Source organism: Monodon monoceros, unplaced genomic scaffold, assembly GCF_005190385.1.
Source record: "Monodon monoceros isolate NGI ecotype Baffin Bay Population unplaced genomic scaffold, NGI_Narwhal_1 Super_Scaffold_10, whole genome shotgun sequence".
Classification (NCBI taxonomy): domain Eukaryota; kingdom Metazoa; phylum Chordata; class Mammalia; order Artiodactyla; family Monodontidae; genus Monodon; species Monodon monoceros.
This window is the reverse complement of record NW_021703766.1, coordinates 48,962,598-49,238,738: the sequence shown is the minus strand read 5'-3', so window position 1 is coordinate 49,238,738 and position 276,141 is coordinate 48,962,598. Positions and strand designations below refer to the sequence as shown.

Genomic DNA, 276,141 nt, shown 5'->3' with positions numbered 1-276,141 from the left:
TCTCTCTCTCACACACACACACTGATGTGTCTACTCCATGAAACAAAAACCTACCTGGCCTTTACCCAAAGGGAGGGGTAGAACACACAAAGGGTGTCCCCTCCTTGATACAGAAACCCCAAGCCCCAGATTCAATCCTTCCCAGTCATACATGGAGAAACTTAGACCCAGAAGAGGCAGGTACCTGCCCAAAGCCACACAGTCTTCTGTGTAGCTCACCAGACATTCTAGTGATTCTAAAACTCCTCCTGATTTTGAGGAGCCGCCTGAAGCCCTGGACCCTAGCCCCAGAAGAAAAACGGACACATACACTTTTTAAATTTTTTTACTGATTTATAACATCTCTGCAGCCAAGTGCAAAATCTTAAGTGACTACTTAATAAATTCATACATATTCTTTTTTACCATCAAAAATACAAAAGCAGAATTGCAATCATTGTATGCCTCTCCCCACCACACACACACACACACTCCACCCACCCCACATTTAGCACAGGATGGCTCAATGGTTAAAAGCCCAGACTCTGAAGCCAGACACCTGGGTTCAAAACCCTGATCTTTCACTACTGGCTGAGTGAACTTGGACAAATCCCAGACCTCTGTGCCTTAGTGTCCTTAGCAGTAAATGAAGAATAATAATATTGCCTGCCTCATGTACTAAAGTGAACAAATACATATAAAGTGCTTAGAACGATGCCTGGCGATTGGTGTTATGTAAGCACCAGCTGTTATTATTAGATATTCTTTCAGGGTTAAACTGAGTCCCCCAAAGCCCCTGTGGACCCTGGTTAAGAACTACAAGTCTGTGAGATCACAGACTCCCTGAGCTGGAAGGAAGCCTCCCAGAGATGGAGAGCTGGGCCACTTCAGTCAGGCTCTCCCTGGGGCCACCCCACCCCCTAGTTCCCACCCTGACCCACACCCTTTCCTATTTACACCCAGACGGAGGCAGCCTGCACGCTGACTCACGCTTGGCTCAGACCAAGCCATTGTTCTGGGGTGGAGGGGAGTACGAGCAAGGAGCAGCGGCCCAAAGGAGATGGGGGATGTCAACTACCCCGGTGACCCAAGACAGTGACACTCAGACACATGGCGAGACTCGCTTGCGGGGCTGAGAGATAGCAAGCAAGGGGTCAGGGTGGTAACACTAGCATGCCACACTGGAATGCCCACAGGACACCAGACACTCACCCCCAAGTGTCCCAGACACACAGGCACACGGAGCCTGGAGCACACTCAGGACCTTTTACAGACCCAGGGAGTTAACTGGTCCTGCAGAGAGATTCCCACCCAGGAAGAGACACACACACACACACCCCACACACCTAATACGTCCAAATCAGCCAGGCGCTCACAGCTTCACCCCGGCCAGGCTTGGTGGAGTCGTCTTTGTCTGTCTGTAATTCAGACACTCAGACACACACACGAATACATCAGTCCTCCAAACAGTCTTACATACTGACCCCTGGGTCTGCCTGTTGGTCTCTTTCTCTTCCTCATGTTCACACACATCAGTCACAGAGTCTTGCCTGTTTCCTATACACGCACCCTTACACATATATGTGCATTCCACATACCACTCATCCAAGTAGTCTTTTGAACACCTAGGGGTGTCTGGATATCTCTTTCCCTTACACACACACACACACACACACAGAGTCATACAATCTCCAAGTGCTATACATTCATCGTACAGCCTCAATGCCACTTCCTGGGATTCTTTGTTTCTTACTCTCAAACCCTTGGGCACACCCAGCTCAAGTCTCACAAATAGTGTACATAACCTCAAACGTCACAGCGACACCCAAAGTCTTTCCCCCCACACAAGAGTACACATAAACGTCTTTACTGGAATCACTATGTCACAGAGTCTTTTTATATCTCTGTCTCTCCTGCTTTTTCTTTTACACACACACATGCACACACACACACGTAAAGATAATTGAGCCAGTCCTGCCCAAGTATACACATGCACACACACACCACTCACCCAAACAGCCTCACAGATGTACTCACACTGGTCAGTCAGTGTTACCCAGAGTCTCTCTCCCATACACATATATCCCAGCATCACCCAGAATTAGTGTCTCCTCTCCCTGCTGCCCACCCCCAATACACATAGTAAGGATGCCCAGGTCAGAACCACAGCCAATATCTGGAGAATCGCCAGCAAAGGCACCCACCTCACCCTGCTTTCTCCATCCCCCTGTCTCCACTCTTCCATGAGTTGCCTTTGCCCCACTCTGCTCTCCCCTCTTCACAGCCTTGCCCTCCCCCACCCCTCAGCCCTCCATCTGGTGGGTCCAGGCAGGCACTCAGGCCTCTCTGCTGTCTCCCCCATCCCCCAGCCCTTCCCCATCCTCTCCAAAAGCCCAGAGGCCGTTGCTGCAGGCTTTCAGGGGTTGCCATGGCAACGGGGCCTCATCCCTAGTCCCCCTGGGGGTGGGCTGAGGACCCAGCCAGCCACACCGATAAGGGGGTTCCAGTTACTGTGGCAACCGTTGCAGGCCTGAGCTCTCGGCTTCTAGAAGGTGGGGAGGGGGGAGTGAGTGAATGGTTGCCAAAGCAACCGAGAGAGCCAGCAAGGACTGGGAAGAGGCAGCTGAGCCCCGTCTCCCTTGCCCAGGGCTGCTGTGGGCATAGCAAAGTACTTAAGCATCATTCTTCCATCCCCTGGGGTTGTTTTAAGGGAGGGAGAGGAAGTGCAGATAATAAAACAGGGATTCCTCTCATTCTCCCAGCTACCCATCATGGTCTGGGAGCCCATGCCAGCTTGCCCAGGCTTATCAAGTGACCTGGGGCCAGTGAGGTCCACTCTCTGGACCTAAGTCTTCTCCGTCCATTAAATGGGGCCTGTCTCTCAGGAATGCTCCCCTTCCTGTCTGATGAGTGTGCCCTCTCTCTTCTTTGCTCAACAGGAACCACAGAGCGAGTATGCCTGGTACAGGGCACGGCAGAGGCCTTGAATGCTGTGCACAGCTTTATTGCCGAGAAGGTCCGAGAAATCCCACAAGCGATGACCAAGCCCGAGGTGGTCAATATCCTTCAACCCCAAACCACAATGAATCCTGACAGAGCCAAGCAGGTTAGCAGGGGCAGAGGCTGAGTCTCTGTAAAGCTGGTGGGGTTTGAGAGAAAACACTTCTTCCACGTCACTGGATTGTGATGGGGGTTCAATGGGATAATGGCTATAAAACATTTACCAGTCAGATACGTGGTAGTGGTTAGTATTATTGTTAGAGTCAGCCTAAGGACTCCAGACCTCTTAGAGTGATTTGATTCAGAGAGAGAGTGAAGGTCTGGGAGAATCTGACCCAGACCCCCTTACTTATTCCTCCTTCCTAGGATTCTCCAGATCCTCTTCTCTCTTCCACATCTTCCCATTGTCTCTCAAAACCACCCGCTTCCCACTTCCTGTTCTCACCGGAAGTAACCTCAGCGACACCCCCATCCATAGGCAGAAAATTTTAGAAGCAGCCTCCGGTACTCCCTCTCTCCATTAATGACTGAACAGGAGTAGCCACCATTTTGGAGAGAAGATGTTCCATTGGGCGGGGGCGGGTCCCTCTCCTACACAGCCCTCTCAAGGAGGGATGGAAGGAGAAGGGCAGAGCCTCTCTGTTGCCTCAGTTACCTGGAAGCCGTGGTGTAGGGGAGTGGCAAGGAGCTGACCGATCGCTTCCTGGGCCCCTCGCGTTGCCAAGACCACCATGCACACCGGGCAGGTGGGCTTGCTGCAAAGCCCCTGGCAGCACGGTCCTGACTGCGTAGAAGGCCAAGGAGGAAGAGAGCACGGGGTTGGCTGCAGCAAACTCCCCGTTTTCTCTCCCCTTCCCCGCTCCCGTATACATGTGCACACGATGACCCGGGCAGGCGGACAGGCCACTTGTGAGGGTTCCTTAAAGTCTGCCTAAAAGCAAAGACAAGAGAGAGGGCCTCGGTAAAAGGAAGCTGGAATTCCCGGGAATTCTTTTTGCCCTGAGGTGGGGGAGACCACGGGTCTAAGTTTCTCTGAGCTCGTGGGGAAACAGTGGGCAGAAAGCTCTGGAAGAATGCTTCGGAGCGGAGCGTTCCCCGCAAAGTCTGCGGGCTTGGGGCTTGGAGCGCGGCTGCTGTCCTTGGTGCTGAAGCATCTCTGCTCCTCGCGCCCTGCCAGGCCTCTCCCAAATCCCTTTCCACCAGCAGGCCACAGCTTACCCACAGTTTACAGGGAAGCGAGGATATTGCCTCTTCCCTCCGCCTTGGTCGTGGCCACTAGGGGCTCAGGGTTCATCAAGAGTTTGTACATGTTGCAGGGGAAATGGGGTCAGCACCGTCTGTGCTTGAGCCTCCCTCTCCACCACCTAAGCCACGGGAAGTCTGAAATAGCGGAGTCGAAAGGTTACAGAACCAGGACTTCTTCCTCTGCCTTATTACTCCGGGGCTCCAAAGAATGCGAGAGATAATGGCTGAAGGCTCAGGCTCTGGAATCAGATGTTGAGTTGAATTTTCCTCTGATGCTTCTTACCTGTGTGACCTTGAGCAGGTGACTTGATTTCTCCATGTAAAATGAGATTTATTATGGTACCCACTTAAGGGTGGTGGCTAGTGTTCATTAACATTTGAAAAGCACTTATCATGCATGCCTAATGTATAGAAAGTTCTCAAAACATGTTCGCCGTTGTCGTTATTATGGGATTTTTGAGTCAGGAGGCAGGTCTATTCCCTTTCTGCCTTGGACTTGCTGTGTTGCTCTGTGTCTTTTTCCCTTCTGTATGCCTCAGTTTCCCTTTCTTTACAGTGGGGAAGCTGGGCCGAGCCAGGGATTATAAATGGAAATGCCTCCAGGATTCGGAAAGGGAACATAAAGGATTGAGGACCTTGGACTCAACATAGAGATATCATGCCATCCCTAAAGGGGGCAGCTGCTATTCACCTTCACTTGATTCTTGCCATTTGGGAATGGGGACAGAGTATTACATCTTCCCCATTTTTCCAGAGAAGTCAAAAATATTTTAAATCAACTGATTTTTCAAGGTTGGCTCAGTTTTGAAAACACTGTGTGGCTGTGGGCCGGCTATGGGCTGAGCGTCACCAGTTTGCCACCTCTGGGCTAGACCGGCGATTCTCAGCCCTGGCTGGTATCTGAGTCATCTGGGTAGCTTAAAACACAGATTCCTGAGTCGTGGCCTGGAGCCGCTGAATCAGAGTTTCTGGGGAGAAGGCGTGGGGATCTGAACATGGACTCTGGCCTGGGATCAGATTCTGGCTCTACTGGTCACTATCTGTGTGACCTTAGGCAAGTTACTTAACCTCTCCGTGCCTCCGTTTCCCAATCTATAAAGTGTGATAATAACAGTACCTACCTTGTAGGGTTGTTGCTAAAATTCAGTTAGTTACTATATGGAAGTATTTTAAAAAGTGCCTGGCACGTGGTAAGCACTGTTAGCGGCCACTGCTGTTATTGTTGTTGTTATTTATTATTATTATTTTTAAATCTCCAGACTTGGAAACCTCTGAGGCAGATGGTCTCTGAGGTCTTTCTGGCTCTAAGACACCTACAATTCTATGGCTCTGTGATTCCAAGATTCTAGACCTGTATTATTCTAACAGTCTACTGTTCTAACATCCAAGATTCCATAGAACCGCCTGTGCAGATCTAAGATGCTGTGGTCTTGCAATCTGGGCCTATCATGAAGGCAGCTACTGTTTTCTGAGGGCTTCCCATGTGCCAGGCACTAAGGGATCATTTTAGTCATTGAATATTCTCAATAATTGTATAGAGTAGCTGTGGTTATGTCAATGTCAGAGATGAGGAAACGGAAGCACAGAGAGGTGAAGGCATTTGCTTTCACCGTTTCTTGGCGAACACAGTTCCTTGGATGAAAAGGTTCCATCCTTCCCCCATTGCTCTGAAATGCTGTATCACATACTAAATACCTCTTTACCCTTAGGCCTGGTTTTGTACATTTTTCTGTTCTATCCCCTTGACTTGTCAGACTTCTTTTTCTCCAATGATTTCTTTAAAATAACAGCTGTATTGAGATATAATTCACATACTGTAAAGTTCACCATTTTACAGTGTGTAATTCAGTGGTTTCAGTATATTCACAAGGTTGTGCATTGATCACCACTATGTAATTCTAAAACATTTTTACCACCCCAAAAAAAGCCCCATAGCCATTAACAGTGATTTTCCATTCCCCCAGTGCCTCTGCCCCAGCCCCTTCCCACCATTAATCTACTTTTAGTGTCTATGGATTTCCCTATTCTGAATAGTTTATATAGATTGAATGATATTTCTGTGGCATTTTGAGTCTGGCTTCTTTCCCTTAGCATAATGTCTTCAAGATTCATCCATACTGGGAATTCCCTGGCGGTCCAATGGTTAGGACTCCACACTTTCACTGCCGAGGGCACGGGCTCAGTCCCTGGTCAGGGAACTTAGATCCCCACAAGCCGCATGATGTGGCCAAAAAAAAATAAAAAAAAAGATTCATCCATACTGTAGCATATAACAAAACTTCATTCCTTTTTATGGCCAAATAATATTTCACTGTATGGATATACCACATTTTGTCTATTCATCAATTGATAGAAATTTGGGGTGTTTCTACTTTTTAGCTATTATGAATAATGCTGCTAATGAACATATGTGTGGATGTATGTTTTCAGTTCTCTTGGATATATACCTAGGGTGGAATTTGTAGGTCATATGATAAATCTACGTTTAACTTTTTGAAGAACCGCCAGACTGTTTTCCAAAGTGGCTGTACCACAGATGTGGGATTTAAATCCAGGTCCGCCCATGGGGATAACAATGACAACAACCATTTCATGTGTACCTACTATGGGCACATATTAATTGCCTGCTCTCATGGCATCCAGTGCTTGGCACATAGTAGGTGCTCAGCAAATGTTGCTTGTTTGAATGAATGGGTGATGACATGCCCATGGGGACCAAGCAGAAACATGACTGAGGGGAGGTAGTCTGGTGTAACCTGGCAGAGATAGGCACTATATGTCATCTGGAGGGCAGCCATACTCAGTTCTGGCTAATTGTGGCCATGCTTGAATTTCAAGCTCATCATTTCATGCATGATCTCCATTAGACCTCACAGTAATCCTATGGAAGAGGTATGAATGTCTCCATTTTATGGAAGAGAAAACTGAGTTTCCAAAAGATTAGGTCCCTTGCCCAGAATCAGTGGTGGAGCCAGGATCTGAACCCGAGCAGGTGCCTCCAGAGTCCAGGGCAGCTTTTCAGGGGTTTGTTTGCAACGGGCTGCAGACTGGTGGTCTGACTGCTACACAGTGGTTCTTAGACGTTTTGAAGTGGTTACCAACATTTAAAAACTAGGCCGCTTCACATTTTACAAGTCAGAATTGCCAGTTAATCTGTAAAACTCATATCAGGCTGAATTTGAATATCACACACACACACAGACCACCACCACCAGGTGAGATGCATGCACCTGGCTGCCTACACCCAGTCCCATTCCTGCTTGGTCCTTTGGGCATTTCATCATCCATTCTTTCATCCAGCCATTCATTCACCCACTCTTGGCTGAGTATGTGCCAGGCATTCCTCTAGGCACTGAGAACCCAGCAGTAAACAGTACAGACACAAATCTCTACCCTTGTGGATCTTAAAATTCTTCCTGGAGAATCAGAAAATAAGTAAATAAATAAAATGTATAGGATGTCAGAGAGTGAAAAGTATTATGAAGAAAAGACAGAGAAAAAGGAAAGGAAGTATTGGGGCCTTTTTTTCTCTTAACTTTTTTTTTTTTTTTTTTGCGGTACGCGGGCCTCTCACTGTTGTGGCCTCTCCCGTTGAGGAGCACAGGCTCCGGACGCGCAGGCTCAGCGGCCATGGCTCACGGGCCCAGCCGCTCCGTGGCATGTGGGATCTTCCCGGACCGGGGCACTAACCCGCGTCCCCTGCATCGGCAGGCGGACTCTTAACCACTGCGCCAGCAGGGAGGCCCCCTCTCTTAACTTTTTATTTGGAAAATGTTTAAAGAACGTTACAATGAACTCCCTATACACTGCACTTAGATTCACCAATTGTTAACACATGTTTTATCTCTACACACACACACACACACACACACACACACACACACACACACGTTGTTTTTTGGGGGTTTTTTTGTTGATCTATTTGAAAATAAGTTGTAGATCTCATGACTCTTCACCTCTAAATACTTCAGTATATATCTCCCAAGAACAAGGACAGTCTCCTATGTTATTATATTACTATTATCACACCTATAAAAATTAACACTGAATTCATATTATTTAATAAAAAGTCCATATTCAGATTACCCCAAAATATCTTTTATATCTATAAAGTATTTTTATTAAAGATTCAGTTAATGTTCATGCGTTGCATTTGGTTGTTATACCTCCTTAATCTCTTTTAATCTAGCATAGCCTAGGATATAGTTTTGAAGGTAGAGCCAACAGAATTGCTGATTGGATGCTGAGTGTAAAGGAAAGAGAGGACTTCTAAGGGTTGGGACTGAGTAGTGGAAGGATGCATTTCCATGTGCTGAAATGAGGAACACCATGGCAGAAACACATTTGAGGAGGAAGATGAGATTTTAAGTTTGAGGTGTCCACTCAGCATCATACTAGAGTTGTGAGGTTAGCAGTTATGAGTCTGGAGGTATCCATGCTGGAGATGTAAAATAAACACAGACAAGCTTTGATAATCAGGTGGTCAGGGAAGGCCCTTCTGGGGAGGTGCATTTGTGCAATGAATGAAGAGAGGGGCGAGCCGTCTTTTCTGGGGAAAAGCATTCCAGGTGAGGGAACAGCAGGTGCAAAGTCCCTGAGTCTGGGCAGAGCTTGGCAAGTTGGAGGAACAGCAGGGAGTCTGGTGTGTCTGCAGTGGAGTCAGCAAGAGGGAGGGAAGAGTGAAGTCAGAGAGATCAACAGGGAACAGAGCATGTCAGAGCAGTGGTTCTCAGCCCTGTTTGCCTGTTTGAAGGGAGCCAATGTCCCCTTTCTCCTACAAATATTTTCCTATGCCCACTTTACTCTCTGAAATTATATATATAATATGTCTATTTGTATAAATAAAAAACATATCTGGGGCTTCCTTGATGGCACAGTAGTTAAGAATCCGCCTGCCAATGCAGGGGACACGGGTTTGATCCCTGGTCCGGGAAGATCCCACATGCTGTGGTGCAACTAAGCCCGTGTGCCACAACTACTGAGCCTACGCTCTAGAGCTCGTGAGCCACAACTACTGAAGCCCGCGTGCCACAACTACTGAAGCCCACGTGCCTAGAGCCTGTGCTCCACAACAAGAGAAGCCACCGCAATGAGAAGCCCGCGCATCGCAAGGAAGAGTAGAGAAAGCCCGCGCGCAGCAACGAAGACCCAACGCAGACATAAATAAATAAATAAATAAATAAAAATAATTCTTGATGATTTTTTTTTTGCGGTACACGGGCCTCTCACTGTTGTGGCCTCTCCCATTGTGGAGCACAGGCTCCAGACGCGCAGGCTCAGCAGCCGTGGCTCACGAGCCCAGCTGCTCCGCGGCATGTGGGATCTTCCCGGACCGGGGCACGAACCCGTGTCCCCTGCATTGGCAGGCGGACTCTCAACCACTGCGCCACCAGGGAAGCCCAAAATAAATTTATTTTTTAAAAAATCTATAAGATTTTTAAAAATTTATTTATTTATTTTTGGCTGCGTTGGGTCTTCGTTGCTGCACAGGCTTTCTCTAGTTGCGGCGAGCGGGGGCTTCTCATTGGGGAGCACGGGCGCTAGGTGCGTGGGCTTCAGTAGTTGTGGCACGCGGGCTCAGTAGTTGTGGCACACGGTCTCAGTAGTTGTGGCACGCAGGCTCAGTAGTTGTGGCTCGCGGGCTCTAGAGCTCAGGCTCAGTAGTTGTGGCGCACGGGCTTAGTTGCTCCATGGCATGTGGGATCGTCCCGGACCAGGGTTCGAACCTGTTGTCCCCTGCATTGGCAGGCGGATTCTTAACCACTGCACCACCAGGGAAGCCCTATAAGATTTTTAACAGTTTTATTGAGATATAATTCACATAAATACATTTGACCCATTTAAAGTGTGCAGTTCAACGGCTTTATTATATTCAGAGTTCCGGCATCCATCACCGCAATCAATTTTAGAACATTTCATTTCCTCAAAAGGAAACCTTGATCCCCTTAGCTATCACCCCTCAATCCTCCCAGCTCTCCCCACCCCAGCCCTCAGCCACCACTAATCTACTTTGTCTCTATAGATTTGACTATTCTGAACATTCACAGAAATGGAATTATACAATATGTGGTCTGTTGTACCTTACTTCGTTCATGCAGCATAATATTTTCTAGGCTCATCCATGTTGTAGCATGCATCAGTCCTTCATTTCATTTAAATTGATTACCAAATAATATTCCATTGTACGGATGGACATTTTCTATATCCCATAAGACTTTCAAATAAAGGAGAGATGAAAGGAAGGTTATTTGTTATAAAATAAGGTGAATTTTAATATGTAAATACTCAGCCAGGGCCACAGTAGAAATAAATAATGAAACAGTCAGCTGCTCACGCCTGACGTGGCCTGAGTGAGACAGAGCGTAGTATTGGAGACTTAAATGATACAGGCATTACTCCTATGTCATGGTTTTCTTTTTTTTAATTGAAGTATAGTTGATTTACAGTGTTGTGTTAATTTCTGCTGTACAGCAAAGTGATTCAGTTATACATATATATACATTCCCTTTTGTATTCTTTTCCATTATGGTTTATGACAGGATATTGAATATAGTGCCCTGTGCTATACAGGAGGACCTTTTTGTTTATCCATTCTATATATAATAGCTTGCATGATGTCATGGTTTTCTAAAATGATGAACGACTCTTGGTAAAATTCAGAACAAAATAAAGTACAATCTTCCCTTGATTTACCAATAGTTACATCCCTGGAAATTTCAGTAGATCTTAAAACCGTGCAAAAGAAAAAACTACTTGGTACTTAACATGTATCATGGGGCTCAGTTCTGGCTGCGAGATTTATAAACAGACTTCTCACCAACATGAATGTCCAGGGGGACATTCAAAAGTCGTACAGGACCTGGGACTGTTCTTCATTGTGAGGAACTGACTCACATTATGGGGTGCAAACATCCCTGACCCTGCCCACTGCATGCCCGCATCTGTCCCCAGTTATTGCAGACAACCAAAACCGCTCCCACAATTTTCCTAACACCCCCAGGATCTGGCTTGGGGGTGGAAAGGAGAGGCAGAGATGAAAGCTTCAGAGGGTAGAATCCACAGGTCTGAGGGGACGTGAGAAGGATTGAGAAGGAGGAATTTGTGTGTAAAAATGCACTTGGAGATGTGAAAGGAGATGTTTGGTTTTGAAATATCCCCACTGGACTCAGGATTGATACGGGGGCTTCCCTGGTGGCGCAGTGGTTAAGAATCCGCCTGCCAATGCAGGGGACATGGGTTCGAGCCCTGGTCCGGGAAGATCCCACATGCCACGGAACAGCTAAGCCCGTGAACCACAACTGCTGAGCCTGCACTCTACAGTCTGCATGCCACAACTACTGCGCCCACGTGCCACAACTACTGAAGCCCGCGCACCTAGAGCCCGTGCTCCGCAACAAGAGAAGTCACGGCAATGAGAAGCCCACGCACCGCAACGAAGAGTAGCCCCCGCTCACCGCAACTAAAAGAAAACCCGCGCACAGCGACGAGGACCCAAAGCAGCCAAAAATAAAAAATAAATAAATTATTAAAAAATGATCCGATTTGTAGCTGCAAAGGATGGGCTGCTCTACAACTGAGAAGGGGGACCCTCATATGTAAGTGACCAATTTTCTCCATCTTCTCTGATGTAAGCTTTTTTTATCATCATTTTGCAGATAAGACAACTATATTAGATTGCTAGAGCTGTCAAAACAAAGTACCACGAACTGGGTGGCTTAAACAACAGAAACTCATTGTCTCACAATTCTGGAGGCTAGAAATCTGAACTCAAGGCATCGGCAGTGCTGGTTTCTTCTGAGGCCTCTGTCCTTGGCTTGTAGATAGCCATTGTCTCTCTGTCTTTTTTTTGCGGGGCAGGGGGCCCGCGCCACACAGCTTGCAAGATCTCAGTTCCCTGACCAGCGATTGAACCTGGGCCACGGCAGTGAAAGCCTGGAATCCTAACCACTAGGCCACCAGGGAGCTCCCCCTCTCTGTCTTCACATGGTCCTCCCCCTGTGTGTGTCTGTGTCCTAATCTCCTCTTCTTATAAGGACACCAACCGTATTGGATTAGGGTCCACCCTAATGACCTCACTTAACCTTAAATGCCTCTTTAAATACCCTATCTCCATATACAATCATATTCTGAGGTATTAGGGGTTATGACTTCAACATGTGAATTGGGGTGGGAGGGGACAGCAATTCAGCTCATAACAACAATGAAGAGCTTAAGCGAAGTGACCACGTCATAGGGTGGAAAGCACAATGGAGCAGGAATCCACGAGGCTGGATTTCAGTTCCTTCGCTGTCTGGGTGACCTTGGGGCAAGTCCCTTCACCTCTTAGGCCTCAAGTGGCTCATCTGCAAAGTGAGACTAATGATGCCTTTTCTGGGGCTGGGAATCGGAGTACTTAATGATATAGAAGGACATGGGCACCAGTGCAAGATTGGAGAGAGGTCCTGGAGGGCTCCCACTGGGTTAGTCTTTCAGCTTCTAGGTGCCGGATGGAAGGGAGGTCCCAGATGGAAGGGAGGTCCCAGGGGTCCCAGGAACAGGGTGGCTGAGAGGCTACTGAGGAGAGATGGAGTAGTAGCTCCTTTTTTTTTTACCAATGAATATGGAAATATTTCAATATTTCTAACCAGTAGAATCATACTGGTGCATATCAAGGGGGCGTGCTGGGCCTGATTCTGGACATTTGAGAGCAGGGGTGGGAAATGACTTGAGATGGCCAGTCTTAGACTAACGTTGCCTTTCAGTGTCCGATTACCCCCCTAAAGACCCTCCCTCTGGCTCCCCACGCAGGCCAAGCTTATCGTCCCCAACAGCACGGCGGGCCTGATCATAGGCAAGGGGGGCGCGACAGTGAAAGCCGTGATGGAACAGTCGGGTGCTTGGGTGCAGCTGTCCCAGAAGCCGGAGGGCATCAACCTGCAGGAGCGCGTGGTGACGGTCAGCGGCGAACCGGAGCAGGTGCACAAGGCCGTGAGCGCCATCGTGCAGAAGGTACAGGAAGATCCCCAGAGCAGCAGCTGCCTGAATATCAGCTACGCCAACGTGGCTGGCCCTGTGGCCAACTCCAACCCCACCGGCTCGCCGTACGCCAGCCCCGCGGATGTGCTGCCCGCCGCTGCCGCCGCCTCGGCCGCTGCCGCCTCTGGCCTGCTGGGCCCGGCGGGGTTGGCGGGCGTGGGAGCCTTTCCTGCCGCCCTGCCTGCCTTCTCGGGCACCGACCTGCTGGCCATCAGCACGGCGCTTAACACGCTGGCCAGTTACGGCTACAACACCAACTCCCTCGGCCTGGGCCTCAACTCGGCCGCAGCCTCTGGGGTCCTGGCCGCTGTGGCCGCCGGTGCCAACCCTGCCGCCGCCGCCGCCGCCAATCTCCTGGCATCCTACGCCGGGGAAGCAGGGGCCGGGCCAGCGGGCGGAGCTGCTCCACCCCCACCCCCGCCACCTGGAGCCCTGGGGTCCTTCGCCTTGGCCGCGGCCGCCAACGGCTACCTCGGGGCCGGGGCGGGCGGCGGGGCGGGCGGAGGGGGTGGCCCGCTGGTGGCCGCGGCAGCCGCAGCGGGGGCGGCTGGGGGCTTCCTGACGGCGGAGAAGTTGGCGGCTGAGAGCGCCAAGGAGCTGGTGGAGATTGCGGTGCCTGAGAACCTGGTGGGAGCCATCCTGGGCAAGGGGGGCAAGACGTTGGTGGAGTACCAGGAGCTGACAGGCGCCCGCATCCAGATCTCCAAGAAGGGAGAGTTCCTGCCAGGCACGCGGAACCGGCGGGTCACCATCACCGGCAGCCCCGCGGCCACGCAAGCCGCTCAATACCTCATCAGCCAGCGGGTCACCTACGAGCAGGGAGTGAGGGCCTCAAACCCCCAGAAAGTGGGATGAGGCCTGTGGTGTGTGCTCCCACCCGGCTCCCTGTCCCTCCTTTTCCTCCCCCTCCCCCTCCTTCTCCCCCCTCCCCCTCCCCTGCCCCCCAACTCCTGACCTCAGCTCGGTAGAGTCCTGCTCCTCTTGGGATGGGGCTGGGGTAGGCCTGACTGCACCCCCCCTTTCTGGTAGTCATAGGCAGGATTGAGTGATGGCTGGGGATGGGGCCCAGAAGCTCCCTCCCCAGCCCTGAACTGACCCCTTCTTCCTTCCTCCCTATGCTTGACTGGGCCTGACCCTCCTCTCCCAGGGCCCAGGTCTGTGTGATATCTGTATATATTGCATTTTGTTGATTTTAATAGAAAACAAAGCGTTATTTTCTCTTTCTTTCCCTCCTTTTTTTCCCCTCCTTTGATAAGGATTTCCCCCCCGCCCCTTTATAAGTTTTTGTTTCCATATGGGAGGAGGGGAGGGAGCCTCTGGGTCACCTAGAAAGAGGGGCTGCCCCAAAACAACACCCCGCCTCTCCTGCTTTCAGCTCCGGATCTGAGGGACCTGATGGGAGCAGAGGTAGCAGAGGAGTCTGAGTTGAAGTGGGGCATTTGGAGCAGGGACCTCAGAGTTCCCAGATTTTCTCAGCTACTCTCCCCTCACTGAAGTTGCCCCTCCTAGGTGGGACTTTTCACTTTTTTGTTGTCAGGTTGTATGGGGGGAGGGGTGCGGTGCTGCTGGGAATGAGGCCGGCTCTGGGATTGGGCCAGTCCGGTGGGCAAGGCTCTGGCACAAGGCTGGAACAACTTCCTATGGCATCTCCTATGGTTTTTCCTTGAGTAATGGGCATGAAGGTCCCTGTCGTGCTGTCACTGAGTCAAGTACTTTCTGGGGTGCTTCTGGCACTCCCTATGATGTCACAGGAAGTAGTTCCCTGGAGGTCACTTCCTGTGATGATAGGAGAGACAGGTACTTCCTATGATGTCTCAGTGAGCCTTCCTGGAAGGTTACTTCATGATATCATGGGGGCGTGTACTTCCTGTGGTGTCTCCAGGTTACTTCCTATGATGTCACCAGGGTGAGGCATGCACTTCCCGTATCAGGCCATGGCCAGTCACTGATCCTCCTTCTCTACCCACACCCCTCTTTGGTGGGTCTTGGCCTGGTGGTCTTCCTAGGAGGAGAATAAGGGGTGGGAGTTGGATCTAATCTGGAGGACTCTAAGGAAGATGACCCACTATTGTCAGGGTCATCTCCATGCAAATGTACCAAGTCTGAACTCACCTGGCAGGGAGGGGGTGGGAGATGGAGCTGGTGAAAACTGTTAAAGACCCTCATTCCCACCCCTGCCTTTTGTGTGCATGCTTGTGTCTGTGTGGCTTTGTTTCATTAAGTCTGGTGGGCCAAATGTATGGTGGCTCTGTCAGGCCACGGTGGCCCAGGTGTATTCAGTGAGCCATGGTAGGGTCCCTTGAGCCGGAATGCTTCGTGTAGTCTAATGCATTAGTTGACTTGTGGTTTCCAGCAAGCTGGAGTACTTTGGTGGTATCTGATGGATTGGAATGTTTTGGTGCTCTCACCAGGCTCTGAGGATCTAGAATGTTCTAATGGAGTTTGCCAAGCCAGGCAGCCCTGAGAGTTGGTTTGAGAGTGGCTCCCTGGGCACTGCGGCTGTGATCAGCTCTAAGGCCTTGCTGGCAGGCTGAGATGTCGGGGCCTGACAACCCCATGGACTTAGGATAGCTGAGACCCACTTCTACCCCCATCCATCTCCCCCTCCCCGCTGGAGACCACCTCCACTTCCTCCAACCCAAGGCAGGGCCTCCCAGTGCCCTGGTTCCGTCATCAGCATCTCTGGGGGAGGGGCACCCCATGCCCACCCTCTCCCCCAATTGTCCCCCTCCTAGGTCTTCCAGACCCTTCTCTTCTCCATGGCTTTGGGGGAATCCAGCCTCCTCGTCTCTCTCCCAGCAAAGGAGGGGAGAAAAGCCAGAAACAATTCCCACCCCTAAAGCCTGGGAGACCCCTGCCCCTTGCGAGAGAGCCACCCCCAAATCAAAATGTGAAAATCCCTAGAAAGCAATAGCCTTCAAGGTACCTTGCACTGAATTTCCCACCCCAGCCCTTCCACCTGATGGGAGGCTGTAGCTTGGGCACTAGGGTGACTTTTTCCCTGCCCTCTTCATCTCCAGGGTGGGGGGCAGGCCCCATTTCCCCATCCCTCACCTCCCATCGCTGCTGCCCTCACCCCTAATCTCCAGACTGAACCCAGATGGAGATTTGAGTGCCAAAACAATTCTTGATGTAACTTTGTACATATCTTCTGCAGTTGGGGGCTCTTGGGGCTGGAGGTGGAGGTGGCCCTATGGGCCACTGCTCCCCTCCACCTCTCAAAAGACCTTACAGTATTTCACAACATCTCCACCCACATGTGGGTATTGCAGCATCTAGCTGGACTATCCCCACCTACAACTCCCCGAGCCGCCATAAGGAGGGGAAGGAGCCAGGGAGAGGTGAAGTAAGGTCTGGGAGTGGGGAGGTGGGATTTGAAAGCACTCATTTGCATCCACAGCTGCCTTCCGGCTTGTCAGATGCTTTCTGTAGACCTATTTCTGGGTCCCAGTCAGTGGGGTCCAGTACTCTTCTCACACAGACACGTCTCTGGAGGCTGGGCCTCCTGAAAAGTGTTCCCTTGGTGTATCTGTGTGACAGCCCCCTCCCTATTCACATTTTTCGGGGACCCCCTACCCCGCCAGCCAGGGCTATCTGAAAGGTAGTTTGCTAGCTCAGTGAGCTAGTTCACTCACTATGTTGGTGAGTGGAGAGCCACACACCTTTCCCCATTTTACCTTATGAAATTCACTCTGTGGTCTTCCCCATCCCTTGAAAGTCCCTTCTGCAATCTGACCTCAATCTTCTGTGCTGCAGTTTGTCCAGAGGGGACGCAGATGTGGGGTCAGGGATGGGGATCATTGGAAAATCCATCACCTCTTTTTCTCTCCCCCTCTTCCCTGTTAGCCAGTCAGATCTCAGAGACTCTGAGTGGCCTCCCTGCACCCTACTCTTCAGCACCCAGTAGGTGCTTAATAAGTGTTTGCTGCATTGAATTGTCTTCTTGTTCTTTCCCATTTGCCCTCCAACTCCCACCCACCCCCACCCTGCCACCAGCATTTTCCTCTCTCTCTGGCTCCCTATGACTTTCACTTTCTCTCCCTGTGGCTTCCGTTGTTACCTGTCCTGTCTCTATCTTCGTCTATGTCTGTCTTTTCCCTTTCCTCAACTCTCAATCCTCTCCCTTCTTCCATTGCCCCATTAATTGAAAAAGAAAAGTGCCAAACTTCCTTGGAACTGAGCCGCTCTGGGGGGGAGGGAACCTCAGACAGAGGGGAAGAAATGGGACCATCTTCCTTTGAAGAGGCCCCTAAGAGGCATTGAAAACGTCTGTGGACACTTAGCTCAATTGCGTCCCCCTTCCTCACCCCTCCCGCCCCCGAGTTTTTCTTAGAATCTTTGTAAGAAAAAAAAAAAGAGAAAAAAACTCTCCTTCAGCTAACCCCTAATCTTTTGGATTCCCCCCAATTTCCACCAGCCGGGGAGAACCCCACTTGCCTCCTTCAGGCAAATCTGTAGAAATTGGGGAGGGGGAGACAAGCTCCACCCCTCCTCTGCTGTCCTGAGGGACAGTGCCAACTGGATTCGAGAGAAGGACCTCAAAGCACTTATGAGAAGAAGGGGTTCAATGTGCCAAATTCACCTCCTTCATCCCCTGTCCCAGGGGGCTCTGAGCCAACCTGCCCCAGCCACCTTCTTCCGCCCTCTCCCAGCCATCTCTACATGGGCAAGGAGGCTTCACTGCAATAATTATTAAGGGATCAGAAGGCAAAGATCGTGCCATCTTTATCTGCCCTAATGCCTGCCCTGGCCTTGTAGGTGGGAAGTATGGGTATCCCAAATGGAGTTTGGTTAAGAGTCGACTTAATAGATGGTTGCGGACCTATACTTGGAAGAATACGGTACCACTCTTCTCTGAGTGGTATACCTTCTCCCCTTCTTAACCCGCAAATCACTCAACATCCCCTTGTTCCGTTTCTCCTGCCTATTCCTCCATCCCCCACCCTCTTTATTTTGTTTCTGATTGGTGGCCTACTGTTTGGAAAGTGAGAGGATTCCCCTGCGTTGAGTATTGCTCTGTCAAGACCAGGATTAGACGTTGTGATAGACTGAGAGGTGGAAAAAGTATTGAGTATAAGAGTGGCGATGAGGATGGCATTTGGGGCTTCCAGGCTGCTGATTGGGTGCACACCTATCACCACAGCCAGGCAGGCCTTCGCTGTTGGCCACGCACCTGCCCCCCTGCCGTCTGGAACCCCAAGGCCGGCTGTCGCGAAAGCCTGAACTGGATGTCACGATGGGGAGAACGGGATCGCGATGCCCACGTTGGGGCACTGCGGGCCAGGGGCGCTGGTTTTACGGCTCTCGTGGAGTCGCGACACCCAGCCCGGCTATCGCGATCCCTCTCCACTGCAGTCAGCCGCCTGGACGCCGTAGTGGAGGAGGTTTCTTTCCGTGGCTCCGCTGCAGGTGTGTGTATGGTCTCTGTGCCCTCCGCCCGTTGCGTGGGGGATTGCTGGGTGGCAGGGAGGGAGATGGGGAAAGTCTCGTTGATGGCGATGGGGGTGGTGAAGGCTGCTGCTTTTTAAACCCTTCTCAGCCAGTCCAGGACGCTCTTGTCTCCCAGAGATAATTGGGTGGGACCGCCTAATCCCCTCCCCTCCCCGCTTCTCCTCTCCTCCCCCACCCCCAAAACCACCAACCTCTCATCTTCTAAGTGACTCCATCACCACCGGCCACCGGGACCTGCGGCTTCATTGCTCCAGCCCGCCCCACTCGACCGTCAGACTCGCTCATCGAACTCTTTCTGATTAACCCTTTCTGTGTTCATCCCACGGAAAACTGTGTGTCCGGCGTGGGGGAGGGGGGAGGCGAGGGGCAATAGCTACCTTTCCTCCATCGCCTCCCACCGCCCATGCCTCCCCACCCGCACCCCATCCCATGCCCCACCCCCATCCCTCACCCCGAAGGTCCTCCCCGGCCTGGGGATAGAGACCCTTTATAAATATCTATGCTGTTTGGCTTTGTCCCTTTCAAAGGCAGGGTCAGGGGTGTGGCCTCCTCCAAGTGGAGAGCTCACTCTGGCCCCACTCCTTTCTGTGCCCCCCCCACTCCCCACCCCTTCATTGTAAATAGTCACTTTTGTACTGGTTTGAGCCAGGGGACGTGGGGAGTCATTTTTTTTTCTTTCTTTGTGTTGGCATCTCAGGCCACTGGAGGCATGGCCCACATCCCAGCTTGATTTGGGAGAATCCCAAGATGTGTCCCCTCACCTGCCCCCAATGCTGAGGATTTCAAGATATCAGAATTACTCCTAAAGGGATGGGGTGCACAGATCCCCTGGCAGGGAGGTGGGAGATGTGTGAAAAGGTGTAGCCTGAAAGGATGACTCAGTTTTTCCCATCTGTGAAATGGGTTCGTCCTCCAAGTTCCCTCAGGAGCCTCAGTGAGATAATGGTGGAGTCAGAGGAGTTAGAATCTCTTTCCGCTTTCTCTGTTTGGGACAGATAGGGTAGGAGAAGAATGGGGGTGGTGGGTAGGACTGTCTTTGGAGAGCTGATTGCTAAATCCTTATTAGGACCTCAAGCTAGCTTCTCCCGGGCTTGTTCTCTCTCTTGGAAAATGGAGGGAACTGGAGGACCTCTAAGGCTCCTTGGGTACCCCCAGTCCATAGATTCAAAGCCTGAAGCCCAGGGCTGGCCCCCTGCCTGCTGCCCCTCTCCCACATTCCACTTCTTGGCCCCAGACCATCTGCCATGTGGCCATGCCTCCAGTGCCTCCATTCAACCCCCTCTAACTGATTCCTTCCATCCTCTGCGACCAGAGACGCTGCCCACCTCCCACCCACCACCTCCAGAAGCTCCTGGCTGGGGCCCACTGCCCTCTCCTCTCTCCTCCCCCCATTGCCATGCCTGGGCCATGCCCACCTCCCCACCCCACCCCCAGTGTCCGTCGTGTGACCTAGTGCACCATGTATTAGCTTCCATGGCCCCCCCCGGCCCCCACCACACCCCTTCCCCCACCCCCTCTCCCTCGGCGACTTCACCTTTTTTTGCCGCGATAAACGCCATCTCAGCATCTGTGTCTAATGTTGTCTTTTTTGCTTGACATCACACACTCCTTCTTAACCCATCCCCTTCCCTCTCCCTCCTCCCCCCACCTCCACCCTCATCCTGAATTCTTTCCCCCTTTCCCCCAGGGCTCTGGGCATCTAAGGGAGGAGGGTGGGGGGACCCCTGAGGATGGGCCCCGGAGGGGGGAGGGGGAGGGGCGGATTGTTCTCTCTGGACTGGGTGAGCACCCAGAGCAAGTGTCTGAGGGGAGCCAGGGATCCAGGTTGAGCTCCCAGGGCCTAAGTGTCCAATCAGGAGGATTGACAGACATCACCACCGCCACACACATGCAACACCACAATCCCGGGACGCACATCCCCACACAGCATTGCAAATGCACAACCCCAAGTAGAGTCAGGAGAGCCCAGGGTTAAGGTTTTGGAGTCAGGTGAGTTTAGATCCCAGTGCTGCTAGGTAACCGTGGGACTTTGAGCCTCTGAGCCTCCATTGAACTTTTTTTTTTAATGTTATTTCTGTAGTTTATGCTAGGATTCAACATATCATTAGCTTTAAAAAAAATTATTGAGCACCTACTATGAGTAAGGCACTGTTCTAGGTGCTGGAGAGAAGGCAATTAGCAAAACAGACTCAAATGTCTGTGCCCTCATGCAGCAGAGATTCTACTGGAATCTGGAGATTCTTCTTTAGCACAGAACCTGGCACAAGGGACTAAAAACAATTCAAAGTTTGCAAACCATTGGCCAGCAGACAGGTCTGCTGCACATATCACCTCGTTTGGCTTGAAGAGCGTTTCGTGTGAATTTGGTGCCAGCATTTAAACCTTGGGAGACTTCGCCTACACATGTGCCCCTTTGGAGAAATCAGATGTGGCCTCTCTGAGTGGCGATTGTCAACTAGCCATAATGGGCTGGAGCAGAGCAGTCACTCCATCATCCAGGGAAGGCAGCCTCAGTCCCTCCCTGACCTGCACTGCTGATTTGTGTCCTGTGCCTGGCCCCTGGATGCATTTGTGTTTGCAACCCCTGTGGTAAATGTTTAATGCTAACATCCTTATATCTTGGAGGTGTCAGAGATGCAGCTGGGCAGGCGATGATGTGCCACGCAGGAGGAAGGATGAAGTTTGAGGCGGAGAGACAAAAAGAGACGGCTGTGGGGGGGGGGGGCGCAGAGGCTGTGGTTCCGGTGTGACCAGGGCACCTCGCTTCCTCTCTCTGGGTCTCAGTCTCCACATCTGGAAAACGCCCGACCAAGCTATACTTACCTTCTGAAATATTCCAGAAGGATTCCAAAAGCAAATCGCTCCATCAGTACCTGACACGGGGGAGATGCTCAGCACATGGTGGCCACTGGAGCATCCCCTCCAGCTGAAAAATAACATTAAAAATGATTCTAAAGAAGGACAGAAACCAAGAGAGGGGATGGGAGGAAAAAGGAGATTGAGGCTAGGACAAAGTAAGAGACAGCGATGGGGATGAAGAGAAGGGAAGACATGGAGAGGAGTCCTCAACTGCTTGGGGTGTGTTTTTTCATTCATTCACTCATTCATTCATTCATTCAACAGACATCTGTTGAGCACCTACTATGTTCTCAGGCCTGGGGACATGGCAACGACCGTGACAAGTCACCGCTCTCAGGCATACAGCCTGAGCACCATAACGCCAACTCTTAGCACATAGTAGATGCTCAAAAGTCTCCCATCCCTTATGCCACAGGTACCTCTGGTCCTGGCCTGTGACCTTCCGGGATTGCCTGATATTCAGAAATATCACCAAGCCAGGCCCATTTTCAGGAAAAGTAAAAGAATTTTCCATCAGGAACCTGGGAACTTTGAAGGGTTTGGGGGATCGGAGTCGAGGAGGTGGAGTTAGGTCTCAATTCAGCTGTGTGACTTGGAGAAACTCTCATGACCTCTCTGGTCCAGGAGATGGAAAGGAAAGGAGATGAAGTCAGGATGCAGGTGAGTAACCGGGGACTCCTCACTTCCACAAGGCTTCAGACCTTCTCATCTGGTAAGGGAAGGGGAGAAAGGAAGGAAGGGGTGGGGGGCCTCGATGAGAAGAGAGATGAAGAAAGAAGACGGGGGAGTTGCCTGGAGGAGAGAGACGGCCCTAGAGACAGGGTTGGGGTGGGAGGATGGAGGGAGGAGGGGACCTGAGTGGGGATATGGGGGTCTCGGGGTGGCTCTGAGAGGCCGTGGCGAGGCCATTAAGAGTGAACAGAGGGCTTCCCTGGTGGCGCAGTGGTTGAGAGTCCGCCTGCCGATGCGGGGGACGCGGGTTCGTGCCCCGGTCTGGGAGGATCCCATGTGCCGCGGAGCGGCTGGGCCTGTGAGCCATGGCCGCTGAGCCTGCGCGTCCGGGGCCCGTGCTCCGCAATGCGAGAGGCCACAGCCGTGAGAGGCCCACGTACCGCAAAAAAAAAAAAAAAAAAAAAGAGTGAACAGAGAAGGCAGAGGTGGACTGGCAGAGAGGGAAAACAAGCACAAACCGGAAACGGAAATGAGGCAGAAACAGGACAGAGATGGAGATAGGGTTGTCAGACTTAGCAAATAAAAATATGCGTATGTCCAGTGAGATTTGAATTTCAAATTTTAAAAAAGATTAGTTTTCTTAAGCATAAGTATACCTCATGCCATATTGGGGCCATCCTTCTACTAAAATATTAGTCGTTGCTGGCTTCCCTGGTGGCGCAGTGGTTGAGAGTCCGCCTGCCGATGCAGGGGACATGGGTTCGTGCCCCGGTCTGGGAAGATCCCACATGCTGCGGAGCGGCTGGGCCCGTGAGCCATGGCCGCTGAGCCTGCGCGTCTGGAGCCTGTGCTCCGCAGCGGGAGAGGCCACAACAGTGAGAGGCCCTCAAAGTTCACGTGTCACTGGGCATCCTGTATTTTATCTGGCAACCCTAGAGGGCGAAGAGCAAAGAGAGATCTGAATGGCCACAACGAAGCCAGAGCTAGTCAGAGGAGCCAGGTCATCCAGGTCCACTATCTGGAATCCTAAATCCGGCATGCCTAGCTCACTGCCTCTCTCTGCCCCTGGGTCTCCCCCTCTCTCTGCCTCACTCTCCCCAGCTCTCTGCCTCTAAGGCCCCCTCTCTGTTTCACAAAGCCTCCCTCTCTTCAAACCCTCTCTCTGATCCCTCCACTCCTCTTAGTTCCTCAGCCTTCCACTCCCCTCAGGAATCTGCCTCAGACATCAAAAGTGGTTAAGTCACCGTCGTCACCACTTCCCAAGTCATCAAGGGGGCTGGTCTTTGGCGGTAAGGCCTGAGGGACAAGTGACAAGAGAGGTGGGGGCTGCATTCGGGGCCACTACTCCTTCCTCGGGCAGGGCTGTTGAAGTTGGGGCTGCGTCTAGGCTTTGGGAAAAGAGATTCTGTCAGAAGCATGCTCCATCAGTGGGCGGGGCCTTGAGGATTCTGGCAAGTCAGGGACCTCCCTCTCCAGCATCCCTTCCATCCTCCTGCCTCCAACTTGCGTGCCTTCCGGAGAAGTTTAGTCGCTAAAGGGTCCTCTCTACCACCACTCCCACTCCAGCATTCTGGGGATGTCTCTGTGTCACTTTCTGGCCCCCTGTCCTTGCCTCTCCTTACGCTCCTCTCTGCCTCAGTTTACCTTCAGTATTTCTCTGGGTGTCTGTCTCACTCAGCATATCTTCCTCCTTTCCATCGTTTTTTGTTTTGTTTTGTTTTGTTGTTTTTTAATCTCATCCCATCGTATCCCTGCAAGGCCTGTCTCTCTCCTAGTTTCTGCTGGAGGCTGAGGTCTCTGTGTGCCTCTCTGACTTTCCCTGTTTCTGCCCGTGTCTGAATCTCTTTCCCCCTGTCTCTGTACCCATTATTATTGCTCAGCAGTAGCAAAAAGAATCCACTCTGGGGACTTCCCTGGCGGTCCAGTGGTTAGGACTCTGCGCGCAGGAGGCACGGGTTCTATTGCTGGTCGGGGAGCTAAGATCCCGCGAGCTCCACAACGCGGCCAACAAAAACAACAACAAAAAGAATCCGCTCGGGCCAGTGTAAGCAGAAAGGGACTTTTTAAGGGACCCTGAGCCTGGTAGAAGAAACAGCTTCCAGGGCACTTCCAAATCCAGAATGGGCCACGCAGGAGCTACTGCTCCCCTCCGCGATCAGGAAGCCGGCCACTGGCCCCACAACCGTACCAGCTCGCTGAGATCTGCACTGGCAGGGCCTCGGCCTCGCGGCTGCCTCTCTCCCCATTTACTTTGGTTGGAAATTCAAGCTTCCCGCGGAGGCATCTGATTGGTGGAACCTAAACCTCCGTCCCGAACCCCACCACATGGCATTCTGGGAAATGTAGTTTTTAGCGTGCCAGCCTCTTCAGTCCCGGGAAAGTGCGGTAGGAGAGTGGAATAGAGAGACACTAAGTGGAAAAGATGTTGAGGGGGCCCATTGACTCCCCATTATTGCACGCAGTCTGTCCATCTCTCTTCCTATGTGCATGTGTTTCTCACATTCAGTCTTTCTATTTGTCTCTGTTTGTTGTTGTTGTTTTTGCCTCGTTTTCACCGTCCGGTTTTATTTCAGCCCTTTCTCTGTCTCTTTCTTCATCGCTGGTTTCCCTGCCTCACCCTCACCTCTTTCCCCAGTTCCAGCTCCAGTATTTAAGGGAGTTTCTCTCTTGACCCACATCCCATTGTAAGCTGAAATGGAGGCCCAGAGCTATAGGGAAGGAAGATATGGGTGCCCCTCGGTTCAGCGGTTCAACGGACAAGCCAGGGAGACGACCCAAGCTATGGAATTTCTCAACTGCTCTCCCTGCAGGTGGGCACATCCAGCCCCCACAGGTGGCAATGTGAACTGAAAAGGTTTGGTGAGTTCCCAGCCAGAGCTAGAGTGGCCACAGGGTTTTGGGAACAGAGCCCAGCCCTCATTCGGCCAGATGTAACTGACAACTCAACCTGCTCTTCCGGAAACTGTGGCGACCTCCACCCTCTCCCCTCTTCACTGTTCTTCTTCTTACCCAATGATCTTAGAACTTCGGGGAAATGGAGCTGCATCCTTCTCAGGAGGTACACAGTCACTTCAAAAACATTTATTAAGCACCTACTATGTTCCAGGCATTGTTCTAGACATTGGGCAACAAAAGACACAACAAATTTCCCTATCCTGAGGGGCTTACACCCTACTGGGGGAAATTGACAATAAGCAGGATAAATAAATTATACAGTACACTAGATGATAATACATGTCATGAAGAAAAATGAGACAGAGACAGGAAATAGAAAGTGCTGGAAGGGAGGGACACTGCAATTTTCAATACGGTGAATGTAAAGGCTTTATGGAAGACGTGACATGTGAGTAAAGACCTGAAGGAGAGGTGGGAGTGGGCATGTAGATATCTGGGGAAAGAGCACTCCAGGCAGAGGGAACGGCAAGTGCAAAGGCCCTGGGGTGGGATGTATCAATACCTGGAATACGTGTGGGATAGCAGGGAGGCAAGAGTGGCTGGGACAGAGTGAGCAAGGGGAGGGTGGGAGGAAATGAGGTCACAGGAGAGACAAAGGGGAACATATTATTTAAGGTCTTGGGGGCCACTGTGAGACTTTGACTCCTAGTGAGAAGGAAGCCACAGGAAGGTTCTGACCAGAGGGATGTGAGCTGACACAGGTTTTAACAGGATCCCTCTGGCCATCATGTGGGAAACAGTCTGTAGGGGATGGGAGCTAGGAGAGTGAAATAACAGGAGGAGCCCAGTGAGAAGGTGACTGCAGTAGTCCAAGTAGAAAATGATGGTGGCTGGACCAGATAGTGGCTCTGGAGATGGAGACGAATAGTTGGATACTGATAGAATTTGAAAGTAGCACTGACAACATTTGCTGGTAGCCTGGACGTGAGAAGTGAGAGAGAAAGAAGTCAGGGATGACTCTAAGTCACATAAAGCTCTTAGGACTGGAGTTTGGTTCCAATTAGGATTAGAAATTAAGAATCAGGCTAAGGCTGAGATTAAGGATCAGTAGCAATCATTATCGGTGGAGTTTGGTTTGAGGTTGAAAACAGGGTTAAGATTCTGGCAAAGATGACAAGCAGCCCTGGTGTATGGGTTATGACCATGATTGGGGTTAGGATTAAGTATGTAGGGTAAGGGTAAAGATGAAGTATAGAGCTAAGACACTGGTTATAGCAAGAATCACAGTCAAAGCTAGGATTATGGCTAAGATTAGGGCTGGGTTTGGATCTAGGACTGAACTGGGGTTAAAGAGAAACTCAGAGACAGAGAGAAGTGATCAGAGAGCAGAGAGAATGGGGGGGAGAACTCAGAGAGACTAGGGGACAGAGACCTAGAGAGAGTAGGGGACAAAGATCCAGGGAGAAGGAGGACAGAAACAAAGAAGGGGAAATGGAGATCTAGAGAGTTGGGAGACAGAGACCAAGACGGAAGCCTAGAGACTAGACAGGAGTGGACAGAGAACCAGAGAGAAGGGGACAGAGACCTTGAGAGGGAGTGAGTAGAGAACCAGAGACAGGAGGAGACTGAGATCCAGAGAAAGAGAACAAAGATGGGGGTGGGGGCAAAGAATCAGAGGGGTGGGGGGGAGATGGGGGAGAAAATAGGTACCCAGAAGGGTAGAGGATAGAGACCCAGAGAGAAAGAACCAAAGACAGAGAAATTCAGGGAGGAGTGGCAAGAGGTGGAGCCCAGAAGTCCCCTCCTCACCGTCACCTAAGCCAGCTTCTCCTCCCTTTTTACTTACTGAGGTGTGACCCTCCCCGCCAACACACACACACACACACACACACTGGGTGGTTCTGAGTAATATCTATATGTAGTTCATTTGTTGATTTTAATAGATGAATTGTCATTTTCTCTTTCTTTTCCTTTTTTTCTTTTTAAGTTTTGTATCTTAGAGGCAAGGAAAGGGAGCATCTCCAATCCTGACCACTCCTCTTTAAAAAAAAAAAACAAAAAAACCTTAACCCTTTCCTCTCTTGCTATGGATCTCAGAGATTGGGTAGAACTTTGAGGATGAATGTAGCAGACAAGTGTCCTTTGGTGAGGGGTATCTGCACATCCCCACATGCCTGCAGCTCTTTTCTCCCCACCGGAAGGCTGATCCCCGAGATGTTTTTGAAAGATCACTTACGGACAAGGGGGTGGGGGTGGGCAGATGCTTGTGAGTCGCATGACCTTCAAGACCTCTGCCTACACCCCTCCAAGGCCCTGAGATTCATGTGGCTCTAGGATAGCATGTACCTCTCCCACTCCCCACGGCAGCGCCTTTCCAGGGGCAAATAAAGTCTCCAGAACCCACACTCATCCAAAATAGTGATTACTCAAGGTCTGGGGCATTGAGGGGGCTGCGGGGGGCTTCGGGCACCTAGAACCTAGTGGGCAGGGGACGGTGATAGACCGGGCGGGGAGGAGGCATGGTGTTCTGTGGGCGGATTTGGGCGGACCCAGACCTGGAATTGACAGGGAAGCGTGGCTTAAGGACTTTATGTCTGGGATTGGAGGAGCGATTGGAGGCGTGGTCAAAGGGCTGTGGGCGTGGTTAGGAAACGCGGGACTTCGGGGCAAGGGAGGTAGCTGACTTCTTTAGCCCTGGGATTGGAGGGTTGGGGAGGGGGCGTGATTCCGGACCAGTGTCCGGTTCGTACTAGGGTCGGAGAGTGGATGCGGAGAATTAATCCTGTAACTAGTCCTGGAGTGGAAGATCCAGAAAGTATCGATGTGGCACTTCCAACCGCTCAGAAATACACAGTATGGCAAACATAATAACATCCAATGGACAGGAAATGAAGCTTAGGGAGTATCACCCAGCACACACTGCAGAATGACACACTGAATCAAATAGGCTGCCCTTGATGAACCACAGGCTGGGCCCTATGCCTGACACCTGACAAGCACCATCTCCTTGAATCATCACGAGGCCATGTGAAGCAGAAATTGTGATTATCTCCATTTTACAGAAAAGGAGGCACAGAGACGCTAAGTAACTTGCCCAAAGTCGCCCAGCTAGTGAGACATGAGTTTGGAGTTGAAGCCATGCAACCTCCTTCCCAAGCCAATGCTTTGATGTACTAAGACTCAAATACTCCCACGGACCCCAGGGGCAGAGTCAAGGTGAAAGCGACAGATGCACACGATGCACGCCCTGACCGCATGATCCTCCCTCTGCGCCCACGTTGCCAACTGTGGGACCCCAACAAGGCACCCCCGCCCCAAGCCTGGGGTCCTCACCTAACCCAACAGTGACAGCCTCTGCTTTGCCCAGTTTTCCTGGCAGAGCTGGAGTCAAATAACCGACCAGAGTTTTTGACTGGGCTTGAGACCCCCTGGGAAGACCCTGGTTGGATTTTAGGGCATCCTTGACCCCTGAGATGGAGCTAACTTGGAGGGAGTCCTGGCCCAATGGCTAAAACCAGAGACTCCAGGTTTGTCACCCTTCCTTTGTCACTGACTACCTATGTGATCATAGGAAAGGCAGTTATCCTCTCTGGTTCTCATTTTCCCAACCGGATAATGAGGATCACCAAGCACCTTCCCAAGACCTTCCTCCCTGGGTTGTTGTGAACACTGAGTTACCTGCTTATAAAGCACTCAGAACAAAGCGTGGCACACGCTAAATGCTCTGTAGATGCTAGTTATTATAACTAGCTGTGAGTCTCCGTTTACCTGTGTGAGGGGGACGGTGTAGACCAAACCACACAGTCTGCACCTCAGTGTTCCATGAACCCCCTGAAATCGCACACAAAATTGCACGTGTTTCCATACAGCTTTTCTCAGATTCCCCAATGGTGAGAGAAGCAGAGAGAAAGACAAAGACACGCCCCGTTCTAAGCAAGGGTGAAAGGGACCTCGGATCACATCGCTCTCTGCTTACAACCCCCATCCCCACCCCAGTGGCTTCCCATGTGAAGTCCTTGCTACCCACGTGGTCTTCAAAGTCCCACCCCGCCAGCCAGCCCACCAGCCTGATCTAGAGGGGACCCGGCCTCAGCCTCACTTGCTCTCCTTGACCCCCACCCCCATCCCACCCGCAGCCCTCTCTCTGCTCATCAAATACACCATATTTTGTGTAGTCTCAGGGACCTATTATATTTGCTTTTCCGCTTTTATCTGACTCAAAAGCACGGGCATGTTGACACTCCTAACATCTTACCTAAAATAGCCACACACCACACCTCACCCCACCCCAGAGTCTCTTTAACAAATACTCAGTTTTACAGTCTTTATAGCACTTAATGTTATTCATTCATTCATTCATTTCAACATGTTTTTATTGAGTGTATGTGCCAGGTGCTGTTCTAGGCACAGATGCAGCAGTAAACAAGACAAATCCCCTGGCTTCACCCAGCTCACATTCGGAACCTCCTAACGATTGGTTTATTTGCTGGTCTGTTGTCTTTCGCCGTCCACCTCACCCCCAGCTAAAAGGTTGCTTGGTGAGAAGGAGGGGCATTTCTGTCTCCTCTCTAATGGTAGGCACTTTTTTAAATGTTAAAATGTATCCTAAGCAGGATCTTCACATAATCTTGAAGTGTTATCCCAGCAATCGCTTGGTAATTACAAAGGGGAGAGGGAGTACACAGCGGTGAGGTCTGGTACACACCACCTAAACCAAGGCACAGAACTCAGTATTGCCCATGACAGGCATTCTGATGTCCTGTGCCCCCCATGTGACATCCATCCTAGCACAGAAGGACGGGACAGCACCTATGCACTATGATTGCCCCAAATGCCTGCATCTAATCATGAGGAAGTATCAGGCAAACCCAAATTGAAGGACATTCTACCAAACACCTGGCTTTCTTGAAAAAAAAAAAATCAGTATCACGAAAGAAAAAAAGGTAGGGGATTGTTGTCGATTAAAAGAGACTGAAGTGGGGCTTCCCTGGTGGTGCAGTGTTTAAGAATCCACCTGTCAATGCAGGGGGGACCCGGTTCGAGCCTTGGTTCGGGGAGATCCCCACATGCTGCGGAGCAACTAAGCCCGTGCACCACAACTACTGAAGCCTCCGCACCTAGAGCCTGGGCTCCACAACAAGGGAAGCCACGGCAATGAGTAGTCCCCGCTCACCGCAGCTAGAGAAAGCCCGCAAGAAGCAACCAAGACCCAACGCAGCCAAAAATAAATAAATAATTACATAATTAAAAATTTTTTTAAAAGACTGAAGAGCTATAACTAAATGCAGCACGGATCCTACACTAGATCCTGGATTTAAAGGGGAAAAAAACCACTGCTATATTGTTGGAAGGTTGGAATGATTAGGCAATTTTGAACATGTATATTTGACGATAGTAGTCTGTCTATGTGAAGTTCCCTGAACTGAATCATTGTGCTGTGGTTGTTTAAGAGAATGCAACTCTTGTTAGGGGGTGTGCACAAGCTGAAGCGTGTACAGGAGTGTCATGATGTCTGGAACTACCTCTCAAAAAAAAAAAGAACAACCAAAAATATATATATATATATAATTACATTATATTATATATAATATTATATGTAAAACGTATTACATATAAACTTTACAAACACACACTTGTGAGAGAGAGGAAGCAAGTGTTAAAAACTGATGCCTCAAGGAATTCCCTGGCGGTCCAGCGGTTAGGACTCTGCACTCTCACTGCCGAGGGCCTGGGTTCAGTCCCTGGTCCCAGAATTAAGATCCCACAAGCCGCGCGGTGCGACCAAAAAAAAAAAAGTTAAAAAAAAATGGATGCCTCAGTTCATACTGTATGGGGTTTCATTATACTAGGTTGCAACTCTCCTGTGAGTCTGAAAATTTTCAAATTAAAAAGTTGAGGGAGGGAGAATGAATCAAGGACACTTACTCCGTAAAGGTAGGCTATGGTTGTGCTTCAGGGCATCTGTATGCAAAGTTGTAGGTGGGGGGGTGGATTTTCCTGGGAGGGTGGGGTGGCCATAGCTTTCAGCAGATTCTCAGTGAAGCCTAAGACCCAGGAAGGTACCACAGAAAGCAGACAGGAGACTCTCCATATATGGAGGGTATCTCACTGGGGAGCACAGACTTTTGACACGGTGGTCAAGAGGATCCCCTGAGGGTGTCCGCAAATATTTTGGGTGTCCATGAATACTTCAGGGAAGCAGATCCACAGATTGCAAGAAAATTCTGCACTTACAGATGCTATACCAACTCCTGGTCCATACAAGTACTGTCCCAAGCGGGGGCGTGCAAGATGGCCCAGCAGGAGGCTAGAAGGAAATATTAGAACCTGTTTCTACTGTTGATTTTTATCTGGTTCTTTTTCATTTTAACTGGATTTTTCAGGTGGTGTAAATTTATAATGTACATTGAAACATCAGTACAGGAAGAAATATATATTATATATATATATAAAGTTTGTAAATAAACCTACCTAGTGGTACATTCATGAAAAAATTTCACTGAATAATTTCACTATTTGCAGCCAAAAAATAACAAAATAAAAAATGAATAAAAGAATGGCCATGTGTCAACAAGAGTGGAAGCTGTGTGATGGGTAGGTGAGGGTGGATGTATTAATCTACTCAGGTGGCCATAACAAAATACCATAGACTGGGCGGCTTAAAAAACAGAAATAAATTTTCTCACAATCTGGAGGCTAGAAGTCCAAGATCAGGGTTCCGGCTGATTTAGTTTCTTTCACATGGCCTTTCCTCTGTGCTGGTGTGTCTCTTCCTCTTACGTGGACATTGAATCCATCAGATGAGGCCCCACTCTTATGAGCTCATTTAACCCTAATCATCTCTGCAAAGGCCCCATCTCCAAACACCACCCCATTGGCGGGCGTAGAGGTGGAGCTGGGGTGGACACAATTCAGTCCATAACAGTGTGTGTTTGAAATTTTCCGTAATAAAAAGTTCTTAAGGAGAACTCTCCATGTGCGTCAGAATCACCCAGAGTGCTGGTTAAAAATGCAGATTTTTTTGTAATTCATCTGATGGCCTTTTATTTTTCTATTATTAGAAAAGTGCTATGAGTTCACTGTACACATTTCAATCAAACCGAAATATAGAACGTGGAACATACAAGTTCACTAAGAATTCTATTTCTAGACTACCACCATTTGAAGTTACATTAAAGATGGGAATATTTTAAGACTCATCCTCAGAAACATCTGCTTCTCTGGTGTGGGACACAGAAGGCTGTATTTTTTTTTTTTGTGGTACACGGGCCTCTCACTGTTGTGGCCTCTCCCGCTGCGGAGCACAGGCTCCGGACGCTCAGGCTCAGCGGCCATGGCTCACGGGCCCAGCCGCTCCTCGGCATGTGGGGTCTTCCCGGACCGGGGCAGGAACCCGTGTTCCCTGCATCGGCAGGTGGACTCTCAACCACTGCGCCACCAGGGAAGCCCGAAGGCTGTATTTTTAACAAGGTCCCAAGCTCCTTCTTACGGTCCGTGGACCACCATCATCGTACTCCACTCCCAGTCTTGGAGAAACAGTGCCAAGGATTGAGGTCCAGGAATTAGGATGCAACCCAGTCCCGCTGAGAGCAGGAGGTTGGCAGACTCTGGGGGAGGGGGTCCCAGGCTTGCTTCATGGAAACCTCCACTCTGTTACACCAAACACATCTCAGCCCTCCTAACATTTCATCCACAAATATTCCGGGATGTGTCTTTTAAAAATAAGAGTTTTTTGTTTTTTGGGGTTTTTTTGGCTGCACCATGTGGGATGTGAGATCTTAGTTCCCCAATCAGGGATCAACCAGGGAGCCACCAGGGATCGAACCCGAGTCCCCTGCATTGGAAGCAAGGAGTCTTAACCACTGGACTGCCAGGGAAGTCCCATAAAATAATGGTTTTTTAAAACAACAAGGTCCTCCTGTATAGCACAGGGAACTATATTCAATGTCCTGTGATAAACCTAATGGAAAAGAAGATGAGAAAGAATGTATATATATATTTTATATATATATATATATATATAAAACTGAATCACTTTGCTTTACAGTAGAAGTTAACACAACATTGTAAATCAACTACACTTCAATAAAATAAATTTTCTTAAAAATTTAAAAATAAAAATAAGGGCTTTTAAAAACATTGCTATAATACAATTATCACACCTGAAATTTTTTTAGAATAATTCTGCTCTCACTTGATAAAACTAACATGATACCTGGTGTGTTTGAACATAGGGAGGTCTTCTTACTCTTATAGTGAAGAGTTTGGGGTTGAATCCATGGTGGAAAACTAAACCAACAATATAAATGACAATTATTCCATCTCATGAAAACAACAAATATTATCTCAGAAAAGAAGTATAATCATAGCATACGCTAAGGTTCAGCTGAGGGCAGGATTTCACTTAGTCATCATAATACAGACGTGAATATTAATCTCATGATCAATTGGGAGGTGATTCTGCAGTGAGGAAGGGGAGAGGAAGTGTATTTGTGAAGTGGTGTGTATGAAGAAACCTCAATCTTTACCTTCCATAGTGGAAGTCAATTGATAATGTGAAATAGAAAAGTAAGAAGTGGCAAATTATTTATTTTTATTTCATATCGTAATATAGTTGATTTACAGTGTTGTGTTTGTTTCAGGTGTAAAGCAAAGTGATTTAGTTATACATATTCATATGTCTATTCCTTTTCAGATTCTTTTCCCATATAGGTTATTACAGAATATTGAGTATAGTTCCTTGTGCTATAGAGTAGATCCTTGTTGATTATCTATTTTATATACAGTAGTGTGTATATGTTAATCCCAACCTCCTAATTTATCCCTCCCCCCAACCTTTTCCCTTTGGTAACCATAAATTTGTTTTCTTAGTCTGTGAGTCACTTTCTGTTTTGTAAATAAGTTCATTTCTTTAGATTCCACATATAAGTGATATCATATGACATTTGTCTTTCTCTGTCTTATTTCACTTAACATGATAATCTCTAGGTTCATCCGTGTTGCTGCAAATGGCATTATTTCATTTTTTATGGCTGAGTAATATTCCATTGTACATGTGTACCACATCTTCTTTATCCATTCATCTGTCGACGGACATTTAGGCTGCTTCCATGTCTTGGCTATTGTAAATAGTGCTGCAGTGGACTTCAGCGTGCATGTATCTTTTCGAATTATGGTTTTCTCCAGATATAGGCCCAGGAGTGGGATTGCTGAATCATAGCTAGTTGTATTTTTAGTTTTTTAAGGAACCTCCATACTGTTCTCCATAGACGTAGCAATTTAAACATGTTACCTAGAATCCTGAGGGTAAAATACCCAGAGAAACACCTACAAGAGTTCAAAGTGATTTGATAAAAATTAAAATTAAATTAAACAAATAATTGACACAAAATATATTAGGGGTCCTTAAGGTGGAGTGTCCATAGGGCCTCTCAGAAGGCTGGGGGTCCTTGAGCCATGGCCTTGTGTTTGTGTAGGTTTTGTTCAAAGAAGAAGGGTGCTGGACTCTGGAAAGTGAAGGGCCCTCTGAGATGAGATAATGGGAGAGGGGGTGGGCGGGGCCATTAGGATTTATAAAGTGCCTGGCATGTGTGCAGGGGGCTGTCATCCCCACAAGAAAGCTCAGGATGCCCCCACCTGCCACCTGGGAGGCCAGAGACTGGTATTCCGGCAGAAACAGGGCACATTCAAATTGGGTCATTTGAGGAGTTTGAGAAAGGAGCTGTTTACAAAGGTGTGGGCAAGGTATAGGGACATCCCAAAGCATGGTGCAGTGCCCTGGGCCAGGTAAAGGTGGGCACCCCAGGCTGACAGCTGTGAGGGGAGGGAAGAGGACCCAGATCTGGACAGAGAGAAGGTTTTGGGAAGGGCATGAACTCTGTGAGGTAGTGATGCCTTGACCTCTCTCTCGTCTCAGTTCCTCCCATCTCTTGGGATGGGGTGGGGGTCGAGCATTGGCTGAACCCTGTTGATGTAATCTGTACGGGTCAGCATCCCGGACAGAAACAGCTGGGAAGAGACGGGCAAAAGTGGATCTGGGTGAATTTCCAGAGAATTCTGCTGCATGAAAAAAAGCCAATGCCAAAAGGTTAAGTGCAGTATTATTCTATTTCTGTAACATTCTTGAAATGACAAATATCATAGAAATGGAGAATAGAACATGTTTCCAGGGTATAAGGAGAGCGTAGGAGCCAGGAAGGAAGTGAGTGTGTCTATAAAAGGATAACACAAGTGATGCTTGGGGTGATGGAAATGTTCTGTGTCTTGACTGTGATGGTACGTAAACAAACCTACATCTTACAAAATTGCATACAAGTAAACACATACACACACGAGTTCACGGGGCAAAAGCTAAACAAGGGGCTTCCCTGGTGGCGCAGTGGTGGAGAGTCCGCCTGCCAGTGCAGGGGACGTGGGTTCGTGCCCCGGTCCGGGAAGATCCCACATGCCGCGGAGCAGCTGGGCCCGTGAGCCATGGCCGCTGAGCCTGCGTGTCTGGAGCCTGTGCTCTGCAACAGGAGAGGAGAGGCCACAGCAGGGAGAGGCCCGCGTACCGCAAAAAAAAAAAAAAAAAAAAAAAAAAGAGTATACAGGATCTCTATTCTCTCTTATGACTGGATGTGACTCTACAGTGGTCTCAAAATGAAAAATTTAATTTTCCAAAAAACATTGATGAGATGAAAACACAGAGGGGATAAAAGCCTGCAGAGTTTCCAGTATAAACAGAGAGGCAAGCATATGATCCAGCAATCCCACTCCTGGGCATATATCCAGAGAAAACCATAATTCAAAAAGATACCTGCACCCCTATGTTCATAGCAGCACTATTTACAATAGCCAAGACATGGAAACAACCTAAATGTCCATCAACAGACATTTAGGTTTTTTCCATATCATGGGTATGCAATATCAATATAACATCATGTTAACCTTGATCACCTGGTTAAGGTGATGTCTGCCAAGTCACTTCACTCTAAAGTTGCTATTTTGGGGGACTTCCCTAGTGGCACAGTGGTTAAGACTCCGTGCTCCCAATGCAGGGGGCCCAGGTCAGATCCCTGGTCAGGGAACTGGATCCCACATGCATGCTGCAAATAAGAGTTCACATGCCACAACTAAGGAGCCTGCATGCCGCAACTAAGACCCTGCGCAACCAAATAAATAAATAAAATAAATATTTTAAAAATAATAATAAAAAATAAAGTTACTATTTTTCCTCTTTCCACACTCTATTCTTGGAAGTAAGTCTTTAAAAAGAAACTGAAATAATTGTCTGACTTAACAAAAAAAATATATTTTTTAATATAAAGCTTTACCAAAAACCTAGAATACTGAAAAGCTGTGTTGCAATCACCACTAGAGTTCCCATATACCTCCTCTCCTCCAGTTTCCCCCATTTCCATCCTGGTCTATTTAATTTTGCTCTGTCTGGAAGTTCTGGGTGGTTGCAGTGAATGAGAAAGTGGTTCAAAACAAGGCTGGAGAAAAACTGGGCAACTACTCCTCAGAGTAAGACAGTTAGTGTTGTATAAGAGACAGAGCCCTTGGCTGGGACAGGCCCCCATCCCTGCCCTCCCCAATTCTGCTCTAGTTTTGGTCTCATTCATTTATCCCCCCAAATATCCCTTTGTGCCCAGCCCCTGTACAGGACAGTGCTGGGGACACAGCTGTGATCAAGACACTCCTGGCCGTGCCCTCATGGGGCTTCCAGTCCTGTGGAGAAGACAGACCTGTCCCCAGACAGACACGACTCAGAGTGGGCAGAGCTGGGATGGGGGAAGTACTGGGGGCTGCAGGAGCCCAGAGGGGTCATCTGACCCAGCGGGAGGTCTGGGAGGGCTTCTTGGGAGAGGGAATGTTGGAGCTAAGATTTGAAGGAGCAGTCGGTGCTATCGGGTAGAAATGTTTCAAGCAGAGAGAGTAGTATATGCAATGGCCCAGAATGGAGAGGAAGCCTAGAGTGTTTTCTAAAGCTCACAGGACTTCCCTGGCAGTCCAGTGGTTGACTCCTTGCTTCCACTGCGGAGAGCGCGCCTTCGATCCCTCATCGGGGAACTAAGATCCTGCAGCACAGCCAAAACAAAAAGAGTTCAGATATAACCATGGCGTATGAACCTTCCTCGGCTCCCAGTGGCCTTATTAGCACAAAGTCCAAAGTCCTCAGGTTGGTATTCATGCATTCATTCGACAAACGTTTGCCTACTCTGTGCTCTCTGATGGTTGAGTGGGAGTTACCAGGCCTTATACTTGGGGACACATCGCTGACTACTGAGAAAGCCCAGCCCTTGGTACATCAGAATCACAGGGGTGTGTGTGTGTGTGTGTGTGTGTGTGTGTGTGTGTGCGCGCGCGCGCGCATCCTCCAGGAGGGGATATGTGAGACTGTTCCAGAGCAGCGATGATAGAGTCAGGCAGACAGACTTGGGCTCTCCTTGGACTCTGCCATCCTGGAACATGGATCTTCCATCTCTGAGCCTCAGTTTTTTCCGCTGCAAAATGGGCTTAATAGTAGAACCACTGCACAGAGTTTTATTCAAACGCACATGTAATCCTAGAGCCCAACCTTCCTCAGAAGCCACTGTTAGATTTTGAATCAAATCATGTCACTCCTGTGCTCAGAACCCTCCCATGGCTCCCACCTCACTCAGAGCACAAGCCCAAGTCCTTGCAGTAGCCCATGGGGTCCTGTATTACCTCTCACCTACTCCCACTCTTCCTCTCAATCTACCCAAGCCACGATGTTCATTGAACACAGCAGTCACGCTCTGACCTCAGGGTCTTTGCACTGGCTGTTCCTTCAGTCTGGGACACTCTTCCCCCGTATATCTACAAGGCCTCCCTCTCTTACCACCTTTAAGACTCTTCTCAAATGTCACCTTCTCCAAGAGGGCTTCCCTGACCACTCTTCTTTGTTTTTTAATTTTTGGCTGCACCACGCAGCATGCAAGATCTTAGTTCCCCAGCCAAGGATGCAATCTGCATCCCCTGCGGTGGAAGCTCAGAGTCTTAACCACTGGACTGCCAGGGAAGTCTCCCCTGATCACTTTTATCTCCCTACCCCCTTTATTTTTTCTCTATAGCACACAACCTTACCTGAGATATATTTCACTTTTCTCTCTTGTTATCTATATAAAATTTCAGCTCTGTAAAGGCAGGGACTTCTGTATTTTTTGTTCATTGCTGTATCTTTGGCACCTAGAACAGGGCCAGACACATGTTAGGTATTGTGTAAATATTTGCTGAATGAATGAGCAAATATTCCTCTACTGGGGCCTGCACACTCTCCTTCCCCCTGCCTAGCACTCGTCAATGAATCTTTAGCGAGGGAATAAAACTAAAAATAATGGCTAAAGCTCACTGCGTACCTGTTCTAATGCCTTCACCTGTGTTCACAGCTGCCATCTTCAAAACAGCCCCAGAGCAGGGGGTCTTCGATGATCTCCCTTCTTGTGAAATGGAGGAAACAGAAGCCCAGAGAGGTGACATCACTTGCTAAAAGCCACATCTCTGTAAGTGGCAGTGCCAAGATTTGACCCAGGCCCTCTGGCCACAGCAGCCACACACCCAACCACGTTATTTTCGTTTTCTGCCCCTTGCTTCCATCTCTCTCTGCTGGAACCTCTGTCCCTTTCCATCCCTGGGAGTGTGAGTGTGTCCCTCTTCTCTCTCTGCAGACCTGGATTTGAGTCTAGGCTAATGGGATGACATCAATGAGAAATGTCACCTCCCTGGGCCTCAGTTTCCTGCTCTGTAAAATGGGGATATTATAACACTACTTGACAGGGTTGTTGCAAGGGTTTCATGAGATCTCACAGGCCAGCACCCAATAAACAGAAACCATGAGGACGATGACCATGACCTCCTCCTTGGTCTCCGGGTGTCTCACTTTCCCCTGGTCTTCATCTCCCCTGTCTTGGTCTCTGCACCAGTGTGTCCCTCGGTCCCTTTGGGAGTCTCTCCCCCTCTTTCTCAGGGTTTCTCTCCTCCTGACTCCCCCTAGCTCCTCCCCACCCCTCTCTGGACCCTACATGAGCTGTTTCTGGCAGACATGAGGCTGAGAGGGAAATTCACAAGTAAACAGGGCAGCTGTGGAGTCTGTGCAGCAGGGAGTGGTGTGGCCTTGCCGTGGGGGTGGAGGATATGATCAAGTAAACACCAGGCTGATGAATTTCTCATCAATATCATCTTTGACTTTCCCTCAGTACACAGCAGCAACCCTGCAGAAGGAGGCTTGCCTGAGAAGGGATGCCCTTCAGTTACTGATCCAATAAAACACCACAGGATGGGGGGGTGAGCGTGGGGGTGGGGGGAGGGTAGTCATGGCTCCAGTAACAGAGTCCTAAAAGAAAACAATTGGGGAAAAAATAAATAATAAAGAAAAAATACAGGGAATTCCCTGGCAGTCCAGTGGTTAGGACTCAGTGCTTCCACTGCAGGGGGCACGGGTTCGATCCCTGGTTGAGGAGCTAAGATCCTGCATGCCCTGAGTTGCAGCCAAAAAAAAAAAATTCACAAGCAAGAGAATCTGAGAGTCTCCAAACAATAGGTGCGATTGTTATTGAGGGGATTCTCACACTTCCAGCAGATGCCACAGCTGCAGCCACCAGCACTGACTGGGTCCCCGGGTCCCGCCCTGCTGTACACAGGGGACGCATGCATCTTGAGCTGGCGGTCTCGGCTGTGACTTTATGGAAAGCACTTAGCGCAGAGGCCTCCCACACCCGTCCTGGTTCCTCCCTCCAGAAGCCTTATTCTTCCACATGGGAGAGAGCCTGGCCTCTTCTGCCTTGGAGTATGTCCATCAGTGACCAACAGGTCCTCCCTGTGAAAATTGTCACTCCAATCCCCCCTATCCTTCCTGGCTTCTCACCTCATTCTGTCCCTACGCCTAGGAAGTCCCTGGCTCCCTTGCTTTCCGAGCCCTGGGTTCGAGCTCCAGCCTACCACTCACTGTCTGTATAACCTCGGACAAGACCCTCGGCCTTTCTGAGCCTCCCATTGCTCATCTGTAAAATGGGGCTATTGCTAAACCCAACTTCACAGGGTCTGGGGGGGAAGCAAGGAAAGCCCCTGAGCATGGTGCCAGCCCAAAGGAGATGCTCAGTAAATAAGTGCCCTTAAGATTATTGCCTTAATTGTGTCTCAATTTTCATGACTAACATTGAATAATCATACCCCACAGCCAAAATGTGCTATTCGCAAACACAATTGCAGTCCGTGCCCTGGGGCACGCACCGGTGTCATCCCCTCTTGACAGATGAAAAAACTGGGGTTAGGAGAGGTTAAATAATAAGCCCACAGCCACTCAGTGAGCAGGTGGTAGAGCCTGGCTTGAACTCAGAGCTTATCACTGAACGTTTACCCACGATGCTGCCCACCCCCTAAACTGTGGGGGGGGAGTTGTGCTCAAGTCACCCCACTGCCCAACCCGATGATCCCAACGTAATAACACAAAGGTCTGATTTACCTCTTCAGGGAGATGAACAAGCTGAAAACCTCACAGCCTACCCTATGACCACTGGTGTGTTTTCATGAATAGGTTTCCAGAAGGTACTCAGTGTGCCTGTGAATCCGGGGACCTTGGCAAGGAACCATGACTTTAAGAGACTGAAACTTGGATCCTTCCAAGGATCCTTCCTTGTATCCTCCTTGAGGCCTCATTTCCACCTCTGTAAAATAAGAAAGTGAGGTGAGCTGGACCAGGTGATCTGGAAGATGCTGTGTATGCATTCATTTATTAGTTCATTCTCTTGATGAGTGTTTATTGAACAGTGTAGGGCAATGGTTAAAGGCAAAGACTGAACTCAGGTAGACCCAGTTTGGAATCCCAGTTCTGCTGCCTGCCAGCTGTGTGACCACAGACAAGTCACCTAACCTCTCTGAACATCAGTTGCTGCCTTTGCAAATCAGGAATAATACTGGTACTTAACTCGAGAAAGCAATGAGGGGAATTCCCTGGTGGTCCAATGGTTAGGACTCTGCACTTTCACTGCAGGGACCAGGGTTCGATCCTTTCTTGGGGAACTAAGATTCCCGCAAGCCGTGCAGCGAGGCCATAAATAAATAAATAAAAGCAATGAGGGTTAAATGACAGGAGACACATAAACGTGGGAACAGCCTTAGCCCTGCCCTTACAGTCTAGAGGGAGAAACAGACCCACCCCCAGTCAGTGATGACCCAGAGTGGGCAGGGCTGGGATGGGGTCGCCGAGAGAAGGCTGACCAGCCTGAGGGTCGGGAGGGCTTCCTGGAGGAGGAGACGTTAGAGCTGAGCAGTGAAGAACATTGTAAGCACTCAAGACGCAGGAATCACCCATGTGAATGATGTATCAATAGTCTGTGGACATTCTTCCTGCTAACATCTCCTGTTCTGCTCGCCTGGCCCTGTGCTGGCTGATGCTGGGGACACATCAGTGACCGAGACAGCCCTGACCCTGACCTCCTTGGGCTCACAGATTACCGGTGAGGACAGACATCAAACAAGTCATTATCCAAATCATTACTTCAAAAGGAAATTACAGAAAGCTAGACGATCGCACCGCAAGAAGACCTTTCCTCTGACATTCACAAATTCCCCCCTTTGTCATCTCCCAACCTTGAGCCCATCCACAGAGAGAATACATTCACTCTACAAGCATGTGTTAAGCTCCTTCTGAAGGCAAGGCACAGTGTCCGCCAAAAGGGAGTCCTCAACAGACTTTGTTCAGACTTTGCTCCCTGACTAGACGGAAACAATGTGAGCTGATGGATACAAGCTCACTGCCTCTATTCAATCAACAGCAACCAGAGGAGCATCTTAAAACACATTTCTCATTCGTCCCTCCCTTGCTTATACCCTTCAGTGGCTTCCTATTGCTCTGAAGGCAAAGACCAATGGGCTGATCTTGGCCTATATCACAGGTTCTTAAGCGGGTGAGGCCTGACACCCACTTTATCTAACATTTTAAGATGCCCCTTTAGTATTCTGAAATTAAACTCAGAGGTAATAGAGCCCACCAACACACAAATTTTATTTTCTGAAATTAATATCATGTCCTAACTGAACTACAAAGGAAAAATAAAAAGGCAACAACTTATAATCAACTAATCATCTATTTTGGTGTAGAAATGATGCTCAGGCATGGCCGCTCTAAAAAGCATCTCATCAGGCAGATACTAGCATCTCCGTGTAGACTCACCATGAATGAGATAGGAATAAACTGTGTGTTGTTTGGACAATCACCACAATCAGCATTGCCTGGGGTGATGTGGCTTCTAGAAAGAGTGAGCACCTCCGGATCAAGTTCCCAACAAAATCAAGAATAGGCAGGCTGTGATGGACAGTCTTTGCATTTCAGGAAAGGTCAGTGTATCTTAAAATATTGCAAAAACACTTAGTGTTTATACGTAAAACATAGCTGAGCTCTAGACTCAGACCATCATAAGTGGGTTTTTCTACCCACATGGGTGTCCAGTGGGACATTGGAAAGTTAAGCGTGTCCGGGACAGATCTTGGTCATATGGATGGTTGAGACATCTGGCATCCCTGGTCCCTGTCTGTTACATCTTATCGCACGTCATCACACCTCCAATCACTGTGGCAAACCCAAAACACCCCCATCATTTCTAAAACATCTCCTGAGGGAGGTCACAGTCTGATGGCATACACCCCCTGCACACGGGGCTGGCCTCATCTTGGGACCCTCACTCCGTTCTGGCTACCCCTACCCCCTAGCTGTCCCCAGGCTTCAGGCTTCCATAGCTTGTGTTCCTTTTCCTGGAAGATTGTCCTGTGTGGTCTCAGCTTCCGGGCCACCTCTCCCAGACCAGCCTATGTAATCGGCTCTTTATGATCTATTGTTTTCTCATTTGCTGACTGTTTCCCTACTGGACTGGTTGTTCATGAAACAGGTACAAGATAGCTGTGGTCACTGCTGAGTTTCCAGAGCCCAATGCAAGGGGCCTCAATGATTATGTTGAGTGGTCAAGGGGACCAACTGGGGACCACAGGTGGAGGAAGAAATCCTGGAGTTGGCATGGGCAGGAGGCAAGGCTTTTACTGGGTCCGGAAGGTCAGGAAGGATCTGGGACAGTGTACCAGGCCAAGGGGGAAGGGTGGGCATTCCAAGGGATTCTGTGCCATGCCGTGGTCCTCTGCCACTTCTCAGATCAATCCCCAGTGTCTCTGGGGCCAGACCCGGGTGCAAATCCCAATTCTGCCATTTCCCTGCTATGTGGCCTTGAGTACTTTCCTTAACCTCTCTGAGCATAACATCCTTCTTTATAAGATGAAAATGATGGTGCCCACCTCCTTGAGTGATTATGGGGTTCAAAGAGATCATTTTTATAAAACATTGAATACCGTAGTGTGCACTCAATGGATATTTGGTGAATAAGTGGCTCTTAGTTCCAGATGTGATGAAAAATGAGATTTTAATCCAAAAGAGGTAGGAGAGCATTTGCTTTGGAGTCATATGGCCCTGGGTTAGAGCCTCAGCTCTGCCACTTGCGTGTTACATGACTCTGGGCCACTGAGTTTTCCTCTCTGAGCTTTAGTGACTTGTCTCTAAAATGGGATCATAACTGTGTTACCCACATGGAGTTGTTGTGAAAATTAGATCAGATCATGAAGGTAACTGTGCAGCACAACGTCTGGCTCACAGTAAGGGGCTGTTGTTATGATTAGGAATGGCTCTGGAGTATATGGAGGCAGCAGACCCCCAGCCTTGGAGTAAGGGAAGATGGGGGTTAGGGGAATTTTCAGATATGGAGCTTTACTGAATGGATAGGGAAACTGAGGCCCAGGGAGAAGGGTCTTTCCAGAGGTCACAGAGCACCTTGCAGGCCAAGCAAGGACCAGCAACAAGGGAAATGACCCCCTTCCAGATCTCCATGGGGAATTAAGGTCAGAAGGGATCAAGGGTAAGGGGTGGGCCCTTTAAATCCTAAGCTCCACCTTTGCTTAGAAGGGTCTTTGGGGAGTATAAAAGGGGGTGCAATTCCTCTCTGCTCCAGAAAACCATCTGCTCCTCCTGTCCCCGGGCACCCAGCCCACCTCTCTCCAGCTGCCCACCACCTCCACCTGGATGCCATGCAGCAGCCAACCTTCGACATGTGGAAGGACTACTTCAACCTGAGCCAGGTGGTGCTGGCACTGATCCAGAGTCGGGGGCAAGGGCCGGAGGCCCAAGCGACCGGGGAGCCGGGACCTGGGCCCCAGCTGGGGCAGGATCAGGGACAGGGAGGGCAGGGGGCCAGCGGGGGCCTGGCCACCCTGTGCAACTTTTGCAAACACAATGGGGAATCTCGCCACGTGTACTCCTCACACCAGCTGAAGACACCGGAGGGCGTGGTGGTGTGTCCCATCCTGCGGCATTATGTGTGTCCCCTGTGCGGGGCCACGGGGGACCAGGCCCACACACTCAAGTACTGCCCGCTAAACGGAGGCCAGCAGTCTCTCTACCGCCGCAGTGGGCGCAATTCTGCCGGCCGCAAGGTCAAGCGCTGAGGGCCATCAAGTGCCCACCCCCTGCACCCCCCAGCCCTCCTGGTTCAATCCTCCCAAGTCCCTGGACTCTCCCACTTCCCTGGACTCCCCCAGCCCTCTGGAATGTCTGACCCCCAGAACTCCATCCCTGCTGAATCCTGAAACAACGGAGGCTATGGGGAGCCAGGCCAGCCCTGCCCTTTGGAACTCTCAGCCCCTGGGGTTCTGTCCTGGCAGTGTCTGTGGATTCTTGGTGCTGCAGGACCCCTGCCCCTTGGACCACACAACCCTGTGGCTCCTTCTGGGTCACGGTTCATGGATCTTTAGTTCTTCTGGGACACTAGCCCTGCCCCTTTGACTTCTCAGCCCTCAGGGTTCCATTCCTTGCAGAATTCTTGGACTCTTGGACCTACAGGAGCCCACTGTGCTCTCTCAGAGCAACCCTCAGAATTTGGAGAGCTGTGAACAGGCTGGCATGGACCTTCCAGCCCAAGAACTTCAAGATGGGATTCTGACTTGAACCAGCGTTCTCCGTCTGCTCCAGCCACCAGCAGACCCACCGTTTCATCGTGGACGGCGCCAGATGGGTCCTTCCCTGCTCTCAGCAGCCTAACCATCAGGAGCTTGGGGAAGGACGGGGCACGCCTGAGGGGCACCCTGTCTTCGCAGGCTTATCTGGGGCTGGAGAGCCTTGGAGTGAGCCGATACCCTTGAACTCCCCCTGGTTGTTCTTCCCATTGTTCACTCCGTTTCACGGCACTGGTGCCCGACACGGCAAATCACCGATGGGTCCTTTCCCCAGCGAGAGAGCGTCTCTCCGCCATCTCCCCACTGCCCCCAAGTCACCATAGTTTGTAAAGTTCCTTTTTTTTTCCTCCCGTTTTTTCATCCTCCAACAGTTAAGTCAACGAAGCTCCCACAGGAAAGAGGTGTGGATACCCGGATGGGAATGGCAACCGCCTAGATTTTATTTTAGGGGCAAAGAGAAGCCCCAGTCAGATTTTAAGTTGTTCGGTTTTTGGCTCAGGGCCGGGCGCGGGTGTTGAGCTCTAGTAAATAAAAAGTGTTTCTGGTTGTCTTTGAAATCGCTATGTCTATTTCCTGCGAGGCTGGGGGAGGGAGAGTGGGGGGATCCTAATTTGGCCCAAAACGTGGGAAGCAGGAGGCAGAGCAGGAAGGAGACCTGGGTCCCTCCCACGCATGCGACCCCCTTACATCCTCTGACACAGGTCACCTATGGACTGGTCCCCAAGTCCCAGCCTCCACCTTGACCCCAGATTCTCTTTCCCTGTCCTTCCCAGGGCTCTGTCCAGGGTCGCCTCCCAGCCTGCTAGAGCCCAGGTCTTCCAGGACCGACTTTATGGTTGTCCTTAAACTTTAGGCTCCCAGATTCCATTACAGAGGTGACAAAAAGTATGGTCCCCACCTCGGGGAAACGCACATATGCACGAAATGTTGCATATAAAATCAGGACTTCTTTTATTCCATTGTTCCACACATATTTACTGAGCTCCTACTTTGTGCCAGGCACTGCTCTGGGTATTCGCAGGTACAACGATGAGCAAAGCAGACAAGACTCCTGCCCTCGGGGAGCTGACACTCTAGTGGGGATGGGGGTGCCGTGACCATCAAGCGATAAATATACAATATGTCAGGTGGTTGATAAGTGCTGTGAAGGAAAAGGAGTCAGAGTAAAGGGATGGAGAGTGAAGGAGAGGCTGTTTTACGTGGGGGTGTGGTCAGGGGAGGTCTTTCTGTGGAGGTGACGCTTGAGCAGAGTCCAAATAAATTGAGGAAACCAGGAGGGCATTCCAGGCAGAGATGGCAGTGAGTTCAAAGGCCCTAAGGTGGGATGGAATCTGGTGTGTTTGCAGAACAAGCAGGAGGCCGGCTGAGTAAGAGATAAGATCAGAGAGGCGAAAGGGCAGGCAGAGAGTTCAGAATCTTGCGGACGTTGGTGAGAATTTGATCTTCATTGTGCATTTTCAGACTCTGAAATCTGTGAGAGTGAGAGGGCTCCACTCTCACATAGAGTAGTCACAGAGAAAAAAACAGAGACTCCCATTAAGGACCTCCGCTCACAGGTCCTTTTCCAAAAACGCAGCTCTGCCCTTAACAGAGATCCCCAAGGCCCCCCAAACAATAGCCCAAAGGGACGCCCTAAGCCCGGAGCTGTGGTGTGCGCATGCGGCAGGTTGAGCCCTGGAGAAAGTGGGGGGCTGCATCGGGCAGGAAGCTGATGGCCTCTCACATGTGATGACGGAGGAGAGCTTAATAGTTTAATAAAGGGACGGACTCTGGTAAACCGTGTGCAGCAGTTATGGAAAGCAACAAGGGGTGGTACACTCAGGACTGGGGTGGGAGGGAGAATTACGACGGGGGACGGGGTGCATTTTACACTGGAGAAGTGAGGGGGAAGATGCTGAGGTCAGTCTGGGGTAGAGGATATGAAGTGCCTGGGGACATCCAAGGTGAAAGCGTCCAGGAGGCTGCCGGACACCTGATCTGGGGCTCTGAGGAGAAGACAGAGAATTAGTGATCAAGTTTTGTTTTTGTTTTTGTTTTTGGTTTGTTTTTGTTTTAATTTTTTTTGTTTGTTTTGTTTTTGTTTTTTAAGGAATTAGTTTTTTAGTGAATTTTCATTTATTTAGCAGATAATTAACTGGCAGCATAGCTCTGACAAGAGCTGAGGACACTAAAGGAGCTGCAGTAATCATGTACCCTGACCTTGATCTCCTCCAGCACCTGCAGAGCTCCACACACCCCTGCCGATGGCTCCCTACTTGCAGGCTCCTGCAGAGCTCCAGGCCAGATTTAGACCCAACTCCCGCCTCAGCCCAGACTCTCATGGAGCCACAGCATCGTGGATGCCTCCCCTGGATGCCCAGTGTATTCATTTCCAAGGGCCACCATAACAAAGGACCATAAACTGGGCGGCTTAAACACCAGAAATGCATTCTCTCACTGTTCTGGAGGCTAGAAATCTGAAATCAAGCTGTTGGCAGTGCCACACTCTCTCCAAAGGCTCTAGGGGAGGATCCTTGCATCTTCCAGCTTCTGGTGGCCCCAGGTGGTCCTTGGCTTGTGGCATCACTCCCATCTCTGCCTCTGTCTTCACAGAGCTGTCCTCTTCCCTCTGTGTGTCTCTCTCCTCTTCTTATAAGGACACCAGTCATGTCAGCTGAAGGACCTACCCTACTCCAGTATGACCTCATCTTAAGTAATTACATCTGCAATGACCCTATTTCCAAAGAAGGTCACGTTCTGAAGTAGGAGGGGTTAGGACTTCAATATTATTTTGGGGGACACAGTTCAACCCATAACACCCATTGAGAACCTTACACTCACCATGTCCTAACTGACCCCATCTCCCCAACTGGGACCTGAGCTGGAGAACTGGGTGTCACCTCCCTTTCCCTCCCCAACCTGACTGCACTCTGTACACTCTGTAACTGCACTCTGTACATCCTACCTCTCAAATGTCTTCCAATTCATTTGCACCCTTCCCACCATCCCTGCCCTGGTCCAGTCTCTCCCACCCTGCCCTTGGTCCACCCCTGACTTCTCCCTTGACTCTGGCTCACAGTCTTTCCCCCTCCCATCCACCCTCCACACAACAGCGGGGGTTCTTTCTAAAGCACACATCACACCCTGCCCATCCTCACTCATTCAAGCTCCTTAACTTGCCCATAAGGCCCGGCATGGGCTGCCTCTGCTTCCTGGACCCTGACCCTTCATGGAGCACATGGTGGGAGATCATCTAAACCCAGCCCTGGTGGAAGTCAGCTTGCCACCCACTCTGCACCTGCTCCCACTCAGAAAAATATGAACAGAGAAAAACACACCATCAGGGGGACTCATCACTCTTTTATATCCGGTTACCTCAAGTGATTGGTTCTATTTGTCTACAATTCCCTGGCCATTCATTCACTGTTTCATGCTTTCTCCTCTCTCTCCCCTATCCTCAGCACCTCCTTCTCACCCTGACCTTGCTTCCGACTCTACTGAGACAACAGAAGGAACCAGGAGACAACATCCACATGCTCCTGACACTACATCACCACCTGCCTGCCTCCATGCCCTTCCCGTTTACTGTGGCTGAACAGCCCATGCCCCTTAGAGCACCCCCTACTTGTGCCTTGAGTCCCACCCACCGTGCCCACTCAAGGACATGGCTCCAGCAATTCTCCCCTCTCTCCTCTGCAGCATCAATCTCCCCCCTTCTGGATCATCCCTTTGGACACACAAACATACTGTGACATCTCCCATCTGAAATAAACCTCTGGAGATCCCGTGGAGAGATACCACCCCATTTCTGTGCTAGAAAGGATCATCTACACTGGCAATCCCTAAAGCCTCTCCTGAACCCACCCAATCAAGCTACTGCCCCCACCACACCACCAAAATTGCCCCTTCCAGGATTACTGATGAATTCCTTATCACTAGCTCCAGTGGTCAGTTCTCAGTCCTCGTTGGACTTGACTTCTAGGCAGCGTTTGGCATCATTAACCCTTCTCTCCTCCTGGATTTGCACTTCTCACTTGGCCTCCAGCACAGCAGACAGCGCTGGTTCTCCTTTCACTCTCTGACTGTGCCTCCTCAGTCTCCTTGGAGGATCCCAGCCCTCTACATCGGAGTGTCTAGCCTCAAGGCCATGGGACTTTTTTTTTTTTTAATGTGGACAATGTTTAAAGTCTTTATTGAATTTGTTACAATACTGCTTTTTGCTGCTTTGGGTCTTCGTTGCTGCACGGGGGTTTTCTCTAGTCGCGGCGAGAGGGGGCTACTCCTCGTTGCGGTGCGCGGGCTTCTCATTGTGGTGGCTTCTCTTGTTGCGGAGCACAGGCTCTAGGCGCGCGGGCTTCAGCAGTTGTGGCTCATGGGCTCTAGAGCGCAGGCTCAGTAGTTGTGGCGCATGGGCTTAGTTGCTCCGCAGCATGTGGGATCTTCCTGGACCAGGGCTCGAACCCATATCCCCTGCATTGGCAGGCGGATTCTTAACCACTGCACCAGCAGGGAAATCCACTTCTTTTCTATCTACACTTGCTCCCCTGCCAATCTCTCCCAGTCTTAAATGTCATTATTCACTGATAATTACTAAATTCATATCTTAAGACTGGAACCTCGGGCTTCCCTGGTGGCGCAGTGGTTGAGAGTCTGCCTGCTAATGCAGGGGGACACGGGTTCGTGCCCCGGTCCGGGAAGATCCCACATGCCGCGGAGCAGCTGGGCCCGTGAGCCATGGCCGCTGAGCCCACGCGTCCGGAGCCTGTGCTCTGCAGCGGGAGAGGCCACAACAGTGAGAGGCCCGCGTGCTGCAAAAAAAAAAAAAAAGACTGAAACCTCTCCCCTGAAGCCCAGACTCAAATATCCAACTGCCTACCTCACCTTTGTACTTGGGCAAACCTGCACTCCTGATCCTCTTACAGCCCTTTGCCCGTCTTTGCTTCTGGCAGCTCCATTCTTCCGTTACTCAGGCCAAAGTCACTAGAGTCATCTTCAACTCCTCTTTCTCTCACTTCCTCTACCCAATTCCACTTCACCTCACCTCAGCAGCTACCACCCTAGTTGAAGCCACCACCACGACCTCTCACCTGAGCCACTGTAGTCACCTCCTCACTGGGCCCCAGATTCCATTCTCGCTCCCTAAACTCAGTTTCTGCTACTGTTAACACCAGAGTCAGGGACTTCCCTGGTGGCGCAGCAGTGAAGAATCCGCCTGCCAACGCAGGGGACATGGGTTTGAGCCCTGGTCCCAGGAAGATCCCACGTGCTGCGGAGCAACTAAGCCCGTGTGCCACAACTACTGAGCCTGCGTACCTAGAGCCCGTGCACCTAGAGCCCACGCTCCGCAACAAGAGAAGCCACTGCAGTGAGAAACCCGTGCACCTCAACAAAGAGTAGTCCCTGCTCACCACAACTAGAGAAAGCCCGCATGCAGCAACGAAGACCCAACGCAGCCAAAAATGAATAAATTTACTTTAAAAAATAATAAAAAAATAAAATTACACACACACACACACACCCCATACTCCCCAACCCTTTTGCCTACTTCCATTTATTTCATGGTACTTATCACCTTTCCACTTATATATCTTATTAATTTTGCTAAATGTTTCACTCTCCCAACTACAGAGTGAGCTCCATGACGGTACAGATTTTTGTCTTCTATATTCACTGCACCTAGAATTGAGTAGGTGCTCAATAAATATTCGTTTGAATGATGAATGAAGCACTGTTTGTGGAATGACCTTGAGAACTCCAGCAGGATGCTAAGCTACAAATTTCTCAGTGTAGACGTAACTCCATCATCCTACCTTCCAGCTAGAACCCGTGTTCTAGGTTCATTCCTGCCTCCATGCATTTGCTTAAAGTCATGCCTGTGCTAGGATCACCCCTTACCAGCCAAGAAGCTCTCCCTCTGATCTCCCTCCCCGCGTGCCAGCCGTGACGTGTGTGGACACGGGTCCCACCAGGTAGGGTTGGAAGGTAGATGAGTTGCTATGGTTACTGCACCTGCCTGGAGCCGAATATCCCCAGGGTGCCCCGCCCCTACGAGTAGTAGTTAGCAGATCCCGCGCAGCCCCGCGCAGGGCGGGGTATAAGGGGCTGCAAACCCAGTTTTGTTACGCTCCCCACCCCACCCACGCAGTTGTCATGGAAACGAACCGCTTCCCTCCAGCACCGTCTCCCTCCCTGTCCTCTAAGAGAGACACAGGCATAGTTAGAGGGCTGGCTGGGCTGGAAGACGGTCCGAAAGGCTAGGAAACCATTCGGTCCCAAGGTCTCTCCCTCATCCTCCAAGGATTGCTACGCCTGCGCAGAGACGGAGTCCGAGTACGAAAGCTAGCGGGGAGAGAACGGCGCGCATGCGTGCGAGGGTTTTGAGCGTGCGTTCTTGTGGCATCAGACAGCTAGGGGAAAGAGCGCTGCGCTAACCTTGCGCCTGCGCAACTGCGGCCCGCTTACGGAGGCCGGTGGAGGGCAATTCTGCGCTTGCGCTCTGGCGGGGGGAGTGAAACCCAAGAGGTTCGGGCGTTGGGGGACCGTCTGGCGCTAGGTGCGCCTGCGCCTTGGCTCGCGGGGCGGCCGGGGGCGGGGCCCAGAAGGGGAGGGAGAAAGCCGGCAGGGGGAGGGAAGAGGCCGCAGAAGCCCGAGTCTTGACCGACGGGCAGGCGGGGGCTGCGGCGGCGCCGGTGAGTGACCCGCGGCCCAACTCGGTCCCCACCCTCCGCGACCCGCACTCTTCCCAGAGTCTCCCGTAGCCCCAGTTGGGCCCTCCTAATCCCGGACCCTCATAACCCTCAGGGCTCCCCTTGATTCGTGGCAATCCCCAAAGCCCCCACAATCCCCGCAGACCCTAATGCCTAATATTTTATTCTCCCAGTTTCTCCACTGTCCTAGGAGCCCCCAATTCACAATTATTTCCGGACTGCTCCTCTAAGGACCACTTCTCTTATTGGTCTTACAGACGTCCCATTGCCCTGGAACCCCCAGAGCGCTCCTCTGCTCCAGATCCCCCCCTTCCTGCTGCATCTCCTCTTCAACACCTCCTTATCCCCATCACCCTCGTGCTTCTTTGACCCCCGAGATACCCCCATTCTCCTTCCATTTCCCATCCTCCTATGCCCCCAATTCTCCTCTAACTCCCGCAGACACCCCCTCTTCCTTCCGCTTTTCCTCATTTCCCTCCACTCCTCCATACCCATACCCAATTAACATCAACTCCATGGCCTGGCACTTTGCGCCGCGCCAGGCACAAGATGAGCGCTCAGCCGGTGTCATCTATTATTAGGCACTCTGACGGACCCCCGCTGCCCGTCGCCTCCGTCCGCCCTTCGCCCCCACCCCTATCCCCGGGGACATAGGAGACGGTATCGGGGCGGCCGGGGTGGGGCGGGCGGCGCGGGGCCGCTGAACCCCTGCCAGCGCCGTGCGCCCTGTGCCCGCAGCGCCGGCGCCCCCCATGCGCCAGGCGGCCGGACGGCGGCGTCGGGGGGCGCCATGGCCTCGGCGGCGGCGGGCGAAGCGGAAGAGACCACCCGGCTGCGCAAGCCGCGCTTCTCGTTCGAAGAGAACCAGATCCTGATCCGTGAGGTGCGCGCCCACTACCCGCAGCTCTACGGCGCTCAGAGCCGTCGGGTGAGCGTGGCCGAGCGGCGGCGTGTGTGGGACGGCATCGCCGCCAAGATCAACGGCATCACCAGCTGGAAGCGCACTGGCCAGGAGGTGCAGAAGCGCTGGAACGACTTCAAGCGCCGCACCAAGGAGAAGCTGGCTCGCGTGCCGCACTCCACACAGGGCACCGGGCCTGCCGCCGAGGACGCCTTCTCCGCCGAGGAGGAGACCATTTTTGCCATCCTGGGGCCGGGTGTGGCGGGGCCAGGAGCTGGTGCAGGGGCAGAGCAGCCCTCCGCGGCCGCCTCTTCACAGCCACCGGCCCCAAGTGCCTGCGCCCAACGCTGTGTGTTGTCTGAGGACCGCAAGGAGGACCGACGGGCAGGTGAGTTCCTTCAGCATCACCTCAGCAAAAGCAAACAAATTTTACTTTGTGCCTGGCGCTGTTCCAAGCCCTTTATATGGTTCATCAGATCCTCACTATAGCTGTGGGAAGGGGGGTACTGTTATAATCCCCATTTTACACCTGTGGAGACTGAGGCTCAGAAAAGTGTAGTAAAGGTCGGAGTCGGGAATGGAACCCAGACCTAGGAGGCTTGGCTCCAGAGTCCACACATGGGGTCATCAGCTCACCCATGATTTCGTTAAACTGTAGCGTAGGGGGAGTGACTCTGAAGGCAGATGGTCTGGGCTCCAGTTACAACTTTGCCACTCAACTGTGTCATTTGGGATAAGTTATCGCACATCAGTTTCTACATCTGTAAAATGGGGATAAAAAATGGTCCCCGCCTCAAAGGGTTGCTGGGAAGATTAAATGAGTTAATATGTGTAATCTGCTTGGTACATTACTTCCTTGCTAGCTATTGATATAATTACCAGTGCTGTGAAGCACGAACTGTTTCACCATTTTATAAATCAAAGACTCAGGGAGGTTTGGAAATTTTCCCAAGGTCATGCCCTGAGTAGAGGAGGTGGGGAGAGTGGAGTACAAAACTTCCCACTCAGCCTTGACTCTGGATGATTATTTCTTCCACAGCTATTCCCCAGTCAACTGCCCTGAGCTGGACAGTGTTGGGGACAGAGATGTGACTGAGACATCCTCAGGCCTGCCCTTCTGGGGCTCACAGTCCACTGGGGGAGACAGACCCATGCATAGACAGTGATGACTCAAAGCAGGCAGGGCTGGGCTATGAGAGTCCCTAGGGGACATCTGATCCAGACTGGGAATTCAAGGAGGGCTTCCTGGAGAAGGAGCCATCAGAGCCGAGATGCAAAGAGTGAGGATGAAGAAGAGACGGGAAAGTGTTGCTGGAGAACAGCATGTACAGTGGCTTGGAGACAAGAAAGCTTGGCCAGTTTAGGAAACTGAGAGATGCTGCCCAGTTAGGGGAGGGGAGGAAGGGAGAGTGGAAAGATTAAAGAAAGGACATGTTTTGAGATGAGATCAGAGAGGTCAGCAAAAGCCAAACCTTGCAGGACCTTTAGGCTGAGATAAGGAGTTCAATTTTATTCTAAGTACTATGGGGAGCCATACAAGGGTTTAGAGAAAGAGGGGGCACATGATCCAACAAGGCAGCTCAGGATCATGTAATTTCTGAGAGGTTCATTCACCCACCCAAGGTCACACAGCAAGTAAGTAAGTAGAAGGGTTGGAACTTGAATATAGGTTGTGTCCAACTCACCGTCCGTGCACTTAACCACTGGCTAGATGGCCTGATATATACCATATATATGCATACATATATATGTAAATATGTAAGTAGTTTACATATATATAAACAGTTAATATTGACTACGAGTTAATGTGTGCCAGAATTGGATCACATGTGGTTTAAAATAAAGGTCAGGACTTTGGATTTTATCTTGAGGGCATTTGGGAGGCATGAAAGTGTCTTAAGCCAGAGAAAGACACAATCACTCGGGACCCTTGTACTCAATATGAATCAAACCTCAGTGTTTCTACCTGTGAAATGGCCCCATTGAACCAGCGTGGAGATGGCAAACTTATTACTTCAAAAGCTGTACAGCCCCTTATTCATCCATTCAACAGATATTTATTGAGTGCGTATTCTGAGGCAGACACCGTGGTAGGTGCTGGGAATACTCTGAAGAAAGACAATTTTCCTTCCCTTGTGGAGCTGACATTCTAGTTACGGGAGACAGACGACAAACAAGTAATCCCCCAAAGCAGATTATACAAAGAGGTGATAAGAACTAAAACAAAGCATGTTAAGAGGATAGTGAGTGATGGAAAGGGGGCCTCTGTAGAGAGGGGAAATTTGAGCAGAGGACCTGAATAGAGAGACTGAGCCAAATAGATATCTGCGGGAAGAGTACTGCAGCTGGAGGAAACATCAGGTGCAAAGACCCTGAGGCAGGTATGTGCTTAAAGTGTCCTTGATTAGAATCTCACACAGAGATTACCCACTGTGTAAAACTCTTAAAAGAGGAACTGCTCTGATTGAAGGACAGGAACAGGGCCTGGGGCAGCCTGAGGCATCTTTGTTGACACTGGAAGGAGAGATAAGAACCATTTATCTTGTGACCTAATATTTGAATGAAAGAACAGTAACAATCACATTGAGACCTTATTATATGCCAGGTACTGGCCTATGCCCTGGCCCATGGTAATTCACTTAATGCCTGTAACGGCCCTCAGGGAGATATTCCTTTACAGGGTTACTTGGTCCTATGTTCACACACATCCATTTACAGGTGGGGAAACTGAGGCCCAAAGGTTGCGAATAACTATGATTTTAACTCTCACGGTGGTCCTTACATGACGCCTGTGAGCCCTGTGGGCATGAAGGCTGGGCCCCTTTTCTGTTCTTTTTACTCGGTAGACTAGAAAAGTCATATATTTTTCCAGGTGGCTGGAATTCTCATGCCCTTTATGAAGAAGACTCGCCACCCCACCGTCAAGCCCACAGCCCCAGCCCAAGGAATGGTTAAAAGCATAGGCTCCAGAACCTGCCTGGTTCAAAGTCCTCTTCTCCCATTCACCAGCTCTGTGACACCTCTTTGGGCCTCAAGTCACCTCATCTGTAAAATGGGCTAATACTGATAGCACGTACCCCAAAGACTGGCTCGGAGGACTGGGTGAAATAACATAGGAGAACTTAGCCACTGCGCCCAGGGTCAGCCAGGAAAGTGTCCAACCACCGTTAGCTCTGGTTATTGTCTCTCTGCCAGCCTCTCTTACTTGCCCAGGCCGGCTGGCCCAAAGAGTCTGGAGCCCCAGCCTTCGAGCCTGGGGGTGTGGGGGGATAGTGATCCTGGAAGAGGGAACAAGATGTGCACTGAGGCAAGGAAGAAGAATAGAAGGGGGCAAAAGCTGAGGCCTTGTAGCCCTAGAGAGAGGCCTGGACTGTCCCCTGTGGGTGCTGCGGAGCTGCGGGAGGGTTGTTGCCAGGACCTGGGGCCTGGTGCCCAATCAGTGCTGACTCCCAGGAAGCCACAGTTCTTTTCTCATTAAAGACAAAATTTTGTGCTGGACATTGTTCTAGGCGCTGGGTAAACAGCAGTGAACAAAAACAAAGCCCTGCCTGATGGAGCTGACATAAGGAGGAGGAGACAGACCACAAACACAGAGCGATCCCATGCCAGGTGGAGATAAGTGCTATAAAAGAAATCAGGTAGGGCTAGGAGAGAGAAAAGGACAGAGCTGCTTCAGACGGAGGGTCAAGGAAGGTCTCTCCAAGGAGGCCATGTTTGAGCAGAAGCCCGAGGAGGTGAGGGAGGGAGCCAAGCAGGTGTCTGGGGAAAGATCTTTCCAGGCTGAAGGAACAGAAAGTGCAAAGGCCCTGAGGCAGGAGCGGGCCTAAAGTGTATGAGGACCCAGGACTTCCCTGGTAGTCCAGTGGTTAAGACTCTGTGCTTTCCAACGCAGGGGGCTCGGGTTTGATCCCTGATCGGGGAACTAAGATCCCACATGCCGCCTGGCGTGGCCAAAATTAAAAAAAAAAAAAAAGTGTTTGAGCCCCTGCAGGGAGGCCAGTTTGGCTGCAGTCAAGTGAACGAAAGAGAGTGAGAGAAGGAGTGGGAGACGAGGTTAGGGAGGCAATGGAGGCACATCGTGGGGACCTTGAAAACTTTGCTTTTACTGTGGGTGAGATAGTAGCCACAGGAGGCTTTTGAGCAGAGAAAGACATCTCACTTTTATTTTTTTAACATCTTTATTAAGGTAGAATTCTCATACCGTACAACCTACCTATTTAAAGCATACAATTCAGTGGCATTTAGTATATTAGTATATTCTAGTATATTCTATAATTAGTATATTAGTATATTTAGTATATTCATAGAGCTGCACCTTACCATCACTACTATCAATTTTAGAACATTTTCATCACTCCGGAAAGAAACCCTGTACCTTAGCCATCAACCCCCCGCCTCGTTCCCCCATCTCTGCCCAGCCCTAGGCAACCACTAATCTACTTTCTGTCTCTGTAAGATTTGCCTATTTTGGACATTGCATGTAAATGGATCATATGACATGTGGTCCTTTGTGAGTACTTTCCTGTAGCGCATAACTGTGGTGTATTTTAGTTGGACCCCTGAGGCTGCTGGTGGAGAACAGACTCTAAGGGGCGGGGGTGTGGGCTGGGAGCCCAGTGAATAGTCCAGGTTGGGAGATGGTGGTGGTTGGACCAGGGTGGGGGCCGTGGAGGAGGACAGATGTTGGGTTAGTTTGAAGGCAAAGCCAACGGTATTTGTACACGAGTGGTGTCTTGGGAGAGAAGAGTGCGTTTTTGTCCCGAGCAGCTAGAAGGATGGAGCTGCCGTCATTTGAGATGGGGTGGCTGAGGGAGGAGCAGGTTGGGGGAGGGCCAGGAGCTCAGCTCCAGGCAAGGGGGTTGGAGGCATTATAGGACGGGATTATTGGAGGGGATATGCCGAGTACACAGCCAGAGGGAGAGCTTCAGGTTGGGCCCGGAAACCTGGGCGCCTCTGCACGCGGACTCTTCAAGTCCGTGAGCACGAATGAGATCCCAGGTGAGAGGAGGCGGAGGAAGCCCCGCAGGCTTGGGGTTAAACTGGCACAGACCAGAGTTGAGACTGAAATCCTGCCCTCCTGATTGGAGAGAGACCCCTACTGCCCGCCTCCAGAAGTTCCCCCTTCTCCTACTCCAGCCACCCAACCTCTTCTCCAGGCCCTCCTCCCGTGGGGCCTCCCCAGGATCCAGCAGTGCTGCCTGAGGGGGGTGGGGGGGCGGGTGTGGATGGTTCAGAGCCTTCTAGCATGTTGGCATTTACACTGAATGAGATAAGAGCTGCTTGGCTCGGCAGGGGACCTCCAGGACCCTGTTCCATTAAGGCTGGTATCGGCCACCAGATTATTGTTAAATATATTGTCTCTCTCCCCTGGGTCATGGGGCTTCTGCTCCAAGGCATGACCTGACTTAGGTTTGAAAAGGATGCCTTTGGGTCCAGGGTGGGTGGGAGGTGGGAAAGGGAAATCATGACAGCGTTAGGGGTCCCCCACATCTTACCTACTTCTCTTTCTCCACAGATACACCAGCCCACAGCAAGGGGGGCTCGAGCAGCCCGGAGCCTTGGGCCAGACCCTCCTGCAATCCTCAGGAAGGGGGCTGCCCGGCACCCAAGGAGCGTGAGTCCCCGCCCCCTCCGGCCCTGCAGACCATCCAGCTGCCCCGCCTGGCCTTGTCTCCACCCCCCCCAGCCCCTCCGCTGCCACCACCCCCCGAGCCACCGCAGCAGGTCCAAGTGGCACCCTCGCCTTCCAGCTCCCCCTCCCCTCCACTGCCTCCACCCTCGGCCCCAGACCCCTCCCTGGACTTCCTGCGGGCCCAGCAGGAGACTGCCAACGCCATCCGGGAGCTGGCTGGCACCCTTCGCCAGGGACTAGCCCAACTGAGCGAGGCCCTCAGCGCCCTGCTGCCCCTTCTGCCTGGAACCCCCGCTGACCCACTGCCCCCGCCCCCGCCCCCACCTCCACCGCCCAGGCCTGTCTTGTCCCCCCCCTCCCCCAAGGTGGAGGTCACCCCAGAGCCTGTGTCCGTGGTGGCTGCAGTCGTGGACGGGGCTGTGGTGGCAGCCAGGGGGGTGATCATTGCCCCTAGGAGCGAGGAGGGGGCCCCCCGGCCGCCGCCCGCCCCACTGCCTCCCCATGACTCCCCACCACACAAAAGGAGGAAAAGTTTCCCTACACGGAAGAGGCGGGGGCGGTGGAAATCTCCGTGACATCTGCCGTGGGGTTCAAGCTTGTCTGCGCACCTTCTGCCTGCACCTCCTCCCCCCAGCTTAGCCCAGTGGAGGAGGGCAATGCACTTTCCCCATCCCAGCTGCACCCGGGCTCCCTGCTGCGGGGCACGAGCACCCCACTCCCTGTACTAGTTAGTGCCTGATTCTGGGGGGCCTCCTTGATGGGCCCCCCAGCCCTTATCAGTACAGCGCTGTCTGCCTGGCTGCTTTCCTTAACCCTGACTTCTAAGCCATGGATTTTATGTTATTTATTATTGCCCTTCGTGGGTTGCGGAGGGAACCTGCACATCCCCCTCCCCTAACAGAACTCCTGGCCTTGACTTGAAGACAACTGACCCACTTCCCCTACCCAGACTTTGGAGGGGGTGGGAGTTTCAAGACAAGTCAGAATATGGATGAAGAGGTTATTGCAGTCTGTACCCTAGGGGCGGGTGGAGTTCTCACTGGTGTAGGTTGAGCCTTCTGCCTCCTGTTGCAGTCTCTGACCTCCAAGAGCTCAACCCCCTCCGTGCTCCCCAGTGGTGACAAGATATCAATAAACTTATTTTTAATATAATTACTTGGGGCTCTGTCTGAGACAGGCCTGAAGTTCCAACGCCTACACCTGCCTCATCCCTCCATGGGCAGGTGACACCCCCTTGAAGTTTTAGAGGCTGGTGGTTTTCCAGACTTTTTTTTTTTTCTTAAAGCCATCAAGTCCTGTGTTCAAATCTTATTCCTACTTTTTCATCCTTCGGATACCACCCTAAATGTCATCTCTGGGAGGACATCCTGGATTCCTTCCCCCAGGCTAGGGTGGGTCTGTTTCTTAGAGTCTCTCTCAGCATCCTGTGGTCACTAAATGAACACATGCCCTTATCTATTTAAAGCCTGCTTCCCGTATAGTTTCATGAAGGGAGGAGCTGGTTCTCTTTTTTACTCCCAAACTGGCTGCAGAGCCTGGTAGCAAAGTAGCTAATAGCCATCACCCTGGACTCAGACCTGGCTCAACCCCTGGTGCTGCCCTGGCCAGCTGTGTAGCTACGGGCCCCACTGTCCTCATCTGTAATACGGGCATAAAGATTTAGGTGTCTTTGCTGCCTACAACTACATTCTCTTCATCCTTCAGGTCACAGCTCATATATCACCTCCTCAGGAAAGCCTTTCCTGACCACGCCCCCCTTTCCCCCAGCAGTTGTGAAAGAAAGGCAGTTAAGTAATCATTTGAGTAAATTTAAATTGAATGTCCCTCCATCACCAGGATGAGCCTTGTCAGGGCAAGGCCTGAGCCTATCTTAGTCACTGATGTGTCCTCAGCATTGCCCAACACAGAAGAAAGGTTGAATCTTTTAAGTAATGGGAGCTTAAAAACAACTTTCATTTATGGTGCTCCTTTTCTGGGCCAGGTGCCATGCTAAGAATTTATTTGCATGTTTGCATTTTAACCTGAAGGTACCCAATGAAAAGCAGATTTTAGGGGGTCTCCATTTTTTCCTGAGAAGTTTAGGGACTTGCCCTAAATTTGTCAGGGGCCAATCCAGTCCACCTGAAGCCAGCCTCCGGCCAGAACTCCTGACTCCCAACTATTGTTTACTAAAGAATGGCCCAAAGACAATTTTAGGCGATATGTGGATGGCCTTTTTAAGTGTTCCATGGTTATATGTGTATGTAGTTTTATTTTGTAAAAATGTACCTAGTACATAAAACCCATGATCGTGCACATAATACTGCTTAGGATGAGGCAAAAGTGAATAGTGTTTTATTCACAGGAGTCAACTTCAAGAAAAACGTTAGTAATACAGGTGGTAAACAAAATGGTGAAGCTGAGACTGCAATTTGGGTAACATAAAATCAGACCTGCTATGGTTGCAGTGGGATGAGGGAGAGTGGGGGCAGGCATTCCCTGATTAGTTTGAAAACTACTAATGAATGCAACCCTGGCAAGTCATTCAAATATTTTTGAGCGCTTAACACAGACCCAGGCCTAGAGACAGGAAGAGGCTGATGTGGGTTGGAAGCCGGAGACCTGTCTCTCCTCCACATGCCCCCTCTCCAAGCCTGCCCTGCAGTGTTCCATCGCCAGGAAGAAAAAAACATGGGGGTCGCCAAAGCCTGCTTGGGCCTATCAGGTAGTAAGCACCCAAAGTTGGAGAAAGGTGGTCTGGCTCTCGCTCTCCCCAGAAACTGTGTGCCATCTCTGGCCTCCTTTCCGCCTCCCAAATTGGTGAGCCCTAGAGGGTGTGAGGACCCTCTCACCCGGTGCTCGAAAAGATCCCCCAGAAATTGAGGCGGGGGGGGGTTATGGACAGCCAGCGGGAATCGGGAAGGCCTCCCCCAACCTCCTAGACAGCGGAAGTGCGTCAGTTTGTTCGCCCCGTAGAGCATTTTGGGAATTGTAGTGAAGTTGGGGTGGGGGGGGCGGAGAAACTGACAGTGTAACCCCTTGGAGACCAGAGCGCGCCCGCAGAGCTGGAACAGAGGGGCGCTCGACCACTCCTTTTAGCAGATAAAGCAACTGAGGCTGAGACCGTCAGTCCTCTCCTTTCTCCGGCTTTTGTTGGCCCCAGTCAGAGGCTTATATCCAAGATCCTGGGCAAGACGAAGTGCCAAGTGGACGGTCCTGCCCAACACTAAATTGACAGCTTCCCTTCCCCCCACCCCCGAAAACGTCCAATTAAGGCCCCTCCGCCCCGCCCCAGGAGCTGCTGCCTTCGTAACCGGTCATTGGCCCACCTTTGAAGGGCGGGGAACTGAGCCTCAGAGAAGGCAAGACTTGTCTAAAGCTGCAAAGCAAGACGGAGCAGAGACTGGCCGTCCGGAAGCCTGTCCGCCCGCTACACTTTCTGAATCCCTGGTGGCTCTCACCATTCGTATCACATCCCCGTCCCCAACCCTTTTGCTCGAGCTGCTTGGAGTCAAACTCCCTGCCCGCCGGCGAGGAGGGGTAAAGGTTGCGCAGCGGAGAGGCGGTGAGCCCCTACCCTCCGGCAGCCGGCGGTCCCCTTTAAGAAACGGCCCCGGAGGGACTACGTTTCCCAGAAGGCTTTGCCGGCGCGTTATGTAACTTTCCCTGCGTAGCGGCCTCTGGGGCAGAAGGAGGTGGAGGCGGCAGCGGCGGCGGCGGCGGCGGCGGCGGCTGCGGCGGCAGTTGCAGCGGCAGTGGCGGGAGCGGCGGGAGCCCGAGGCGGCGGCGCCCGCGGCCTATCGCGGGGCCCGAGCTGTGCGCCGCGCCCCGGAGCTCGGACCCGGCGGGAGCGCCGACGTGCCTCTGCTTGCCTTTGAGGAGGCGGGAGTGAGGAAAAAGGCTTAGGGCCCAGGGGGCGGGGAAGGGGGGCCGGGCCTGGATCCGCGGGGAGGCCGAGCCAGAGGCCCGACCGTGGCTCGCGCGGTCCCGGGGACACGAATCGAACGTTGGCGGCGCGGATCGAACGTCGGCGGCGGGTGGAACGCGGGGGCTCAGAGGCGCGCGTGCGGGGGCTATGGCGTCCGTGCAGGCTTCCCGCCGCCAGTGGTGCTACCTGTGCGACCTGCCCAAGATGCCGTGGGCCATGGTGTGGGACTTCAGTGAGGCCGTGTGCCGCGGTTGCGTGAACTTCGAGGGCGCGGATCGCATCGAGCTGCTCATCGATGCCGCCCGGCAGCTCAAGCGAAGCCACGTGCTCCCCGAGGGCCGCTCGCCGGGCCCCCCGGCCCTCAAGCACCCTGCCACTAAGGACCTGGCAGCCGCCGCTGCACAGGGGCCTCAGTTGCCGCCTCCACAGGCCCAGCCCCAGCCGTCGGGGACAGGCGGCGCTGTCTCAGGCCAGGACCGCTATGACAGGGCCACATCGTCGGGCCGCCTCCCCTTGCCCTCGCCCGCCCTGGAGTACACCCTGGGGTCCCGCCTGGCCAATGGACTGGGCCGCGAGGAGGCTGTGGCGGAGGGGGCGCGAAGGGCCCTGCTTGGCTCCATGCCCGGCTTGGTGCCCCCCGGGCTGCTGGCAGCTGCGGTGTCTGGCCTGGGAAGCCGAGGTCTGACGCTGGCACCCGGCTTGAGTCCTGCCCGTCCAGCCTTCGGCTCCGATTTCGAGAAGGAGAAGCAGCAGAGGAATGCGGACTGTCTGGCAGAACTGAACGAGGCCATGAGGGGCCGGGCAGAGGAATGGCATGGGCGCCCCAAAGCCGTGCGGGAACAGCTGCTGGCGCTGTCTGCCTGCGCCCCTTTCAATGTCCGCTTCAAGAAGGATCACGGGCTGGTGGGACGGGTGTTCGCCTTCGATGCTACTGCCCGCCCGCCAGGCTACGAGTTCGAGCTGAAGCTCTTCACCGAATACCCCTGTGGTTCTGGCAACGTGTATGCTGGAGTCCTGGCCGTGGCTCGCCAGATGTTTCATGATGCTCTGCGGGAGCCGGGCAAGGCACTGGCCTCATCAGGCTTCAAGTACCTCGAGTATGAACGCCGACACGGCTCAGGGGAGTGGCGCCAGCTGGGGGAGCTGCTAACCGACGGTGTCCGCACCTTCCGCGAGCCAGCTCCCGCCGAGGCCCTGCCCCAGCAGTATCCAGAGCCAGCCCCTGCAGCTCTTTGTGGCCCACCCCCACGAGCCCCGTCCCGGAATCTGGCCCCCACGCCGCGCCGTCGCAAGGCGTCCCCTGAGCCCGAGGGCGAGGCATCTGGGAAGATGACCACCGAGGAGCAGCAGCAGCGGCACTGGGTGGCGCCCGGTGGCCCATTCTCCGCTGATACCCCTGCTGTGCCCTCGCCGATCGCCGCCCTGAAGAACGTGGCCGAGGCCCTTGGCCACTCCCCCAAGGACCCTGCGGGGGGTGGGGGCCCTGTGCGCGCAGGGGGCGCCAGCCCCGCAGCCTCCTCTGCGGCCCAGCCTCCAGCCCAGCATCGTCTGGTGGCCCGAAACGGTGAGGCAGAAGTTAGCCCCACAGCAGGGGCGGAAGCTGTTAGCGGGGGTGGTAGCGGCACTGGGGCGACCCCTGGGGCTCCCCTGTGCTGTACCCTGTGCCGGGAGCGGCTGGAAGACACCCACTTCGTCCAGTGCCCCTCAGTGCCCGGACACAAGTTTTGCTTTCCCTGCTCACGGGAGTTCATCAAGGCGCAGGGTCCTGCTGGGGAGGTGTACTGCCCCAGTGGAGACAAGTGCCCGCTAGTGGGCTCCTCTGTCCCCTGGGCCTTCATGCAAGGCGAGATCGCCACCATCCTTGCTGGAGACATCAAGGTTAAGAAAGAACGGGACCCCTAGGCCACCACTGCCACCAGTCTACTGCCCATCCACCACCCCCCCCCTTGCCACCCACCGCCGCTGCGGATAAATTATTCCCACCCAGCCCAGTGCCTCCCCCGCCTGTGTACATACCCCCTTCCTTATCCCAGATGGGTCCCCTCCTTATCCCAGATGGGTCCCCTGGGGTAGATGCATTGAGGGTGGGGGGAGAAAACTTGTGGCTTCTGTCCGAGGGGGTGTTCGGGGTCCCTTGACCCCTCCGGTTTCCCTCTCCCCTCCTTGGCTTGGCTTTGCTGCTGCTTGTAGTTGGAGGAGAGGTGTCCCCGCCCCTCCTTGAGAAGGGGCCTCCTGAAATCTCGCTCTTTATAAACGAAGCAAAAGCATTTTATTGCCCCCCTCCCCTATCCCCTCTCCCTCCTTCAATAAACCGAAAGATGGGTTTTTTCCTTCTTGGTCCCTTAGTTGCGTGAGATGCTGCGCCCCCTTTGGGACCGAACTGATCCTGCAGGGGAGAGGACGTTGCCTTGTAGCCTCCAGGTGGCGCCCTTCACTCAGGTGGGCCCCCCGGCTGTTTTTATAAATGCTGGCCAACTAGTCAAGCGTTCTAGGCATCAGCCCGTTTTCCAGATGACAGAACTAAGGCTCAGAGAGGGGATGGCTCTTGCGAGGGAGCCACAGCCAAGCTCGGGAACTAGCCTTCCCTTCTGGCCCATCCCCTGTATCTCCCCCGAAGGTGGAGGACTCAGTGCCACCGAGGGGGAGGGTCAAGGGGCATCCGGAGGCTTCCCAGAAGGGACGGGCCGCGAGTTCTTGCTAGGCACGGAGAGAATTAGGCCAGATTGCTAGAGGGACTGCCTGAGGAAAGAGGAAATTTACCTCATGAGGTACACTAACAGGTTCCCTGGGAACAAGGTGACTGCTTCCCGCCTCTGGTGGTGCCCTGAACTGCGCGCCCATCTCTGGAGACCAGCCTCAACGGCGGCCGCCCTAGGACACCGTGACTGGCCGGGTAAAAGGCCCTCCCCCCCGCGGTCGCCTCTGATGTGCGCGGCCTTGTCCCGCACCTGTCCCGGCGGGCTGATTATTAACCAGGACTTCCTGCTCGCTGGCGTCAGAGGGCGGGGCCTGAGCCGGCTGCGGCAAAGCAGGGGTTAAGGGGAGGCGGAGGCCCCAAGGGGCAGCCCGCACCCCAGCGGCCTCCCCCGCGACCCTGAGGTGGAGATTTCGTGAAGGGGGCAAAGCCGGGCGCAAAGGCCAACGGATGGACGGAGAGATGGGGAATGACAGTGTGTCCTGCCACCGCACAGCCCTGTCACACGGCTGTGAGACCCTAGGTTGCCCCAGGTCTCAGGAACCCAGATGTTATATCACCTAAATCTGGAAGACCTTAACGTCCTGACCCATCTTGGTTATCCAGGTGTCCCTCCCACACAACCCGCAGACCCCCATGTCCCAACTCCCAAATATTAGGGGCTCTAGGGCTTGGTCCTCCACATCTGGAGGACCCTCAGTTCTCGGACTGAGGAGTCCCCTCCCCCAGCCACCAGGTCTCAGGTGTTCTGTCACCCCTGGCACTGCCAGCCTGGGCTCTGGGCAGGGCTGGGAAAACCACCCCTGATTAAATATACCAGGCGATAAAGGAGCAAGGGAGACGCTGGATGGAGCTCCATGCCTGGGCACCCCTCCTGGGCAATCTTGTGGCCTCTCCTGACCCAGCTCTGCAGACCCAAGTACTGGGTAGCTCCCCCTCCCCCATCCTCAGAGCTAGAGGCCTCCAGACACGGGGGCGCTGTGCCCCAGTGGGGGCTAAAGAGCTGTGGAGGACACCTGGTCCTTTAAGAACAGCTGGTGGGTGGGTAGGGGCCAGGGGAGTCACCCCCCAGCCTGGCTGGTGTGTATTCTAGATAGAGGTTGGGTTAACTATTAACAGAGCAGGCGGCCTGAACTGTGTGGGTGTAGGGGCCTGGATCAGCCCCTCTTCATTCAGTGCCAGGCTGGGGCCAGAGTGGAGGGGTTCTGGATTGATCTGGGGGATCAGTGAGTAGGTGAAGAGGCTTCATGAAAGGAGAGGCAGAGACACAGAGAGAGACCCAGGGAAAGATGGAGACGACAGAGGTGGGGAGGGAGATGTAAAGAGACCAGCTCACTGAGAGAAGACAGAGACCCAGAGAGAGAAAAGGAGCTCGCTCAGAGATGAGGGAGATGAGATAGAAACAGAGACAAACGTTCAGAAAGGAAAATTAGAGAAATATCCAGATGGGTTAAGAGAGGCTCAGGTACACTGAGGGAATGCCAACCGTAGAGACAGAAGGAGAGAGAAGAGAGACTGAGATGTGGAGAGAGGGAGGGAAGGCGGGAGGCTGTGAAATCAGGGAAAGGTACAGGTTTGAACTAGAGAGTTAAGACATCTTCAGACTCAAAAGTTCTATGAGACCGAGGGGGAGAACAGAGCTCTGTGAAGAAGGGCAGGGCCGGGTCTGTCTTAGTCACTTGGTCCCCATGACCAGACCCGGCTCACTGCTCACCCTCCAGTTCTCAGCTCAGCTGACCTCTCCTCCAGGAAGCCCTCCTTGACCCTCAGTCTGTGTCAGGTGCCATTTCTGGGGCCCCACTCCCCTATCCCAGCCCTGAGCATTCTAAATCATTATTGTCTGGGGACTGGACTGTGAGCCCCATAAGGGCAGGGCCAAGGCTGTCTCAGTCACCACTGTGTCCCCAGCATTGCCCCGCACTGGCAAGTTTAAAGGATGGATAAATTAATGGACTCCTTTCTTTCAACAAATGTTTATTCAGCATCCACTGTGTGACAAGCCCTGCAGTAGGTGCTGTGGATACAGCAGGGAACAGAGTGCAGCCCCTGTTCTCATGGAGCTGACATTCAGGTGGGAGATACAGACCCATAAAATGTGACAGCCATGGCGGTAAATCCTAAGAAAAAATAAACCAGGGAAAGGAGACAGAGAATTATGGAGACTGGTATTTTAAAGAGGGAGGTAGGGGGAATTCCCTGGCAGTCCAGAGGTCAGCACTCCATGCTCTCACTGCCGGGGGAGTGGGTTCGATCCCTGGTCGGAAAACTAAGATCCCATGAGCCACGTGGACCGGACCAAAAAAAAAAAAGAGGGAGGTAAAACTGAGATGAAACTAAAAACTAAGGGAGGTGAGTGAGCGAGCCACGGGCAATCTAGGGAGATAGCAGCACATGCAAAGGCCCTGAGGTGGGAGCCAGCTTTGTTCATTCCAGAAGCAAGGTGACCAGTGCAGCTATGGCATGAGAGAGAGTCTTAAGATTGAGGTCAGAAGGATAGTAGGGTAGGGAGCGTTGGGGGCCCTGTCTGCCATGGTAAGGACTGTGGATTTAGTTTTAATGGGAACAAGTAGAGGGTTTCAAGCACTGAGGGAAGGGATGAAGCAAATGAGACAGAAAAAGCAAGGAATCAGCTGGGATGGACAGCATCCCGTTCACCTCTGTGTCCAGGGCTCAACAGAGGGCCTAGCACAGATGCCCAATGACAGTGTGTGCACGAGTGAATAAGACCCAAATCGACAGAGAAAAGAGTCAGAACGACATTAGATGGATGGACAGACTCCCAGGGAGAAGCCAGGTAAGGACCCGGGGACGCCCAGGGACAGCAGACACAGACAGACAGCAGCTCAGCTGAGAAGTCCTATTCCTTCCAGAACCCTCCCCACCCGGAAACCTTCCCTGCAGCTGGAAAAATTCCCCAGGCCCCCCTGCCCGCCTTGCCCTGTGGCGTGCCCACTCACACCTCAGGCAGAGGAAGCTGGCAGGCCTCACAGGAACCTTTCTGTGAGGGGGGAGTAGAGGCGGGCGGGCGGGCGGCAGGGACGAAGGGAGAGGAGTGGCAGGCGGGCAGGCAGTGGGCAGCAGCTACACAAAGGCCCCAGTGTCTGCCCCTCCTGCCCCCGGGTACAGATATAAATAATATGTACATATACCTTTAAATACACACACACACACACACACACACGCGCGCGCGCGCGCGCGCGCACACACACACACGCGCACACACACACACACACACACACACATCAGTGGGCTGGGGTAGGAGGCTGGGGGCCACACCCTTCCCTAAGGACCCTGATATGGCAGAGGTCTGCTCCTGTGGGGCTTGGGGGCTCAGAGACCCACAGAGATAGTGACCAAGACTGAGAGGCTCGAGCTGAGAGGGACACAGGGACAGAAGGGCGAGAGAGAAACTTACAAAGTGCGAGAGACAAACAGAAAGAGACTGGCCGACTGCGACGCCGAGTTAGAAACCAAGACTGGCTCAAATGGAGACAGATCAGGAAAGCAGAGAAATCAAACTTCGCTGAGAAAAGACAGAAAAAGTCAGAGGTAGAGGGGCAGTGACAGAAGGAAGACACGGGTCATTCCTGAGAAAGGCAGAGCCACAGGGAAACCCAGCTGAGAGGAAGTAGGGACAGAAAGAAGCAGAGAGGCCAGCAGACATCCAGAGAGGGACAGAGAGAGAGAGAAGCCGGCAGGCAGGCAGGGCCAAGGCTGGGGGCTTGGGAAGGCTGGTGACCGTGGCGGGGGGAGGGTCAGGGCACGTCTCCAGTTTAGGGGCACCGCCTGTGCAGCTCTGGTCCAGCCCAGTCCAGGGCAGGCTAAGGGGCAGGGAGTGGAGGTGAGGGAGGTGGCCCTTGGGTTCCGGATCTTTGTGTTTACCTGGGGCAGTCATTGCAAACAGGCGCCCAGCCTGGCCCATGGCAGAGTGAGGGTGGGATGGGCTGGGCCCCAGCTCTGGGCACCAGTGGGCCCGACACGCCCACCTGTGGCCTGGGTGGTGAGTAACACACACGGTGACACCTGGGTAGATGGTGACACATAGGGGGACAGACACGGTGACACACAGGGACAGATATAGGCAGACCCAGAGTGTCTGAGACATAAACAGACACACAGAAGCCAGTGACAGAGACACACTGTAATAGACACAGTGACAGAGACCAGGACACAATGATGGGCAAACATAGTGTTAGGCTTAGAGACACAGCAACAAAACACAAGGACAGAAGACACAGTGACAGACACAGAGAAGACAATGATAGAACAGTGACATACATGTATACCCAGTGACACAGCACTGCAACACCTACAGAAACCCAGTGAGAAGACACTGACACAGAGACGTACAGGCACACACAACACACACTCACACACTGAGCAGACAAGTCATGGAGTAACACAGAAGCCTGCAAACACCTTGACATTGACACAGACTCATAAACCTCCCTGGCTGCTGGCTTCTGGGGTGCCCCCTCGGCCTCCAGGAGCAGGGTGTGAGTGGCGGTGACCATGACGGAGGGCTTGGGACCCCAGGGCCCTGCTGTGTCGCTGTTGCCCCTCCTATGCTCTAGAATAGCGTCCTGGTTAAGGGCACTGGCTCTGAGCCTGGGTTCAAGTCCTAGCTCCCCACTCACTACCTGTGTGACCTTGGGCAAGTCACTTCATCATGCCTCAGTTTCCCCAATAATAAAATGGGTGGGGGGAAGGATTGGGTCTATCGATTCTGTAAGGTGCTTACATAATGCCAGACACATGGTAAGCCCTAGTAGCTGTTATTATTATTTATTATTATTATTATTTTCATTATCATCATCTCATGTCTTCTGCCCACAGGGGGGACCCTGCCTTGGCCTCTGTTTCCCCACTCACGGCCCCTCCCTTGGACTATGTCACCTAAAGCCCACAAGCCGTGCCCAGGTCCATCTGTCCCAGCCCAGGCTTCTCTGTGTCCCCATGGCTATCCCCCATCCTTGATCCCTAGCGTCCTCATGTCTGTCCATGCGTCCCATGTCTGACTGCGGTACTTTTCCATTGCTGGCCACCAGCCGGCTGTCCCTGGGGTAGGGGTCACACCGGCCCACGCCAGCCGAGCCGGTGGCCACCAGACACCCTGACGGATGGCCCCACCCTCCCCCCCAGGACCCTACAACAACACCCGCCCCTCCGGCCACCTGAGGTCCCCACTGGGGCGGCCTGAGGCCTGAGCCTGGGGACAGGAAGCCCCAGGCCTGGCTGCCCTGAAAGCCTCTTTCAGCCTGGGCCTCCTCCCGCTGCCACCGACTCCTCCTGCGGAATAATATTTGGGCTGTTGGCCGGGGGGCGGGGGCCAGATCCGGAGGCCGCCTGGGAGAAGCCAGAAACCGCAGGGCTTCCTGCCTCGGGCCGGCATGACTCTGGGAGAGACCCCCAGGCCCGAGGGAGGGGGGTGGGCACCCAGGGAGACTGAGGGCCTTTCTCTCGACACCAGTTGTTTTTTCCAGGAACCAGGAGGAATTCCCCAGCCTGCCCAGGACAGCGAGGCTGGTGGGACGGCTGACTGGGAGCCAGCATGGCAGGGGGCGGAGGGGGGTGACACGCAGCCGGCAGGGCGGGCACGGTGACAGAAATAGAGGGCCTGGCCTGCGAGGTGGCAGGTAGAGGCGGAAACTCAGGGAGCTGGGAGAGAGAGACCGGAGGAGGAGGAGAGAGGCCAGAGAGCCTAAGGAGTGGGGGGAGGAGGACCCCAAGAGAGGAAGACCCGGAGCCCCCAAGGGAAGGAGGGAGCGATCCAGAGGCCCAGACAGAGGGAGGATGGAGTCGAAGCCACGGAGAGGATGGAGAGAGAGAGCAAGGCAGAGAATACGAGAGACAGAGGCACAGGGGATGAGCAAGCATTTTCCCATAAACCAAGGGACAGACATAAAGGCACAGAGAGAGAGGTAGGGCCATAGATGACACTAAGAAACAGAGAAAGATGGACACACAGGAACTGGGAGAAACATCTCCCCCCCACCCCCGCTCCCCGCTCCCTCTCTCTGTCTCTCACACAAACCACACACACACACACACACACACACACGCGCGAACATAAATAGACAGCCTTTGGTCTTTGAATGACTGACTGACTAAATGAACGAGTGGCTAGAGAGCCAACAACCAAGTAAGACAAATGCAAACTAAGGAAATCACACCCGCTCCAGCGTGGCGGAATGACCTTGGCCCAGTCCCTTCCCATTCTGGGTCTCTGTTTCCACTCTGTGAAACGAAGGGCGTGAGGAACACAGTTGCGTTTCACAGAGCCATCCCTTGGAACATCTGAGCCACAGATATCAGACTCAGAGCCCAGGCAGAGACCTGGAGGAATAGAAACACCCAAACCCCAAACCCAGAGGCTCCCAGAAGCCCCCAGCACCTGAAGGAGGACCCAGCTCCTTTCCCACACACCTGCACGTGAAAGAGACAGACACACCAGGGCCAGTCAACACACGCTCACACACAGCCACAGCAGAGACAGACGTAATACACAAAAACGGACATACTTTTTAAAAAAAATACAGACACATGCTGATTCCCAGACATACACATGAAACACAAAATGACCCACAACGCCGATGTAGTCACACGTAGACTCTTTAAGGCAGCAGGTATGTAGACAAATGGACATACAGAAACACACATCCAACAGAGTGAGACCCAGAGGGTCCCAGGGATAGGTGTATAAGAGAACCACACACACAAAACAATAAAGGAAACACGCACACGAATCTGATATCCCGAGACACCGACAGTAAGCACATACCCAGGGGAGGAACACACACACAAACTCAGACAGTTGAGGGATACAAACAATAGAGAACACCCTGCAGCAGACCACAGGGACCTCAATGGCCGTAGTGATGTCCTATGACCCACAGAGGCACAGGCGCACACATGCAAACAAACTAGCACACACCCTGTCTCCTTCAATTAGCACCCTGTTTGTCCCTTCTCCTCCTCCTTAGCTTAACCAAAACTCAAGCAGCCCCTGGGCTCCCTGAACCTCAGGGCTAGGGGCATGTGTCTGGAGAGTGGGGGTAGGGAGATGGCCTTGGTCACTGCACAGCCACCTCCTCCTGCTGCCCTGGCCCCACTGCTGCAGGGGCTGCTATCTGTGAGCAAACTGTCCTTGGGGTCAGGGACAGCAAAGAGCCAAAGGTCAGGTCGATGCCTCCCCCAGCCCTTCCCCCAGAGGCAGCCAGCTCTTGGGGGCAGGAAGGAGAGGGGACAGGGGACATCAATTCAGGTGTTCAAGCCTCACAGGGCCCACTCGCCAAGGAAAAGAGACATTCAGTAAGAGGCAGAAATGGTGCCTTTAATGGTCATACACAGCCAGTATCCCTCTTCCCAGGCAAGAACCAGACTTCAGTAGAAATTCCCCACACCCTAACCAGTCCTTTCTGGTTTCTCCTGGACCGGCGCGGGGGATGGGCTCCAGAAAAAAACCAAGAAGTATCCGCATCTCCATCCCTCACTCAACTCACACCAGACAGTGATGACATGACCAACACAGGGGCTGCTGGTGGCCATCATGCCGCACAGTGGTGCACTGGTTATGTCAGCCAGTAAAGATGGTGGCCATCACAGCACCCAGTGGGCCAGCGTCACCACCACATCCAAAGGATCACCCAAGGGGATGTGCATCACAGCACCCAAAGGGCCAACCAACATGTCATCCCAGACGGTGGCCATCACAATACCCAATAGATCAACCAATAACATCAATCAACATGGCAGTCTTCACAGTACTCAACGGGCCCGCCAAGATGTCAATGGCAGTTATCACAGTAGCCAGTGGGTCAACACGATGCCCACAGAGATGGCAGTCACCACAGTGAGTAACAGACCAGCCAAGATGTTAACTGACAGGACAAGCAAAGTGTCCCCAGGAGGATCAGGCCCCAAGAGCCTGATGGTGTGAGCTACAGCCATACCCCACCCACCATGTTCCCACCCCCCTGCTAGGACGCGTTAAGCAGAGAGCGGGAATAGAGGCCCTGGTAGTAGATCCCGGGCTCCCCACCCTCCGCCCCGTAGCCCCCAAATCCCACGTCCAGTTTGGGAGGTGCTGGTGTCTGTTCCGACATCAGGTTGTTGATGGAGAAAGGGTGGTTGAAGTTGTAGGGTGCATCCAGCTTCAGCTCCCCTGGGAGCTCCAGGCCAGTGAAATAGGGTGTGGAGGATGGGGGTGAGCCACAGTCCAGAGTCCCCACATCTTCCCCACCCTGGGCCTCAGGTTCGGGGGCTGGAGGCTGGGCCTGCGGCGGAGAGGCGACTGTGGCAGCGGGGGTGGTGGTCGAGGAGGCTGACCCCGCACTGTTCCTGGAGGCAGAGGTCCCGCCGCCCCCTTTCTTCACCTTCTCCTCCAGCTTGAAGCGCTTCTGGCGGCGCAGGTAGCAGCCATTCTCAAACATGTTACCTGAGCTGGGGTGCAGGGCCCAGTAGGAACCCTTGCCCGGCTTGTCTGGAGAGCGCGCCACCTTGACGAAGCAGTCGTTGAAAGACAGCGAGTGGCGGATGGAGTTCTGCCAGCGCTGCTGGTTCTCCCGGTAGTAGGGGAAGAGGTCCATGATCCACTGGTAGATCTCGCTCAGGGTCAGCATCTTGCCCGGCGCCTGCTGGATGGCCATGGTGATGAGCGAGATGTAGGAATATGGCGGCTTGGCATGTGCCAAGGGCCGCCGGTACCCTTTCGGTATCTCCTTCCCATGCACCAGCCCTGGTCCCGGGCCCCCATACCCTGAGCTGCTGCCACCGCCACTGCTGGCACCCAGGCCTGGGAAGGTGGGCCCCAGGGGTGCTGGGGGCGCTGGGGGCGCCAGGGGTCCAGTGGTAAGTGGGGAGGCAGGGAGCCCCCCCGGGGGGTAGGGAGAGCTCAGAGGGTTCAGGGTCATGTAGGAGTTGAGGGGGGCCATGGTGGGTACTGGGGTCACCGGAGAGTAGACCTATAGGGAAAGAAAGAGAAACGGCGGGTGGTGAGTCTCGACTCTGTTGGTAAGCAAAGGGTCACTGGACCCATTGTGTGTCCATCTGTCTATCTGTCTTGCCTCCTCTGTAAACAGCTGTCTGTTGAAGTCTCTCTCTTCCCCCCCTCCTCGTGCACCTCCCTCCCTGACCCCATCCCCCCACGCTCCCATATACTGAAGCTCACACTTTAAGTGGTTCTCAAAGTGTGGTCCAGGACACCCTGGGGAGTCTCCAAGACTTTTTTGGGGGGAGTCTCCAAAACTATTTTCATGTAATGAAAGATATAAGATATGACTAGCCTTTTTCACTCTCTTTCCCTCATGAGCGTACAGTAGAGTTTTCCAGAGGCCACATGACAGGTGATATTGCAATAGACCAAATGTAGAAGCAGCTAGGAAGATGCAGCTGTCTTCTACTGAACCAGACACTAAAGAGATCTGCAAAAATGTAACTGTGCCATTCCTCTCACTAAATGTTTTGAAATAATTATTTTAATAAAAATACATTGCTTATACTAACACATTGTTGCTATTTTAAAATGAATTAATGCCTATTTTTAAAACACCTCAGTTTTAATTTTGAATGCTGTTAACAATCAACATAACCTCGATCAATAAAAACTGTTTGGGGTCCTCAATAATTTTAAGAGTGTGGACTTCCCTGGTGGCGCAGTGGTTAAGAATCTGCCTGCCAATGCAGGGGACATGGGTTCGAGCCCTGGTCTGGGAAGATCCCACGTGCCACAGAGCAGCTAAGCTCACGCGCCACAACTACTGAGCCTGCGCTCTAGAGGTCGCGAGCCACAACTACTGAGCCCATGCACCGCAACTACTGAAGCCCGTGCGCAACTACTGAAGCCCATACTCCGCAACAAAAGAAGCCACCGCAATGAGAAGCCCACGTGCCGCAACGAAGAGTAGCCGCTGCTCGCCGCAACTAGAGAAAGCCTGCGCGCAGCAACGAAGACCCAACACAGGCAAAATAATAACTTTAAGAGTGTAAAGAGGTCCTGAGACAAAAAAAAAAAAAAAAAAAAAAAATCAAGAACTGCTGATTTATCTAATAATGGAATCTATATGTGTACTTTTTTTTTTTGATGTGGACCATTTTTAAAGTCTTTATTGAATTTCTTACAATATTGCTTCTGTTTTATGTTTTGGTTTTTTGGTTGCGAGGCATGTGTGATCTCAGCTTCCCCGCCAGGGATCGAACCCGCACCCCCTGCATTAGAAGGCAAAGTCTTAACCACTGGACCGCCAGGGAAGTCCTTATATGTGTACTCTCTGTCCATCTAGCCATCATCTTTTAGGTTATACAATTACAGTTTTTATAGATCAAAAGCATTTGAAAATCAGAGCTCACATATTTCTGTTTATTATATATCATCAAATCTAAGACATCACTTTGTAAGCTGCAGTATTATTTTAAGTATCAATAAGAATGGAAAAAAACACTGTCAATTATAATCCCTAGACACCATTGACTGTAAAACCCATTCCATTTTCAGATATGTTCAAATGGGGAGAAAATGTGCCTCTTAGCTCAGTGAAATACAGTAGACATTGCTATGTCTTTGTAAGTAACTATATAGTCTCTCAATTGTTCAATATTTCTTGGCCTACTCTGTGCCAGCACTGCTCCAGGCACTTCACAGCAAAGGTCTGCTTTCATCTTTACAACCACACTATGGGGGAGGCACTATCATGCCCATTTTACAGCTGAGCAAGCTGAGGATCAGAGAGGTTGTCCAGGGGTCACACAACAAGAAAGGAAAAGAACGGGGATTCTGAATCCAGGCAGTCTGGCTCCAGATCGGTGTTCTGGATCAAGATATAAAAGCAATGACCAAGACAGACTGAAATGCCTGCCCTCAGGGAGCTGTCAGTCTAGCAGGAAGTGAACAAGATAAGCAAGGAAAATAGGAAGCATGGTGGATGGTGATTTCTCTTTCTGTGTGCAGTTTCCCCTTTCATCCTCTGTCTTCCATCCTTTCTCTGTCAATCTTCCATCTGCCTGTCTGCCCCGCTCCCTCCCCCTGAGGGAGGGTGGTCTCATGGCACTGGGGGGGTGCTATAGCTCTGGTGGGAGCCACCTCTGCTATGAATCAGTGTGTCCCATCTCATTCCCTTGTCACTTAAGTGTCTGCACATCCAAAGGTCCAGAGAGAAAAGGGAAATGCCAGGGTCACTCAAGGAGTCAGGGGCAGGTGGTAAGCAACCCAGGTCTGCGTTCTAGTAGAGAAACTCTCCCCTCTCTCTTTCACATGACTTCCAGGTAGTTCTTTTCTCCTATGTCTCTGAATCTCCCTGTGGCTCTGTGTGTATCTGTGCATCTCCTTCCCTGTCTCAGTACCTCTATACTCCTTCCCTCATCCCCTCCCCACGCCTGTCTCTCTCCCCTCCCCATGCTCTCTCCCTTTCTCTCTCCCTGTCTCTCTCCTTGTCTTTCTCTCTCTCATCTCCCCCTCCTCTGCCTTTCTTTCCTTGTGACTCTCCCATACCCCATCTCTCTCCCTCTGTCCCCCCCTCATCTCTCACATCTTTTTCTCCCTGCCTCGGCACTCTCTCTCTCTGTCTCTCTCTACCCCACTCCTCTCCCACCCTGTTCTTTCTTTCCCCTTCAGCACGTCTTTGCATCTCTCTGCCCCTTGCTTCAGCACCACCATCTCCCCAGAAGTCTCACATTGAAATTGGAGCCACAGCTACTTCCCTCCCCCACGCACTGGTCTCCCCCCACCCCCCCACCCCGCCCCCGGGTTGGCTGGTTCTCACCCCTCCCTAAGAGTAAGGGAAGAGGGTCCTTCAAAGAGAGGGGAGAAGGTGATGGACTCAGGGGATCCACAGAGAGGTCCTAAATCCCTCTACAACCCCCTACATTTCTCCAACTCAGTCAGACTCTCCTGTATCACAGAGGAAGACAGACTGGGATCCCAGAGCCCTTCTCTTCTGGCTCCCCATCCACCCGGAAGTCCTCTTTGAGGTCTGACCTCAAGCACTCCAGCTGCCCTAATCCACCCTAGGCTTTCACATGCCTGGGGCTGGGATGAACCCCCAGTGTCCGGGTCTGAACCGGATCTCCCCAGCAAGGGCGGGGCTGAGATTGGGGGGGGAGGCCCTCAGGGGACCTGCACGCCCACCCCAGGAGGCTGGAATTTCTCCCCTTTCATTTCCTTATTGTCTCTGGAGGAGGGTGTGACAGGGAGCAGGGGGCAGTGTGAAGCTACAAGCTCCTTTCTAACCCTGGTCCCAGCCTAGGACCTCAAGCGGCTCCCCCCGCACGCCAAGAGGCTTTAGGTTTTCCACCTCTAAAATTGGGGAGCAGTTGGACCAGCTGATCTGTGAGAAGCAGAGGCCAGTGGGGATGCCTTAGGGCAATAACTTTCCAGTTTCCTTCCAGACAGGGAGCCAGCCTGGGGAGGTCAACATCACCCCAACAGGAGGGTGGGTGTGGTGGACAAGAAGCAGTTTGGGGGCCCCTTCAGTTCTCAGTTGCTGAGTGAGTGCACGTGTTTCTCCCCACATTGTTCTGACCCAGGGGGAGGAGGTGGTTCGGTTGATGGGAAAGCTGAGGAGACCCTCACACAGTATGTCCATTTTCAGCCCCCTACATGTCAACTCTTCCAAAATACGCACTCAAATGCTGACTATCTCTAGACTGTCCCTCAATTTCAGAGACAATTTCCACCCAAATTGTCCCCTACCAAATGTCAGGTTTTGCCCCAAATAATGACTTCTTCAGCCTAGACCCCTGCAATTTACTTCTTAAGATATGCCTCCAGAACACTGATTTGTAGTTGGTACCCTTAAATCAGGTCCCCAGACTCTGAACTATGTGGGGGCTTCAGCTGGGATCCCCCAATACCTGGGAGTCTCCACCTCCAACCTGGTCTCTGCCTTCCCCACCATGTAACTGACATCTCCAGCTGCCCAGGCTCCACCTCTCAACACTCCCAATCCCTTCTCTGCACCACCCCACGTGCACCTCACACCTCCACAGCCCCAGGACTGGCCCCTCCTGGGCACCTTGCCAAGCCCCGCAGGCCTGGGTATTCAGGAGTCTCACCCTACAGCTTCAAACCCCAGACCCAGGACTCAGGCACTCTGGGGCCCCTGTAAACCCCAGATCTTGGTCTCTTTGGAGAACTCAACCATTCCAGTCCCATACCCCACCTCAAGCCCACAGTCCCCTTCCATCAGAAACCCAGGTATCCAGACCCCCCATAACCCTCTGACTAGGACCCCTCCACTTCACAATGTTGACTAGGCAGAGAGCACGCTCAGGAGTCCTTGCAGCAAGAGGACCGGGAGTTAGACCTGGGGAGGGACTTCCCAGCGGCTAAGGTGAGCGAATTAAGATACATCCCTGCCCCCTACTCCAGGGAAATCTTGTCTGAGATGGGACTGGTGAGGACATTAGCAATTAGTGGAGATTGCTGGAAGGTGGAGTGGGGGCGGGGATGGGGGGTGCGAAATCTGAAACCCTCCAGACTCCAACAAGGAGAATCCCTGCTGAGGGTCTCTGATAACAATTAAACCACTGAAGTTCAGCTGGGAGGGGTGAGGGTCATTAGTAGGGATGGGGGGCAGGGGTGGAGACCGACCCCTCCACTGCCAATGCTGTTGCCGACATGCCCTGATCTCAGGATCCCGACTCTGACCCCTATCTATCCGAGCCCCAACTCTTAAATCACCTGTTATTTCACACTCCCCAGACCAAGCTTCATCTCTGAGCACCTTCATCTCTTATACCCGAGCACCAACCCCCATTTCTGACTTTGACGTAGTCGCAGCCCCAATCCTTATCCCGGAACCCCAATTCTTATTTCTACCCCAGACCCCCATCTTTAACACTAATTTCTAACCCTGAGCTCCCAGCTCAGATTTCTCTTAATGGTGACCTCCCTCTCCCATCACTTAGTCCCTTATATTTTCCCCAGTTTTGAACCCCATTTCCTAATCCCCCAGCTCTGTCCGTATCCCGGAGTTCTGAGTCTCATCTTTGGTCTGTTAATTTTAATTCCTTGTACTTTGGGTCCCTGACACCCAGTCCTCACATTTAAGCTATGACTTGACCCTTGCCTAAATCTTCCTGACTCCCGTTTAAGCCCTCACTCTGACTAGCCTGCCTAAACCGCGCTCCCATGCATTGTCCCCCGTCCCTGACTCCTACACCTGGCCTCCGTGTCTCTAGTTTCTCCGCTCCCCAATTCTATTTGGGGCCCCCACTTGAGTCCACACCCCGGTTCTTGCCCCCATTTAGGCCCGCACCCCGATTCCTGCCCCCCCCCCACCCCCCACTTCCCGCTCCGCCATCCCCGAGGACACACCTCGCCCGCCTCCGGGTAGAAGCTCCACTCGGCCAGGTCATGGGCCTCCATCTTCACCGAGCCCAGCATCCCCCGGGCCTGCGCCCCCACCCGCCCCCGCTCCGGCCCGGGGGGGAACCAAGCGCTTCGGATCTCTCAGCCTGCACGGCCTGAGTTCCGACCGGCGCCCGTCCGTCCGACCGCCCAGGGTCCCAGCCTTGCCGAGCGCCGCGGGAGGCGGCCACGCTTTATAGCCGGGACACCCCCCCCAGCCCCCCCGCCCCCCCCGCCCTCGCCCTCGCCCTCGCCCGCCCTGGGCTCCCCTCCCGCCTCCCCGAGGGCGGTGCGCCCGGTTTGGGGCGCCCCCTGCGGGATTGCGAGGAGAAAGACCTCAGGCGCCGGGAGCCGCAGCCCGGGGACGCGAGAGCTGGAGATGGCTGAACGAGTGAGGAGCTACAGGTGGGAGGCATTGCTGATACTAAAAGCCTCGAGGGCAGAACTCTAGGGCCCTTCCATCCAGGGGTTTCATCATCTCGACAGGAGCAGGCGAACAGCCAGAGCCCAGCAAGACTGCCGCAGAGTAAAGGAGGCTCAGAGCCGAGTGGTCTCCATGGGTCCCGACGTGTTACTATAAGAACCTGTAGAAGCTCCTCGAAACCACGTTTCCCATTGGACGGACTGGAAGACTGAAGCTTCTGATAGCTGGAAATGCTCCATACTGTGTAAATGGTCAGCACCAAGGGTTGAGGGGATCGAGGCCTCTGCTCAGACCCCGCTGAGGAGACAGACCACCTTCCAGACCTAAGAGCTTCGCCTCCCGGACTCTCCACTCTCTCTAACACCTGCCGTCCAGGGACCCAGAACTACTGTGAACTCCATTTCCCATAAGCCTCTATCCCCCTTTCCTTCCCGACCCCGTCATAGGACTACATTTCCCAGGAGGTATGGCTCCCGAAAGCCGGAAATGAAGGGCTGCCCCGGCGTCGTAGGGGGCGGAGAGCGGAAGGCCGGCCGCGCGGCCGAAGGTAGGGGCGGGGTACTGCCGCAGAGTGGACTCCATTTCCCAGCGACCCTCCGTGCACAGCGCATGCGCAGTGTCACGGCGTCGAGCGGAAGATGGCGGCGGCGTCTGTGAAGAGGCGCTGCTGAGGGGGCGCGAGGGGTACGGAGGCCTGAGCCGCGGTGAGAGGGGGGGGGCGGCGTGGGGGCCCGGGGACGAAGGGAGGAAGGACCCTGAAAGGGCAGGGGCGCTTCCGGGGGGAGTGGGGACGCTGAGAGGGGAAGGGAGCAGTGACGCTCGGGACCCCAGTTTCTTCCCCAGTTCTGGACCCTCCCGTGGCTTCCCAGTGCCCTCAGGGCAAAGTTCCAACGTGGCCCCCAAGGCGCGTCCGCCCAGCCGGCCTCGGCTCTGCCTCTTTGCTCGTTCCTCACGTCGCACAGCTGCACTGGCCTTTCGGTTCCTCAGACTCGCCATACGCCTTCCCGCCTCAGGCTTTTTGCACATGCCGTCCCCTCTGTCTGCAACATCCTTTTACTCATTCCGCCTGGCTGACTCCCATTCATTTTTCGGGTCTGGGCACCAACGTCACTTCCTCTGCGAAGCCCTGCTTTCCCGCTCTCCGTCCCGAAATCCGCCTGTTAAACGCTCCTATAGGTTCCTGTGCCTTTCCTTCATGTCACTTGGCGGGGGGTCTCATTTGTTATTGGACCTTTATTTGTGTGGCTCTTTAGTTCTGTCTGTGACCATGAGCTCAGCGTTTCCCAGTACAGCGCTGTCACGCCGAAAACTCCCAGTTAATGTTCGTTGAATGATGAAAGATTTTCGTGGGGCCACTCTGTGTATATGCGGGGAGTCGTCATATTCCCAGGTGGGAGTAGGGCGGTGGGACCGGGAGGGAAGGGGAACCAATGATTGTTGGTAATAGCAAAAGACTACAAACACCCCAGATGTTCTTTAGTAGGGAGACTGGCAGAGGAGGAAAACAGATAACAGCCACATAATAAAATATCATGCAGCTGTAAAAAGGAATGAGGGAAGGGAGGCAAAAAAGGAATGAAATATAGAGAGTGGGCTCCAGCATATATTAAGTGAAAAGCGAAATGAAAGACAGTGTTTATCATACGCTCCCTTTTTACAGAAGAAAAGGAAATATGTATATATGTTTAAAAAATAAAGAAAGAAACCAAAAAGTGGAAGAGGAAGAACATGGTAAAAAGTTTGGGTGGATCAATGTGAAAGGTTCATCATGAAAAAGTTCACTGTGTTCTGATGGGAAACAGCAGTATACTGGATTGTTGGGAACAGACCTAGCAGGGGGAAGCAGTTCCTTTAGAGAAGCAGTCCAGCACAGCAGTGAGAAGGCTGGATTCTGCAGCCATACTGCTAGGTCTACATCTTACAGGTTGTGAGCCTTTGATCAAGTGACTTTACCTCCTTGGACTTCAAATTTCCTCATCTGTAAAATGGAAATTAAAAATAGTACTTACCTTGGAATCTAGAAAAATGGTACAGATGAACCTGTTTGCAAGGCAGAAATAGAGACACAGATGTAGAGAACAAACTTATGGGCACCAAGGGTGGGGGGTGTGGGATGAATTGGGAGATTGGGATTGATATATACACACTAATATGTATAAAATAGATAACTAGTGAGAACCTGCTGTATAGCACAGGGAACTCCACTTTGCTGTACAGTAGAAACTGATGCAACACTGTAAAACAACTATACCCCTATTAAAAACACAGTACTTACCTCAAAGAGTTGGTGTTGTGAGGTTTAAATAAGTTGCTAAGTTACTGTATGTGTTAGAATTGTGTCCAGCACATGTTAAATGTTCAGTAAATATTAGCTGTTATTTTTCAAGCATTCTAGAGCCAAAGGGTAGGGATACTAAGCCCAGTGATTGTTGAAGCCCTTTGGCATTCACTTAGCAGATTGTTTTTTTTTTTTTTTTTGCGGTACGCGGGCCTCTCACTGTTGTGGCCTCTCCCATTGCGGAGCACAGGCTCCGGACGCGCAGGCTCAGCGGCCGTGGCTCACGGGCCCAGCCGCTCCGCCGCAAGTGGGATCTTCCCGGACCGGGGCACGAACCCGTGTCCCCTGCATCGGCAGGGGGACTCTCAACCACTGCACCACCAGGGAAGCCCCACTCTGCAGATTTTTATTGAATACTTACTAGGTGCCAAGCTCTGTTCCGTGCTGGGGATAGAGAAAGTGAACACACACACACACACAACACACACGCACATCTCTGCCCTCATGGAGCTTATAAATATGTAGTGTGTTGATAATAAATGCCATGGGGAAAAATAAAGCAACACAGATGGGGACGGAGAGGAAATGGAAATTTGAAATGCGATAGTCAGAGAAGACCTCACTGCTGGGATATTTGAGTTGAGACCTGAAGGAAATAAGGAGGGAGGGAGTTGTGCCAGGCTGTGAGGGGAGGGATATCCCAGGCAGAAAGAAGAGAAGCCCTTGGAGGAGAAGGCTTGGAGGAAGGGGTATGATTGGCATGATGACAAGGAGGCCAGTGTTGCTGGAGCAGGGAGAGCTGAGAGGGAAATGAGGGCAGAAGTAGAAGGGGCCAGATCACATAAGGTCTTCTAGGTCTTGGTGAGGAGTTGGCTCTGACTCTAAGCAAGATGTGGGGATGACAGGCAGCAGGGAGACTAGGAAGGAGGTTGTTGGATGGTCATTCATTCAGCAGATACCTGTTGAATAAACTGCTGTGTGCAGTATATCTCTTTCATAAGATGCACCTTTTTCCACCCTCCTCAAATTATTGTTAACAGTTTATGCAGTAGCCTTCTGAAACTAATCTACTCCTCAAAATAGTTCTGAGAGAGAAACACTGTTACCATCCGTGTTTTACAGAAGAGGCAGCTGAGACCCAGTGGTTTCTTGCCTCGGTCATTCTGTGTATACATACACAAACTGGACAAAAATCAGTTTAATTGTATACATTCTTCTGTGATGCAACAGGCTGTGACTGTCATCTTTTCATCATGATAATACATTGAGATCCATCTTTTTTTTTTTTTAACTATATTCTCCCTTTTCTACTTTTTGGTTTTTCCTTTCAGTTTTTTTTTCTTTTTTTAACATATACACGTATTTTCCTTTGTTTTGTAAAAAGGGAGCATACGGTAAACATTGTCTTCACTTTACTTGCTTTTACTTAAAATGTGCTAGAGCCCACTGTTTATCAGTGTATATAGAGATTTTCCTCATTCCTTTTTTTTTTCCTTCCCTCATTCCTTTTTATAGTTACATAGTGTTTTATTATGTGGATGTATCATAGTTTTTTGGCCAGTCTCCCTATTTGAGAACATTTGTGTTGATAATAGTCTTTTTTTTTTTTTTAATAAATTTATTTATTTATTTTTGGCTGCGTTGGGTCTCATTGCTGCACGCGGGCTTTCTCTAGTTGTGGCGAGCCGGGGGTACTCTTTGTTGCGGTGCGCGGGCTTCTCATTGCGGTGGCTTCTCTTGTTGTGGAGCACAGGCTCTAGGCGCGCAGGCTTCAGTAGTTGTGGCTTGTGGGCTCTAGAGCGCAGGCTCAGTAGTTGTGGCGCTTGGGCTTAGTTGCTGCATGGCATGTGGGATCTTCCGGGACCAGGGCTCGAACCCATATCCCCTGCATTGGCAGGCGGATTCTTAACCACTGCACCATCAGGGAAGCCCGATAATAGTCTTTTGCTATTAGGAATAGTGCTGTATTTGATACCTTTCTTATTTGTTAATTTTGCCAGTGTGACTTTGGGACAGATGCCCAATAGTCCCCCGCCCCCGGCCTTTTAAAGCACAACTCCATAGTAATCCAGAAAATGGCAGAAATATAATTTAATTAGGCCTTCTCTGATGTATTGAGTACTTACGACGTACAGGACTCTGACTGGTGCTCCTCAGAGCTATGTTTTAGAAAGCTTGCTCTGGTGTCCAGTCCAGAGTACAGCCCTGATGGAGAGACAGGAGGCACTGAGACCAGTGCGTGGCTGCTCTGTGTTCATTTGTTCAGTCATTTAGCAGGTGTTTGTGGTCAGCCCGTTATGTGTAAAGTACTGGAGGTGAGGCTCGGTACTCCATGAGGTGCTGCCTCTGAGCTGGGAGACATCAGTCTCCCCCAGGTTGCAGCCTCATGGACACGTACAGTCTGATCCAGACTCTGGAAGGGGGAGGGGCTTCAAAAGACCCAATAAAGATCCAACAGGCTAGAAAGGAGGGTTGAACCCTTTGCAGCTAGTGAGGTAAGGTGCAGAGCTTGATCTGTCTTCTCCAGGGAGTACCAGGCAGCAGCCATGGCAGGCAGCAGTGGGGATAGCGTCACTCGCCGGAGCGTGGCATCACAGTTTTTCACACAAGAGGAGGGGCCGGGCATTGATGGCATGACCACATCAGAGAGAGTGAGTATGGAGAGAGGGGTTTGGAGTGGGGAGGCACAGGCCCTGTCTTTGGGCCATCCACCTCTAGGTGGCAGAACCCAGGGAGCGCCGTCAGGGCTGGGCTGGCAAGGTGAGTACTGTCACATGCCTTTCACCTTCCTTCCAGGTGGTGGATCTCCTCAACCAGGCAGCACTGATCACCAATGATTCAAAGATCACAGTGCTCAAACAGGTGAGGGGAAGGGGGTGATGCTGGGCTAAGCAGGACAAGGGGAGCCAGGATGGGAACCTCTGGAAAAGAAGGCACTGGTAATAACACTAGTGTCCACAGTTAAGCACTTGGGATATGCCTGCCATGGGGCTCAGTGCTATTCGGCCACGCTATCATTTAATTCTCACAAAAACTCTATGAGGCAGGGCTCTTCCCTGTTTTATAGAGAAAGAAGCAGAGTCTCAGAGCTTAAACTAGCCCAAGGTCACTCATAGCAGCTGGCTGAACTAGGACTTGATGCTGGATTCAGACTCCAAATTCTATGCTCTTGATCCTCGTATTTGCTCTCTGCCAGGGTCCTTTCCAGTGGGGAAGACATGCAGGTGACCAGACAGTGAGGACCCAGAGTGGGCAGGGATGGGATGGAGGAGTCCAGAGGGGTGTGGAACCCAGAGGGAGCTTCTGACCCAGCCTAGCAGTGGGGAGTCAGGAAGAGCTTTTTAGAAGAGGGATGTCTGAGCTGAGACCTGGATGATACGGAGAGAGCCAGGCTAAGTGAGAGAGGGAGAGTGTCTTGACCAGAGGGCATAATAGCTTGTACAGAAGCAAAAGAGGGCATGGGGAATTGGGGAGGCAGGTGGAGTTCAGAGGTTGGGAGGTCAGGTTGCCTGGGTGAGGACCCCAGTTCTACTTGTTCAGCATGTGGCCTTGGGTAGTCGATTCCACCTCAGCAGTAGAGTGGGGTCCTGACGGGGCCTCTCTCGTGGAGTGGTTGTCAGGGCTGTTCAACAGTGCCTTGGGTCATAGGCAGTGAGCTTCTGTGAGAATGTTTTTGGGAAGGGCTTATTCCAAAGAGCCTGGCAGGTACAGGGGCCTCAGAAAATGTGTTCTCATTGTCATAAAATGCCTGATGAATTGTGACAGTTGAGTGGGAAGTAGAAACAGAAGGAGAGTGGAGAGAGTTGCTGGGTGAGCCTCAGGAAGGTAGAAGTCCTGTAGCACTTCCCTCTTTTCTTTAGCCTCCATCTGTAACGCGTACTCACTATCCACCAGGACCTGCGCCCTGTAGCATCTTCTTGTTGAAGCCTCACAACAGCCCTATAAGTTGTTGTTTACGATTCCCATTTTACAAAAGAGCAAACTGAGACTCAGGGGAAGCCATTTGCCCAGGCCATGGTAGGAGTGGCAGAGCCAGGATCTGAACTGAGCTTATCTGCTGCCTACCCCCATGCTGTTTTCTCCTACATGTTCCTATCTGCACTGATTGGACCCTGGTTTTATATGTGTGTTCCTCCTTCCCATCCCCAATCTCCTTCCAGGTCCAGGAGCTGATCATCAACAAAGATCCCACACTACTGGACAACTTCCTGGATGTGAGTGACCGACAGGAGAGAAAGGGTGTGGGTGTAGGGATAAGGGAATGGATCCTGGGGCAACTCTGACCTACCTTCTTCCTGACCTTGGCAGGAGATCATCGCTTTCCAAGCAGACAAGTCCATTGAAGTGCGCAAGTTTGTCATCGGCTTCATCGAGGAGGCATGGTATGGGGTGGTGCAGGGAGCCCCTGGGAGCACCCCTGCTGGAGTCAGCCTCTTTGGTGTCTGGCCCTGCCCTGAGAGTCTTGCCCTCTGCTTCTCAGACCCATTCTCCCTCCCATGCACGGTGATTCCCCAGCAAATATTTAATAAGGTCGAAATCTTGAACTCATCCACAGTTCCTCTCCTTCTCCCACACTTCACATCTGCATCATCAGTAAGGACTATCGGCTGTACCTTCAAATTGTAAACAGCATCTGACAGTTTTTCAGCTACTTCCCTTGGTGTACTAAGTACTTTACCTACTTTGTTATTCGATCCTCAGAATAACACTGGATTATTTGTTTGGCACATTTAACTGAAGACAGAACTGTGACTCAGAGAGGTGAAATGAGTTTCCTAAGGTCACACAGCCAGTATGTGGCCATGCTGGGATTTTAACCCGTGTCCCTAACACCATTGCCCAAATTCTCAGTCTCCACCTTTTACTGGGAGAATTTTTTTTTTCATTTGAGGTATAGTTGATTTATAATATTAGTTTCAGGTATACAACATAGTGATTCAGATTTTTTATACATTATATTCTACTTAAAGTTATTGTAAAATATTGGCTATATTCCCTGTGGTGTACAGTATATCCTTGTAGTTTATTTATTTTATGCATAGTAGTTTGTACCTCTTAATCCCCCTACCCCTATCTTGCCCCTCCTCCCTTCCCTCTCCCCGTTGGTAACCACTAGTTTTGTCTTTTTTTTTTTTTTTAAGGTATAGTTGATTTACAATATTATATTAATTTCAGGTATACAACATAGTAATTCAAAATTTTTATAGATTATTACTGGGACAATTTGTGGTAAGTTTTCTGAGTTTGCCAAAAAACTTTTTGTTTGACAGATATGTATCGCATAACTGCTATGTGCCAGGCATTTGTGTCAGACTGTAGGACTATAACAGTGAATAAAAACAGGTATCGTTCCTGCCTTCATGTAGTTGATGGCTGAGTTTCATATTTTTGACTGATTAGCTTAATAATTAAATTCAGATTGTAACGTGTTATGAAAATACACATTCTGAGCTCTAGGTGTAGCCTTGAATTTATTCATTCACTGAATAAATATTTATTGAAGGCCTTTCATTTTTTCCTTCAACAAAAAATGAGACTCTGCTAGTACTCAGACTAGAAAGGGTCCCCCACTTTCAGAGCCCTCAGACTTAGGTAAACAAATTAGTAAACAAAACCAGTGACTACATAAAGCAGACTGCTTTAAAGTAATAATGGCTAATATCTATTGAATGCTTCCTATGCTTTTCTAAGAGCTTTACATGTGTTGTTGCAGTTTTCACAGCAAGCCTTGAGGTAGGAACTGTTCTAAAAGACAGAGTTGCTTATCCAGACTTACAGTTGTCTGGCTCTGCTGCACCTTATGTGAACAGTAGGGCCCTAATAATACAGAACAGTGGGGGTTACAGGACCAACCTAGACAGCGTTTGGGGTCAGCTCTGTCTGAAGGTGCCAGGCATTGTTCTCAGCTTCCAGCTGTGCTGGCAAACAAGACAGGTGTCCACCTCCATTCCAATCTCCTGACACACTGACCCTGATTTCCCTTTCCTTGTGGACCCCAGGCTCCCATCACCTGCCCAAAGACCACCTTGATCTTGCCCTTTTTCCTCCATCCCCTAGCAAGCGAGACATTGAGTTACTGCTGAAACTGATCGCGAATCTCAACATGCTCTTGAGAGATGAGAATGTGAATGTGGTGAAGAAGGCCATCCTCACCATGACCCAGCTCTACAAGGTGGCCCTGCAGGTAAGAGCTCCCTCCCCACCTGGGGCTGTCCCAGCCTGACAGGTCTCATTTACAGACTCATCTTTTAGAGTTCAAAACCAGCATCAGATCAGATTCGTTATGAACAAGACGTGCTGTTGATCTTTAGGAAAAGACAACAAAGGGGTTCTAATGTCTAATGGTCAGGGAGTTGCCATTAACCCATCCTTCCATCCATCTGTCCATTCATTTGTGCATTCAACAAACATTCCCTGAGTACCTCCTTTGTGACCAGGATGGGCCAGCCAGGTCCACACTGTTAATGTGATGTACATTAACATTAATGAAAGGAATGAACCCATTTAATCTCTGCCACCACCTTGTGAGGTTGGCACTGTTGTTCCTCTGGCTTCCTTAAGATCTGAGTCTTCATCACTCTGGGTTGTCACTATCTGTGAACCTCGTGAGGGCAGGACCAGACCTGGCTTGGTCACCACTGGGTCCTGTCCCCAGCATCACCTAGCATGGGGCCAGAGACAGAGTTGTAACTCAGTGAACATTTCCCCAATGAATGTATTCATCATCATTTATGGATCTCTGGGAGTTGGTGGAGTTGGTGGTTGATATCTTTTCCCCATCTGTCCGTCCGTCCGTCCGTCCGTTCCTCCCTGGCCCACTCGCAGTGGATGGTGAAGTCACGGGTGATCAGCGAGCTCCAGGAAGCCTGCTGGGATATGGTGTCTGCCATGGCTGGGGACATCATCCTGCTGTTGGACTCTGACAATGACGGCATCCGTACCCATGCCATCAAGTTTGTGGAGGGCCTCATTGTCACCCTGTCGCCCCGCATGGCCGACTCGGAGGTGCCCCGACGCCAGGAGCACGACATCAGCCTGGACCGCATCCCTCGTGACCATCCCTATATCCAATACAGTGAGTGCCACCTATCAGCTGGTGCCATTTGTCAGTCACTGCACTGGCTCCCTTCCTCCTCCTCCTCCCCCTCACTCCCTTTTTTCTTGGTTTTTCATTTCTGGAGTCAGTTTAAAACAGTGCTTAAGAGCCCTGATGCTAGGTTCAAATCTCACCACTTACTCATGTGAGCTTGGGCAAGTTACTCCTCTCTGAACTTTATCTTCTTTTTGTAAAATGGAGGTGATAGTAGTACCCCTTTCACAGGTTTGTTGGGAGGTTCCATGAAGACGTGAGCACTTAGTAGTAAATACTAGTTAGTTTTACAGTTTTTCTAATTGCAAATTATAGAAGTAGTAGATTCACGTTACTGAAATGTCAAGCAATAAATATAGAGAGGTATAAAGGGAAAATACCCCCTCCCCCAGTCCTGCTTACCAGAGATGAATACTGCTAAGAGTATTGTTTTCTTTCAGACTTTTTCTATGCAAAGATATTTATATGTATATATTCATAGTTTCTGTGTCTGTTGGCCCTGTTTTTACAGAAAACAGGGCCATGCTTTATACTTTCAGCTGAGAGGCATTAGAGTGTAGTGGCTTGTGTTTGAATCTCTGCTCTACCATTGAGCAACTGACCTATTCTCTCTGATCCTGTTTCTTCATTGGTAAATTGGGGGTCATTATTATGGCATCTACTTTAGGATGTAGGTATGAGCATTTGGTGAGTTAACGTGGCTGGCATAGTAAGCATTCCACAAAAATTAGCTCTTCTTATATGTTGTTTGACAACCTTTTTTTTTTTTTTTTTTAATTAATTAATTTGTTATTTTTGACTGAGTTGGGTCTTCATTGCTGCATGCGGGCTTTCTCTAGTTGCGTCGAGTTGGGGCTACTCTTCGATGCAGTGCGCGGGCTTCTCGTTGCGGCAGCTCCCCTTGTTGCAGAGCACGGGCTCTAGGTGCACAGGCTTCAGTAGTTGCGGCACGCGGGCTCTAGAGCACAGGCTCAGTAGTTGTGGCACATGGGCTTAGTTGCTCCATGACATGTGGGGTCTTCCCAGACCAGGGCTCGAACCCGTGTCCCCTGCATTGGCAGGCGGATTCTTAACCACTGTGCCACCAGGGAAGTCCCATGACAACCTTTTAAACTAAATTATGTTGTTACATCTTTTCCTAACAATATCATGTTCAGATGCTACAAAATATTCCACAGTATGGTTACATCGCATTCTATTTTTTATTCACGATTTCAGATAATGTGGCATACAGTATGTTTGTGTAAGAAATGTCAAGATATCTTTCACAGTTGTTAAGAGTTAACTTTTGGTGACTGGATCAAGGAGCAGAACTTTCAGTTCTTTGTCTGTGTGTGTACAGACATATAAATATTCAAAGTTTTACATCAATGTAGTTCAGACAGTTTCCTTATAGTTGGATATTTTAAATTATTTCTACTTTTTCACTATTGCAAGCCCATGCTTTGAGCATCAGCTCTAGATTTTTGTACTCATTAATAGTTTTATAGTCAGACGCATCAGCCATTAAATTTTCTGTGTTTTTTCAGCCATTCATAGCCATCCATGTATGAGGATCTTTCTCCTTTTGGTCCCAAAGGCTGCTGTCTCTGGAGGCCAGGGGGAAAGGGCCCTACTAACTGGTTCTCTTCTCTCCCTCATTAGATGTGCTGTGGGAAGAAGGCAAGGCAGCCTTAGAGCAATTGCTCAAGTTCATGGTGCACCCCGCTATCTCCTCCATCAACCTGACCACAGCCCTGGGCTCCCTCGCTAATATTGCCCGCCAGAGGCCCATGTTCATGTCTGAGGTGATTCAGGCCTATGAAACCCTGCACGGTAAGTTGGTCCCCTCCTTCTCCCCTTCGCCTGTCCACAGACCAGTCTCCTCTTTTCTGAGGAAATGTGAGCTAGGTAGTGGGCCCATAAGGGATTCATCATCAATCTAGTAGGTTGTGGACACAGGGAAGGATTCTCTAGGTTAGACATGTATATTTAGGTGGTTGCATGTGACAGAAACTTGGTTCAAAGCTGATTTTAATATTGAGGTATGTGTGGGTGAAATGACCTGGTTGGTGTCTGTGAAGTATTTTAAAATACTCCAGCTCTTCCCTTCTCTCCCCCAAAAAGCAGGGAGGATCGATGTGCCAAGATCAGCAAAATATTGATGGGTACATGGTGATTCATTATACTGTTTTCTCTACTTTTGTGCATGTGTGAAAACGGAAAAGTCTGGAGTTGAGGCGTGAGTGTGTGCAGATCATGAATCCCTCTGCATCTCCTGGCTCTTGTGTGTGTCTTTCCTTGGGGTAGCAAAGATGGCCCCCAGTTGTTACAGGCTTCCATTCCATCTCCTTGGCAACCCCACGGGAAAGAGAATGTCTCTTCCCAATCATTCCAGCAAAGGTCCAAGGGCTCATTGTTTCTGATTGGCCAAGAAGATATTGTGAGCCTATCTCTGAGCCAGTCACAATGGCCAAGAGATTGCAGTGTTCTTACTGGCCCTGAGTCTCTTGCCCACTTGGACTGAGAATGGAGCCGAGGTGGTTCCCTCAAAGGAAAATGGGAGTGTTGCTGGCTGAGGAAGTGGGAAGGGATGCTGGGCAGGAAAGATTGCAGGCATCCTCTTTCTCTCTGGAACAGGGGAGGCTTACTTGTCAAGGTGATTCTTAGACATTAGAAAGTCATTCTGGTGTCAGGGACCAATGATGAACTGTTGTGGCAGTTCAGTTGGGACATTCTGGAGGTGATTATAGCCTTCCCCAGGGCAAGCATGTTGGAATTTCCAGACCAGAGATGGAGGGAGATGTGACTATGTTTAATGAAAGGGAAGGTGAGTTTTCTCGTTGTTTTAAGGTTGACTAATACTGAAGGAGACCTCTCAAGGGTTTTGCGTATCAGCTTGTACAGGGGGAAGGCCATACATTAGATCTGAGAGCGAAAGAACTTTTCTAGGAGATGTCCGCCACCACTGCCCAAGATGGGGCTTGGGAAGTGAGGGTGGTAGGACCCCATGAGCTCTGTCCACAGCGCGAAGTTCTTGCTACTTTCCTCACAGCCAACCTGCCCCCAACGCTGGCCAAATCTCAGGTGAGCAGTGTGCGTAAGAACCTCAAGTTGCACCTGTTGAGTGTGCTGAAGCACCCAGCCTCCTTGGAGTTCCAGGCTCAGATCACCACCCTGCTGGTAGACCTGGGCACACCTCAGACTGAGATCGCCCGCAACATGCCCAGCAGCAAGGATGCCCGCAAGCGGCCCCGAGACGACTCAGATTCCACACTCAAGAAGATGAAGCTTGGTGAGCTGAGGAGCTGAATCAGTCCTGGCAGGAGGTGGTGGTGGGGACTGACCACATTCAAAATGTCTAATTATTTACAGGAAACTGTAAGCTAAATTTACATTATAAATTATGTTGTATAAATATGGTGACATATGATAAGTGATATCAAAGTAAAATTACTGAAGAATGTAATACACTTACAAGTAATTATGAGTTACTTAAGTTATACAGGAAGGAATAAAATGAAAATAGTCTCTCTTTCATCCCTCACCCCAAAAGTAACCACTCCACAAGTATTAACACTTAGATTTTCTTTCAGAAATGCCTTATATGTGTTATATGTGTAGAGTTCTCCTTTCCTGTGTTTCATTTATAAATCAAGTCTCTTTTTGAAGTAATTTTTTTTTTTTTTTTTTTTGTCTGTGCCATGTGGCATGTAGGATCTTCGTTCCGAAACCAGGGATCGAACCCACACGCCCTGCAGTGGAATTGCGGAGTCTTAACCACTGGACCACCAGGGAAGTCCCTGAAGTAATTTTTTAATGGTTGTATTATTTATCAATAGTGTTGACCATGGCAACCTTCCTTACTGTAAAAAAAAAATTTTTTTTAAGTGCTCGTTTGTTTCTAGAACATTTATGAAAGAATCGAGTTTTGGATTTCCCTGGCAGTCCAGTGGTTGAGACTCCATGCTTCCACTGCAGGGGGTGTAGGTTCGATCCCTGGTCAGGGAATTGGGATCCCATGATGCAGCCAAAAAAAAAAAAAAAAAAATCAAGTTTTGTTTTCGTTTTTTTTTTTTTTTTTCATTTTGAAAAATAACTTATTTTGATATAAGGAGTGAGGTAGGGATCTATTTTTCTCCCCCTAATTAAGCACACAAAGCAGAGCGTTCTGTACCTTATACGTTTAGGAATTATCTTGGAGTTGTTTCTATATGTGCACGTGGAGATCTGCTGCATCCTTGTAATGGTGGCATAATAGTCTATAGGGTACATGGACCACTTTAACCAGTCCCCCAGTTGGTGGACATTTCATTTGTGTCCATTTTTATAAAGTATGAAGGTTGCTGTAGTGCACAGTCTTGCATGCGTGTCAAGTCATGAGACAAGTTCCCAGTAGTGGGATTGATGGGGCAGAGAGCTTATACATTTATTTTTTGCCAACCAATTTTATTTTTCTATTACTTTAAACTTTTCATTTTGAAATAATTTCGAACTTGCAGATAAGTTACAAGAATAATACCAAACACTCCTGTGTACCCTTCACAAGGTGGGGATCACACATTCCATTTAGTTGTCACATGCCTTGAGTCTCCCAAATCATTTCCTCAGCCTTCTTCTTCTGTTTCATGACCTTGACGTTGTGAAGAGTCCGGGGCAGCTGTTTGGTAGAATGTCCCTCCTCTTGGGTTTGTCTGCTCTTGCCTCCTGATAGGATTCAGGTTCTGCACTTTTGGCACGAACACTGCAGAAGTGATGCCCCGACCTCCTCTGTGTGTTGTGAGGAGGCACATGATGTCAGTTTGTCTCATCGTTGGTGATGGGAATTTGATCTCTTGGTCGAAGTGATGACCGCCGGGTTTCTCTAGTGTAAAGTACCCTTTTTCCCTTTATAAACAATAAGCTGAGAAGAGATACTTAAAACTATGTAAAATACTAGTTCTGCTTCAAACTTTGTGTGGTTTTGGCATCCATTAATGATTGTTGCCTGCATCTATTATTACTGTAATGGTTATAAAAAGGTTTCTTTCTACATTTATTACTTGGCATTTTGCTATAAGGAAGAGCTTTCTTTTCTTCTTCCTACTTTATTATTAGTGTGGACTTCTGGATTCTTATTTATTCTCTGGGTTATAATCCATTATTGTTGTTATTCATTTTGTTACTCAAATTGCCTTATATTTAGTAGCAGGAGCCTTTGAGCTGGCTCCTATGTCCCTTTAATGTGTCCTGTAAGTTCTTTTGAGCATTTCTTACTTTCTGGCATAACAAGGTGTTCTAGACTCATCATGTACTTTCCTTACCCCAGCCTTCAATCAGCCATTTCTCTAAGGAGCCCTGGTTTCTTTCCTTTTCTTTCTTTCTTTTTTTTTTTTTTCTGGTTTCTTTTAAGTAGAGAATAGTTTCAGAAACCAAGATCTGAGCCGTGGATGTGTCCCTTACTGCTGGGTGCATTTAAATTCTTTTTTTTGGGCCGCACTGTGAGGCATGCGGGATCCCAGTTGCCCGACCAGGGATCGAACCCACGTCCCCTGCAGTGGAAGCTCAGAGTCCTAACCACTGGCCTGCCAGGGAGGTCCCTAAATTCTTGATAGCAGTTTTCCAAAAAATCGCACCAGCGTATACAACCCCAGCAGTGTGCGAGTGCCAGTTAACCCGTTCTTACCAGCCCTGGACATTTGTTAACTCTCTGGGTATAAATGGTATCCTAGGTCTCAGCTTGCTTTTTTGCATATGTTGGAGTCAGGCTGCATGTTGTTTTACATTTATTAGCTACTTGTATTTCTGTGAAGTGCCCGTTCTATTGTGTTGGTCAGCTTTTTGTAACTGAATTGTATGTGCCCTTAGTTAATGCAGGGTATCAACTCTTTGTTACATGTGTCACAAACTTGAAGAGACTGCATAACATATCATCATATTTTTGCCTTAATCTACTTAAATCATTACTCTATTGAACATTCCAGCTTTTCCACTCTTATAAATACAGCTTCAAGGAACGTCTTTGCACACAAAGCCCCTTGAGCTAGAACCGCTGTGCTTGTAGTCACCCAGCCTGTTATTGATAGAAGCTGTGTGCCATATCTCTGTACAGTCAGTGTTGCAGTGAATTCTCTGTACATCTTACCTTAGCTATATCTGTAAGTTTTTAGGGTAGATATTTAAAAGTGGAATTGCTGTGTTGAAGAGGTGTGCACATTTAAAATATTGACCTACTATCAAACTGCCCTTCCAAAAGGCGATACCAGTTCACATTTCCACAGTTCACACCCCTATTAACAACTGTCACTACTAACCTTTTTATTTTTTGTCAATCATATAGGCAAATTCGCTGTCTTATTAGGATGTTTTTACATTTTCCTGATTCCTGGTGAGGTTGAGCACTGTTTCAAACTTAGGTGTTTTTAAACAGTAAAGCTCTGTGAACTTATTACTTAACCTTTTTGTCTTTTGGAGCTTAGTGTGATCAGCCAGGCTGGTATGGCTTATTCCCATTTCCCAGATGAAGAGAACTGAGGCCTAGAGAGAGGCAGGTAGTTCCCCAGGGTCATATGGCACAGAGGTCTTCATCTGCTGCACTGCTTCTATTTGCTGAGGCTGCCTGGGGGCAGGGACCAGTGGGGGTGCCTGGGAGGAGGGGAGGGCTGCTGCCCTCTCTAGAGCCATCATCTTGTCTCCTTCTCTATCCCAGAGCCCAACCTGGGGGAAGACGACGAGGACAAGGACTTGGAGCCAGGCCCCTCAGCGACCTCGAAGGCCTCAGCCCAGATCTCAGGCCAGTCAGACACAGATATCACAGCCGAGTTCCTACAGCCTCTGCTGACACCTGACAATGTGGCCAATCTGGTGAGGATGGGGGGGGGGCCATTTCCCACCAGGCAGGGACGAAGGGTCTCTAGTCTTTTCTCTGCCCCTCCGCTCCACACTGCCCACCCTTTCCAGATGACATCAGACCTGAAACACTTTTCTGTTTTCAGTGTTGGGAGGGTGTGGTCCTGTGGGCCTTCCTCACTTTGGATGGACCTCTTCTTGCATGGATCTTTACTCCTTCAGGAGGTTACTTGTCACTGCCCCCCCCATCCCCCTTTGGGTTTTCTGAGTCTCCATCTAGACCCACGCACTCGCACTCTCTCTCCTCTCCTTTGCAGGGAGGGTCTGTTAACTGGAGAGTGAACCCCATGACTTGTTTGCCAAGTGGTGTAGGATTGGCATCGGTGGGGTGGGATGACCAGTGTTTTCTTTGGATTTTCAAAGATGACCTGCTTCAAAGTGAAAGAACCACTGGTTTGAGTTGATGAGGGGAGCTGGAGTGGTGGGGTGTCTCACATCAGTCCTCCGGCTGTAGCAGCACCGAGACCTTTCTGTTGGGTGCTCATGGAGAACAAATACCTCTTCCCATGCTCAACAGCAGTCACCATCAGCTTTCCCTTCTCTCTGCCTAGAGCCTCCAAGGGGCTTAGTTGTTGGGTGATTGGGGTGGCGAGGAGTTTTCTCTCCAGCTCAGATCTCTTTGGTGAGCTCTGGGCCTGGATATGCGACCACCTCCTGCATCTTTCTCTCCTTGGGTGTTTCACAGGCACCTCAGACTTAACATTTCAAAACTAGTGAAATTTCTCCCCCGACTCTTCTACAGGCCCATGGCCCCTCCTGTGTTCTTGGCACACATGCCTTTCGTCCCCACGCCAGAAACTTGGGAGTTAAACTCTTTGCCTCCCCCTCAGCCCGAGTCTTTCCCCTCTTCTCCATTCCCCATGGCCCATGCCCTCTCCAGGCCCACCCTTTTCACACAGAGAACTACCTGCTTGTTCCCTGGCTCTGCCTTCCACTCTCCCTGTGGCAGGCAGAGGCGTCTTTGTAAAGTACAAGTCATGATGCTCCCCTGCTCAGATCCCTGCCAAAGCTTTGTTTCCTTCCAGATAAAACTTAAATTCAACTTGCCTTAGACCCTGTCTGATTTGGCTTCCATTAACTTGTTGTACCTTATCTATCCCTGTCACACTCCGGGAAATTGTCTTTTTCAAATTATCAGCATGAAGTTCATAAGATTCTTTTATTTTTATAATACCTGCTGTCTCTGTAGTAATGTGCCACTTTTTTGTCCCTAATACTGTGTCCTTCCTCTTTTTTTGTTTATTCTTGCTGTAGATTTGGTTGGTTTCAGTCATTTCAAAGGACTGGCTGTTAAGTTTTGTTGATAATCTTTTGTAACCTTTTCTGTTTTATTTCTGCTGTCTTTATTTCTTTCATGTTACTTTCTGTGAGTGTTTTTCCCCAAGGTAAAATGCTTGGCTTATTAATTTTCAGTTTTCTTTTCCAGTGTAAGCATTTAAGGATCTCATTTTCCATCTAAGTACCGTTGTAGCTGTATCTTACACATTTTTATTTGTAGCTATTTCATTATCTTTCTGTTCTGTTATTATTTAAGAGCATGCATTTAAACTTCCAAGCCTGTAGGGAGTTTGAGATTATCTTTTGTTACCAATTCCTGACAGACATGGATGTGCTCTATTAGGATACTGATTTTTTTTTTTTTTTAAGTCAATTTCTGGTTCATATTATACTGTGTCACTGAACCTCCTTCCGCTCACTGGGCAGGGTACCAGCTCTGCTGCCTCTTAGCCTTCCTATACTTGGAATATATTACCCCCCAACCCCTCGCTTGCAAGACTTCACTCTGTGTCACTCTGATTCTGGCCCTTCTCTTAGTTCTCAGCCTGTGTGCCACTGCCCCGGGGAGCCAAAGCCATCCCTGGCACCCTTTACTGTGTCCCGTGGCACCCTTTACTTCTTCTCTCGTGCACCACACTGCATCAGTACTCGTTTTCTCTCTGACTTGTGCAAGAATCTGCGCTCCATGAGAGCAGGCCCAGGTCTGTCCTAGTCACTGCCATTTCGCCAGCATTGGCCTGGGTGTGGAACGAATGTTGAGTCAATAAGTAAGGGAAGGTTCCTTTTCCTGGGCATCTCGCAGGTCCTCATCAGCATGGTGTACCTGCCTGAGGCCATGCCCGCCTCCTTCCAAGCCATCTACACCCCAGTGGAGTCAGCAGGCACTGAAGCCCAGATCAAGCACCTGGCTCGGCTCATGGCCACACAGATGACAGCCGCAGGACTGGGGCCAGGTGAGTGTCACATGGAGCTGACCAGGGCCAGGGGTTGGCACTGTGGCCACTGGGTTCTCCTTAGTGGAAGAGCACCTCTTTGTAGTGCTGCAAATGGAAAATCATGCAATCTTAGGTGTAAATAGTTACAGGTCCCATAGATACAGTGACCACTCAATAGTTTCAGGCCCTGGGCTTTGAAATCCAGCAGACCTGGGTTTGAGGTCTGAGTTGAACGAGACTACCTCAGCCACTTAATAGCTGTGTGTCTTTGGTCAAGTTACTTAACCTCTCTGAGCCCCAGGTGGTTTCCCATTCTAACAGTACTATTGAGGTATAAATTATGTACAGTGAAACACACAGCTCTTAAGTATACACTTTAGTGAGTTTTCACAAAGTGAACACACCAGTGTAGCCATCACCCAGATGGAGAAGGACTGTTACCAGCACTCTGGAAAATTCTTTCTTGCTCCTTTCCAGTCGACACTCAAAGCATCCCCTGTCCAGAGACAACCACTGTGCTGACTTCTGTCTCCACAGATTAGTTTTTTCTAGTTTTGAACTTCTTATAAATGGAATCATAGAGTCTGGCTTATTTTGCTCAGCATAAGGTTTTGTTTTGTTTATAAATTTATTTATTTATGGCTGTGTTGGGTCTTCGTTGCTCTGCGGTGGCTTCTCTTGTTACAGAGCACGGGCTGTAGGCGCACGGGCTTCAGTAGTTGTGGCACGCAGGCTTCAGTAGTTGTGGCTTGCGGGCTCTAGAGTGCAGGCTCAGTAGTTGTGGCGCATGGGCTTAGTTGCTCCGTGGCATGTAGGATCTTCCCGGATGAGGGATCGAACCCGTGTCCCCTGCATTGGCAGGCGGACTCTTAACCACTGCGCCACCAGGGAAGTCCCATCAGCATAAAGTTTTTGAGGTTCATCCATGTTGCTGTGTGAACCAAGAGTTTATTTTTTATTGCTCAGTAGTCTTCATTATGTGAATAGGCCACCGTTTGTTTATCCACACTCCTCTGTCGATGGACCTGTGGATTGTTTATAGTTTTTGGCCATTGTGAATAAAGCTGCTGCGAACATTTGTGTATAGGTGTTTTGATGCACATGTGCCCTCATTTATCTTGAGTTTATACCAGGGAGTGGAATTGTTGAGTCGTGAGTTTGGGTATGTTCAGTGCTATATGAAACTGCTCGTCAGCTTTCCAAAGTGGCAATACCATTCACTACTCCCACCGGCAGTGAGTGGACATTTCTGGTTTGAGTCTCTGTTGTTGTATTGCAAAATGGGAATGAAGAAGGTACCTGCTCCAGAAAGGCATTTTGCAGATTTAAATGAGTTTTGTGTGTACAAGGCTTAGAGTAGAGCCTGTCTCACAGGAGGTCCTTGGGTGGGAGCGGGTGGGTCTGACATGCCAAGAGCCCGTTTGCTGCCTCCCCCTCAGGCGTGGAGCAGACCAAACAGTGCAAGGAGGAGCCCAAGGAGGAGAAGGTGGTGAAGCCGGAGAGTGTCCTGATCAAGCGGCGCCTGTCAGCTCAGGGTCAGGCCATCTCGGTAGTGGGCTCCCTGAGCTCCATGTCCACTCTGGAGGAGGAAGCGCCCCAGGCCAAGAGGAGGCCAGAGCCCATCATCCCCGTCACGCAGCCCCGGTGAGTCCCCTTGCAGGTGCTGGTGCAGGACTAGAGGCCTGGTTCTTGGTGTGTGTGTGACAGACAAAGACAGATAAACAGAGATCGGTCTGGATGAGGGTCTGTCTGATTCCAGAGTCAATGCCCTAACCACTAAGGCTTAGCTGTTGTTTTCTTTTAGAAAAAACACCCCTTACTTATATCTAAAATTGGGATGGGATGATAGTATCTCTCTCTAAGGATGAGGGAGAACTAAACGAGTTCACAGTGATGGTTAGATGATTAAATCAGGTAACTCTTGGGGTGGACAGGGATCATGATGTAGAAACCGCTGAGCATGATCCTAGCGCGTAGGGAGAGCTGCTGGTTGCTGCCGTCATCGTCCTCATCATTACCTGCCTGAAAGACCACAGAATCCAGCCAGTCCCTGCCCTGTCCCCAGCCAAGGCTTGCTAACAAGGCCCTGCCTGATCTGCTGCCCCTCCAAGCTCTCCATTCCCCTTCCTCCCTCCTCCAGTCACACCAGCCTCTTGGTATTTCTTGAACAGCCAAGCAGGTTCCCACTTGAAGGCCTTTGCACCTCCTGTTCCCTCTGCCTGGAAAGCTCCTCCTCCAGATATTTGTGGATCTTATTCCCTCGCTTCACTCAGATCTCCAGTCACACGTTGCTTGCTGCTTATAGAGGCCTTCCCTGAGATGCTGTTTACAAAACCGAAATAGCATCCTCTTCCTTCCCATTACCCTGCGCCCTGCCGTGCCTCAGAGTCACAGGGGAGCTGGAGAGACAGTGTGGGGGGTGTCTTTGTATGTATGGCCTGGGGTGGGCCTGGGCTCCAGAAAGGGTGTTCCGAGTCACCGTGTCCCTGTCCCTACTCTCCCATGTAGGCTGGCAGGCGCCGGCGGGCGCAAAAAAATCTTCCGTCTGAGTGATGTGCTGAAGCCCCTGACCGACGCCCAGGTTGAGGCCATGAAGCTGGGCGCTGTGAAGCGGATCCTGCGGGCTGAGAAGGCCGTGGCCTGCAGCGGGGCAGCCCAGGTGTGCCTCTGTACCCCCCAGCCCATCCTTCCAGTCCCTCTCCCCAAGAGTCTACCTCACATCCCAGCAGAGAGACAGGCCCCGGGGTCAACCTCCCTGGCTCCAGATTCCAGCTCTGCCGTTCACTGGCCACTTCTCCAAGCCTTACTCTGTCGTCCCATAAAACGAAGAGATAGCAGCTCCACACAAGTGACAAGGAGGAGGAAATGTGTGGACACGCATGCGCTCTCACTCAGCACAGGGCGGCTGCAAGGAAGAGCCCTGCGAGTGCGGGCTGCCATGATGCTCTTTCTTCCTTGTGATTGACAGTATTCTTGTTCGTTAGCTTCAGAAACACTTACACACCTGCTTTAAATCCTGATTCTGCCACTTCCTGGGATTGTAACCTCAGTCTAGCGACTTTTTCCCTATTTTTTTGAAGTTTATTTTTAATTAACCAAATAGTATATGAACGTATTCTCTCTGTTAAAAAAATATTTCCAGGCCACAGAGGGCCTGTAAGTCTCCTTTGGCCCGCACTGCATGCCATCCCCTCCACAGAGGCGACCAATGTACAAATGAAGGGAATCCTTCAAGATCTTTTTCTGTGTACCTAAGTATGTAGATATTACTCCTAGAAATTTAGATATTTATATTTTAGATACATTTTAGATATTTAGATATATTTTAGATATTTGTAATTTCATATATTTACAATTTAGATATTACTCCTACAAATTTTAGCGATTACTTCTAGTTTTATTCCGTGATGATTACCTTTTTTCTCCCTTTTCATTTTTTTTTCTTCCATACAAATGAGACCTACCGAGAATAAGGTTCTTCACCTTTCCTTCCTCACTTAACACCGGGTCTGTGCTGGGGGTCCCTGAGGCTGGGCGGGAGTAGTTGCAGGGTACCATCGTGGGGTGCCTGGGATTGCCCACCCCCACACCAACACAGACCCTTGCTCGCGTCAGGTGCGCATAAAGATCCTGGCCAGCCTGGTGACTCAGTTTGACTCGGGCCTGAAGGCCGAGGTCCTGTCCTTCATCCTGGAAGACGTGCGGGCCCGCCTGGACCTGGCCTTTGCCTGGCTCTACCAGGAGTACAACACCTACCTAGCAGCTGGTGCCACGGGCACCCTGGACAAGTATGAGGACTGCCTCATCCGCCTGCTCTCCGGCCTTCAGGAGAAGCCAGACCAGAAGGATGGGTGAGGGGGATGGCCCTGCACCCTCCTGTCCCCAAGAGTCCCCCCACCTGTGTCCTGCCTTTTCTTTCTAGTTTCTGACCACTTCTGTCTTCATCGGCGCCCGATTCAATCCTCCATGCGCCCATCCCAAGTCCCCCTTCTCTCCCCACTCTCCCCACACGCAGACAATGTCACCTCACTGTAGGCTCTGGGTCACGCGCCCTGGGCTTGTTTCCCAGCTCTGCTGCTTGCTCTGACTGACCTGTGTCACTCAGTTCTGTGCCTCCGTTTTCTCATATAATACAGAATAAATAACAGTGCCTGCTTCAGAGTCTTGTTCTGGGGGTTGACTTCTCACCATCCCCATCTCTTGCCTGAATCAGTTCTGTGGCTTCCTCCTTGTCCTTGACCTCCAGTTTATCCATTCTCCACACAGCAGCGCAGGTGACATTTTATAATGTAAATACTGTCTTGTTATTCCCCACTAAAAACCTTCAGTTGTCCTCCAGATAAAATGCAACTTTCTTACTATGTTTTATGAGACCTTGTGTAATCCAATCCCTACCAACTTCTTTAGCCTCCTTTCTTACCTCTCTGCTTTTCCCTGCCCCCAAACTTTAGCCGCACTGGCTGGCCTTCAGTCTTCTGTTCCTCAAACATGATGAGTTCAGGGCTTGGCACTTACTGTTCTCTCTACCTGGAATGCTGTCCCCCTACTCCTTGCATGGCTGGCTCTTCCTCATCTGCCAGCATTGACTAAAGTTTCCTCTCAAAGCAGCCTTTCGTGGTCAGCATGTCTAAAATAGCAACACCCTTTCCCAGCCCCCATCATTCCCTCCCATTGCTGTATTAAACAAGCTAGAAATCCCCATTTGACAAAGGGGAGAAACTGAGTTTCAGAGAGGCAGTTTCTGCCCAAGACACCCACCTGGCAGCGTTTGAACCCTGCTCTGTTGCCTCCAGAGCTTGTACCCAGGGGGTTGAGCGAGCTCTCTGTGAGGGGGGCGCCCTGCCAGCTGTGAGCTGCGATCAGCAGGACAGGGAAACCAGGGGGCCCCTTCTCTGCAGCCGTTCACTGTCCCTCCCTCTCTGGAAGGATCTTCACCAAGGTTGTACTGGAGGCGCCGCTGATCACTGAGAGTGCCCTGGAGGTGATTCGCAAGTACTGTGAGGATGAGGTGAGGACGGGCGGCAGATCTCCCTGCATCCCCAACATTGTGGTGCGGGCAGGAGCCCGACTTGTTGCAGCCTGTGGCGGGGGGTTCTGTGAGGGACCAGTAGCTTTTGTCTAGGACCAGATCTGACTGAAGCAAGGGAGACACCCCAAAGGTACACCGTGGGTGCCTTCAGCTCTGGTTCCCTTCCTTCCTGCTGCAGAGTCGCACCTACCTGGGCATGTCCACTCTTCGAGACCTGATCTTCAAGCGCCCGTCCCGCCAGTTCCAGTACCTGCATGTTCTGCTAGACCTCAGCTCCCATGAGAAGGACAAGGTGATCCCCCGTCGCCCTTTGCTGGGTTACATTCAGTCCTTCCTCTGTCCCAAGTAACCAGCCCAGTCTTTTCCACATTCCCCTGAAAGTTTCTGGGCCTAATGTCCTTCTTGCAACAATTTTTTGGTGGTGGTGGTGGTTTTTCCATTTACGATGGCACGAGGCTGCTTAGAATATACACACATATACACTCACCGCCTCCCAGGAAGGACAGTCCCATTTTCGCTCTTATTCCACCCGTGTTGGTGCGCCCCTCTCAAGGCCTGGTGGTGTGCTGGGACCTGAGGGAGCGCTGACCAGGAGGGGAGCCATTGTGGCCCACACAGTGCGTTCAGTGCCAGGAGTGGAGTAGGGTGTGCGGTGGCGGAACCCTGGAGGCTGAGGAAGGGAGGTGGTCTAAGGAAGGCTTCTGGAGGAGGGGTCATGTGAGCCAAGACCTGAAATATGAGTAGACGGGTGTGCCCTGGACGGAGGGAACAGCGTGTGTGCATGTGTGTGATTGAGACGACCCTTGGTCCACCCTGCTCCAGCCTCCTGCCAGCTCCTTTCTGATGTCTTGTGTCCATTCATTCAGCAGACCCTCACTGCACACCCTGGCTCAGCCCTGTGGTGCTTTTGGGGACAAATCACTGCCCCAGACCAGGCCCTGTCCTCATGGCTCCCAGCAGGGATGTCTGAGTGAAATAGGATACAGCCAGTGACAGGCACGCCAGGCGGTGGGAACCTTTTGTGCCAGGTCTCAAAGCCAGGGAGAACGCTGTTACTTTTGAGGAACTGAGGAAAACTTCTGGTTGAAGTAAAGCAAGCAAGGCAAGAACGATAAGAGGTGGGGCTGGGCAGGTAGATGGTGAGGTGGTGCAGGGCCCTGAGGTGGGCCAGGAAACCTCTCTTCCAAGCCGGTGACCAGTCTTGGGCACAGGTAAGTCAGCCCAGCTGGGCCTCTCTCAGACTTCGGCTTGTTTTCACACTGGTGCTGCCAAGCTCAGAACAACTGTCTTCCCCTCCACCATCTTCCCCCACTCTCTCCTCAGGTGCGTTCCCAGGCCTTGCTATTCATCAAGCGCATGTACGAGAAGGAACAGCTACGAGAGTATGTGGAGAAGTTTGCCCTCAACTACCTACAGCTCTTGGTCCACCCCAACCCGCCATCTGTGCTCTTTGGAGCCGACAAGGACACAGGTTTGGTGCAGGTTCTTCAGAGGTGTATTGAGCACCCGCTGTGTCTCAGGCTCTGGGCTGGATCTTGGGGACAGAGCTGGATCTAAGCTGAGCCCTGCCCAGCCTGCTAGAGAAGACAGCCAGACAGTAATAACCAGAACGAGCAGGCTTCAGGTGGTGAAACTAGGAGTCTGTGGAAGCCCAGAGGGAGCGCCTGACCCAGCGTGAGGGGTCAGGGAGAGCATCCTGAAGGAGGAGACAGCTGGGCTGAAAGCCGAGGACAAGGAGAGCTAGACACTGATGGGGCTCCAGGAAAGGCCAGGCAGGATCATCACAGGCCAATTTGCTCGGCAAAGCTCTGGGTCCTCCAGAATTGCAGACAGGGAGACCCGGGCCCCAGGGGAAGGGACCATTAAATTGGAAGGTTCAGGCTGTGGCAGGAAGCACAGGGCCTTCGAGGAGCACAGGAGCCCTGGTGCAGCCTGGGTGCCAGGAAGGCTTCCCCGGAGAGGTACTGGCTATGTGAAACCCAGAGGAGGAGGTACAGAAAGAGGAGTTGGGCAGCAGTGTTCTAGGCATCGGAGCAGCACGTGCAAAGGTTCCAAAGTGGGGGCCCTGGGGGACTGTCAAAAGTAGGGTGTAACCAGAGCACACAACCCCAGAGGCAAGGCCACCCTGAACAGGACCTGGCAGGTGGAGCAAGGTGAGGAGCTGGGGGTTTATCCTGAGGGCATAGGACAGTCGTGGGAGCACTGAGCAGGGGAGGGACAGGGTCAGAACTTGGAAAGATCTCTCTCATCGCCTTGTGGATTGGTGGTCAGAGGAGACCAGATGGGAATTTAATGCAGAGACTTCTGAAAGGGGAGCAGTCCTGGTTCCACCCCATTTCCCAGATGATTGGCTTCCTGCCCAAACAATTTGCTTCCCAGGCCCAGCTCCCTTATGTGCCTGTCCCCCAAGAAGAGCCAGATGCTGGGGGTGGGAGGGGAGTGGGGCCGCCCTGATCTTCACCCCCTGCCCTATTAGAGGTGGCAGCGCCCTGGACTGAGGAGACAGTAAAGCAGTGTTTGTACCTCTACCTGGCCCTCCTGCCTCAGAACCACAAGCTGATCCATGAGCTGGCAGCCGTGTATACTGAGGCCATCGCTGACATCAAGAGGACAGTGCTGAGGGTCATCGAACAGCCGGTGAGGCCCCTGAGCCCACCAGGCTCTGCCCACCCATGGGTGGGGCTCAATCCCCAACTCCAGCCCTTCCCCTGGTATATTCTCCTTGTGTGTGCTGAGCACTAAGGGTTGTCACCCCAGGCTGAGCAGCTGTGTCACTTGCGGGTAGTCCACACTTCCATCTGCTCCTGAGAAGACAGCAGGGTAACCCTGCAGTTAAGAGCCTAGAGTTGGATGGACCTAGGTTCACATTCCGCCTCTCACTTTCTCACTGCGTAAACTTGCAGCCTTCAGTAAAAACGGGGAAGATAATTCAGTCCCCCAAGCTTGTTGGAGGGATTCCGTGACCTCATGCATGTAAATATCTGTGTCACTGTTATCATTTATGAGCTGTCCTTCCCCTGCCTTGCTGACAGAAATCTTTAGTTGTCATTGCCTAAGTCCGTCCTGCTCCTCTCTGGAACCCCAGGGTCACCCACAAGAGAAGCATCTCAGTTACAGACTGGCCCCTAAAATTCAGAATGTCTGCCGTTCCGATTTGTAGCTGGGTTTGAAACTACTTTTTCATATTTCTGTCCCTGACATTTTATTACTGAGAATTTCCAACATAAACAAAAGGAGAAAGTGTGGTACATTAATTCCCACATACCCACCCCCCAGATTCAACAGTGTCTTTACCTGTAATGTGGGGGCAATAGGCTCGGTGTGAGGAAGAAGCAGATTCTTCTCCCCATTCTCAAGGTGAGCCCACCAGACTCTGAGCTCTTCGAGGGCAAAGACTGGCAGTTCCACTTGGAATTGTAAAGATTTATGGGGCAGAGGAAGGCATGAACCCTTGAAGCCTGGCCCTCTGCTCCCTGTGTTTGGCGTTTGTGGTGGGTTGGGGGAAAGCCTGCAGAAGCAGCAGTAGGTCTGAGCCCTGATCTGAGCACGCAGCCAAGCCAGGGCCGTGGCAGTCACAGAGGTGGATGGGCAGGGTGCCTACAGAAGCCAGAAAAGTCTTCACCAAGGAACTGAAGGACATGTTGGGCATTAAAGCTCAGGTTAAGTCAGAGATGGCAGAGAGAAGGCACGGTCTGCCTAGAAGGGCAGCATGGGTGAAGGCTCAGGAGCTGCAGGAAGCCTGCGTCTGTGTGAGATTGAGTGGAAGAGACGGAGATGCTTCTGCCCAACCCTCCCTCCCCTTCCCCCCACTTCTGTGAACGCTGTCACCAATACTTTTTTCCCCTGTTTTATTGAGATATAATTGACATATAACATTATCTTAGTTTAAGGTATACAACATAGTGATTTGATATATGTATATATGGGGAAATGATTATTACAATAAGTTTGATTTACATCCATCACCTCACAGAATTAACGATTTTTTTCTAATGAGAATTTTTAAGATCTACTCTCTCTGTCACCACTTCTTACTCCCAAGTCCCAGCATCCACCCTGCCCCTGACACCTGGGCCTCCCTGAGCTCTCACCCTGGGCCCCTCATCGTCCTCACATCACCTAGCCCCTTCCCTGGGCCTTCCCTGTCATCCCTCTCTCTACATCTAGATCCGAGGAATGGGCATGAACTCGCCCGAGCTGCTCCTGCTGGTGGAAAACTGTCCCAAGGGGGCAGAGACACTGGTCACACGTTGTCTGCACAGCCTCACGGACAAAGGTGCCCCCTGGGACCCTACCTTTCATCCTTTTCTTCCATTGCCCAGGTCTTCCCCATTTCCCCTTCCCCGGGCCTGGGGATCAGAGCTGCTGGGTCCCCAGATGCTTGGCCCTCTTGTGAGTCTCTCCCCATCCTTGGGCTTCAGTTTCTCCATGTGGAAGAGTGTATTGCTAAATGCACTTGAGAAAGCAAGGAGCCAAGGACTTCTGCTCTGAAATGGAGTTGCCCCTCCCTGCCCCTCCCACACACCCACCACCATTTCTCCTCCTCCTCGGAGCTCACCTTCACCCCACCACCCCCAACACCTGTGCCTCCTGCTGCTTCTACCTGCAGTCCCACCCTCCCCAGAGCTGGTGAAGCGGGTCCGGGATCTCTACCACAAGCGACTGCCCGACGTCCGCTTCCTCATCCCTGTGCTCAATGGGCTGGAAAAGGTATGGAGCTGGATGCCTCGATGCCCCCACTGACAAGGACGTGGCAGGGCAGGGGCAGGGAGGAGGTAGGCAGGTGCCCATGTCAGATGCTTGTAAACACATTCTGGGGCTTGTCTGGGTCAGTGTCAACTTTGCAAGCTGCTCCCCTCTCTGAGCCTCAGTTTCTTCCTCTGTCAAGTGAGTATTACAGTGATGCACCCTCCTTGCCTCCCCCACCCCCCATACACACAAGATTGTCCTGAGGCCTAAATGTAACCACAGAAGCAGCACTCTTCCTAGCGTAGGAGGCACCTCCCCTTGAGGATGTGCATCCGCTGCCCATGCTCAGTCTTGTAACAGGCTGTGGGACCTTGGGTGAGCCTCCATCTCCTCCACTTGGCAGGAGGAATCACTGAGCTGGCCCAGGGGGCTCAAATGGGGGTTGATGAGGCTGGGGCTGAGTCAGGCCCAGTGAGTTGGGAAAGCTCAGCCTTGAGGGACCAGAGGAAGTGAGAGGAGGAAAGCACTGAAGGGGCTTGGTGAGGCCAGAGCTTGCCCCCCACCTCCCCAGGGTGAGCAGTGGGGAGGCTTGTTTGGAGGGGGTGGGCGGGTGTGTCTGACCTGCCTCCCCTGCCTTGCCCTTGTAGAAGGAAGTGATCCAGGCCCTGCCAAAGCTCATCAAACTCAACCCCATAGTGGTGAAGGAGGTCTTCAACCGCCTGCTGGGCACCCAGCACGGTAGGTGATGTGCTCTCCTCCCCACCAGCAGCCAGCTCAGCCCTGGCCCTCATATCCCTCCCCCGTGGCTCCCTGTGCCCCAGCTCCCCCAGGAGACCCCACCTCAGGCGGCAGGAGGAAGGGGTCCTGGAGGTGAGATGCGGAATGCTGGGGGAGGGATGCCATCTTTAGAGAGGAAGGGGTGGGGGCTCATCTTGCTCTCTGGGGCTACCGTCCAGACTTGGCGACATCTCAACGTCTATCCCAGAGCTCCCAGGTCACCCTCCTGTGATACATGGATGATGGCTTCATCCACAATGGGGACAAAATTGTGGAATTGAGGTCTGACTCTATAAGCGTCTTGCCTTCTAGGACCCAGCTACTCTTCCTCAAACATGGGCTGCACTCCTGCCCTTCCTTAGCTCTTGCATGAACCCCTCCAGCTGTGGGTGAGGGATCTTTGTTTGACCTGGTCAAAAAGAAAGAAAACTTCCAACCTAGAAAGACTACCAAGTGGCATAGGGTAGTTTCCTCACCCCTCACCCCAGTGGCTGGAGCTAAGGAGGGTGGAGGCTGTCTGTTCCACGTGTAATCTGGTGATTTAAAACATACGCACAAGAGTGACTGGGACCTTCAAAACCCCACCAGAAGACTGCCATCTCCCCCAGCCTCCTCCACTGTGGCATTCAGTTCAAGCAGTTTGCAAGTCTGTTGCCTGTCCCAGCCTTTCCTGTCCAGCGAATTCCCCTCAGTATCTGTGCTGTGCTAGGCACCTGGGATGAGCTCGTCCTAGCTCTGCCCTCATGGGTGCCCAGCCTGGGGCAAGTGTGGGGGAGAGCAGCTGAATCACACTAGATGTTGCCCTAACGAGGGTAGGAGCCCAGTGCTGGGGAGGAGGAGAGCACAATGAAGGCCTCTGATGATGCCCTCCGGTTGTGAAGGATGGCTTTCCAGCTGCTGTTGCATTCAGGCCCCTCCTTTTGCGTTCTCAGTCTCCTCCTCCTGCTACTTTAGCCCTTTGTACCCCTAATCCCAGAGGGCGCCTGTCTTCATTTGCCGCTCCCCCCAATTTGGGGGACTTGGACCTGTCTCTTAGGCCTCCATACTGTCTCCTCCACCTCCCCGCCACTCCCACCTGCTGCAGGTGAAGGGAACTCAGCCTTGTCCCCCCTGAACCCTGGAGAGCTTCTCATCGCATTACACAACATCGACTCCTCAAAGTGTGACATGAAGTCCATCATCAAAGGTGAGGCGTTCCCCCCAAATCCCCTTGAGTGGTCTGGCCACTTCGGACCTGGGGAAGAACCCAGTCACCCACGTGCCCCTGCTGGAATCTGCCAAGTCGGAGATTATGCTGCCTGCAGCCCCATCTCAGAGTTCCGGACACCTACCCTCGTTCCTCTCCCTCCCTCCCCACTTCTGTCCTTCCTTTCTCCCTCCCCCCACCTAAGGAACTGATACACCCACTGTGCACTGACACAGAGTAGTCCTCAGGAAGGGTGGGGAGCCCCTCCCTCCCAGCACCAGCCTGAGGAACTAAGTAAGCAGAGCCCTTGGCCAAGCTGGGCAGATGCACAGCCAGCAGAGCAGACAGAGTGCACCAGGGCAGTTGTTGGACCAGGAGTCTAGTCTGGCCTCCAGTTGAGACTGGAGAGTGTGCCTCCAGGGCAGGGGAGTTGGTGGCAACCTGGTGGGCTCACCACAGTTAGCAGTTTCATAATAGCTGTTGTCACTGTTTACCTAGCACTTACTCTGAGCCAGGCTTTGCTCAGTACCTTACAGGCCTGCCTGCCAGTCCACACCACTCTTTACCTGGGAAGTATGCTGACTTCCGTTTTGTAGACGAAATGGAAGTTCCAGAGAAGTTAAGTAACGTGCTCAGGGCCACATAGAAGCTAAGTGGTATAGTGCAAAAAAACAGAATCTGAAGTTGGGTGGATCTGAGTTGGAAACCCGGTCCTGCTGGTTCCTCCTGCAGATGGCATCCTGGGTCCCAGGGCTGCCTCCTGTGGGACAATCTCTCTCCCTCAGCTCTCCCCAGCGCTCCCCTCCACTTCCTCCCTGAAAGAGGTTTCTGGTCCAGAAGCCATGCTTTCCCCCACAGGTGGAAGCCCTTACTGTCCCCTGCTCTTCTCGGAAGACAACTGTCCTTTGTTTCCTCCTGTCTCCTTTAAAAGCGGGGACGGGGTTTTCCCTCCTTGCCATTTAGTTTCATGTCTAGCCTGAAGTAGCTTCTTCAGTGACTTATTTCCTAGTCTTCCTCAGCAAATTCTAAAATAGGTCAAGAGAGGAGCTTATGAAAATTATAAACACACGCTACAACTGAGAAGGAACTAAGGCCTCTAGTGGAAGCAGTAAAGTGAAAAGTGTCTCAAAGCTGAGGCTCCAGGAGTAGTCTTTTTACACGACCTGGCCCCTTAGATGATCTCTGGAAAGTTACAAGCCCATTCCCAAGGACGGTACCCTCACATGTTTTTATGTACAATTTGAGGGGTTCGGATTATGCTAGTATGGCCTGATTCTGGAACTGCAGAGCTGACCCTGGCTGGGTCTGGTGGTTTGGGGGAGGGGACCTGGTCAAGAGATGCGGTCAGGTGGTAACCGTGTAGGCCCCACCCACCCCTGCCACCTCACTAAAGCCCATTCATGGACCCAGATTTAGTCCCTGATCTTATACATGGGAACCAAGGCCCAGGGAGAAAAAGGACTTTAGCACAGGTCACACACGAAGCCAGCGACCAGGCCCTGGAGATGTCAGCAAGTCCTGGCCTTTAGAACCCCACGTGTTTCTTCCTACAAACCCAGGCCCACACGGAGCCTCTATATTGGTGAGCTCTTGGCAACCCTTCAGCTGGTCACCCTACCGGCTGTTCATCGCCAGCATGCAGTCCAGTCAGCTCCCAGAGCACGCTTCTCTGCTCAGGCACCAGTGGTTTTCTCAGTTGCACTAGTAACCCTACTTGACTGTAAGCTCCAGATCCAAAGTCCAGATACAAAGTCTAGTCCTGTTTTGGGCCCCAGTGGAATCCCCAGTGCCTAGCAGTATAAGCAGTCATTCCAGGCATTCAGTCTCTCCTTAAACCACCCTTTTTCTCTGGTGAGTTTTTCTACAACTGGACCTGTCCAGTGGACTGGTTCAGTGATTAAGAAAACTCACTGAGCACCTCTGCTCAGTCCTTTGCTGGGCAGTGCTGAGGATACAACAGGGATGGGGACAGTCCTGGCCTTGCCCTGCTGGGGCTCACAGGCCATCCCCAGAGTAACAGTCCAAAAGGAACAGGACTGGGACAGGGGGCCCAGCGCGGCCACTGACTCTCCCTTGTATGGGACGTTAGGGAGGGCTTCCTGGAGGAGGGGACACCTGAGCTGAGACCACAGAAGGATGAATAGGGGTGAGGTAACAGGAGAGAAGATGATCCCAGAGATCATCAGGCCAAGAGAGATGCTAGCGTGGCCTGGTTCTGGAACTGCAGAGCGCACCCTGGCTGGATCTGGCGGTTTGGGGGAGGGGGCTTGGTCAAGAGATGAGGTCAGGCTGTAACCGTGTAGGCCCTGCCCACACAGGGTCTCATAGGCCACAGTTCAAGTGTGGACTTGCTCACTTAAGGGCCTGTGGGAGGTACAGGGTCAGGTTGAGTTTTTTGTTTTGTTTTTTTGCGGTACGCGGGCCTCTCACTGTTGTGGCCTCTCCTGTTGCGGAGCACAGGCTCCGGACGCGAAGGCTCAGCGGCCATGGCTCACAGGCCCAGCCGCTCCGCAGCATGTGGGATCCTCCCAGACCGGGGCACGCACCCGTGTCCCCTGCATCGGCAGGTGGACTCTCAACCACTGCACCACCAGGGAAGCCCCAGGTTGAGCTTTTGAAAGACCCCTCAGGCTGCTGTATGGAGGGTGGATTAGAGGGTGGGTGGGAGGCCCAGGAGGAGGCTGGGGTAGAGATGAGGCGGAGGAGAGGGAAGAGGGTTGATTTTGGAGGCTTTTAGGCAGAGCAGGCAGAAGCCAGCAGCTACCTAGAAGGGAGGAGGAACAGCCTCAGTTTCTGACAGGTCCTCTTGTACTTTGTTCACCTTCTACTCTCCTTTCTGCTTCTTCAGCCTAGATATCCTCACTACCCTGCCTCCAACCTCCTCCCTGCCTGTCTACCTGTAATGCCCCCATCCTCCCCCTTTTCCTTATAGAAGCCCCCCACCCCCCATTCTTTATAGGCACCCACCCCTGTTCTCCATTAGCCTCTCAAGGATTGGGGGTCTCTTCTAGCTCAATAAAAACTTCCTGGTTGACAGACTCACATGGCAAGTGGTGTTTGGGGAAGAAGGGGTTCAGAGGCAGTTCCTGGAGTCTCCCCATTAACACAGTGGATCCGAGCACCACTGATTTTGGGGTACCACAACCCACTCCTGAGGGAACAGACCCCAGGGCCTTCACTGGTCTGCCTGCCTTCGTGGGTGCTTGTGTTGTACCAGCACTCCTTGGGCCCTTCCTGGCACTGGGTGCTGAGCTGGGGAGCTCATCGTATGCCCAGACATCCTCCTCTCGCCCCTTTCTCATTACTCTGTGGACCGTGCCTTCCGTGTAATCCTACACCTGGTAACACCTGAGCACCAGCGCAAGCCCTTATGCACTGGGTTGAGAGTAGGCAATCTCTTGACCAGCCTGCTGGTGGAGACCATCTTTTCTGTCTCCTATGGGATTACTTAACGGAAGTTAAAGCTGTTTCCCTCTCCAGTAGGGGTGGAGGTGCTATGCCACACCAGTCAAGCCAGAATAGGTCCCCAGGGGTTGGCAATATATCTTTCTCACCTCATCCTTTCTGGGGGTTGTCCCCAAACAGAGAGGGCCAAAGTCTTCCCACTCTGCCCAGTGGGGCTTCTAGGAGATGGAAGTGTCTTTTCCCTTAGACCCAGCTCCCAGGCTTTCCAAGGACCAGGCCACAGTGTCCCCTTAGAAGGAGACCTTCTGCTGGGTGGGGGAGGTCTGTCTTGCCTGGAGCTTCAGGAAGTCAGGGCTGGGTCTCCCCTCACACGGGCACATAATGGGGCTGAGGTTCTCTAAGGGGTGGGGCTCCCACTTCCCAGGGGGCAGCTGGGCAAAGGGGACAGGCCCACTCTCCGCCTCCTCGCAGCCACCAACCTGTGCTTTGCGGAGCGGAACGTGTACACGTCGGAGGTGCTGGCCGTGGTGATGCAGCAGCTGATGGAGCAGAGTCCCCTGCCCATGCTGCTCATGAGGACCGTCATCCAGTCCCTGACCATGTACCCCCGCCTGGGGGGCTTCGTCATGAACATCCTTTCCCGCCTCATCATGAAACAGGTAACCCACCCCTGACTACCCCAGTCTCCCAAGCAGGGGACTGCAGCAGGACACACTACAGACAGACTTGAGGCAAAACCCCAGGCTTTTCCAGCCTGCTTGGCCCCTACCCCAAGGGAGCCGTGATGCAGAGAATAAGCTCTACCAAGACAGCCAGCTCCTTTGCCCTGCCCTCTGCTGAGACAATACAACCTTTTAGGGGTCACTGAGTCAGACAGGTATAGGGTGGCAATGTGATGAGTGAGGGCTGTTGGGTGGTAGGAGCAAGCAGAAGGCTTCAGGGGGTGCACATCCCAGGAGAGGTATGGCCGCCCCTTGCCCCCCACCATTGTGCACCCAGCCAGGATGCATACTAGAGCTGAAAGATGGTTCCGTTTTTCAGGAGAAGCTAGAAATTGTTTTTAGAAATACCATGATGAAACAAAAAACAAACCCCATGCACAAGCCTTCAGACTGGATTTAGGCCACAGGTTGCTACTTTGCAATATCTGGCTTAGAGGTTAAGTGCAGATTCAGACAGACCTGGGTTCAGATGTTGGTTCTGCCCCTTGGTACCATACCTGTGTGACCCTGGACAAGTTCCCGCATCTGGGCCTCGTAGGTTTTGCAGGGTTAATGTCGCCCTCTAGAGGCTGCTGTGAAAGAAATGAGGCGGTGCCATCTTGGCAAGGTCTTTCTCCCAGTTTCTGGAGTGGCTGGCTGCCTGCAGGCCCCTTGATGACTGCTTCCTCCCTGCCTGGTCCAGGTGTGGAAGTATCCCAAGGTGTGGGAGGGCTTCATCAAGTGCTGTCAACGCACCAAGCCCCAGAGCTTCCAGGTCATCCTGCAGCTCCCACCCCAGCAGCTGGGTGCCGTCTTTGACAAGTGCCCGGAGCTCCGGGAGCCCCTGCTGGCCCACGTCCGTTCCTTCACCCCCCACCAGGTACCCCAGGGTGTGGGGTGGGTGGCCCCATGGATCCAGCCCTGGGGGACTGGGTGGGATGGGCAGAGGGGAGCCCTGCACCGCCATGAAGGTCTGGGCCTCTGGAGGGTCAAGGACACCAAGGATCTGGGTGAGGTGGGGTGTCTCTGGGTCAGAGCTGTCCGTAGCGCCCCCATCCTGCTCTTCCCCTAGCAAGCACACATCCCCAACTCCATCATGACCATCCTGGAGGCCAGCGGCAAGCAAGAGCCAGAGACTAAGGAAGCACCTGCCGGGCCCCTGGAAGAGGTGAGGGCCTGCAGCCCCTTCCCCAAGCCAGAAAGGCCCCGTCCCCTCCTACCCACTCCAGCCATCTCTCTGCCGAGGCTTCTACTGAAAGGAACTGGGGGTGGGGAGACAGCTGCCCCTTACTCCCTATACCCAGTCTGCTGTCTGCCTTAGGATGGTTTCTGTCTTCTTTCCCACCAACCTCTTGAGAGCAGCCTAGGTCCTAGGTCTCACCCGTCCCTGAGCTTTTGTGCATCCCTCCCCACCCCCAGGATGACTTAGAGCCCCTGGCCCTGGCACCGCCCCCGGCCCCCCGCCCCCCTCAAGACCTCATCGGCCTGCGGCTGGCCCAGGAGAAGGCCTTAAAGCGGCAGCTGGAGGAGGAACAGAAGCTGAAGCCTGGGGGAGTGGGAGCCCCCTCCTCGTCCTCCTCGTCGTTGTCCTCTTCCTCGGCCCGGCCAGGCCCTCCCCAGCCGGAGGAAGCCATTGATTTCCGGGAGGAGGGGCCTGAGTGTGAGACCCCGGCCATCTTCATCAGCATGGATGATGACTCGGGGCTGACTGAAGCTGCACTGCTGGACTCTAGTCTTGAGGGACCCCTACCTAAGGTAGGGATGACAACCTCAGAGCAACAGAGGACCAGAAAGATCAGGGGCCTGGGGTTAAGTGTGTGTGCCGAGTGCCCAAGGCGGGGAGGGGGCAGAAAGGGTATGGCCTGAAGAAATATTGGAGGTGGGACCGCGCTTTGACCGCTCCCCATTTTCCTGTCATCAGGAAGCTGCAGCGGGCGGATTGATTTCAAAGGAAGAGCGGAGCCCCCAGACCCTCACCCTTGCCGGAGAAGACACCGTGAAGACTCCCAGCCCCACTGCTGAGGAAGCCGGGGAACCCGAGACCAAGGGGAACAGCTGACGGCGCTTGGTGGGGAAGGGGAGTGGGACTGGGAGCTCAGGGAGGCCTGGGAGGGGCTTGGCCGGCGGTGCTTTGCCTTTAAAAATTAAAAATATCGCTGGTCTGGGGCAAGGGTGCAGTCTCTTCTCTGCCTCCGTGTCAGCTGTGGAACTGCGGAAGCTAGTGGGCGTGCCCTGGAGCTCCCTGGAAAACTGGAAGCCCTTCTGGCGTGCTGTTGCGCCTGCGCGGAAACCAGCTTCTTGGCCCCCAGCGTCTCCGCGCGCCCTCCCCTAGTAACGGGCCGCCCCCTCCCTCCTTAGAAACCGGCACCGCTGGCCTAGCGGCTGCCGAACACACACAAGCCGGGCGACTGGTCTGGCCTGCCTGTCTGCAAGCCTTCCTCCTAGAAGTCTGCGATCCCTTTGAACTATGGGAGACCTGCCACCCGACCCCGAGCCCCCTCCTCAGCTGACCTCCAGCCTTAGGAATTCACAGGTCTCCGAGCGGCGGCGCAGTCGGGAACACTCTAGGCCCCAGCCCACAGTCCCTGAAGAGGTGCAGCAGATACCGCTTGACGCTCAGATCCTGCGCGGTAGTCGGGAGATGGTGTCGAACCAGATCAACCGGGGCTGGTCACAAGGGGCCAGTCTGACCCCAAATGAGAACTTTATTTCTCAGGCCGAGGAAGCCCAGCGGGGGGGCATTGAATACCCTTCCCTGAATACGGGCTTTCCCTCAGAGGTACAGCCCCAAACTTACTTGAGTGAAGGCAGGCTCCAGGCCAGCCACAACGCCAGCCTAATCCTGCAGCAGCTACAGCAGGGCGAAGGCAACCTATTCCAGCAACTGGAGTCTGCCTACCAGGAGCCCCGGGCTGACCTCTTGGGCCAGTACACCAGGTACCAGAGAGAAGACCTGCATTTCAGCCAGGACACCCAGCATGGGCCCTACCTACGGGATGACCCCGCGCTCCAGTTCTCGCCCTCTGAGCTGGGCTTCATGCCCTTCAATATGGAGGTGACTGAGCCAGAACCTCGAGAGCTGGCCGTGCAGAACGCCAAGGCCTACCTGCTGCAGACCAGCGTCAATTGCAACCTCAGCCTGTGAGAAGGGGGCCCCCGGAGTGGGTAGAGGGAGGGGCCCAGGCAGGGAGAAGCCCCAGGCAAGGCCCTGCCTCAGGCCTGGGGTCTCTCAGACGAGATTGCTCCTCATTGAGAACCAGCGACCACTCTGGGGGCCTCTAACTCAGGAGTCGGGGAATAAATACTAACAATAGCTAGCATTTACTTACCAGACACTGTGCCAGTACTTCACACAGAAACATCTGGTTCTCATGGCTGAGATTCGTACATCTTTTGTTCCTGTTTTACAGGAGAGGAAACAGACACAGAGGAATTAGGTCCCATATCCAAAATAACACAGCTAAGATGTGGCAGAGCCAGGATTTCAACACAAGTGATTTGGCTCCTGAGGCCCTTTTATCCACTAAAATTTCCTGCCTGAGGAAGGCACTTGCCAAGGCCACTTAGCTGCAGTCATAATACACCTCTCAGCCCTCTATCACATCCTCATGAAGCTGACACTCTAGTGGGAGAGCAGACAATAAATATAATAAGGTATAAGGTGATGATAAGAGCTAAGGTGAGCAATAAGGCAGAGTAAGGGGGATAGGGACGGGATATTAAATAGTGTGAGGTCAGGGAAGGCCTCTCTGAGGAAGTGACACTTGATCAGGGACCTGAAGGAGGTAAGGGAGAGCATCTTGCAGGTAATTGAAGGGAGAGTCATCCAGATATAGAACACAGTGAGCTTCAAGGCTTTGAAGCTTGCCGTGTTTGAGGAACAGCAAGGAGGCTGGTGTGACTGGAACCAAGGGAGGAAGAGAGGAAGTGAGAGAAGAAGCGTTTGAAGTAACAGGTCTTGCTAAAGCACAAAGCTGACTCCCATTCCTCCTATGCTCCGAGCCTGCTGTGGCTCACCAGTGCCCTCAGGAGAAGGTTCAGGCTCCTCATAACAGCCTTCAAGGCCCTATATGATTCAGCCCCTTCTTCCTCTTCAAACTTCATCTTTAGTCAGCTCCTACCTCAGATCCTAGAATCTAGTCAAAATTAACCTCCAGCTCTTCCCCAATAGTACCCAGCCCTCAGGAGCTTCAAGGTCCCTTATTGTAAAGCCCTAGCCAAAGTCTCACTCCTCTTTACCCTTCCCAATTCAATGATGGCCCTCCACCACACCCAGGACTGCTGCCAAAGGGTTTGCACACTGAAGAGGGCTAGACATACATGTTTTGAAATCAGGCCAACCTGGTTTTAAATCCTGGCTGTGTTACCACTGTGTGACCTCATGACCTCAACTTTTCTAAGTCTCAGTTTCCTCATCTGGAGAGTGGAGATCGTAATTGTTCCTCAGATGTATGACTGTGGTGAGAATTCAGCGTTGCTCTCAAGTGCCCAGCACAGTGCCTGACTCAGGTGATTGGAAGCCATGATGATACTGTTACCAATCCGGCCTCCTTTCCTGCCACAACCCCTCTTCCTCACTCTACTCCAGACCTCCTCAGTGTTCCTCCAACATGCCAGGCACACCCTCGGCTCAAGGCCTTTGCACTCCATTGTCAACCATATCATCTGCAAACCATGACAGTTTTGCTTCTTCCTTTGTAATTCTTTTACCTTTTTCATGTCGGATTGCATTGGCTGGGACCTGCAGTGCAGTATTATATAGACGTGGTGAAAGAAGGCATCTTCATTTCCAGTCTCATAGGAGAAATATTCAGTCTTTTACCATTACGTTTGGTGTGTGCTGCAGGTTACTTGTGGCGCCCCTTTATAAGATTATAAAATATTACATTCTATTCCTAGTTTGCTAGGTTTTTAAAAATTACGAATGGGTGTTGAATGTTATCAGTTTCTCTGCACCTATTGGGGTGATCTTACATATCTCCTTTAACACGTTAATATGCTGAATTATTTTTTTCCTGTTTTTCTAATATCAGTTCAGTCTTGCATCCCTGTTCTTAACCAAATTTAATCATGGTGTGTCATCCTTTTGAGAATGCTGGATGTCACTTGCTAATATTTTGCTTAGGATTTCAGCATCTATATTTCTAAATGAGAATGACATGGAATTTCCTTTCTCCTAGTTTCCTTGTGTTTTGGTATCAAGATTATGTTAGACTCATAAAATGTCTCAGGGCCTATGCATATGCTGTTCCCTCTGACTGAAATACTCTTCCTTCCAATATTCGCATGGTATGCCCCCTCCCTGGCCTCCCTATTTAAAATTGTAAACCATCTCCTATCCCTGGCATTCCCAGTCCCCATTTCCTGCTTTATTTGTCTCCGTATAAATTACCACCCCCAACACACTATATATTTTGCACAGTCGGTTAATATGTCTCCATCACCAGACCATCAGCTCCACCAGGGCAGGGACCTTTTCTCTTCCCTGTGTCCCCAGAGCCAGGCACAGGGCCAGAAACACAGCAGCAAGCTCAGTAAGCTGAGTCCCCCACCTCCCATTCCCCTCTCCCGGAGGCAGGTATGAGCACCTGGTGAACCTGCTGACCAAGATCCTGAACCAGCGGCCCGAGGACCCCTTGTTCCTCCTGGAGTCGTTGAACCGCACCACTCAGTGGGAGTGGTTCCACCCCAAGTTGGACACGCTTCGGGACGACCCGGAGATGCAGACCACCTACGAGATGGCCGAGAGGCAGAAGGCGCTTTTCGGCCAGAGCGGCGGCAGCGAGGGCGAACAGGAGATGGAGGAGGAGGCAGTGAGTGAACCGGTGGGGAAGAGCGGTGGTAGCCCGGGTTTAGGCACAGCTCCTGCTAATGCCTGGAGGGGAGGGAGCGCACAGCACCACCCAGAAACACACGCGATTTCAGTCCAGAGTGTGGGTCGGGGACCAGGTCACAGAGGTCCTTGAACGCCAGGCTAAGGGGCTTGGGCTTTCTCCTGAGACCACTGGGGCGCCATGGGAGGGTTTGAAGCAGAGGAAAGGTTGGACAGCTCTGCTTTGTAGAAAGCTGACTCCAGCGCCACATGGAGGTGGAGGCTGATTTCTCCTACCATCCCTTACTCCTTTCTGCAAATAACTGCTCTGTGGATGTTTTCTGTGAAACCCACTGACTCCTGGAGTCTCTCAACACTGAATTTGCCTCCTATCCCCGGGACTCAGTTTCCTCTTTTACAAGTTGAGACCCGCTGAGAACTCTTCCACCCATGATTGATGAACATTCTACTATCCTCAGAATATTTAATTCCACGATTCTGTTTCCAGCATTGGACGATGGCTTAAAATTTGGCTGAAATGTTCTTTAACTCGTTTAAGAAACATTTGTTGAGAACTCTGTTTATCATAATTCTGACACCTCCTAGCCTCTCCCCCGCCAACCCCGGCTAAGAGCTTTAGGAGCATGGGCTCGTTTCCTCCCTGAAGCAACCTTGTAAGGCAAGTGCCATTTATTATTCCTATTTGTGGAGGAAGGACTTAGAGGGCTCGAAACTAGAAAAGACAGGACTAGGAAGGCAGGACCATGTCCTCCAAAGCCCGGGCTATCACCTCTGCCATCTCTGCTGATGCTGTTGGTCTGTGCTCACGTTTTATGCTTCTGAAATTCTAGGATTCTGGCGACAGTGGGGTGGGATAGTGAGAGAACTGGAAACGACAATCTGAGCAAGGAATGAGCCCTTCCTTGGGTGAGCAGAGCGCAGGTCGGAATCCAAGTCTTAGACATGAGGAACAGTCTTACCTGAGAATATGGTTTTAAATTTCAGATCAGCAGTCTCTCCTTGGGAGGCCGCACCCCCTTAGAACTGCACCCTTCCTCCCCGACATCTCCAGGTCGCACCCCTATCTAACGCAAGTCCCTGTCGGCCCCGCCTCCTTAGAACGCTGTGCCTCTAGAGGCTCCACTCGCTTAGAATTCCACAGCCCGTGAGGCTCCGCCCCCTTAAAATTCAATCTTGAGAGAGGCTCCGTCCTCTTCGAACGCTTGGTCCCTAGAGGTCCCATCCCCTTAGAACTTGGAGCTGGAGGTTTTTTGGTTTTGGTTTCGGGGTTTTTTGGGGGTTTTTTTTGAGCTGGAGTTTTTAATATGAGGAGGTCTGTAGAAGGGCAAAATTGTGGGCGTTTGTGGCCTGTGCATGTTTCTAGGAAGAGACTCAAATCCATGATTCAGCATTTTGTATTTGTTTTTCTGTCTGAGGGAAGGAAGGGCTCTCATTTCTCTCATTTTCTGTTTCTTCCATGATCCCCAACAGCATTTATGGAAAAATCCATCCTTTCTCCTGCTTTGAAAATGCCACCTCTACCATTTATTTACACCGGCACGGACTCCAGTCTGTTTCTGGAGTCTCTATTTAGTGCCTTGCTCTGTAGATGGCTTTCTGCTCTGGGACTCCTGCTTGTTGTGTACAACCGCTGCATAGCAGGTTTGGCTGTTTGGTAGCATAAGACTCCCCATCACAGCACCTCTGTTTTGAAAAGTTCCTACTATCCTCACATTTATAGTTTTGTTTTGTTTTGTTTTTTTGCGGTACGCGGGCCTCTCACTGTTGTGGCCTCTCCCGTTGCGGAGCACAGGCTCCGGACGCGCAGGCTCAGCGGCCATGGCTCACGGGCCCAGCCGCTCCGCGGCACGTGGGATCTTCCCGGACCGGGGCACGAACCCAAGTCCCCTGCATCGTCAGGCGGACTCTCAACCACTGCGCCACCAGGGAAGCCCACATTTATAGTTTTAAACTAACTTTAGTATTATTCTTGTACTTGTTTGGCAACACAGATCACTTTAAGACAGGAAATAGTTGTCGCAGAAATGAAGACAAGTGGATTAGACGAGATAGTTTTTCTCACACCTAATAGGTGCAAGCAATCTAGAGCTGGTAAGTTGGCTCCCCGGTGAAGGGGCACTGAGGGCTTTCTTCCCTCATCCCTCCCCTCCACTCCACCCAAACCAAGAAAGCCGTTTTCAGCATCATAGAAGCCTGGTTATAAATCCTATTTCTGGGGACTTCCCTGGCAGTTCAGTGGTTAAGACTCCATTTCCACTGCAGGGGGCTCAGGTTAGATCCCTGGTCAGGGAACTAAGATCCCACATGCCGCGTGGCATGACCAAAACATAAGAAAAATAAATTCTCTTCCTTCCTTCCTTCCTTCCTTCCTTCCTTCCTTTCTTTCTTTCTTTTTTCTGGCTGAGCCGTGTGGCTTGCGGGATTGTGGGATATTAGTTCCCCAATCAGGGATTGAACCCAGGCCACAGCAGTGGAAGCGCTGTGTCCTAACCACTGGACTACCAGGGAATTCCCTCTCCCTTTATTTTTTTAAACAAGGGGAGCAAGGGAATTCCCTGGCGGTCCAGTGGTCAGGACTCTGCCCTTTCACTGCTGAAGGTACATGTTCAATCCCTGCTTGGGGAACTAAGATCCCGCAAGCCATGCAGTGTGGCCCTCCAAATAAATAAATACATACATCAATCAATCAGGGGAGCAAAAGTTTCCCAGGAGCACCTCAGAAAACCTCTGCTTGCATCTTATTGGCCAGATTGGGTCACATAACTATCCCTTGACTGCAAGGGGCTCTGGGAAAGTGACTGTGGAGAAGGCAAGCAGTGGAGAAGGGGGTTGAGGATGGTGCCATCTGCCGTCAAACCCAAGGGCAGGAATGTAGCTGGGCCCCAGGCCAAGCTGGTATTCAGGGATCTCAGTGCCCATATCTCACCTCTGCTCCTCTCTCTCCCCTACCTCCTCACACAGTAGCATACAGCTGCCCCACAGTTCCTGAATTTTTTTTTTTTTTAATTCACCTAGGTGCCACTAGGAAATCTTTTCTCCCAGATCATAGATAGGATCTTCCTGGAAACTGGGAGAAAGAAAGAGGAAGGAAGATTCTGACCATAGTTAATAGAGGAATTAAGGAGTAGGGACTAAGAATATGACCTCTGGAGGCAGACCAACCCGGGTTTAAACCCAGCCATCCCAAAGAAGTAATTTCTAGGCAGGGAGACTCCAGATGTACTTTCTCTCCACCCAGTTACAAATTGCAGAGGTAGAGAAGGAGAGCCTGATCTGCCACTTTGGAGCAGTTGTCCTCACTTGCTCCAATCACCAGTGGCCAGAAGGCCAGGTGATATCATTTAATCACGGTTGGTGAGGCCACTCCATTGCCAAGTGGGTGGAAGACATTACCAGAAAGAGGGTGATGGCCATTGGCTCATGGGCTAGGCACACACCCCAAAGAGAGTTTTCTATGCTCATTCCCTTATCTTCCCTGCTGGCAGCACAGTGAGTCTTGGGATTAAGTTTTGACCCTGTCCCCAAGTTGCTGGTGTCAATATCAATTAGGCAGACAAGCTTTATTTATTTATTTGGTTGCATGGGGTCTTAGTTGTGGCAGGCAGGCTCCTTAATTGCAGCTCCAGGAATCCTTAGTTGCGGCTCGCCGGCTCCTTTAATTGTGGCATGTGGGCTCCTTAGTTGTGGCATGTGAACCCTTGGTCGTGGCATGCATGTGGGATCTAGTTCCCTGACCAGGGATCAAACCCGGGCCCCCTGCATTGGGAGCACGGAGTCTTATCCACTGTGCCACCAGGGAAGTCCCCTAGGCAGACAAGCTTTTGCACTGCGTTTAAGATTGAGGGCAGGGAATTCCCTGGCGTTCCAGTGGTTAGGACTTCACACTTCCACTGCACGGGGCGTGGGTTCAATCCCTGGTCGGGGACCTAAGATCCCACAAGCTGGACTGCATGACAAAAAGGAAAAAAAAAAGATTGAGGGCAGCTGCCAGAATCCCTTTCAAAATAACAATTCTCCTCCTATAGAGTATTAGTCAGGGCGTGCCGTTTCAAGCTGAGAAAACAAACAGCCTGGGCTTCCCTGGTGGCGCAGTTGTTAAGAATCTGCCTGCCAATGCAGGGGACATGGGTTTGAACCCTGGTCTGGGAAGATCCCACATCCCGCAAAGCAACTAAGCCCGTGTGCCACAGCTACTGAGCCTGCGCTCTAGAGCCCGCGAGCCACAACTACTGAAGCCCATGATCTGCAACAAGAGAAGCCACTGCAATGAGAAGCCCAGGCACCACAAGGAAAAGTAGCCCCCGCTCGCTGCAACCAGAGAAAAGCCCGCATGCAGCAACGAAGACCCAATGCAGCCAAAAAATAAAATGGAATAAATAAACATTAAAAAAAAAAAACAGCCAAACAATCTCAGTGACTTAACACCACACAGTTTATTTCTCACTCACACTACCTGCCCATCCAGGCTTGGCAAGGGGGCTTGGCTTATCAGACACTTGAGCTGGAGGGTGATGGAAGTGCCACTGTAACACAGGCTTCCACAGTTGCAGAGCAGGAAAAAGAAGGCAGAGCAAAACCCACATTGTTTCTTACAGCTCCTGCCTGGGTATGACCTGTGTCCCTTTCACTGCCATTTCAAGTGGTCAGAACAAGTGACATGGCCACTCCTGAATGCAGTGGGGTGGGGGTGGGAACGTATAATCCTCCTGTGGACAGGAACTTCAGGCATTTGTGAACAACGAAGCAGTCTGGCAGGCACAGGAAGAGGACGCAATAATTGTTCCTTTTAACACTGTGTTGTTCACAAATGGAGCTTGTAAGAAAATGGGAATGCAGTGTATACCTTTAGGAAAAACCTCAGGATGCTTGTCCCTAAATCTTTTACATCAACTGTACAATTTAGGCATCATCGTTCCTTGGCACACTTACCCCTACATCTCAGTGGCCAGAAACGGTGGCATGAGCAACTGGGTTACAGAGTCGTTTCACTCTGTAGACTCTAGAGAAGTCAGGCTGGGGAGCATGGCTTCAGCCTGGTTCCCTCTGCCTTCCGCCCCGCCCTCTGCAGGCTGGGACTGCTGTGCCCAACATCATGGAGAAGGCCTTCTACCTCGAGCAGGCCGGCGTGGGCCTGAGCTCAGACGAGAGCTTCCGCATCTTCATGGCCCTGAAGCAGCTAGTGGGACAGCAGCCCATCCACACCTGCCGCTTCTGGGGCAAGATCCTGGGGCTCAGTCGCAGCTACCTGGTGGCTGAGGTGGAATTCCGGGAGGGCGAGGAGGAGGTGGAGGAGACGATGGAGGGCGGCGAGGTCATGGAGGCGCACGGCGAGGAGGAGAGCGACGAGGGCGACGAGGGCGAGGAGAAGGCCACCGACGTCATCCCCAAGCCCACGTGGAAGCCGCCGCCCGTCGTCCCCAAGGAAGAGAGCCGAAACGGTGCCAACAAGTACCTGTATTTCGTGTGCAACGAGCCGGGCCAGCCGTGGGTGAGGCTGCCCCACGTCACGCCGACCCAGATCGTGCAGGCCCGCAAGATCAAGAAGCTCTTCACTGGCTTCCTGGACGCACCGGTCATCAGCTACCCGCCCTTCCCGGGCAACGAGGCCAACTACCTGCGGGCCCAGATCGCCCGCATCTCGGCCGCCACACACATCAGCCCCCTCGGCTTCTACCAGTTCAGCGAGGAGGAGGGCGACGAGGAGGAAGAAGGCGGTGCCGGGCGCGACTCTTACGAGGAGAACCCCGACTTTGAGGGCATCCCAGTCCTCGAGTTGGTGGACTCCATGGCCAACTGGGTTCATCATACGCAACACATCCTGCCACAGGTGAGGGCCAGACTCCAGCCTCCCCGCGGGTCGTAGCGCCAGGTGTGACTCCAAAATAAGACAGCAAGCACCTGCTCGGCCGCTAGGCCTCGTGCTCAGTAGCATTCATTCATCCATTCCTTCGTTCATTCAACAGATACTGGTTGCCAGTCCCCTGTCAGAAACCTTTGGGGCCAGAGGCACCTTGGAATTCTGAATTTTTCCGATTTTAAAAAGGTGACAGGAATTCCCCCGGTGGTCCAGTGGTCAGGACTCAGTGCTTTCACTTCCGGAGGGGGGTGCCCTGGTTTGATCCCTGGTCGGGGAACTGAGATCCCACAAGACTCCTGGTGCGGCCAAAAAAACAGTACTTACAAAAATAAAAGTACTTTAAAAAAATCAATAAAAATAAAGGTGACACACACTAAAAAAGTGACACAGTGCACATACTACATATTACACAACATCTCAAGCAGGGGCTGGGGCTGCAGCCTGTATTCAAAGGCGTCATTATTTCTGCAGCAAAACTGAAGAGCTTCCGATCACTCAGGTCAGGGTTTCTGCCAAATGACTTATGGAAAAACTTTTGGTTTTCAAAGCTTTTCAGATTTCGGAATTGTGGATAAGAGATGGTGGACCTGCATTTATTGAATGCCTAGTGTGTCTGAACTTGACATACATTTATTTATTCACTCAAGGCAGCACCTGCTGTGTGCTAGGAACTTTTTATTCATTCGTTTTTTCAATAAACATTGATTGACTCCACAATGTTTTATTGAATCCAAATAACTGCTTCTGAGATGGGTACAATGGTCATTCGCATTTCATAGTTGCTGAAACTGAAGTCTGCTATATGCTCTGCACTTAGGTTCACTCATTCATTCAACAAACATTTATTGCTCTTCAGTACCTCCTGCAACCCAGCAACAATCCAATGAGAGAGGCACCCATGACACCCCCATTTCACAGATGAGCAAACAGAAGATCATTTGGGCTGCCAAATGTCAACTCCACAAGGGCAGACATTGGGGGTGGTCTCTTTTCTCAAGGATACATATCCAGCACTGAGAGCAGTGCCTGTATATGGTAGGTGCTCCTTAAATATACAGTAAATGAATGGATGAATGGATGCACAAATGGAGGCCACAGAACCTGAGAGAGGCAGGAGTCCCCATCTCACTGCTGCAGCTCTCAGCCCATTCTCCCCTCACCTCCTACCTGTGCGACTAACCTTGTCCTTCTACCCACTTCTGGGTCCCTGAGAACAGGACCCGTCCCCAGTATCCTTTCCTGGTCCTTCACCTCCTCCCAGAGTACAGGCCGGACTCTGTGCCCTGGGGGTAGCACCTGACCTCCTCCCCACCTCCAGGGCCGCTGCACTTGGGTGAACCCTTTGCAGAAGACGGAGGAGGAGGAGCTGGGGGAGGAGGAAGAGAAAGCAGATGAGGGGATAGACGAGGCGGGGCAGGAGGTCGGCCCCCCGCTGCTGACGCCAGTCTCAGAAGATGCAGGTAACAGCCCCCACTTCACACACAGCTCTGGTGGAGACTGGGAGAAAGGGAGGGGCAGCGAGACTGGTGGCGGGGGGCACCTCTGTGAGCTTTGGTTGTGTTCTCATCTATAAAATGGGCATCCCATGGGGTTATAGGAATGTGTCCATCTTGTGAACCTTGTCTGGCACGTGGCAATGGTCCAGATGGTGAGATATGGTCTTTCGAGTCCCATATGGGTTTGGGGAGGGGGAGAGATAGCTAGGGAGGCCTCCGCAGAGGAGGCAGGACTTGAGCTGGATTTTGGAAGACTGGACAAGAATTTCCTGAGGTGGGAATCTCAGGCATCTGAAGGAAGAAAGGAGAGGCTGAGAGTGGGCGAGTGAACAGAGTCTGGATGTGGACCCCGATTTCCATGAGCCTGGAGCCTGTGCCCTGTCCTCTGATCCCTGGTCCAAACTGATGGCCAACCTTTAAGGAGAATCACAGTAGCTCCCCTGTCAGGGCCTCAGGGCTCACTGCCACCCTACAAAGGAGGTGAGATAAGTGCCTCCTTTCCCGGGTGCGGTCACTGAGGCTCAGACAGGAGTAGTGGCTTCCTAGGGCCACACAGTGAGAGTGTGGTCAGAGCCAGGGTTCAAACACTGAAGCCAATGCTGTTGGCCCCACAGGCCCTTCCTTGTCCTCCCTCTTTGCTCCCTCTCTTCCTCCTGTCTACCTTCCCTCCAGGGGGCTGTGCAGGGCAGGGGGAGCTGCAGCCTAGCCTCTGACCTCCCTGGTGCTCTCTGCTCCCCCACAGAAATCATGCACATGTCACCCTGGACCGCCCGCCTGTCCTGCAGCCTCAGCCCACAGTACTCCGTGGCTGTCGTGCGCTCCAATCTCTGGCCAGGGGCCTATGCCTACGCCAGTGGCAAGTAGGTCTTCTCCTAGTGCCTCCCAGCAGAGGGCGCTGCTACAACGTCATCAGAGCCAGGCCGGGTGGGGCAACTCACCAGGGTGGGCAGAGATTGGGACAGCTCCCTTCAGGAAACCCCCAGGGGCTAACCTCCTCACTCAGCTCCCAGGGGTCCCACTAGGGCTAAAATTAGAAATCCCATACCAAGTGTGTGAGCCCCTGGGATGAAACAATGGAAGGTCAGGGAGGGGAAGGGACTCAGGGATCACACTGCCTGTGCAGTATTCAAACGTGGATACCTTGGCCCCTTGGCCCAGGCTTTCCTGCTGTCTGAGGCATGGAGCCAGACAGGACTCAGATGTCCCCTTTGGGGTGGCCTTGATGGGCAGAGTCTCATTTCTAGGGAAGCTAACTCCTTCCCTGGGCCTCCTCCACAGTTCTTCCAATCTGAAGGATCTTTTCTCTAAGGGCACAGATCTTCCCCACCAGGATCCCCCACCAGCTGTTCCCAGAAGATTGGCAGGTGGAGGTCATTCCCACATCCTCCCACCTCGGCTACACACTCGAGACAAGTCCCTCAGCCTCTCACCAGGCACCATCCCAGCTTTTCTGCTCAGCCACTAGAGAGCGTAGCCTGCAGCCACAGGGCATGCACTTACCGGCTCTGTCCAGCAGATGGCATGACGGTTTTTCATAGCTTTTCCTTCTCCATATCAGTGAACAGCCTGCACTGTATTCCATGCTATGCTTCACAGTCAAGGTGGGATTTTACATCATCTTGATAATTTAACCACATTCTTGACAATTTCTTTTTCGCCTCCAGAAGCATGGAAGAGGTATGCTTGCTTTTGCCAGAGCCCTTCTTCTGGCCACACCCTAACTTGCCAGCATCCCTCTGAAAGCAAAGGATCCAAACTTGGAGCTCCACTCACCCACCCATCCTCCAACCCCCACTTACCCAACCACCCAGCCACCCTCCCATCCACCACCCAACCATGCATCCATCTCGCCACTTTTCTTCTTTATAAAAGACTCTTGAATGTCACCGTTTACCAGCTGTACGCTGGGCCCCAAGTACTTTGTTGAAAAAGCAGATATGGATCCTACTCTGGGAGCAGGCAGAGGAAGCATAGGTGTTAGATGTATGTACATCGAGCCTCACCCTCCCTCACCCCCTTACCCCCATGAAATATCCTGTTACAAACTAAGAGAAGTACCACTAGGGAGAGTGGAGGGACCAATGACAGCTCATACCTGTCCTGTCTTGAGGGGATCAAGGAAGGATTCAAGGCTGAGAAAAGCAGACTTGATCGGAAATCTTTGGGTGAAAAAAAGAAGTAACTAGGGGAAAAGCAGGCAGAAGGACATTCTAGACTAGAGCTTCCCAAACTGTGAATGGGTAGGACTCACCAGGGGCTCTGGTTAAAGCTCAGGTTCTGATCGCCTGGGTCTGGCTTGGAGCACAAGACTCTGCCTTCCTAGCAAGCACAGCCTCCTGGGTGAGGCTGCTGGTTCCTGGACCCAGGAACCAGGGCTGGCAGAGGTCAGGGGCTTCCAAGGAAGCAGTGTATTTGAAGGCTCCGAGGAAGACCCGGAGGAAAATGATTCTCGAGGGAAGAGCAAGGCTATGAAAATAAGGTCAAATCCAAACTGCTCCCCGTGGCAAACTCTCTGCTTCTCTCCCTGTCTCTTAGTCCGCTCCCTTTCCCCCCATCTACTCCTCTTTCCTTCTCCCATTAAAATTCTGGGGAGAGGTGAATTGGTGGGCCTGGGATGCAACCAGTTATGCTCTTGTTTATTGTCAGTCTCCTCTCTCTAGAATGTAGGCACCATAGCAGGGATTCTTGTCTAATTTGTTCACTGCTAGGTTCCCATATCTAGACCAGTGCTGGTCAATATAAACAAAATTTTAATAATGTATTTAACCCCAAATATCCTAAATATTCTCATTACAACATGAAATCAATAATGTAAAAATTATTAACCAGCTAGTTTACACTCTTTTTTTCATACTAAATCTTCAGAATCTGGGGTGAAGTTTACACTCACAGTACATCTCAATTCGGGTACTAAATTTTCATCAGAAATACCTGACCTGAAAAAAAAAAAAAAGAAATACTTGACCTGTATTCAGATTTCACAACACGTACAGTTGAAAAAGTAGATTCGTGTACCCAGGTTGTCCCAGACATACTTAGATGTCTTCCAATAAATGAAGTATCAGTTTTATTGTTTAAATTTAAGTTAATTAAAATTAAATAAAATCCTCTCCAACAACAGTAGAACACACATTCTTTTCAAGTGTGTACAGAACATTCTCCAGGATAGACCAAATGCTAAGCCATAAAACAAGTCTCAATAAATTTAAAAGGATTGATCATATAAAATTTCTTCTTTTACCACACTGGAATGAAATTAGAAATCAGTAAAAGAAGGAAATGTGGGAAATTCACAGGTATGTAGAAATTAAACCACAAAGTCCTAAATAATCAATGGGTCAAAGAAGAATCCACAAGTGAAATTTGAAAATTAAATAAAATTAGAAATTCAGTTCTTCAGTCTCACCACATTTCAGGTGCCCAACAGCTACATGTGCTGTTAGACAGTGTGGCTCTAGACAAGACCTGGCACTTAGTAAGTGCTAAGTGAATACTGAAAGAACCAATGAACAGGGAAACCTGGTGGGCACATTCCACTCTACCACACATAACTTTGCAGGCATGCCATGCCTAGGCTGGGTCCCACCTTTAACAAAAGTCCAGGCTGGGGTCTTTGAGGGAGGATTTCCCAGCATCTCTCTGCCCCTCCAGGAAGTTTGAGAACATCTACATCGGCTGGGGCCACAAGTACAGTCCTGAGAATTTCAACCCGTCCCTGCCAGCCCCTGTTCAGCAAGAGTACCCCAGCAGCCCGGAGATCGTGGAGATGAGCGACCCCACGGTGGAGGAGGAGCAGGCCCTGGCAGCCGCGGAGGAAGAGGAAGAGGAAGAGGAGGAAGAGGAGGAAGAGGAGGATGAGGGCCAGGATGACTGAGGCCCCATAGCCCCCTTCCTCAAGCAGGTAGATAGCAGGTTTTCCCTTATACACAGTTTTAGCTTGGTTTTTTTTCATTCTTGGTTTGCTTCCTGCCCCTAGAGGGCAGGGGTAGAAGAGGAAGGCAGCTGCTCTAAATAAAATTTCCTCAGGGCATTCCAGCCGAGTCACTCATTCATTTGTTCACCACATTTGTTGACATGGCCTCCAAGTCAGGACAGTGGCACTTTGCTAGGAACACAGACATTGCCCGGCATAGTCTCTCCCATCTGTTCATTTATTCATTCATCGGGCCATCAAACAACTCTTGAAGTGCCCCGGGTCAACCCAGCCCTGTGCTGGGAACACAGCGTTGACCCAGTGGCCCCAGATCTGCTTTCCAGGGGCTCACACTCTACAGGAGAGACAGACACATTCCCTAGGCAATGACAACCCAGATAGGGGAACCCAGAGGACTGACAGAGCTCCTGAGCTGGCTCATAAATGGTCAAAAACAGAGTGGTAGGCCGTTCCAAGCAGAGGGAACAGGGCATTCAAAGACCCAAGGGCAAGAGAGAGTGTGTTGTGTTGGGGGAGATTCTCAAACCTCATTTTTGGGACATGGTGTGAGGAGTCAGTGGTGAGAAATGAGGCTGGAAAGAGAGGTTGGCAGGAACAGATTACCCAGGGCTGAACTTTGTCCTGAGAACCCTAGGGAGGCCACAGATGGGCTTTGAACAGGGCAGGGTCCTGATCATTATCATTCTTTAGAAAGACCTCTCTAGATGCCAAGTGGAGGGCAGATAGAGGGGTGAGACAGGAGTCTGGGAGAGCAGAGACAAGGCTCATACAGGGAGGGCCCAAGCAGGAGAGGAGGAGTTTAGACCAGGGCTGCACAGAGGAATGGACTGGAACAGAGGAATTCAGGTGACAGAATGCAAAAGACTTGGGGACTGGAATCAGGGAGTGAAGGGAAATGGCAGAAGTCTAGGGAGACACTGAGTTCTGCAGCCTGGTGACTGGAGGGGATGTCAGTGCCAGCCCTAAAATGAGGACACAGGAGAGGAGCAGGATTTGGAGTAAGATGTCAATTTTTTTTTTTTTTTGCGGTACGCGGGCCTCTCACTGTTGTGGCCTCTCCCGCTGCGGAGCACAGGCTCCGGACGCGCAGGCTCAGCGGCCATGGCTCACGGGCCCAGCCGCTCCCGGACCAGGGCACGAACCCGTGTCCCCTGCATCGGCAGACGGATTCTCAACCACTGCGCCACCAGGGAAGCCCAAGATGTTAATTTCATTGCAGGACTTGTTGAGTGTGAGATGCTTCTGGGACATTCTGGTGAGAAATCTGGGAGGCGATTGAATAAGTGGGTCTAGGAAGATCTGTGATGGGGGCAGGGTGGTGTCAGGGGCACTGGCTATCAGGGCGCTGATGGGATCAGGAAGAGATTTTGGGGTTACTAGTGGATTATTGGGACACTGGGGACATTGCAGGGATCAATAAAATTTTGGTGGGCGTCAGAGGGCCGAGTGAGATTGTTGAAGATTGTGGAGTTATGGAGATACATAGGAGGTTGGTGGGAAATGTGGAGATGTTTGGTATTAGTATTAATCAGTAGTGGGTTAGATGAAGTCCTTGGAGTTTTATGGAGGCAATGGAGATCAGTGGGATTTGCGGGATCATCAAGGGTGGGGAGGAATGGTTGGAGATGCTGTGGCCAGTCTGGGACTTTAAGATGTAAGTGGGAAACACCGGAGGGTGTATGTTGGGAGTCTTCGGGAGACTCCAGGGTCACCTGGAGTCATCTGTGACGTCATGGGAAGGACAAGGTTTGGATGAGGCCTTCTCTTGAGGGTACTCCCGTTGCTAGGCAAACGGTTCCCAGAGCGCCGTTGCTAGGGACCTGTGCTCTTTTGATGGCCACGCCCCTTTCCCTACGGGGCCCGCCCCCACAGCCAACCACGTCGGCCGCAGGCACGAAGGCCGCGCCCACCTTGTAGCCCCGCCTTCAGTCCAGGACCGTTACCAGAGCGACGGCTGGAGCTCGTCCCGCCTCCCTATCCTGTTGCCAATCGAAGAGGCGTTGCCCGGGCGACGACACCACCTCTTCCGGTGCGGATCCCCGGCTTCCGGCAGGGGGCCCGGCGGCAGGCGGCTGTCCGGCACTAGCGGGGCCCTGGGCTGGGGTGGGGGTCGCCCAAGATGGCGGCGGGCGGCGCGGAGGGCGGCTCGGGCCCCGGCGTTGCCATGGGGGATTGTGCGGAGATCAAGTCGCAGTTCCGCACCCGCGAGGGCTTCTACAAGCTGCTCCCCGGCGACGGCGCCGCTCGCAGGTCGGGTCCGGCTTCCTCCCAGACCCCGGCGCCGCCCCAGCCGCCGCAGCAGCCCCTGCCCGGCCCTGCCTCCACCTCCGGCCCCGGTGCTGCGGGCGCCGCGCCGTCCCCTCCGCCCGCAGGCCCAGGGCCCGGGCCCGCGCTGCCTGCGGTGCGCCTCAGCCTCGTGCGCCTCGGGGAGCCCGACGGCGCCGGGGCCGGGGAGCCTCCCGCCACGCCCGCAGGGCTGGGCGCTGGGGGAGACCGCGTCTGCTTCAACTTGGGCCGCGAGCTCTATTTCTACCCGGGCTGCTGTCGCCGCGGGAGCCAACGGGTGAGCGGCCCGCATCGTGGGGCCCTGGGTGCTGGCTGAGAGGATGGGGATCCCTGAGGTGATTCACAAGTGACAGGAGAGTCCCTGAATGATAGGGGGCCCTGAGATAGGCATCCTACATGTGACGGACATCTTAAGGGGAAAGGATTCTTGGAGGTAATACAGGATTCTAAAAGGTGATGGGAGGCTCCCTGGGTGCTGGGAGGTGCTGGGAAACCTCGAGATCATGTGAGATCCCGAGGTTATGCGTGGGGGTCCTGGGATGGTGACTATTCTGGAGGTGATGGGGAATCCGAGATGGTATGGGGTGCTCCCAGGTGCTGGCTGGCAGGCATTTTGCAGGTGATGGGAAATGCAGGCTCAGAAGTGATGGAGAGCCCAGGGGTATTGCTGTCTGGGGGTGTTGGGGGGACTTGGGGAGCCCAGAGGTGAGGAGGATTCTGGAAGTAGTGGGGGCTTAGAGGTAATAGGGATCCTGAAGGTGAATGGGATCCTAGAGAAACTTGGGGTTCTGGAGGTAATGAGAGTGCTGGAGAAAATGAGAATCTCGGAGCTGATGGGAGATCTGGAGATAATGAGATCCCAGAGGGAACATCCTCAGGTGTGATGGGTGTCTCTAAAGTGATGTCAGTCCCAGAGGACACGAGACGCTTGGAGCTTATGGTGGTCCCCAGAAGTGATGGGGATCCTGAGAGCCCAGAAATGATGAAGGCACCTAAAATTTGGGGGACCATGAGGTTTAATGGGTCCCTGAACTGTGATGGGGATGCTGAGATTTAAGGACTCCAAAGGAGAATCCTGGGACATTGGACTTTAGAATTCTGGGGATTGGATGATCCTGAGTTTTGAGGGTCTTAGAATATAGGGGTGCTAAGACCCAGGGGAGTTGCTGAAATTATAGAAAGGAATTGGAGCTCAGGGACTACAGGGGCCCTGAAACTGACACTGTGGCCAAGGGTGTACCAGAAGTTGGGGGTGTCCAACTTTGGGGAGGACGCACTGTGGTCTCATGTGGTGGCAGGGGGCAAAGCTTCCTCCTGGTTTTTTCCTCTGTTTGTGATTTGGGTGCTCCTTCCTGTCTGTGGTTGCGCCTTCCCTCCCCGCTCACCCATCCACCTACCCACTCCTCTCAGGGATTTAACCCTGCTTCCTCTTTGTGGTTTTCCCCCAACCTCAATACCCTCTTCCTTCCTCTCAGTGGTAGAAGCCATTAACTCGTTTTCTCCCACCACCCAAGTCCATTGACCTCAACAAGCCAATTGACAAGCGGATCTATAAGGGCACCCAGCCCACTTGCCACGACTTCAACCAGTTCACTGCTGCCACAGAGACCATCTCCCTGCTGGTGGGATTCTCAGCCGGTCAAGTGCAGTACCTGGATCTCATCAAGAAGGACACCAGCAAGCTATTCAATGAGGAGGTGATTGTGGGCCCCCAGGGCCCAGAACTGCTCCCGTTCCCACCCACCCATACACTGTTTGCCGTGAGACTGCAGCTGCCTGGGAAGCAGTGTAGACCTGAGGGGCAGGACGAGGGAGAGATGGGGGATGGACGGACAGACATGGAGGGTGGGGTGACAGCAGCTGCTGTGATGACAGCTAATAGTGACGGTTGCATCTCTTGTGCACAGGCCCTATGCTGTGTTAGCCCTATGCTGAACACATTACCCCTGGAGCTTTCATCAACCAATGGGTTAGGATTGTGATACCCATTTTGCAGATTAGAGAACTGAAGCTACTCACTGGTTGGGATTCGTTTGAAGCCACAGCCCTTGCTTTTCAAATTCTGGGCCCTGTGGGCTTTGGATTCAAATCTTTGCTGCACCATCTACTCACTGTGTGGCTTTGGGAAGTGACTATTCCTCGCTTAGCCTCAGTTTTTCTCCTCTGCAAAATGGGATTCCCATCCCTACCTCACGGGACTGTTGTAAAATCATACATGGAGGTTGCTCAGTCCTGGGTGGACCTGGCAGAAGGGGAAATGCCAGTGAAAGACCTTATCTGTGTCCAGAACTACTCTTGTCCTCTCTTTCTCTCTGTTCTGAGAAGGTGTTTCAAATGTACAGAGTGCATGAATGGCAGAGGGGAATGAGTGGAACACGGAATAGATTAAAGTGGACTAGGTCACCCATTCACAAAATATTCATTGAGCATTCGTTCTTTGCCAGGCATTGTTCTAAGCACTGGGAATACTACATCTCGGTGAACAAGACAGAGGCCCCTGCCTTTGTGGAGCTTTTATCTAGCTGGAGGAGACAGATAGTTATCAAATAACTAAGTAGGCTGTGTGTCAGAGTGTCGTGGAGAAAAATCCAGCAGGGAAGGTGAGTGGGGAGTGCTCGGTGAGGTTAGGAAAGGTCTCATGGAGGGTGACATGGAAATAAATTCCTGAAGGAGGCAAGACAAATTATTGGAGAAAAGGACATTCTGAGTAGAGGGAACAGCTAGGACAAATGCCGGAAGCAGGACAGCAAAAAGGCTGTGTGGCCAGAGCAGTGTTGAGGGGGAGGGTAGTAGATGAGCTCCGAGAAACAACTCGGAGGGGCCAGGAGATGTAGGGTCTGGCAGGTCATGGAAAAGACCTTGGCTTTTAGAGCCTCTCGCCACTGGGGTTCATCTGAGCCAAGAACATAGAAACAATTTGATTTAATTTCTAAATTCTCCAGAGAATGGAGAATGGGAAGCAACTTGGGTACCTGGGAAAGAAGTTACTTTGTTACAGACAGTGGATGCCAAAGGGCTTTAGATAGAGCTTGGTTCTCCCCGGAGTCCTGCTTGAGAAAGGCTGCCATGGTGTTCAGAATGGGAGAGACAGTGCCGGGTGCTGACTTAGGTTTTAATAGCATCTCTTTGGCAATTGTGCAGAGAAGAGACCCAGGTGGTGGAGGCCAGTCAGTTAGGCCGTTGCAGGCCTGACGGCAGCTGAGACCAGGGTGGTTGGAGTTGGGGATGGTGAGAAGAGATCAGGTTCTGGGCACATTTTGCAGATCAAGCCCACAGGATTTCTTGCAGGTTTGGAGGTGAGTTGTGAGGACAAAAAGGAGCAAAGATGCGTGGCTGCCAGGATGGGGTTGTCACTCAGGTGTCCTGGAACTACTTTCCAGGCACCTCCTGCGGGTACAGCTCCGTGCTCTGGGGCTAGAACAATGAACCAAATAAAGATACCTTCCTTGGGGGAGCTAATACTCCGTGACTCAATATTGCCTTAAGCATGACATGGTAAAGATGGTGGAGGGGGTTAGAGGAGAGTTCTCTGGAAGGCAGCACTGCCCTCCTGCCGAAGAAGGGACATCGAGGCTCCACGGCGCTCCCCTCACACAGCCCTTCTCCCCCTGCTTTCCCCTAACCTGGTGTCTGTCCGTTTCCCTCAGTCCCTCCTCTCCGAGGAGGCCCGGGCCACTTACGATGACCTTCTCCGGGGAACCAGGCTGGGGAGGAGGTGGGCCACGGGAGGATGGCCTTCTCCCAACCCCCGCTCTCTCCCCTGGCAGCGGCTTATCGACAAGACCAAGGTGACGTATCTGAAGTGGCTGCCTGAGTCAGAGAGCCTGTTCCTGGCATCCCACGCCAGCGGCCACCTGTACCTGTACAACGTCAGCCACCCGTGCGCCTCGGCCCCACCGCAGTACAGCCTGCTGAAGCAGGGCGAGGGCTTCGCCGTCTACGCCGCCAAGAGCAAGGCGCCCCGCAACCCACTGGCCAAGTGGGCGGTGGGCGAGGGGCCCCTCAACGAGTTCGCCTTCTCGCCCGACGGCCGGCACCTGGCCTGCGTCAGCCAGGACGGCTGCCTGCGCGTCTTCCACTTCGACTCCATGCTGCTGCGGGGGCTCATGAAGAGCTACTTTGGGGGCCTGCTCTGTGTGTGCTGGAGCCCCGACGGGCGCTACGTCGTGACGGGTGGTGAAGATGACCTGGTCACCGTGTGGTCCTTCACCGAGGGCCGCGTGGTGGCCCGAGGCCACGGCCACAAGTCCTGGGTCAACGCCGTGGCCTTCGACCCCTACACCACGAGGGCCGAGGAGGCGGCGGCTGCCGGTGGCGACGGGGAGCGGAGTGGCGGGGAGGAGGAGGAACCGGAGGCCGCGGGCACGGGCTCGGGCGGGGGCGCCCCCCTCTCCCCGCTGCCCAAGGCCGGCTCCATCACCTACCGCTTCGGCTCGGCCGGCCAGGACACGCAGTTCTGCCTGTGGGACCTCACCGAAGACGTGCTCTACCCTCACCCTCCCTTGGCCCGCACCCGCACCCTCCCCGGCACGCCTGGCACCACGCCGCCTGCCACCGGCAGCTCGCGAGGTGGTGAGCCAGGCCCCGGGCCCCTGCCCCGCTCGCTGTCCCGGTCCAATAGCCTCCCACACCCAGCGGGCAGCGGCAAGGCGGGCGGCCCGGGTGCGGCGGCGGAGCCAGGGACGCCCTTCAGCATCGGCCGTTTTGCCACGCTCACGCTGCAGGAGCGGCGGGACCGGGGGGCCGAGAAAGAGCACAAGCGCTACCACAGCCTGGGCAACATCAGCCGGGGCGGCAGTGGGGGCGGGGGCGGCGGGGACAAGCCCAGCGGCCCCGCCCCCCGAAGCCGGCTGGACCCAGCCAAGGTGCTGGGCACCGCGCTGTGCCCGCGCATCCACGAGGTGCCGCTGCTCGAGCCGCTCGTGTGCAAGAAGATCGCCCAAGAGCGGCTCACGGTCCTCCTCTTCCTGGAGGACTGCATCATCACCGCCTGCCAGGAGGGCCTCATCTGCACCTGGGCCCGGCCGGGCAAGGTGGTGAGTCACCCCACACCAGCCCACCTGGGACCCAGGCAGAGGCGGGCATTGGCAGAGAGGTTTGGTAGCATCACAGCCTCTAGCCGTGTGGGATGAGGGGAAGCCATGGAAATCTGTGTCCCAGAACAAGCCGTCTCAGATCTTAGAGTGACTTCTAGAACGCTTGGCAAGCAACGGTAAGCAGAGAGAGGGTCAGGCATAAGAGACATCTGGGAGTGGTGGAGAACATGGCCAGTTATCAGAAGGGCAGCCGGTGGGCCCAGCATGGCTAGGTCTTACGGAATGGTGAAATTTTATTAATACTGCAGTTTGAGCTCTATGGGCAAGGTTGAGCCTGTGCACCCAGCTTCCAGCCTGAGTGTCAGACTCTTGGGATCCGAGCCCACTGCTGGAGGCGTGGGCTGTGGGATCCCAGGCTCAGGGTCCAGTCCAGCACTTCTGCTCCCTGTGTGACCTCGAGCAAGTCACTGCCTCTTTATGACCTTTCTCACCTCTTAGGATAGGGAAGCTTGAAGATGATTCGGCCATGGGTTTCAGAAAGGTGCTAGTAAGGTGAAGTGCGGGCCTGGTGCCTTATAACTTGGGACCTGTGTTCTCAGATGTCTCCTAAGGGTTTGGGCTCTGGGGCCCAGGATGCCAGATCTGAGGGCTGTGCCTGGTTCCCTGGAAGAGCAGTTTTGGAATTGTAGGGTCCTGAATCCCTAGAACTTAAAGTACAGTCTCAGAGGCAGGGGCATTGGGATTTGGGGAATCTGGTAAGTCCTGAAAGAGATCCCTCTATCTCCCTAGTTCACAGACGAGGAGACCGAGACCCAGACAGGGGAAGGAAGTTGGCCCAGGTCACCCAGCAAGTCAGTGGTAGAGGTAGGACTGTCCCTAAGTTCTTCCCTCCCAGAATCTTAGGACCCCCTCCGCAGTCAGAAGGGGACCCCAGTTTCCCCCTCTCCTCCCTACCTCCACCCCTACCCCATCCTCTTTGCTCAGGATCACCTGAGGACTTTAATTGTATAAGAGTGCCACCTGCTGGGACAGGGAAGCTAGCCGAGATGTAAGTTCCTGAGCCTAGAGCAGCGGCCTGTCTGGGTGGTCTGGGGTGGATTGAAGGGCAAGGCCAGGGTGGCAGCAGCCTGGGGGACTCCAGGCTGGCTTCCCTCCTCCCCAACCCCCGCCCCGTGGGACTGGTGAGAGCCCCAGGCTGTCTCTAACCCCCTCCTGTCTCCGCTCTCATCTTCCCCAGGGCATCTCCTCCCAACCAGGCAACTCCCCGAGCGGCACGGTGGTGTGAAGCCATGGATGGCGGGGTCCCCCACCCCATGCACCCAGCTCCTAGCATAACCGTCCCCGCTGACCTCATGGATCAACGTATTAACAAGACTAACCGTGACGGATGGACTGCTCCGGTCCCTCTCCCTGCACAAATTTGGGGCAGAGGGTCCCTCAGACTGACCCAGACACTGGGGAGATGTAGTGGCCCGTGTGGCCTCAGCCTTGTCCCCACCCACTGCCAAGTACAATGACCCCTTCCTCTGAAACATCAGTGTTAGCCTCATCCCTGTCCCCAGCATGTGACTGGTCACTCCTGGGGGAGAAACTCCCCACCCACAAGAGCCCCAGCTCTGCAGTGCGCCTCTCGGTCCTGTGTGCAGGGCAGGGGGTGGCCCACCCCTCCCCTGGCCCCCACCCTGCCCTTGCTGTTACTTGTGCTTTTGAAGAATGTTAAATTATGGAAGCCCCTGGGGTCCTCGCTGTCCCCCAGGACCTCTTATTTATACTAAAGTACCCTGTTTTCACAGCGTCTCTGTTCCCTTCCGCGGAGGTATGGAGGAAGTGTGTGGGTGCTTTCGATGCAGCCCTAGAATCAGTCCACTTTATCCAGAGGAAGCGCTAGGCCCTGCCTCCCCCCCCCAGACCCCCTTTTGAGGGCAGGAAGAACTGAAAACCAGAGGAGGGATGTGCCTGAGGCACACAGCTGGTGGATCTGCCGCTGGCCAGCCCCGGGCAGGGCCCTTCAGACAGAGGAGAGTATCCCTCACCCCACTCCAAACGCTCGGAGGGAAGAGAGCCACCAGGACCCCCTCTTCAGAGTCTTCAGTGGGAGTTTTAAAAGTTGTTTCAAAGTGTCCAGATATTATAGGGCCCCCCCCCGGCAGCTCCCGAGATGCCCAGAGTGAGCTGCCACAGCATAGGCCCTGGCCTTCTGCTGCCTCAGGCCTGGCTTGGCCGGGCCCAGGCATCCAGGACCAATTAGAGACCATGGTTTCCTCTGGGAGAACTGTCCACCCTGGAAAGAACAGCGAAAATCCCTCCTGGCTGGCTCTCTGGAGCCACAGGGAGTGGTGTCTTCCCGCTCTACCCTCCACCCCCCGAAATGTTTCTGTTTCTAATCCTAGCCTGGGCAGGAATGTGGCTGCACTGCCAGGGTCCAAGGAGCTATTTTGGGGGCTCCTTTGCCTCCCCCAGGCTTTGGCCAGTGGGTCACCCCTGATCCTGGCTCCTGAGGGCCTCCCTTCCCGATTCTCTCACCACCCCTTCCCCATCTCCTGCCAAAAAAAAGTCAGTGTAAAGCAGAGGGCCTGAGGGCTAAATTTAAACCATCCCAAAGTCTGAATCCTTGGCTGAGTCACCCGCAAAGCTGCCCTGGCCTCCCGCCGCCCTGGCCTCCCGCCCCCCTTCCCAGGCCTCACCCCTTTTTCTCCCCCCACCTCCCAACTCGAGAGCTTGGGAGGGGTGTTACCAAATCACTGTGAACCTCAATTGGTCCCCTCTGGGGAATGGGAGGGCTCATCTTTGGCATCTGTCATACCTGTAGCGTTCCTCTGTGCTTTGCCTTTTCAGTGGTGGGGTAGTTTGAGGGTAGAGATTCTCCACCACCCCTCATCTCACACTGAAGCGTTCCGAGGGGCCCTGGAAGGAGCAACTTGGGGGGGCCTGGCTTGTGAGGGGTTAAGGCTGGGAGGCTGGAGGGGGCTGGACCGAGGGGTGGGGAGAAGGGGAGGAGGCCTTAGCAGCCAGCAGAGAGAAGTGGCCAGAGAGGCCCAGGGGACAGCCAGGGACAGGCAGACATGCAGCCAGGGCCCCAGGGCCTGGACAGGGCCCTCCAGGCCCCGTGACAGGAGGACCCCGAGCCCCTGGCCCGGGGAGGGGGCCATGGTGCTGCCTGCCCGACATGTCAGCCGAAGTGCGGCTGAGGCGGCTTCAGCAGCTGGTGCTGGACCCCAGCTTCCTGGGGCTGGAGCCCCTGCTCGACCTTCTCCTGGGCGTCCACCAGGAGCTGGGCGCGTCCGACCTGGCCCAGGACAAGTATGTGGCCGACTTCCTGGAGTGGGGTGAGTGCCTACCTACCTGCATGGCACCCCACAGATTTGGGGGTGGGGGCAGGGCAGAGGGGGAAGGGGGGTGTGGGCTGGGTGTTGGGGGCAGGACGGACACGGAGAAAACCTCCCATTCAGGGGCCCAGAACTTGGGGCTGGGTCTTGGGGCGACATATTCCTACCCCTGTGCCACCCTGGCAGGGCAGAGTGAGATGAGCAGAGGCCAGGGCAGCCATGACTCAGAATCATGACTTGGGAGCCATGGTAAGCCGGGTTGGGCACAGCCTCTCATGGTCCCCTTGCACCCCATTCCCGAGTCTAGGCCTAGGGACATGCTGGGGAGCCCTGTCTTCTAGGACCCCTCCCCACCAAAATGGGCCTTGTGGCCCTCCACCCTGGTTCCCCAGATCGCAGGGGCAAGCGGAAGGGACAGCACAGGGCAGCTGCCAGGGGCGCGGCCGACGGGCAGGTGTTTGGCGCCAGCCTCTCCAGCTGCTCCAACAGGTGCCCAGGCACTGGGAGGGCGCGGTGACTCAGGCAGGCCCGGGGAGAACCAGCTCTGCACACAGGCCCCACCAAGCACCCCCTCCACCCCCTGGTTGGAGGAGGAAGAATTAGGATTCTTCTGAGTGGGCCCACTTTCTCTGTAGGTTCCTCCTCCACCCAAAGTCCCTTTTGGCCAAGTCTTGCCCTGGAGACAGGTCCAGAGGGAAGATGCTTCATCTTTAGCCCCAGCCTCCTGCCTTGTCTGCCCCACTCCCTCCTGGCCCAGGCTCAGGCTCACTCGGGTTTCTGTCTCTCTAACATCTGCCATTCTGTCCCTCCACTGGTCTGTCCCTCAGTGGCTAGCTCTTGGTCCTTAGGCTCTGTGTGTCCCTGTCCCCGTCCCTGTTTCCTGTCTCTCTGCCTTCTCCCGCTCCCTCTTTTCTTGTGTCCATCTCTTTCTGACCCAGGCCCCGCTTCTCTCTCCCCATTTTGCAGATGCGAAGGTGGAGGCCAAGGGCTAGACCACTTGGCCTCTGGGAGAACCTTCTCCCCACATCCCCCCAGCCCTTAGTAACTCTCTCAGCTCCTCTTTTGCAGAGGATGAACTGAGACCTGAGGTGGGGGCAGCTCTCCTGTAAGGAGCACTCCTTTTGTGGCCCGAGCAGCATCCTGCGGCCCCTCCCCTGCCAGGCCGCTGGGGCGGGGGAGGGGGCCTGGGTTCCCGCTGCCTTAAAAGGGCTCAGTGTCTTGGCTCTCTCCTCCCTCCCCCATCCTGGGCCCTGGCTGCTGCTTCCCTGCTGGCCCACTCTTCCTGAACCCCGAACCCTCTCCATAACCCACTGTATCTTTCCTCATTCCTAGTTGCACCCATTGCTCTCTCCCTCCTGCCTCAGAAGCTCCCAGCTTCTTCCATCTCCGGGAGTCCAGGCTTCCCTCTCCCCCTGCCTCCACTCTCCGCCTTCCCCCTCCCAAACTGCTCTCTGTAACATTGCTAGCTGTAGGACCTTGGGCAGAGGACTTCACCTGTCTGAGCCTTGGTTCTTCATCTGTAGATAAGGGGTAATGGTAAAACCTCCTCCTGGAGTTGAGAGCGTAGAGATAACACACTTGACTGTGCCTGCAGCCCTGGAGCCGGGATGCGGATCCACGCTGGCCTTGTCTCCCTCTCCCGTTCCTTCTCCTGGTCCTAGCCCTAAACTCAGGGTTTCCCAGAGTGTTGTCCAAGAGCCACCAGTATCTGAGCCTAGGATTAAACTGCAGGCTCTGGGCCATGACCCAAAACAGACTGAATGAGAGCCCTGGGGGTGGGCGGGGTCACCGGGAGTAGGGGCCCGGAAGCCCAGGGAGCTCTAAGAACTGGGCCTATTTCTTCTTCCTCTGTTCTTCAGGGCCTCCCTTCGGCAGACTTGTTACCTCACCCTGTCCATCCTGCACCCCCTAGAGCCTTCTGGCCCAGTGTCCTGTCCCAGAAAGGGGTTCCCAGGCATCCCACTTTTCTCTGTACAAGAGCAGTTTTGGGTCCCCAAAGCCTCACATAATGTTTATGTGAAGTCTTTAAGGAGGCCGACTAGTGCTAAGGGGAAGGGCAGGGGCAGGGGCAGGGGAGACTCAGCGACAGAAGGTGGGACTGTCTCTCCTCGTCTCCAGTGTCAGTCCCTCCGATTCTCGGTTCTTATCCCCGCCCCTTCGCCCCCTCCCCCCCAGTGGAGCCCATCGCGGAGAGGCTTAAGGAGGCCCGACTGCAGAGGGATGACTTCGAGATTCTGAAGGTGATCGGACGCGGGGCGTTCAGCGAGGTGAGCCTGGAGCAGCGGAGGCAGCTCAGTGGGGTTAGAGACCTGACTTTTCCTGCAGTGGGCGGGATGTTGGAGTTCCGGAAGTGGGGCCTTAGAAATTGATGAATGACTGAGTTTAGACCCTAAGGCGGGGCTTGAGGCCAATGGGCGTGGCTTTGCCGAGTGGGGGCGGGGCCAAGTCTGGCCCGGGTTAAGGGTGGAATCCAATCTGGGGGAGCCCTGGTGTTTCCCCGCCACCTCCGCTCTATTACCCTGTTTGGGCTTTCAGGTGGCGGTGGTGAAGATGAAGCAGACGGGCCAGGTGTACGCCATGAAGATCATGAATAAGTGGGACATGCTGAAGAGAGGCGAGGTGACGGCCGGGCTGGGTGTGCAGGGTGCTGAGGATCCCCCCTTCCGTCCTCCCACCCCCGTCCGCTTCAGCTCCTCCGGGTGCCCCGCAGGTGTCGTGCTTCCGCGAAGAGAGGGATGTGTTGGTGAACGGGGACCAGCGCTGGATCACGCAGCTGCACTTCGCCTTCCAGGACGAGAACTACCTGGTGAGCCCCAGGCCGGGCGACTAGAGAGGCGGACCCCCACCCCTGAGGCTGTCAGTTATCGAGGTGTGGGCAGGCAGAGGAAGTTCTGGGATCAGGGAGCTGCCTCAAAATGCATGCGGCAGTCCCTGGGTGTGGTAGGAGCTGGCCTTCCTTTCCCGGGATGGGAGATGTCCCTTACCGCCTTTTTCCCCAGGTTGATTCCGGGGGGCACCACCTGGAATGAGATAGTCTCTAGAGTCTATGTGGGAGCCACTGGGCAGGGGGTATCTGGGCTCCATACCCTGGATAATCGGGAGGTCTCTGGGTTCTCTTTTTCCTGACTCTCTTGGTCGGGGGTGGGGGAAGTGAATCTCTGTCCAGTGACATCGTGGGGGAACGAGGATTGGGGGTGGGCGTGTCTCTGATTTGGCCTGGGAGATCTCTTGGGGCTGGGGCTGGGGCTGCGGAGTCTCTGCCCAGGGATGGGGCGTCTCTGGGAGTCTTTGTCCCGGGCTATCGGCCGTGGACGCCCAGACGAGGTACCGACCCCCGTGACACGCCCCCTCCCAGTACCTGGTCATGGAGTACTACGTGGGCGGGGACCTGCTAACGCTGCTGAGCAAGTTTGGGGAGCGGATCCCGGCCGAGATGGCGCGCTTCTACCTGGCCGAGATTGTCATGGCCATAGACTCGGTGCACCGGCTGGGCTACGTGCACAGGTGGGCGCTGCAGGGGCTGAAGGCCGCGGGAATTGGAGAGAGTGGTCCTTAAGAGGGTGGGGCCCAGGCGGTGCTGCCTAGTGGGATGGAGCCTGGTGAGATGGCAGGAGAGAGGCTCACTTATCCCTCTCCCTTCCCTTCTTCCCTCCGCGCAGGGACATCAAACCGGACAACATCCTGCTGGACCGGTGCGGCCACATCCGCTTGGCCGACTTCGGCTCCTGCCTCAAGTTGCGGGCGGATGGAACGGTGAGCGGTGCGCCGCTCTTGGGCAACTCGGACTACCAATGACGGGTCGGGAGCAGGAACCGGAGGTGCAGCGTGGGGGCGGGGCTGAGGCGTGCGGGCAGAGCCAGGGTGAGGGCAGGACTAGATTTGGAGGGGAAAGAAGGAGGCGACCCAGGCCCTAGCCTGCCTGTGGCTCAGGCTTAGAACAGGCAAAAGGAGGGACTAAGCTCTAGAGTAGTGGTTAAGAGGGGGCGGAGCCAGAGCTAGGAGGGGCGGGGTCAAGCCTAGCTCGGATCCTCTTGGCTCAGGTGCGGTCACTGGTGGCTGTGGGCACCCCGGACTACTTGTCTCCCGAGATCCTGCAGGCCGTGGGCGGTGGGCCCGGGACTGGCAGCTACGGGCCCGAGTGTGACTGGTGGGCGCTGGGCGTGCTCGCCTATGAAATGTTCTATGGGCAGACGCCCTTCTACGCCGACTCCACGGCTGAGACCTACGGCAAGATCGTGCACTACAAGGTGAGCACAGCCCGGGGAGCCCCTGACCTCTCTGCACATGCTCCCAGGTAACGTCCCCTCTTTTCCCCTCCTTCTGAGCAGGAGCACCTGTCGCTACCGCTGGCAGACGCAGGGGTCCCCGACGAGGTTCGCGATCTCATCCAGCAGCTGCTGTGTCCCCCCGAGACGCGCCTGGGCCGGAATGGAGCAGGCGATTTCCGGAAGCATCCTTTCTTCCTCGGCCTTGACTGGGACAGCCTCCGAGACAGCGCGCCCCCCTTTACGCCGGATTTCGAGGGTGCCACGGACACATGCAACTTCGATGTGGTGGAAGACGGGCTCACTGCCATGGTGAGCGGGGGCGGGGTAGGTACCTGCGATCGATCCCTGGTCTGCAGAGGGTACCCCCGCATCCGACCGCCGTAACACTGAGGTTAGGAGAGTACCCTCCTCCTGGGGTCCTGAAATCATTCCTTCCCCAGAAACACCTGCTCTGTTTGGCCCCAGGGCTGGGAACCCAGCAGTGACCTAGACTCACAGTCCAGTGGAGGACACGGACTTGTCCCCAGACAATGATGCCCCAGAGAGATCAGGGCTGAGATGGGGGCGGGGGGTGCAGGGGGGCGGGCCTCCTGACCCAGCATGAAAGGTCCTGGAGGGCTTCCTGGCGGAGGGGGCTATCTGAGCTGAGACCTGGAAGGATGAGAGGTGAGAAAGCACCATAGAGGAATCTCCCTTGCTTAGGCCATCTCTCTCTCAGCTGTCGTATGAGCTATCCCGTGCTTGTTCAGCCTGACTGCCTTTGTGCTGGGCACAGCGGGGGACACACATGGACCAAGTCAGCCCTGGTCCCTGCCCTCATCTACTTACAGTCTGGAGAAGTATATAATTATACCGTGGCAAGTGCCCTGAGGGAAGCAGCAGGATATAATGAAAGAAAATGACGCAGGGTCCACTTTACATAGACCCCAGGCTGGGGTGGGGGGGTGGCAGGGCACTTAAGCCAAGACTGGGAAGGGGTGAGTGAGGGGCCATCCCTGACAGCCGCTGGTCACCTCACATCTGTTTCTCTCCTATAGGAGACGCTGTCGGATATGCAGGAAGGCACGCCACTGGGGGTCCACCTGCCTTTCGTGGGCTACTCCTCCTATTCCTGCATGGCCCTTGGGTAAGTGCTACCCTGTGCAGCTTGAGAGGAGTGGACGGGGGTGGGGTGGGGGTGGGGGGGTCCTGCCTCCAGAGGCCCCAGGAGGCTGCTCGGGGTTATCACATCCTGGCCTGTTGGTGCCCAGGAGAATTGCAGGGTCAGTCTCGGAACCTTATTGTCTTGGGACTAAGGGCTTTTAGAAGCCCAGAATTGTAGGACGTTAAATTCTCAGACCATAAGTACTTTGAAATTTAGATTCAAATGTAAAACCTCAGAGTCACAGGCTCAGCCTTCCGGAATCTTCTGACCTTCCACTTTTAGATTTCTAGTATACAGTCATGGGACCTCAAAATCTTAGCGAATAAGAAGTTTAGAATTGTTACGTCAATCTTAAAAGAACACGGACTCACTGAATTACATAACCACAAAGCCTTCTTTAAACATTGATTCTGAAAATAATACATTGCTTATCACAAGTATATTAGAAAATAGGGATGAGAAAAAGGAAGGCCGCCAGCAGCGGCCTTGTGTGTCCCTGGCTCACAGCACACGTACTTAACAGCTGCGAGAACATGCTGGATTCTGATCTGTTTTGTTATTGGACAATGTACCGCAAGTGCCATTTCTTGAACAAACTGTAACACAATCCTGACCCGCTGGGGAGTGTTCTCCTTACTGGGCGGGTCAGGACTCAGCTAACCCGCCTCTGTCATGACCCAGGCTGGATGAACAGCCGCAGGTTGGTCTTGGCGCTTGTCGAGCATCATTGGGTCCTTGAGACATATTTCTACAAGAGGGACTGCTGGCTTGGAGGGGACGTCACTTTTACTGCAATTTCATATTCCTTGGGAGGGTCTGTCTTCCTCCCAGCACCTGGGTCTGGGGGTGGGAGGGGTGGCTGCTGTCTAGAGTCAGGCTTGGGGTCCAACACCCAGTCTGAAGACCACCCCTTTGGAGGTGGCCAGAGCTGGGAGTGTCTCGCTCACTTCCTGAGGCCCTTAGGAGAGGGGCCTGTAAAGCGCACATGGAGACGGAGATGGGCAGATCCTAGAACATGGGTTTCCTGACCCCAGGTTCCCAAGGAAGGTGCAGAGAGGCCAGCTTCCAGGGGCCTGAGGCCATGCCAGGGGCAGGCCTTTTCCTAACAAGAGGAGGACCTGTCTCACCAGCCTGGCCATTTATTCCCTTCACTCTGCCCCTCCCCCTCCTCAAGCCTGGAGCCTTCAGGTCTGGCTGCCCCAGGGCACAGGCTAGGGAGTCCTGGCTGTAAACGCAGAGGATCGGCTCTTCCTCCCCTCGCCCTCTTCCTCTCCCCAGGGATGATGAGATCCCGGGCTCCACGCCCATGGAACTGGAGGCCGAGGCGTTGCCTGAGCCATTGCAAGAGCCCAGCCTGGAACCCACGGTGCCCCCACCAGAGGAAACGGTGAGTCTTTAGGAGTCTCTAGAGGAGAGGGTCAGTGAGGGACGAATCGAGAGAAAGGTGGAGGCCTTCAGGGATAGTGTGCGCCATGGAGTGCTAGGCCCTCTGGGAGGTTCCTTGACAGAAAGAGATGGAAAACAAAGTAGAGACAAGGTTACTTCAGTCAGAAATGATCCTCACAGAGAAATTAAAACAGGTCAGTGAGTGTGCATGGAGGGGAACTCTCTGGGGAGGGGAAGCCCTGGAGAAGCAGGAGGACCACCCATTGGTCAGCAAAGAGAAGGGTAAGGGCTCTGAGGTGAGAACCAGCTGGTTTGCTCTGAAACATGAAAGGAGGGTAGTAAGGCTGCGCTATTCCAGGAGGAAGGAGGGTGAGGAGTGAGGAGAGGGGAGGCTGGAGAGGCCAGCAGACGCACACCAGACAGGGCCTTTAGTTTTCATGTGGTGGGCCTCCTCCTGAGGGCACTGAGGGGCCGGAGAGATTCTCCAGGGGAGGGACGTGGTCAAGCTGCGTACTGTTACAGGAACAGCTCTTTGGTGTGGAAGGTGGATGGGAGGAGACCAGATTAAAGGCTGGAGATGAGGGCTGGGCTGGGTTAGGGAAGGAGGGGGCTTGGATCACTGCAGGAGCTGTGGGGATTCCAGAAAGATCTTGGGGGTGCAGGAATAGAGGTCAAAGGAGGATCCCAGGCCTGGAACCTATGCCTAAGTCTCGAATGCTCCAGGAGCCACAGGCAGCCCTAAGCCCGGTTCCCATACCCAGGCTGAAGCGGCAGTTCCAGAGGCAGTTCCGGAGGCCATTCCGGAGGCGGTGGCAGAGGCCCAGGTGACGCTGCGGGAACTCCAGGAGGCCCTGGAGGAGGAGGTGCTCACCCGACAGAGCCTGAGCCAGGAGCTGGAGGCCATCCGAACGGCCAACCAGAACTTCGCCAGGTGAGGGTCGGGAGTCGGGGACAGTCACTACCTTTAGCAGCCTCTCTAGCCGAAATCCCGAAGGGCTCATGGTCCTTACCTCCCCTGCAGCCAACTCCGCGAGGCCCAGGCCCGTAACCGAGACCTGGAGGCGCACGTCCGGCAGCTGCAGGAGCGGATGGAGTTGCTTCAGGCCGGGGGAGCCGCAGGCGAGTCCCTCATCCACTACCTTTCCTGAGGCGCCGGCGGGGGTGGGGGGGGTGGGCGGGGAGGTGGGCCCGCGGCGTGTGTATACACCTGGGGGAGGGTGAGGGGCCCAGGCTGGGGCACGCCGCGCCACCGCCCTTCTCCGTCCCTCCACGCGCCCTATGCCTCTCTCTTCTCCTTCCAGCTGTCACGGGGGTCCCCAGTCCCCGGGCCACGGATCCACCTTCCCATGTAAGACCCCTCTTTTTCCCCTGCGTCAAGCCTGCTGCCCCCTTTGCAGACTCTATCCCCATCTCCCCGTACCCCTGTCCAGACTTAGAGGCTCACCCCTACCTCTTTGAGGTTCCAGTCAGCAGACACCCTCCATTCATGCCCAAATCTACCAGATCTCCCTCGGTTCAGGCCTCTCCCGAAATCCCATCCAGGATCTCCCTAGATGACCTCCCCGACCTCGACTCCCCTCTCTGTCTCTTGCACCCCGCCGAGGGCGGCCGTGCCGAGCTGGGCTCGGATCGGGTCACCTGTCCCTTCTCTCTCCAGCTAGATGGCCCCCCGGCCGTGGCTCTGGGCCAGTGCCCGCTGGTGGGGCCAGGCCCCATGCACCGCCGCCACCTGCTGCTCCCTGCCAGGGTACGTCCGGCTGCTCACGCCCGCCCGTCGCGCGCCCCCGCCCAGCTCCACGTACCCCAAGCCGCCTCTGCTTAGCTGCGCCTCTGCGGGGTGGGGCCCGCGGCGGGGAGGGAGGATACTCGGGCAGCCAATCAACACAGGCCTCTAGGAGGCAGCCAATGAGGAGTTGGGACAAGACTTAGGCTTGTGAGCCGACCAATCACAGCTACTCGCGCTGTGAGGGGGCGGGGCAGGTGCAGGGAGTGTGTGGACCCTCTTATGGGCGTAGGCGGGGCTGGCCCCAGGAGCCAATCAGAGGCCCGCGTCGCTAGTGCTGACCCCCGCCCTCTCCCCGCAGGTCCCTAGGCCTGGCCTATCGGAGGCGCGTTCCTTGCTCCTGTTCGCCTCTGCTCTGGCTGGTGCCGCCGCCCTGGGCTGCATTGGGTTGGTGGCCTGCGCCGGCTATCTTGCCACAGTCTGACCCCGCCCGGGAGCCGCCTTCGCCGCCTGAACCCTAGAACCCGAGCCTGTCCTTCACTTGGGCTCCGCTGGAGGGTTTGGTGACCCAGGCACGGCCCAGAAGCCACTCCCACCGCCCCCCAGTTCAGAGCACTCCGAGCGTGGGTTTCCGCCCCAGCTCCAGCCCTGTGATCCGGGCCCGCCCCCTGGCGGCCGGGGAGGGAGGAGCCGGGGCCGCGGCTCCAGGGAGGCTTGTAGCCGGGAATGCTGCTGCTGCTGCTGCTGCTGGGGGGATCGCGGACCTCTTCCTTTCTCCGGCCTAGCTGAGGCATCCGACGTGGATGGGCAAGCTGCGACCTAGAGAAGGCAGCAGGGCCAGGGCTCGGCATCTGTTTTTCACCCTCCAGGCACCCCCACCCACATCGGCTTGCAAACCACAAATCCTCCTTGTGCATGAGGCCCTGCCCTCCCGGGAAGACTCTCTTGCCGCGGTGAACGTCTAGCGCGAGCTCCGCCTTTACCTTTTGACAGCCCCGCTTTTTTCGGGGACTCTCGCGCCCTCCTCACGTGCGCTGTTCTCGGAGCCACAGCCGGCTCCGCCCGCCTCGGCAGTATGGGTATTTATTGACCTTTCCTCCGACTCGCTGACAGGCTCCAGGACCCCAGCACCCTAATCCACATTTTGGATGCACTGAGACCCCGACATTCCTCGGTATTTATTGTCTTTCCCCACCTAGGACCCCACCCCCGATCCTCGCGAATAAAAGGCCCTCTCGTCTGCCCAAAATTCTGAAATTCCTTCGTGTCCGCTGTTTGCTTTGAGGGCAGGAGGCTTTTCGGTGGGCCAATAGGAAGGCGAGTGGAGGTGGCCAATGGCCTGGCAGCAAGCTAGCGGGAGGCGAAGCGGACGTATCAGGGGTGGGGGGTGGGATGCGGGGCGTGGCTTCGACATCCGGCCAATAGGAGAAGAAGAGCGGGCCACCAGGAGGCACCGCCTCTTGTCCAGCTGTGGCCCAGCTGTGCCACCAGGCCGCGGTGAAGGGGGGGCTGGGCTGGCAGCTAGCGCAGCCATCCTCCTACCACTGCGCCTGCGCGGGCCACGCGCATCCGTTCCAGAGACTGACTTACGCTCAAGAAAAGTTGCTGCAAACTTTCTAGCCCGTTTCCCCCGCCCCTTCTCCCAGCCAGACCCGCCCCCCTGCGGAGCCGGGAATTCCGAGGGGCGGAGCGCGGGCCGAGATGGGGAGTGAGGGGGGCCTTCGGAGGACCCTGGAGACGGAGGCGTGCAGAAGCTCAGTCTCGGGGCGGAGGCGGCTTCGCGCCCTTAGCCCTCCCGGACGGCCTGTTGCCTTCTCCGTTGTCCCGATGGGGAAACTGAGGCCCTGAACCAGAGGCACACGCGGGGGGGGAGGCAAAAAGCGCGGCCTGAGGCGAAGGGAAAACAAAGGGAGAATCACGGACAGACGGGGAGGGGGACGGGCACACACACACACACTGGGACAGAGACCCTAATAGAGAACTGGGCCTGGCATCGGTGGTGAGGGGGGAGACGCGGGGTCGGCGGGAGAAGATCGGGAAGGGCGAAGTTGCGGGGGGGTGCGGGGAGGGGAGCCGGGCGGGGGAGGGGGCTGGGGAAAGCCCGAGGGAGGAGGAGAAGGAGGGAGGAACTTCCCAAAGTTGCAAAACATGGCTACCTTGCCTGCGGAGCCGAGCGCGGGGCCGGCGGCTGGGGGGGAGGCGGTGGCGGCGGCGGCGGCGACCGAAGAGGAGGAGGAGGAAGCGCGCCAGCTTCTGCAGACTTTGCAGGCGGCCGAGGGTGAGGCAGCGGCGGCGGCCGGGGCCGGGGCGGGCGAAGCGGCGGTGAAAGTGGAGGGCCCGGGATCCCCGGGCGTACCCGGGTCGCCCCCCGAGGCCGCTGCCGATCCGCCCACGGGTCTCCGCTTCTCGCCGGAACAGGTGGCGTGCGTGTGCGAGGCGCTGCTACAGGCGGGCCACGCCGGCCGCTTGAGCCGTTTCCTGGGCGCACTGCCCCCGGCCGAGCGCCTACGTGGCAGCGATCCGGTGCTGCGCGCTCGGGCCCTGGTGGCCTTCCAGCGGGGCGAGTACGCCGAGCTCTACCGGCTGCTCGAGAGCCGCCCCTTCCCCGCCGCCCACCACGCGTTTCTGCAGGACCTCTACCTGCGCGCGCGCTACCACGAGGCCGAACGGGCCCGCGGCCGCGCGCTGGGCGCGGTGGACAAGTACCGTCTGCGCAAGAAGTTCCCGCTGCCCAAGACCATCTGGGACGGCGAAGAGACCGTCTACTGCTTCAAGGAGCGGTCCCGCGCCGCGCTCAAGGCCTGCTATCGCGGCAACCGCTACCCCACGCCGGACGAGAAGCGCCGCCTGGCCACGCTCACCGGCCTCTCGCTCACGCAGGTTAGCAACTGGTTCAAGAACCGACGACAGCGCGACCGGACCGGGGGCGGCGGCGGCGCGCCCTGCAAGAGGTGAGGGGACCCGGGCGGCGCCAGTCCCGCTTTCCCGGAGACGTGCCATCCACCAGCCCCCCCCCCCAATGCCTGTTGTCCTCGGACACCCCTCGCTCACACCCTCAGGCGCCAGCCGAGCGCGGGGAATCCGTGTGCATGGAACGGGCACGCGCCCCGGCTCTCCCAGACACCCGGACACCAATGCTCCTCTCGCGGAGGCCGGGAGACCGCCTCTCTCTGCTCCACTCAAGGCTCCGTCCCAGATCCCATCCGTGTCCGCGGCTAGACTCGGGGCGGCAGTGAGAAAATGAGGGGTTGCGGGAAAGGAGGAGGGGCCTTTGTCCTCCCCACCGGGCGTAGGGGCTTGTTCAGTCCCCTTGGCGGCCAGGCCCTCCCTGACCGTTGCTCGGTCTCACCTCCCCCCTTCCCGCCCCCCCTCAGGGCCCAAACAGCGTGGTCCGTCTTCTGTCTTTGTTGTGAAACGTGAACCTTCCCCAGCTCCGGTTTCCCTGTAACCCAAGCCCTTCTCCTCCCACCCTGCGCGTCGGCCTCCTACTCCTCAGACGCCCGGGGAGGAGGGGGGTCGGGGGAGGGCACCGGGAACTGAGCGGACGGCTACCTCCTTACTCTCTCCAAAGCCACTCGGCTCCTTTCAGGCCGACTCAGGAGACTTCAGGTAGCCTGGTTGCTCAGCCTCCGGGGCCCTGAGGCCGAGGAGTTGGGAGAGGAGGGCCTCCTCCCCCCCAAAGCGGCAAGCTTGAGCCTTTAGTCAGTGGTATTGCAGAGGCTCCTCCCTGGGGCCCTTGGGTGGTCTCAGAGAGGAGGTTTCATAACCCCCTGAAATGGTGCACAGGAACTTGGGCTGGGGAAAGGTGGGGAGGCAGTGGGCGGCTTGTGCTTCCTCCGAGCATTTTGCAGCCGGCTCCGTGCAGGAATCGGGCTGGCCAGCGGGGAAACACAGCACTCGGGACCACAACTCACAATCCTTTCTCCGGCCAGCGAATCTGATGGGAACCCCACTACGGAGGACGAGTCCAGCCGCAGCCCTGAGGACCTGGAGAGGGGGGCGGCTCCAGTGGCGGCCGAGGCCCCCGCCCAGGGCTCCATATTCCTGGCCGGGGCCGCCCCTCCCGCGCCGTGCCCCGCCTCCTCCTCCATCCTGGTGAACGGGAGCTTCCTGGCCGCTGGCAGCTCTCCAGCGGTGCTCCTCAATGGGAGCCCCGTCATCATCAACAGCCTGGCCCTGGGCGAGGCCTCCAGCCTGGGCCCCCTGCTGCTCGGCGGGGGCGGGGGCGCCCCTGCCCCGCAGCCCAGCCCCCAGGGGGCCAGCGAGGGCAAGACCTCCCTGGTCCTGGACCCTCAGACTGGGGAGGTTCGCCTGGAGGAGGCTCAGCCTGAAGCCCCTGAGACCAAGGGGGCCCAGGTGGCTGCTTCAGGGCCGCCTGGAGAGGAGGTCCCAGGGCCTCTGCCCCAAGTGGTGCCTGGCCCCCCGCCGGCTGCCACCTTTCCTCTACCCCCAGGACCAGTGACTTCCGTGGCTGCTCCACAAGTGGTGCCACTTTCCCCACCCCCTGGCTACCCTGCGGGCCTGGGCCCCACCTCCCCACTGTTGAACCTGCCCCAGGTGGTGCCCACCTCCCAGGTGGTGACCTTGCCTCAGGCTGTGGGGCCACTGCAGCTGTTGGCAGCTGGGCCAGGCAGCCCCGTGAAGGTGGCAGCTGCCCCGGGCCCTGCCAACGTGCACCTGATAAACTCTGGGGTGGGCGTGACTGCCCTGCAGCTGCCTTCGGCCACTGCCCCAGGTACCCCTTTCTGGTGGCTGGGCGGGGGGGTACAGTTACCTCAGGGAGGGATGGCACTGTCAGTGGGCTTCCTGGGACAACGGTGGGGAGTGGGGAGCTCATCCCGGGTGGGTCCCAGACCCTCCCGTGCCAGGCAGTACCCTGAGGCTCGAGCCACGCAGACTTGGCCTCACCCTGACCCTGAAGGGGCTCCTTTTGCCTCTGGCTGATCTCCCTGCCTGCTCTCCAGCGGCGTACTCTTCACCTCTGCGCCTGGCCCTTCTCTCCCCACAGGAAACTTCCTGCTGGCCAACCCCGTGTCTGGCAGCCCCATCGTGACAGGTGTGGCCGTGCAGCAGGGCAAGATCATCCTCACCGCCACCTTCCCCACCAGCATGCTGGTCTCCCAGGTCCTGTCGCCGGCCCCCAGCCTGGCCCTGCCCCTGAAGCCAGACGCAACCATCTCAGTCCCCGAAGGAGCCCTCCCGGTGGCCCCCAGCCCCGCTCTGCCGGAGGCCCACGCCTTAGGTGCACTGTCTGCGCAGCCGCCCCCCGCCCCGGCCGCCGCCAGTCTGCCCTTCTCCCCAGACTCCTCCGGCCTCCTGTCCGGCTTCCAGGCGCCCCCGCCCGAGGGGCTCCTGCTGTCGCCTGCAGCGGTGCCCATCTGGCCAGCCGGGCTGGAACTGAGCACCGGCACTGAGGGGCTGCTAGAGGCAGAGAAGGGGCTGGGGACGCAGGCCCCCCACACGGTGCTGAGGCTGCCGGACCCTGACCCCGAGGGGCTGCTCCTGGGGGCCACGGCGGGGGGCGAGGTTGACGAGGGGCTGGAAGTGGAGACCAAGGTCCTGACCCAGTTACAGTCGGTGCCTGTGGAAGAGCCCTTGGAACTGTGACCCGCCGGGCCCCGTGGCCTCCCATGACAATGGTGCTCGAGGACAGCGGGGAGGAGGGAGCCTCTCAAACACGAAGATGGCTGCCATCCACACACACTACACCCTCCCCGCGGCAGCTCAACCTCTCCACGCCCTGGAGGCCCACTTCTGTCCGGGGCAACGTCCTCTGACGGGACGCCTCCTCTGTTACAGCCCTCTCCTTGCTCTGCCTCCTGATCTACATGGGGAGATTTGGGGCTTCTGACTCAGGGGCTCTGCCCCCCTCGACCTGGTACTAGCTGTGAGCTGAAAGCCCTGCCGAATGGCTGGATTTCCAACCCCCTTGAGCCCTCTCCCTATCACTCCCTGAAACACTATTAATAGCTCCACTGACATCCAGTGTTCCCAGAACTGCTCGGGAATCCAAGGGTGGAGGACGGGCAGTCCTGTGCCTGGAGACTGATGGACCCTCCCCACCAGGCCCTTCCTGCCCACGAGGGATGCGGGTGTGTGGTCTGTGGGCCAGGGTCCTCCGTTAGCTCCTCCTGGACTAGAGCCTTCAGTAGCACGTCCAGCCCCAGACCAAAGATCCCTTGACCCTCGGGCCAACCCTGACCCCTGTGTCTAGTTTATATCCTAAATCTTTATTTTTCTAGGACATGTTATGCCTTCATTTCAATTAAAATAAAGTTAACAGACAACTAGAACCTCGGGGGGTGTGGGCTATCTTCCAACGGCTTTTGCCCAAGGAAAAGCTGAACCACAAAAAGCTCACCTTGAGACTCTGGCTTTCTGACCAGATGTTCTCAGGGGGAACAGGGTTGGAGGTCAGATTTGTGGTGCTGCTTGGGAAGGTGCCTGCCGTGAGCAGAGCTGAGAAAGCAGGAGACCAGGGGCCCGGCCCTGTCTCTTGCTGGTAACAGTTTCCACTTTATTTAGTTAAAAACAATAAATAATCTATAAATAGAACTATAAATAGAACAGGCCCGGAGGCATAGAGTGAGGTACGACTGGGTGAAAGCATTTGATTCTGGGCTGGGCAAAGGACAGGCAGAGGGCAACTTCACCTCCTTGCATTTCATTGTTGGGGGTGGCGGGGTGGGGGTGGGGGTCCTTCCTCCCCACCTGCGGCTCCTCTGATAGGCCAGGCCAGGCGTGAAAGGGGCTGTGAGATGCCTGCTGACCCCGGGCTGGAGAAGTTCTGGCTGCCCCGTACCAAGGCAAACGCACAAAGCACCGGGGTCAATAAATAGCCACCTCCCACTTGGGGGTGCCTGACTGAGGGGCTCTGCACTAGCGGCGGTGATGCCCAGGACGAGGCAGCCTCTTCACCACCGGCGCCTCGTTTCAGACCACGGCTGCAGGGGCTGCGAGGCAGTGGCGGAGGGGGTGAGGCTGCCCTCACGCGCGGTATGGGGGCGGCGGGCCTTCTCAGCCAGCAGCTGGTAGAAGGGCTTGGGGGTCTCCCAGTCCTCGTCCTCGCTGCTGGAGCTGACCTTCTTCACAATCCGGTTGTGCCGGCGACTGAACCTGCGCGCTTTGGTGCTGGGAGAGAGGTGGCAGGATGGGCAGGGTTCCTCGGTTGCCTCCCGACCATCTCTGTCCCACCCCCAGTGCTCTGGCCCCAGCAGTGACCAGGGCCTGGGCTGAGGGGGCGTCCAGGGCTTTATTTGGCCCCAGCGGGGGAGCCACTGGCTCCCGTGAGGACCTGTCACCATCTGCACACGTGCACATGTGTTTCCGGGGCCAGTTACAAGCTGGGCAGGTGGAGAGGAGAGGGTTTCAGGAGGGAGGGGGCATCAAGAGGGGAAGAGAAGGAGAAGACCAAGCGACAGGGAAGTTAAGACCCAGCTTTGTGCTCTGAGAAACTCCCTGTGGCAGAGAGGGCAAAGGAAATTTAGGGCAGTGGGGTCCAAATCCAGAATTAAGCTGTTTGCCCTTCGAAGTTACAGGCAGGGGTAGAGTGCTGCTCTGCTTCTGTCACCCCAACTCTTTCATAAGAGCTCGTGACACCCAAATCTCCTGCCCGAGGAAACTCCCAACCTGTTTCCAACATCACAGAGCTCAAGGCTCTGAAAATCAGAGCAGGATGAGAAGCAGGGGCCTCGCCTCTGCCGCCCACACCTTCTGGGCAGGGGCTTCTCACCAATATGGCCTCCGCTCCTTCAGGGTCATCGTCCGCCAGAGGTGGGCCAGCTCCTTGGTGGCAGTCGTGGATGCGGTCCCAGGGCAGGCTCTGGGGCAGGAGGGAGCAGGAGGTGAGGAGAGGCCTGTAGCCTCGCCTGGCTTGGGCGAAGGCCAATGGTGTGACCACACAAGGGTCCCTGGCCCTCTCAGAGCCACAGCTTTCCAAAGCTGAGAACTCGGATCTTTCCGTGTTGCCCTGAAAGATGCCTCCTTTCGCGCCCCCTGGAGCAGAGGTGGCAAAGAAGGGGGCTGGACTAAATGGTGGTTGGAAAGGGGCCACCCCGTGTCTTGGGACCTGTATCCGCTGCTCCAATACCAGCACCACCTCTTCTCCACAGAGGCTGCAGACTGGCAAGATCGGTTCAGGGCTAGGCGCCTGATAGATCATATCAAGTCGGCCCCAAGAACTTTTGCTTGAAATCTTAGAAGCGAGGAGCTCTCCTCCCACAGGGTTGCTGGGGCGGGAGACAGGACGCGAGCCTGAAGCTCCTGCAGGAGAGCCTGCCCCAGCCCAGCCCAGCGTGATGGAGCACAAAGCCAACCCAGAGCGCGGAGTGGAGGGGGACAAGGATCCCGGGCAGCGTCCTTTGAGCCCAAGGACCAACCACGTCTGAAGGTGGCTCCTCTTTTTTCAGGTTATATAAATTTAATTAATTATATTAATTAGTTCATTATATTGATTAATTCAAGCCAGTTAGTTTCCTATTTTTCCTAAGTCTGAGCTGAGTTTCACTGCTTGCAGTGCACAGGCCCTGACCAGTGCCACGGGGCCAGGAGGAGGCCGGGAGAGCGTGGCTGAGGAATGTGTCGGCAGCAGTGGGTGGCATGCTCTGCGGGTGGATGGACAGTGAGGTAGGGCCCCAATCAGGGCTGAAGAGGACGCCCTCCCACCTGATGTACTGCTTCCGGTTCATCCTGCAGAACATGATGAAGCCGTTGACACACTTCTTCTTCATCTGGGTGGGGCAGGGGGTTTGCTTGCTCTCCTTGGGCTTCACAAGGCCCCTGACCACCCTGCCCTTCCTCCCGGCTGCGGGCAGGGCTGAGGCCCGCTGGGTGGGGGTCCACATATAGTTCTCATCCTCATCGCTGGAGGACTGCAGGCTCTCGAGGTTGGCCTGAACATCCTGGGTGGGAGACAGAGAGGTGAGGGCGGGCAGGAGACGCGGACTGACCAGGCGGATGGCTTTCTGTCTCCCTCACCTCCTGCTGACTCCACACCGAGTCTGTGTCCGTGTCCTCCGAGCTGGGGCTGCACAGCACCTTGCTGTTCTCACACAGCGACAGGTAGCAGTGGTCCAGCGAGACCAAGGACTGGCACCAGCTGTGGGAGTCGGGAAGGTCTTCGGGGGCCTCAGGGGGTGTGTCCTGGGGGGTGAAGGAGAAAGATGGGAGGAGACGGAGGGGGACAGTGCTGTCCCTTCATGGCCCCCACTCACTGCTTTCCTAGGAGGTCACACGAGCATCATCACAAACAGCTCAGGCTCAAAACAGCCTCCAGATGCCTCCTCAGAAATTCAAGCTAAGTTTCCCCAGTTCCCACAGGGGGTTGGAGAGGAGGTGGATGGGGGTCTTCTGCCTCCTATTCTGGGGCACTCTCTCTCAATCCCATCAGTTTACCACCTTGCAAAGTAGCCGTGATGCCCCGGGCAAGTCTTAACTCCTCTGAGCCTCAGTTTCATGCACAGATGGTGTCACTACACATCCTCTGCAAGGCCGAGAGGCACTTGGTGCAGTGGCTGCACTTCCAAGAGCTCCGCTAAAGGTGTCTATTTTTGTTTCTACAGCAGATTCGGCTATTCATTGAGGCAGGGGGCCACCTTCCCACACACTGGAGGGGGCCACACACTGGGGACCGGAGCTGGGGCTGCCCCCCTGGCAGTCAGACGTTGAACTGCTGGAGCAGACGGTGCTACAGAAATCAGCCCGGGGGCCTGGGAAGGAGGCTCTTTCCAACTGAGGATCCTGGGGGTCACCGGCTGTTTTCAATTTCCTCATCTGTCAAATGGGTTCACAAGAGAGCCTGACTCATAGAGCAGTCATAAAATTATGTGGGGTCTTTTCTGGGCACCTGGCAGCTTTCAGCTTTTATCCTTTGTGTCTGGTTCATTCTAAGGGCCCAGCACAGAGCAGGGCGCCTGGTGGCCAGCAGGGAGTGTTCAAAGGATGGGCGGGCAGGTGAGGGCACAGATGGTGGATGAGTCTCTGGAAGGATGAGGAGAAGCATGATGGATGGACGGGTGAGTGGGGGAGTAGCTGAAAGGTCGAGGGGACAGATGAGTGGATCAAGCAGGTGGAGAGAAGGATGGACGTGTGTGTGGACAGATGCATGGGCAGACACCTACCTTCTTCTGTAGTCCCTCAAGCGTGCAGGCAGAAGGTGAAGACGCAGGATCTAAGAATACTTCTTCAAAGAGAGCTGTCGGGGGCGGGGAGGGAGACCAGAGGGGTGGCTGGGACAGAAACACCTCTCTCAGGGCACCGTGCCTCTGTCCCGCCACCCCTGCTAGCCGGAGTGCCCTTCTCTGTCTTTGGCTTTGGGATCTTCTGCCCCAAGTCCAAATCCAGCTCACAGGCCAGCTCCCGTGGGGAACCACCAACCTGGGCAGAGTGAGTGGGTCCCTATTCCAGGCTCCTGGAGCCTTCCACGCGCCACGCTGGCCTGGGGCTGCTCCCCACCAGGCTGTGGGCTCCTTGAGGGCTGGGATGGGATTCATCCTGGGTGGGATTCATCCCTGGTTATCCAGCACTGCCAGCACAGGGCTGCACACTTGGTGGGTGTCACTGCAGGTGTTTTTTCTGAATGAACCAAGCATCAGGTCCAGCCCTGGGTGCTCACCTTGGGTCAGGTACTTGGTGCCATCCTCCAGGATCTGATCTGGCTGCAGTTTCCCCGGGGAGCTGAAGAGGGAGGGGCTGAGCCCTAGGATCTCGCTCCGGTGGCCTGTCGCATTCCACTTGTCAATCTGGGGAGGCCCCAAGGCGAGTGGGCTCCCTGAAAAGGAAATATCAGGCTCGAGGGTGTGTCAGAGGTTGCCATCTCCCCCAGCACAGCAGCTGGCTTTGAGCAGATGGTGCCAGACACTGGGGAAAGGTGACTGTCAGTTCCTTGTGGTGAGTGCTTGGAAGAGGAAATTAAGAGGCACGGTGCCTGGCATCTTGTTAGGAATGGCCAGGAAAAAAATCAATATCATCACGTGCCAGATCCAATAGACTGACTTTAGCTATCTGGAGCTCTGTGTTGAGAAAGATTCTGAGGCAGTGTCTGGGATCAACAGAAAGAGTAATGATTGATCAGCAACGTCTTCCATGGCAACTGATGGCTCAGGGACAGTGGGCAGGCTGTGTGTTGCCATCCCTGTGCTTAGTGGACATCCATCCCTTTCCCACTCTCCCCCCTTCCACAGACATCCTCAGAAGGAAGGTACCAAGAAGACCCCACTCCAGGCTACAAGGAGGACAGACAGAGCTTCAGTCACCATGGGCGCTGCCCTTTGGGGTCCAGGCAGGAAGCCAAGGGTCAGCATCTGGGGACTCCTTGTCCACCTCCTCGCTGTAATCGCACAACACCAGCTTCTGCCTGCAAGAGGAGGAATTGAAGAGGCAGACCTGGAGCCCCGGGCTGGAAACACCGTGGGCCCTGGGGCGAGCCCTTTCCCCTTTGGGTGTCTCAGTGTCACCCACTGTGGACTAAGACAGGGATCTCTCCGTGCCGGCCGCTGGGGGGTGCCCGCCCTCAAGGAGCCTCAGCGCTTGTAAGGAGAGGCCAGCTGTAATCAGAGCTGACTAAACGGGGGCAGAGCTGGATGGGGCTTTGAGGAGGACACCGACGGTGGGCAGGGCAGGAGGGAGGACCAAGCTGAGCTAAGCTTAAAGGATGGCTAGTTTTCCAGGTGGACGAAGGGATCAAGCTTCCAGGAAGAGGGAACAAAGGGTGAGAAGCCCAGAGGGGACATGGGCCTGGCTCCCGCAGGGAGTGGCGAATATTTGGTGGTGTTAAGGGTAAGGTTTGCAGTTGAGGAGCAGGAAAGGGGGCTGGCAAGGTGAGCTGGGACCAGAGAGGGTCTCAAATGCTAATTAAGGTATCTGGGCTCTACCCAACAGGAGGGAATAGCTTAAAGCCAAAAACTGACATGATCAAGGTCTTGTGTGTTAGAAAAGCCATGCAGGTGACTACTGGGGACAGGCTAGAGGGCGGGACGGGAGGCAGGGAGAGGATGCGGCCCTGGTCAACACGTAGGAAGCAAGGCTTTCCCTCGAGCTCACGATGCCTGACGCAAAGCTAGGCCCTCAGAGGTGCTCACTCCACAGATACCAGTCAAGGGTGGTGATTGACCCCATTTCTCACCAAGCCTTAGCCAATCCCACCAAACGCCTCAGCCTCTTCCACTCACATCCCTGGGCTTCCCTTACCTGGGACGGGGCTGGGTCCTGTTGAGAAAATGGATCCTCTCAACCCGTTGCTGGGCCTCGAAGGCAGGGTAAGGCCCCGCATCCTGGGCACTGTTTTTGCAACAGCAGCCTACGGGGGGGTGGGGCAAGTCAGGATGGTCACTCCTGTGTCTGGCCCAAATCCTGGGACTCACAGAGGCAGGGACGGAGAGGTGCTGGGGTACGCCACAGCCTATCCCTCCCCCCATCCCAGCCAAAACCTCAGGCTCTGGGGCCTCTGTGTGAGGCTTGGGGGCTCCCTGAATCACCTGCAGGTTTCTGGAATCCCACGTCCCTGTCAGAAGCTGTAAGGAAGATAAAGTCCTTAAGCAGAATGATGATGATGAAGACGACGAGAGCAAACAAGTATATAGTGCTTACCAAGGCAGCACGGTTTTAATCTTAAGTTTTACATACTACTCGGTAGCCCTTTACCAAAGGGTACGGTTTTTATAATACCCATTTACAGTTAAGTAAACTGAGGCATTGAGATATCAAGTAACTGGCCCAAGGTCACAAGATTAGCTCAAGATCTGGGACACCCTCCTTCCCCAGGTGGGTCAGGCGCCTCCTTGGGGCTCCCACAGCCTCCTGGGCGACCCCAGGAAGTGAGAGCGTGGGATTTCTTCACTGGACTGTCACCGGCACTGCTCACGTGGCCTGGCCCAGAGGAGATGCTCTGGGAGGAAAGGCTGAAGGGACAGAGGAATAGGATGACCTGAGGCCTCGCCTTCCAGTCGCGCCCGTATCTCCTGGGGGTGTCACACCTTTGCAAGCTGGCAAAGGGATGGGGATTCACAAGAGCGTCTGTCTGGCTGCTTCAAGTGAAGGAAGGCTCACGAGGCGGCCCTGCTCTTGCCTCCAGTTCTGTGACCCTGTCCCCTGCTTACACCCCCAACAGAGCCTGAAGGGATTCCATTGTAGAATCCCTGGCGACTAGGACTGTGCCTGGGACATCGAGGGTGCCCGACAAGTGGTATATAAACGAGTGGTTAAGTTAGTGGAGAGGAAAGACACCAACTTGAGATGTCACAGTGGACGCTGTTCTCAGCCATATGCAGCAGTGTCAGCCAGGATCTTCCTCCCTTTCTGTCACCTTGAGACAGGGATGACACAGCCTTGGGGTGACTGCAGGAGTCGAGGCATCTTGGAGGGGTGATGGTCGCCACCATGTTTCCTCCTCTCTGGTCTGGGGATGGGGTCACCTGCTTCTCAGGCTGGTCCAGGGCCAGACAGCGACGAGGGTTCTGGGCCCGGGTCTGGCGTTCTGGGAGAGCAGAGAGATGGCGTCAGACAGGGCTGGGGGCCTGACTGTCACCGGAGGGTGGCTGAGGTGGGGGTCTTTGCTCTGGGCCCAATAACCTGCTTCAAAGCTTTGTCTGGCCTGGTCACTCAGTCCTTCCCGGAGAGGCCCAGATCCTCAGTTAAAGACCACCTAGTCGGACACCCCCTTGCCCTGCCCACACGTTAGAATCACCTTGCGAGCTCTGAAAATACTGATGCCCAGGTTCCACCCAGATCACTGAAGCCCGACTTTCTGGGTGTGAGGCACAGGTAATGGGCATTTTTAAAAGCACCCCAGTGATTCAGATGTGCAGCCAGAGCTGGAAATCATTGATTAGGTCCAACTCCCTTTTTAAGGACATGGAAACGGAGGCTCGAAAAGGGGAAGGGACAGGTAGTGTTAGTAGCAAGGCTGAGGTGGGACCTGGGACACTTGCCTCCCGCACTGGGGTCCTTCTGTCACCCCACACTCCCTGCTGCCCTGGCCTGGGGATGGATGACTGGGCAGAGGGATGATAAATGCTGACAGCAGCTTCCATTCCTGGGCACTGGCCATGTGCCCCATCACTTAAGCACTGCTTGAGCGGCATGCGCCTGGCTCCTAATCTGAGGACCACCCTGTGGCAGGCCCTCCAATTTCCAGACCAGGAAGCTGAGGCTCACAGGAGAAGAGTGACCCACCCCCAGGCCTCAGAGCTAGGAAGAGGAGGCACCACAGCTGAACCCAGGCACATCTGAATCCAGAGCCTTGTCAAGGGCTCAGGTTTGCCGACTGGGCCTCCCGGGAGTGGGGACGGTCCTGGAGAAGGAGCCCCGCTCCCATCTGACCCCTGCACCCTCTTCTGTCCCCACTGACGGCTTGTACCTGATGCTTGGGCCGGCTTCTTCTTCCGAGGCTTCTGGCAGCCTCCCCAAAGATGGGACTCATGAGAGTGTGGGGTGCTGGATGGGGTGGAGTGTCTCCACTTTGCTGGGCCTGCGGCCGGCTTCCAACCCAGCCCTGCGCAGGACGGAGAATGAGGCAGGTCAGATGCCCTCACCCTTATCCATCGTGAATGCTGCCTCTGGACAGCACTTCATGATGGACAGGGAGCAGGGAGGCTGCCACGGTCCCCAGACTGGCTTTACAAATGGGGAAACTGAGGTCCCGGGAGGAGATGGGACCTGGCTGAGGTTGTGTAGCCAGGTGGCAGAAGTACAGGCGAGAACTCAGTTGTCCTCAGGGCCATTCCGGGCCTCGGATGAGAGGAAAGACAGACCCAGCACTTCCCAGATGCTTCCCCGTCTTCTGCCTCCCAAATCAGTTCTTCCTCCAGCCTCCTCAAGATGGTAGGGGCTCCAGCACCCACCCTGGGTGGCCCGGGGCCTCTCAACTCTTCCTCATTAACGTCTCCCAAGGACTTCCCTGGCGGTCCAGTGGTTAAGACTCTGCACTCCCAAGGCTGGAGGTATGGGTTCGACCCCTGGTTGGGGAACTAAGATCCCGCGTGCTGTGCGGCATGGCCAAAAAAAAATACTCCCAAATTTACCTACTTCTGTCTACACCCTCAGCTACGGTGCTACATTGGCCTCATCATCTCCCATCCAGATCACCCCTAAAAGTATCTTCACTCATCTCCCCCACTCCAGCTTCTTACTTAATAGCAAGTCCCCACGCTAGATGTCAGGCACCTCTTCCTCAAAGAAACTCTGATCATGGCTTTCCTCTGGTTTAAAGGCCTTCAGTCATTCTCATCTTCTTCATCTCCCTCCTCCGCCAGGCGCTTGAGGCCCTTCAGAATCTCGTCCCTGCCTCATCTTCTACCCCTCTTGCCCGTGTATTCCTCCCACCAGTAACCACAGCAGCCGGCACACATGGCATGGGATGACTGGCTTGTTCCAGGCGCCGTGTTACAGCACTCTTTACATGTATTAACTCATTCAATCCTCACAACAAACACAGAAAGGGGGTATGGGTCCATTTTGCAGATGAGGAAACTGAGGCACAGAGCAGTGTAGGTCACCCACAGGTTTCTGGAATCCCACGTCCCTATCAGAAGCTGATAGGACTGTGCCTGAGTTGGGACCTGGCTCAGGAGTCTGCGCACATCATCTGGGTGCTACACGACCCCTCCAGTCATACCCAACTGCTTGCCTGTCCCCGGACGTCCCACAGGTGTCTTCTCGTGCCTTCAGACTCTTGTTCACCTTGTTTCTTCTGCCTGGCATGGTTCCCCCTTCCCTGTCCTCGAAGGCCCAGCTCCGAGGCCCCTCCCACCACAGTCTTCCCAACACCCTCCTCTGGGGTCACAGCACTTTGGACATCCCTCTGACTTGTCCCGTGAGACAGGCTGTGAGATCCAGGAAGGACTGGACCAGTCTAAGTCACTCAGCGTCCCTGACAGCCAGGACAATGCTTGGCACGTAGCAGGCGCTGGGAAACGTCGGCTGAACTTACTTACCCCCCAGTCCTCCGTTCCCATCGGTGGTGTGGAATTCGAGCAAGGCCTTGGCCGCATCGATTTTTCTCTGGAGGTAGTGAATGTAGTACAGGACGTGCAGCAGAATCTCCTTCTGCCCCCAAAAGAAAGACAGGGTTGAGCGGGGGCCTGAGATGATGTGAGGCTGCTGGGGACCGGGGACCCTGCCCCAACAATCCCCCCATTGGCAGAGAGGTTCCTATTCTGCTCTTTAGTCCTCACTGTGGCCCAGTAAGCCGGCGGTTACAGCTAAGGAAACGGAGGCCCAGAGCGTTAAAGGGACTTGCTGGGTTACAGAGAGGAAGTGGCAGAGCTGGGATCTGAACCCAGGCCTGCTTGCCTCCTGGTCCAGTTTTGGGGACACATACTGCTCAGCTTCCCACCACTGGCCCTCGGCACACGCAAAGCCCTCCTCTTCTCCCCAGACTCCCTCCCTGGCTTCTCCTCCTTTGAGCCTCAGCACAGTGTTCTCCCCTTCTGGAAGCTTTCCTGCCCTCCTGACCCCTCACCCAGGCTGGGTCAGATGTCCCTCCTCTGCATTCTTGTAAAACCCTGGGCCTGTTTCCACCAAGGCGCTTGCCACAGTGTTTTATAATTATCTGTTTATGTATCATTCTCTCCCATTGACCTTGAACTAGCTGAGGGTAGAGACTGTAGATAATTGATTTCTGGATCCCAAGCACACAGAATCGAGAGGTGACTTAGTCAGTTATCACTGAAGGAATGCCTCTTCCCCACAGCATCAGCGGGCATCCCCCAACCAGCCACCAAATACTGGCTGGGCCGGTATTGGAGACACTAAGCTAAAAAAGATACTACCCACTAAGAGCCATGTGGAAGGGTGAACTAGACACACTTTTGTTTGCCTTCATGGAACTTACAATCCAGGGAGGGCAGCGGACCTTAATAAACTCATAATTCATAAAAAATTATCAAGTGTGTGATAAGCATTATGAATAAAAGAGCATAACAGGTGACTCTGAAATTAGACTTGGGTGTCCAGAAAGGCCTCTCTGAAGTGGCAGCATTTAAACTGAAGACTGAAAGGAGTTAGCCTGGTGAAGGAAGAACACTCATAAATATTTTTTGGATTGAACTGGATCCCCAGAATAACAACAAAACCGTTAGCAGGAATCTTCCAACCCCAAATCAGGAAACATGGTCTGGGGGGGTGGGGGATACATTGGGAGACTGGGACTGACATATACACACTACTATATATAAAGTAGATAACTAATAAGGACCAACTGTATAGCACAGGGGACTCTACTCAATACTCTGTAATGGCCTTTATGGGAAAAGAATCTAAAAAAGAGTGGATATATGTATATGTATAACTGATTCACTTTGCTGTACAGCAGAAACTAACGCAACATTGTAAATCAACTATACTCCAATAAAAATTAATTTTAAAAAAGGATGGTCTCATGAGGTGACTTATGTGAAATCGTTCCATAAAATATAATACAGTCACTGAACTTATTTAACCTGATCCAGGGAAGGAAGCTATAATCTAACTAAGGAATAACGTGACACAGCCAAGAGATTATTGGTTTGGGGCCTGGCTCCAACCTGCCACTTACTGGCTGTGCACTGGGAGCGGGTCATTTTACTTCTCTGGGCCTCGGTTTTCTCATCTGTGCAATGGTAACGAGGATATTCATTCAGCCTCAGAGGATTATCATTAGGACGAAATAAATTGGTGTGTGTGAAATCGCCCAGCACAGAGCCTGATAAATCAGTTAGTTGTCCAATAAATGCTTAGTTGATATCTGGATGAGAACGAACACCTTCATCGGCTTCTCAAGGGATTAAATAGAAACCTTTGGGGGCTTCCCTGGTGGCACAGTGGTTGAGAATCCGCCTGCCAATGCAGGGGACACGGGTTTGAGCCCTGGTCCGGGAAGATCCCACGTGCCACGGAGCAGCTAAGCCCATGTGTCACAACTACTGAGCCTGTGCTCTAGCGCCTGCGACCCACAACTACAGAGCCCGTGACCCACACTACTGAGCCCGCGTGCCGCAACTACTGAAGCCCACGTGCCTAGAGCCCGTGCTCCACAATGAGAGAAGCCACCACAATGAGAAGCCCGCTCACCGCAACAAAGAGTAGCCCTGCTCTCTCCAAGTAGAGAAAGCCTGTGCACAGCAACGAAGACCCAATGCAGCCAAGAATAAATAAATAAAATAAATTTACTAAAAAAAAAAAAGACCTTTTCTATCTTTGTATAAATAGACCATGAGTTTTTCAAGAGCAAATCCTGTCTTTTTAGCTTAGTATCTCCAACACCAGGCTTGGCACATGGTGGGCATTCACTAAGCTAATTCTCTGTAAACTGTAAAGCAATATAAAGTGTCACTTATTATTACTAGCACAAAGATTTTATGCAGAAGGCAACTGGGCATCAACTCAGATTTCAGGACAGAAAGAAAGCTTGGTAATTGAAACTTTGGGAAGGTTAGCTCAGGGGCTACACCAGAGGTTCAAATCCCAGAAACTTCCTGAAGGTAAGATCGATGCAAACTATAACTGTCTCAACAGAGGGAAATTCATTCATTCATTCATTCAGCAAACATCTATCGAGCATCGAGTGACAGAGTGGTGGAGGGTGTGGGCCTTTGGAATGAGACACATCTGACTCACTCTGCCATTAGCCAGCCGTGCCTCTCTGGACAATATGACCCCTCTGTGCTCCTGTTTCCTCGAACCAAAAAATGAGCATACTCATACTCATCTCACAAGCCTTGGGGGGAGGATTAAATGAGAAAATGTAGGGATTTCCCTGGCAGTCTGGGGGTTAAGACTCCAGCGCTTCCACTGCAGGGGGCGCGGGTTCCATCTCTGGTTGGGGAACTGAGATCCTGCATGCCTCATGCCATGGCCAATAAATAAATAAAGTAGCCATCTCAAAAAAAAAAAAAAGAGAGACAAAATGTATATAAGAAGCTTGGCATCCACTGTCTGACACCTAGAACTCTCAGTCAATGGGGAGCAACTGTTATTGTTATCTGCTCTGTGTTAGGCCCTGGGGTGCTGGGGATAGAGATTCATCCATTATGGTTTTTACCTTTGCAGAACCCTTCATCTAAAGGGAATCAGAGAGGGACTTCCCTGGTGGCGCAGTGGTTAAGAATCCACCTGTCAATGGAGGGGACACGGGTTCGAGCCCTGGCCCAGGAAGACCCCACATGCCGCGGAGCAACTAAGCCCGCGAGCCACAACTACTGAGCCCGCACGCCACAACTACTGAAGCTCACGTGCCTAAAGCCCATGCTCCGCAACAAGAGAAGCCACTGCAATGAGAAGTCCGTGCACCGCAACGAAGAGTAGCCCCCGTTCGCTGCAACTAGAGAAAGCCCACGCGCAGCAACAAAGACCCAATGCAGCCAAAAATAAAATTAGAAAAAATAAAATAAGATAAAGGGAATCAGAGAAATGGAAACAATCACAGTAATGAGCAGAGGGCTGTGATGGTCAGAGGGATGGGAAGCCACGGACCACATGGGGCAGGGGCACTTAATCAGCCAGGATGGTGAGGAAGGATACCACGGACCTAAGCTGAAGCCTAAACCTCAAACACGGGCAAAACAACGCATAATAGCTCCCACAGTTTATTCAGCAGTGGACTGAGCACGTCACACAGCCCTTGGACGAGGTGTGATGATGCATGTCAGGCAGCCTGGTCTGGTGGGAGGCTGGGGACTGAGTGGGACACTGGTTGTACATGGAGCAGGGGGCCCAGGAATGAATTTAAGGGAGGATGAAGATGGGGAAGAAGTGGGATTATTAAGACAGCAGAGAATCAATGGTAAAGAAAGTGGGCTGAGGCCTGGGGAGGATTCCACGAAGAGATGTGGTCATCTAGTCAGTGATGAAATGCTGCCTGTGCCCTGACTCAACTGTCATTCCTCCAGGGCAGGGGCTGTGTCCCAGTCATCTCTGCCTTGCCCGACAAGAACTTATAGTGCCTACGCACACCAGATACTCAAATGTTGGAGGACAGAGGGCAAAATCCCTCAGATATTTTTTGAGCACTGTGGTGCTCTGCATAATGCCTCCCCCAAAGGCGTCCACGTCCTAGTCCCCGGGACCTGTGAATATGTTGCCATGTATGACAAAGGGGACTTTGCAGATGTGATGAAGTTAAGGATCTTGAGATGGGGAGATTATTCTGGATTGTCTGAGTGGGCCCAGTGTAATCACAAGCGTCCTTATGAGCAGGAGGTTGGAGGGTCAAAGGCAGAGAAGGCGAAATGACAACAAAAGCAGAGGTAGAGGAGAGACTAGAAGATGCTACGCTGCTGGCTTGGAAGGGGCTGTGAGCCAAGGACCATAGGCGGCCTCTAGAAGTTGGCAAAGGGAGAGGAAATGGATGCTCCCCTGGACCCTCCTGCTGACACCGTGACTTTAGTCCAGTGGGACTGATTTTGGATTTCTGACCTCCAGCACTCTGAGAGAACAAAGTTGTGTTGTTTTAAGCCACTAAGTTTGTGGTAATCTATTAGAGCAGCCACAGGAAACTGATACAAGCACCTACAATTAAGAGGGATTTAGGAGAGACAAGCAGCATGATCTGGTGATGGATGGGCTGTGGCTGGCAGGGAGAAGGATAGGGTTAGGGTCGGGCAAATCTCTCCCAAACACCCGCTGCCCTGAACCTCTCTGAAGGCAAGTATAACATTCTAGGTCAGATCAGTTATTGTGCGTTCAAATCTTCCTCTTTTTTTTCTTTCTGGCCATGCCACACAGCTTGCAGGGTCCCAGTTCCCTGAACCAGGGATCGAACCCGGACCCCAGCAGTGGAAGCACCAAGTCCTAACCACTGGACCACCTGGGAAGTCCCTAAATCTTTATCTTCTTGACCAGATTCTAAGTTCTCAGAGGAGGAGGGCTGGGTTTCAAATTTCTTTGCTTCCCCTTGTTGCCGGTTGAACAGCTTCTGACATCTGACAATCTTTCCATAAATGGCTGATGAATGAATGAATGAGGGACTGAATGAGAGAAACTATAGCAAGAAAACATCACACCAAACCTTCCAGATCTCTGAGTCTCATATTAAGTTGTTCATCCTGGGAGCAAGTGTTAGCTCAGCACTATAAACATTTATTGAGTGGCCACTGGGGAGGCACCGAGAAGCTTTATCCCTACCTCATGGAGACGATCCCCACAAAGTCACAAAAGAAGGCACCCGGAAAGGGAACCGACATTTGTTCAGGCCCTGTCATGGCTATCATTTCACTTTGGTCTCACAATATCGCTGAGTAGGAGGAGTTATTTTTTTCTTGTTTTATAGCTGGGAAAGCTGAGGCTTGAGAGGCTGATAACCTGAGCGAGCTGCCCAGAGTTCTGCAGGTGTGGGGCTGGAGGGCTCAAATGCAGGCTGTGTGACCCCCAGAGGGATGACCTTGACCCAGCACCTTGCCTATTTTTCCCCTCCCAATTCCCCCTGCCTCCTTTGCAGGAAAGAATCCCCCAGGCTTCTAGTCATGGGATCACAGACTCCCAGAAATTCCCAGTCAGGACCATTGCCATGTCAGTGCTGTCACTGGGTGGGTCTGTCTAGGTTTCCTAGGACAAGGGAGGTCAACCCGATTGCTGATATGTTCAGATCTGCCTCCCAAATCCACCTCATCTCCTTCAGCCCCCTTACCTTGGTGAGCTTCTTGGTACTGGTCCTCAGGGCCACAGGTAGCAGCAACGCCAGCTCTTGCAGTTTGTTGGTGTGGTTTTTACTCGCCCTCCTGTTTTGGGGCAAGAGCTGGTTTGGGTTAGGACATCCGAAATGGAATTTGGCATCTGACCCCCCAGACCGCTTGTCTCAGGGTTCCCCAGCTCAGAGAAGCTCCCTGCCCCAGGCACCCAAGACAGAAGCCTGGGCATTGTCTGCACTGCTCACTCTCCCCCATACCCTGGTCCAATCAGTCACCAAATCTTGCCCATTCCTCCTCCAATCCCTTCTCTCCGTCCCCTCGCTCCTGCCCTAGTCCATGTGCTGACATAGTTCTCCCAGCCTTCCATCTGGCTTCCTCCAAGCCACACTCTCTACAAGAGTCACGGTGATCTTTCTGAAACACAAACCTGCCTATGGTTTTCTCATCTGTGCAAAAGGAATGAGGATATTCTTTCAGAGGCAGAGGGCTACCAATAGGACTGAATACATTAGTTACTTAATAAGCACTTCAAACCTCTCAATGCCATCCCATTATGAAGGATCAAGTTTAAACCCTTACTTAACATGGCTTATAATGCCCCCCATGGCCTGGCCCGCCTGACCCTTCTGGTCTCATCTCTTACTTCCTTTCGTTCTCTCCCATCAATGGACCCCAACTCCACAGGACAGGTGAGGTATCTCTGCTCAGGTCCCCCTGCCCCTGTGCTCATGCATTTCTCTGGTCCCTGCAGTTGGGTGAGAGCTGAGTAGGGGGCACCGCTGTATCTCCAGCACCTAGAACAGGGTCTGGCACACTGCGGGAAGTCATCGCCTATTTGCTAAATGATTGAATAAATAAGGGCATGAAAGAAGTTGACTCCTGAGCAGATGCAGAACTTCCAGGAATCCATAATTCATAATATATCCATGTACGCACACCTGTACCCCTCTCTCCTGATGGATGGAGACACAAAGACGTTGGAGTCTCTCTCCCAAATTACCGCTGCCACTACTCCTGCTACTTCTTTGGGAAGGCCCAAACACCTCGTCTCCACCAATCCTTATCTCACCTTCCTTCAGGGCCTGATTCAATTGCCACCCGAGGAAGCCTCCCCCGACCTCCCCTGTTTTTCTCCCCGACTCTGAATGTCCACAACACTTTGTGTCACCTGCAGCACTGCCCAGCCCAAAACACTTCCTTGATTACAGATGTATCTTTGGTTCCTACTCAGACCCAAGAACTGACACGCCCCTCTTTGCCAGGCCCTGTGCTGGACACTGTGGAAAGGGAGAGGAATCACTGTCCTGCCCTTGAGGACATGGGGGAGCAGTGTGGGAGACACTTATCTCCCTAACCCAACTCTGAAGTCCTGAAAGAATCGTTCTCGCTCATTCATTCAGCAATTACTTAGTAAGCCCCTACTATGTGCCAGGAAGTGTGATCGGTGACAGGGACAAAAGACTATAAAACCACTACAGCCCCTTCTAGAGCCTACAATGCAGTCGGGGATAAAGTCATTCATCAAATTGTCACACAAATAAACATAAAATGGCAACTAGGACCAGAACCAGCTGTATAATTTGCTGGGGGTGGGGGGCATTGCAAATGAAACTGTGGGTCCCCTTGTTCAGAAATTAAGAATTCTGGGAATTCCCTGGTGGTCCAGTGGTTAGGACGCCGCACTTTCACTGCTGAGGACCCGGCTTCAATCCCTGGTCCAGGAACTAAAATCCCGCAAGCCGCACGGCCTGGCCAAAAAAAAAAAGTGAAGAATTTCAGGATGGTGAGAGCAGAGCATTAAACCAAGCATTGGGCTCTTCTAAGCTCAGGGCTCTGTGACTGCATGAATCACATGTCCCTCCTGGGGACAAAGGAGAGGTGCTGCTCGGTGTTATGGAAACTTGTGATAGGTGGTTTTGATCTAACCTATGAGGTTTTTCCAGAGGAAGGAAACCTGGCCAGAAGCTGCTCTGAAGGATGAGTGGAGCTGCATCAGTGGAGGGGGAGAAGGAATGTTTCAGATAGAGGGAGCATGGAGAAGTCAGAGGAAATAAAGCTGAAGTGTCTGGAGCACAGAAAGCAAGGAGTCCTGTGGGGTGAGATGAGGCTGGAGGACGAGGTAGGGGCCAGATGACGCAGGGTCTTATGGGTCTTACAGGCTCACAGTATGAAGTTTTGCCTTTATCTGAAGCCCAACGGGAAGCATTAACGTGTTTTCTGCAGGGGATGGCATTTCTAGTGCACCCTCCCAGAACCACCACGAGTACAGGAGACTATACGTATTAGTCAGCTGAATGAAGGAATGAAAGAAAAACAAAACCACCAATTGGTCTCTAGTTCTTTCCTGATAGAAACCATAATTTCGAGGGGCAAGGATGGGTGCTGGGTTTCTATCCGTGGAGAAACACTGGGTAGGCTTGCCTGGCCCTGATATTTATTTTCTGCATGCAACTTTCCTGCTGTTCTAGAGGACTCCCTAGAAACTCCAAAGAGAAACAGCACAGAAAGCCAGGAAGAAAAAGTATCCAGGTCTATTTAAGTTCAAGGTGCTATTTGATCATGTCTGAGAAAAAGGGTTTCATATCAACTAGTCCCTGGGTGTTTCCTCTGGGTTTTGCAAAGCACTGAGAGAGCCTTCTGCACAAACACAGGAGTTCCAGGAAAAAAAAAAAAAATTGGAGGGAGAAAAAGGGTGACTAGGAAATGCAAAATCTTGGCCGCTCTTGGGCAGCGGTCCTGAAGAGGTGTGACCTGGGGCTCTGCTTACAGGGGCCTCAGGGAACTGGGCACTCGCTCTCAAGGCTGCTCCTTTCCTGGCTGGATGGTTTTGGTTTCAGCCAAGTTCTTTCCCCAGAGTCTGTTTAATTTTCACCCACTAATCCCAGCTCTGCCCCCTCTGATTCTGTGGGGAACAGGCCAGCTCCGGCCACATGGGTCTTTTTCTGCTTCTTTCAACTGCCAAGTTTATTTCTGCCTTAGGGCCTTTACCGTTGCCTCCACCTGGAATGTTCTTTTGCCCCGATTTTTACACGGCTGATTTCTTGCCATTCCGCGCTTAGCTTAAATGTAATCTCCCTAGAGGCCTTTCCTGACTACCTGATCTAAATAAGCACATTCTTGGTCACATCCCCATATCCTTTATCAGCATCTGAAATCTTTCTTTCTTTCTTCCTTCCCTTCCTTCTTTCCTCCTTCCTTCCTTCCTCTCTCCCTCCCTTCCTTCCTTCCTCTCCTTCTCTCTCTCTCTTTCTTTCTTATAAATATAAACATAAGGAGAGGGATTTTTTTCTCTCTCTTTTTTTTTTTTTTTTTTTTGCAGTACGCAGGCCTCCCACCGCCGTGGCCTCTCCTGCCGCGGAGCACAGGCTCCGGATGCTCAGGCCCAGCGGCCATGGATCACGGGCCCAGCCGCTCCACGGCACGTGGCATCCTCCCGGACCGGGGCAAAAACCCGCGTCCCCCGCATCGGCAGACGGACTCCCAACCACTGAGCCACCAGGGAAGCCCTGTCTCTTTTATTTATTGCTATATCCCAGACTGACTTATCCATCAGGTAGTGTAAGCACAGTGCCTAGGGCTGGTGCTACTTTTAGGGGCTTATGAGAATGTTTTAATTTCTTTTAAAACCAGAAGAGAAATAAATGAATATAATTCAACTTGGATTATATTCATATTTATACCAGTGCTGTCATAAACTATAATTTTTAATGTTTTTAAAAATATTTTATTTATTTATTTGGTTGCTCTGGGTCTTTTGTGGCACGTGGTCTCCTTAGTTGCGGCTTGCCAGCTCCTTAGTTGTGGCATGCAAACTCTTAGTTGCGGCCTGTGGGATCTAGTTCCCTGACCAGGGATTGAACCCAGGTCCACTGCATTGGGAACACAGAGTCTTAACCACTGTGCCACCAGGGAAGTCCCTTAATGTGTTTTTAATGCAGGAGCTGGAAGAAGCCTTAATCAAGAGCCAGTCCAAATGTGTCACATTAGCTATGGGAAAACCAAGGCCCAAACCCTAATTTGCTTTAACATGTGCAGGAACTTAAGAGTAAGAGCTGTCCCAAAGTGGGACAAAGCAGGGGGCAGTCCCAAGAAGCAGCATAATAATTAGTTACAAGGTTCAGCTTTTGAAGCAAACAGATCTGGTTGAAATCCCAGCTCTGCCACTTGCTGTGTGACTTTGGGCAAGTGCTTTCATCTCTCTGAGCCTGTTTATAATTCATTTACAAAATGGAGGTGGCTGGAAAGTGTGATCTTGTCCAGAAGGTGTTTAACACATAGGGAGCGCTCACGAAATGTTAGTTCAAGACAGAAGGTAGACAGTCATTTGTTGGAACGATTTAGGGATAAGGGATGCTGGAGAATGGGGTGGGGGTATTGTACTGGGTGACTACTGTTGATAAAACTGTTGTTTTTGGTTGACCGACATCCAATTCCTCCCTTTTCTGGTAATAGTTTCCTTTGGTGAATGATCCCTCCCCACTCTCAGTCCATATGGTTCAGAGAAGCTGACCCCAACCTCCCCTTCCACTAGGGAGCACTGAAGCAAGGTCTAGCCAAGAAGTCAAGTGATTGATTCAGGACTGCGGTTGTAACCTAGGCTTGACCAATCAGAGTCAACGGATCCTGGAAAGAGACTCTCTGCTAGGCTTGTCAAGTTGGCAGGATATGGACCTGGAGTGGCTGGGAGCCATCTTGCCCTCCCAAATGGAGAGCCAACACAGACAAGAGCAGAGCAAAGAGAGGCAGATTCCTGGCCGTATCATTTAACTCCTCAACTAGAACCAGCCAAGCCTGATGCCCCGGAACTTTTTGTTTAAAGGAACCAATAAATCCCCTTTTACGCATAAGCCAGTTTTAGCTAGGTTTCTGTTAATTGCAACTAAGAGTCTTTATTAATACAAAGACCCCACATCTAGAAAGGGGGGAAAGAGAATGCATTGTTGGTGACCTCTGGAATTCCAGGAGGAAAAGGCAAGCGAGAGAGGCATTCTTCATTTTCTTCATTTGCCCCTTCTGAGCACAGTACCTAAGTAGAGAACCTGAACAAAGCAGACACTTATTTTTGGAGTTAATAAATGAAGACATAGGTGGGCGGGAAGTCACTGGGGAAGACAGTGGGGAATAAGATGAACTCTGGCTCTCTTCTTTATCCAGACTTTGGAGGAAGGGAGAAATCTGATCCAACCCTCAATCTGCTAGGAAAATCCCCTCTGTACGATTCCTGACACTTGGTAGGTGCTTGATGGCAAAATGAATATGTGAATTAAAGAAAGGAAGGAAGGGCATTTAAGAATATCAGGATGTCAAAACCTGCAAGGGCTTAGAGATGATCTTTGCCAACTACCTCAGAGTTCTCTCATCTTGAAATGGCGGTAATATTCGCACCTACTTCCTCGTGGAGTTGTTGTAAGGATTAAAGGATTTTATACAAACAAAAGGCTTAGCAAAAAGTCTGGCAAACTAGTAAATGCTCAGTAAACACTACTGTTACTATTATTCAACCAGAGTGGCTGGGGCTGTAAGGGAGGTGGGCCGGGGGAACACTTACCTGTCCCTGGGACCCAGGAAGTTGGTCCTGGGCTGTTCAGGGAAACACAAGTGCTTGCTGGAATCCCACATCTGCAAAGAGGGGAAAAGAAAGAATTATTAGTGACCTCTGGGATTCCAGGAGGAATGCACAGCTTGACAGGCAGCCTCATTTCCCCCACCATACTCCTTTGAGCACTCAGAGATCCCAAAATAAGTCCCCAGTCCCCATAAACACAGGTCAAGAGACCAAATTAAAATGCCCAAACTCTAAACTGAAGTCCATGAATCTCAAATTGCAAATTGGGGCCCATAAATCATGATCCAGACCTAAAACTAAAAGGAGCAGATTCCCAAACTTTGACTTCAGAACTTCAGTCTTAACAGTGAAATGTCAGACCCTGCAATGGGAACCACATCTGAAAACTGTGGCTTGAGATCTCTAAACTGTGATATTAAGATACTAAAACTATGTCTTTAAACTCCCAAAGTGAGGACCTAGAACATAAAAATGAGGCCATCCCAAACCTAAACGCCCTGAACTCTAATACTGAGATGCTCTAGACCCCCAAACTGTTAATTTCTGATCTCCAAATATGAACCCAATCCTAGTATTAAGAACACAGACCAGGGCTTCCCTGGTGGCTCAGTGGTTAAGAATCCGCCTGCCAGTGCAGGGGACACGGGTTCAAGCCCTGGTCTGGGAAGATCCCACATGCCCTGGAGCAACTAAGCCCGTGTGCCACGACTACTGAAGCCCGCACGCCTAGAGACCAAGCTCCGCAACAAGAGAAGCCAGTACAATGAGAAGCCCGCGCACCGCGACGAAGAGTAGCCCCCGCTCGCCGCAACTAGAGAAAGCCCACGTGCAGCAACGAAGACCCAACGCAGCCAAAAATAAAAATAAATTAATTAATTAAAAAAAGAAAAAAACACAGACCACAAACTTTAATATTGAGAACCCAAACCCTAAAGTAAAAAATCCAATCTCCCCAAAGCAAACCTCAGTCCCCCAAATTGACCTCAGATCCTAAAACAAAGACCTCTAGATCCCCAAACTGTCACTTCAGACCCTCAAATTGTGACCCCCAACCCTAAACTGAGATCTCACCCATGAGTTCCACTCTGAAACCCAAACTCTAAAACTGAAGCCTCATACTCAATGTGGGGGACTGCAGGCCCTAACAATTCTCAAAGTTCCAAACTGTGATTCCAGACCCTAAATCTCATACCTCATACTCTACATTGAGATTCTAGACCCTAAATCTACACTGAAGCTTCAATCCTCCCAAATTAGACCCCGGACCCCCAAAATGCTATTCTAGACTTCCAGATCCCCAGACTAGGATCTCTGATTCCAACAGGAAAGCTTCCAGCCACAAAACCCAAGACCTTCAGATTTCCAAAACAAGTTCTCTCCAGACACAAATCCCGAGACCCCAGATCCTAACTTGTGACCCCCAAATCCCCAACACTATTCAGAGACTTCGTATCTCAAACTTGAGCGTGGATCCCCAAACCTAGGCCCAGCCTCAAACCCAAACTCCGGCACTGCTGCTTGGGTCCTGCCTCCCCCAGGGCCCGGGCACCCAAGGCACAACCGCCCTCCCGTCTGTCTGAAAGTCCCAGAGGGAGGCCAAGACCACGAAGTGGACCCCAGGCTCCCCTCTGGCCGGCTAGTCACCCGACCCGTTCCCCTTGGCCTCCAGCACCCGCCTCAGGACGTGCACAATGGCGTGAGCAGCCCCCTTCTGGTTTTGCGCCAGCCCCACACTTGGGAGCCCGATCAGACAGCGTCTCGTGCTGGTCCCGGTAGGCTAGCTGCGTGCGCGAACCTCAGGCCGGCCTCAGCCACCACGTTCCAAGCGTGAGGTGGACGCGAATCCCCTTTGGCGCGAGGCTCCTGCGCGAGGCCTGAGGAGGAGAGCAAGAGCGAACTCCTGAGGCCAGGCCACGCCCTCAGCAGTTCCCGCCAAGATGTGCTGGGTGCGAGGCTGGCAGGGTTCGAGTGGCCGTGCGCACGCGCGACTGGGGAAGGCCCTGTCTTCCACCACAGAGCTAGCCTGGCCTCGCGCCTCCTGACACAGTCTTTGCCGGTGCGCGCCAAAGTGCCGACCAATCAGCGCTCGCTCAGCTGCCCGCCTTTTCGGCAGGTGCCGCCCCTCAGGCCACGCCCCCAGACCTCTTCTGAGGTCCCGAGCCAGTGGAGCCTAATGAGGAGGCGGGGTCTCCCTAACTGCCAATTCTCCGGAAGCAAGGGAGATGTGACCAGTCTCCCTTCCCAACCTCTGGTGTCCCGTTGCCAACTTTTCTCTTTAGCGCATGTCTAATGAGGGCCTATGCCAAGCGCTATGCTACAAGTTGGGAATTTAGCCAAAGTCTTCCCAGTGCAGTTGGGAAGGCTCACAGACCGTGAGAATCTAGTGAGGCACAGGCTGCATTAAAGAGAGAGAAATTGAGAAAAGATTCAGAGGAGGGCCATTGGAATCGAGCCTTAATAGCGGTTCCCCTCATGAAGTTGTTATGTTCCTTAATATAGCAAACTTTCCATTTTAGAAAGTTCACTCTCATGGCCCGTGAGGAGGATGGACAGGAAAATATAGCTTAAGGGGAGACGATCTAGCAACCTAGTGGAGAGCAGAGGCCCTGGGGTCCAACACATTTCAGTTCAAATCACTTTATTGCTGTGTTGCCCTGGAGAAGAATCTCAATCTCTTTCTGCCTTAGTTTTTATAAATTTGGGATAATTCTTGGGTTCTGTGCATAGTGTCTGGCATATAATTTAACATACAATAGATATTTACTCAACATTTATTTACACTCTTCTGTGTGCTTGAACAAGATACAAAAAGGTGCCTGTCTTCGTGAATCTTTTAACTATGATATGTACAAATTTCTAGTGCATGGAGCTATCCTCCCTCCTAAAGCTTAAGGCTAATTTCCTTATTTGTAAATTAGGAGGTGGTGGTAAGAAAACCAGGGGGAAAAATGGATGGGAAAGTGTTTGAGAAAGTACAAGGCACTGTTAATTATTATGTTAATCAGTTTAAGTGAATCGGTAAACTTGCTCTTCCCACCTCTCCACCCCTCACAAAAGCTGCCCCTTTGCAGTTTTCTCAACCCCTTTTCCAAGGGCCCCGGGCCAAAATGGAGGAGGTTGCACTCCAACTCCCAGTGCGCCTGGCGGGGGCGCTCTGTGCGCCTGCGCTGTCAGGCCCCCTCTCTACCGCCTGGGAGTTAGAGTCGTTCTTTTCCTCAGCCCGCCCAGTTTGCTTCCTTCCCCACCTCCAAGCTTGACCGTGCTGCCTTCTGGGAGTTGTAGTCCGTGGCCGCCCGGACTCCAATTCCCAGCGGGCTTCGGGGCGGGAACCCGGAAGGGGAGGCTGGAGAGGAGCGAGTGGGGGAAACCCGCGTAGCCGAGGGAGCTGCAGCGCGGGGAGATGGTGAGAACCCCGAGAGGGGGCCGGGGGCGCTCGAGAACCCGGGCGGGGGTTCGGGACCCTGTGGCTAGAGGGAAGAGGCAGGGGCTAAAGAAGGGACTGGGTGAGGGGAGATCGCTTGGGGGAGGGGATTGGGAGAAATGGGAGCCGGAGGGAATAGTAGAAGAATGGGGGCTGGGGATGGGTCTTGAAGGTGGGGAGAGAGTCGAGCTTTGGGATTGATTGTGAGGGAGCTCAGAGCTGGGGAAATGAGTCCCGAGTTGGAGAAGGGGCTGGGCGTCCTGGCAGAGGCCCTGAAGGGGGCAATTTCGAGGGATTTAGCGTAGGGGATGTGGAAAGGCATGGGAGTCAGTGCTAGATGAATGAGGGGGTCTGGAGGCTCCGAGGGAAAGGCCAGCTGTGGATGCTGTGGGTTGGAGCTTCTGGATCGGATTGGGGACAGGATGGCAAGCTGAGATGGTGGAAGAGAGAAATCAGTGATAGAGTGGTGTGTAGGTTAGGATACAGAACTGTGGGTGGAGTGCGGAGCATGAGATGAGGGGCCTGCCTGTAGCGATAGTTTGCTTGGTCCAGCCAGAGACTCCCGATAAACTGGACAGTCACAGAACTGTAGGATAATATGGCCAGCAGGGGCCATAAAGACGACCTTTTGCACTCTCGTTTCTCCAATGGAATTAGAAAAGTGTAGCGGATTATGTGTATGGACATTCCAGCATTCAGATCTTTTCTTCTGCTACTCCTTTGTGACCTGGGCAAGTGTCCCCTCTCTGAAACTCAGTGCCCTTATCTATTGTGGGAACAACATGCCACTGAGAAGAGAGGAGGCTTCCTAAGATCGTCATCCCGGCTCCGGCTCCGGGTAAGTCCTTAGTCTAAGAGCTGTTGGTGGGAAGTTCCCCACCCCAGGAATGTGACTGGGTCACAGGTGCTAGTGGATTCCCTCCTTTTTAGTCCAGCCCCAGGGGCGTTATCTCAAACCCTGGCACTGAGCTGGGCACACCCCAGCTCAGAAACATGCGGGGGCGGGAGGGGGGGGGCTTAGCCACAGTCGATTCCAGCTAACACTTATTGTTTAGGAAGTGCCTGGCCGTGTTCTTAGCTACTTGTATGTGTTAAGTCCTTTAATTCTGACAACACCCCTAAGTTGTAGGTTCTGTTGTTTTCTCCATTCTACAGAAAGGAAGCAGAGGCACAGAGAGGTTCAGCAACTTTCCCAAGGTCATCCAGCATTAAACGATAGACTCAGGATTCCAACCTAGACATCCTGGCTCAGAATCTGTGCTCTCCCCACTGTAATTTAGTCCCCTCTCCTTGTACTGACGTACGATGTCATGAGTAGGGCAGAGACTTGAGAACTGAAGCAGTCCTCAGTTTGAATTTTAGTTCTGCCATTTACTTGCTGTGTGACCTTGGGCAAGTCTTTTGGCCTCTCCTCAATTATAAAATGGGATCAGAACCCCTAGGAAGGTTAGAGGGTTTGGGCAGGTAAGCACGTGAAGTGCTTGGAGTAAGTGCTTTATACACCTGAGTTGTCGTTTTTTTGGAATGGGAATGGGAAACACAGACCTGAGAGAGGGCAGTAGAGAAGGACCAGTGAGGGAGACATCAGCCAGGCTGCCTTTCCTTTCTCTCCCAGGTTCCTCCCATATCCTGACTCTTGTAGTTACCCACCCTCTACCCCTGGGCACCCAAGCCCAAGGGTGACTCCTCGAGGGGGTGCTCAGAAAGTCAGTCTGTCCCCATTCCCATTCCTAGCCCCAGCCAAATATAAATATTTCACTTGCCAATGCCCAGCCTGGCCCAACTCCAGGTATTTCTGTGAATATGAAATATTTCTAACAACTGTGTGCTTTTTTCTCCCAACTTTTTGGTCATTAGGACCTCACTGGGCAGTTTGGCAACTTTGTCAGTCATTTTGAAACAGTTTGGTTCATTTGTCTTGAGGCTTCCGGAGTTTATCCCATAAATTTTCTGACCCTGATAGGAAAGCTTATGGTTAATAGCATCAGCGTCAGATAGGACCACGTTCCTGTCCCGCACCTCTGCTGCTGTGTGTCCTTGGCCAAGTTGCTTTCCCCCTCTGGGCCTCAGTTTTCTCATATGTAAAATGGGGCCACATTCCAGCCGTGAGGCTCTTGTAAGCAGTTGATGAGGTCACATGTATAAAACGCCTAGTGCATATTAAGCTCTTAATAAGTGTGAAGTATTTTGATTAATTTTATTCTTTCAAGAAAAATTTATTGAACATGTGCTCCGGAACCAGAACACCCAGATTTGAATCCTGGCTCCATCACCCACCAGCTATGTGACTTTGGACAAGTCACTTAACCCCTCTGGACCTCAGTTTCCTCTTCTGGAAAATGGGGGTTCATCCCTTGAGTAGTCCACCATGTTGATAGAGCACCTACTATGTGCCAGGGCCTGTACCAGGTACATTTTTGTCTCCAGGTCTCCTGTTAGTTTGGGGAAAAGTTGCCAACCTCTTACTCTTCCCTGTACCAGTTTGTCACATCTGGGTGCCCTGGGGTGATGTGACACCTTTTTCCCCCTTTATTTGTTTCTCTTAGAAAATGTTTCTCCTTTCCAAGTTATTTTGCCTTTTCTTCAGATCTTAAGTGTGTTTTCAGCCTGTGCTTATCTGAAGCTTACTCATACAAAATGATTTTTTTTTTATCATTGAGAATGGTATATATCTAGCGGCTCTGGTAAAGCTGCGTTATTCCTAAAAGCACAGGTTTTCTCAAAGACTTGGCTTGTCACCTGCTCCTGACGCCTCAGTTAAGATCATAACCCCCGCTTTACACTCCTCATCCCTCTCACTTGGTATATTTGTTTCCCTGTAGCACCTTGAAAATTACTATCTATTCCTTGTGCCCTCTCCAATCCATAAGGACAAAGAATTCTGTCTCCTGTGCCCTGCATGTCCCCGATGCCTGGAACAGTGTCTGGCACCCAGTAGCTGCTCTGTAAATTCTGTGTAATTACTAGGTGAGACCCAATACCCAACAGTAAGAAAGGCATGGCCATATTTTGATTATTGTGGGGGACAAGGATCGGTTTCATTTCAGAGTGTGAAATAAAGAGAGATGTCTTTGGCTACATCAGTGATAACCCTTCAGCAGTCTCACTTTTTTTTTTTTTTTTTGGCTGCACTGTGCAGCTTGCGGGATCTTAGTTCCCTGACCAGGGATTGAACCTGTGTCCCGTGCAGTGGAAGCGGGGAGTCCTAACCACTGGACTGCCAGGGAATTCTCTGTCTCACCTTTTCTTAATAATCCTGGTGCCTTTGTATTGAACCTCTCCTTGGTGCCTCGCTGGCAGTGAGCGCTCTACTGGGTTGATCTCAGTGAATCAGTAGCCAACCCATGGGTGGGTACTGTGATTATCTGTATTTTTCAGTGGGGGAAACCAAGGCACAGAAGCATAAAAACCCGGCCTACGGTCACACCCCTAGAAGTGGGAAAGCTGGGGTGCTCGGAGGCCCTGTCTGGATTCTGTCTGCACCCTGGATCTCTAGATCCTGAGGATTCGGGTGATTCCTACCATCAGCTGTTAGTCAGAAAGGGAAACTTGAGAGGGGGAGAGAGACCAGCAGACCCTGAGTCCAAAAAGCCAATAACGGGACATGGATGGATCAGGGTTGTGGACAAAGTAGTAGTGGGGGTGACGGGGTAGAGACAGTGGAGGATAGAAAGAGCAGGGCCAGGAGCAGAGCCCCGGGGTCCTGCCACCGATGCCTGTTTGGCAGTGGGCAATTGCGTTCCCTGGGCACCACTCTGTGCCCAGTCCTGTGCTGGCACGACCCTGACCTCCTGGACCATGGGATGGAGGTACCCCAAGGTGGGGGGAGGGGGTATCCCCTGACTCAGCGTGGGGGAGTCAGGCATCTGCTTTTTATCCTTTCCTTCCTTCTTTGGCTTATTCTGTGGTTGCTACTGTTTCCAGCTTCTCAAGTCGCAGGCTCAGCTTGTTAACTGTCAGCCTTTCTCCTTTCTCTGTGCATTGCCAGAAGCAGGTTCTCCCTCCACATGCTGCACAGCTGTCCTCCTTGGAGCTCCCTTTACCTTCATCTGGGGATTCCTTCCTTTTGCCTTTTTCTGGGCTAGATCTTATTTCTTTGATCTGATAGCTTCCTTTTTCTTGGTTTATTCCTTCCTGTGGTGAAGCAAATCCTCCAGTAGCTTTCTGAGAAACGGCTCCTGGGCATGTTTTGTTTGTTTGTTCATTTTGTTTTGCCAACTTGCACCTCTCATGGAAGAATGTTAAACAGGGGGGTGCTGTGGTCTGATTTGTGTTTGGAAAGCTCTCTCTGGCTACCATGGAAAGGATGGAGCCGGAAATGCTAAACCAGGCCAGGGAGCCACGTGCGGAGGCTGGAGCAGCTGTACCTTTGAGAAGAGGTCCCAGCCTTCCAGAAATCCAGAGGATGAAGGGGAGAGAGGCCCTCACCCAGGTCATTGTCATTCAGCAAGGGCAGGTGACAGGTGCTGCCAGAGGAGGCCTGAGGAGGAAGAGATCCTGTGTAGCCTAGGATGGCACCAGCACAGCTCCTGGAGGAGGTGGCATCCTACCTTGGTCCTGGGAGCAGGATTTCCACCGGTGGACTCGGCTGGACCAGCTAGTTTTTCACAACAGGTCCCCAGTAGCAACTGTGCAGAAGGCAGACAGTACGGCAGTGTTAGGGGTTTGTTCAAACAAATGTGCACTGCACACCTGTGATGTGCTTGGGCGTTGCTTCTCACACTTAATTGTGCTTGCAATCCCCCAGAGAGCTTGTTGAAGTGCACATTCTGATTCAGTGGGTGTAGGGCAGAGCCCAAGACTGCATTTCTAACACACTCCCAGAGGCTGCCGCTCTGGGGACCACACTAATAGTAGCCAACCGCTTGGCGCTGTTCTAAACGCTGGCGACACAGCAGTGAAAAAAAACTAGGCAAAAGTATCAGCCTTGGGGGAGCTTTCATTTTAGTGAGGGGAGCGGACAATAAACTTTATAAAGTTTATAGTGTATTAGATAGTAACACATGCTAAGGAGAAAAGTAAATCAGGGAAGGAGAGTGTATATGCCTGTCTGTGGCAGGGGCTGCAGTTTTCAATCAAGGAGGGTCTTGTGAACAATAAGGTCCTACTGTAGAGCACAGGGAACTCTATTCAATATCCTGTGATCAACCATAATGGAAAAGAATATGAAAAAAGAATATGTATATATGTATAACTGGATCACTTTGCTGTACAGTAGAAATTAACACAACATTGTAAATCAACTATACTTCAATAAAATAAGGTAAAAAAAAAAAAAAAGGAAGGTCCCATGAAGGTGATCTGAGGAGGGGGTGAGCCCTGTGAATACCTGGGGAAGAGTATTCTAGGCATAGGGAACAGAGAGTGCAAAGGCCTTGTGGACTGAACAAGATGATCCAGGAACAAGATGATCCAGGAAAAGTGCTCCGTATACTCAGTGAATGAGCTGCTTGCACTCTGGAGTCAGCCAGACTCTTGGAGTCAGAGCTCAGCCACAGAGCTGCATCCGACAGCAATTACTTAGCCCTTCTGTGCCTCCACTTCCTAATCCCTGAAACGAGATGAAAAATAGTAAGATGATGTGAGAATTAAATGAGTTAATATTTGTAAAGTACTCACAGCAAAGCCTGGCTCACGGTGAGTGCTCCAGTGTTAACTGCTGTTGTGATCATTTGCTCTGTAATATATTCATGTTGGCCATGATTGTTTATTTGGATGTCTGCCCCCTTTCCCATGAGCTCTTTCTGGTGAACTCAGTGTCATCTCTGTATCCCCAGCATCCAACCCAGGGCCAGCACACGGGAGGACCTCTGAATGTCAGATGAGGGATATAAAACTGGATTCTCTAATTGTCGGGGGCATTCCAGCAAGGGTGCTGGTTGTGGGGTTCAGGTCCTTACTGATTTTATCTTTTCAACCAATGTCTTATGGAGAGATATATTAAGGTGTCCCATTACATTTGTGGATTTGCCAAACTGTGTGTCATTCTGTTGTTTTTTGCTTTGTATATTTTGAGGCCATAGTATTAGGAGCACGTATGTTGAGAACTTTTGTGTATAATGGGTCAGTTTGTTTTGTCACCATCTTTGTCCCTGATAATACCTTTTGCTTTTGTCAGTTGTTACTGTTTTTTTAAACAGCAATGTCACTCCTCTCCTTGACTCTTGGTTCATACTTGCCTGGTCCGTCTTTTCCCATCTTTTTATTTTCAGTCTTTCTGGCTTCTGATGTTTTACAATAAATGGAGCTTCACGGAGCATTCTCTAAAAGCTGTCTTAGCGTAGGGCTTTGTGCTGGGCTCAGTGTGTGGAAGTTAGAAAATTCTGCCCCAGTGACCTCGGACACAGATAGAATACTTGGGTGTGAAACAGAATTTACACTGTCAGGCTTCATGGGGTTTACGACATGGAGCCTCTGGAAAAGGAGCTTTGATCCATTCAGTCCCATGCTGGGCAGTGTTGCTGGGGTCACCATGATGAGCATGATACCTCTGACCCTTCCTCCCTCCTCTCCTCCCGGGGGTTCACTCTCCAGTGGAGGAGACAGATCCATCTCTAGACAGTGATGACTCAAGAGTGGGCAGGGCTGGGACTTGGGAACCCAGAGGTCCCCCTCTGGGCAGTTGGGAGGTTTCCAGGAAGGGAGCTCGGGGAAGGCCTCTCTGTTAAAGATACAGGCCCATTAAAGTTACATGTGAGCAAAGACCCAAATGATAGAAGGGATTGAACCATGTGGAGATCTGGGGGCAAAGCATTCCAGTCAGAGGAAACAGCAGATGCGAAGACCATGGAAGGAAAGAGCTTGGTGACTCTGAGAAATACATAGCAAGGAGGCCAGTGTGGGAGCCCAGAGGTGGAGCCTGACCCAGCCTGGGAGGTTAGCTTCCTGGAGCAGGGGATGGCTGAGCTGAGACCCCAGAGAATATATAATTAAACAATAGAGCGCAGCAATCTAGAATCAGATTCCCTGGGTTCATACCCCTACTCGAAGTCACACCAGTTATGTGTGACCTTGGGCTAGTAAGGCAACCTGTCCTGCCTCAATTTCTTCATCTATACAATGGAGATAACAGCTCCTATCGAGGATCAGACAGGGCCCCAGTATCCTAACTACTCCGTATGCCAGATCAGGTGCTTACCTGGGTCCACTGGGGGTGTGGAAGAGTGGGGAAGGACGAGGCTGGACCAGTGGGGTATCTGGGCTTTTTCCCAAGGGCACTGGGGAGTTATGGTAGGTTCTGAGAAGGGTAGGGACAAGGTCAGGTTTATACTTTTAGAAGACCCTTCTGGCTCTGATGTGTGGGATGGTTGGTAGCAGGCAGGGTGGTGGGGATGGACAGATGCCTGCAGTGGGGCCACCTTTGAGTGTCTCTTGAGTCCGCCTGGCACTGAAAGGATCTAGGCCAGTGCTGTTCAAGAGAAATATAAAGTGAGCCTTACGTGCAATTTAAAATCTTCGAGTAGCCACATTTAAAAAGTCAAAAGAAGGAGATGAAGTTAATTTTAAGTATTCTAACTCAATTATATCCTAAATAGTATCATTTTAACAGGTAATCAATACTAAAAAAACATTATTGAGGTATTTCATAGTCTTTTATTGTACCAACTCAGAGTCAGATTTGCGGCGCCTGGTTGGAAGGGCTGGGCTGAGAGGTCCTTTTGGCCACAAGGCCTGAGCCTTGAATGCCAGGCCCAGAGGCTTAGACTCAGTGCCGCGGGAGCCATCGCAGGGTTCTGCCCATTTGTTTTTCAGGGTTAGGTGATCCCGCTGCCCAGTTTCCCCCGCAGGAAATCTAGCCCCCCAGGGCTCCCTACCAAAGCTAGGCACTTTTAGACCCCCTTCCTTCCGCCCTGGAGTCTCAATCCCTAAACTGCTTGGGGCTTTAAATCTCAACTGTCAATCAAGGCTCCTGTTTAGAGGAAACGTCGTAATAAACCTCTCCTCGAATGCCGTGGCCTCGGTCCTGGCCTTGTCCCGCCGTTTAGCAGAAAGTTGGGAGTTGTTCCACGCTCTCTTGCACTCGGCTGTTTCCACACCCCCCTTCGTCACCTCTCGCCTACTCCTCCCTCTTCGAAGTTGGGCCCCTTCGCCAAGGCCTTCCTTATATGGGCATGGCCCCGAACGGCCGCCGCTCATTGGCTGGGGGCCTCACGCGCGCGTCTGTAAACAAAGAGGCGGAGGGAAACTAGTCGGGTGCCCGCCCGCGCAACAGCCGGAGGGAAGGAGCGAGGGGGCGGGCCCTCTTCCCACTCGTGCGCACGCGTGTGTGCAGCCAATTTCTCCCGCTGTAGGGGGCGTGGCTCGCCGGTGGGGGCGCTTTGGGGGCGGGTCTCGGTTTCGAGGGTAGCCCCAGGGGTTGGCGGATTCCGGGGAGGCTATATTTGGGGGCTTGGGGATATTCTTGCGTGCGTGTGGGGATACTTTGGGGTTCCCTTGAGTTTAGGGGGCACCTTGGGATTCTGGTTTCCGTTCTGTTGTAGTGTGGAAGGTTCGGTTGTGTTGTAGGGGATCTCTCGTGATTGGGGTGTTTGGTGGGTATAGGATTTGGGGAGCCACGGAGAGACTGAGAAGCAAAGAAAAGAGTCCAAGAGTACCAATTCTGGACCCAGAATGCGTGGGCTTTGGGCTCTCCCGACTTCCTACCTGATTGTCTCCGGACACGGGATTTAACCTTTCTGTGCCTCATCTGGAAACAGGGACTGATAACACTACCTGCTTCCTAGGGACGGGGGAGGATTAGCAGGAGTTGTTAGAACAGTACCCAGTAAAACTGCCAGCGAGCGTGACATAAGCTCATGTCTGCTTATTAACATTTTGTAAGGTTTCTTTGGGAGTATTTTGGAGGTTCTTTTGGCTTCTGAGAAATATCTGGTTTGGGATTAGTTATATGTGTTACGGAGATTTTATGCTTTAGTGAGTTGTTTTGCGGTTGGGGGGCTTCTGTGGAATTAGGGAATACATGTGGAGGTTTAGAAAGAGTTTGAGGTGAGTATAGGATTTCAGGAAACTGGTCTTTTAGGTCATCTGTGAGGTTGGGAAATTGCTGTGTGTGTTCGAGTTCTTGGTTAGGCATGGGAATCTGTGAGGGGTTCGTTGAGATTGAGGCTTTCTGTGCTGGAGGGGATATTTTTAGGTTTGGAAGTTTAAAGCAGGATTTGAGGGGGTCTGGATATGTTACGTCAGGATTCATTTGCATCTATAGAGAATGAATGGCCTTTGATGTGGTAGCTTCTATTCCTGGACACTTTAGATGTGTTGGTGGTTGGTAAACTTAGCCTTCTGTAGGTTTTAGGGGCTGTGTGGCATTTTTGTTGTTGTTGTTTTAAGCAAGAAACTGGCATTTCGGCAGGGGCTGTAAGTATTGGGGTAGGTGGGATTGGGGATTATGGGGGGCAAGGATTTTTAGGATTAGGACTTTCTGTTTCTGGGGTCTGTGGATGTTTGGAGGCTGTCTAGATCTTGAATGGTGTCTACAGGGTTATGAAGTAAATGGTGATTTAGTGGTGTCTGTGGTATTGCCTGAATTTAGAGGGACCATATATACTGCAGAGGTCAGCAAACTTTTTCCATAAAGGGCCAGATAATGAGTATTTTAGGCTTTGCAGGCCATATGTTCTCTGTTGCCACTACTTAACTCTGCCATGATAGCATGAAAGCAATCATAAACAAGTGAACATGTTTCAATAAAACTTTTATTTGCAGAGGCAGGCAGTGGGCCACATTTGGCCTGTGGCTCAAAATAGTCTGACCAGGAGTCAGCAAACTACTTTTACCAGTCTGTAAGCATGTGGAAGTTTTGATGTTTGAAGGGTATTTTGTTGTTTTTGTTTTTGTTTGTTTTGTTTTTTTATTTTTTATTTTTGGCTGCATTGGGTCTTCGTTGCTGTACGTGGGCTTTCTCTAGTTGCGGCGAGCGGGGGCTACTCTTCATTGCAGTGCGCGGGCTTCTCGTTGTGGTGGCTTGTCTTGTTGCAGAGCACAGGCTCTAGGCGCGCGGGGTCAGTAGTTGTGGCACGCAGGCTCAGTAGTTGTGGCGCACGGGCTTAGTTGCTCCACGGCATGTAGGATCTTCCCAGACCAGGGATCGAACCCGTGTCCCCTGCATTGGCAGGCGGATTCTTAACCACTGGGCCACCAGGGAAGCCCTGAAGGGTATTTTGGTTTCAAGACGTCTGGAGGGAAATGGGCCAGGGAAGGATTGAGACTGAGGGATTGAGACTGTTGGTCCTGCAGTGGAACGTGGTCGTGTCAGAGTCATTAGCAAAATTGCTTCCAGATTAGGTCAAGCACACAAAGTCATTGCAAAATAAAACGGTCACTATTGCAAGCCCTAAATTGAAAAGTCTGGAAAACAAGTTTGAGGGCCTGGTGTTAACACTATGTAAGCCTTCCCCACTCTGAGCCTCAAACTCAGCAAGTTGTGAGCAACTTGAGGAAACTAGACTAGAAGGGCCTTCTCGTCCCAAGGGTCTGCGTTTGTGCTTAAGGGAATTACCTGCACAGTCTTGGTGCAAGTGTGTGCATTTTTCTGGGTGACGATACACAGCTTTAAGGGATCCTTCAAGAGCCTCACGACCCGAGCAAAGTGAGGAGCTGAATTCTTAAGGACCTCTCTGTCTCCGACCTCTGATTTTCTTCCCCTGCCCAGCCTACCTTGTTGCTTCCTCTGGGCTCAAGCCGCAGTAGCTGTGGGCAGGGCTGGGAATTCTTGTGTTTTCAGGAAGTTGTTACTAGGTGAGCAAATAGAAAAAGGAGGAGCTGTCAGTTGGTACTTTCATTTCTGTTTATAAAGTTATGGCAGCAGGAGACCTCTGGATCGTGAGTGAAACCAGTCAGGCTGTGAGGCAGCGGAGGGTTGGAGCAAACTACCAGCTCCGGTCACACTCTGAGTTTTACAGGAGCAGGTCCTATCCCGTCTGCAGCCTTCCACTTGCTCACCTGTGCCAGGGGGGCGGGAACAGGATCTCAGTGGTCTAGTTTGGTCTGTCCCCTCAGGTCAGGAGATGTTGAGGTCAGTGGGGTACTGGGAGGGCAGGCCGTTCCCCAGCTCCCCAGCCTCCTCTTCCCTGTCTCCAGGTGGCCTGTGGAGCCCCCCACCGCCATTCAGGTCCTGAGATGTGGTGAACCCCCGCCTGTCTGCCACCATTCCCCAGAATGGACCGAGGGGGCCTCCTTCCCTTCCAGCTGTGGTGCCCCCGGCCCTTTGGCACCTACTCCCAGAACCAGCCGCGCCCGCCTTCCGCAGCCCTCAAGCCGTCAGCCTGCCCTGAGCCAGGTGGGGGGGCGGAGCCAGACCATGGCCCGGCCCACTCAGAAAACACACCCCCAGCCTTGGCCACGGAGGCTCCTGCCTCCCAGCCTGCCCCGCTCCTTTCAGCAGCCGCTGCCGGCGACGAGGGTCGAGTCCTGCTGGACACGTGGTATGTTATCAAGCCCGGGAATACAAAGGAGAAGGTGGCCTTCTTTGTGGCCCACCAGTGCGGTGGAGGCAGCCGGGCCAGCTCCATGAAGGTCAAGGGGCACTGGGGCAGTGACAGCTCCAAGGCCAAGCGGAGGAGGCGCTGTCTTGAGCCTACGAAGGCTCCTCCGGACCCAGGGGGACAAGACGGGCCCCCTGCTGCTGAGGGGGTCCCAGCCTCAGCCAGTGAGGATGTGGACCTGCTCTCTGTGGCCGAGATGGTGGCCCTGGTGGAACAGCGGGCCGCCCTGGCCCTGCAGAGCTACCCGCGCCCGAGCACCCCAGCGCCTGTGGTCTATGTGTCGGCCGAACAGGGTGGGCCTGCCAAGGGGCTGGGGTCCGAACGGCGGTCTGGTGGCGGGGACTGCAGCCGTGTGGCGGAGGCCGTGGCCCACTTCGAGGCTCAGCGGGACAACCCTCCAGCCAAAGGCCTCCGCAAGGAGGAGCGGCCCGGGCCAGGCCCTGGGGAGGTGCGCATCGCCTTCCGGATCTCCAATGGCCGAGAGCCCCGTGCACCGGATGGCAGCTTGCCCAACGGGAGCGGGGGCCGGCCGGGTTGCGCCTACCCTGGCAGCCCGGGTCCTGGGGCCCGGGCCAAGGACAAGATCACCTGCGACCTGTACCAGCTCATCAGCCCCTCTCGGGATGCCCTCCCCAGCAATGTGGAGTTTCTGCTGGCTAGGGCGGATGAAGCCAGCGAGGGTGAGACCCCAGCCCCTGCCAGGCCCGAGGACACTCCCCCGGCCCCCCCTCCACCCCCTGCCCGGGACTGTGGCGCGTCAGGCTTCCATGTGGATGTGGTGGTGACGGGGGTGGTGGATGAGTGCATCTTCTTCGGCAAAGATGGCACCAAAAACGTGAAGGAGGAGACGGTGTGCCTGACCGTCAGCCCCGAGGAGCCACCCCCGCCTGGCCAGCTCTTCTTCCTCCAGCCCCGGGGACCTGATGGGCCCCCCGAGCCACCGCCAACTGACTCGCCCGCCACTGCACCCGGCCCGGACGATGCTGAGGGGACGGTGGACACCTCCCTGTGCCGCCTGTACCGGCACGTGTCGCACGACTTCCTGGAAATCCGCTTCAAGATCCAGCGGTTGCTGGAGCCGCGACAGTACATGCTGCTGCTGCCTGAGCACGTGCTGGTCAAGATCTTCAGCTTCCTGCCCACGCGCGCCCTGGCGGCCCTCAAGTGCACCTGCCACCACTTCAAGGGCATCATTGAGGCTTTTGGCGTGCGGGCCACAGACTCGCGCTGGAGCCGCGACCCGCTCTACCGCGATGACCCTTGCAAGCAGTGCCGCAAGAGATACGAGAAGGGCGATGTGTCGCTCTGCCGCTGGCACCCCAAGCCCTACCACCACGACCTGCCTTATGGACGTTCCTACTGGATGTGCTGCCGCCGAGCCGATCGCGAGACGCCCGGCTGCCGCCTGGGTCTGCACGATAACAACTGGGTGTTGCCCTGCAATGGGCCAGGCGGTGGGGGCGGCCGGGCTGGCCGGGAGGAGGGGAGGTGAAGCCGGGGGAGGGGGGGGGAAGAGCCCACCATGCCCACCCCCACCCCCTCCCCCTGGGAGCCGAGGGTCAGGACTGGGTCACCAGCCCATACCCTCAGCCCAGGCAGCATTGATCCCCCTCCAGAACTGCGATGGTGTTCAGGGGGATGACCCAAGAAAGCACTCTGATTGACCCCTACTGGTTTTCTACTCTTCAGACCCTCAAGCAGGGTGTTTTTTTATCAGCATCTCAATTTCTTCTACATTCAGCCCCAGCGCCCTCCCTGCCACTCTTCATACCCCAGGGACCTACAAGCAGGGAGAAGACGGCAGCTAATTTTGGTACTACTTAAGGGTTCCCCCATTCTGGCCCCCTTCCGTTCCCTCCCCTCGGTTCTTTCCCTCTGGAGCTGTTTTTTTTTCCCCAGGAGGCTGCAGCACCCAGGGTTGGTACCCTTCCTAACCTACTACACCAGGGCTCACCTCCTCTTTAGGAACTGGGGCCATTAGATCAAAGATCACATTTGGCAGTTTTCATGGCCACCTGCCATTTCCCCATTAAAACAATAAAAATCAGTTTTCTCCTTAACCTCAAGCTACCAGTCTCTCTACTTCCCCTAAAGGGGAAGAGGAGAAAAAAGTTGAAGTGTAAAAATTCTCCTCCTCCCAATATTTAAGCTATTGCCATGACTCTCCCCCCTCCCCCCCTGCAAAAAAGCTGTGAAGCCCTTTGCCTCGCTCTGGACAGCGTCGGGGGCCGGTGGGCAGGGACTGTGGCTTTGAATTTCTGGGTTGTTTTTCCTTCTACTCTGGGTACTTGTTCAGGTGTTGGGGTCTCTCCACCCCCCATCCACATGTGTTTCTTTAGAAGCCTTTGGTCAACCAAGACCTTGACCTTCAGGCAGTTTGATCTGGAGTATTTTTGTTTGTTCTGTTTGAGATGTGTTTTTGTTGTTTTTTTGTTGTTTTGTCTTGGTTTTGGTTTTTCATCCTTGTGGTTCTGGAAAGCTTCTAATGTGTGGCATCTGACCGATTTTGAATTGGTCCTTTCTATAAAATCAGTATTTATAAGGCTGGGCCCAGACTGGTTTGTGTGTTGTTCAGGGAAGGGGTTTGGGAGAGAAGGGAGTCATGGGCCAGTGCGTGGTGAAATGGAAAAAGTTGAGAGAAGAATGCTTAGCCGAGTCCCTTAGCCTGAGATTATTTTTGACTCTTCATCTGTGTCCTTTTGGATTCGAAAACCTCAAAATAGTAGACGCTCAAACAAGGTAGTTTTTATTTCTTTAGAAACCCAGCGTTTGGCAGGTATGGTGGACCTGAATTCATCTGGAACCCAGGCTCCTTCTAGCCCACTATTCCATTATTCTTTGGCTGCGGCCCTCATCCTCATGGTCCAAGATGGCTGCTGGAACTCCACCCATCACCATTTTGCAGGAAAGGAAGTCTCTTGCCTCCCAGAAGTACCACAGTGTACTTCTGTGCGCATCTTACTGGTCAGAACTTTAGCCACGTGGAAGGGCTGCAGAGGAGACTAGGAAATGCAATCCTTTAGTTGGATGCATTATGCCCAACAAAAAACTCTTGCTAAAGAACCCTGTAATTAAAGCTTTAAAATATTCAGATAATTATTTACTAAAAGAAGAAGGAAAAATGGATATTGAGCGGTGGCTAACAGTCTCTGACATTCTTATCAAGGAATCAAAATTTCCAGAGACTAGGCTATATCATAGCAGTTATTTAATACTTAGATTTTAGAATCAAAGAAACCTGGGTTTGAATCTTGGCTTGGTTTTGTGGGATTTTTGGTTTCCTATAGCAGGAAGGCCAGATTATTTGGACTCTCCTGCTGAAAACCAGAAGTAAAAAAAATCTGAAAAGCATCAAATATTCAATAAAATACAGTTAAGGATATACTAAGCCAAAAATTTAAGGGAAAGGCCCATGGGGCCCTGAAGCCACTTTTGCTCTGAGGGTATTTGCTGATGTGAACAAACTTGGATTTCCTATTTGTAGCCTTATTGGGACAAGCAGGCAGAAGTCAAGGTCAAAGCCTGTCCAAGGTGAATCTAATAGGAGGTGGGATCCGACCGAACTACAAGCTCAGGTAAGGCTGACCCAGAACACTGCAGAGAAGATGTTTTAGGTGCTGAGGGAGGGACTTTCCTGGTGGTGCAGTGGTTAAGAATCCTTTGCCTGCCAACGCAGGGGACATGGGTTCAAGCCCTGATCTGGGAAGATCCCACATGCCATGGAGCAACTAAGCCTGTGCCAGCTACTGAGCCTGCGCTCTAGAGCCCGCGTGCCACAACTACTGAAGCCTGCGCGCCTAGAGCCCGTGCTCTGCGACGAGAGAAGCCACTGCAATGAGAAGCCCGCGCACCGCAACGAAGAGTAGCCCTCGCTTGCTGCAACTAGAGAAAGCCCGCACGCAGTAACGAAGACCCAACGCAGCCAAAAATAAAATAAATAAATAAATTTTTAAAAAGATTTATTGAACTAAAGCTAGGTCTGAAGTAGCACAGAGACCAAAAAAAGAAAGAAAATAGGAAGCAAGGTTATGGAGGATAGAGTGAGGAAGTCTAACGCATTTAACTGGCGTTCTAGAATCAGAAGAGAGAATGGTGCAATGATAATATTTAAGGACACGATGATTGCAAATTCCAGACTGGTGTAAAAAGACCGGTATGCCCAGTGAGTCATAGGCAGGATAAATAAAAAGAAATGAATACCTAGACACATGCAGTGAAAGTGTCCAGCTGTGATCTTCAGCAATTGATTTCTCTGAAGCTCAGTTTCTTAATCTGAAAAATGAGAATACTGACAGTTCCTCAAAAGACTGACATGTGAGCTGTTGCATCTAGAATGTTCAACAGTTGTGCTCACCAAAGACACCTCATGGCCTCTTCATAGTGTGAAGCTGGGGGAGCCTAAGTTTGGGGGACAGATGGGAGCTTACCCTGGATTCAAGTGGAAAACGTGCCCAGGCGCCTTGCCCAGAACCTGGCGTGTAGTACACTCAGCACGATGACCTGCAGGGAGGCAAGGGGCCAAGGACGTCACTGAACACACTGCTTCCCCTAACAGAGGTGATGGTTTCAGCTGCTTCTGGGATGGCTGTGAGGCTAAGGGGACGTGCTGCACTTTTGAGCGCTTGGCACCATGCCTGCCACACAAGAAATGAACAAACAGGAACTAACTTTGTGATTTGAGACCCTCCTGCCACCCTGGCTGTTGATATCTGTCAATTTCCTTTCTGAACTCAACTTCTGCCAATTCCACCTCTAAGAGGCTGTTAGTCCCCACCGCCCAAACCTCACTCAGACTTGCAGCCAGTTAAAAGCCTCAGGAGGAGCTACTTTTGACCAACAATCTGTTGGTCCAGCACAGGTGATTTTTGGAAGGGAGGTAGGACATGGGGATAGGAGCACAGCTGTGGGTGAGAATCTGGGCTCTGTTAATAACTGGTTTGTAATTCTCAGCCCTGGCCACCTCATTTGCAAAATGAGAACTGCAGTTGTCCTTCAGCCCGTGAGTTCTCTCGAGTCTTCGCCAGCCTTGAGTTGGCTTGCGAGGCTGCTGTTCACCTTCACTCTCTAACCCTGCATCCTGGCCTGGCATCCCTGTGGCCTACCAGGTATCCATCAAAGTCACGAAATCAGCAGGTACAGAGCCCAACATGGGACTTCCTGTCTGGGTGCCCTTTAGGTTTGCTAGGGAGCTGTGAATGAACCAAACTTGAATCCTTAAGGACAGCATGTCCCAAAGTTTTGCTGATCATGAGACTTCCTCAGGTGCTTGTTACAGAGTCCCAGCCCCTCTCTGAAGTTCTGATTCAGTAGGTGGGACCTGGGAGTCTGCATTTTATTTATTTATCTATCTATTTATTTGCCTCACTGCGCAGCTTGCAGGATCTTAGTTCCCTGACCAGGGGTTGAACCCGGGCCCCAGCAGTGAGAGTGCCGAGGCCTAACCACTGGACCACCAGGGAATTCCCCGCATTTTTAAATAAGCACCCCAGTTGGGTCTGAAAATTAGGGCTGGGAGTTTGCAGTTACACACACCGTCTCCCGCTCCTGTGCCCACAGCCAGAAGGGAAAGGATGGTTTGGTGTAACTAGCTGGCCCATTTCTACCGTAAGTACACTCAAACTGCCAAAACCCAGCGTTTCCCAAAGTATCTTCTGAGGTACCACGGCTCTGTGAGGTGCTTCCCACCAAAGGGGTTCCGTGGGGAAATACTTTGGGGAAACATTGCATTCTCTTTCTTGAAAATTCACATTGTGCAAATGAAGAAACTCATTTAATGTTGTCTCATCCCACTTTGGTCCCCCTTTTCGTGCAACACCTATGTATGCTAGTTCTACAGGATATATTTTGCAGAAACACTGGTTTATTGGCCATTGGATCTGGCAGAATCTGGAGTTCCCAAGTACTGGCTTCCATCTCCTCTGTTCCCTGCTTACGAGCACATCTTCTGCGGGCTCCCCATGGCACATCCATGTGGGAGTTGGGTTTGGACTGATGCGGTAGCAAGGCTGCCATTCTGGAGAAGGAACTGCCACAAAAACATAAGCCACAGAGAATTCATTTGGTCAGGGGTATTGCTGGTCCAGATGCCATTTGCTGACTAAAATGGAGAATGGCATTTGGCCCCTGCAGACCTGCAGCCCAAGTGTTTCCCTCAGGGCAGCGGCCAAGCTCTTATTCCTTTGGCTCTCACACCACAGTGGTCTGTCTCTTCCATGTCTTTGAAGAGTGGCAGCTTGAGATAAAGAAAGAGGGTCTTCCAGTCAGAGCACAAGCAGAGCCAAAGGTGTTAAAAAAGGACAAGCCAGCACACCGCAAGCAGGCCTGGCCCGAGCTCCTCGGCTCCAGGTGCCCTCGTCACATCTGCTGCTGGGTGCTTCTCCCTCAGAGTCCGCCAGGCAGGCTATAGCCCCAGGTATTCAGCCAGGAACACGGCCAGGATGCGGCTCAGGTTGTGTACCGTGGGTGGGTGCAGGTTGGCCTCAGAGTCATCGGACGTGTGCCAGACAGAGGGGAAGGGTGTGGAGATGAGGTGGAGCACGGGGACCCCTGCAGGACAGAGAGGAGGCTCAGGCTTGTGCGTGGCCCCCAACTGACCCAGGAGCCCAGGCCCACGTCTGGGAAACCTTGCCTTGTCCCCCACAGCAGAAGACACTCTGTTGTAGCACTTGAAGAATTCTGAACAATGATTTTCAGTGTGTGAGGGTACATGTCCGTTTTAAAAATACATCCAGTATATTATTTTCATAACGCAAATTAGAAAAACTCAAAACTTAACGGATTATGGAAAGACAGAAGAAGGGAAGGAGGTCTTTGACCTTCCTCGCCGGGTGTACATTATTAGGCTCTTTTTCTCTTCTTTACTGATAGTTAACATTTATGTTCTATTCCAGGCCCGAGTCTAAGGCCGTAAACACACACAGTTTTATCCTTACAATAATCATGTAAGGTGTACTATAATACCCCTGTTTTACAGATGTGGACACTGAGACACAGAGGCAGGCAGAGTGACTTGCCTAAGGTCTCACCTCTAGTAAAGAGCACAGTCAGAATTTGAACCCAGGCCACATGTCTCCAGAGTGTGTGCTCCTAACCCTTGCACTGCATTGGGTTCCTGTCCTCAGAGTGTTTCACTCTTTGTTTGTCCAGATTTGGTAAATATCTGTCCCCCCGCTAGACAGGAGCCAGGTGGATTATGGCCCGTCACTGTATCCCTGACAGCTGGCTCAGTACCTGCCTTGGGAAGTATTCAGTGAATGAATCAATAAAGGCATTGTAAGAAATGCATATTTGTTGAATGAGTAAATTATAGAATAAAAATTTAAAAAGCAGTTTTTAGCACTTACTGTATATGCCAAGCACCGTGTAAGAAGGCATTTTATATATCTAATCTCATCTAATCCTCCCAACCCTGTGATTAAGAATACATAACATAAATTTGGTGTAGCCACTATGGAAAACAGTATGAAGGTTCCTCAAAAAATTAAAAATAAAACTGCCATATGAAGAAAAAAAAGAATACATACATACGTATGTGTTTGTATGTATCTATCTCTTCCTTTTCCAGAAGAAATGGGGCCACAGAGAGGCTCAGTAATTTGCCTTAGGTCAACCAATGGTAAGTTGCAGATCGTAGAACCCAGACCTATCCAATTCTAAAACCTATGTTTTGAACCCCTCTACCAGATGTCGTCAACCCTGGCTGTGCATCAGAATCACCTGGGAGTTTTGTAAAAATAATGTAGAGGCCCCAGATTGTGGTTCAGTAGGCCTGAAATGTGACTGGGCATTTTTCGAAGCTCAGGTGATTATGCTGGGTGGCCGAGGGCTTGAGAGGCAAGATCTAGAAGAAACTGCAATCACTGAGGCACAACCAGTAATAGCTAACATTTCTTGAACACTCGCTAGTGCCAGGCACTGGTCCAAGGTCTTTCCATTCAATCCCCTCAACAACTCTGAGATGGGGGCTGTTATCATCCCCATCCTTACAGATGAGGAAATCAAGGCACAAAGAGGTTAAGCTGTTTGCCACCTTCCCTAATCTGGGAAGGGGCCAGGGCCAGGTCGTATCTGTGGCTCCCTGGGACCCCTGCCCACCACTCCTCCCCACAGCAAGTACCTCGGCGGAGGAAGGGGATGTGGTCGTCTTCCACAGAGCCAGGGGGCTCCCCGGGCTGAAAGTACATCACTTCCCAAGGATGAGACTGCAGTAGGTTCAGACGGTGCAGGCGCTTCTCTGGAGGCGGTGGGGATTAGAGAGCAAGGGTCAGCCCCTCAGCGGTCAAAGGTTCCCCTGCTCACAAATCAGAGGAGGGCAGGGGGTCTGGGCGCGAAGCTCTGATCGTCCCAACAAGGATGAATGTTAGTTACCCCTTACCGCAGGCCGACGATGTTCCCAGTCTCAATCCCTCTGAGTCTAAAGAGGTAGATACCCCTATTATTACCATCATGCCCATTTTACAGATAGGAAATTGAGGCTCAGAGAGAGGAAGCCACTTGCCCAAGCTCACACAGCTGGTAAGAAAGAGAGCCAGAATTTGAACCCAGGGCTATCTGACCCCAGAGCCCCCGTTTGTAATCACTTCATTTGACTGCTGTGGGGTCTTTTTGTGTTTCTGTCCTAGTGCTTTAGAGAGAGACTAGGGAGGTAGAGGGAAGGCTGGATGACCCCTTAGAGGACAGGTGCCTGGCCTCCCTCCAGCATCCCAGGTGGGTGCCTGCCTCCTTACCGATGCTCCTCAGCCGATGGAACCAGCGGGCCGTGCGAGGAAAGTGACTGTAGAAGGTCGGGTTGGGGGCTCCCAGGAGATCAAGAAGCATAAAGAGATCCTAGGGAGAGAGGCCAGGACTGGAGAGGCCAGGCGGGATGCTGCCAGCCTCGTGTCACCCGCTTCCCACCTCACCGGAACCCAGTGGGGCCTGGTCTTACAATAGCCTGGATCCTGGTGAAGCTGGGGCCGTGGGGTGCAGACTCCATGAGCTGGGCCAGGTGCCGGGAGCCGTAAAGCGAGTCCTTGGGTCCCCACTCCTTCAGTGCCTCTTCACCGTCCAAGAAGAGCAGCTGCAAGGTCACTGGGGCTGCCTGTGAGGGCCAGTGGTCAGGGCCAGCGCAGTGCCAGCCCTCAGCCTCAGTGCACACACATTTCCTGCCTGCTTGCACAGCTGACGAGGGCAAACTAAGTCTCCTCGCTCGAAGAGCACGGTGGCCAAGAGTACAGACTTGGAGCCAGACTGCCTGCGTTCAAATCCTGGCTGGGCTGCTCAGTAGCCAAGCAGTCGTGGGTAAGTTACTAAGTTCTCAAAGCACCGGCTTCCTTATGTAGAAATGGGGTTAATACCAGTCCTCATCATAGGGTAGGATTCGAACCCAGGTCCTAGGACAGCGCCTGGCACATAGTAACTAAACAAGGATTAGCTCTGATTGTAATTGTTATTCCTCAAGTTCATGTAGCAAAAGAGACAGACCCACAAATAAATAATTATACAAACGATGAAATGCAGTCGGGCAAATGCTTCCAAGAACAACAGCGTCCTGATCTGGCCTAGGGAACATGTCAGGTCTGTCGGAAAGGGATGTTTGCACTGAGGCTGAGTAGAAGCTGGCCTGGTAAAATGGAGCAGAGGGAAGAGTGTTCCCCGGTGAGGAAGCAACATGAATCAGACCTGGGGCCAAAGAAGGTGCCAAAAAGGTTTGAGTAGAGACCCAAGGGGTCAGCAAGGTCCAGGGAGCTTGGGCTTTGTTACAGGGGCACTGGGGTTTGAGCCATGGAAGGGATCTGAGCAGGGGAGGAGCGTGAGGAGATCTGTGTTTCCGTTCATTCATTCCATACATTTAAAAGAAAATTTTTTTCCCACAGGGTTGATGTTTTTATCTTTTTGTTGTTGTTGTTTTAGCATGTGGACTCTGAGTTCCCCGACCAGGTATCGAACCCATGCCCCTGCATTGGAAGCGCAGAGTCCTAACCACTGGACCACCAGGGAAGTCCCTCCATACATTTTTATTGACATCCTACTTTATGCCAGGCAATATTCTCAGCCCAGAGGATACAGCAGGAAATAAACGCAGCCAAGGGCCTGGCTATCTGGAGCTTATTCTAGTTGGGGAAACATAAACAAATCAACATAAAGCACCATGAGGCATGGGAGAGTGACAGGGAGCTATTTTAGGGTGGCTGGGAAGGTCTCTTTGAGGAGGCGACATCAAAGTGGACATCTGAATGAAGGGTGGCAGCCCTCCAGGAATATATCCGAGAAAATCACATTCTAGGCAGAGCAAAGAGCAAGTGCAAATGCCTGGGGTGGGAGTGAATTGTGTGGCTTGAGGTACACAGAGGAGGTGGGAGGCTAGAGTGGAGTGAGTGAGGGGTGAGAGGTGGGAGGGGAGACCAGAGAAGTGAGAGGGCACACCTCGGCTAAGAGAAGGGCTCTGGCTTACTTGTGGAACAAGGTGAGAGCTGTGGGAGAGAAGGGACAGGATCTGACATTCAGGAAATGGAAAGACCCTGTGGCTGTGTTGTGGAGCGGAGGAAGACAAGACCAAGCACGGGATGGTGTTGGTATGGACCAAGGCAGAGGCAGTCCCCACCCACCCACCCCCACCCTACCCCGGCTCCTCACCTGCTCCTTGGCTCTAGCCAGCTCCAGGTCCAGGGCCTGGGCCAGCTCCAGTAGGAGGGCGCAAGGCACAGCCGAATCCGTGGCCCCCACAAAGGGGGCTGACCCAGATGGGAAGAGCTTCGAGTCGTAATGGCAGGCAAGGGTGAGGTGACGGGCAGCCCTTGGGTCCAGCGTGGCCACCACGTTGCTGAAGTGCAGTGGCCCCAGGGGTGTCGAGGCTGTGAAGGGGTCCAGTTCTACATGCCAGCCTGCTGTCAGGGTCCGCAGTGTGGCCTCCAGGAACTAGTGGCAAGAGAGAGGTGGGAGAGTGGGTGGGGACTGGGGAGAAGGTCGGAAGAAGGGCCATGTGACCTGAACCATGCCGAGCAGTCAGGTTGACTCACAAATCTCACTTTAGTTTAATCGTTCCCTTGATACACTTCTGCTGAGTACCTACTAAGTGCCAGGCGTGGAGTGACCCTGTCTCTTGATGCCAAGACTAATCACAGCTCACCCTTCCATAGCACTCACTCTGTGCCAAGCCCTTGTTCTAGGAGCCCTGTGGAGTGGGGACTGTCAATGGTTCCATTCTGCAGATGAGGCAACTGAGGCACAGAGAAGTTAAGAAACTAGTTTAAGGTCACACTCCAAGTGGCTGATGTGGATTTGAACTCAGGCAGTGTTCAAATGACTCTCCATACTTTCTGAGAGGCAATGTAGAGATGTTACCACACCGGCTCTGGAGCCAACCCATTTGGGTTGAAACCCTAGGTATATCATTCATTAGCTGTGGGACTTGGGCAAAATGCCTACCTATTCTGCGCCTCAGCTTCCCCATCTACACAATGAAGATCAGATTGGTGCCCACCTTATCCGGCTGTTGCTGATGCTTAGCCTCTAGTAAGATTTTGGTGGGGGCAGTAAAGAGGGCAATGGTCTGGTGGTTAGCAGGACAGGACTCTAGAGTCAGATTACGCCCAGCCAGAGCCCTAGCTCTGCCTCTTGGGCAGAATACCTATTTCCTTGGTGGGCTGCGGGGTCAGGGGTTGGAGGTGGGGCCCCTTACCTTTCTGACTTGGAGATTGCCGGGGCTGCCGGGGGTCCGCACAACCAGCAGGGGGCGCAGATAATTGTTCCAGAGACGGTGAGGGTCCAGTTGCCCCACCACCCTCCGCACCCCGGCTTCGGGGAGACTTCCGATCGACGGGCCCTTGGGAGGGAGGTGGGGAAGAGAAGAGCAGAGCGTGAAAGCAACACTCATTCCAACCCTACCCTGGGAGCTGTCGTCCCTAAGAAGCCCCAGTTCCTCTTCCTAATCGCAGCCTCCAGCATCGGAGGTTTCTAGGATAAATCCTAGACTCGGGAAAGTACCCCCAAGCCCATCCGGCCCAGCCCACCCCCATCTTGATGGGGGAAATCGAGGCCCAGCGAGAGTAAGGGACTCTTCCAAATAAATGACTTTAGGATTAGAACCCAGAACTCCCAGTGTTACTCCTCCAGACCCTTCCTCTTACGGGGTAACCGCTATTACAGAACAAGCCCGAAGCCTCATTCCGTTGGAAAGAGGCATGTGCTCTAAAGACGGAGACGGCGGCACCTGCGGCTAGGGCAATCCGATAAAGATAAAGTCACGTCAACCTGAAACCTCGGAGAAGGGGAGGCGGGGAATAAGGGCCCCCGCAGTGCCCGCGTCCCCTCCCGGCCTCACCCGCAGCTCCCGGCCTAGCGGCAGCTCCTCAGACTGGCTGTGCCAGCCGCTCCAACTGGTGTATAACACCGAGGCCACCGCCAGCGCCAGCAGCAGCAGAGGCAACAGCTGCGCCCGAGGTAGCAGGCGGCGCTTGGGCGGTGAGGGTGGCTCCAAAAGGCCGCGTTCCCCGAGCCGTAGCCGGGGCCGCCCGCGGCCCCCGGAACGCATGGCAGCTTTGCCCTGAAAACCGGTCTGGGACAGCGGATAGAGTTTAGGCCCAGCCAAGTCCCACCCCGTGGAATCACGGGACCAATGAGCAACAAGAGCGGCTGCACCATCCCACACTTCCGCGGACAGTAAAGCCAATGGGACTTTCGTTCTGAGGACACGCCTCCCTGTCTCCCCGGAGCTTTGGGGGTTGGTTCCCCTGAGGGTTGCACAACCCAAAAGGGAGCGCGAAAGAGGTAGGCACCGCCTCAGCGGAGGAGGGGAAGCCAATGAGAATCGTTTGATCATGGAAAACATTCGACCTGCCGGGCGCAGGTCCACGCCCCTCCCGGATGTAGGCAAAGGATTGGTTACCCCTAGTCAAAAGATCAATAGACACTTAAATGAACGGTCTCCGAAGGAAAAGGGGAGGTGTCCATCCCGGAAGCGAGGAGCGGATTGGCTTCGCGGAGGCCGCTCCCCCAAAGGCAGGGTGGGCGGGCATGTGGAAATAGCTTGTCCTTTCCTTCCATCAACCTGTGCGGTTCTACAACAAAATGGTTTGAATCAGTCCCGCTTTCTTTTCCTCTCCACTATCGTGAATATCCGCCCCGTACTGTCCTGAATGGCCGGGAATCACCATGTGAAGCTTTTATCCCAAAGCCGCGAAGGGCTGGTGGAAATCGCTATGGCAACTGGCCACGCCCCCACCCGCTGGTTGGGTTTGCGCAGGCGCCCACGGAAGTTGGCCGCAGGAAGCGGAAGTCCCGCCTCTGTTGCGCTCTCTGTGGAAGGCTGAGGCAACGCGGAGACGGTAGTGACTTGAGAGTGCGGCCACCACCATCGCCAACATGTGAGGCCGGGTTAGGCTTAGGTGGCGGGAGTGGGGTTGAGGGTGTATATTTGGCCACTTACCGGTGGAAGGGGATGGTCAGAGCCGGGGGCGGAGGCAAACATTTTAGGGGTAAAGTGGCGTACTTTTCTACTGATGCGTTTGAGAACGGACGTGGGGCCTTTGACGGATTCTGACTTCGGGAGGAGGGAAAGCTTTATCTGATAACGGGCTGGGCTTTCCCAAATAATGAATCTTACTGAAATGAATTTTAAGGGGAAGCGCTTTTACGAATAAAGAACCTGGAAGAGGGGAGTACGGACTTGTAGGAAAAACGATCTTAGATAAGGGGTTTATACGGATAATTTGAGCTGGAGACGGTTGGCTTTCCAACTACATTCTCGATTTTTACGGATAACGAGTTACGGGAATGATTTTCCTTACGTATTCATTCAACAATTATTTATTGAGTGCTCCTATATCAGGCTGCTTTAGACACATAGGCTCTATCAGTAAATTACCCCACTCCCCCAAGGAAGAAAATCCCCTTCTGCATCTTATGGGATGGGAAGAGGCAGGCAGTAAACGTAATGGTAATAAACAGGTAAAGTATGTGGTGTGTTAGGTGACCGGGACTATGAATAAAGAAACAGAGCAGGGTGAAACAATGTGGAACGCTACTTTTGAGAGACAGGACACATAAAGGAGGCAACACTTGAGCAAAAACCTGAAGAAAGTGAGAGAGTGTACTACAGAGATATCTGGGGAGGTATCCAGGCAGAGGGAAAAGCAAATGCAGGGACTCTAGAAGAAAGTTTGCCTAATATCTATTTTTTAATATAAATGTATCTATTTTTATTTATTTATTTTTGGCTGCGTTGGGTCTTCGTTGCTGCGCGCGGGCTTTTCTCTAGTTGTGGCGAGCGAGGGCTACTCTTCGTTGCGGTGCGCGGGCTTCTCATTGCGGTGGCTTCTCTTGTTGCGGAGCACGGGCTCTAGGCGTGCGGGCTTCAGTAGTTGTGGCTCGCTGGCTCTAGAGCACGTGCTCAATAGTTGCGGCTCGCGGGCTCTAGAGCGCAGGCTCAGTAGTTGTGGCGCACGGGCTTAGTTTCACTGCATGTGGGATCTTCCCAGACCAGGGCTCGAACCCGTGTCCCCTGCATTGGCAGGCGATTCTTAACCACTGTGCCACCAGGGAAGCCCATGAGGGGGTTTTGAAGAGTGAGATGATATATGACTTGAGTCTTGGCACCATCCCCGAGACTGCTTTGTGGAGAGCAAACTGTTGGGGAGTGTGGATGGAGGCAGCGAGACCAGTAGGAGAGAGATGATGGAGGTTTAAGCCATGGTAAGAAATGGACAGATTCCGATATATTTTAGCGGCAGATGACAGGATTTGCTGACAGATTGAATATAGGATGTGGGAGAAGGAAAGAAGAGTCAAGTTGACATTAAGAGTTTTTGCTTAAACAACTAGAAGGATGGAGTTGCCATTGATGGAGATGAGGAAGGCTGTGGATAGTATAGTATAAGTTGGGGGTATTGGGGGATCTGGAGTTCAGCCTAGGACTTGAAGGGTGGAAATGTCTGTTAAGTATCCAAGTGGTGATGCCGAGAGAGGACCGAGCAGGAGGGTGGGTGTGTGAGGGAGACACCGAGCCAGAGGCCATGAGCACCCAGGCTCCGGCTCTGGGCCCTCTCACCTATGGGTTCCATACTTGCCCACTTAGGAGCCTCCTCAACAAGCCCAAGAGTGAGATGACCCCGGAGGAGCTGCAGAAGCGGGAGGAGGAGGAGTTTAACACAGGCCCACTCTCCGTGCTCACCCAGTCGGTCAAGAACAACACGCAAGTGCTCATCAACTGCCGCAACAACAAGAAGCTCCTGGGCCGTGTAAAGGCCTTTGACAGGTAAACGCCTGGGTCTGGGGAGGTGTTCTTTCCAGGCCTGGAGAAGCAGTCCCAGCTCCAGTCCGAAGCCCAGGGCAGAAGCATCTCAGGACCTCAAGATGTGGTGGTCTATCATTGTCCCTCCAGCTGTGAAGCACAGTGGTTATGGTCATGTACTTGGGAGCCAGTCTTCCTGGATTCATGTCCCAGCTCTGCCTCTTAACAGCCATGTGACCTTTGGCAAGTGACTTTATCTTGTCCGTACAGTGGCAGTAATCATGGTGGTTGCAAAGATTCAATCACTTAATATATGTGAAGCGTAGTAAGTCATTAGAAGTCGAGCATTTGGCACCCAGAGCTCTTAATCAGTTTTTTTGCAGTTATTGCATAATGAGAGCGTCCACCTGGGTCAGGTACTGTTTTAGGCTCCAGAGATACAGCAATGATGGAAACAAACATGGTTCCTATACTCAGGGAGCTTATGCTGTAGGCAGGGAAGCCGACAGCAAACATGTAAATAATGTCATAAAGACAAGTGATGATAAATTCTATGCAGAAAAGTAAAGACAGGTTAAGAGTTTGAAGTACTGGGAAGGAGGTGCTGTCTTAGGTAGATAACATGGGAGGCCTCAAAGGAAGACGCAACGGTGGACAGGTATGAATAAAATGAAGGTGCAAGCTAGGGTCTGAGTGTTTCAGCCATAGGGAGCAGCAAATGATTTTTCCTCTCTGGGCCTCAGTTTCCTTATCTGTGAAATATGCATCATAATAATACCCCTCAGAACAGTTGTGAGGCTTAAATGATATTATGTATGAAGAGCACTTGGCTCAGTACCTAACACATAATAAATGCTCAGTAAACATATGACCTGCAGCTTTTAGTTAGCATTTGGGAAGTGCTTTCCTCACAGTGGTGTGATGAAACTTACTCCTGGAATGCTTTTGCCACTAGCTTTTATGTGACCATGAACAAGTCTTTCACTCAGCCTTAGTTTCCCCTTGAATAAAATGAGAATGAGAACAACAGGAAGTGCCAGGTACAGGAGGCAGATAGGTCTGGATTCGAACACAGGCTCTGCCACTTCCAGACTCTGTGACCTTGGGTGAGCCACTTCATCCCACTATGCTCAGTTTCCTGCTCTAGAAGCTGGAGAGAACTAGTAAACCAGTCAGTGTTTACCTCCTGGGGGTGAGATGCAGGGAGGATTGATGGGTTAATGCTTAGAAAGTGCTTAAAGGGGCCTGGTGAGTGCCTATATGGTAAGTGCTCAAGGTGGTGGATATATATATATATATATATATATATATATATATATATATATATATAATTTTTTAAGTTGACTCTTTCCTTTTCCCCTAGCTTCCTCCTGTGCCCCCATATCATCCTCTCATCCCTCTCCCTACCCAGCCTACCACCCTAGTATGTGTCCTGCCATGTTTGATTCACCCAAAGACTCCCTTGTGGTGGTAGTTAACAGCTTTATTGAGGCATAATTGATCTGTCATAATATTGTTTTTAAGGTAGAATCATTCGTGTGCTCTGTTGCATCTTGTTTTTTCACACAAATCAGTGGTCTGAGGACATCACTGCAAGTTAGCTAGGGTATTCTTAACCACTTTATTTACTTAATTATGTTACTTTCTTGAGTGAGCAATGGATGCAAAATTTGAAAAATACAAAAGGCACCCAATGAAGAGCAAGTCTTCCCTCTCCATGCACCAGTTGCCCTCCCCGGGGACCCATCATGGCTAATTTCTCCGGTCTCCTCCAGGAGGATTACTTGCACAGAACATCATACATGTAGATACAGGAGGGTGCTTTTTATTTATTTTTAAGTCACTACTAATGGCATGCCACGCCGTTTTAGACCTTGGTTTTTTCACTTAACAATATACCTTGGAAATGTTCCCATATTGGTATGCTACTTCCTTTTTTTAACTTATTTTCTCTGAATTGGTAATATATTCACATGATTTCCAAAACAGTAATAACAGTCCAATGAAAAGTTTCCATCTGGTTTGTCTCCAGTCTACCTAGGTCACCCCACTGCCACCAGTCTTTAGGTGTATTTCAGGGATTTAGTATTGCACAAGCAGGTGGTGGAATGTATGTTTTTCCTACCCACTTTTTTCCTACAGAAGGTTGCTTTCCATGCATCCTGTTCCCTCCCTTGCCTTTTTCACTCAGCAGTATCTTCTGGAGGTTACTACATAGCAAGGCACAGAGCTTCCTCATGTGCTCCTCACGAGCTTCCTCGTCTTTCTTTTTTTTAAATAAATTTACTTATTATTTATTATTTTTGGCTGCGTTGGGTCTTCGTTGCTACTCTGCGTTGCGCTGCGTGGGCTTCTCACTGCAGTGCCTTCTCTTGTTGCGGAGCGTGGGCTCTAGGCACGGAGGCTTCAGTAGTTGTGGCGCCCAGGCTTAGTTGCTCCGTGACATGTGGGATCTTCCCGGACCATGGCCCGAACCCGTGTCCCCTGCATTGGCAGGTGGATGCTTAACCACTGCGCCACCAGGGAAGCCCCCTCATCTTTCTTATGCTTGGTAATATTTCCCTGTATCCTCCTATCCCTTTACCTTGCTTTAATTTTTCTTCATAGCACTTGCTACCACCTGACAGTGTATTACAGGTGTCTTTGTTTACTTATTTAGTGTTCTTCACCCCTCACTAGACTGCAGACCCCATGAGGGCAGGGATATCATCTCTTTTATTCATTGTTGTATTCATTGCAAGCGTTTGTTGACTGAGCTAATCCATACTGTCATCACACGTGCCCACCCAGCACCCTGAGGACAGGGACAGAAAGCAGGACTGGAGTGGAGGCGTCATGTACCGGCCTCAGGCCCCAGGGACCTCTGGTTCTCCAAAGAGAAATTGTACCTTTGCTTATGCCACCAGAAGTACTCGGAGTTAAAAAGCACAAGCAGCACCATTTCATTTGCCTTTATCCTGTGCCAGGCCCTGTTCTAAGTACTTAACAAGAATACTGTATTGATGCATTTAATCTTCACAACAGCCCTAGGAGGTAGGCACCATGAATGTCCCCATTATAGAGAGGAGGAAACTGAGGCACAGAGGAGTGAAGTCCTTTGCCCAAGCTTCAAGCTGAGGACTTGCAGAGGTGGCCTTGGAGCCCCAGCCATCCTGGTCCCGGGCCTGCACCTTCCCCCATGCCACGCTGATGGAGGAAGAGGCAGTGCTGCACAGAGGAGGGGGTCAGGAGGCTCCCTCTCATTCCTGATGCCTCCTTCTGCCCACCAGGCACTGCAACATGGTGCTGGAGAACGTGAAGGAGATGTGGACCGAAGTCCCCAAGAGTGGCAAGGGCAAGAAGAAGTCCAAGCCAGTCAACAAGGACCGCTACATCTCAAAAATGTTCCTGCGCGGGGACTCGGTCATTGTGGTCCTGCGGAACCCGCTCATCGCCGGCAAGTAGGGGCCTCCTCCCTGCCGTCAGAACTTACCCCCTCGTTTTGCAAAGACCTGCCCTTTGTGCTGGGAATAATAAAGTCATGTGTTTTTTCTAGTGGCCTCTGTCTGTTCACAGGGCCTAGAGAGTGGGGCAGACCCAGGAGGGGGACAGCCGGGCATGGGGCCAAGCACGGGGATTGGGACCTCTCTGAGCAGGTGAAGAGGCCTGGTCTCTGCCCCTTCCAGGCCTGACTTTCCCCTTCTGTGAAGTGAATTGATTGGGCAGAGGGAGCTTTTGCTGCCTTTTGTGCTTTAATTTGTTCTAGCTTCTCGTCACTTTCTCTTTCTCTTCCTTCTCCCCACCTCTCAGTAAGTCGGTCTCACTCAAAATTTCTTTCAGTCTTTTTTTTTTTTTTTTTCCATTTGTTCAGTCAGACATTCCCCCAAGTGCCTGCTCTGTGCCCAGCCCTGTGTTGCAATGCCGGGGACACAGCCGTGCCCAGAAGAGCCCCCAGGCTGCCCTCACTGACAGGAGAAAGAGCTGCAGTTAAAGCAGTTAGTACTCAATACCAACAGCATTTGTAGCTGACACCTGACCTGTGCGGTTGCCAGGCCCTACACTCTGTGCTGTTCAGACTTCCTAACAACTCTGAGCAGGCACTGTGATTTATTACTTCCAATTCCGGAGGCGGGGACTGGGGCACAAAGAGGTGATGGCGCCTCCCCAGGGGTATCCAGCCAGGAAGTGGTGATGCCACCATTCAAACCCACCCTGCTCCTGAGCCTGTGGCCTAGCCCCTGAACTCTGCTGCCCTCAAATCACAGCTTAACTACCCGAGAGAGAAATTCTCTGACAAATGTAGGGAGATAGAGGTGGGAAGGGGGTACCTTACTTGTTGTGGGTGGATTAAGAGAAATCCCTGTCTTGCTCTGACGCACACACATCATGCTCCGCGACCCCCCCACCCTCCAGCTCTCTCTGTGTTCTGTCTCTGCATCTTTATCTGTGTTCTCCAGATAAGGCCAAGTGCCAGGCTGGTGCAGTTCGCAAGTCTGAGGTCAGGGTCGAATGAGTTGTCTGACACACTGAGCTGTGGAAGGCGCAGCCATGATCCCGTTAGCGACAGAGCTGAGGACCCTGCAGCAGGAGAAGGCCTGACACATGCAAGGCAATGGCTGTGAGGTAATAAAGGCTTATGTTTACTGAGTGGTTCACATCTAATTTGAACAACCATCTGGGAGATAGATGCTAGAGGCACCCCATTTTACAGATGAGACAGCCGAGGCCCAGAGAAGGTAAGTGACTTGCCCAGGATCGCTCAGGAGACAATGGAGCCAAGTTCAAACCCAGGGAGCCAGGCCCTTATGACTGTTGGGGAGCAGGATGGAGCCATAACAGTGTGGGGAATGATGCTGCCGCAGGAAACTTACCCCCAGGATTTGGTTCTTGTGCAGGAGCTGGGACAGCACAAGCCCCGGGGTCACAGTTCGAATCCCTGCCCCACATCCCTCCTGTTCTCCCCGGGAAATAGGAATTCCTTTCCCTGCCTTGCAGGCTGGCAGCAAAGATTCTAGCCTAGGACACCCCTGCCTGGCATCAATCTGAATTTCCTCATCTCTCTACCCAACCCACTGCCCAAATGGTCTCTAATCCCCTCTTCCGTTACGGTGAGTGAAAGTGAAAACAGGTTGCAGGAAAAGCACTAGGCAAACTGGCCAAGTGTGCTCCATGCACCAGGCAGTATCCTAAGAGTTACTCATTGGAATCTCAGGCAACCCTAGGATGTTGGTACCATCATTATTCCCATTTTCCAGAAGTGAAACTTAGGCACAGAGAGGTTAGGAATTTTCCCCAAGTCACACAGCTAATCAGTAGCCAAAAACTAAGATTTGAACTAGGCTGGTTCCTGCAGCTTTATTATTCCTACACTACCTTTCTGGAGAAGCAGCTCTCAGAAAATGTTTGGCACACACACAATTTTTAATCATACACATTGTAAATAATTTAAATAACAGGAGATCACATGAACGTTCCCAGCTGGGAACGTTCTCTTAGGCATGGAGGATGGTGGCAGCATGGTGTCCATGATCTCTTGGCAACACGTGGCTGAAGTTGAGCAGTACTGCTCTCCAGAGGGTGCAAGGCCACCACCAGCATCTGGCCACACAGCCCGCCTCTGTCATTTCCCTTATGGCCTGGCCAAGAAGATTTTCCCACCCCCCACCCCCCACCCCCACAAAAAACAACTGTTTCTCATGCTTTATTTACAAGGGCCCAGCCCTAGGCCCCCACCTTCCCAGAACCCACAAGAGGGGCCCAGCAGGACCACATGCTTGAAAGGACTCTGAGTTCAGCGACCATGGGCCATATCTGTCCAGGGAGCTGGGGACCCCAAGGAAAAGAATGGACAACACCCAGGTACCAACTGAATCTAAGTGTGTGTCTATGTGGGGGAGGGATTTAGGAGTGAGGGTCTTGCATGTGTACAGGTGGTCCAGCCACAGTGAGACTGCTGGCTTTCCTCCTAATTCTCCTAGTTCCCAGGAGCCACCAAGAAGGGTATGCATGTGTGTCCACACTCTCCAGCTAGCAGTGGTCTTGGCCTCCCTGGATGTAGGTTTCAGCTCTGACACCTGCCCTGAATTGCCCATGTTGATATCTACACACAGAATCCTCCTCTCTGGACCCCAGTGCCACTCACATTTCTGTCTCTCACTCTGACCTCCAGACCCTTATTCCCAGCTTAACATGTCCAAAGAGCACTATTGGTTCTCCCCACCCTGAACCCCATCTCCCTCTTTCCTCTCTCCAGCCCCAAACGAGAAGTCTTCCCTGGCTTCTCTCCTTCCTCGGCAAATCCTCTCAGTTCTACCTTTAAAACAGCTCTAGAATCTAACTGTTTCACACCCTATGTGGCCACCACCCTGGTCTAGCCAACATCACCTCCCACCTGCATTAGCCTCCTCCCTGGGCTCCCAGCTGCCACCCTTGCCCCTAATAATCTGTTGCCCCAGAGGGCAGACAGATCTGTTTAAAAAACTTAGCCCACTCCATTAGGAGCCGCTCCAAAGAACCTTCAGTGCACCTGAAATAAAATTCCCACTCTTCTGCCCCCTCCCACTTCTCTCTCCATCTGTTGGCTCTGACTCACCCCACTCCAGACACGCAGGCCTCCTCTCTGTTCCTCAGACACTGCCAAGCTCCTTCCCGCCCTAGGGCCTTCGCAGATGTGCTTCCTTCTGCCTAGAATCTCGCCGCGAATTCTTTCCAAAGGTGTCTCCCTCACCTCTTTCAGGCATGGCTTAAATGTCACTTCCTCAGAGATGCCCCAGACCACACTAGGTCCCCTTCTAACTTTTCTTTATAAGCCGTTCCACAGCGTATATGTAACTTGGTTTATCCTCACGGTCTGTTTCCCCACTCAGTTGTGATTTCTAGAATAGGGACCTTGTCTTCTGTTCCTTCCCCTCCGCCCCCGCCCCCGCGCCGCCCCATTTCCCCAGCGCTCTCCACACCAGGCCTGGTACACAGCAAGCGCTCAATAAATACGTGCTAACTGAATGGACCCAAGAATCCCGCAGCCTAGCAGTAACTTTCTAAGACATGGCTGGCCTCACCCGCAGGACCTGGGAGTGTCCTCGAGCACAGAGCGCGGCCGGCGGCGACCTGGCCGGGGCCGGAACCCGAGGGCAGGGTCCGGAAGGCGCGCTCGGGGGGTTGGCACGGTTCTTCGCCGAGTCTGTGGCGCAGGCGGCAGCGGTGCCAGCCCCGCCGGATCTCCGACTGCACCTGCAACGGGACAGCGCTCAGAGGCGGCGCGGGGCGCGCCATTCCCTGCGCGGCCGGCAGAGGGCGTGGGCGGCGGGCCGGGGCTCTCCCTACCTCCTTGTTGATGAAGCAGTAGAGGACGCTGACCAGAAAACCCTGCCAGAGGAGGTGCGGTGTTAAATTGGGGGGGCAGGGGCAGGGTTATAAACACCCCTTAATGAGCTCTGACCCCTTCCAGGCCCCAAACCACCTCGCCTGCCGCCACCCTGGTCCTACACTATTGCAGTCACCTTCTCCCCGGCTCCCGAATCCCCCCTTGCCCTCGCCAGTTTGCTGAGCAATCAGGGCTGGAGGTTAAGAACAAGTGACCCCGGAGGTAGCCTGCTTGGATGTGATCACCGCTTCCCCACTTTCTTCCCCACTTGGGTAAGCTGCTTAACCCCTCTGTGACTCAGTTTCTTTATCTGGAAAATGGAGTAATAATACAGTGGTGGTCGTGAGAATTGAGGTATTATTAATATGCAAGAAGCCGTAGTGCGTGGCACATAGTTAAACCTTTTTCTGAATTTTATCATAACTTACTACATGATTTTATTTATTTAGCCACACTGTGCGGCTTGTGGGATCTTAGTTCCCCAACCAGGGATCGAACCCAGGCCCTCATCAGTGAAGGCACAGAGTCCTAACTACTGGACCGCCATGGAATTCCCTATTTATAAACTTTAATAAAGAATTAGTTTTATATTTATATAAATTTATACATATTTTAAATATAAATTTAAATAAATATAAAGTATATTTATAATTAAGAAAGTAATTGATATATTAATGCAAGACAATTATTTTATGTGTAATTATTAAGATATTTCTTATCACTTTCCACGATCCTTTTAATATCTAACTCTGATCACGTCCCTCTGCTCTCTTGGCTCCCACCTCACTCAGAGGAAAAGCCAAAGTCCTCGTTTGGCTCAAGGATCTGCCCAGGTATCTCACCTCTGTCCTCCCCCCCCCCCCCCCCCCCGCCTGCTCTCACTGGCTCCCCCTGCTGAGGCATGCTGACCTTCTTCCATCATGACAGGTACTCTCTCCCACCTCAGGGATCTTGCACTTCGCATTTCTCTTTCTGGAACATTTTTCCCAAATATCTTCCTGGCTTGTTCCCTCATCTTTGGGTCTCTGCTCCAGTGTCTTTTCAGCGAGGCCTTCCCTGACCCCCTGTCTATAACCCCATCCTTCTTTGTTGGCTCCTCATCTCTGTTTTCTTGCTTTCTTCCACCCTCCTTTAGGCATGTCTCACCATCTGACATTCTGTATATTTTACTTATATAGTATCTTTAGCATCTGTCTCTCTCACTAGAGGGCAGGCACCATTTGGTTCTTGGCTGTATCCCCACAGTAAGCCTGGAAGAGTGTTTGGTACATAGTAAGTGTTCAATAAAGTTTTGCTGAATGTAATGAATGAACAGCCTTATGAAATGAGACAAGTATTGTCCCCACTTTAGAGATGAGAAAACTGAGGCCCAACAAGGTAAAAAGCAGGGTGGAGGCTAGGGTAGGGCAAGCACGGGCAGGGTGGGCCTTCAACTTCAGGGAGCACTTCCTTAAAATTTGCGCTTTAGGTACTTCAGATGCCTCACCCTTGCCCTGGCCCTGAGGTGAAGGCCACAGAGCTGGGAGTGACAACCCAAATTTGGCCCCAGCCCTGGCTGGCCTCAAAGCCCTCTATCTTAACCGGGAGGCAGTACTGCTGGGGCTGCCTGGTCTCCTGTCTCCTCTCTGCTGCTTCCCCAGCCCGGGGACGGCGCTAGCTCAGTATTTTGTGTAGAATGAATGAACAAAATCCTATCTTCACACCCCATTCTGTGGCTGCGCCAGAGGATTATTGTAACCCTCGTGCCCCTCTGAGTAGGAGGGCCCCAAGTCAAAGGGTGTAGCTCCTGCACCCTGCTTAAGCACCTGGAAAGAACTGAGGAAGATCTCAAAGCTGAGCTTGGCCAAGCGCAGGGCACCCCGGGCCTGTTCCTCAGTCACGGGAGCAAACACCACCTCGTGGACGCCCAGCAGGGGCACCAGCGTCAGCGTGGAGCGAGCCAGCCTGGGGGTAGAGGGTGGCAGTGGTCCCACGGCCCCGGGTCCCCCATCTTGCACCCAGCCACCTTCCCCTCCGTCCCCACCGCCCTCCTTCACCTCAGTCGGTAGTCTGGGCAGCGCATCTGTTGCGTCCTCAGCTTTGACGCGAGGATGCCAAGGATGCGGATAAAGATGAGAAAATTAATCTGCGGGGGGGGAGAGAGAGAGAGACTGAGCCAGTTCCCCCCTCTCAGGCCTACCCCCCACCGCCCAGGCTTCCCAGGACAGGAAATCCCTGAGACCAGCCTGAAAGAGGTGGGGCCGGCCGTACCAAGATGGTTAGCAGGATAGGGGTCCTTATAATCCACCAAATGCCCTTGATATCGTTCCGCTCCCAGCACCTGGAGGAGGAGGAGTAGAGCTAAGGGACAGAAAACCTTAGGCTCGCCGAATTAAGCACTTAAACTCCCCAGGCCCCGCCCACCTTCCTTAACGCCACACCCACATTTCCTTAAAGCCCCGCCCGCTACTATTTAGGCCCAGCCCTCATCCCTCCCCTTCCCGTAGTCCTGGAACCCAACTTTCTAAGCGACCTGTTCCTTCAGAACCCACCCGGGTCCCTAGGTGCAATTAGAACCTCCCCACGTTTCCATCGTACCCCTCCCGCGTCCCTCAAAGCTCCGCCCACCTCCCAAGCCCCGCCCCAGACCCACGACTTACTGCGTGTTCTCGTACAGGTACCTGACGATCACCCAAGGAATGACGAAAAGTGCGGGGGCCCCTGTGCAGACCCAACCCCCGCCCCCCACCCCGCCGCAGCTGTCAGAGCGCGCACGGGCCCCGCCAGGCCCAAGACCCGAGGAATTCCCCCGCCGGGAAGGGGAGGCAGAAGCCTAGAGAGGAGAGGAGACCCCCTGAGGTAGACCAGCAGGGTAGCTGGGGAGAGGGGAGGCGCGCTGGGCTGGGCAGGGGACAGGGTCGGGGCTCACCCCAGCCGAGGAGCATGTAGCAGCGGAAGTGGCCCTCCTCGGAGCCTCCCACAAGCACCAGGAGGCTGTGCAGGTAGATGCCCTCCACCAGCAGCCACGTGTAGTTGGCACCCACGCAGTACTGGGTCAAGATCTGGGCCGTGCGACAGGCAGCTAGGGCCTAGGGGGTGGCCAGACAAGAGAAGGGGGCAGTCAGGGCCCCCTCCACCCCCATCTCTTGTCGTCTCTTGACATCAAATATTCTCCTCTCATTCTATATCACCAAAGGATGATGTCGTTTTGGTTTCTTTCGCCCTATTCTCTTTCCCTATATGAACTCTCCCACTCTAACCTCTTTAACAATTGGTATCTTACATCTTGCTATCAGAGTTCCCCCCAGATCCCCCCAAATATGGCCTCTCCCAACCCCATCTCCTTCTAAGAATTCCACTCAACTACTCCACCTCTCAAAAGTTTTCTCTCATGTCCCGCCAGCATATGGACTCTCCCACCCCTTGGCTTTTTAACAATTGGTATGGCCCAACTTAATAGGTTTCCTCCCCGCTGTCCCTAGACTTTAGTCTCTCCCACCTTGTCTCTCAGGAACAAATTGGTATCTACCAAATCCCCCCACTAGTTAGTTTCTCCCATCCTGCCACCGTCTCACCTCTAGCAGGGGATTCTCTCATTGGTGCGAAAGTCCAACGATGGGTGAGATACTGAGAGAACGGGAATGGAAAATTCCAATAGAGGAGGTGATGGGGTGGGAGAGTTCAATGATGGGGGAGGCCGAGTTGGGAGGGTCCCTCTCCAATTGTGTTGGAAGGGTCAAGAGAGATTAACTGTCGATAGGGTAGGAGGTAGTAAATGGAATGGGAACCCTCTGGCCTCACCAGAGGAGAGAGAATCCCAATTTGAGAAAGAGAGAGACGGTGCTCACCCGGTTCCACAGGATAGGAGCCTGACCCCCAGGGTAGGGGCCAGGTGGAGGAAGCAGACGGTCTCGGGTGAGGATGGCTGCTGCCCGCAGCATGAAAGACATGAACAGGTTGATGTGGATGTAGTTGCGAGTGCAGCGCAGCCGCCTGGGGGATTTGGAAGGCAGTCTGAGGACCTGGCCTTGGCCACACAGAGTCCCTTAAACTACCCCCCAGCCCTTCCCACAGAACCACCATTAAATGCTTGTTGCCGGTGGAGCCTGACTACCCCATCTTACTGGGAAAACTGAAGCCCAGTCTCTGCTGCCTCCACTCAGGGCTGGGGGTCCCACCTGAAGAAACTCAAGATGAGCAAGGCGAGCAGCAGTGTGGCAAGGGACAGGGAGTAGCCCACGGTGTACATAACCTGCAGCCGCTCCAAGCTGAGCCTTTGGTCCTGGGGGTGGGGCAAGAAGACACAGAAATAGAGCTCAGTTCTTCCCCTAGGGCCATAAAGGTGCTGGAGAGATATCTGCTCTTTGTTCCTACCCCACACCCCAGTGTTCCTTTGGGGATCCACCTACCATTGTCTGAGTGGGGCACTCCGCCCCTCAACTCCAAGTCTGGGCATGTGACCAGCCAATCAAAGCATTCTATCTAACACTACACCACACACACACACACACACACACACACACACACACAACGATTAGTCGAGGGCAATTATATGACCCAAATCAGGCCAATGACAGTCAGTCCTGGGACATAAAGTTAGAGCTATTGAGAAAAAAACTCAGTCTTCCTACATTGTTGCTTGGTAGGTGGAATGTGAACCTGGTGCCAATGAGAGCCACCTTTTCCACTCCACAGAAAAGAGGACACCATCATACAGAAAAACAGAGGAACAATATGGTGAGATTCCCAACCACATCATTTTAGCACCCAGATCCAGCTGTGCCTGAAGCTGTAGCCTTATAGTTTTCAATCACAGAAGCCAATATATTTCTTTTTCTTTCTCCTTCAAACAAGGAGCTGAATTTCTATCACTTGGAACCCAGAGTCCTGAACAGTACCAGGGGTTTGAGGCTTTGTCTGAGGCTGCTTTCTGCCTATGTCTGGACATCCTACCCTGAATCCCTCACCTCTTCTTACCTGAAAAACCCCATTCTTCTCTGGGTTCTCACACTGAGAATGGTCTCTCCAAGGTCCCCATTGGCCATCACTGCCACAATGGCGGAGGACAAAGCCTGCAGCCACTGTGGGGAAACAAGGGAGGGGATCAGAGGCACAGAGATGGAGGCAGAAAGACAAATTGTGAGACGAAGGCAGAGAGAGATCCAGTGATATGATGATGATAAACCCTTGTGTAGCATTTTACACGTATCAATTAATTTAATATTCATAACAAGGCTGTGAACTTGGTACTATCATAAACATCATTTTACAAACGAGGAAAGTGAGACGTAAAGAAATTAAATAAACTACCCTAGGTCACACAGCTAGTTAGGCAAGGAAGACCAAGATGTGCAGAAACAGACTCATGAAAAGGAGAGAAAATAAGAACCTGGTGGTCCTCAGAGAGATACAGAGACAGAGAAGGGGCATTATGCGGTGACCCAGCCAGGGGTGGACAGACAGAAGGAGACACCCAGCCGGACAAAGAGGAGCAGGATTGCTGCGGGGCAGTGGTGTCTGGGGCCAGGGTTAAAAGAGAGCTGTTTGTGTCAGGGGAGGGCCCGGTGTCCACGAGGCAGCTCACCATGGCGGTTCCAGGGCAGGTACCAGGGGCAGGACGCACGGGCAGTGGCATTGGGTGCAGTGTGGTCCCAGCAGACGTACATATCAAAGGACCCGTTACAGGCGAGGCCTGGGGTGGGCGTGGGGGCCAGATGTCGGGTGGACCTTCTGTACCTCTCGCCCAATGCTTCTCCGCCTTCCACACACAAGCCCTGCCCCAGCCCCGCCCACCTGGAGTGGTCGGGTCCCTGCTCCGTCACAGCTCCTCCCACCAGACCCCAGGCCCCGCCCACCTTCCGAACCCTGCTCTGGGCTCCTTCCACCAAGCAAAGATGCTTCCCACTCTGCAAGGCCCTTCCTAGGCTCCACCCCAAACTCCCTCTTCGCGGTCCACTTTAGGTCCCACCCACCTAGTATAGGCCTCGCCCAAGACCCCTCCCTTTTCAAGGTTCATCTCAGGCCGCTCCCACACCGCCCACATTTAACACAGACTTCTCTCAGGCCCCGCGGATCATTCCTAGGCCGGCCTCAAGCCCACCCCTCTCAGCCCCAGCCCTTCTCTTGCTCCCAGATCTCCACCCCAGTAACACCTGCTGGGGGCGCCGCAGCCTCTAGTGTCGCCTGGCACTCCCTGCGGTACCGTTCCCAACGCTGGTACAGCTCTCCCGCCGTCTGCCCCTCAGAGCCTGCCTACAAAAAGAGAGAAGGGTGGACCCCCCAATCCCGCCCCGCGCTGACCCCTGCTCCCAGGCAGCGTGGTTCCTGAGGGCCAGAAACACCCTAGAGGGACTTGGAGGGGCTGTCCTGTTTTGCTCAGGAGTCTTGGGTGGCTTAGAAACCTCTTCTAAGTCTTGAGGGGTGCCTAGAAACCACCAGGGGAGTTGCTGTGGGGAGCTGAAAACCTTCAGGAAATTTACGGGAAGGAGGCGGCGAGGTCTTAAAACAATCTTCCCAGTGGGATAAGCCTTAAAAACCGGCCCCAGACATCCCTCCAAGCCTTGAGCTCCTTGGCTCCTCGGGTTCTCACCTCCGCCCTCCGGAGCAGCGGCTCCCACAGCGAGAGCAGCAGTAGCAGCCACCAGGGTGGACAGCTCGGCATCGTGTGAGAGGCAGGGCATGGGGGGCGAAGGGTCCGGTCACGCAAGGGCAGCTGGCTCTGGGGGTCCGAGGGCAGAATCAGGAGCCGCCGCCCCCCTTCCCCAGCCCCAGCGCCACCACGCAGAGGGATTCAGGTACCCGGAGGCAGCGCCCCCCTCCCCCAAGAGTGGTGATTTGGGGCGGGGGGCGGGAGTGGTGAGGAGTGGGCGGAGACCGAGATCCAACACCTGACTCCCGGGCCCGCTCCCGGCTGTTTCTGGGGCAGCGGCGGTAGAAGGGGGGTGTTTGCTGAGAGTGCGGTTGCCTTAGAGCCGCGCTGGGCAAAAGCGCCAGTGTTCCCCGGAGTATAGACCTAGAGACTCCGGGGAACTTGGGGACCACCTTGGAGAGGAGGGCACGGAGCTTGAAATGACTGTTGAAGTTCCCACTCTCCCAAAGGGTTTTCAAATCGCGGATAGGACCCCGACCGTATCAAACTTTCCCTACTGTGGATAAAACCCAGAGTCAGCGGGACAATCCTCTCCTAGGGACCAGAGAGGCATCAGACCCTCTTAGGTCTGCAGGGGTCCAGATGCCTGGAAATCGGTCTAACCCCCAACACCCCACAGCTGGCACCATGTAGGGAAAGGGGAAAGCAAGGAGGATCTCGGTTGGAGCCCCAGAAAGACACAGAGTCACAGAGACATGAGACAAATATAGAGACTGAGAGACACAGAGACAGACAGGATGAGACACACAGCAAGAGACCAGAAACCAAAAGGCAGAGGAAGACAGAGACAAAAATGTGGGCTAGGAGACAAAGAGGAGATAGAGACGTGGAGAGAGGTACAGAGACTGGGAGAAAGAGGCAGAGATACAGAGCTATCTAGAGGCTAAACAGAGATTGTGAGACGTGGAGACAGAGATGCTGAGAGACAGAAGGAGGATATAGACTGTGGGCACAGAGGGGCAGAGGGACAAAAGCACAGGCTAAGAAATGCAGAAAGAGGGGCCCAGAGACTTGAGGGGGACGTGTGGCAGGGGGAACGGACTGGGATGGGGGGAGCCCTCACCTGTCCCCAGCCCTCCTCTCGATCACTTGCTTCTGACGCTGCTGCCTCCACTGCCTCGCCTGGGCTCTGGAAGAGGTGACAGCCTGGGGTGATGGGAGGGGGCGGGGCCAGGGCGGGCCAAGGAACAGGAAGGGGGAGCTTGGGGCAGAGACCCAGCACAGGGGGCCAGTTGCGTGTGAGTGTCACAGCCACTCACAGCCAAGGGTCACGTGGGAGAACAGTCACCGTCATCATCCTGAGGACCCCCCCTCCCAGGGTGCACAGCCTCTCACATTGTCCCACCCGTCCCACTCAGCCACTGCACACGGAGTCTCAGTCACACACAGTGTCACGCACAATCCCATACACCCAGCCGCAGGGAGGCATGACACAGAATCTCACACACTGTTCCTCACAGAACATGTTCTTCATGTTCATTCACAGTCCTACAATCCAGCGTCACACCCAGAGACCCAAACAGGCTAACAGTCATTCGCAGTGACACAGCCACATACCTGGGGCATGGACTCCTCTGCTCACACGGAAACACAATCACAGCTTCCCACAGTCCCAATGATACAGTGTCCATCACACACACATTCACACCATCACTAGGTCACATCACAAACACTGTCTGTCTCCCCCCCCGGCCTGTGTGCCCCATGAGGACAGGGCCAGGGCATCTCAGTCACCACTGGGTCCCCAGCATCACTCAGCACAGGTTGGGGCATAGAGCAGAGGCTCAAAGAATGATGGTCGACGAAATAAAAGCAGACAGTTATATGGTTCCTCACGCAGTCATACAATCCTTTAATGACGCGATCTGAAGGTAACACACAATGTTACACAACTCCACCCATTAACACGCTCACACATCGAGTCACACACTTCACATAATCACCTACAGAGTCCACAGTCATATTCCAACAACACACATTCCCCCAGTGTCACTAAGGCACACTCTCATGAGCTCCTGGTGTCACATTGTCACACTGTCATCCTCAGTCACATCCAGTGCTAAGGTCATACAAACATACAACTCTCCATCACAGCCTCACCCGCACTCACAAGTCACATACAGTCACACACAGTCACACAGTTTTCCACAGGATCACACATCATCCCATAGCCTCACGTGATCTGGTCACAGTCACCACTGAATCACACGCCCCCTCACAATCTCCACTTTCAGTCTTTTCCTTTGCTCTGAAATGCGGAGAATATTTGGCTTAGAAACTGCGTCCCGGCTCTCAGCACTCGCTTCCCCCTTTAATACAAATCACCAATTCCTGCACGTTAATCATACTAGTAACATTCATGAGCACACACTCCCTGGAGAGCTGTGAGGTAAATGGGACAGAGGTGAGTCTGCCCATTTTGCAGAGGAGAAACTGAGGCCCAGAGGCCCCGGGAGGGGCAGGGAGTAATGGTGGCGTGAGATCCAGCACCAGAGGCTAAAAGGAGACCAGTCTGGGGGAGGGGGGTTGACATGGGTGGGTCCTGGCTTCCTGACCTCCAGCTGGCCTCCCTGCTCTCTGCCCCACATTCCTGGCGCCCTCTGGGTCCTGGGAAAGGCTCAGTTGAAGTGGAGAGGGGAGGGGTCTGAGATTGCCCGGCACCTCGGGAAGAGGCTGGAGTTGGGAGGGAGTCTCTTCTTGGCCTCAAGAGGGCCTGGGGGTCACTTGCTAGGGATGGGAAGGTGGGGGGAGGCTGGAAAGTGGGAGGAGAGAGGCTGGGGGCAGGAGGGGGAAGCAGGGGAGAGGAACTGAGGTGGTGAGAGAGACAGGAAAAGAAACCAAGGACCAAGAAAAACCAGAGACAGGCAGAGAAAGGCAGAGACAGGAAGAGGCAGAGACGACAGAGACCAAGAGAGACAGATAGTGAGAAAGAAATAGAAAAGGACAGAAAAGTAGAGAGAAATACCGAGAGAGAGAGAGAGAGAGAGAGAGAGAGAGAAAACAAAACAAAACAGGGGAGAGAAAACAGGGACCAAGAGAGGGAGAAAGACAGAGAGAGAATAGATACAAATTGGAAGATGGAGATGGGGAGGGGTGGAGGGAGAGAGAGCCTGAAAGACGGGGACCCTGAGGAGAGATAACCAAGGCAGGAGCCGGGAGATGAGCAGCCTACTGGGGCTCAGAGCCCCTCGCCCCTCCCTCATCAAGTCCCTCTGGGAAAACACAGGGCAGAACAGAGCACTGGGTGGGGGGTGGGCGGGAAGGACAGGAGGGGTGATGCCTGGGTCCCCGACTGGACCCCTGCCCATCTCAGCCCTCCTGAGGGCTTTTACAGTCTCCCAGGGTCTGAGGAGGAGGCACCAGGGCCACAGGGGTGGCCACAGGGGCCCTTCCCCATCCCCACGCTCAGCGCTTCTGGAAGCTGCAGGCAGAGAAGCAGCCCTGCCCTGTCCCCCTGTTCTTCTCTCTCTATCATCCATCTCTCTCCACGCCATCTCCTCTCTCCTCGGTCTGAATGTCTCCTTTCTCCTTTCCTCTAAGCCCGCACTCAGTTTGTCTGTCTTCCGCTCTTGTCGGCTAGACTGTCTTTTCTCTTCCCTCCAGGTTCCCTTTCACCCCCTCCTCATCTCTCTTGCTCACTCCATTCTCCAGGTCAGTCTCTTCTTGCCTGTCTTGAAGCTTTCTCCTTTCTCATCCCTCTTTTCCTATCTCCTCTCAGGGTGTCTGTCTGTTTTTCTCTCTCCATGTCCCCTGGTCCCGGGTCTCCAGGCTGTTGTTCCCTCCACCCCAGGCCTGACCAGGCAGTGCTCCCCCCACCTCAGGATGAAGCTGGGGGACCTGTGCCTCCCTCCATGGGGCTGCCTGGCCAAGAAGAGCCTGTGGGGAGCAGGCAGGGGCCTGGAGTGCCGGCAGATGGTGCAGGAGAAATGAGGCAGAGAGAGATGGGGAGAGGGGGGCCCCATAGGGACTGAGGCCAGAAATGGGAGGCCAAGATGGCCCCCTGGGGACTGCGGAGAGACAAGGCCTGAAAGACAGTAACCCAGAGAGAGACACACACACACGCACACACATAGGATCCAGAGAAAGACAGGAACCCAGAGACAGAGATCCAGAGATGGGGGCCTAGAGAGACCAACACAAAAAACATGGGACTCAAGAGAGAGACAGAGACAAAGAAGGACATGAGACCCAGAAAGACAGAGACAAGACCCGAAGAGAGACCGAGACATAGAGACATAATACCAAGAGAGACACAGAGATGTGGAGAAACCTAGGGATGGGAACCTAAAGAGAGAGAGAGAGAGAGAGAGAGAGAGTAAAAGGACAGAGAAAGAGACTCAGAGAGAGGAGACCTGAGAGACAGAGACCCAGAGACAGGTATCAGAGCGATAATCAGAGACAGAGATGAAGAAACGGTCCAGAGAGACAGAGAGACTTGGAACACAGATAAATGAGGATGGGGATAAACTCTCAAAGACACCATCAGATAGAGATGAGACAGAGATGAGGCCTGGCTCCCCTCACCCTCTTCCAGGAGGGGGGGTGCTTCCCCTGACCCTGCCTCTCCCCCCTCACTGCCCCCCACCCTCCTGCAGCACATCCCCAGTCTCCATAGCAACCTTCCCAGATCCTGAGGGCAAATATTGTCCCGGGCAGAAGCAGCGGGGCTGTGTTGACATAATCTCTTGCTGGTGGACTGAGGGCTCCAGGGAACCAAGAGGCCAGGATGGGAGGGCAGGAGAGCAGAGGGGCTCTCCGCTGGGGCCCCAAAGACAGCTCCCACCTGCCACCACCTCCAGATCAAGGAGCAATGCTCCCTGCCCCTGGGAGGAGCCTCTGAGACATTCAAACCTGGAGCCCTGGCTGCCCCCTGGTGGTGGTGGGCCATCCCTCAAGCCCATTTCCTAGCGTCATGGAGAGCAGGCTGGCATTTTCCTCCTGGTTTGTACTTATTTTGTTTTATATTATATTATTTAATTTTAATTTTTAATTTTATTTTTTGGCCACACCACGCGACTTGTGGGATCTTAGGTCTCCGACCAGGGATCAAACCCGTGCCCTCGGCAGTGAAAGCATGGAGTCCTAACCACTGGACCGCCAGAGAAGTCCCCTTTCCTGGTTTTTAGAATCTGGCTCTTCCTCCCTCTCCTCCCAGCCCCTACTCTGATCCAGGACCCTTCTCTCCCTGTTCTGCTGCCCCAGTCGTGTCCCTCTCCTTTCCATCCATCCCCCAACCTCCCCAGAGCAGCCAGGCAGTGAGAGTGGTCCTGCTAAAGCACAAACCTGTCCCTGTCCCTCCCCTGCTCTGAACCTGCCATGGCTCCCTCAGGCTCCTCTCACAGCCTTCCAGGCCTTTGCTGAGCTCTGCAGCCTTCTCTCCATCACTTCCCGACTCTTCAAACCCTTTCCAGCCCCCCCAACCTCGGTTCCAGCAGTTTTTTCCACCTCACATACCTCCACACAATTTTGGTCAAGTCTTCCAAGCCCACCTCAAAATTAGCTCAGTTACTCAACAAATAATGATTTCTTCTCCTGAACCATGAGCTCTGCGAGGGCAGGGCTGGGGCTGTCTCAGTCACTACTGGGTCCCCAGCATCACCCAACACGGGTTCGGCACAGAGCTGGATTCAATTTACTTTATTGGGTACTTGTTATGTATCAGGCCCTGGGCTTGGTGATGCTGGGGGCCTGGATGGCCAAGATAGCCCTTGCCCTGCCCTCATGGAGCTCCCAGCCCAGGTATAGACTTAGGGAGACAGACTAACAGAAGGAGAGGTAGAAAGAGAAACACAAAGAAAGAAAGAGTCAGAAAGACAGAGGAAAGGACTTCCCTGGCAGTCCAGTGGTTAAGACTCCATACTTCCACTGCAGGGGCTATGGGTTCGATCCCTGTTCGGGGAACTAAGATCCTGCATGCCACGTGGCATGGTCAAAAAAAAAAAAAAAAGAGGCTGAGAAAAAATCAGTCCAAAATCAGGCTAATTAATAATAATGATTGTACCATATATTGGGCATTTTACATGTATGTATCTCACTTGATCCTCATAACAGACCTGTAGCAGAGGCATTTTCATTTCCATTTTCCAGAAGAAGAAACTGAGGCTCAGAGAGAGGCAGTAACTTGCTCAAGGTGACTTAGCTCATAAGTGATACATCAAGGACCCAATTTCCAGACGGAGACATAAAGAGAGACAGAGATGAGAGAGAAAAGCAGCTGGAAACCTAGAAGAGAGAGAAGGAAACCTAGAGGCAGAGAGAAAAGACAAAGCATGACAGTGAGCCCTGCTCCCAGCCCCCTGGCAAAGCTGCCCCCTCCCCCCTCCTGTCACCCGGGTCCTTTAACATCTATCTGAGAAAGCACTTGTAATAAAACTAGCTCCATTAGCCTTACCCAAAACCCACTGTGCCGAGCAGCACTTAACAGGCATGAGCTCACTGAACCTGCTCTTCTCCCCTGGGAAGTGGGTGGTGGGATGACTCCCATTTGGCAGAGAAGGAAAAGCCAAGCTATTGGGCCAAGGTCACTGTGCGCACACAGAGCAAGGACTGACTCATCTTTTTGTGTCACCTGCCCCAACAACCCACCAGCCTAAACTCCTCCCCCTGTGGTTCCTTCATTCACAACCTGGTTGCACTTCCCACCCCCAACACACAAGAGCCTTCAGGATCTGAACTCCCTTGGGCTCCCACAGGCCTCTGGGGGCACTCCGGTAACAGCCCTTAGCACATTGCAGCCTGCTGCGCACTGTTCTGTATGTTGGAGTCTGATTTCTCCTCTCCTAGAATTGGAGCTCAGGGAGGTGGAGGGTGGGAGAATTAGGAGTTTGGGAAGCAGGAAATCTGAGTTCCTGCATTGTTTCTGTCAGTAACACAGTTAGCTGTGATCGTAGAAGGATAATGGCCCACGTCTATTTTGGTCATCACTTGGAACCCGTTATTGATCTTATATAGTAGGTTTCACTGAGAAATGAATAGGGGCTGCTGTCATTTATGTGTGCCTACTGTGTGCCAGGCACTGTTCTCATGTGTGATTTACATAGGTGGCCTCACTAGGGCTTATGGAGGATACAGTGACAAACCGCCAACATCTGCCCACAGTCTTCGAGGTCCTGCAAGATCTGCAGGCCCATTACCTCCTTGACCTCATCTACCTCCTGCTCTCCTCCTCCTCCACAGCTCCATCCTCACCGGTCTTCTTGTTGCCCCAGGAATATGCCAAACTCATACTTACCTCTGGACCTTTGCACTTACTCTTCCCTCTGCGTGGGAAGCTACTTCCTACCCCCACCCCCACCCCGCCTTGTGTGACTGCTTCCTTCTTGTCATTTACATCTCAGCTCAAATGTCACTTCCTCAGAAAGACTTTCGCTGGCCCCACTCTCTCTAAATTAGCCTCACACTCCCATCCCTGACCATATCACTCTGTCTTATCTCTGTAATGCCAGGACCTGAAATTATCTTACCTCTGTGCCTGTTTCTTTATCTGTAAAATGGTGATGAAAATAACTGAGTGCTTGGCACATAGTAAGTGCTCAATAAATGTTAGCTATTACTATTTACTTGTTTTCTGTATTGTGGTTTACTTCCTCCGCAAGCTGCACAGACCACGAGGGCAAACTCTGGGGCTGACTTGCTTTTCACTGAAACTCCAGCACTTAGAACAGAGCTTGGCACATAATAGGCACTCAGTAAACATTTTTATTTATTTATTTATTTAAATTTATTTTTGTCTGCATTGGGTCTTCGTTGCTGCACGCGGGCTTTCTCTAGCTGCGGAGAGCAAGGGCTACTCTTCGTTGCGGTGCGAGGGCTTCTCCTGGCAGTGGCTTCTTTTGTTGCGAGGTTGTAGGTGCGTGGACTTCAGTAGTTGTGGCATGCAGGCCCAGTAGTTGTGGCTCGCAGTCTCTAGAGCACAAGCTCAGTAGTTGTGGCACGCTGGCTTAGCTGCTCCATGGCATGTGCGATCTTCCCGGACCAGGGATCGAACACGTGACCCCTGCATTGGCAGGCGGATTCTCAATCACTGCGCCACCAGGAAAGTCCCAAAATTTTCAAATGAATGAAAGAAGTAGGCACGAAATGACCCCCCACTTTCCAGATGTGGAAACTGAGGCTCAAGGTCACAATCAGAAACTGGTGGAGTCAGGATTCAAACCCAGGCCAATTTGGTTCTAAAGCCCTGGGCTTCCAAGGCCTGCTTGTGTCCATCCAGAGGCAAATCTCTTCTGCTTTGGGCTCACTTCCCACCGCTATAAAGCATGTTCTGGGTCATTTCTAGGTGCTGACCCTCAATGGAGACTTGGAGAAGGTGATCCAGTATTCTTTAAGTCCATTGTCAGCGTTTCTACCCTCCCCTCTCCCCCCAACTTCGGAGCCGCCTCTGACTGACACCGCCAGCCATCCAGGCATCACAGCTGGGCCTTTGTCAAAACCCGGACTGGATAACAAGGTTATGGGAGATGAACGCTGTAGGGGAGGAGCTAAGGGCCTGGGGCAGCCAATAGGAAAGTGGAAGGAAAGGTTAGGGAGGGACTAACAGACTTGGGGGTAGGGGTATAAACTTAAAGGGCGGAGCCAATCCTATCAGGAGGCCGAGTCAAGGGCTCTGGGCCAAGCACCATCGCCCTGAGATGCTTAGGGGGCGGTGCCAAAAGCTCTGGGGGCGGGAATAGAACTTTAACTCCCCCCTCAGGATTCTGGGGGTGGAGTTAAGAGCCCTGGGGCGGGCGTAGATAGAATAAACAAGAGTTCTAAGAAATGAGCTAGAATAAGAGTTCCAGGGCGGAGCTAGTGGATATCTGGGCGGATTTGAGACTCTAGGGTCAGGCTCTAGTCTTGCAAGGTGGCTTCTCGAAAATCCAATAAAAGATTAGGGAGGTTTGCGGGGTGTGGAGTGTCTTCTTCCACCCTATCTTCCTCTAAGAGCCGGGGGCTATGCTTCGGGCTGAAAAGCAGAGAAGGCCCTGCCCCTTCCAAACCTTCTGCACCCCTATTGGCGGAGGGGGCCTGCGCGACAGGCTCTCATTGGTCCTGAACAGGCGGGGGTGTCTAAAGAGAATACGCGCCTGTTGTGGGCGGGACCAGACAGTACCGAGGGGGATCTCGGGTCAGCCAATCCCGGCCCGAAGATTGTGTTGGGGGGCCTGGCAGGGGGTGTTCCGACCCCCCCCCTTTCTGAGCATCCTGGGGGATGACCCCGGTGCCAGGCCCGGCGTCGGCCGCCTGATGCCGGGCAGGCCGAGCCGGGGATGCTGGAACGAAGGGCGTTGCTATGGCAACGGGAGGCAGGACCTGGGGGGGGAGCCCAGGCTCGAGCTGGGGCTGGGGGGGCTGGCGGTGGCTGTGGCGCGGCGATGGCGGAGCGCGGCCCGGCCTTCTGCGGCCTCTACGACACGTCCTCCCTGCTTCAATACTGCAACGGTGAGACCCCTCCTCAGTTCCGACCCTGGCCCCGCCCAGGGCTGGACCTATCTCCTCCTGCCCCAACCTCCTCCTTCCAAGTCCCCATCCTGGCCGCTTGCTGAAGATTCTCCTTTCTCCCCTAGCAGGACCCTGACCCTAGAGCAAGCTCCCTGATCCCCAAAGCCCTGATCCCAGTCCCCCACCCTCTTCAACCCTCCCCTTTTTCGGAGGTGGCTGAACTGAGAGAAAGGAGCAGAACCTCAGGAGCTTGGGGCAGAAGCGGGGGAGGCCTGGAGGTCTGGAACTCTGCGTTCCCTATCCCCTCTCAATCCTCTGGGACCCTCCCCCTTCTCCCTAGCAGAGGGACAGATTAGGGGGAGAGTGGTGTTTGGTGTTGGCTTGTGGGCTGGATGTGGGACTGGGTAGGATGACCAGAGGACTTTGCTTCTACTATACCCCCCAAATCCTCAGGCCCCGCCCCTCCCACCCATTAGGACTCATCCCTTCTCCCTAGACAAATGGGTACAATACAAGAAAGGTCACTGTGGGTGTCAGGCCCAGATGAGGGAAGCTGGAGGCAGAGGGGAGGAGGGAGGGATGGGAGAAGTGGGAAGTGGGGGCTGGTTTCCGGGCAAAAGTGCTGAAGGTGGGGGAATGGTCAGGAGGGAGCAGAGGACTTGAGTCATGGTGGGTGGGGGGTGGGCAGGCCAAGGCCTCAGAATGCAGCTGGCTCTCTGGATGGGGGTTGAAGGGCCAAGGTGAAAGCTCCCCCATTTCACTCAGGGGCCCTGAGAAGGAACTGTCTTCCATTTGGAGGCTCACTCCCCTGGGCACACAGCACAGTGTCAGGGACCACTGGAGTTGGCAGAGCTCCAGAATGCTTATTTTGTCTCCTCTGCCCCTCTAAGAGGCAGGCTGACAGGGTGCCTAAGCCTGGGGTCATGTACCTGTTCTGCTGAAAGGCTGTGTGTCCATGCACAAGCACCTTCATCTCTCTAGGTCTCAGTCCCCTTCCACCTTCTTGCCTCCTAAAATGGGTATAATACTTACAGCTGCTAGAGTTGCTGGGAGCACTGGGTACCATATAACAGTTAATTATATTCTGGATTTACTGAGCACATAACCAGAGCCAGGTGAGGTGCTAAGTGTTTTGCAAGAAGAGTGCCTGCCACGTGTAAGCTCCCTATAACAGATCTCATTTGGGGGGGTAGTATTATTAATGGTAGGTAAGAGGGGTCTTGGCACAAGGAGGTGACCAGGCCCTCCTGCACCTCACCTATTGGCTGTTTGACCTTTAGTGATCTCTGCACACTCCCCAACCTCCGTCCTTAGTTTCCTCTTTTGCAAAACGTTTTGCCAACGGGACCCTGAGATTCCTCCTCTTATGAGTTCCAAGTCCTGACAGCTCTCTCCCTCAGACCTCGGGAGGCCCCCACCTTCCAATGCAGGTCCAGGCACCCGACCAGAGAGGAGCTGGGTGGGGGGCAGGGCGGGCAAGGCCAGGCAGGCGATTGGGCTGCGGGGGGTTGGGGGGAGGGAGGGACGGGATAGACGGCTGCACTGCGGAGCCCAGCGGACGGGCGGGGCGGCCTACGGACAGGGGATGGCAGGCGCTACTTCCACGCCCGGTTCCTGTTAATGGTACCACCCTTACTTCTACCCGACTGGGAGCCAGGGCTTTCTTGGTTGTTGCCAGCAATGAGTCTGGGTATGAGTGGTCTGGGAGGGAGGGGGGAGGGGGGACCACCTTGGTCCTCTGCCCCTCCCACTTCGGGGAAAATGGGCGGGGTGGGGGGGCCCCCGCGGGAGATGGAGGAGTTATTCGGCTGCACCCATGACCTAGAGGGGAGAGGGAGAGCCGAATCAGGGGCATGGGGTACATAAGCCAAATAAAGGAGGGGAATAGAGAGGAGAAGCTCGGGTCGGGGAAGAAAGCTTGGGTGTCAGATCCCCGCGGGTATCTCCCTTCCGTGGGTCTCGGGTCTTGGATGCGCTGCCTGCAACTCCCAAATCTGCCGTCAGGGGCCGCAGAAACTCTGTCCTTGCAGCAGGCTCGTGTGTCGAACCCCTTGGTGAGGAGGGAATGCGAAGGCGAGGGACCAGGCACGACCTTTATGGCTTGGAAAGTCTTAGAAACAGAGAGGGAATGTTAGTACCCGCGATAAAATCTTGATATTTGTCAGAGAATATTGGGAATCAATTCTAGAATGTTGGTGTCACTAGCGAAAAGTTGGTGTCATCCTTAAAATGTTGATATGACTCATATGTATTTAGCATCTTAGTCATAGAATCTTAAAACCAGAGTCGAGAGGCTCTTGATTCGTAGTCTCCTAGAAGGTTAGAGAGGAGGGGACTTCCCTAAGGTCACGCCTCCAGGGCGCTGCAGCAGAGAGGAGTGTGCGGACAAGGGCCGAGAGCTATGGGGATCTCCTTCCCCTTTTCTTGGCCCACATCCAAGCGTCCCAGCCCCAGGTTACTGGAGAGGAAGGGGGCGTGGCTCGCCCCAGGATTAGACCGGGGAAGGCTGGAGGGACATCTCACCTCGGGCGTTGTAGCTCCTGGGTGGCCCCCCGCAGCCAGCGCTCCCTTGCCTTCCAGATGACAATTTGTCGGGCACGAGCGGGATGGAGGTGGACGACCGCGTGTCGGCGCTGGAGCAGCGGCTGCAGCTGCAGGAAGACGAGCTGGCGGTCCTAAAGGCCGCGCTGGCTGACGCGCTGCGTCGCCTGCGGGCATGCGAGGAGCAAGGCGCTGCTCTGCGCGCGCGGGGCACCCCCAAGGGCCGGGCGCCTCCGCGCCTAGGCACCACAGCCTCGGGTATCTTCACTAAACTGGAGGGGTGAGATGGGAGGGACTGGGGCCAGGACCTCACACTTACCCCCTTCTGTCCTCTAACCCCATTCCTCTAGTGTGTCAGCTCTTGAAAGGCCTTCCCACTAGGACGCCCCTCAATGGCTCGGGACCCCCGCGGCGCGTGGGCGGCTATGCCACGTCCCCATCCTCCCCCAAAAAGGAGGCGACCTCCGGGCGCAGGTAAGTCACGGAAGCCAGGATCCCCAGTTTCTTCCAAGACCTCGGAGGCTGTTTATGTGGAAACGGATGGACTCATATGTCCGAACACCAGCAGTGGAAGGTCCGGGGAAGTTCTTGCTCGCCTCCGGCACTCGCCTGCTGGCCTCGCGGGCTCTGCCCCTACCTACGTGCTCTCTATTCGCAGTGCCCGCCGCTACTTGTCACCAGAGCGCCTCGCCTCAGTGCGCCGCGAGGACCCCCGCAGCCGCACCACATCCTCTAGCAGCAATTGTAGCGCCAAAAAGGAAGGGTAGGTGTCCGAAGCGGGGTCGTGACACAATGGGTGGGGCCAGGACCCCAGTTAGGCTTGGAAAAGGATGGGGAATTTAGGGTGATGCCCCAGGCCACGAGGTGATAACCTAAAGGGCGGTCATCTAGTTCAGAATGCGGAAGCAGTGCCGGAGGCTCGGAGAGACCAATCTTGAGATAGCGTGGTTGAACTGGGAGGCATGGAAACGCGGAACCTACATGGAGGGGCGTGGTCAAAGCATTAAGGGGCTGGACTAGAACCTAGGAGACGTGGATGATTAGCGTCTCTTGGTTGAGCCGGAGTAGAAGTTAGGGAGGAGCCAGGTTTGTGGGCGTGGCTATTAAGGTAAAGGGGAGAGTCCCCATTGAGTCTCAGAGATGTAGCCAGGGCAGGACCCTCAGAGGAGTTTCTGCAGGAAATGGGGTAATCAGAGGGAGGGAAGTGATTGGAATTTGAGGGTGTGGCCAGAGGGTTAGCCAGGGCAGAATCAGAACCTGGGGTGGGGGTAATGGGCTAAGACCAGGTGCCGTGGTGTCCGACGCCATAAGCTGGGCGGAGGGGAGCCTGGGGCGCTGCCAGGTGGAAATGGGCGTGGTTTGAAAGTTGGGCGTGGTCATATGTGGGCGTGGGCAGATATCAGTAGGCTTGAAGGGACTCCAGGTGAAAGTGGTCACGGTCTGAAGTTTAACCGGACCTGAGGAGGGTAGGTGGTTCCATGGAGAGCTGTCAGTTCAGGGGCAGGATCGGAAGGAGAGGTGTGTATGATCAGAATGTTGGGCGTGGTCAAGTTCCCAGAGCCCGGGCCACACTGAAGGTCTGGGCGGTGTAAAAACCTGAGTGTGGAGTCCTGATGCAGTGGGCGTGGTCAGGGCTTGGCGGGTCCGGACTAAGGCAGGACCAGAGTCAAAAATCACACATTTCAACCTCACTGAAATAATGGCAAACACGTACAGAAGCTATGTGCCAGGCACCACGCAAGGCATGTTACATGAATTAACTAATTTAAGCTTCGCAATCACCCGGGAGGTATGTATTTTTATTATCCCCAATTTAAAAGTGAAGAAATCGAGGCAAGAGGTTTGGCAACTTGTCCACGCTGCTAGGAACTGGCAGAGCTGGGGTTTGAACTCAGGCAGACACGTCCCCGAATCCATGTTCTCAAAAAACACTCTCCCTCCCCCCAAAAAAGAGCCTGGTATCAGGACCCACAGCCAGGGACCTGAGACCCAGTGTGACCCTCCGGCTACGGGGTTGGCAGTGGAGGGCGGGGCAGGGCGCGGCGGCGTGGGCGCCTCCCAGGGCCGGAAGCGGCGGAGCCGGTCCCGGCTCCACCCCCGGCCCCGAAGCTTCGCCAGCCGCCGCCATGAGTAGCTTTGGAGCTGGGTGAGACTCTCTGGCACACCCCCCTCCTCCTCGCGCTACCGAGATCTGGATCCCAGGTTTCCCCCTTCTCCGGGGACCCAGACCCGCGGGCATCACCACCTTCCGTCAGCAAAGGGAGTTGGAGACACGCCCCTTCCCTTAAACCCTCACCTCTTCCCTCTCTGCTTGAAGTTTGGGGCTCTGTGGGACTGGGGGTGGGGAGCGTTGGGAGAACCGTGCTGATTAGGTGGGAGGGGTACCTGTGACGCTCCTCTTTCAGGATCGCGTCCCTGCCACTTCGTGCTGTTTGATCTTTGGCGATCACTGCCTCTCTGGGCCTGTGTCTTAGGCTCTGCAAGATCAACCGAGCAAAGCACACGGCCTGCAGAGAGGCAGCGCTCCGCTCCTTACTCGGCCCCCATTTTTCATCAAATACCTCCGGGGAGCGCTGGGGTGGGGAAGTGGTTTCTCCCAATTTCTGACTTGCCTGCTAATTAGGGCTTTCTTTCTTTTCTTTTCTTTTCTTTTTTTTTTTCCCTTTCCTGACAGCAAAACCAAAGAAGTTATCTTCAGCATGGGTAAGTAGGGAGAATGGGTGGGGCTTCCTGGGGTGAGAAGCCAGAGCTGGAGGTCAGGAAGCCTGGCTACTGGCTGGGCCTTTGCCTCTTTGGCCTCATTTTCCCCACCTCTACTAATTAAAAAAGTAAAAAAGTGAAGTCAGAAGGGGAAAGGAAATAGGGTTGGGGGCTGGTGTCAGCACCTGACCTCTGGGGGTGTTCTGGCAGAGGAGGGCTCCGTGAAAATGTTCCTGAGGGGTCGCCCTGTGCTCATGCTGATCCCCGACGAGCTGGCACCCAGCTACAGCCTGGATACACGCCCCGAGCTGCCTTCCCGCCGTCTCAAGCTGGACTGGGTGTATCCTTTTGCTTTAATCTCTTCCTCCCACTTCTCCCAACCCGCCCGCCCCCAGCCTGGAGGGGACCAGAGCCTTTCTGGTGTGGGACTTCAGCTGGAGGGAGGGTCTTTGTACTGAAGGTGGGACTTTCCAGGCCTCTGTGGCTTTAGGGGTCAGGAAGAACTGGAGTCTGGAGGGAGCAGAGGAAGGCAGGTTAGCTGACATGACCTTTTATGATTCATTCAAGGAGCAAATGTTTGCTGAGCGCCCTCCATCTGTCAGATCCTCATCTACATGTGGGCTGTGTTCCCTGAGCTCACACAGTCTGGGGAATACAGTAAACTAAGCTCAAGTGAGAGGAGTAACTGGGTTTCTCTGAGGAGAGGGCATTTGAGCTGAGAATCGGACATTCAGGGGCCAGCCTAGGAAGAACAGAGGGCACGGCAGGTCTAAGGGCTCTGCGGTCAGAGTGAGCTTGGTGTATTTGAGAAATGGAAGAAGTTGATAATGGTTAAGAACCCTGTCTTTGGAGCCTGGCAGAAATGGGTTGAAACCCCAGCCCAGCCTCTGGCTGGCTACGTGACCCTGGACAAGTCACCTTGCCATTCTGTGCCTCAGTTGACTCCTCTGAAAAATGGGTGTTGTGATCTCAGATTCATAAGGCTGTGAAACAATGTGCTCATCATATGGGCCCCATAAACAGAGATTGATTAAAATAATAACTAATCATTATTGAGCACTTATTATATGCCAGGCACTGTTCAAAGCTCTTTCAAGTATAAATACGTTGAATACTATGATCCTTCTCTTTTGTAGGATTGAGAATATATTTTTACAACAAGTGGCCTCCGAGAGCTCTCTGAGGCCTGCAGGTTGGGAACTATTACCCTTTCTTTCCAGATGAGGAAACTGAGGTCAAGAGAGGGGACCAAGCAGGAAGAAAAACAAATATATTAACGTATATATGTGGAACCTAGAAAAATGGTATAGATGAACCGGTTTGCAGGGCAGAAATAGAGACACAGACGTAGAGAACAAACATATGGACACCAAGGGGGGAGGGGGCTGGTGGGATGAATTGGGAGATTGGGATTGACATATATAGACTAATATGTATAAAATAGATAACTAATAAGAACCTGCTATATAAAAAAATAAATAAAATAAAATTTAAAAAAAAAGAGAGGGGATATCAAGCCCTGTTCTAGGGAGTCAGCAGATCTGAGGCAAGAGCTCTGATTCTGAGCCCCAGGCTTTTCCCAAAATGCAGACTGGGGCTTGGGATCAGCATCTTCGGGACCCAGTCCCTGTCTTCCTCTCTTGACCTTGGTTTCTGCTCTGGAGGAGGGAGGAATGTGGGAGCCCAGAGCCTCTTTAAGGCAGCTGGAAATATTCGCGGGAGTCAAAGAATACCATGCTGTCATGTCAAGCTGGGCTTGATAAGTGAGCATCAAAAGAAAAGCAGTTGAGATAGCAACAGTCAGTATAGGCCTCATTCCCTAGCCCCAAATGGCTGCAGGGTGAAGCAGTTTCTGTGGGGTCGGGATACACATATCGACATTCATTCAAATGTCTCCTGAACATTCTGGGGCTAAGGGCTGGGTTCCAACAGTCCCCAAATCACAGTCCAGTGTGGGGACAGAATCCGTGACAATGACAACTCAGGCTGGGATGGGAGAACCCAGAGAGGGCAGCTGACCCAGCCTGGGCATCAGGGAAGGCTTCTCAGAGGAGGAGTTGTAGACGAGAACAAAACAGCCCAGTCTTGGCCACTGTGGAACTGATAGTCTCATTAAGCAATAGGTGACGTGAACAAATTGATCAGATAAGTGGGATGAATCTAGCGGAGGAAGAGAGCCTGAAGCTTGATCTGAGGACAGGGCAACTGAGAAGGGTGGCAGGTAGCGTGTGCTAGGCAAAGGGGAAGGTTAGTGCCAAGACCTGGGTGACAGTAGTGATCTTAGTGTTTTGAGAAACTCCAAGGTCAGAGAGCAAAGGAGGGCAGAAGCCCTGCTAAGGCCAGGGAGGGGCAAACCAGGCCAGTGGAGGAGCTTGGGCTTTGTCTTAGGAGAACTGGGGAGCCACAGAAAGTTCTGAACAGAGGAGGGTCACATTCCTTCAACAAATATTGAACTCATGTCTGCTGTGTACCAGGCCCTGATCTGGTCACGAGGGGTACATCAGTAAACAAAATGGACAGAGGTCCCTGCCCCCCTGGAGCAGACACTGTAGTTTGGGAGACACAAAATAAATTAAACAGATAACGTGTGGGATGCTGATGACTGTACTGCAGGAATATGAAGAGGGAGGGGGATGGGGGCAGTTGAGGGTGTGTGAGTTTGCAGTTTTTTTGTTTGTTTGTGTTTGGCCGTGGCGCGACTTGTGGGATCTTAGTTCCCCAACCAAGTATTGAGCCCAGGCCCTGGAAGTGAAAGCGCTGAGTCCTAACCACTGGACTGCCAGGGAATTCCAGTTTGCAGTTTTAAATAGCTGGGAACTATTTGGGAGAGGCTTGGGAAGGCCTCTCCAAGGAGCTGACAGTTGAGTAGAGACCTGAAGGAGGTGCGGGAGCCACGGAGAGATGAGGAAGAGGCCCCTGTCTGTCTCCCAGCTTTTGGTGGCTACTGGCAACCCTTGGGGTTCTTTGGCTTATAGTTGCTTTACTCCAATCTCTGTCTTCACACCGCCTTCTCCCACCCTGTGTCTGTGTCTTTTCTTCTCTGTCCCTTATAAGGACACTTGTTGCTGGAGTTAGGGCCCATCCAGATAATCCAGGATGATCTCGTCTTGAGATCCTTAATTACATCTGCGAAGACTCCTTTTCCAAGGAAGGTCACCTTCACGCTTCCCAGGGGTTAATATTTTGGTGGACATATTTTTGGGGGATACCATCATTCAACCTCCCACAGGGGTAAGAGTGGAAACAGGAAAACCTAGCTCTGATGACCTTCATCTGGGAGTCAGTCAGCAGATGCAATGCAAAACAGGCTCTTTAACCAGCCCCTGGGCACCTCCAGCTATGGCTACCGTGGCCGAGACTGCCGGGCCAACCTTTACCTGCTGCCCACAGGGGAGATAGTGTACTTCGTGGCCTCTGTGGCTGTGCTATACAGTGTGGAGGAGCAGAGGCAGCGGCACTACCTGGGACACAATGATGACATCAAGTGGTGAGGCCTAGGAGGAGGATGCCAAATATTTCCTGCTTGGGACACTCAGGGGAGGTGGGTGGGGCCAGGCCTTCCCTGGCCAACAGGCTGAATTCAGGGGGAAAAAAATGTGGATTGATTATCAATACGTCAAATGTCGGTGAATTCACTCAGATGCCTGAATTTTTCACTTCTTTTGAAAACTTCAAGTGGGCACCCCAGACAATCCCACAGTGTGTTGGAGCCCTGTGGTGACAGCCCCTTTATTTTTTATTTTTTTATATTTAGCCTCACCGCACAGCATGTGGGATCTTAGTTCCCCAACCAGGGATCGAACCCATGCCCCCTGCAGTGGAAGCGTGGAGTGTTAACCACTGGACCTCCAAGGAAGTCCCTTTTATTTTATTTTATTTTTGACAGCCCTTTTAAATGGGTGTGTTCTCCTGGCCGTTTGTGGTACAGGCTTGAGCCCTCTGGGCACTTGAGTTAGAGACCGCAGGCCTGAGTCTTGCTTCTGAGCCGGAGTACCCAGAGAGTATACCCTTATTGCTACTGAAGAGCTGAATCAGTGTTTATTGACTAAGTAACTCATTCAAGCAAACTGCGGAATGAATAATCAGGCATCGAGACTGTGGCCTGCTGTGGGAGGGGTCCTGGTGTGCTGCGAGCACCCCCCTGCTGAGCCCTGTCCATCTGCCCTCTCTCTCCTCAGCCTGGCTGTCCACCCTGATATGGTCACCATCGCCACTGGACAGGTGGCAGGCACCACTAAGGAGGGGAAGGTAACAGAGTGGAGGGGGCAGGACCTGGAGACTGGGATGGAGTCGTGGGTGGGTCAGGAAGCTGGGCCCCCCAGGTAACCGGCCTCTCTCTTCCCTGCAGCCACTGCCGCCCCACGTGCGCGTCTGGGACTCCGTTTCCCTCTCCACCTTACACGTACTGGGCCTGGGGGTGTTTGACAGAGCTGTGTGCTGTGTGGGCTTTTCCAAATCTGTAAGTCCTGTGCCATCCCTCCTCACCTGCCCCGGGTGCCCCTTGGCGCTGGAGGCCACACCTTCATCATGGCGTCACAGGTGCTGGCCACGCCCCCTGGCCCTCCAGGCTGTGTGCCCACATTTGTGGCCTCACAGGCCTGCTCTATTAGCCCTTATGAGGGGACCATATGTCATGATTGCTCCGCAGAGAAACTCCTCAGTGATCCTTTGTACGTCAGTTAACGCTTTCTGCATTATTTTTTCACACCACCTTTCATTCTGGAAGGGTCCTTATCCCTTAGGCATTTTAAGCCCTGTGTCTAGGGCAGCCCTGGCTCCTAGTACCATCCTAAGTGGGTGTTGGCAGGTATGGAGGAGATAAGCACAGAAATCGAGAGTTAGCCTTTAGGAATTTGTCCAGCAATTTGACATTCACACAACATCCAAGTGTGTGAGTGGTGGGCTTTTTTTTTTTTTTTTAAATCATATTTTACAGTTTTACTGTATTTTACCAGAGTATTGGCTGCAATGGATCGGGGAATAAAAAACAACCTGTCATCCCATAGACAGTTTAAGAACCTCACAGGTTTTCTGAGACCTGAGGAGACACTTGAGAACTTTGGGGAAATAAAGCTATTTTGTTGCCAAAATGTGGGGGAAAGGAAAACTTTGCAAAATCAAAACTAACCTGCGTTTAACTACAGGTATAAAAAAGCAACATCATCCCGACTTTATTAACTGTTAAACTTCACAGCCCTAAAAGTCATTCCCTAGGAAAATGCAGATTAGAGGCTCTCAGTAAGAATTCCTGACCTCGGGCTACTTGCAGAGAAATTGTAGCTGAGGGGAAATTAGAGGAAATTCTTAGGGAGGAGTCATTTCAAAAGGAAAATTGTAAACAGCCTTTAAAATATGTGTGGCCCTGGACGGGGAGTATATTTTCATGTGTTTCACATGACTTGGGTCAGGGCCTTTGAAACAGGCCTGAGTAGCTAATGCCCCAGTGGGCAAGGTGTTGGAGGGAGGGGGTGGATCCTGACCCGCCTGCCCCTCCCCCATCCTCTCTCCTCTTCCTAGAATGGGGGCAACCTCCTCTGTGCGGTAGATGAGTCCAACGATCACATGCTTTCTGTGTGGGACTGGGCCAAGGAGACCAAGGTGGTAGATGGCAAGGTGAGGTAACCCTTCTTATCCCCTCTCCTTGGGGTCTCCGCATGGGATTGGCCAGACCTCAGTGTTCACAAGTCTGGAATCAGACTCATGTTGAAGTCCTGGCTTTGCCATTTGCTGGCTGTGTGACTTTGGGCAAGTGGCTTGCCCTCTCGGAGCTTCAGTTGCCTCATCTATAAAATGGGGATAATGGTAGCATCTTCCTTGTAGGGAAAATTTGGCTTTGATGTTGGCATATGGGGTGGGCAAACCAAGCCCAACAGGAGGATCGGTACAAGGTGGCTGCTGGTTCTGCTGTCCTGCGATGTCCAAGACAGACCTTGACTTGCATCTCCGGGCGATAACCTGCTTTACAGATGAGGAACCTGAGGCATGGTAGAGGGGAGAGCTACTTGCCCATGGTCACGTGCTTATTCTGGGCTGGGGGCAAGAGACCTAGGATTGGGGCCCATGGTTTGGGGAAAGAGAAGTAGTTGAGAGGCTGGGCTCTCAGTGACTTGATTCTGGACACAACCTGGCTGTGTGTCCTTAGGCAAGTGAATTCCCCTCTCTGAGCCTCACTTCATCATCTGTAATGGGAGGTGCTAATGAGCCTTACCTTACAGGGTGCTGTGGGGTTAAATGAGTTGTTGGATGTTAAGTGCTTGGCACAGAGCTTGGTACAAAGTAAGGGCTCTCGTGCCTGCCATTATGTTGATGAAGAAAACAATAATGCTTCACTGGCTGGCCCTGCTTCCTGTACTTTAGTTTGCCCGTAAAGGAGAGGTACAGGCAAGTTGGGTGTGCAAGCGCACAACCCACACAGTTGTATAGGGCAGTCCTTCCTGGGTTGGGTATCGTGGTCCTGATGGCTTTGAGGTCCTCATTCAGAATCTCCCCCACCCCCTAAAGTGCTCCAATGAGGCCGTGCTGGTGGCCACCTTCCACCCCACAGACCCCACCATGCTCATCACCTGCGGGAAATCCCACATCTACTTCTGGAACCTAGAAGGGGGCGGCATGAGCAAACGGCAGGGCCTCTTTGAGGTGAGTGCCAGGGGTACTGGGACAGGCTGGCCCTGAAGGAGGCTGGCAGGGACACCCAGGCAGACAAGAAGATACCCCAGGGGCTGGAGGTTGTAGGGATGCTGAGATATAGCCTGCTGGGGCCTCAGTTCCCTTATCCATACCAGTGGCGTGATCCACCTTAACTCTTTGAAGTTGTGAGGATTCAGTGGGATGAAGAGTACAGCGACGCCTCATAGATAGTGGATGCTCAATAAATGGGTTGCTGCAGTTGTCAATATTCTGGATAAACCGAGGTCAGAGGCTGACTGGCCGAGAGAGACAGAGAGAGAAACGGCAGGAAGCACAGGGCCTGGGAGAGAAGATGCAGGCACACCTCTGACAGGGCTCCTTTGCCTTTGGTGAGAGTTGGGGCTTCTACCCCAAAAGGGGAGGCCCTGAGAACACCAGGCTCAGATGGAGATGAAGATGGAGATATTGAGATGAGAAGAGGGTGGGGCGGGGCAGGGTGAGGGATCTAGAGACAGACAGAAGAGGGGGCGGGAGGGAAGGAGAGGAGAGGGGCAGGGGCAGAGAGGGGAAGACCAAGGGACAGAGAGAGAGGAATCCAAGCGGAAGACAGCAGGGGAACGAAGGACAGAGACTGGGACAGGAGTCAGGGAGGAGAGAGAGGAGGGAGGAAGGGGGTCCGGGGTGGGTCAGAAAGTGGTCTGTAGGCGACGTGACACTCCATGGAGGTGGATTGGAGATGAGGATGCTCCCCACAGGGCCGCTCCCCAAAGCATGGAGGGCATCCCCTGGACCATTGTCCTGGGTGATGGGTGAGCTCTGGGAGGCCTCCCGGCTTCAGCGACCCTCTGACACCTTCCCCTTCTCCCCCACCTTAGAAACACGAGAAACCGAAGTACGTGCTGTGTGTGACCTTTTTGGAGGGTGGCGATGTGGTCACCGGGGACTCTGGGGGGAACCTCTATGTCTGGGGCAAAGGTCAGTGTCAGCCCCACCTGATTGGTTCCCCAACCCGGTCCTCCCTGACTCCCTTTGGCTGTGCGTCCCTTTCTCTCCCTTTCTCGGAGCATGCTGATGTGGAATGTACGATACAACAGTACAAGTCATTACTTGTCCAATTCTAACACCTCCATCAAGGCTCAGCTCCAGTATCCCCACCTGCATGAAATCTTCACTTATTCCCTCCCCTTGTCCTCTGCAAATCCCATGGCAGCGATCAAGTTTGAGCTATAAATGAATGGGTTAACCCAGTGTGGATGGACGGATGGATGGAGAGGTGGTTTGTTCCAGAGCAATGAATGAATGAAAAAGTTAATGAATGAATGAAGCGTTCGTCCTACCCAGTGAATAGAAGAATGAGCAGATGAATATGCTGTCCTTAATGGGTGGGTGATTAGGTGAGTGAACAATTAAATATATGAACGGCTGTCCCCAGAACGGATGACTGTGTTAATAAATGACTAGGTCTTTTCCCAGGCAGTGGATTACTGTAAAGTTACGAATGAATGAATGAATGAGTTTATTCAGTCATCAAACCACTTCCTGGAACAATCAATTCTTCATAACATGTTAATCCATTGGCTGAGGTAACCATTCATCTTGGGGTAGTGGGTGAGGAGTGGGTTTGGGAGTTGGGCAGGCTTTGGGTTCAGGTCTCAGCAGTGCTGTGTGCTCTCTGTGGCCTTGGGAGAGTCATCTCCCTTCTGAGACTCAGTTGCCCCATCTGTAAAATGGGTATAATACTCTCTCCCTCACACGGTTGTTTCGAGCTTTTCTTGAGATTAGACAGCTGAGAATAAGCTCTGAATAATTGGCAGTGTGTCTTTCCCAGCAGACTCTAAGCTCTCTGAGGGCAGAGACTTGGTCTGATTGGTTCCCATATCTCCAGTCCCACCACTGGGTCCAGCCCGCAGGGCTACAGGATGTTGGGTGGGTGGGTGGTTAGAAAGATAGGTGGGCAAAAGGATGTATGTACACGTGGCACCACTTCTGAGCCTGGAAGGATGGAATTGAAGAGAGTTGCTTTTTCTTCCTCTCCACTTAGTCCCTGCCCCAGCCTCTTCCCTGGTTCCCGGGCCTTCAGTCTTGTCCCCTCCAATTCAGTTTGTTGTCAGAACCAAATGTAAATCTGACCCTATCCTTCCCCTGCTGAACCCTTCCATTACTACACAGTTCAGATCCCTCAGAACAAGGTCTGGATTCCTCACTGAGGTCTGCAAGGTCCGGATTCCTCAATGAGGCCATGCATGGTCTGGCCCTGCTTTCTCTTGTCCCTTGCATGTTATACTTGGTCACACCAGATTTCTTTAGTTTCCTAAATAGTCCATGTTCTCTCTGCCTTTTGCACATGTTGTTCCTTCTGCCTGGAACACTTTTCTACCCTCTGTTGTCCTAGCCAACTCCTACTCAACCTTCAGATCCTTGCTCAGCTGTCCCCTCCTCCAGGAAGCCCTCCCTGGCCCACCAGGCTAGGTGCCCACTCGGATCCCACAGTCTCCTGGGTTTCCCCATCCCAGCCCCAGCCATGTTGGGTCGTCACTGACTGGTAGTAGGTCTGTCTCTGAAACTGGACTGTGATCCCTGTGAGGGTAAGATCTGAGGTTGCCTTCATCAGTACCCAGCATCATCCAGCATGAGGCTGGGCCCAGAGTCAATGCTAGTTTAATAATTGTTGACTGAACGGATGGATGAACAGATGGTTAGGTTGACAGATGAGTGGATAGATGGGTGAATGGGTAGATGGATAGGAAAAAAAAATGGAAAATGGGTGGATGTTTGGATAGAAGGATGGATTGACTGGTGAGTGGGTAGTCAGATGAAAGAGAGGGTGAATGAATGGATGAGAGGCGGATTGATGGATGGATAGAAGGAAGGAAGCGTTGATGGCTGGCTGGATGGGTAATTGGATGGGTGAGTAGATAGATGGATGGACAGACCAGTAGATAGGTGAGTGGATGAATGGGTGGGTAAGTGGGTTAGGGTTAGGATCAAAGGGTGGATGGGTAGATGTTACTTCAGGTGGTTTATTAGATGGATGATAGGGTATTTGAATAGATGGGTGGTTGAGTAGATGGGTGGGTGGAAGGCTGGGTAGAAGAAAAGGTGAGTGAATGGCTGGATGTAGGATTGAGAGTTTGAGGTGTTTTCTGGGGTCAGTATGGGGGAGCTTCCCCATGCTGACCTCTGCCCCTGGCCACCCTGCAGGTGGGAACCGTATCACACAGGCCCTGCTGGGTGTCCACGATGGCGGCGTGTTTGGGCTCTGCGCCCTGCGGGACGGGACGCTGGTGTCAGGAGGGGGCCGCGATCGGCGGGTGATCCTCTGGGGTTCCAACTACAGCAAGCTGCAGGAGGCGGAGGTGAGGGGGAGAGGCTCATGGAGGTGAGGATACCTCCTCCCACCCCACTAATACTAGACCCTGCTCTCCCAGCCTGTCTCCCCACCCCCCAACCCCACCTCTGCGTGTGTCCTACACTCATCTGCCTGCCCCCCACCGCCCTTTGCCTACTCAGGTCCCCGAGGACTTCGGCCCCGTGCGGACCGTGGCGGAGGGCCGGGGTGACACGCTGTACGTGGGGACCACCCGCAACTCCATCCTTCAGGGCTCTGTCCACACTGGCTTCTCGCTGCTCATCCAGGTGAGCTTCTCTTCTGCACCTGCCCTGCTCCCTCCCCACCCGCCTCTCTTCTCTCCTCTGCACCATTCATTCCTCCTCTCTTCCCACTCCCATTTCACCTCACCTCTCTGCCCCATCCCTTATCCTCTGGCCTGGTAAACACCACTTACCTTCCCTTTAACTGCTCCTGACACATAACCCCACCCCAGAACACCCCATGGTCCAGCAATGGGTTAACTGGTAGCACAGCAGAGGGGTCCCAGGGCCCTGCTCCAGCTGTGCTGCCCCCTGCTGGTCAGGTTGGTGTCCATTTCTGTGAGTGCCCTGGCAGGTTGTCACACAGGCCTTGAGCCACACACCTCCCAGGTCTTCAGCTACAAGGATCTAGGAAGACCCTCTGGAGTCTTCTCAGATGCGCATTCCTTCATCCTCGTGGGCCAGAACCCTACCACACATCCAAGTAAAAAACCCAGCCTACTAGGGGAATTCCCTGGCCGTCCAGTGGTTAGAACTCTGCACTTCCACTGCTGGGGGCCTGGGTTCGATCCCTGGTAGTCAGGGAAGATCCTGCAAGCCACATGGTGCGGCCAAAAAAAACCCTGGGATCGAAGCACAGCCCTGTTGCTCACTCGCTGTGTGATATGAGGCAAGTAAATAACCTCTCTGTGCCTCTGTGAACCAGGAGAATAATAGAACTGACTCATGGGGTTTTGTAAGGATTCAATGAGTCAATTCATGCACAGCATTTAGAATGGTGCCTGGCACAGAGTAAGGGCTCAAAGAGTCTTGGCCAAAATTACTTCTTGTTCAGTGACCCCCCCACCCCTTCCTTCACTCCTGACATGCATTTTACCTCTTACATGGTAGCTGAGATCCGTACAGCAGCTGCATTTAGATTCCCCCCCTCTGGCTCTTGTTTCCATGGAAGAAGATGAGGAAAAACAAGGGCTAGAGGGATTTCCTAGGGGTCCCAAGACCAGAATGGACCTTAAAGACCTCTAATAATAGTGTCAATATTATTTAGTATTAATTATATTATTAATATATTACTAGCTTTATATTATTAACATTAATCATTATACTAATATCAATAATTATAATTCTGTTGATTATCATTGTTAATTACTTTAATTATATATTAATAGTGTATGTTATCACTACTGATAATAGTCAGCCACTTCCATTTGGTGAGCACTTTGTACCAGCCTCATACACTTTCCATCTATTCACACTTTCCATCCATAATTTGAGTGAGCAGAAAAATGCCATGAGCCACATACAGTGATTGGTTCCATTTTACAGAAGATGAAACTGAGGCTCCAAGGAAAAGTCATCTGCCCAGGTGACTGCCACAGTCAATAAGAGAGAGCTGCAGTCAGACTCACCAGGCTGAGTACCCTCCATGGGTTCCTACAGCCTGCTGGGCACCATCTGTGTCCCAAAGTCAAGCTCCTACTCATCATGTCTCTTGCCTCCCATTGTGCACACTGGAAAGCAGAGACCTGGGGGGAGGGGCAACATTTGCCTCGAGCCCCACACTGGGGCAGGGGTCTGCCCAATCACAGCCTCCTTCAGATACACTGGGGAAAGGGTCTTCCCTGGGTAACCTGTGGGGAGAGTGTGTTGCTGGGGCTAGTCCAGCACTTCTTTCTGGCATCAGACTTTGGGGAGGTGGGGGATGCAGAGGAAAGGCCTGGATTGGCAGTCTCCGTGCTGTCATCTCTCCTTTCTGCCAGGGCCACGTGGAAGAGCTGTGGGGCCTGGCCACACACCCTAGCCGGGGACAATTTGTGACATGTGGTCAGGATAAGTTGGTGCATCTGTGGAGCGTGGAGTCCCACCAGCCCCTGTGGAGTAGGATCATCGAGGTAAGGGGATGGGGGACTTGACACGCCATTCTAACAGAACGACTTGTCTCAGTGTGTCAGGGTTCAGTGCATCAAATGGAAGCCACACTTGGCGTCTTTAAGCAGAAGATTTAATGCAGGGAACTGGGTGCTTACAAACTCACTTGGAAGTGCTAGAGGAGTGAGTTCTTGACTGGAAAGAAGCCCAGAACAGCACCACAGAACTGACCTGCCAGAGGAGCTGCTGCCTCTGCCACAGTCAGGAAGGTGGGGAGTCAGGAAGCACTGAGTTCAAGAAAATGCTGTCATTGTAACTGCAATCCAGGAACCAGGATGCTGTGGTCACTCAAGTGTTGGCTCTAGAGCTACGCTGTCCAATACATGTGGCTATTCAAACTTAACTTAACTTTAAATGTAAGTAGAATTAAACATTCAGTTTCTCCATTGCACTAGCTACATTCCAAACATGTGGCTAGTGGCTACCATATTGGAAAGTGCAGATAGAGAACATCTCCATTATCGCAGAAGGTTCAGTTGGACTATCTTGCTCTAGAGTGACCCAATGCTGGCTACATTTACACTGGCCAAAAACAGATACTCTGTGCCCTTGCCTTTCAAGGCTAGTGACTGCTCACCAGCATAGCAAATGCTGTTGCTTTCACAACCCAACTGATCAGTGGAAGTGGCAGAGCGGGGCCTCCACCTTGTACCTTCCAGAGCCCACAGTGGTGCAGCTGATTGTCAGACCCAAATCACAGCCAACCCTAGCTACAAGGGATTCTGGGCAATGTAGTTTTTAAGCTCTCCTGCCTGTATGGTATGGGACAGTAGAAGGTCAGTCATCATATTCCCCACACCACCCTTTGAGGTTTTGCTCCAGGAATCCAGGGTTACCTATGATCCTGGAACACTTGATGGCCTTTGAACTTCTAGGAGTCAGGGATGGTGTACCCCGGAAATTATTAGGGCCATGTATAATAATCCTCACTCTGGCTGCCTAATTGAGCACCTACTATATGCCAGGACCTGTGCTCAGCACAGCAGTTCTCTAGCCAGGGCATAAGAACCACCTGAGTTGTTAGAAACACAGAATCCTGAGCCCCAAGCATGGGAAGTCTGGTTCAGGAGGTCTGAGTTTAGTCCCAGAAATCTGCAATTTATAATAAGAACAAGCTCCCTCGGGTTATTCTGATTTGGGCAGTCTGCCCACCATGCCTGACATTGGCTTAGCACTTTACCCACATTGTCTTCTTAACTCCCCCCCACCCCAACCTCCACAAGGCAGTAGAGATGATGATCGCCCAGAAACAGGAAGGTAAAATCAGGAAACGGGCCCAGAAAGGTAAAATCACTTGCCGTTCGTAATTACAATCATAGCTGACCTTTATTCAGTGCTTCCTGTAGGCCATCTTACTCACCAGCTTACCATTCTAAGGACTTTACACCTTGCTTATAACAGTCCTGGGGAGTGTGTATTGATGTTCTCCGTTTGGGGCAACCAAGGCCACGATGGGGAAAGTTATTTGATGTCACATAACGAGGGAGTGTCAGGGCCACAGTTTCAAACCACGTCTGATTCCATGGTGCTCTGTTGCCTGCAAATCAACCAAATGCCCCCGAAATTTAAAAATTTTGTGCTAGGAGTTAGATAAAGATATGGGGAAACAGGCACTCAGACAAGCCTAATGATAAGTCGATATAATTTTATAAGGGAAAGCAAATTGGCATGATATATCAAAAGTCTTAAAAATATGGATAGCCTTTGTCCCAACGATCTCACTAGTAGAAAAGTCCCTAAGGAAATCATCTTGGGTTTATAAAGCTGTGGGAGGTTAAAACAGGAGTGAAAAAGGATCCAGAGTCAACAGTGAAAGGAGGAATATTTTCTCTTCGAGCTGACATGTTAAAGGAAAGGAGAGTGGTTTCCAGAGCATCTGCAGCAGCAGGTTACTGGAGGGCAGCAGAGGGAGGTGAGAGCCCTCATGCCAGGCTGAGAGTTGCCTCTGAGGCTGGGGAAGTGTGGGCCAGATGGAAGGGGGACCCCAGCTCCCAGCCCTTCCTCTTCTCTCCCTCCTCAGGACCCGGCCTACTCTGCTGGCTTCCACCCCAGTGGCTGTGTCCTGGCCATTGGCACGGCGACGGGCAGGTAAAGCTGAGGGGCATTTGGGGAGGGCTTCTCTGCGCCCCCCAGGAACTATCCCTTGATCACCTCCCCCTGCCTTCCCTACTGCCCCAAAGCTTACAGAGAATGATAATTAGGTACCAACTGTTTACCAGGCCTTGATCTCCCAACATTCCTCTGGAGTCAGCCTCTCTCCCTAATCTTTTCTGGGGTCCTTCCCTCAGGCCCCACAGATTGCCACCCTTCTCTACCAGATCAGCTCACCCCTCCTCTCCCACCATGCCTTCTCCTTAAAGATGGCTGCTGCTGGACACGGAGACCCATGACCTGGTGGCCATCCATACAGATGGGAATGAACAGATCTCAGTGGTCAGCTTCTCTCCAGGTAAGGGCCGGGGCCGGGGAGGGGACCTTGGAGAGGCCAGGCCTGGGAACTGAAGCTCAGAGTTACTGGCAGGGGGAAGGGGTGGAGTCTGTGTGGCACGGCCTAAGGGCGGGGCCAGGCCTGTGGCAGGGATGGAACTTGGGACTACTGAGGAGTCTGGGATAGTGGGGGGCTGAATCTGAGAGAGGAGGGGTAGAGCCTGGGTGCCTCCTCATAGCCCCCTCCCCCTCCCCCAGACGGGGCGTACCTGGCCGTGGGCTCCCACGACAACTTGGTGTACCTGTACACGGTGGACCAGGGCGGCCGCAAGGTCAGCCGCCTGGGCAAGTGCTCGGTGAGTGGGCAGTGGCCCCCAGCCCGCGCCGCCACCCCGTCCAGGGGGTGCAGAATTAACCAGTTTTCTACCTCAAGGGCGCACAGCTTCAACACTCAACTGACTGCCCTGGTCACATCAAGGAGTTTTAGCCCCGCCCACACATTTACCCTCTCCTGTGTTTCAAGGCCGTCCCTATGTGTAGCCCCGCCCCTCACGTTCTAAGCACACCCTCTGTGTAGCCCAGCCCCTTGCATTCGAAGCCCGCCCCTCCGTGTCTAGCTCTGCCCACTTGTTCTAAACTCCCCCTTGTGTTCTAAGCCCTATTTGTCTAGCCCCGCTCATCACAGTCTGGCCCCGCCCATGATAGTGTGGCCCCGTCCCCACACCCCAAAGGCTTGTGTATCTTTCCTCGAGACCCCCTGTGTTTTCACCCTACCTTTGTATTTTGCCTTCCACCCATCCTGGTCTGATCCTACCCGCTCCAGCTCTAACTCCACCCCTTCCCTCCTCTGCAGGGCCATTCCAGTTTTATCACCCACCTGGATTGGGCCCAGGACAGCAGCTGCTTCGTCACCAACTCTGGGGACTACGAGATTCTGTACTGTGAGTTCTCTGAAACCCAAAGGCATTCCTCCTTCAGCCTCTCTATTGCGTGTGCGATTTGCATAGCCTTCCCTGGGTTCTGGAAGGGGAAGCAGGGGCTTCAAGTCCCTTCTCCTCTGGCTGTTTTATTCAGGGGTTGATCTGATTGGCTGGTCTCCTGGCTTCTGGTTTCCTCCCTGGTGGACCCAACTTTTAACCAGTTCCTCCCCCTCCGGGTTGGATGGCTGGGGTACAGGTTTCTAAGCAGATACCCCTGCTCTCGTCTTGAGATGTCACCACCCAGGATCTAGCACCAGTCTGGAGAGGTAGAATTAGCCTCCTGTGTCGGACCTCAGTGCCCGTTGTCTGTGGAATGGGTGAATTAAGTCAGTAGTTCTTTCCGTTTGGTTTTTGGTTTTTGGTTTTCTTGGCCGTGCCGCGCAGCTTGCCGGATCTTAGTTCCCCGACCAGGGATCGAACCCGTGCCCCCTGCAGTGGAACCGCGGAGTCCTAACCACTGGACCGCCAGGGAATTCCCAGTAGTTCTTTCTGCTCTGAACACCTCCTCCCATTTTCTGCCCCAGGGGACCCAGCCACCTGTAAGCAGATCACTACTGCAGATGCCGTGAGGAACGTGGAATGGGCCACGGCTACCTGTGTCCTGGGTTTTGGCGTGTTTGGTAAGTTCTGGAATGGGGAAAGTCTTGCTGAGGACAGGAGTTCCAAGAAACATCCCTGACTGGTGGTTTTCACAGTCTCTTGTTACCTCTAAGGTGGGAAACTCATTCCTTTAGACATGTGAGCAGCAGTATTTGTATAAGAGGAAAGGTTAGGGTGAGGTGACTACTCAGATCCCTTGGAACTGTAATGAAATGAGAACAATTGGGGGTGTCACCTGGCCCAGGGAGATTCACACAGCCTGTGTCCCAGTCACCCATTCATTCAGGCATTAATGCACTCAACACATACCCCCTGAGCATCTGTGTGCCCAGCTGGGCAGTGCTAAGACCCAGTGGTGACCACGACAGTCCTGACCCTGCCATCATGGGTCTCACAGTCCAGTGGAAGAGAGAGACCTGTCCCCAGACCACTCAGAGTAGACTGGGCTGGGACAAGGAAGTCCAGAGAGGACACCTGGCCCCAGCCTAGGAGGGAGTCAGGGAGGGCTTCCTGGAGGAAGGGACATCCAAACTGGATCTGCAGGATGAGGAGTTAGGTTCTAGGGTGGTGAAGAAGGAAAGCAGTGGCTAGGCAAAGGGAATAATAGCCATGTATAAAAGCCTAGAGGTGACAGAGCTTGGTATTTGGAGAAATGCAAGAAGGCAGGATGGCTAAATCATTGCAGAGTTCAAGGGAAGCACTGGTAAGGACAAGGCAGGAGCAGTGTGGGGGACAAGGCAGAGCTTGGGGGTCATGGCGAGAAGCCTGGGCCATGGGAGGGTTTTTTTTTTTTGTGGGATCTTAGTTCCCTGACCAGGGATTGAGCCCAGGCCCTTGGCAGTGAGAGCGTGGAGTCCTAACCATTGAACCGCCAGGGAATTCCCCATGGGAGGGCTTTGAGCTATAGAGGGATAGGGTCAGATAAGCATTTCCAAAAGATTATTCCAATTCTCATCCCCGGCTAGAGACGGGCTAGGTGAGAGAAAGGCAGGGAGGCTGGGGCTGGGGCCTACTTGCCTTGGGGGTCCCTGGCCCCAGCTGCCATCTTACCACCAGCCACCCCCAATCTTGCCCGCAGGGATCTGGTCTGAGGGAGCAGATGGTACTGACATCAATGCCGTGGCCCGTTCCCATGATGGGAAGTTGCTGGCTTCAGCTGATGACTTTGGCAAAGTCCACCTGTTTAGCTACCCCTGCTGTCAGCCTCGAGTGAGTCCCTCTGGGGGGCTGGCAGGGTGGAGGTACCAAGCAGCACTGCAGGCAGGATTAAGGCAGCCCTTTCCGGATCCCAGTTTCACCAGCTGTACAAGGAGGGCAGTGGCTTGATCCCAGGGGCCTTTCTTAACTTGAAAGTCGATAAATTACCAAGTCTGTAGTGCTAAAGTTCTGAGCATCTGCATTGTGAGATCTTTGGTTCTTTTTCCTATTAACTCAAGAAATATTTATTGAGCACTTACCGAATGCCTGGGCCCAGGGAATACAGCAGTGAACAAGACAGATGACTTCCTTTCACTTCCTTCTTTCCGTATCACAGGCTCTCAGCCACAAATACGGCGGACACAGCAGCCATGTGACAAATGTGGCCTTCTTGTGGGATGACAGTGTGGCCCTGACCACAGGGGGCAAGGACACCAGCGTGCTGCAGTGGCGGGTGGTCTGAACTGGCAGGTTGGGGGGTTCCCAGGAACATGGGGCCCAGGTAGAGTCAGGTGGCAGTATTGGAATTCTATTTTCGGGAGATGTCTATTGCCGAGTAGAGTAATATATACCCAGAGTATGTCTATAGCAAAGGGGGTTATGGGGGTGGGAGGGTGGACTGACAGAAGTCTCTATTTATTGGGGTGGGAAAAGGGGTCACATTGCTTTGGGGGAGCCATTAGGGTGTTTGGTTTGGGGTGTTTTTTAAGTTTATTATTTTATATCATCCGGAAATAAAAACACATGCACTGAGGTGGAGTGTCAGGGTCTGTGTATATGGTGTGTCCATAGATTGTGTCTATAAGTGTATATGTACGAGGTGTGTGTGTGGTGTGCATATATTACAGTGTTTGTGATGAGACACCATTATCAGGTCTTTATTCGTCTTTAAGCTTGACAGAAACCAAGCTTGCTCTAACTTAGGCCAGAGGAGGACTCAATTGATCGACATTGCCAAACAAGGAAGGGCAGTTGTCCCCTCTGGCCTTCAGGGCCATCAAACCAAGGATTTGAGGGCAACCAAGGTACTCCATACCTTCTCTGACCTTCTGCAAGTCAGCATGTTTCTCTGGGACCAGCATTCTCCACACCACGGAAGGATGGCACCCAGCAGCTTGAGCCCCAAGTCCAAAAATCCCAGGGAAGGGCTATGATTGGCCCATCTGCAGATCTATCAACGTGGCCTGTTGTTTGGCCTGCTGTGATTGGTTCCACTTGGGTGAAGGCCAACCCTGGACCAATGATTGTGGCCAGGAAGATGGAATATGTAAAAACACGGAAGCCTCCACTTGAACCACGAGGTTGAAATAGGGCAAGGAAAGTTTTCAGAGAAGTGGGCTGATGACCCTCTCGATGTCTAGGAGATGGGGTATGAGGATTCTGGGTAGCAAGAGACAGAAACCTAACTTCATCCAGCAGAAACAATAAGAAGCAATTGCCAGGTCATGGAACTGGGTAGTCCAGGAGGGACCCAGCTAGATTCAGGTGGCTCAGATGTGATTGGGGTTTTCCTTTTGGCGATTTCTCAGTGTCATATCTAACTTTGAGCAAATTTTTAACTTTAACTTTGTATTGATGTATGCTACATGCAGAGAAGTACGCTCATCATAAATGTATAATCACAAACTGATCCCATCCATGCAGCCAGCTCCCAGATGAAGAAGTAGAACATCCCCAGGCCCCAGAAAGCGTCCTTGTGCCCCTTCCTTGTCATTGTACACCACCGCCCGGCCCCCGCCAGTAATTGCTATCCTACTTCTCACACCATAAAACAGTTTTACCCAGTTTTGTACTTTAAATCAGAGGTCAGCAGACTGTTTCCGGAAAGGGCCATATAGTAAATATTTTAGATTTTATGAACCACTCAGTCTCTGTCCCAGCTAACTCTGACATTGTTGTGTGAAAGCAGTCACAGACGGTGCAGGCATGAATGAGCTTGGCTGTGTTCAAATAAAACTATGGATACTGAAACTTGAGTTTCTCAGCATTTTTGCGTGTCATGAAATACTATTGATTTTTTGGGAACCACTTAAAAATGTGAAAACCATCTTAGCTGACGAGCTGTACAAAGACAGGCGGTAGATAGGGTTTGGTCCACAGTGGTAGTTTGCTCACCTTTGCTTTAAATAGATGGAATCATAGAGTGTGAACTCGTGGATCTGGCTTCTCCCCTTGAGCGGGTTTCTTAAGCCTCTCAAGGCCTCAGTTTCCCAATGTATAAAATAGAAGTTAATAATAGCACCTGCCCCATTGGGGTGCTGTGACAATGAGTTAAATAGACGCAAAAGCTTAGGACAGTGCCTGGCACGTAGCAAGCTCTCTACAAATGTTAGCTGATTATTTTTACACTGTTGAGAACACAGACGCTGTGGCTGCAGGCATTCTGCCAGGCCACATGGTAACAAAGCCAGAGGAAGTCTTTCTCTCATACCACTCAAGCGTCTCCAGGAGTAATCTGATTGGCTCACCTTGGATCATGTGGCCAATCTCCATGGCCTAGGGATTGGAGTCATCTGATCCGCCAGGCCTGGGTCACGTGCTCATCTTTTTGCTTAGGAAGGGGTTAGTGTACCTGGGACTGACAGCGCCACCTAAACCTCGCAGAATGGGTGGGGGAGTTCTCCCAAAGGAAGGGGGATGGGAAAACACTCAAGCAGGAGACGGAAGCTACCAGCAACCTCAGCATATTTATGTCAAGGTGGGTGACACCCTGGAGGGCAGGGTCAATAATGTTTCTGGGAGTTTGAAGACCCCTATTCCCAGTATCTATTGCTTCAGAACAAAGCATTCCAAAACTTAATGGCTTAAAACAACAACCATTTTGTTATCACTCATAGTTTGGTGTTAGGCGTTCACCCATGATGGAAGTTTGGGTTGTGTCCATCGTTTGCTATTGCAAATAAGGCTGTGATAAACATTTATATACAAGTTTCTATTTGGACATATGTTTTCATTTCTCTTGGGTATATACCTAGGAGTAGAATTGCTGAGCCATATGGTAATTCTGTATTTAACTTTTTGAGGAACATGTGTGTGTGTGGTTTTAATTAAACAGTTTTGAAATAATTATAGAGTCAGGGGAAGTTGCCAACATAGTACAGAGAGGTCCTCTATATCCTTCATCCAGTTTCCCCCAATGGTAACATCCTGTATAACTATAGCACAATACCAGACTTGGAAACTGACACTGGTGAATCTACAGACCTTATTCAGATTTCACCATTTTTACATGCCCTCCTGCTTGTATGCCTGCGTGTGTGTGTGTGTGTGTGTGTGTGTGTGTGTGTCTATGCAGTTTTATGACGTGTATAGATTTTTTCCAAGGGGGTTCCAGCAAAGGTTAGAAACTCCCTTTTGTTTCCAAAATATTCCCAAAGTATACCTGCTGTCTGTATATATGTATGTTTGCTCTCTGGTCTTTAGCTAGCTAACAAACCTTAATAAGCTCAATGGGGTCTGCCATCTGGGCTGTTCGTACCTCAGGTATGGGACTGTATTCTAAAGACCTTAAATTAGTGATAGGATACCTCTATTTTCAGTTTTGAAGTATTGTATTAGAGAAAATGCCAGAGAAACAGAACCAGTGGGATGTATATATTATGAGGAATTGGCTCATTCAATTATGGAAACTGACAAGTCCTAAGATCTGCTGGCTGAGTCAGCAAGCTGGAGATCCAGGAGAGGCAGAGGAGCAGTTCTAGTCTGAATGCCGGCAAACTTGAGACACAGAAAGAACCAATGTTTCAGTTTGAATCTAGAAGGTAGGAAAAAGCCAGTGTTCCCGTTCAAAGGCAGTTGAGCAGAAGACAGTCTCTCTTACTCGGGGAAAGGTCAGCCTTTTTTGTTCCATGCATGCCTTCAACTGATTGGGTGAGGCCCACCCACGTTGGGGAGGGCAATCTGCTTTACTCACTTTCCCAATTTAAATGTTCAGCTCATCCAGAGCACCCAGAATGTTTGACCAAATATCTGGGCACTTCATGGCCCAGTCAAGTTGGTGCATAAAATTAATCATTACAGGAATGATCATCAATTAAAACATAATAGGTCAGCGTTCTCAATGGGAGTCTCTAGTAAACCTGCAAGAGGTACAGAAAGTTCCCCAATCAAGGTAAGACAATTGAAGTTTCCTTTCTTCTGTTGGGGCCAGAGAAGTGGCAGGATTCAGAGTGCTGCAGCAGTGAATAGAAGTAGGAGAGAGAGAGGGTAACAACTTCAGAAGAGGTTGGCTGGCTGGCTGAAATCATTGTGTGCTTTTAGTCAGTAGTGATGTGCTGGATGAGGAATCATAAAGTCAAGTGGGGTGCCTAGAACTAGCCCAGCAGAAGCATCAAGTTTTGCAGCCCCCAACTATTGCCTTAGGACAAGGAGGAGAAGTCTGCTCTTGTTAATGACTCTTTACTGCCTGGTATGAAAGCATTTCAGTATTTTAACAAATGATACAGCCCTATCAGTGTGAACCAGCTGAATATTAACTGTGACTGTCCAGAAGGAGTAGGGATTGAATTGTTCTGATTCCTTTATCTTTGGTAGGCAAGATAATTTATGGTGATGCTATCTAATTACCTCTCTCTCTCTTCTCTCTCTCTCTTTCTTTTATGTTTGAAGCGCTGACATTTCCCCACCCCCCACCCCCCACCCCCCGCTATTCTCGAGTTCAGTAGTTCTTACACTTGAAGGAGCAGTAGTAGAATCATCTGTAGGGTTTGTTATAATGAAAATGCACCTCCTCCCAATTCCCCATCCAGGGTTTCTAATTCCATCAATCTGGGTGGGGCCCAAGAATTTGCATTTCCAAAGAGTTCCCAGATGCTCCAAGCACCACACTTTGAGAACCACTGCACTAATAGAACTACAATAAGGTAACAAATCTATAGGATTTCTCTAGACAGAGCAATACATAGAATTTTGTAGAACATTACACACTTGTGTTTCTTTTCCTTGTCTGAACTGTACAGATGATCTCTTGGGATGGAAGGCTCAGAGCCTTGCAGTTTCAGAGTGACAGTTTATCAAGGCCATCAATTCCTAAGGGAAGGAAAAATTACTGCAGGAGAAACCTGCAAATCCCTCTTTGACCAGCAAGGAGGATTGTCCATGTGTCTCCAGGAACAGCTGCCTAAGCTATAACTCTCCAAATGTCAATATCCTTCAGAAGTGACAGCCCCCAGAGCCAAACATGAAATTCTAGGAAGGGGAGGGTGTTCAATCATATGAAAGCTTTTCATCCCCTCCACATTTCTGGCCAGAGATCTCAATTAATATGACCAGAAGTCAATCATTCACTAATCAGTTGCCCACGAGGATGAGGATTTTGGCTTTTAAGACCGTATTCTCAGGGCCTAGCGCAGTGTCTGGCATGCAGTAAATGCTCAACAAACACAAATGTTGATTAATCAATGAATGAATTCATTCAATATACGTAAGAAACATTTTACTCTAGGCCAGAGCCTGAGCTGGGCAGTGCTGGGCAGAGTGGTGACTGAGACAGCTCCAGCCCTGCCCTCAAGGGACTCAGTCCGGTGGGGAAGGCAGACCCATCCTTAGACAATGATGACCATAAGTGGGCAAAGGAAGGCCAAGTGGGTATCAGGGAGGGCTTCCTGGAGGGGACGACAGACCTGCCTATTGAAGGATGAGTAAGGAATGAACCAGGTAAAGTGAGGGGAGTATTCCAAGTGGCAGTTCTGACAGCTCCCTCCTTCCTCCTATTCCCCCAACAAACTGTGACAAGGCCCCCTCTAGGCTCCAGAAGCCCCCTGGACCCCTGTTCCAGCCTTGACCACTCTGAGGTATGACTGTCAGGGACAGATCTGTCTCCCTCTCACTGACTGCCAGCCCTGGGAGAGAAGGGCCAGGGCTGTTGTGGTCACTGCCGTGTCCCCAACACTGCCTAGCCCAGGGCCAGGTACAGAAGTAAGGGCTCAGGGAGTGTTTACTGAATGAATATAAGAGTGGTGTGTGTGGGTATGTGTGTGTGAAACAGTTGAAAGTGTGTTAGATGAAGAGGATCAAAGTTCAAACTCCTCAACCCTAATTTCCCACCCCCAAGAAGTGGCATAAGAGCAGTTAAAGACTAGAGCTCCACTGTTGGGAGTCCAGCATTTCCACTTACCCATCCAGGCCCCATCTGTAAAATGGTGCCTCTGCATATGGTTATTTTGAGGATGAAATGAGTTATTCACATAAAGTGCTTAGAATGGTACTTGGAATGCAGTAAGTGGTCATTAAATGTTAGCTGTCCTTATTTTTCAATCATTTCTGATCCTTCCTTTTTTGTTTTTAAATTTATTTTTGGCTGTGTTGGGTCTTCGTTGCTGCGCATGGGCTTTCTCTAGTTGCAGCCAGCAGGGGCTACTCTTCGTTGCAGTGCACGGGCTTCTCATTGCAGTGACTTCTCTTGTTGCAGAGCACAGGCTCTAGGCATGTGGGCTTCAGTAGTTGTGGCACACGGCTCAGTAGTTGTGGCTCATGGCCTCTAGAGCGCCGGGTCAGTAGTTGTGGTGCACGGGTTTAGTTGCTCCGCGGCATGTGGGATCCTCCCTGACCAGGGCTCGAACGCGTGTCCCCTGCATTGGCAGGCGGATTCTTAACCACTGTGCTACCAGGGAAGTCCCTGATCCTTCCTTTTTAAGCCAACATCCTCTCCTGTCCCCATCTCTTATATCCAGCCACTTGAATCATCAATACTTGCCCTTCCTTGTGACATTTCATGTCTCTGAGCCTCTGCACGTGCTGTTCCCTCCCCACTGGTACACCCTTTCTGAACTTGTCCACCCAGGGAACTCCTATTCAGCCGGCACAGTCCAGCAATCATATCAGCCCTCCAGATCTCCAGGTTTCAGATCTATGAGATCAAAGTCTTCTTTCCTGTCCTCCAGCTTTTGACCCTTCCCTAATGTCCAAGTTCTGGGGAAGTACGTGGTCCAGCGCTAAGCATCCCTTTCATTGGGTCTCTTGGTGCTCTGTCACCCCCTTGTGCCCAGCCTCAGACCTGCATGGAAAAATGTGCCTAGAAAGTTCTGGGAGAACAGTGCTGGTAATTCTCCACTGTGTACCCCAGGGTCACCCTCAGCCTTTCTCCTCCTGCTCTGGGCCCTGGGAGACTGCCCTGTGTGGGCTCCATCCACGGGAGTCCCTTGCCCTCTGCCCTCTGGTTGGCTTCTCCCCGTTACAGGCACTGACAGGGAATCTGAAGGTAAGTAGAGAGGGAGAGGTTGGAGTATTTATTTTCCGGGCCCCTCCCTGCATCCTTGCAGTTCTGGCAGTGGCTGTGTTCCTCTACCTAGAGCTACAGCTCCTATGGTCTCCACTCCAAACTTTAGCTTTCTGCCTGAAGGGCGGTAATGGCTTGGTTCTGGCTCCAGCTGGTTCCCTGGCGTCGCCCCACATTTTGTGGGTTATTTCACCCTGCCAACCCCTCTAAACCTTCCCTTCATAAATGTTCTCACTTAAATTCTTTTTTTTGTTTTTGACCGCACCACGCACGTGGCTTGTGGGGATCTTAGTTCCCTGACCAGGGACTGAACCTGGGCCCTCGGCAGTGAAAGCGCTGAGTCCTAACCACTGGACCGCCAGGGAATTTCCCCCCACTTAAACTCTTTGAATGGCTACCTGTTTCCTGCCAGGACCCTAATTGAATCACATAAACTTAGGGTGAGCCCAGGAGAGAAGGGGACCCTCGCCCACCAGTGCACTCCAGAATTTCTCTATAGGATGAGCTTGGGATGGCCAAGGGGCTGACAGGAGGGCTTGTCTTGAAGCTGATAAGATTTATATTGGGTTATTTGTGGGGAGGGGGCTAAAACCTTCGTGACACTTCCATTGGAGTGTCTCTGTCTGTCCCCTTGAAGGAGGGTGGAAGGAAAAAACTTTTATTCCTGTGTGTATTGCAGGTCACTTGGGTCCTTGGTTAACTCTCTCACTTTCTTTTTCCCTCAAGGGCCCTGAGAGGAAGGTAGTAATATGGTTCAGAGAGGTGAAGTCATTTGTCCAAGGCCACATGGTGAATGATTATAATAGCTACCTTAAACAAAACAGAAGTGTTTCATTACGTTTCTGTGAAGCTCTGGAACAGGCAACACTAATTTCCAGTTAAAAAAAAAAAAAGGAAAAGAAAAACAGAAAGGCATGGAGTTGCCTCTGGGGGTGAAGTAGGGTGTGAGTATGCCCTGGAAAGGGGCAAAAAAACAATGTTCTCAGGTGATGGAAATGTTTATGTCTTAATTTGGGTGCTTAGTCACATGGGCGTATCTGTTTATCACAACTCGTTGTACTGCTCTCTTAAGGTCCAAGCATTTTAATTTTTATTTTCAAAATAAATAAAAAAGAATTTGCAAGCCCATCTCTGAGTGCTACATCCCAGGTCGGTCCAAAGTGCTTTGCCCAAGAATGAATTCTCACGACCAATTTATGAAGGACGTGATGATAATAATCAGCAAATATTTTTGAAGCACTTACCATTCGTGTATTTACTCTCTGAAAATAACGTGTATGGAACGCCTCTCTTGTAGTAAACTAACCAAACACAAAAATGACACTCCTCCTAGTGGGGAGGCAGATAATTAGAAAAAAAAAAAAAAGTGGGTCTTCCCTGGTGGCGCAGTGGTTGAGTGTCCGCCTGCGGATGCAGGGGACACGGGTTAGTGCCCCGGTCCGGGAGGATCCCACGTGCTGCGGAGCGGCTGGGCCCGTGAGCCATGGCCGCTGAGCCTGCGCGTCCGGAGCCTGCGCGTCCGGAGCCTGTGCTCCGCAACGGGAGAGGCCACAACAGTGAGAGGCCCGCGTACCGCAAAAAAAAAAAGTGAAATACATAGAATGTTGGATGGTGACAAGTTCTATGGGGAAAAGCAAATAAAGCAGGAGGTAGGGGATCATGGCGATGGCGGGGGCGGGGGCGGGTGGGTGGGTCATGTTTTATAGACTTGATGGTATGACATCCCCATGACAAAGGGACTGTGAGAGACCACGTTATCAGAAGAGCAAACTGAGGCACAGAGAGGTCACCAGCCTAAGTCTCGCCAAGAGGCAGGGCTGGAGCTGGAAACCCCAGGATTCCTTCCAGGGCTGGCGCTGACCATGGGCATGGGGAACTAACAGACCCCTCGTTCTCTCCCTTGGGGAAGGGGGCATGCAATGATCAGAAAGTTAATGACTTGGGACTGGGGTCTCCGAAAGGAGGAAATGGTTCAGCTCAATGAGGGACCCCCCCTTCCCCCTCCCCACCCCCAGCTGAGGGCTTGATCTAGGAGCGCGGGACTGGAGGCACGGTAACCAAAGGGGTTAATGAGGTGGGGGTCTCCAGGATGGGGATGTTGAAGGACTGGGGGGTATTCCAGCGGCAGGTGAGATTTCCCCAGGGCTGGAAGACACAGCCCTCTCTCCATCTCTCCATCTCACAGCCCTCTCTCCATCTCTTTAGCGGGGTGAAGGCTCAAAGGAGTTAAGGGGGAGCGACAAAGGAGGGGTTAATGGGGGCGGGCCCGGCCGGGCCGGGGCGGGGCCTCGGCTGGCGGCTCTGGCCCGGGGGCCAGTAGAAGTCGCCGCCGGGTTCCTGTGCCGCCTTGGAGCCCGGCTCTCCCAGCCGCGGAGAGAGACGCCACCTGCCCCGTCCAGCCGTCACGCGCAGGTAGCCGCCTGTCCCTACCCTGCCCGCGCCGGTCCTGCGGCCGCCGGGGACTGCTCGTCCCCGCGTCCGTCCGCTGCCTCAGTCTCCCGCGCCGTCTCCGTCCCCGCCCCTCTCTGGGGCTGGCTCTTCCCGGCGTCTGACTTTGTCCCTGGGTGTGTCTCCATCTCTCCGTCTGTCTCTGATGTCTCTCTGGATCTGCGGTCCCTCTCCCTCTGGGTGTGTCTCTCCTTCTCCATCTCCGGATGTCTCTGTCGATTTCTTTATCTCTGCCTCTCCGTCGCTCTCCCACTCTGCCTCCATCCCTGTGTCTTGGTGAACTCTCAGTCTCTGTGGATCTCTCTGCTTCCATCTCCCCGTCTCTGGGCATCTCTTTGCCCTTTCCCTTCCTGTCGCTGTCTCTCTGTATCTTAGACCCGGTTCTGGCAACTTCACCCCGTCATCATCTCATTCCAAATCCTCGCAAATTCCAACTTTCACCTGGGCTGAGGAGCTGCTTGGGAGTGGGGTAGGGGGCAGTAGGGTAGCCACCTGGGGCAGGTGGACTCTGAGTGCCCCTGTGACCCCGCCTCCCCCTTAACAGTCACCCCACTGCTCTGGAGGTCGCACCCACCCCACCCTCCAATTTCAGGAATTCCTGGCTGGGGGGTAAACTTCCTCCCCCACTTCCTCCCTTCCAGGATTTGGCTGGGTCACGCGTTAACTCCTTCCTGCCTTGGCTTCATCCCCCCCTCCTTGAGCTGGACACCCCCCACCTCCAAGCACGCTGAAGGACAGCTCTGGAATTTCGGTTGTGGGACGTGTGTTGTGTACTCAGGCGGGACATGCGCTGGGGGAGTTTCTTGCGGGCACAGATGGAGTTGATGGGGGCCACATCCCCACCGCCCCCCACCAGGGCCCATCAGCAGCCCCACTCTTTCTGAACTCACCAAGGGCCCCTCACAACTCTGTCTCTGTGGTTGAGCTTGACTTCAGGTTTGGGGTGAGGTTGGGGAGGTTGTCCTTTCTGGTGGTGGGGCATCCAGTAGTAGAAAATGAGAGAGGCTGATGGGGGAGGGGCTCCAGAACTCTGGGAATCATAGAATCAAGAAGTCTTGCATGTGAAGTCTTTGAATGAAAGGACCCAAGTAAGTGAGAATGATCAGAGAGGGGGACCAGGAATGCTCAAACCTTCAAATTAAAGGTCCTTAGGGTATTTGAATCCTTCAATCCAAAAAGCTTGGTGTTGGAATCTTGGCAGTTTTCAGTGTTCGCACACAGCCGAGAGCTTGAAAGTGCTTGCAGAGCCAGCTAGACCAAGCCCCCTATTTTACAGATGGGGAAACTGAGGCCCAAGAGTAGAAGTCCCCACAGTGAGTCAGTTTCAGGCTAAGGTTGGGACTCCAGTTCCACTGAAGCCCCAATCCAAAGATCTGGCTTCTTTCGCTGCCACTAAGTCGGATTCCTGTGGGGCAGAAGGTCTTCATAGGCAGGAGGGAAGAATGCCAAGGTAAGTGTGAATGGCTGGAACCCAGGAGGGAGCCTTTTAGAGGCAGAGGAGAGAAAATATTTCTAAAACCATGGTGTTGGAGAAGGAGAGGGGACAAGAGTTGGTTTGGGTGGAAGGGGTGGAGTTTCAGAGAAGGAGGGAAGTGAGGGGAAGGGGAGGGGGGTAGTGCAGAGATTAACTCCCGCCTGAATCTGTCTCCTGACCCTCCCCATGAAGCCCACTGCTCCCACAGGACAGGGCCTATAATTTGGTTTGTGTCTAGACAAATAATAACTCAGCTGGTGTGAGCGAGCAGGGAGGGACGTGGCAAGGCTCCCTGGGAGGCAGCCTGGGCTCCGAATGTCCCCCCCAGGGGGATGAGAATTTAGGGACCAGGTGAATGTGGTGACTGCCCTCCCCCATTGAATCCTTAGTATCTTAGAATTCTGCATAATCTTAGAACTTTAGGCTGCTAGAATGTTAAAAAAAAATGGATTAGATAGGGAGGAAAAAGGAAGTGAGGTTTACAGTATGTAGAGTATGTTCCCATTTCTGTAAAAAAGAAAAGGGAAATACATATTAGTGTTTGTTCGGCAAAGATAGTAATCACTGAGAACTAATAATAGATTCTGAAAGTTATAGAATGTTAAAAAAAATCATAGAGCGTTCTAACAATAGAACTTGAGAATCTTGGAATGTGAGACGCTGGGATACTGGAAACTTAGAAGGAGAAGGGCATGGAAAGCCACCATGATAATAATAATAGAATGGAAGAAAGGTAAAGCTCTAGAATGTTATAATAATAGAACAGTAAACCAGGAACTGGACTAACAATAGAACCTGAGGATTTGAGAACCTTGCATTCTAGAACATGAGAGGAGTAGAGTCAAGGACTCTGGTGTCCCTTTTGGATGGTGTGGGGGTGTGTAGATGGACGGGGACCCCTTCGGTAGAACTGGGGAAACTGAGGCCCAGCGGAGCTGTCACGGTGGCCGGACTGTCCCCCAGTTTCCGCCGGCCAGCCGCCAGGACACCAGGTGGGGAGCGAGGCTTGGTGATCACATTTCGTCCCCTAATGAGCAGACCGGAGCTGGCTGGTCCCCCGGGGCTGTCAGGGGAGCAGGAACCCTCAGAGGAGGGAAGTGGGGGTTGAGAGAGGCGACCTGGAGGCTTCTAGGACAAGACTGGTGAGTGAGGGGCTGTGGGGCTCTATTACCTCTCCATCTTGTCCTTTCACCGCCCCCCGCCCGCAGTCCTTCAGCCTTGCTGGACTTAGAGGTGGCTGCCAGGGCCCAGGGACTTATCTGGCTTGAGCAGCTGAGGAGCAAAGTGGGGGCAGTGGTCTGACAGTCCTTCCTGTCTCCCCACTATCGCTCCACATTCTCAGCTTATCTCTCTTCCCTGCCCCTCTGGGAGGGGCCCGCAGGGACCACGAGGGAGGCCTGTGGCACTGGGGAGCTTCTTGTGGGCACTGTGAGATTTGGGAATTGACCTCCCAGACACAAAGCCTGAGTAAGGGAGGCAACTTAGATCCCAGCCCAACAGGGTCTTGGCTCCAGGGGGCTGGGCAAGGGAGTCAGGTGATGGAGGGGCACCCAAGACGTTGAGGTCATTTGCTTTCTTGTGGTGAGAGTCCGTGGATCTTGCAGCAGATTCTTTTTTTTTTTTTTTAATATTTATTTATTTGGTTGCGTGGGGTGTTAGTTGCAGCAGGCGGGCTCCTTAGTTGCGGCTTGCTGGCTCCTTAGTTGCGGCATGTGGGCTCCTTAGTTGCGGCATGCAAACTCTTAGTTGCGGCATGCATGTGGGATCTAGTTCCCCGACCAGGGATCGAACCTGGGCCCCCTGTGTTGGGAACGCAGAGTCTTATCCGCTGCGCCACCAGGGAAGTCCCTCAGCAGATTCTTAACGGGGGCTGAGAACCCCGGAAAGACTTGAGAAGAATTACGGGAATGCAGGGGGTGAAGAGAGAAAACATTCAGGTAAGGGGAAGCTTTTTAGTTAAGAATGACAGATCTATGCAGTCTTGACACACCATGTGACTTAAGACAACTGCTTTGTGGCTCTAGGCCTCAGTTTCCCCATCTGTATCAGGCAAGGGTCAGAAATAGCCTCGTGCCCCTATATGTTGTGGCATATAGGCCTGTTGCACCGTGGAGTTCTAAGAGTCTGCCATTCCGCGCTGTCTTTCGGGGGTTTGGTGGTGGGCAGATCTCAGGTGGGGGAGAAGAGAGGGTTGAATGCCCCTCCCCCATGCCCAGCATCCCCCAAGAAACAGATGGGTTGAGGAGGAGGGATGGGAGGAGGGAGGGCTAGGCGGCCAACTGGTTCCCCCTCGAGGAAATTAGCAATGGGAAGTGTATTTCCTTTGGCTGCAGGAAATCAGTCTCATGCCTGTGTACCCACCCCAGCCTCAGCTGAACCCAGGGGTTCTTGAGAGGGTGGGGCAAAGGGAACTCCCAGCTCTCAGTGCCTCCTCCCATTATGAACTGGTTCATTCTTGTGTCAGCTCCCCAGGGCCTGTGGAATAGTAATAATTGTTCAAATACTGCACAATTTATAGATGATATCACCTCTACCAAGGATTTTCTTTTTTTAAATTAATTTTGTTTTTTATTGAAGGATAGTTGATGTACAGTATTGTGCCCATCTCTGCTGTACAGCAAACTGACTCAGTTATACACATACAGACATTCTTTTCTTTAAATATTGTTTTCCATTATGGTTTATCACAGGATATTGAATGTATCCATAGTTCCCTGTGAATAAATTCGGAGATGTTTCATCCTCTTCAGTTTTCTGGAAGAGTTTATATAGAATTGATATTTTCTTTTTTTCTTCTTTTTTTTTTTTTTTGGCCGAACCACGCAGCATGCAGGATCCTAGGCACAGGGTCAAACCTGGGCCCCCTGCAGTGGAAGCGCGAAGTCTTAAGCACTGGACCGCCAGGGAAGTCCCAAGGATTTTCATATCTGGGATGTGACTAGTATAAAAGTTGTGCCCACCCCCCCCCCCTTTCTATAGAAGGGGAAACTGAGCCTCCTGAAGAAGTAATTCCCTCAGTGTTACAGGAGGGAGGAGAGACTCAGGGCAGACAGAGGGGAGAGAGGTGTGTGGGTTTTTGTTTTGTTTTGTTTTGTTTTTTAATATAAATTTATTTACTTATTTAGTTTTGGCCGCGTTGGGTCTTCGTTGCTGCGCGTGGGCTTTCTCTAGTTGCGTTGAGCGGGGGCTGCTCTTTGTTGCGGAGCACGAGCTCTAGGCGCGCGGGCTTCAGTAGTTGTGGCTCGCGGGCTCTAGAGCTCAGGCTCAGTAGTTGTGGCGCACGGGCTTAGTTGCTCCGCGGCATGTGGGATCTTCCCGGACCAAGGCTCGAACCCACGTCCTCCACATTGGCAGGCGGATTCTTAACCACTGCGCCACCAGGGAAGCCCGAGAGAGGTGTTTTGAGTGATTTGCTCTGGGCGGGTGGTTTCAGTTCAAAGGTAGGGACCGGATTGCACTGTTCCAGCCAGGAGCAAGCCACCTCTGTCCCATCTCCACAGGATCCAGGAGTCTCTGTGAGTCTGAGGTGAGGGCAGCTCTTCCGTCATGGAGGACCCGACAGCGGGGAGGACTTACTAAGTGGGACTCAGCCCTGATCTTTCAAAGTCAATGGTGCAGCAGATAGATCCTACCCTTTTCACTTTTTCCCTCCACGCCTCTTTCTCTGGGTCCCTGCAGGGGCTCGCTTGAGCTTGAAGTCGGGGGTGGTGCCGCCTCAAGGTGAGCAGGAGCCTGTGTTGGAGGAGGGGCTGACCAATGCCTGTGCCCTCAGTCCAAAGACATTTCTTGAGTGCCTACTCTATGCCGGGCCTGTCCTGGGCGCTGGCGATACAGCAGTCAACACAAGGTCCCTGCCCTCCTGGAATGTCCGTTCTAGACAGACAGACAGACACAAACAAGATGCAAAGTGATGTGAGGAGAGAGCCCTGGGAATGGGTGGTCAGGACTCTGGGTACAGAGGGCTTCCCTGAGGAAGTGAAGGAGGTGAGGGAGCTAGTCGTAAGTAAGTCTGAAGGAAGAACAAAGGTTTTGTTTTGTTTTGTTTTGGCTGCGTTGGGTCTTCGTTGCTACGCGTGGGCTTTCTCTCCTCGCGGTGCACGGGCTTCTCATCGCGGTGGCTTCTCTTGTGGTGGAGCACGGGCTCTAGGCACGTGGGCTTCAGTAGTTGTGGCACGCCGGCTCAGTAGTTGTGGCACGCCGGCTCAGTAGTTGTGGCACACGGGCTTAGTTGCTCTGCGGCATGTGGGATCCTCTCGAACCAGGGCTCGAACCCGTGTCCCCTGCATTGGCAGGCGGTTTCCTAACCACTGCGGCACCAGGGAAGCCCAGAACAAAGGTTTTGACGCTGGAAAGAAGGTCGAGCCTTGAGGCTGCTGAGGTGGGGGAGGGGAGGTGGGCAAGAAAGTCAGCTAGGTTGCCCAGGCTGGTCAGGCAATGCCTCGTCACCTGGGGTGAGGATTTGGGATTTCACCCCAAGTCCACTGGGAAGCTATTGGAGAGTTTCAAGCAGAGAAGTAACAAGAGCTGATTTACATGTTAGAGAGATCTTTCTGGCTGCCACGTGGGAAGTGAGTTGAGGGAAGTCAGAGGGGCCAGGAAAGCCGTGAGCAGGCTACTGCAAAGTCCAAGCCAGTGGTGATGGCTGAGCAGAGCGGGCAGAAGCAGGGGTTTTAGGGACATACATGGATTCAGGATTTAGTGTGGAGGTAGGGAGAGCCAAGTGGCCTTTCCCATGAGAAGATGCTCAGGTATCTGGGAGGTTCCCATGTACCTGCTGTGTACCTTTGGGCTCATTCCTTCCCCTCTCTGGGCCTTGGTTTCCTCATCTGTCCAATCGACTCAACCAGTGGTTTTCAAAGTGTGTCCTAGGGATGCTTCAGAGGTGGCCTTCTTCCCACCACCTCATTTTTTTCTAGAGCACAGAGCAGCTTCCTCTGTCACGGTCTTAGATGGGGTTTCCAGCTGAGATGTCTCTCTCTTTTTTTTTTTTAAGTGGTTTCACAGCCTAAAAACTAAACTGATGCAAACCCTTGGATGGAGTGGCTTCTGAAGGTGCCTCTAATTCAGGACTTCGCTCCCCACCTCTCTGGGGGTTGACAGTGGTCCGGGGCTTGGTCCAAGATTGTCCTTTGCCCTGTCCTTAAAGGTCTCCGCAGGACCAGGAGAGTGGGGCCCAAGACTCTCACTCGGGAAATTCGGAGGGGAGTGGGGAGAGACAATGAAGGGGGCAGTCTCTGAGGGAGGGGACTGCTGGCACTGCCCCCAGGGCTCCCCCTTGCTCCCGACCTCAACCGAGTCCAGCATCTCCTCCTCTCAGCCCTTCCCCGCCCCGCCCCCACCCAGCCCCCTGCAGCTATGCTTCCCTGGGCTGTCAGCCCAGGGCCCTCTTCTGTCCAGTTATTCTTGGGTGAAAACTGAAGTGCAGGCTGGAGAAAGCCGAGATTTCCCCTCTCCCGCTCTCAGGACCTTGGACAGGTCTCTGAACCTCTCTGTGCCTCAGTTTGTCTAACAGGGGGAATAACCCTATTCCTCATAGGATTCTTGAAATTTTAAAATTCATACCCATAAAAGTGCTTAAGACAGGGTCTGCTATGTAGTAGGACTTAATAAACTTTAGCTGTTATTATCACCACCGTCATCATTATAGTCAAAAATGGGGTGCCCTGGGTTAGGAGCAGGAGGGCTGGTTCTAGCCCGGTTCTGTCACTGCCTTGCTGTGCATCCTTGAGGGGAGTGACGCAGCCTCTCTGGGCCCAGTCTCCCTGTCTATAACATGAGAGTTGAGACTAGTTCTCCATTTCCCACAGCATGATATGATACTTGTGCAAGTTTTACATGGTTTCTGGAAGAAAGTTTTAAAATCTGAGTTGGATCTTTATTTTTATTTTTTTGCGGTACGCGGGCCTCTCACTGCTGTGGCCTCTCCCGTTGCGGAGCACAGGCTCTGGACGCGCAGGCTCAGAGGCCATGGCTCACGGGCCCAGCCGCTCCGCGGCACGTGGGATCTTCCCGGACCGGGGCACGAACCCGTGTCCCCTACACCGGCAGGCGGACTCTCAACCACTGCGCCACCAGGGAAGCCCCTGGATCTTTATTTTAACATCTGTTAGGGAAAAAATATACCTGGCATCTCAAATCTGTGTTTTCAGAGATCCGTTGCTTAGAGTGGGGCTCAATTAGGCATCGTTAGGGTCCCCACCCTCTGCAGCCCACTGGAGTCAGGGCAAAAGGGGTGTGGGGAGAAGGGGGTGGTCTATGACTCCTCTCACTGCAGTCTTCTCTCCCCACAGGTGCTGCAAAATCGGCTTTGAACTGTGAGGCGGGGCCACCTCATGTCAACTGCTCAGCTCCCACCAGGACCAAGCTGGAGCCCCGTCCTTGTCCCCTTTATATTCCCTGTATTAGTAACCCTGCTCTGATCTAGCCCTTACTCACCTCCTTCCTGTTTCTTAAAAACCCTTCCCACATTCCCCAGACCGAGCCCTTCCTCTCTTTCATCCCTCACAAGACACCTCCTTTTCCGTAATCTTCTCCTCACTGTTTACCTTACTTATTTCCTTATTTCTTACTGGGGTCCTAGGAAATGCTAGCACCCCCATCCATCTTGCCTGGTCTTTTCAACACTCCCTAACTGTAGACTATCCTATCTCAACACTATCCCATACATTTCCACCCCACCGTTACTTCAGCATGGCCACGCTTACTTTCTACATCCTCCGCAAATCTCTCTCTCGCACCACTGCCCACTGATGCCTTCAGCTCCTCTATAAACAGCCCCCTCAGTCAATTTTGTGTGACCCCAATACTCCTCCACTTATGCTCTGATTGGGTTCATAAAACCTCCTTGACAAAGACCTTTGTGAATCCTGCCATCCCCCAGACCTCCCTCTTGTCGTAATTCTATCCCTCCTCCAACTTTTCCCTCTCAAGCTCTATCCTTCCCTGCCCAGCCTGGCCCACGGTTCGTGGTCAGCCTCATCTCTTCACTGTGGACTGCCTCCCACCATGTTCCCCTGAGCCTCCGAGGAGGGGGCTCAGGGGGCCTGATGGCCTCCCGCCACCCATGGCCCCACAGCCCCCGTGGGCCAGGGGAAGCATCTCGAAAGCCTCAGTGCCGAGGATGGGCAACCGCACGTGGGAGGGCTGCCACGTGGACTCCCTCGTGGACCACCTCTTCCCGCCCTCCCTCTACATCTTTGTCATCGGCGTGGGACTGCCCACCAACTGTCTGGCCCTGTGGGCCGCCTACCGCCAGGTGCGGCAACACAACGAGCTGGGTGTGTACTTGATGAACCTCAGCATCGCTGACCTGCTGTACATCTGCACGCTGCCGCTGTGGGTGGACTACTTCCTGCACCACGACAACTGGATCCACGGCCCCAGCTCCTGCAAGCTCTTCGGGTTCATCTTTTATACCAACATCTACATCAGCATCGCCTTCCTCTGCTGCATCTCCGTGGACCGCTACCTGGCTGTGGCTCACCCACTGCGGTTCACCCGCCTGCGGCGCGTCAAGACGGCCGTGGCCGTGAGCTCCGTGGTCTGGGCCACGGAGCTGGGAGCCAACTCAGCGCCCCTGTTCCACGATGAGCTCTTCCGCGACCGTTACAACCACACCTTCTGCTTCGAGAAGTTCCCCATGGAAAGCTGGGTGGCCTGGATGAACCTCTACCGGGTCTTCGTGGGCTTCCTGTTCCCGTGGGCCCTCATGCTGCTCTCCTACCGTGGCATCCTGCGGGCTGTGCGGGGCAGCGTGTCCACCGAGCGCCAGGAGAAGGCCAAGATCAAGAGGCTGGCCCTCAGCCTCATTGCCATCGTGCTGGTCTGCTTTGCGCCCTACCATGTGCTCCTGCTCTCCCGCAGCGCTGTCTACCTGCGCCACCCCTGGGACTGTGGCTTCGAGGAACGTGTGTTCTCGGCGTACCACAGCTCACTGGCCTTCACCAGCCTCAACTGTGTGGCTGACCCCATCCTCTACTGCCTCGTCAACGAGGGTGCCCGCAGTCACGTGGCCAAGGCCCTGCACAACCTGCTCCGCTTTCTGGCCAGTAACAAACCCCAGGAGATGGCCAACGTCTCGCTCACCCTGGAGACCCCACTCACTTCCAAGAGGAACAGCGTGGCCAAGGCCATGGCAGCCAGCTGGGTGGCTGCTCAGCCCTCCCAGAGGGACCAGGTGCAGCTGAAGGTGCTGCTGCCGGCACAGTGAACCCTGTGTCTGCAGAGCCCCCACTCCTCCATACTAACCCCACCCTCCCTTCCCTCCTGGTCCGGTGTATGCAAATTGTATGTAAATGAGGCTATGCTAATTTCCATACGCATGTAAGAAAATAGGAAAATAGTGACGTTGATGTGTCACTGGTCATCCATCGTCCTCCACCATGACCCCCTAACAATTCAGTAGAACTGTGCCTAGCCCTGCGCTGGGTGGTGCTAGTGACCCAGCGGTGACAAATGACAGCGCTGGCCCTGCCCTCATGGCTCCCACTCCACTGGGGGAGACAGATCTGTCCCTGGATAGTGATGACCCAGAGTGGGCAGGGCTCAGATGGGGAGCCCAGGGGCCGGGGGAACCCAAGAAGGCATCAGACCCGGTCTGGGGGTCAGAAAGTGCCTCCTAGAGGAGGGGACCAGTAGATTAACTTTCCGGAAGGTAAAGACAAAAAAGTTAGGATTACTTTCAACAAGGGGGTAAAAGTCTGTGACTCACGGGGAAGGTGGAAGAAGAAACTCACCGAGTGCTGAGTGGTCACTTTTGCCTTTGGGAAGCCCCCGGTCATATAGGGGAGAGAGAGAGCAGGACAGAGCGTTTCAGAGTTTCAAGATAAACAGCATTCTCCAGGTCAGGACTGAGGAGGAGGGAGCAGAATCAAATGAAGGGCGATCAGCAAACGGGCTGGTGGAGCAGGGAGCAGGGCAGGCTTGGGAAGGGGGCTGGGGACAAGAGAAGACTATTTATTCATTCATTCAAGGGAGATTTGTTTATACCTACTCTCTGCCCAGCCCTGTGCTGGCCGGCAGCTGGGGACAAAACGGTGACCAAGACAGCCCAGGCCCCGCCCTCACGGAGCTCACAGTAAATGAATAAAGATAAACATAACATTTGGAATCGATAAGGGTAATGGGGAAAAATAAAGCTGACTGAGGGGACAGACAGTGATGTGGAGTCTGATCTAGATAAGGAGGTCGGGGAGGGCTCACGGAGAAGGGGGCATTTGAGAAACGACCTGAAGGAGGAAAGGAGTCAGATGGAAGAGTGCTGCAGGCCGAGGGAACAGCAAGCACAAAACATGGAGTAAGAGACTGCCTGCATTTGAGGGCCAGCAAGCACACACAGCGGTGTGGCGGGAACCGGGGACGGGAGGATGTGAGGAATGGAATTGAGACAGGCCAGGGACAGGGTCCCATATTATAGAGCTTTGTGAATCCACGTGAGGACTTTGCCTTTTATTCCAAGAGAAATGGGAGCTACAGAGGGGCTCTTAGCAGAGAAGGATTGGGATTTGGCTTAAATGTTAACAGGATTCCCTGGCTGCTGAGCGGGGAACAGAATATGGGAAGTAAGGGCAGAAGCCAGGAGCCCAGGCAGGAGATGCTGATGGCTGGACTGGGGTCGGGGGTGGGTGGTGGTGGAGTGGGGAAGGATCGGTGTCAGCTTTGGGATTTATCTTGAAGGAATTCGATGATGGAAGAAGCACAAGGGCCGGTGGGATTGTGTAACTCAAGCCCCTTGCCCATCCTGGGAAAAGGGTGACCAGGGGACCTGAACTGGAAGGACGTCTGGGAATGATCCCAGGCCCTACTCAAAGGCCGTCACCGAAGAGGCCAAGTGATTAGCCCAGGGTCACACAGCCAGTGAGTCAACGCCAGGGCCATCCTGGCCTCCCTCTCCCCTCCCTGTCTCTGCCTCTGTCTCTGTTCCCATGCCCCGGAGTGGCCACGGCTGCTGTCCTGGCTGATGGTGTTCCCCCCCTCCCCTGGCCCTCAGGGGTCAACCAGGAATGGCTGTCCTTCTAGAACTAGGCTGGAGAGCAGGAGGAAACACACAGCTCTGGACAGTCCTCGCCCCTTCTGATAGCCCATCTCCCTCCCTTCCTCCCCACGGGTGTGTAACAGGCTCCAGGCTCCTGATGAGATGTGAAGATCTCCCTACACACACACACACACACACACACACACACACACAGGCACAAATACACCATTGCCCCAGAAGTTCCCAGAAGAGGTTCCTGGAAACCCTTCTCAGAGAAAGAAAGAGGAGGGAGGAGAGGAGTGAGAAAAAAAATGAACTTAATGAGGAAAATGGTTTTGCAGGAGGAGGGGTGGGTCACTGAGATGCAGGAAGTTGGGTCTTTGGTGTTGTGGGGAAGAGAAAAGAGGGAGCCCTGGGATTTGGCGGGGAGGGAGGGCTGGTAGTTTTCCCACCCTGTCTCACTGCTATAAAGCTACTGGGATGGAGATGTAGGGGAATAGAAGCTTTCTGAACACAGTCCCCTCAGGGAATCAGATGAAAGCCTGCATGCTACCCCTCCACCAAATGCTCATTCCCATTCATTCAATAAATATTTATTGAGCACCTACTATGTGCCAAACATTGTTCTAGGAGCTGAGGAAACAATAGTGAATTATAAACAAAAAAGTCATGTACAAGTTTGGAAGCTTCCTAAACCCATCATGTGGAAACTCAGCGTCCCACCCCCACCCCGAGTAGGTCCTTAGGCCCCAGGCTAACACCCCCAGGGATCAGGAGAAGACTCTGGGCTGGGACTCCAGAAACCCCAGCCTCAGTTCCATCTTGATAAATCCTTGTCATCCTCTGGCTCCAGTTGGTCAGTCAGTAAAATGGGGGGGGGGGTCCCTAGTGGATGATGGACCTTGAATGGTCCCAAGCTCCTTAACATCTTTAGCCCAGAAAGGGTCCTGGGGAGAAGTTGTTTTTATGGAGTCTTGGCATTCTTAGTAATTTAGAATATCGAGGTTCACACATGTCAGTATCATCATTACAGATGGAGAAATGGAAGTCCATCAGGGCCAGGAAAGTGACAAAGGACACTCAGGGAGTCCTAGAGGATGCCAAGTAAAGCCCTGGGTCCCCCAACTCTGTGTCCTGAATGTTTCCTCCTGTACACAGCTTCTCTGTTCCTTGCACTTCCCCTCTTCCTCTGCCTCTTCGAGAATCTCTCAATTACCCATCAGCACTTCACCATCCAGAAATTTCTCTCAACCTCTTCTTGACCTTGTTTATATGATTTTGCTCCCTGCTGGGTAAGGGATGACAGTCTGGGACACTTCCTTAAACTCCTTCCTGAGCCAGCTCCCTAGGGACCCTCACCCCACAATGGAGGAAGTGGGGCTGCTTGAGAACGGTATAGTTTATTAGCCAAGATGCTGGGCTATCAACCTCTGCTGGCTGAGGGAACTTGTGCCACTCTCCTGGCCCCTCTTTGGGTCTCAGTTTGTCAGTTACTTGGGAAATGGTTGGATTAGCTGCTTCTGGAGATGAAATGCGCCCTCATGCTGGAGTTA

The 276,141-nt window shown here is 52.7% G+C and overlaps 17 protein-coding genes and 1 long non-coding RNA gene across 32 annotated transcripts in view; 13 read left to right on the top strand and 5 right to left on the bottom strand.

The window, feature by feature from the left end:
• Nucleotides 1-17,595, top strand: part of NOVA2 (NOVA alternative splicing regulator 2) — a 29,312-nt gene extending 11,717 nt beyond the window's left edge. The window contains exons 3-4 of the mRNA XM_029213465.1: nt 2,919-3,085; nt 13,012-17,595. Coding sequence (XP_029069298.1) covers nt 2,919-3,085; nt 13,012-14,094 — 1,250 coding nt within the window. The 3' untranslated portion in view covers nt 14,095-17,595. The remainder of the gene's footprint in view (nt 1-2,918; nt 3,086-13,011) is intronic.
• Nucleotides 17,596-43,882: 26,287 nt separating this feature from the next.
• NANOS2 (nanos C2HC-type zinc finger 2) lies at nt 43,883-44,655 on the top strand. The gene has a single exon (XM_029213578.1). It carries the CDS (start codon nt 44,185-44,187, stop codon nt 44,599-44,601), a length of 417 nt encoding a protein of 138 aa, XP_029069411.1. The 5' UTR covers nt 43,883-44,184; the 3' UTR covers nt 44,602-44,655.
• A 7,901-nt stretch (nt 44,656-52,556) lies between these two features.
• On the top strand, nt 52,557-59,513 carry MYPOP (Myb related transcription factor, partner of profilin). The gene is made up of 2 exons (XM_029237607.1): nt 52,557-53,083; nt 58,211-59,513. Exons 1-2 carry the CDS (start codon nt 52,585-52,587, stop codon nt 58,900-58,902), a joined length of 1,191 nt encoding a protein of 396 aa, XP_029093440.1. The 5' UTR covers nt 52,557-52,584; the 3' UTR covers nt 58,903-59,513.
• Nucleotides 59,514-62,046: 2,533 nt separating this feature from the next.
• On the top strand, nt 62,047-64,568 carry IRF2BP1 (interferon regulatory factor 2 binding protein 1). Its single transcript, XM_029213537.1, has one exon. It carries the CDS (start codon nt 62,382-62,384, stop codon nt 64,134-64,136), a length of 1,755 nt encoding a protein of 584 aa, XP_029069370.1. The 5' UTR covers nt 62,047-62,381; the 3' UTR covers nt 64,137-64,568.
• Nucleotides 64,569-72,241: 7,673 nt separating this feature from the next.
• FOXA3 (forkhead box A3) lies at nt 72,242-79,430 on the bottom strand. Its single transcript, XM_029202441.1, has 2 exons — nt 79,241-79,430; nt 72,242-73,892 (listed from the first exon to the last, which is right to left on the bottom strand). Exons 1-2 carry the CDS (start codon nt 79,307-79,309, stop codon nt 72,909-72,911), a joined length of 1,053 nt encoding a protein of 350 aa, XP_029058274.1. The 5' UTR covers nt 79,310-79,430; the 3' UTR covers nt 72,242-72,908.
• Nucleotides 79,431-80,315: 885 nt separating this feature from the next.
• Nucleotides 80,316-116,121, top strand: SYMPK (symplekin). Of its 3 annotated transcripts, none has more exons than XM_029202387.1 (27): nt 80,316-80,401; nt 84,503-84,626; nt 84,772-84,837; nt 86,136-86,189; nt 86,284-86,357; nt 88,033-88,159; nt 88,801-89,050; nt 90,710-90,880; nt 92,100-92,339; nt 95,733-95,887; nt 98,013-98,163; nt 99,585-99,789; nt 100,654-100,804; nt 101,761-101,996; nt 103,072-103,153; nt 103,353-103,466; nt 104,498-104,645; nt 105,651-105,811; nt 107,342-107,450; nt 107,784-107,884; nt 108,511-108,601; nt 109,725-109,826; nt 113,703-113,890; nt 114,636-114,812; nt 115,005-115,100; nt 115,352-115,687; nt 115,854-116,121. In XM_029202387.1, exons 2-27 carry the CDS (start codon nt 84,522-84,524, stop codon nt 115,989-115,991), a joined length of 3,828 nt encoding a protein of 1,275 aa, XP_029058220.1. In that variant the 5' UTR covers nt 80,316-80,401; nt 84,503-84,521; the 3' UTR covers nt 115,992-116,121. The 3 variants fall into 3 exon arrangements, with proteins under 3 accessions (XP_029058220.1, XP_029058242.1, XP_029058230.1); XM_029202397.1 differs by having other exon boundaries at nt 80,351-80,381; XM_029202409.1 differs by lacking the exons at nt 113,703-113,890; nt 114,636-114,812; nt 115,005-115,100; nt 115,352-115,687; nt 115,854-116,121 and having other exon boundaries at nt 109,725-113,627.
• A 208-nt stretch (nt 116,122-116,329) lies between these two features.
• RSPH6A (radial spoke head 6 homolog A) lies at nt 116,330-131,139 on the top strand. Of its 2 annotated transcripts, XM_029202421.1 has the most exons (6): nt 116,330-117,073; nt 119,511-119,745; nt 124,834-125,592; nt 126,941-127,082; nt 127,861-127,978; nt 130,770-131,139. In XM_029202421.1, exons 1-6 carry the CDS (start codon nt 116,400-116,402, stop codon nt 130,990-130,992), a joined length of 2,151 nt encoding a protein of 716 aa, XP_029058254.1. In that variant the 5' UTR covers nt 116,330-116,399; the 3' UTR covers nt 130,993-131,139. The 2 variants fall into 2 exon arrangements, with proteins under 2 accessions (XP_029058254.1, XP_029058260.1); XM_029202427.1 differs by lacking the exon at nt 127,861-127,978 and having other exon boundaries at nt 130,770-131,136.
• Nucleotides 131,140-133,071: 1,932 nt separating this feature from the next.
• DMWD (DM1 locus, WD repeat containing) lies at nt 133,072-140,881 on the top strand. The gene is made up of 5 exons (XM_029213551.1): nt 133,072-133,615; nt 134,853-135,035; nt 137,106-138,374; nt 139,164-139,238; nt 139,612-140,881. Exons 1-5 carry the CDS (start codon nt 133,172-133,174, stop codon nt 139,657-139,659), a joined length of 2,019 nt encoding a protein of 672 aa, XP_029069384.1. The 5' UTR covers nt 133,072-133,171; the 3' UTR covers nt 139,660-140,881.
• A 619-nt stretch (nt 140,882-141,500) lies between these two features.
• Nucleotides 141,501-150,794, top strand: DMPK (DM1 protein kinase). Of its 8 annotated transcripts, none has more exons than XM_029205375.1 (15): nt 141,501-141,700; nt 143,876-143,967; nt 144,236-144,319; nt 144,411-144,506; nt 145,056-145,204; nt 145,360-145,453; nt 145,741-145,947; nt 146,029-146,277; nt 147,006-147,094; nt 148,391-148,499; nt 149,260-149,429; nt 149,520-149,617; nt 149,800-149,846; nt 150,160-150,245; nt 150,583-150,794. In XM_029205375.1, the coding sequence occupies exons 1-15, from the start codon at nt 141,541-141,543 to the stop codon at nt 150,740-150,742; spliced, it is 1,890 nt and encodes a 629-aa protein (XP_029061208.1). In that variant the 5' UTR covers nt 141,501-141,540; the 3' UTR covers nt 150,743-150,794. The 8 variants fall into 8 exon arrangements, with proteins under 8 accessions (XP_029061208.1, XP_029061227.1, XP_029061201.1 ...); XM_029205394.1 differs by having other exon boundaries at nt 150,156-150,245; XM_029205368.1 differs by having other exon boundaries at nt 146,029-146,292.
• LOC114885507 lies at nt 147,660-149,647 on the bottom strand. The gene is made up of 2 exons (XR_003791108.1): nt 149,509-149,647; nt 147,660-148,612 (listed from the first exon to the last, which is right to left on the bottom strand). It is a non-coding gene; the product is annotated as an uncharacterized LOC114885507 (long non-coding RNA).
• A 241-nt stretch (nt 150,795-151,035) lies between the features above and the next one.
• SIX5 (SIX homeobox 5) lies at nt 151,036-156,514 on the top strand. The gene is made up of 3 exons (XM_029205340.1): nt 151,036-153,172; nt 154,154-154,956; nt 155,230-156,514. Exons 1-3 carry the CDS (start codon nt 152,370-152,372, stop codon nt 155,826-155,828), a joined length of 2,205 nt encoding a protein of 734 aa, XP_029061173.1. The 5' UTR covers nt 151,036-152,369; the 3' UTR covers nt 155,829-156,514.
• A 724-nt stretch (nt 156,515-157,238) lies between these two features.
• On the bottom strand, nt 157,239-177,439 carry BHMG1 (basic helix-loop-helix and HMG-box containing 1). Its single transcript, XM_029238308.1, is given in 15 exon segments — nt 157,239-157,523; nt 157,525-157,564; nt 157,954-158,043; nt 158,886-159,121; nt 159,198-159,362; nt 160,340-160,413; nt 160,834-160,989; nt 161,474-161,574; nt 162,408-162,516; nt 162,695-162,730; nt 163,447-163,692; nt 164,575-164,709; nt 166,151-166,262; nt 171,820-171,910; nt 177,369-177,439. Coding segments are annotated over 15 exon segments (1,947 nt in total).
• Nucleotides 177,440-180,741: 3,302 nt separating this feature from the next.
• FBXO46 (F-box protein 46) lies at nt 180,742-195,959 on the top strand. Its single transcript, XM_029210369.1, has 2 exons — nt 180,742-180,789; nt 191,884-195,959. The coding sequence occupies exon 2, from the start codon at nt 191,962-191,964 to the stop codon at nt 193,777-193,779; it is 1,818 nt and encodes a 605-aa protein (XP_029066202.1). The 5' UTR covers nt 180,742-180,789; nt 191,884-191,961; the 3' UTR covers nt 193,780-195,959.
• A 2,170-nt stretch (nt 195,960-198,129) lies between these two features.
• QPCTL (glutaminyl-peptide cyclotransferase like) lies at nt 198,130-204,829 on the bottom strand. The gene is made up of 7 exons (XM_029213152.1): nt 204,589-204,829; nt 203,947-204,090; nt 202,902-203,183; nt 201,214-201,366; nt 201,014-201,113; nt 200,404-200,520; nt 198,130-198,833 (listed from the first exon to the last, which is right to left on the bottom strand). The coding sequence occupies exons 1-7, from the start codon at nt 204,796-204,798 to the stop codon at nt 198,688-198,690; spliced, it is 1,152 nt and encodes a 383-aa protein (XP_029068985.1). The 5' UTR covers nt 204,799-204,829; the 3' UTR covers nt 198,130-198,687.
• A 687-nt stretch (nt 204,830-205,516) lies between these two features.
• On the top strand, nt 205,517-211,030 carry SNRPD2 (small nuclear ribonucleoprotein D2 polypeptide). The gene is made up of 3 exons (XM_029237123.1): nt 205,517-205,630; nt 207,340-207,519; nt 210,765-211,030. Coding segments are annotated over exons 1-3 (357 nt in total). The 5' UTR covers nt 205,517-205,628; the 3' UTR covers nt 210,940-211,030.
• Nucleotides 211,031-214,497: 3,467 nt separating this feature from the next.
• Nucleotides 214,498-221,477, bottom strand: GIPR (gastric inhibitory polypeptide receptor). Its single transcript, XM_029236123.1, has 13 exons — nt 221,406-221,477; nt 220,969-221,068; nt 220,401-220,508; nt 219,794-219,897; nt 218,995-219,098; nt 218,665-218,809; nt 217,746-217,905; nt 217,477-217,537; nt 217,088-217,157; nt 216,874-216,962; nt 216,643-216,781; nt 214,798-214,839; nt 214,498-214,704 (listed from the first exon to the last, which is right to left on the bottom strand). The coding sequence occupies exons 1-13, from the start codon at nt 221,475-221,477 to the stop codon at nt 214,498-214,500; spliced, it is 1,401 nt and encodes a 466-aa protein (XP_029091956.1).
• A 9,173-nt stretch (nt 221,478-230,650) lies between these two features.
• Nucleotides 230,651-255,001, top strand: EML2 (EMAP like 2). 4 transcript variants are annotated; one of them, XM_029208593.1, is made up of 22 exons: nt 230,651-230,885; nt 233,466-233,684; nt 233,777-233,900; nt 234,085-234,189; nt 236,101-236,129; nt 236,337-236,466; nt 239,464-239,613; nt 240,305-240,374; nt 240,475-240,585; nt 241,644-241,739; nt 242,628-242,762; nt 243,629-243,728; nt 245,955-246,109; nt 246,264-246,389; nt 248,105-248,236; nt 250,294-250,361; nt 250,634-250,722; nt 250,959-251,056; nt 251,554-251,641; nt 252,205-252,300; nt 253,359-253,489; nt 253,815-254,241. In XM_029208593.1, the coding sequence occupies exons 1-22, from the start codon at nt 230,714-230,716 to the stop codon at nt 253,938-253,940; spliced, it is 2,550 nt and encodes an 849-aa protein (XP_029064426.1). In that variant the 5' UTR covers nt 230,651-230,713; the 3' UTR covers nt 253,941-254,241. The 4 variants fall into 4 exon arrangements, 3 of the variants coding, with proteins under 3 accessions (XP_029064426.1, XP_029064436.1, XP_029064445.1); XR_003791494.1 differs by lacking the exon at nt 250,959-251,056 and having other exon boundaries at nt 230,714-230,885; nt 253,815-253,923; XM_029208603.1 differs by lacking the exons at nt 230,651-230,885; nt 233,466-233,684; nt 233,777-233,900; nt 234,085-234,189 and adding an exon at nt 235,534-235,572 and having other exon boundaries at nt 253,815-255,001.
• A 1,045-nt stretch (nt 255,002-256,046) lies between these two features.
• Nucleotides 256,047-274,041, top strand: GPR4 (G protein-coupled receptor 4). 2 transcript variants are annotated; one of them, XM_029243829.1, is made up of 2 exons: nt 256,047-256,175; nt 270,906-274,041. In XM_029243829.1, the coding sequence occupies exon 2, from the start codon at nt 271,679-271,681 to the stop codon at nt 272,822-272,824; it is 1,146 nt and encodes a 381-aa protein (XP_029099662.1). In that variant the 5' UTR covers nt 256,047-256,175; nt 270,906-271,678; the 3' UTR covers nt 272,825-274,041. The 2 variants fall into 2 exon arrangements, with proteins under 2 accessions (XP_029099662.1, XP_029099653.1); XM_029243820.1 differs by lacking the exon at nt 256,047-256,175 and adding an exon at nt 263,033-263,105.
• Nucleotides 274,042-276,141: the final 2,100 nt, after the last annotated feature.

Bases quoted from the DNA above. Each gene is read 5' to 3' on its own strand.
- GIPR (XM_029236123.1), bottom strand. From the start codon at position 221,477: ATGCCGAGCTGTCCACCCTGGTGGCTGCTACTGCTGCTCTCGCTGTGG. The intron at 219,099-219,793 runs GTAAGAAGAGGT...CCCCACCCCCAG, and splicing joins AGAAGAATGGGGTTTTTCAG to GACCAAAGGCTCAGCTTGGA. The intron at 216,782-216,873 runs GTGAAGGAGGGC...CTCTACCCCCAG, and splicing joins TGCCCAGACTACCGACTGAG to GCTGGCTCGCTCCACGCTGA.
- SNRPD2 (XM_029237123.1), top strand. The intron at 207,520-210,764 runs GTAAACGCCTGG...TCTGCCCACCAG, and splicing joins CGTGTAAAGGCCTTTGACAG to GCACTGCAACATGGTGCTGG.
- SYMPK (XM_029202387.1), top strand. From the start codon at position 84,522: ATGGCAGGCAGCAGTGGGGATAGCGTCACTCGCCGGAGCGTGGCATCA. The intron at 100,805-101,760 runs GTGTGCCTCTGT...TGCTCGCGTCAG, and splicing joins CCTGCAGCGGGGCAGCCCAG to GTGCGCATAAAGATCCTGGC. The intron at 103,154-103,352 runs GTGAGGACGGGC...TTCCTGCTGCAG, and splicing joins GCAAGTACTGTGAGGATGAG to AGTCGCACCTACCTGGGCAT.
- GPR4 (XM_029243829.1), top strand. From the start codon at position 271,679: ATGGCCCCACAGCCCCCGTGGGCCAGGGGAAGCATCTCGAAAGCCTCA.
- FBXO46 (XM_029210369.1), top strand. From the start codon at position 191,962: ATGGACCGAGGGGGCCTCCTTCCCTTCCAGCTGTGGTGCCCCCGGCCC.
- QPCTL (XM_029213152.1), bottom strand. From the start codon at position 204,798: ATGCGTTCCGGGGGCCGCGGGCGGCCCCGGCTACGGCTCGGGGAACGC. The intron at 204,091-204,588 runs GTGAGGCCGGGA...CTCCCTCCCAAG, and splicing joins CGCTAGGCCGGGAGCTGCGG to GGCCCGTCGATCGGAAGTCT. The intron at 203,184-203,946 runs GTAAGGGGCCCC...TCTTGCCACTAG, and splicing joins GCAATCTCCAAGTCAGAAAG to TTCCTGGAGGCCACACTGCG.
- FOXA3 (XM_029202441.1), bottom strand. From the start codon at position 79,309: ATGCTGGGCTCGGTGAAGATGGAGGCCCATGACCTGGCCGAGTGGAGC. The intron at 73,893-79,240 runs GTGTGTCCTCGG...CTTTCCCTATAG, and splicing joins TCTACCCGGAGGCGGGCGAG to GTCTACTCTCCGGTGACCCC.
- EML2 (XM_029208593.1), top strand. From the start codon at position 230,714: ATGCTGGAACGAAGGGCGTTGCTATGGCAACGGGAGGCAGGACCTGGG. The intron at 251,057-251,553 runs GTGAGTGGGCAG...CCTCCTCTGCAG, and splicing joins GCCGCCTGGGCAAGTGCTCG to GGCCATTCCAGTTTTATCAC. The intron at 252,301-253,358 runs GTAAGTTCTGGA...TCTTGCCCGCAG, and splicing joins CCTGGGTTTTGGCGTGTTTG to GGATCTGGTCTGAGGGAGCA.
- NANOS2 (XM_029213578.1), top strand. From the start codon at position 44,185: ATGCAGCAGCCAACCTTCGACATGTGGAAGGACTACTTCAACCTGAGC.
- MYPOP (XM_029237607.1), top strand. From the start codon at position 52,585: ATGGCCTCGGCGGCGGCGGGCGAAGCGGAAGAGACCACCCGGCTGCGC. The intron at 53,084-58,210 runs GTGAGTTCCTTC...CTTTCTCCACAG, and splicing joins CAAGGAGGACCGACGGGCAG to ATACACCAGCCCACAGCAAG.
- RSPH6A (XM_029202421.1), top strand. From the start codon at position 116,400: ATGGGAGACCTGCCACCCGACCCCGAGCCCCCTCCTCAGCTGACCTCC. The intron at 125,593-126,940 runs GTGAGGGCCAGA...CCCCACCTCCAG, and splicing joins CGCAACACATCCTGCCACAG to GGCCGCTGCACTTGGGTGAA. The intron at 127,083-127,860 runs GTAACAGCCCCC...GCTCCCCCACAG, and splicing joins GCCAGTCTCAGAAGATGCAG to AAATCATGCACATGTCACCC.
- DMWD (XM_029213551.1), top strand. From the start codon at position 133,172: ATGGCGGCGGGCGGCGCGGAGGGCGGCTCGGGCCCCGGCGTTGCCATG. The intron at 133,616-134,852 runs GTGAGCGGCCCG...CCACCACCCAAG, and splicing joins GTCGCCGCGGGAGCCAACGG to TCCATTGACCTCAACAAGCC. The intron at 138,375-139,163 runs GTGAGTCACCCC...CTATCTCCCTAG, and splicing joins GGGCCCGGCCGGGCAAGGTG to TTCACAGACGAGGAGACCGA.
- IRF2BP1 (XM_029213537.1), top strand. From the start codon at position 62,382: ATGGCGTCCGTGCAGGCTTCCCGCCGCCAGTGGTGCTACCTGTGCGAC.
- DMPK (XM_029205348.1), top strand. From the start codon at position 141,541: ATGTCAGCCGAAGTGCGGCTGAGGCGGCTTCAGCAGCTGGTGCTGGAC. The intron at 144,320-144,410 runs GTGACGGCCGGG...GGTGCCCCGCAG, and splicing joins ACATGCTGAAGAGAGGCGAG to GTGTCGTGCTTCCGCGAAGA. The intron at 145,948-146,028 runs GTGAGCACAGCC...CCTTCTGAGCAG, and splicing joins GCAAGATCGTGCACTACAAG to GAGCACCTGTCGCTACCGCT.
- SIX5 (XM_029205340.1), top strand. From the start codon at position 152,370: ATGGCTACCTTGCCTGCGGAGCCGAGCGCGGGGCCGGCGGCTGGGGGG. The intron at 153,173-154,153 runs GTGAGGGGACCC...TTCTCCGGCCAG, and splicing joins GGCGGCGCGCCCTGCAAGAG to CGAATCTGATGGGAACCCCA. The intron at 154,957-155,229 runs GTACCCCTTTCT...CTCTCCCCACAG, and splicing joins GCCTTCGGCCACTGCCCCAG to GAAACTTCCTGCTGGCCAAC.